At 33.0% G+C, this 250,737-nt stretch overlaps 15 protein-coding genes across 28 annotated transcripts; 5 read left to right on the top strand and 10 right to left on the bottom strand.

The window, feature by feature from the left end:
* Positions 1-12,964: 12,964 nt before the first annotated feature.
* LOC140046693 (uncharacterized) lies at positions 12,965-17,289 on the bottom strand. The gene is made up of 5 exons (XM_072091401.1): positions 16,554-17,289; positions 14,830-16,409; positions 14,293-14,454; positions 13,955-14,172; positions 12,965-13,579 (listed from the first exon to the last, which is right to left on the bottom strand). The coding sequence occupies exons 1-5, from the start codon at positions 17,287-17,289 to the stop codon at positions 13,510-13,512; spliced, it is 2,766 nt and encodes a 921-aa protein (XP_071947502.1). The 3' UTR covers positions 12,965-13,509.
* A 38,100-nt stretch (positions 17,290-55,389) lies between these two features.
* Positions 55,390-61,734, bottom strand: LOC140046405 (uncharacterized). Its single transcript, XM_072091054.1, has 2 exons — positions 61,210-61,734; positions 55,390-56,061 (listed from the first exon to the last, which is right to left on the bottom strand). The coding sequence occupies exons 1-2, from the start codon at positions 61,580-61,582 to the stop codon at positions 55,595-55,597; spliced, it is 840 nt and encodes a 279-aa protein (XP_071947155.1). The 5' UTR covers positions 61,583-61,734; the 3' UTR covers positions 55,390-55,594.
* Positions 61,735-68,637: 6,903 nt separating this feature from the next.
* On the top strand, positions 68,638-85,222 carry LOC140046401 (galactocerebrosidase-like). Of its 4 annotated transcripts, none has more exons than XM_072091049.1 (15): positions 68,638-68,717; positions 69,829-69,910; positions 70,227-70,295; positions 71,115-71,267; positions 71,977-72,141; positions 72,461-72,627; positions 73,124-73,404; positions 73,693-73,826; positions 74,716-74,805; positions 75,139-75,228; positions 75,801-75,942; positions 76,280-76,454; positions 77,008-77,168; positions 84,095-84,171; positions 84,722-85,222. In XM_072091049.1, the coding sequence occupies exons 3-15, from the start codon at positions 70,287-70,289 to the stop codon at positions 84,866-84,868; spliced, it is 1,791 nt and encodes a 596-aa protein (XP_071947150.1). In that variant the 5' UTR covers positions 68,638-68,717; positions 69,829-69,910; positions 70,227-70,286; the 3' UTR covers positions 84,869-85,222. The 4 variants fall into 4 exon arrangements, with proteins under 4 accessions (XP_071947150.1, XP_071947151.1, XP_071947149.1 ...); XM_072091050.1 differs by having other exon boundaries at positions 68,707-68,717; positions 69,832-69,910; XM_072091048.1 differs by lacking the exon at positions 68,638-68,717 and having other exon boundaries at positions 69,637-69,910; positions 73,124-73,278.
* Positions 85,223-95,846: 10,624 nt separating this feature from the next.
* Positions 95,847-124,746, bottom strand: LOC140046398 (protein FAM193A-like). 3 transcript variants are annotated; one of them, XM_072091040.1, is made up of 20 exons: positions 124,443-124,746; positions 122,607-122,669; positions 116,837-116,983; positions 113,617-113,706; positions 112,877-113,132; positions 111,331-111,396; positions 107,393-107,658; positions 106,426-106,610; positions 105,898-105,994; positions 105,538-105,692; positions 104,710-104,952; positions 103,349-103,541; positions 101,677-102,559; positions 101,103-101,235; positions 100,446-100,596; positions 100,163-100,237; positions 99,653-99,841; positions 98,607-99,246; positions 98,188-98,266; positions 95,847-97,645 (listed from the first exon to the last, which is right to left on the bottom strand). In XM_072091040.1, the coding sequence occupies exons 1-20, from the start codon at positions 124,581-124,583 to the stop codon at positions 97,549-97,551; spliced, it is 4,149 nt and encodes a 1,382-aa protein (XP_071947141.1). In that variant the 5' UTR covers positions 124,584-124,746; the 3' UTR covers positions 95,847-97,548. The 3 variants fall into 3 exon arrangements, with proteins under 3 accessions (XP_071947141.1, XP_071947142.1, XP_071947143.1); XM_072091041.1 differs by having other exon boundaries at positions 100,163-100,231; XM_072091042.1 differs by lacking the exon at positions 111,331-111,396 and having other exon boundaries at positions 124,443-124,745.
* Positions 124,747-125,024: 278 nt separating this feature from the next.
* Positions 125,025-127,447, top strand: LOC140046400 (spermatogenesis-associated protein 24-like). 2 transcript variants are annotated; one of them, XM_072091045.1, is made up of 5 exons: positions 125,025-125,142; positions 125,377-125,442; positions 125,559-125,689; positions 125,790-125,860; positions 126,686-127,447. In XM_072091045.1, the coding sequence occupies exons 1-5, from the start codon at positions 125,038-125,040 to the stop codon at positions 126,898-126,900; spliced, it is 588 nt and encodes a 195-aa protein (XP_071947146.1). In that variant the 5' UTR covers positions 125,025-125,037; the 3' UTR covers positions 126,901-127,447. The 2 variants fall into 2 exon arrangements, with proteins under 2 accessions (XP_071947146.1, XP_071947147.1); XM_072091046.1 differs by having other exon boundaries at positions 125,040-125,262.
* Positions 127,448-127,925: 478 nt separating this feature from the next.
* On the bottom strand, positions 127,926-143,058 carry LOC140046399 (bifunctional UDP-N-acetylglucosamine 2-epimerase/N-acetylmannosamine kinase-like). The gene is made up of 12 exons (XM_072091044.1): positions 142,764-143,058; positions 139,470-139,696; positions 138,086-138,690; positions 134,562-134,774; positions 134,089-134,176; positions 133,295-133,505; positions 131,856-131,985; positions 131,237-131,305; positions 130,694-130,846; positions 130,164-130,346; positions 129,898-130,014; positions 127,926-129,380 (listed from the first exon to the last, which is right to left on the bottom strand). Exons 1-12 carry the CDS (start codon positions 142,821-142,823, stop codon positions 129,145-129,147), a joined length of 2,292 nt encoding a protein of 763 aa, XP_071947145.1. The 5' UTR covers positions 142,824-143,058; the 3' UTR covers positions 127,926-129,144.
* Positions 143,059-144,009: 951 nt separating this feature from the next.
* LOC140046394 (V-type proton ATPase subunit B) lies at positions 144,010-153,710 on the bottom strand. The gene is made up of 14 exons (XM_072091036.1): positions 153,596-153,710; positions 152,779-152,834; positions 152,340-152,438; positions 151,073-151,166; positions 150,622-150,699; positions 150,183-150,322; positions 149,586-149,690; positions 148,746-148,843; positions 147,825-147,948; positions 147,062-147,212; positions 146,756-146,838; positions 146,304-146,408; positions 145,599-145,728; positions 144,010-145,182 (listed from the first exon to the last, which is right to left on the bottom strand). Exons 1-14 carry the CDS (start codon positions 153,705-153,707, stop codon positions 145,046-145,048), a joined length of 1,512 nt encoding a protein of 503 aa, XP_071947137.1. The 5' UTR covers positions 153,708-153,710; the 3' UTR covers positions 144,010-145,045.
* A 372-nt stretch (positions 153,711-154,082) lies between these two features.
* Positions 154,083-161,262, top strand: LOC140046395 (PC-esterase domain-containing protein 1A-like). 2 transcript variants are annotated; one of them, XM_072091037.1, is made up of 5 exons: positions 154,083-154,159; positions 156,983-157,070; positions 157,532-157,611; positions 158,556-158,662; positions 159,075-161,262. In XM_072091037.1, the coding sequence occupies exons 2-5, from the start codon at positions 156,995-156,997 to the stop codon at positions 160,192-160,194; spliced, it is 1,383 nt and encodes a 460-aa protein (XP_071947138.1). In that variant the 5' UTR covers positions 154,083-154,159; positions 156,983-156,994; the 3' UTR covers positions 160,195-161,262. The 2 variants fall into 2 exon arrangements, with proteins under 2 accessions (XP_071947138.1, XP_071947139.1); XM_072091038.1 differs by lacking the exons at positions 154,083-154,159; positions 156,983-157,070; positions 157,532-157,611 and adding an exon at positions 157,725-158,309.
* A 292-nt stretch (positions 161,263-161,554) lies between these two features.
* On the bottom strand, positions 161,555-202,635 carry LOC140046390 (dynactin subunit 1-like). 5 transcript variants are annotated; one of them, XM_072091026.1, is made up of 32 exons: positions 202,526-202,635; positions 201,956-202,095; positions 201,539-201,656; positions 200,982-201,092; positions 199,887-199,934; positions 199,112-199,150; positions 195,901-196,107; positions 195,382-195,453; positions 194,937-195,044; positions 194,463-194,559; positions 191,768-192,111; positions 191,444-191,635; positions 190,599-190,718; positions 190,376-190,475; positions 190,033-190,118; positions 189,664-189,791; positions 189,409-189,523; positions 188,404-188,589; positions 188,070-188,153; positions 187,860-187,943; positions 184,258-184,360; positions 183,855-183,908; positions 168,233-168,332; positions 167,653-167,872; positions 167,162-167,304; positions 166,871-167,043; positions 165,513-165,583; positions 165,337-165,408; positions 165,037-165,219; positions 163,357-163,506; positions 162,720-162,815; positions 161,555-162,109 (listed from the first exon to the last, which is right to left on the bottom strand). In XM_072091026.1, exons 2-32 carry the CDS (start codon positions 202,063-202,065, stop codon positions 161,972-161,974), a joined length of 3,852 nt encoding a protein of 1,283 aa, XP_071947127.1. In that variant the 5' UTR covers positions 202,066-202,095; positions 202,526-202,635; the 3' UTR covers positions 161,555-161,971. The 5 variants fall into 5 exon arrangements, with proteins under 5 accessions (XP_071947127.1, XP_071947130.1, XP_071947128.1 ...); XM_072091029.1 differs by lacking the exon at positions 183,855-183,908; XM_072091027.1 differs by lacking the exon at positions 199,112-199,150.
* A 1,360-nt stretch (positions 202,636-203,995) lies between these two features.
* On the bottom strand, positions 203,996-205,902 carry LOC140047922 (actin-3, muscle-specific-like). Its single transcript, XM_072092952.1, has 3 exons — positions 205,669-205,902; positions 204,897-205,143; positions 203,996-204,489 (listed from the first exon to the last, which is right to left on the bottom strand). The coding sequence occupies exons 1-3, from the start codon at positions 205,900-205,902 to the stop codon at positions 203,996-203,998; spliced, it is 975 nt and encodes a 324-aa protein (XP_071949053.1).
* Positions 205,903-208,234: 2,332 nt separating this feature from the next.
* Positions 208,235-209,583, bottom strand: LOC140047920 (actin, cytoplasmic-like). Its single transcript, XM_072092951.1, has 3 exons — positions 209,386-209,583; positions 208,909-209,158; positions 208,235-208,774 (listed from the first exon to the last, which is right to left on the bottom strand). The coding sequence occupies exons 1-3, from the start codon at positions 209,503-209,505 to the stop codon at positions 208,263-208,265; spliced, it is 882 nt and encodes a 293-aa protein (XP_071949052.1). The 5' UTR covers positions 209,506-209,583; the 3' UTR covers positions 208,235-208,262.
* A 1,848-nt stretch (positions 209,584-211,431) lies between these two features.
* LOC140046387 (actin) lies at positions 211,432-214,464 on the bottom strand. The gene is made up of 5 exons (XM_072091024.1): positions 214,349-214,464; positions 213,756-213,933; positions 213,402-213,641; positions 212,684-212,930; positions 211,432-212,550 (listed from the first exon to the last, which is right to left on the bottom strand). The coding sequence occupies exons 2-5, from the start codon at positions 213,891-213,893 to the stop codon at positions 212,033-212,035; spliced, it is 1,143 nt and encodes a 380-aa protein (XP_071947125.1). The 5' UTR covers positions 213,894-213,933; positions 214,349-214,464; the 3' UTR covers positions 211,432-212,032.
* Positions 214,465-215,482: 1,018 nt separating this feature from the next.
* LOC140046388 (N-acetyl-D-glucosamine kinase-like) lies at positions 215,483-222,555 on the top strand. Its single transcript, XM_072091025.1, has 10 exons — positions 215,483-215,614; positions 215,998-216,082; positions 216,601-216,699; positions 216,839-216,980; positions 220,116-220,226; positions 220,437-220,549; positions 221,219-221,306; positions 221,421-221,521; positions 221,838-221,916; positions 222,091-222,555. The coding sequence occupies exons 1-10, from the start codon at positions 215,583-215,585 to the stop codon at positions 222,264-222,266; spliced, it is 1,026 nt and encodes a 341-aa protein (XP_071947126.1). The 5' UTR covers positions 215,483-215,582; the 3' UTR covers positions 222,267-222,555.
* A 422-nt stretch (positions 222,556-222,977) lies between these two features.
* On the bottom strand, positions 222,978-248,849 carry LOC140046386 (xaa-Pro aminopeptidase 1-like). Of its 3 annotated transcripts, XM_072091022.1 has the most exons (23): positions 248,718-248,849; positions 248,183-248,272; positions 246,893-247,003; positions 246,448-246,546; positions 232,769-232,894; positions 232,618-232,681; positions 231,588-231,733; positions 231,052-231,103; positions 230,496-230,642; positions 230,065-230,160; positions 229,479-229,560; positions 227,907-228,063; positions 227,544-227,588; positions 227,144-227,230; positions 226,920-226,970; positions 226,590-226,648; positions 226,154-226,303; positions 225,154-225,214; positions 224,975-225,044; positions 224,706-224,882; positions 224,158-224,234; positions 223,586-223,684; positions 222,978-223,117 (listed from the first exon to the last, which is right to left on the bottom strand). In XM_072091022.1, exons 1-23 carry the CDS (start codon positions 248,835-248,837, stop codon positions 222,998-223,000), a joined length of 2,286 nt encoding a protein of 761 aa, XP_071947123.1. In that variant the 5' UTR covers positions 248,838-248,849; the 3' UTR covers positions 222,978-222,997. The 3 variants fall into 3 exon arrangements, 2 of the variants coding, with proteins under 2 accessions (XP_071947123.1, XP_071947124.1); XM_072091023.1 differs by lacking the exons at positions 246,448-246,546; positions 246,893-247,003; positions 248,183-248,272; positions 248,718-248,849 and adding an exon at positions 234,265-234,377; XR_011844775.1 differs by lacking the exons at positions 222,978-223,117; positions 223,586-223,684; positions 224,975-225,044.
* Positions 234,481-246,396, top strand: LOC140046385 (kinesin-like protein KIF11-B). Its single transcript, XM_072091021.1, has 25 exons — positions 234,481-234,627; positions 234,876-235,005; positions 235,758-235,855; positions 236,706-236,784; positions 237,071-237,253; positions 237,410-237,534; positions 237,906-238,063; positions 238,381-238,459; positions 238,743-238,935; positions 239,244-239,332; positions 239,734-239,821; positions 240,040-240,132; positions 240,591-240,686; positions 240,952-241,159; positions 241,378-241,550; positions 241,740-241,868; positions 241,977-242,144; positions 242,442-242,534; positions 242,842-242,903; positions 243,208-243,307; positions 243,630-243,809; positions 243,972-244,194; positions 244,353-244,498; positions 244,805-244,891; positions 245,369-246,396. Exons 1-25 carry the CDS (start codon positions 234,566-234,568, stop codon positions 245,510-245,512), a joined length of 3,186 nt encoding a protein of 1,061 aa, XP_071947122.1. The 5' UTR covers positions 234,481-234,565; the 3' UTR covers positions 245,513-246,396.
* Positions 248,850-250,737: the final 1,888 nt, after the last annotated feature.

The following is a 250,737-nucleotide window of genomic DNA, read 5'->3' as shown; positions in this document are numbered from 1 at the left end:
TTCATTTGATTCTTCTACAACTTTATACCCTCCAGCATCAGCGATTGCTTTCGCAACTCCTCCAACATGTCTTAGTTGAGAGTTGGCTGCATTAACAATAGCATCAGCTTTCACTTTTGTCAAATCACCAATATAAATGGAAATCTTGTGACAATTTTTCTTTGTTTTGAAAGACAAAACAGGTCCATTAGATCTGTTGGTGATTAGTGATGACTCATTTCTATGTAGATATCCATTGGAACTTAATTCTCTTCTAGACTCTTCAAATTGTTCTGATGAATTCCTGTAACGGGTAGTCTCAGGACTCCCTGAAGAGCTTCTTTTCTCATCTAAGGAGATGATCATTGGAAAATCTTTCACAACTGGAGAACCTCTTGAAGCGTAACCACTTCTTCCACTGATGTCGGTACTGTGCATTGTGCTTCTACTCAGAGGTGATGGTACTCTATTCCTTTTGAATGGAATAGAATGTGAATTAAGGTGCTCTACAAATAGGATCTGCAAATGATCCACTGATTCATTATTGATGTCAACAACATGAATTTCGAGTGGTCTTCTAAATTTGATACGGTCAAAATCCATCAATGCTTCATACAAAGCCTCCGAGCATTCATTAATTGGCCCACCATAAATTCCTAGGTAAACATAAAGTAATATCAGTGTAAAATATGCAGAACTTTACAGAACAGGACATTTGAGTATGCTTTATTGGCATTTCTCCAGTCTCTTGTATTTCACAAACCTTTCCAATGTATAATACTGTACCAATGTCACTCTTCAGTGCCTCCTATGAGGAATGGAACGCTTAAGGGTCTTTCACACCTGTTCACAACGCTCTATGAGGCTATGCACCAATCGATATGCGTGTAGCCGCGTAAAAATGAAACATTGACGTTCGACTTGATTTGCCGGCGCCAGACCGGAACCAAGCCGGAACAGGTGTGAAAGACCCTTTAGGGGTTGAGACTCAAACAGTGTAAATTAATATCATATTTTTATATTTACATGTATAAAAAAATATTATATTGCCTAATTAAAGATTGGCTAATTAAATATGTGCACTCATTCAATATAAACAAATCAGTACATCTGTCTCTTCAACCTACCTGAACTAATTAGTGGTAGAGCTATGTGGTTTATCGACAAATTATATGCATACTCAAAACAATTCATGAATGTTTTCTTTAACAAAAGAAAAAAATCTCTTTTATTCTTGGTTGTGTTCCATACAGGTTCTACAGCATAAATAATACATTTAGAGGGTAGTTTTCTTCCTTTAGTATGATTGACTGAATATGGATACATATATCCACAAACTTTAGCAGCATCACCATCATGTCCTAAAACAGAATTAGTTGGACAAACAACTGCATCTGCTGTGATTTTAGTTAAATCTCCAACATAAATTGAAACATTGTGATGGGTTACTGGTGTCTTAAATGTCAAAGAACATTCAACTTGTCTTGGAGAAGTACATTTGGATGCTTCATAGAAGGAATAACCTGCTGATAACTTAGTGAACTTCTCATATTCTATGTCATTTAAATATTTCGTGCCACCATTAGCATAATCAGTCTCTAACCTAGCACTAACACTCACTGCAACATTTTTGTTCTTTCGAAAATCGCTGTCACTTTCAGAGGTTGGTCTTTGAGAGCTAGTTGCATTTGTAGAATTTCTTACTGTTGAATCTCCACCACTAACATAATGAGTCTCTTGCACTTTGAATCCAGGATTAACATTCTCTGCAACATTTTGTCTATCTTTATACAGCTTTTGCAAAAAAGAGTCTGCCCTCTGTACAGCTTCCAGATTTCCTTGAACGATATAAACGTCAGGCAAGTGTTTGTGATGTTGGATTGTAAATTTTACACCAGTGTATGTCTCAAGGTCTCCGATAGCATCATCATTAAAGACATCAGGTACCGGTATGTATTTTGATTTAACTTCAGCCTCAACAGCACTAAAAACCTGCAGTTAGAAAAAATAATTAATCTATCAAATCTAGTGATATAATAGTATTATTATCACTATAATAGTGTAAAATTTCTCAGATGAAATAACAATTCTAAAGCACAAAAGGACCGTTATCAAGGGCAAGCAGATCCAGGATTTCACACATGGTTGCACTGATAGTAATACTGTAATAGACTTGTGTAAAGGGTTTAAGGGTGCACCCCTTGTTCAAGCTACCAATCTACAAAATCAATCAAATTCCAACAAAAAACTAGAATTGAATTATAGGTGATCATTGTGATAAAAAATAATTTTACTGACATTAATTTTTTTAAATACTTTATTATAAATTATATAAGTGCAAAACGTTGACGTATTCCATCCTATGATCTGATGCATACGCTTATAGTGGTGCTGAGTTGTGCCTATTATGTGTTATTAATATATACATTATGTATTATTAATATATACATTATGTATATTATCTATATACAGTGTAGCATAGGTGAAATTTTGGGACCCACAAATGTTCTCATTTGTTGCTATGATGACACCATCAAAATCAAACATGAAGATGGCAATTTCGGAATGATAATGATTTGAGCAAAAGGATATAAGAATTGGAAGAAAATTGGACGCGTAGAAGCGTGGTGCATGCTCTTTTAAATTTGTAAGTAAATGACGGAAGAGATGAAAAAAATACTTTTTAAATTCAGCTTGCCATATGATGACGTCAAAACATCAGGCATATAAATTTTATATGAATTTATATCTACATTTTTAAAGATTAGTCTTAGTTAACAGTCGCCTTAATGGTGTAGTTGAATTTCTTACTGTTGAATCCTCATGACATCCTGTAACTGACTTGCATTGGTGTTGATTGTCTTCTGCATCTATCACTTCAGAATCACTATTTTTTTGTCCATTTCTATACAGCTTTCGCAAATAATATTCTGCCCTCTCTACAGCTTGCAGAGTTCCTTTAACAATATAAACATCGGGCAAGTGCTCATGATGTTGGATTGTAAATGTTACATCTGTATGCGTCTCGAGTTCTCTGATGGCATCATCATTAAAGGCATCAGGTATGTATTTTGATTTAACTTCTGCCTCAACAACACTAAAATCCTACAAGTAGAACAAGTCATATGATGACGTCATGACATCAGATAAACACAATTTTTATATGAATTCATATCTGCAATTTAACAGCTTCCATAATAATATTTAATCATCCGGGTCACTTTTCATTAAGAGGAGCTATAACAGATTGAAATATACTGAAACAAATTTGCATTAAATTACCTATTCTTTAATTATTATTAGTATTAAAGTTTAACGTACATTTTGCAATTAGAGTTCATCAAAATGAATGAAAACTACTACAGGTGGTATGAAAAACAAAAACCATTTTTCTATGCTTTGTGCTAGCTGTGTGCAAAGCGCAAACAAATTATAACATTTTGAAATGCGCAAAATGACCTGAAATGTACGCTAAATTAATTCTGCGCATTTTTTGAAATCTTAAATGCGCGTAATCACGCATAATTTTTTGCGAAGCATGCCATTTTTATCATGTCAAAAAGTTGCTCAATATTATGAAATACACTTTCGTAAAGTTTCATTGAAAAATAAATTTTTGTTCAGAATTTATGAGCAACCATAAACATTTCATAAAATCGCGCATAACTTACGCTGCGCGACTCTAACGTCATATAACAAAGTTTCCTGCACAATTACAGCTTGAGGTCAATCTTTTGACAAAGCAATACAATTTTATGTTGACAAGGATTAGAGATACAGCTGCAACAAAATGTTGGGAAAGAAAGACTAGAATAAGAAACAAAGATCCTGACAATAACAAGGGGTTATCTGCCAAGTGCCGATAACTAATTATAAAATCATTTTTTTTACAACTGTATTGTCTCTTCAGAAACATTTATAGAAATGCTACTGTACCTCTTTGACTTTCTTTATCCAGATATCTAAACTTGAATAGGCAGGTTGTTCTTTAAAACCAAAGGTGTCGGTTTTCCTTGAATCACGCCTTGACTGTCTTTCACCAGAAATAGGTTCCAAACTTCTTGTTCTGTTTTTTCCATCAAACAAAGAAGTAGTTTCCTTCGAATCTACAGTTCTATTTGGTAGTCTGCTCAAACTACTTGATCTCTTGATTTTTGTAGTATTTCCATCAAACGCATGCTGAATTTTTCTGAATCCAGAAGGTGGACATCCTTTTCTTTTATGTTCTTCTAATACTTCCATGCTACTTCTTCTGACTGACTTGAGATTTTTTTCATTGAACCATTTGTTGGTGATAATTTAGCATTTCCTCTAAACTTAAAATTTGATTTATCCTTTCTGTTAAAATTTGGCTTATTTTTATCACGGAAGTTACGTTTGCTAGAAGACTCCTCAGCCATCTTTGACCGAAGGTTGCCATTAGACACTGCAACAGTTTGTCCTTTATTAGAAAATCGATCACTTTCCATCGTATCAATTTCAATATCCGAAATATTGAAGAAGTCGGTCATTGCTAAATCTTCCACAACCTCATTTACTGTTTTGTTTACAGCATCTTTGTCACCACCAGGTCTGTCATTTGGCATCTATAAACAAAAAATAAATTGGTAGGGTTGTCATATAATTTTTAAAGAGATGCATGTATTTTTATATATTTGTAGATTTTATATAAATTTAAACATCTCATACTGTATATTTTTTACTTAATTTTTAAATGTCTTTTTATGCTGCTATTATTTCCTTAAGGAAGATGAATTGTTTTTTAAATCTTGAATCTTGAAAATTAAAACAGATTAAATTCAAGAACAAAATGAAAATAATAATTCATTTTACATTTACAGCATCATTTTCACTACCAGTGACGCCTCTGGTATGAAACACTGGATTTAAAATGACTTATTTATAAATCCTTTTTACAACTGTATTAATCTTTTCAGCTTGTTGCACAGTAACTTTTTTTAATAGCTGAAGATTTCATACTCAGCATTTTATTCCCTTTTTCCAATACATTATTTTTTAGTCGTGGCTTGAAGCTTTACAAGAAGTGTAGTCTAATTCAGGTCATAAACAGTAGCTTAAAAAAAGCCCTAGAAAAGGTAAACATTAATGAAAAACATTTTTTAGGAACGTTACTGTACCTCTATAAAATCTTTGACTTCAATCCCCATTGTAACAGACAAAGCCTTCATAGTTTTCAGTATGTCTGGAATACTTGGCCTTTTCCTTCTATCTCCCTCCCAGCAACTATGCAGCATATCCTTTAACTTAAGGGGTGTCCCTTCAACTAGCGGGTACATACCATCCACTTTAATCAAAACATCTGGTTTTCTACAAGTCCACATTTCCCAAATCACTACACCGTATGAGTAAATGTCCGAACGCGGTGAGACTTTTATGTTTGACCAAGGAGCCCCATAATTACAATTTTCAGGGGCTACCCATGGAATAGACCCAGCAAATGTTGTTGTAATTGTCTGGTCTGTTATACGGGAAATTCCAAAGTCACAAAGTTTCAAATTGTATTTATCAGTAATTAAAACATTTGGCGATTTGATGTCACGATGAATTATTTTGCATTCATGAAGATACTGTATTGCGAGGGCGCCTTGGCGGGTCCATGTGAAGAATTTGTCATGCTCAAGACGTTGTTGCTGTTGCAGTTTCTGACTTAAATATTTTAGTAATGTCCCATTTGCTACATATTCCATTACGATACAGTACAATGGGAATGGTTGTGTAATGACCCCTAAAATATGTGTGATGAACTTTCTACCGATATGTTTACTTTCTTTATCATCTTTAATCATTCTTAGTGCAACGACTTCAATTTCTTGAACACGGTTAAGATGTTTAATCACAACCGGAAAATCTTTATAAACACCTTTATACACGATGCTTGTTCCACCTCGTCCAATAATATCTTTTTCTCCATATTTAATATCATTTAATGGCATTTCTAGGCTAGGATATGAATATCTTCTTGTATTATTATCTGCCATTATCATTCCTTAGGATGGGGTATCTACAAAGACAAACCAGTAACTAGTATGATGCTTTACAAATAATGTACACAAAGAGCTACTTCTTAATACTTTACTCACCAAAGTGATTGTATATACATTGTATATAGATCAAATTAAATTCCTGTAATTGCTTTACAACTCAAAACAAAAATACATGCAGGCTGCTAAGAGTTAAATAAGAAAAGAAATCTGATTTATTTGTGAATGGGAATCTAATTGAAAAGAGACCTGACAAGACGTATCTAAACAAAACCCATCAAAATACAAATTAAGTGCATACTGTACATTATTATACATAGCTTAACAACTTATACATATATACAGTAGTTGTGAAACAACATCATTTCACCATAGTTTTTCTGGGAGACTTTTTCTAATGTTTTCTTCTTAAATACTATTATTTAAACAGTGTTTAAAATCGTCTCAATGGTTAAAAGACAAGTTAGGTTATCCATGGCCCTGCTTGCGCTGCCAAGTAAATACTGTATTTAATAATGTTTTTAATACCGTATATATACAGTATATTTTTGGCAGCAGAAACGGTGCACATAAAAAATATACCGTATAGTGTATACCGTTTTTCCCCAATTTGTGGATAAAATACGGTATTTTTAAATTTATACCGTATTTTTGGTACCCGTTTCTGCTGCAATAAAAAAATACCGTATTTTGATTTTCTGTACGCTTTTTACACATGGATGGATAAGTCAACAAAAGTAATGAACAACATCACAACATTTGCAAATAATCTGTTGAGGAAACAAATATTTCGGGAAAATTAAAAAGGAACAAACAGGACAGCCAGATTTAGAAAGATAATTTAGCAAAAATGTAGAAAACTATGGGGTGTGCGAACTTGTCGTTCAAAACAAAGATAACAAATTCTAATTCGGGCAAGGAAGGAATAAATTAATTTTGGGGGATCGAAAGGCAGGTTGGGTAAAAGAGATGAATTTTAACACGACCACCCAAAATAGTACGGGGTACTAACAAATACGGTATAAAATATACCGTATTTTATACCATATTTTTATACCGTATTTTAAGGATATGCAGCAAAAACAGGCCCCATGTTAAATACACCGTGTAACATGCACATTAAAAAGTATGGTAAAATAAGAGCTTGGAATGTTAGTATATGCCATGTATGTTCTGAGGTCAAACTACGGTTTGACCTAGACAAAATTCGAACACATTTTGTTTTCAGTAGGTCCTGGGGATTCTTATACATTTCATTGCATGTTACTACGGAAGCCCGTTCGGGCCACAAGTTAACTATATTTTAAAAGCTGTTATCTGGCGGCCGCCACTTAATTATATGGCGGCCGCCACTTAATTATCTGGCAGCCGCCACTTAATTATCTGGCGGCCGCCACTTAATTATCTGGCGGATAATTAAGTAGCAGCCGCCAGATAACAGCTTTTAAAATATAGTTAACTTGTGGCCGGAACGGGCTTCCGTATGTTTCAAAGTAAAAGTATAATTTCTGGTGACTCTATTTCTCAAAAATATTTCTCAACCATGGTTGTGCAGAATACCTGGAGACTATTGTTTCATTAACATCATACATTGATATAAGGGCCCAGACCAGGATACTGACCAGGATAATACTTCGGGTCATGAATTAGTAACCAGGAAGATTATTATCTTTGCACCCCCACCCCCTGACACGGCCCCTGTTAAGCGGCTGAGAATGAGAGAATTAAACAAGGTAAAGGTAAAGTCGAAACCTAAGCTAATGCTAACGGCTAACTCTCCATTTCCTTAGCGTTTGGGCCAGACTCCACTAAGTGTTTGTGGGGGAAAACGCCACTCCTCCCGCACAAACGAGTCTGATTTACCTTCCCAGTACTTTTTACATACCGGTACCCATTTCTATCACCTGGGTGGGGAGGAACAATGTGGATAAAGAATCTTGCTCAAGGACTCAACACTACAGTGATCGAGTCGGGGCTTGAACCGACAACCTCTTGATTGCAAGTTCAATGCTCTACCACTGCTCCACAGTGCTCCAGTGCTTTAACAAAGTATAGAATATGACCCTGAATATCAAGTAATTAAAAATCGAGAAATAATAATAAAATTAGAAATAGAAAGAGAATACTTTAGAGAACAATTAATTACAAGAACAAACTCATATTACCAAAAACAGAATAGGCCGGTGACCAATTTCAATCTTATCGATTTTGTCAAAAAATTATAACAGACTGTGTTTGACCATAGTCAATAGTTGACTATGGTTTGACCAAATTTAAGTTAGCTACTACTGTATAGTTCCTTTTCTAATTCTGGACTGGCCCCATTTTGATCATGACCTTCTGCATGACCTAATTTGCTTGAAATCTCTACAGTGAATAAGCTTATTCAAAGATTCAACTATATTAATACTATTTTAGTTTCAAGTGGTCGTATTAGGAAAAAATCTAGCCCTAAATATCTTGTCTAATTGATATATTGTACTACTACTCACATATTTAGGAAATACTAGATGGCACGCTCGCTTCGCTCGCGTACCATCTAGGGGTGCTCACAGATGGTTCTCGAATACAGTAGAATCCACGGACGGGGACTTTTTTGGGACACTAAACAAAAACGGAAGTGTCCCCCTAATTGGGGTATTCAGAAATAGAGACAACAAAACCAATACTGGATTCCATAAAGGACAATTAATTTATGTGGATTAAAGAAATTAGGGAGAAATGGAAATGTATGTACGGGAATTGGGCGGCACGTGGTGGTGATGATGGAACCGCAGTAATAAAGTTGATTGTATTTATATATTATAAGAACCAAACTAAATAAATAGACCTAGACATTCTGCGAAATGGAAATCGGAAATTCAAGCTCCTATTCAGTGAAAAATTAAACTGTAGTCTACCTAAATATTTAGGGCAAATCATCGGTTGTGGTGTTGAACTTCCTGTAAACATTTGTGTGAACCAAACTGGGTCGAATTTCTGTCATGAGTACTGATTTGTTGGCCTGTGATTTATGACGCCTAAGGGATCTAGACTTATTTTTTAGAATAATGTACGTACCTGTCAGATACAATTGTCTTGTGTCGTATAATAAATAAGTACTGTAATAGTTACTGAAGTTACTATTACAATCTCGTCAATGAAAACACGAAAATGTATATGCACTTACTTATGAAAACGTATACAGTATTATACTCAGTTATTGAAACAGTAGGTTTAAAAAAGTTTCGTTTGTCTGTAAAATGATGTAATCAAGCTGTTTACATGAGTCTTAATTTATAAGCACATCAATAATAAAATAGTTTATCTATCCTGTAATTGGCGAGATTATGGTCGCTGTTGAATGAAATAAAGCCAATCGGTATCATATTTGTACAGAAACGTTTTCGCGGCCGAAGGGTGTAACCTAAATTCGTTGTATTATCGTCAAGAACTAACTGTAACTAAACTTACATAGAAAGTAGGCTATCATAAATTTGGCCTTAGCACTCGGGGGAGTGGCTAAGATGAAGTCCGTGGGACTACTAAATATAAATTGTAATGAACCTCGAGGGACATAAATAGGAATATTTCATGTTTCATTATCAATGTATAATAAATGGAAACTGTTTACCGATTCAAATAATAGAAATTGGTTTTTAACATTTTCCGAACCTATTGCAAGTTTATTCTCAAAGGGCCCATATATTTACCTACCGTATGTGTTAAACCAAGGGCTCATAAATTTACCTACAGTACTTGTGTTAAACCAAACTCTGGCAGACTGAGAGATTGGGATGTTCCATTCATCGCAAATCAATACATTTGTATAATCGTATATTAAATCTATCAAAATAGTATTTTTTAAAGAAAATCGGCCTGTCTTCAACATTATGATGGTTTACTCTAGCAATCTATCAAAATAGTATTTTTTAAAGAAAATCGGCCTGTCTTCAACATTATGATGGTGTACTCTAGCTGTTCAACCGGTTTTCAGCTATTAAAAACAATTATCGTAGGAGGAGATAGGAAAATGCGAAGCCTCCTCGCTATGTAACATTAGGGTTGAGGGATGGGAAAGCGGATAGGTACAAAGAGGAACAATTTTTAAATATATTCTTTATCCACTGAGTAACGAAATATTTTGTTCATGTTTTATAGGCCTATAAATAATATACCTCTAAATACAGTAGGCCTAAAACATTTGCGATTTAATACTTTGTTAAAACTGTCACTGTCATAATCGATTGAAATATTAAAGTACATGTCACGATACACCACTACGACGTTTATATTTTTGGTAATTATTAATTAATACAAACGTTGAGAAGGAACTGTCAGTATAAAGTTTATTTGTATATCTAACAGTAGAGCCTATCCACAGTCTCAGTAATAAAGTTTATTTGTATATATTTTTATATTACATCTAACAGTACGAACATTCACAGTAAGAAATGTTCGATTCAAATGAAAAATAGTTAATAGTATGGAACGCCGTTTACGCAACATTTCGATGATATGAATTTTATGACGCGATATGTGAATGAAATGCATCGATATGAATTAAATGGTGCGATATATGAATGAAATGTTTTGAATTGAATGCTTTGAATTGAATATTTTGAATGAAATGTTTTGAATGAAATGTTTTGAATGAAATGTTTTGAATGAAATGTTTTAAATGAAATGTTTTGAATGAAATGTTTTGAATGAAATGTTTGAATTGAATTGAAAAGTCAAACTATTGGTGGCGTATGTCATTCTCGCTCGCGATTATTTTCTCAACCTCTTAGGCCTAAGCCTGGGTACCCTCATCTCCTTTCTTCCACGCTGCCTTTACAGAGAATCCTAACAGACCTGGGTTCGGAAATATGTATTCCAATGTTTCAGGTCTGTTAGGGAGTCTCTGTAAAGGATTCATATTGATGACAGCGTTGAAAGGAGATGATGGTACCCATGCTTAGGCCTATTAAGAGGTTGAAAAAAAAATCGCGAGCGGGAATGACATACGCCGCCAATAGTTTGACTTTTCAATTCAATTCAAACATTTCATTCAAAACATTTCATTCAAAACATTTCATTCAAAACATTTTATTCAAAACATTCAATTCAAAACATTTCATTCAAAACATTTCATTCAAAACATTCAATTCAAAGCATTCAATTCAAAACATTTCATTCATATATCACGCCATTCAATTCATATCGATGCATTTCATTCACATATCGCGTCATAAAATTCATATCATCAAAATGTTGCGTAAACGGCGTTCCATATTAATAGGTATTTACAGTATTGTCAAAGTATTGCAAGTTTATTCTCAAAGGGCCCATATATTTACCTACCGTATGCGTTAAACCAAGGGCTCATAAATTTACCTACAGTACTTGTGTTAAAACAAACTCTAGCAGACTGAGAGATTGGGATGTTCCATTCATCGCAAATCAATACATTTGTATAATCGTATATTAAATCTATCAAAATAGTATTTTTTAAAGAAAATCGGCCTGTCTTCAACATTATGATGGTGTACTCTAGCTGTTCAACCGGTTTTCAGCTATTAAAAACAATTATCGTAGGAGGAGATAGAAAAATGCGAAGCCTCCTCGCATTTTTGTGGCGGGTATTTTTCAAGATGGACATCCATTAGACAGTGTATACCACCATCGGAAAACACCCCTATTTGGGGCAAATCGTTGAACCTAAATTCGTTTTAATCGTCAATAACTAATTATCTAACTTAATTTAATAAGTAAACAGGGTTACATCAGGTGGTTAAAATCAGTACCGAAAGTACGAACCAACTTTATATACCATCGAGTAAAAATTCTAGAAGTAAGGCGCGATTTACCGAATTTTGCCCTTACGTAAATTTATATATAGATTCAAACAGAACACCAACATTTATAGGTAAAAATACCATTGGTTCCACAGTGTAACAACTAGATTCTGTCATATGATTATTGTGAAATATATGTTGCTTTGTAATCACATGCATGGGCTATTTAACTGAATAAGTTTCAAAATGGTCGTGTTTAGGAAGAAATCTAGCCCTAAATATATTGTCTAATTGATATATTGTACTTCTACTCACATATTTAGGAAATATTCAAACAGAACACCATTATAGGTAAAATTGGTTATTGGTTCTATGTACCAAGCCCGGGTCAGAACTATATAAATAGATTCTGTCATATGATTATTGTGAAATATGTTGCCTTTGTTAATCACATGCATGAGCTAAGTAACTGAATAAGAACTATTTTCAAAATATGCCACTTTGGGGGTTTAAATGTCCCAGGTGGGGAAATTATGATGTACTGTAATTTAAATGTCTTACTTGAAACTACAACGCCACACACACACAAATGCTTTTTGCAGATCTGAATAGGGTACAAAATACTCACCCACACCATTTGTAACAATTATTGATTACTGATTTCTATTCAATATCTACTGATAAATAATTCTTTCCACTAACAATGTTAATAGAAACATTGTGTATTTGTTAATAAAAAGAAACCGTTTTCGTTTTGTATTATTTTTATTGATCCATAGTTTTTCATACAAAATAAATCATTTTATCAAACTTTTAGTAAATCATATGTTAAAGTTACATTATTTAATACTTTTTTAACAATGTTTTATTGTTCATAGACATGAATGGATTGAGTTTCCATGTAAATTAGTGCCAACACTTTTATTGTACTTTGATCTAACAAATGAACCTCCAACGAGAGTCGAAAACATTATTATTATTCTTCACAATCACCAACTTATATACATAATTTGACAATCAACTAAAACACATACAAGTTCTAAATATAACAAAATAATACTGTACTAAATATTAATCAGTAATTTCATTATTTTATAAAGATGTATAAATTAAAGATGTGTCTCCAAAACATGAAAATAAAAGATGAATAATCTTTAAAAAAAGTTCAAATATAATGGTTTAATTATAAAAATACAAAATTAAATGGTTGAACAATATGTGGCTTCTGGTTGACTATTTTTTCTTAAAATTAGGTTTTTTTTTTTTTTCAGGTAAATCATTTTTTCAGGAACAATATACAATTTCTTTAAATCCGTTCTTTTTGATTCTGAATCAAGATTAAGAAAAACACCATTTCTCATTTAAATACTGTATAATATATTAGACTGTATTCCTCAATTATCATATTATTATATATAGATTCAGTAATACAAACATCATGCACAACCTAACTATATAATGTAACATGCAATCACAATATACACAAAAACCTACTCCTTTATAAGTAGCCATATTTCAAGTTGCATTTTCTATTAAATAAAATTACATTTTGTAAATCTGCATGAAATTTGTCTGCAATAAAAATTAATATATGTACACAATACTCTCAGTTTGTAGATAAAATATTCATATTTCAGTTTGTTTATGAACCTCTGATTGAGAACCACAGCTTCCATTATTATATTTCAGACTTAAATTGATACCTTTATCTTTACAGTGTTTGTTACTTTGGTCTCTAGTTCTTCACGTGACAAGAACAGGACTGCAATTCAACGTATGCCTTTGGCAGCTAGTTCATCTCTGACACGCTCCAGGTAAGTGTCATCTGGGTACCCAAATCTAAACAAACAAACAAACATTACAGAATAGTTTATTTAATCGTTATAATATTGCAATCATAATGTACCTACTTAGAACCAATATGATTTCATTATACATTTAAATAAAAAACTACATTAAAAAAATCTTATTGAGGTTTTGCTTACAAAATAAGCACCTGAAACGTGTTGCTGGCACCAGGAACATCCTCAAATCTAGTTATCTGTCCACCAGTGTGTACCCAGCAAATTTTCTGGTCAAACCGGCCTCAGAAGCCATGCTAAATCCAGACGGACAGCCATAAGGAATCATTAAATACCAGGGATTCCCCGGAACAAAATTTGTAAACAGACCCTGAGAGAGGTCCATTCGCACTGTAAATCTGTCGAAACTTACTGTGATGGCCCACCAGTACAACTAGTCTTATGATGAATGTCATTCCAGGTCACCACATTACTTGCTCCAGTAGTAACTGATCTACCAACTGTGAATATAAGCTTAGCATCAAATGCGTTCTTTAAGAGTCTACAGATATCTTGACCTTCTGGAGTGTTTGGTAGGTAAGCACTTCTTGATGTTCCTTTGTATCGTGACCCGGGGTTCGGGTGCGATTCCTGTTTAGATGTTGGAGAACAGATATATATAAATTTCAACAAATGGAAATTTCAGTACAACCAGAGGTAATGGTAAAATATTGCAGTTTCATTTGTGTAAATTTCTTTTATGGTACTTACATTTTGAATTCCTGAGGGAATATAATACTGAATAATGATTGTCCCATAACCTTCATATTCTGGTAGACTGGATTGAACTTTACCAATCTCCATTGTTCCATCTGGTTGATTTCCTACCAGGCATCCATAGATTACACCACATATTGGACAAGCTGGTTTTGTCTAATGAAAAACAAGACTAAACTGAATTTTACCGATGCAAGCTGAGAGGTGGTGATTGGTGTCTAACTAGTGTCTTGTTTTGCAATTGTATGAATGAATGAAATTCATACATTCCAATTAGGTCAGCACCTACCCATGGGGCTGAGGTAGACCAGTACACCCCACTCTAGGTGCATACAAGTCAGATATGTAGTACACTGTATCTCCTGTTTTAACTCCTTATTTGAGAAGACATATTCTGCCACCAGATCTATGGTCGAACCTGTACTGATTTTATTGGCACCTTTGCCTTAACCACTTGACTGTCATAGTAAAAAATTAAATGATATATATAAGACTGGTTTTTGAGGCTATATTTAAATAAATGTTTCTTACCTTAAAAGCACTAATAATACATTGCTTACAGAAAATATGGTTGCAGTTTTTTAATGACACAGGGTCTTGGCAGTCAGACAGACAAATTGGACAACTTTCTTCTACTGATTCTGGTAGTGGTAGCAAGAATTGTTTAATATCCTTCATTGGAGATTGGCTCGCAATGCTTGAAGTGGATTCACTGTAATCTCTTTGTTGTCTTTGAGTTATTTCATCTGGTGGGTTCTGTTCAGAACTTAGTTTTTCTCTTCTTTTTGTTCTTGCAGCAGAAGAATTTCTTGCAGAGAAATTGCTTGACAAGGCAGACAAGTCAAATGTAGGTGAAAGCATACTATACTTTTTAACCTCAGTTGTTGTAGAGACTTCTTTGCTATGTTCAATATTATTGCCAAGATGAGTTTTCTCAACTTGCTTACAATCAAAGCATGTGCTTTTATCAGCATATATGGTACGACACAATTGGCAAATCATATGTGAGCAATCCCTTCGTTTTCGAAGCTTGGTTTTGCCATGACAGAAACTACATCTTGTAATGTATGTAGGTTGCTGAGAGGAAACTGTAAACGCTTTTTCAGCATCTTTCTGTTTTCCACTCCTTTGGTGGTATCTATCTAAACTTTGAGCTCTAGGCCTTAAAACTTCTCTTGTCCTCCTACTATTATCAATGCTTTCTGAATAATCTGATACTTGTTCCTTTTCCTTCTTCCTCTCTTCATCTTTTGTCTTAGTTCTATCGGAACTTTGACTTCTAGTTCTTGAACCTTCTCTTTTAACAATACTTTCTGCATAATTTGATTCTTGTTCCTTTTCCTTCTTCCTCTCTTCATCTTTTGTCTTAGTTCTATCCCAACTTTGACTTCTAGCTCTTGGACCAGTTCTTTTACTACTATTTTCAACACTCCTATCTGAACTTTCATTTCTTGAATAGGTAGGTTGTTCTTTAGAATCAAGGGTGTTATTTTTCCTTGACTTGCGCCTTGACTGTCTTTCACTGGTATTAAGTTCCAGTTCCTCCAAATCTACAGTTCTACTTGGTAGTCTTCCCAAACTTTTTGATCTCTTGGTTTTTGTATTTCCATCAAACAAACTCTGAATTTCTTTGAATTCAGAAAGTGGATATCCTTTTCTTTGATGTTCTTCTAATACTTTGTGCAACCATGCTTCTTCTTGTGACTGATGACTTGAGAGTGCTTTCATTGGACCATTGGTTGGTGATAATTTGGCATTTTCTTTAACCTTAAAATCTGATTTTCCCATTTTGCTAACCTTTGACTTAATTTTATCAACTACATTACGTTTGTTAGAAGACTCACTAGCTCGCTTTGACCGAAGGTTATCATTTGACAATGCATCAGTTTGTCTGTCTTTAGTTTGAGTTAATGATCGATCGCTTTCCATTGTATCAAATTGAATATCATCCAACCTCAAGTACTGAGAAAACAGTGCCTGCAAATGTCTAATCACTTCTACACTTGTATCAACAATGTGTATATCAAGTGGAGAATTACGCTCAACATCGAATTCCATTAATGCCAGGTACAATGATTGAACACATTTCTCAATTGGAACACCAAATATACCTGAAAAAATCAATATAAATTTAATTGTAGTTGTGTTCATTTTATGAAAGATAACCAATAAAAAGAGACAATATATGAAATTTATAATATTAATACAATATTGGAGTATGTTGTGGTTAATTTCAAGATAACATTCAACCTTACCTGAACTAATTAGTGGAAGCGCAATATGTTTAATATCTAGACCTTTTGATGCAAGCTGAAAACAATTCATGAATGTTGCTTTCAAGGTGTCCAAACAATCTTTCTCATGTTTATAGTCTTTCCATACAGGCCCAACAGCATGAATAACATATTTAGCTGGAAGACGTCCTCCGCTGGTCTGAATGACTCGAGATGGGTATAGAGGGCCCCATTTTTTTATGTATTTATTTGATTCTTCCACAACTTTATACCCTCCAGCATCAGCAATAGCTTTTGCAACACCTCCAAAATGGTGTAGGTAAGAATTGGCTGCATTAACAATAGCATCGGCTTTCATCTTGGTTAAATCACCAAAATAAATGGAAATTTTGTGACAATTTGTCTTGGTTTTGAAGGACAATAAAGGTTGATTAAATCTGTTAGGCAAGAAGTCCAGTGATGACTCATGTGAACCATTTCTATTTAAATATCCATTGGAACTTAATTCTGTTCTAGAATCTTCAAATTGTTCTGATGAATTCCTGTAACGGGTACTTTCAGGACTCCCTGAATAACTTCTTTTCTCATCAAAGGAGTTGGTCATTGGAAAATCTTTCAAAACTGGAGAACTTCTTGAAGCGTAACCACTTCTTCCGCTGACATTGGTACTGTGCATGGTGCCTCTACTCACAGGTGATTTTACTCTATTCTTTTTGAACGAAACAGAGTTAGACTTGAGGTGTTCAGCAAACAGCATCTGCAAATGATCCACTGATTCATTATTGATATCAACAACATGGATTTCAAGTGGTTTTCTGACTTTGATACGATCAAAATCCATCAATGCTTCATACAAAGCCTCAGAACATTCTTTAATTGGCCCACCACATATTCCTGTGTAAACATAAAGTAGTATTATATCATTATTTACATAGACAGCACTTTTCAGCACTATTGGAAAAATAGTTTTCTTTAATACAAAAACATTGATCCTAACATACTGTAAGCTTTACTTAAAATGTATTCATGCATATTCATATAAATCTTCAAAGTTCTAAAGAAGGGGTGGGGTGAAATAAGGGAAGTTTATTCAAACAGTGTTAAGCCTGTATTATTGTAGATTAACTTCTGATGACAACTTTTTTTTAAATACCACTAAAAACATGTTCAAAATATACCAGACTTTCCAGCCAAAAGGTGTCTGGTATTGGACGACTTAACTGCTCAGTATTTCACAAGCAATAATTTGCTTTATATCAATAAATATCGCATGTTTGTCCACAGGATTTTAAACCTACCTGAACTAATGAGAGGTAAAGCTATGTGCGTTACTGATATCTTGTTTGCATATTTAAAACAATTCATGAAAGTGTACTTTAATGTGGTGAAACAATCTGCTTTATTTTGGTACTCTTTCCAAATAGGTCCTACAGCATAAATAATAAATTTAGAGGGAAGTTTTCCTCCTCTAATGTGGGTGACCAAAGATGAACCCAGAGGTCCATTTTTTAACAAGTATTTGTTGGCAGCATCAGTCACTTCACGCCCACCAACTTTAGCAATTACTTTTGCAACACCACACTCATGTCCCAAAACACAGTTAGTTGGACAAACTATTGCATCTGCTGTGATTTTAGTTAAATCTCCAACATAAATTGAAACATTGTGACGTCTTACTGGTGTCTTGAATGTCAAAGAACATTGAACTTGTATGGGGAAATTATATTTGGATGCGTCATAGGAGGAATAACCTGCTGATGACTTAGTGAACTTCTCATATTCTATGTCATTCAAATATTTCCTGCCACCACAAGCATATTCAGTCTCTTCCACTGCTACTCCTGGAATAACACTCACTGCAACATTTCTGTTCTGTCGAAAATCTCTGTCATTTTCAGATGTTAGTCTTTGAGAGCTAGTTGCATTTGTAGCATTTCTTACTCTTGAATCTCCACCACTAACATAATCAGTCTCCTTTTCTAATCCACGATTAACATTCTCTGCAGCATTTTGTCTATCTTTATACAGGTTTCGCAAATAAGAGCCTGCCTTCTGTACAGCTTGCAGAGTTCCTTTAACGATATAAACGTCAGGCAAGTGTTCGTGATGTTGGATTGTAAATTTTACATCTGTATCCTTCTCGAGTTCTCTGATGGCATCATCATTAAAGTCATCAGGTATGTATGTTGAATGAACTTCTGCCTCAACAGCACTAAAAACCTGCAGTTACAACAAATAAGTTAATCTATAAAATCTAGAATTATAATAGTATTATTATATGCTTTTATATTAAAGCATGGCTGCTATTATCACTATAATAGTGTAAAATTTCTGAGATAAAAAAAAAATAAAATTTTAAAGCGCAAAGAGACCATTATTAAGGGGAAGCAGATCCAGGATTTCACACATGGGTGCGCTAATAGTAATAATAGACTTGTGTAACTACCAATCAAAATCAATACAATTCTAACAAAAAATTATAAAGTTAAAAAACATTCAAACCTCGTCTTCCATCATTGTTTGGTGCCATTGTAATCAAGAAAGAAATGTCAAGTGTCGGAACACCAATATACCTGAAAAATTATTTACAAAAAAGGCTGATAAGCATGGCTGCTATAGCGAGAGATTAAAAACAGACGAGGCAAAGACATGATGTCCTGTTACCGTAAATCTTTTAAAAGTAACCCACACTCTAAAAGTAACCCACACTCTAATAGTAACCCACACTCTAATAGTAACCCCTCTTCAAATAGTATGATGCAGCCGCATTTTGAAAATAAGGAGATAATACATTCGGGAGTGAGGGAGGATTGAATGTTTTTGAGTTTATAAAACAAAGTTAGAGTTCAACTAAATTTGTTTATTCCTACAGTTTTATTATTTTGATGAGTTGCTAACCGGAAAAGTTGTGGGTGGGTTACTATTTTCAGGTGCCTAATTTAAGATTAGTAATCGTAACCCACTACTCTAATAGGACTTAACAGGGCTCGATATTTCACTAGTCCGGCGTACAATGTCTAGTTAAAACTGCTCTGGGTTAGTCAATCTTCCACCCAACAAGCCCGGGTGTCTAGTGTGTAAATAATTAGGCTAGAGAATATTTAGGCCTAGACTTTTAAAATGCATTAATAACCCACCCTAAAAAAACAATCAAAGAATAATAACCTAGGGTTTCAATTAGAATATTTACGGTAAGTACTGATAATAATTGTATAAATTTGGGCGACTTACTCTTGAATTTTCGTTCAAACTCATTTTAAAAACTAATTTGAAAACTTTTGTTTACAAAATCACATTCACCAATATGTTCATTACAACCTTTATGTTTGTAAATGTTTATATTTATTGAATACCTGAACTAATAAATATATGCATATTTATTTTATAAACCATACATATAGCTTGAAAATTTAAATTTAGAATATTAAAAGCTAATTTTAAAACTTTTGTTTACAAAATCACATTCATTTCACCAATATGTAAATGTTTATATTTAATGAATACCTGTACTAATAAATATATGCACCATACATAGAAAATTTAAATTTAGAATATACTGTACATAACTGTAGTCGTCACAAAAAAAAAACAAATCTTACAGTTTGAATGACAGTTATATTTGAGTTGGTTGAAAATATTGAATTGTTTTAATTGAGTGGGTCAGGTTGGACAAAAATATTTTTAAAATATAATTGCCAGGCCATTGTCTCTTACCTATTACGTCAAGGACAATCAGACAACGAGCAAGTTACCGCACTTTTACGAGGGAACATCATGCACAGAATACGGTAAGGTAATGACTAACCAATTTAGATGTAAATCATACTATTATAAACATGTGCCTAGGCAACGTTATCTGTCTAAAGTCCAAGAGTCAATGCAATTCTTAGCATTTAGACGATTGCTGTCCGTCTTAACTATTATCTACTGTCTGTAGGCTTATTCAATAAGTGCATGGTGGTAGGCGTACAGCGTAGTAGTAGGCCTATGCCTCTGTTATAAGCCTTTTGTGTCTACACCAGCAGGCCTCTACTCTTTACTACAGTAACTAGCTGGCTACGTACCAGACAGACTTGAGAGGGTAATATAGAGTAAGAGATCCTCTAATGACAGTGAGTGTGTAGGCCTAGGCTTTTTGTCTGTCAAAATGTTATCATTCAAAATATGTATGTAGATTTAATCTTCTGAAATATGGAAATTAAGCGATAATATTAGCACACACTTTTTACCTTGAAAAACACGTATCCGTTGTCACGAGAAGGACGCTAAAAAGTAGGGGATTTCCCAATTGTCAGGTCATGTCATAGCCTAGCTCTCAACGATGAGGACGACATACAGCAACAAAACTATAGCATATGCAAATTCAAAATATAAAAATCAATATTGTAGGCGCGCCTCATCTAGAATGTAAAATTTATTCAAATGCATGTAGCCTATATCAAATATATTGCATCCCACTTTTTTAATGTTATAAAATTGATAAGATACGTGAATCATTGTCGATAGAAACTTCATACTCTGACTATTACAAATAGTTCCATATCGCCCTCTATATTTAACGTTAAGTTACGTCAAAGATCTTATATAAGATCTTTGGTTATGTTTTCACATTTCATCTTCAATTCAATTCAATTTCTTTATTGCTGCAAATGCCATCAAGGGCTAATATCCGCTTAAACATACTACATCATACAAACATATACATATTTACATTTAAAATTTAAACACATAAAAAGTTATAGTCATTACTACAGTTGTAGTTATTTTTTTTTTATTATTATAATTATTGTTATTATGATTATTGTTATTGTTAATTAAAACTCAATATAATAAGTGATGTTTGAGTTCGAACACCGTCACCCTTTAGGAAAAGTCTTCTTTTTGTAATATCTTGTCTTGTCCCATTTCGATTAATCTTTCCAAATTGGATAACACTTTCAACCTCCAACCATGCAGCCTAAACGTTCAGGAGTAGGCCTATTGCTCCGATGAGTGCCATTTTCTTTTTTTTTTAAATCACCATGGCTTAACAAAAAACTAAAAGCAGTATAGTTATCGACATTATAGTTATCGACATTATAAATCACATGATGAAATTGTTTTATGTTTATTAAAATTGACATTGAATTGTATTACTGTGGTGTATACCGATGTTTGGTTACCGTCACTTCCTCTCTTATCCTCTTTCAAAAGTCACCTACTGCGGAGTACACATCAAGTACCTAAGTTAGTTCGTCATCACTGTCAATTTATCGGTGTCTTTGATATGTCGCTTAAATGCATATTTTAGGTATTTTCATTTCAGACATGTGTTTCTACGCGTTGATATCACGTCACTAATCCGTTCCGTTACGGAATTAGATTCTATGGGGCGTCCCCATGCATATATCTATACTGTAATATTATTTGCCTGGAATTCCTTAGTGTCTAAAAACTAGCAGTTTTTATTTATTTGTTGTTTATCTAGAGTCACCATTATTACTCGTGGTTTATCTCAGCTATTATAATCCCTTAGTTCTAGCAGCAGCTTATTTCGTCGATCACATTTTATCGTGGGATGTAACTTTCCATATACCGTTATAACTTACCGTAGACTTGCCCCAAGTCTGTATTGTTTTTTATTTATTTGTTTTATTTCGGCCGCGATTTTTGTCTGAAAATACAGACTTGTGAAACACGTATAGAAATCGATTTGCAGACCGCAAACATCCGATAAGAATGACGTAGGTTATCATACCGTATTTGGCTATATGGGGCGGGCGGTATGTAAATATGGATTTTCGAATCAACCAATGATCATTTTGTTTCAAAATGAAAAAGATCGAGTACGTACAGTGCTGAATGTACGATCGAGACTGTTGAAATATGAAATCGTGTTGCCAATTTGTTTTGTTTATTAATTGTTTAGTCCTTAGCCTAGGCCTCCTTCGTAGGTCCTACTTAACTCGCACGTATGACCTGCCAAATAAAACGCCAATAAGGTAGGCCTACATACCACCACCGGCACACAACAGGATTCACACACAACAGACAGGGCTACACTACACAGAACAGGACAGGGTCTGGGTGGGAATTAAATCAAATTATCTCCGCGTAATATTAAATGATCCATTCAATGTTTGATTTGCGGAGAAGCAAGACGAGTTTTCTTGGGAAAAATCCCATCAAATTTTTACCAGACTACTACTAGGCATACGGTATAAAATCATTTCTAGCCTTCAGAAACTTTCATTAATGTACCCAAGTACACATTGTCTAAACGTAACATAGCGCATGCGTACCTTCTTAGTTGTTGAGTCTTTGAAATTCTGAAACATGAATATTAAAACTGTGTACGAGTGAGTAGCCAATCGCATGCAGTTGAAACTAGTCAACCGGATAATCTATGCACCAAGAATTCTTGGTGTCAAACCACGTGACTTTTGCGTGTTTCCCCAGACGGAGTATCCAAAATCAAGTAATACACGTATGAAACGCCATATGTGCAAAAATATTTATATTTTTACTAATATTAAGAAAAAACTCCGTCTGGAGCCCAGACTAAACTTACCGGTACGTTTCTTGTGTGGGGGCATTTCTAAAATAAAAGAAAATGGTTATTATTTCTAGAATTCAATTTTCATCTTAATACTTGAATATTATAGTTCGGGTCAAAATCGAGAATCATTTCAAGAACCACATAAATGTTAGTCTATTATTATTATTATCCGAAATACATGGCACTTAGACTAGACTAGAAATCGGATTCTGACCCCCTCCCTCTCTTTGAGATTTAAAGATTATAATATAGTTGCTCGTCTCTCACTGTAGAGGTAGGTTTAAGCTCTGTCTAGCCTATCAAACTTTATGTGACAAAAAAATGTGATGTGTCCATATATGGACATGATGATGTCATATCACTACCATATTTGTATCACTACCACATCCCCCTTTTTTTTGTCACATAAATTTTGACAGTGTAGACAGAGCTTTAGTTGTTTTTGTTTTTTTTGCCTTTTCCACATTTCATTATTTTCAACTTTTACAGTCTCAATGTTTCAGGATCATCCGCTACGAGCTCGGTTTTTTTTTTGTGTCCAAACACCGTGTGTTTGATATTATGTTGTGCATGTCTTAGTCTAATGGCTTTGTCCCCAAATTCAAAATAAAGAATAAAAATCAAACTTTAAATTTTGTAGTTTTAATAAATTTATTTTCTAAAAAAAAAAGATTTTTTTCCGGGTCAATTTTTTATTGAAGTGAACTATCAGTATAGATAATTTGTATTTATTTTATTTTATTTTATTTTATTTTATTCAATCAAAACCAACAGCGATAATTACCGCCACTAACAGGTTTAAAACATAAAACAATACAACATAAACATAGTTATAGTGTATATAGGATAAAATATTGATCAGCATGCCATAAACAATTTCAAATGAATAATCGAACATAGTTAATATATTATATTATATAATATTTATTGGTCAACATTATGTGACATTAAAAAATGGTGTTTTTTTATGGGGACAATATATCTTTATGTAATTGTCAACTAGTATTGGCTCACTGTATATTGACATTATTATTTTATTTAAATATGCAGATTATATTGAAGCTGTTTCCAAAGCACACGTTCACATAGTTTGTTCTAATATTTTATTCACATTGAATAAGTGATTCCTCAATTACAGAATGGAATTGATGTTTTATAAACTAATCCAATTAGGGAGATTTAGAAATTAAAATGCATGCGATTGAGTAAAAACCAAGTTTAGAGATTTGCTCTTTAAACACGATTAATGCAGAGAGTTTATTATACAGTTTAATCACACGCTATATTGGAATAATAATGAAATCGATTGCCTATCATTCAGTGATTACTACACGTTTAAATACCTTTCGTGAGTGTTTACAATCCTCTACCGTAGTACTGTGATCCTTATCAACATATGATATGATATATACAAATAAGGAAAACACGTAGAACTGGTTTATAAATAAAACAAAAAGCATTCCAACATTTTGTTTTCATTCGATCTCCTTTGATGTAAAATTAATTTTAAAAATTAAAACATTAAGATTAAATCACAATATAACAATATATTTTTAAAAAACGATTTAAACTACTATATTAAAAGAAGAATTTTTCCAATCTAGAAATCGTACACTATGTTTTACAATAATAATATTTATGATAGTAATTATTTTTAAACATTTATAATGAGCCGATACAATCACCAATGAAAATGTTTAAGGCGTGAATCGAACAAATGAATGAATTTGAATGAACAAATTTATGAAATCAAAAAATTAAGGGTACATTTTGGCCCAAAGGTGTCCCTTTAATAGGGGTTCAACTGTATTTTTAAATTCTTACCTTAGTAAGTTCAAGTGGAGGAATCGGATGTCGGACAATATAAGGGGACAGTGTGGCCCAAATATGTCCCATTAATAGAGCACTGTATTTTTATATGTTCACGATGTAACTATATATTTAGTTGTTTGTGTTGACTATTAAATCTATGATTAGACTATATATGTATTTTTTTAATGTATGTAATATGTATATATGATTCAAACAAATAGAACCGTTGATGGATTTATCGAAATTTACTTATAAGGAGAGAAGAAGAAAGAGATAAATCAAAAAAAAATATAATGACAACTTAGTATCATTTTACAATCTAATCGCCGCAAAAAAGGAGAGTGATTTAGTTTGATTATTTAAATATTACTAATGTCAGTTGATAGAGCAAGTTAATGCAAACCCATATTTAAAAAGCACGATTTTAACCTACTTGCGAAAACATCATCTTTCGAACGAATATATTCATTACCATCTACTGCGCGGTTTATTGATGAATTGCAATGGCAATTTTAGTGAATGTAATAGAATCGTAATACTGCTTCTAAAAGGCAATATAATCAAATTGTAGATCCATATTTAAATTGTTTAAGACAACTTAATTGGTTGTCTGAAATGTCCAAATAGAAAATCAAGACTCAATCTACTAAGAAATAAGCCATCATCTCTTTGTTATATTGAGCCGGAAATTCGCTTAAAGATGTAGCACCGCGTAGCATGCTCTTATATATATACCTTTAAGGAACTGTGACTAGCGACCCTTTTAGTGTTTACCAGTATCTAATCTCTTTTCATTAGCCTTTTGAGTGAGTGCTTTATTTTCTTTTAAAGCTAGGCGCTTAAGGCTTTGATATCGTCAAATTATAGAACACTCTACGAATGTTTAATAAGAAAATTAATAACAATCTTGAAAGCCCTTAAACTTCAGTGCGTTTTGATTGTTTCGTTGTATAAGATATCTAACGTCGAATTAGAAAACAAGTTTAGCTTTTGATATCATATATCATTCGTTTACTGCGCGCCTGAAGAGACGTATTTTGCCGTATGGTTTTCAATAAGATTACTAACGATTATTTGAAATTATTAAGGAAATACAATGGCGTTAGATAAATACGAATTAAATCTGTAAGATAGATGGCATCATTAGCGCTTTGTGTTTTTAAATTATATTTTTCTTTACCAATCTTCATTACTTACGAAGCGATTTCAAGCGAGACTTCGTTTCAGCATCACTCATAAGTATTAATGGGTACAAATATCATTTTGTTGGTTTCGTATAAATTCGTGATGTTGTAGGCCTATTATTTAGAGATCAATATTCTCGGTTAACATCATCAGATATATTTAATTATTTATTTATAATAAGGAAAACTAGCAAGTCCTAGTCGGCAAAAGAATGTTATCACAAACCTACGATTTGTGATAAAAGAGGGAAAGGCGGTCCTTTTTCATTGAAATTGTTTATTTTGTATTGCTTTTATTTAGTAATCACATTTTCTTTACTGTTAAAATAAAATTGTTTTCCATTGCGGTTGTTTTAAAAACGATTAAATGAAACGAAAAAAAGTAAAATCATGTTGATCTTGTCATCCCAATTTAAACTTAAAAATGGCGTTCCGTAGTTTACAGAAACACGCAGTTATGAAACGCCGTTTGTGTATTGCTGAAACAAACGTAAACGGCGTTCCATATTTGACCGAAACACACGGTTATGAAACGACGTTTGTGTAAGTTGGAACAAACGTAAACTACGTTCCATAGTCAAATGAGCGTTATGTTTTTCATTGCGGTCATTTTAGAAATGATTAAATGTAACGAAAAAACATAAAATCATGTTTGATCTTCTCATCCGAATTTAAACTTTTTAAAAACGGCGTTCTGTTATTTACAGAAACACACAGTTATGAAAGGCCGTTTGTGTGTTGTTGGAACAAACCTAAACTGCGTTCCATAGTTGACCGAAACACACAGTTATGAAACGCCGTTTGTGTATTGTTGGTACAAACGTAAACGGCGTTCCATAGTTGATCGAAACACACAGTTATGAAACGCCGTTTGTGTATTATTGGAATAAACGTAACGGCGTTCCATAGTTAAATAAGCGTTATGTTTGAGCGTTTAATTTGAAATAAATCATGTATTCAAACGAGCCTTACGAAGCGTACTATACGTATTGAGTATTGATCGTTCCCCGAAGCCAACTCTTCTCTCGATGCAAACGATATTCAACGACTGACAGACTATTAGTTACGAATTAATGCTTTGGCTTTGAGCTATACTACCCGATGTATAATGTTTTTAAGAATCCTAATCATTTTTGACAGTCATTGACTTCATTATCGTTAGAATCAGACAACATTATTAAGAATATGCAACTTTTGTTTGCTGTGGATATGAGGCAATCAAAAGAATAAATTTTACCGTTTATACCGTTTAGATTCGACTGCTACGTATATAAAACCTATATTAGTACTAAGCCTACAGCAATCTGCATATTTAAAGCACTTAAATAACTATAGAAATAATATCATGAATTTTTACAACGCGATCAGTGACTACATCTAAGCGCGAGGATGAAGACTCACGGTAAAATACAAAATCATTTTCCTTCTCCATTTTTCTTTTACCGCGCGAAGATTGATTTTTTTTCTCTCTTAGTAAATGTAAGTAACTAATTGGTATAGCGACACACTCACAACGGCAATATATATCAATGGAGTGAATTTATAACTCTTCGAACACGATTGCAACACAATAGAACACATTAAATACATTTATTTCAGATAAAATACAACAATACAATGGAAAATCGACACAAAGAAACAACCGATTAGTTTAATAATCGCCTAAAGAGATCTCGGTAAAGCCAATTATCAGGTCGTAGATTTCTGAATTCAGTAAGTAGATCTGTAAAGAACCGATGAAGATAGATGAGAACTAACGTATACCCTTGGAGTATATTGTATTTTATACAAGAAAGAACTTTAACGGTACGGTGATGTTAATAACATAGGAGAAGGAACAGATTATTGTGTAGGCTATATAACACACCGTTTAAGCGTGGTTCCCACTAGCGACGCAACGTAACGCAATCTACGCAACGTAAGAAAATGCCCTTCTAATAATTGTGTTTGCCCCCGCCTGCGTGAAATCAAACCTACGATGTTTGCAGCACTATTGCATCGTCGGTTCCCACTTGTGATTACGCAATATAACACTTTGCGTCGATACGTCGCTGCGTTACGTTGCGTTGCGTTCTAGTGGGAACCACGCTTTAGGCTTAGCACTTTACTGGGCAGGGAGAGAATAGAATTGTACTTGTAGAGAAAAAAAATGTTGGTCGGTCCATGTTTTTTATCCGTCCAAACTTTGTGGGGAGGTGAAACTCTTAAGTTCGCACCATGCCTCTAAAGCCTGGTTCCCACTAGAACGCAACGCAGCGACGTATCGACGCAAAGTGCTGTATTGCGTAATCACAAGTGGGAACCGACGACGCAACAGTGCTCAAACATCGTAGGGTTGACTTCACGCAGGCGGGGGAAAACACAATTAGTGGAAGGGCATTTTCTTACGTTGCGTAGATTGCGTTACGGTGCTAGTGAGAACCAAGCTTTGTTACTTAAGCGCCTACGACAATGAATACTGTTAATAACTAATAACGCCATTCATTAAGTTAAAGACCACGGCCCGGACAAGATTTTTTTTTAAAACGTTTTCCATGCAAAAAAAACAAGACCTATACCGTTAACACGATGAATCAAACAATGTTTGTTTTTTTTTTCAGTTAAAAGAACACACCGGTGTTTTAGCAAACAATGCTAAATTGTTATTTTAACGTAGCATCTTTAGAATTCAATTTTTTTTTTTTTTACTTTTTTCGTATTTATATACAATTTTTGTTTTCACATATATATCATTTTAAGCTTTTATTGTCAATAAATCTCAAATCAATCATACGAATTTATATAATAACGGAATTGACTTCCAATAGATAATAATATGTATCCTGTGTAAAATACTCTAAAATAAATATTGTGTTTTTTTGTTAATGATAGATTTAAAAAGTTTGCAAAAGGCCAAACAAACAACTCGAAATATCACTGTCTTTACAATGGAATTTGTTTTGCCATCTTAGACCTATCAATACAGCAGCATGAACTCAAAACAACTAACGAAAATACTGAAATTAGTATTTTTATGATAAATGCTCTTGCAATAGAACGGTTTAAAGTCGTCTTAGATAAACACATTTAGAACCACTTGGAATATAGTACAATGTTAATTATTGTTTTAATAATATTAAAGGTGACGGGTATAGGTAAATAACTGCCTTTGTAGCCTATTTTTTATAGGCTAAAGTTCATGAATATCTTGGCAAAATAAAAAAATATCAGAAAACGTGGGTTATATCAACCTTAACGGATTTTAACGACAACTTAAATTAAAGATATAATTCAAAAATAATCACGTAATATTTAACTTTATCTTACAAGATTCAAATCCGCAAATCTATATATATAGAAGAGATTATGTTACAAAATTAAATACCTCAATTCTAATTGGACCGTATATCACAATTTAACATTAATTGGTGGTGATCTGACAAGGTCTAAAATTGGGTCTTTTATATAAATGCGTTTGAAAGAAGCATTTTCCGAAGGAATGATTCAATTATTCTGTACAAAGTTTCTAATCGAATGATACCTTATATATAAAGCATAACAATAAATTGACCGTACATGGTCGAAACACACAAGAGTCAGGGGTTGGTGTCTTCTGGTCGGCGTTAGTAGGTCAGTTATACAGTAGAAATGTAGGCCTAGCGAAAATCATATATATTTATATATATAATACTCATAATCATCTTTTACATTAGATTTCAGAATTATATTACAATTAATATTTATGCAGAGGGTGTATTTGCTTCCTACGGCTAAGTATGCACTTAAGTCCAATTTACGGGATTTTATTTCCAAGTATTTATGTATTAATATTTTGCTTTTAGAATATCAGTACGTATATGGACAGGTTTCTAATCATTCGTACTGGGCCGGCCTCGTAAATTTCATTAAAAAAAATAAAAGTTTTAAAAAATGATTAACCTATTCAGGGGACACACTTTCTCAGTAAACAAGGCGAAACGTTATCTTTTAACCATAATGTCGCAGCCACAGATACACCCTTTGATCTCCGTTTCATCAACAATGCCAACTCCTATGTAGGGGACACTTTGTTGGGTCCCAAATGTGTCCCTTAATAGAGGTTATAATATTGTATAATTGCAGTACGTTAACGCAATTATGATATCTGAAATTATTATTTTTTTAATCCACAGTTCCTAATGTGATTTAAACTGGCCTACATCCATTGTTAACTTTGTACGTATTGAAACTTCTCTAGTATTAACACAATTAAACATTTTGAGTTGTTTTCTCAATCCACTTAAATATACACTTAAAATACTATCTCTAAGATTATATCTTGAATTCGTTGATTAAGTTCATTTGAAAGTCAATGAGCCAACGGTCATTGAATTTAAATAAATTATATATTTTTCTTATTGACATATCACATACAACTCCATGATTATTGAACTCTTATCGACTTAATTGTGAAAATAATTTAACATTTAGCCAAAATATGGAAGGGTAATAATAATATAGGTCATATCATCTACAAACATGTTGCCAAGATAGATATAAGTTTAATCGTATCCACGTTTTCTTATATTCAAACTTTTTGGATTTAAATTAATTTAATCTTGTTAAATTTATTTTTAAATGTGAACTTTAATTTTATTTTGTCGAGGTTGAATCGCAAATATTGAAATAATCATTAATTTGGTTTGAAAAAACAATAACATTTTTAATTATAATCTTAATTAATATTATTATTAATTAAGCTTAATTATTAATATCAATTTACATGCATAAGAACATTTTAAAACATTAATTGATAGGCCTATACTGAAACAACCAATTTAGTTTTTTTAATTAAACGGTATATATTTAATTAACTGTGTTTTTGATTTAATTAAAATAAAATTAACGCTAATTTTTAATACCATAATATCCTCAAATCGTATAAAAGATAAAAGAAAGTACAAGAAAATGACTGAAAAAAAATCAGAATAACAAAGGAATATTATATTTGGATGAAGTGTAAAATCATTGTATTGATCATTTGAGAATGAAATGAATAAAATAGTGGTTAACGCCACAAAAGAGAAAAAAAATAATATCAGCGTCAAGAATTGATGGTTCAAAAAGCTAGATTTTCAAAGCTAGTGTCATTGGATATTGCAATATATAAAATACATAGAGTATTAATTTAAACAAAGTTTAAAAGATGATGATAAAAAAAATAAAACACTTTAAAAAATGAATACATTGTTGTTTAAAATATGAAATGTATTGCGTTTTGCGTTTTCTCTGCATTAAATATCGTTTACCGATATAAAATGTAATACAATTTGCATAATAATAATACATTCAACATGGGGAGAGGGGTCAATCATTTGCGAAAGCGACAATATAGGCCTAATTAGCAATATTACCAAAGATGGAGATACTGTTCATACAATTATTCATACAGTAATGGAAATTGGGTATCTTGAAACTCCATATCATGATTGTATAATTAATTTTTATTTGCGTTTATTTCGCCGAGAGGCCCGCCGAGAGGTTTCAAAGCGCTTAATGTAACTACATTGTTCACCAGTAAATTCTACCGAGTAAATCCGTCGTAATTGACTTGTTATTAAGGAAATCGAAAGAATAATTAATTTACTCGCAACTGACTTCTGAACCGTTTTTCATTGTTGATAACTTATCTTAACTGTTGATTTCGTTATTTTCGATGGTTTTTGTGAAAGAGATTTTCAAATTGCCTGTTAACTATAGGCTATTTATCATCAAGTTGTTTCATTCACGTTTAGGTGAAACGCTTCTAAGCATTTAAGCTTCACCATCAACAATTGAAATTGAGAATTAAATACATGTAACAAAATCGAAGAACGAAATTGAACATTCAATTAATGATGTGATTATTAGCGATTAATATTATAAACGCCTGATGACGTTGTTTTTTTTTTTGTCTTATAATCGTGGACTCGTCTCTAGGATTTACGGCGGAAATTAAGGTGATCCTGTAAAAAAGAAAGAAATAATATATCAGTTTTACTTCATAACAATTTCAGTGACAAAACAAAGTAATGTATTCAATCAAATGTTATCTGTAAATGTCCACTTCTTTTTCTTTTACCCTGTTAGGATACCTTTTCAAATCAAACGAAATTACCCGGATCACATTTTCCATAAATTCTTATTTACGTTAAATCCTTTTATTTTCAAGGCATAAAATGTTGGCGGTTGTATTGCTGCTAACCAAGTCGTATCTTATTTGCGCGTATTCTAATCTTCGCTTGTTTTATGTTTCAAGGCAAATGTTTAGGTTTTTCTGATAGGTTGAATTGATTAATCATCTTTTATAAATTCTTTATTTTGAGGAAACCGAAAAGGGGCTTTAAATAATGATGACTGAATAATATGCTTTAGGATTCAAAGAATTTTATTAGTTAAATGAGACTTCGTTATTATTAATAATTACAGTTACAGTCTACCATCTAAATCATGATGTATTACTGTAATATGACTATTTCCATACCGCTAGTCAACATACATTTTTCTTTTATTAATATTAACGAATAATCAAAATATACCGTAGTCAATCTGATATTCTTTATTCTATAAATAAACAGGAACATTTTTATTTTATTACAATATAAAATAAAATGATTTTTGTCAAATTAATTAAATGTTTGAAAACACAATCCCGTCGAAATATCAGGTCATGGCTATTTGGCGCCCTCAAGTTCACTCTCTTGAACCAACGATAGAAAGTTCTTTCGAAGCTTGAAACATAGAGAAATAATTATTTAATAACTTCGTAGATCTATTTATTTATCACTGCTTAAACATTCAGTAGGCCTTAATACTTTATTGGTTTAATTGGCCAATATTAGTTTATTTGTTTAAAACTTACTGAATGTTAGATTTGTTTATTTATTTATATTAAGGTTACTAAAGGTTCATATTTTTGTAAACTAACAAATCACTAGGCCTCAGTCGATACAATGCAACCTTAATTAAAAACTGACAAAACCGGTCCTTTTGAACCATGTACCCTAACTCAATTAACCCTGCGAATTTCATTTTCTTTTATCTCTAATTCGTAGATCAAACTAACTTTAATAATGGCAATCAACAAGAGTCAGAATTCATAATTTTGACGAGATTTTTAAAAGAACATTGTATTACACGTCTAGGGTTGACAAATCAAAGGCTGCCGACACTGTTGAGATCTTGTCTTTCAAATTAGATTGTAATCAGTAAGGCTAGCTGTATAAAACTAACGGTTAGACTCTAGTACTCGTGTTCTAGAGTGCAAAGACCGCAACTAATTTAGCACGTACGAATGCATGCACTCTCGCAGGATCTCCACCCCAACTTCCCATCCCTTACTACACCTGGAAAAGCACTTTTTAGTCTATACATATTATTGAAAAATTTAAAAAATGGTCAAAATACAGGTTTTACAAATTATGAAGCATTTTTACAGAAATCCCTTCCTGCCGACAAGCGCCAGGTTTTAATCTGGATGTACACATAGCTCCTCACTGTATTTGAATTCGATATGTATTTTTTTTTTTTTTTGTATGTATTTTTTTTTTTTTTTTATGTATTTTTTTTTTTTTTTTGTATGTATTTTTGTCGTAAAATCCAATAAACAATAAATACGTAGAACCCCAGCTTATAGGTGACATCTGCGGTACTCACTAGATGTGTCCCCTAAATCAGGAAGGACCGTGTGCTAAAACATGAAAAGTTGTGACCCAAAGGAGTATCACTGTTAGAATTGATTCGAGTACTAGAAGTACCCGAATGGGGAAAAGTCATCGAATTGGAAGAAATTGGTAGGGTAAACTTTAAAAATATCGAGAACTACATGTGCATCCATACATGTCATCCAAACAAACAAACACATGATATTCGTTTATACCATTTTACATACGATAGTTAACGATATCAAATTGGCATTATTTCGTCGGAATATTATCAAATAAGCCGACGAAAGAAATTATGCTGAAGCCGCTGTTGCCCCAGCGTGAACGGCGCGTCACGAACACGTTAGCACAGTCGCAGTGCTGGCAAATTTGTCAACTATGATATACTTATTACTTTATGATTTAGCCTAGTTTCAATATCATATCGGATCGGCTTACAATTTTATAATCTATATCACGATATTTTCAAACGGGTTCGATGCTAAGGCATGAATCGAGGAAAGCTGCTTCGCGGGGTGGCACCAAGTGGGCCCCTCCAGCAAATGTAACAGTCGATTGTGTTTTTAAAGTGATAAAAATAATATTTAATTAGTAGTCGTTAGTTGTTTATGAACAACACCCCCTACCTTTGTTTCCCATAATTTAGAAACAATCGTTACATTTTCCCAACAGTTATACAGGTGTGGAATATAGGACAAAAGTCCATAATTGATCCAGATAACGATATATTTTCTTTATAAATAGCCCTATTATAATTTATTTATAGCATTAAAGTTAGTCATAAATAAATATATTTTAAAAATTAATTTTAATAAATGATTTTAATATCAATTTTTATTATGTTTTTCTTGTCATACATTTAGTACGCCAAAAATGTTTTTGAAACATACGAATTTTCCAGCTTCTCCAATGCCCGGATTTTTGTACTCTTAGTAGTTTTTATGTGTGTTTTACGCCCTCTATAATAATAATATTCACAATTTATAATACTTTACTGCGTAACGTATTGCCTACCAACAGTCATACTAAAATAAAAACTGTCTCTTCCTTCTCCCTTTATACCGATTTTAGTCCTGAAATATACCTTTTTCTGATTTCTCATAATTGTTGTACTTGACAAACGTGGGAAGTTCTATTGTTGCCACCTATTCTTATAGAATTTATTAATTTTGTGCTAAATTTATTTCTGGCGACTCTTGTAGGCTAGAATTCGTTCTTATTTTATGCTAAATTTATTTTCAAGCCTAACGTTAAACAAAAAGGTGACGGATACTCTAATGTGTCTAAAGACATTTTTTCTGAAGTGTGTTTAAAATAAACAAATTTACCGCATGTTTTATTAATAATGCAATATTATAACAATTTAACTCGATTATAAATTTCATATTTTTTTCTCTTTATGTAATCTGCAAATATTGATAATTATTTTTTTTCATTTTCGCAACGAATGCGATTGACAAATTGCTTTTGCATAATAATAACTGCAATGACTTTGCAATCTTTTAAAAATAGAGACCTATTATGACATGTTATATATTTATGCTTAATGTATGGCATAAGATATAAATATGATTATGCAAAATTGATGCATTCGTTTCTATCGCATATTATTCGAATTGACATCGAAAATCACAAAATAAAATAATATAAATGAATATAATAATGTCATTATTATTTCGAAATATTATAATAACAGTATGGCTTTGTTTAAAATTACCTGAACCCCAGATAAAAGTGAACTAAATATTCACAATTTATAGATAAGGACTAACTACTTTGCCGCCGACGTATTGTCCTTGGCGCCCCACCGCAACCCCATCAGTAGCCTAAACGAAGCACCGACGTGTAGTCACCGCGGAGCCTGATTGTTGCTAAATCAATTCGTTATGCTTTTTAGCTTTTTATAAATACCAATAAGTCGTACAAGTTATTACCTAATTGTCTTGGTTGAATAGTAATAAATCAGAGTAGAGCATTTCTATACCTGTATTTGTCAAGTCAAGGGCGAGCTTTCATTACATCTTACCTGATTGTTTCCGTCAACGTCTATTGTACTAGAGAATTAGTATGTGATAAGTTTTATTGCCAGATTGCGTGTAGTTCTGCTTCGTATATTCTATTCAATTAATTGGGCTAGGATCTTCATGAGACTCACTAACGTATACACGTATTGTAACACGGTAGACGCTTATCGGATCTACATCAGTGTTTTTCTTTTAACTTTCGCGTTTTCTATACCCGAGATTTTACCAGAATAGACAGCTAGATAGATAACTCAAAATATCCTTTTAATAAAATAATAAACTGATGTATTAATAATCAAACGAAATAATGTGTTCAATTCGTTTGAATCGGTTTAAAATTGAAACTTATTTGGCCGCCGTTTATTTTATTATTAAAATGTAAATTTAAGACATTTTTTTGTGTGTGTTCGGTTTTGAAAAAGACAAAATTGTTTAATATATTGGTGAATTTGATCCTTTTCAGAAAAAAAGAAGACATGGTGTCTACATAACTGTTGTGGATTGCACGCGACTCGCTTTGTCTCTTAAATGCATCGTTTGTCGTGTAAATATACAGCCAAATGATGATCAAGATTTTAATATGTTTGATCCACTTATTAGCCATGTATATATATTGGGGTTTTAATCCATTTCTTTGATAGATTTACTCGATATATGATAGGAACCTATGATAGGAACCTTTTGTGACCATATTTAATGATGGTGATCCATCCAGCAATTGCTGATCATTAGGGAGACCCTCAGAGGGTCACAACACAAACATACACAAGATGAACATAAACAAAGTCTTATTACAAGTCTTTGGGAGTGGAGTTGTAATTTTGTCCTTAGTTAGAAAAAATCCTGACATGTGACGGGACTTAAACCCAGGCATTATAACCAGCAAGCCACAACTCCACTCTTTCTCCACTCTTTATCTTTCTTCCCCCGTTCCTTGTTTTGTTCAGTTTGAATATTGAACCAAGGACGATTGGTTTCACACACAGGGGGCAGTACCGGTAACTAGTAATTAATGCAACCATTTGGTGTTGCTTCCCACATGATTTGAATTTTAAAATTAATTTTGTCCCAGTCCCATCAACTCGGCTCTATTGTTTGTGGTGATCTCATCAATGTGTAAAACCATGGACCTATACCTCAATTCAAGCACCCTCAAGGGCTACAGATTTGAATTCAGTCTTTGCACGGATAAATACGTTGCTTAGTGGTCTTTATATGATGCGACAAAATTACACAAACGATCATTGGTCAACACTTTCATAACATTAACATGGTCAAACCATGGATCTTTACTCCATGGTCAAACAAGAACTCTAAATTAATTATCTCGTTTTGTTGGTGAAGTTATATAAAGTCAATGTTAATTTCTATCGCCAGGGACATTCCAGCTTTTTAATGACCTTCTACTGCAATTATTTATTAATTCACACCATTTGTTCGTTCCGTTAAGTTATCAAAGAAATTTTATTGGTTTTAATCATAGCGACAATAGTTTTCTATGATTTCAACAGTTTCTGCCCCGAGCCGTCATAAGTTATATAAGAGCCTGAAGTTTATCTAAGCGTTCGATACACTTCTCGAATCGTTTATGTAAACACTAGGCTTGTGGTATACATTACGCTTAGTTTTTCTTTAACCTTAAAACGTACTATTAAACTTGATGAAAAGTCATCTTTTATAGAAACAGCTATTCACCAGTGGACTGGTAAAATAAACATGATAAATTACATAAAGGACACCGCGTTTTTTGTTATGCATTTCACTACACCATCTACTCTCACACCCATGTGTTATTCTGGGACACCTAAGGTATGTAATCGAACAACCCTAAACAGGTAAATGTACAATTCAAATGGAAAGCAAGTTCAGTTGAGAGAAAGCGATCGACTTGTTGCTTTTCATCAAGTGAAATGAAGCTTAGTTATTGTGAAGCTAGGCGTAAAATTGCCTGAAACATACCCCCAAACCCTTTAAGACTCTAAATCGTGTCATAGCATAAGATTATTTTTATTGCATTCTAAGATTATTAATACGATTCGTGACTTTTCGTTTGTTTCTCTTTTCCGCTACCGATATAAACTTGCAAGATTCCATTTGTTGGGTGTACTGCTTTCCGACTTTTGAATCAGTTCATTACCTTTTCATTAAATCCCGGTCTTTAGGAAAAGGCACGTTCGAAATACTATGAAACCTATGTTCCCAACCGAATTTAATTCCATGTTCCGTTTTCTTTCTGAATGTTTGGCCTGGTACTAGTAGTAGTTGATTCTCTCCTACCAATCGTCACCTCGTTGCTTCGATCCATCCAAGATTGTACGATAGAGGACCGAATAGCTTTATTTTCAATATTTTATTTAAATACCCATGACTTTAAATGTAGCGGTCTGCGATGGACGTAAATAATAGTATAGGCCTATGTATATTAATTCGTTTTATAGGCGCGCGATGAACATAAATGTTATAATAGACCTATGTATTCGTTTTATAGGGATTTGACATATCCGCTCCAGATGGGATTTGATCGTACAGTACATTATCTTTACAGAAATTGGGAGGGGGCGCGGGTAGGCTAATATCCTGATGATATGATGTCTGAGTATGCGGATTAGTGAGGCATTATGCGCAACAGATTATTCATCTAACTAACGATATTATATATCCTGTATTTCAGTAGGATTATCTTTATTTTTATATAGGTAGATATTAATCTATATCTTATCTGCAAGTATTATTATTCTTTTAAAAAAATCAACAACAAGAGTTCGTTTACACACGATGACCAATTATTTTATCACAGGTAGCTACAGTTTTATTTTTATACAATTTCGCCAAAAACTACATTGACATAATACACAAAGGTATTTGCATTCGCTGAGGTATTCAATCGCGATAATCGTCATAATTGATTTGTCAGGTTTTGTGCGTCGCCCCTCAATCGCCACTTCAATAAATCATAAACGAAATCTACTTTAAATATATTGCGATTACCCGTATTATAACGGCAGATCACTGGCAGACGTGTTGGCTAGTATGATAATTTCTCTATTATTCGTGTTCTTTAAAAGGATTATATACCACTAAAATTACTATAGTAAAGTCAAGAACTGCAGTTTATTAATTGCAATGTTATATTTAACCAAGTGAAACGAGTTTACAATAGACTCGTTAAAACGGGATATTATTGATATGTAATGAGCTGTGAAATTATAAGCTCACTGAGAGATGGCTAGTAAGCGAAAAGAGCCTTTTGCATACCTGTGCCCGCCCTTGTTAATTGTGCGTTTTGATTGATCTGATCTGCTTCGGTTCTTGTCTGCACGCATCGTAAATTTAGAGTATAAAAGCTTAAGAATAACTTTATAAATCCATAGTTCTTTTCTAACTTTATTGAACTGATTTGAGCGCGACAGAACGTCTCCATGTAGGGGTTGGGCCTACACGGGCCACTGCGTATGGGAGGTTTCGTTCTTTTTGTGACACATCACGTTCTCCATTTCATGAACTTGAGACTCAAAGTTAAATACAGGGAAATGAAACAAATAAATGAATGGTTTATAATATCACTATATAAACTATTAACTCCAAGGTCAATCTCATCGATTTAATGGGTTTTTTGTTGGTATTACTATAAATGTTGAGGTTTCTATTGAACGAACCCGTTTGCAATAGTCGCTGATTAATCTACCTAAAATATTAAAGCATGTAGGCCAGCTACCTAGGCTATGGCGTTTAGGAAGGTGAATAGAAACTCCCCACCACCCCCGATACTGTATACTTGGTAATCATTTAGGGCCCATGATGAAATTGTGCACCCGATAGATCCACAGGTGATTTTGAAACGCCGCGGCGCGCCACACTATTAAGTGTGGTTCCTACTAGAACGCAACGCAGCGACGTATTGACGCAAAGTGCTGTATTGGGTAATCACATGGTGGGAACCGACGACGTAATAGTGCTGCAAACATCGTAGGTTTGATTTGACGCAAGCTTAAAGCTCTGTCTACATTATCAAACTATGTGAAGAAAAATGTGATGTCCCCATATATGGATGATGATGTCATATCACTACCATTTTGGCATATCACTACGATAACACAAATTAGTTAGATAGTGTAGCCATAACTTTAGATGCAATGCAACGCAAGTTTAGCTTAACATCACAAGCGACAGCGACACTTTCCAGTGCGATGCGATTACGTTCTTGTGTGCGCCCAAGGGGAAATCAAAGATTTACATACAACTCGGGATACTTTCCATGAAATGCAAAGGGTTTCAATATTTTAGGAGTTCGCGTCTCTGGGAACTTAGCAGCTGGGATTTTTATTTTAAAGACTAATTAATGCTTTATCATACAGTGTGAATGAATGCTTATAGGCCTATACAGTAAAAAGTTGCTCCCTAATCTAACTCCTTAATTATTAATAGGATTTTTAAACTAGGAAGGTTTATAAAAACATAAAGTTGTGAACAAACATCAATAACTTCTTTCATTGTGAAAACAATACTGTTTACGCAGATATCAAATTAACACAACAACGTGTTGCGAGGCGAAGAAGAATTGTATCGATTCGATAAGGTGATTAAATTCTTCATAGCTTGTATCCGAGACTCTTTGCCACAAGTGTGATAATTACACATATCATTTTCATTGTGCTATTTATCACATTCATTAAGATTTCAAAACAATAATAAAAATCACCGTTGGGGTTGTTTGTAAGCAAATAGAGGTTGCTAAGACAAAGCGTATAGTTTCTACACACTGCACTTTTTGAGCACCAAATTACCTTGACCCATATTTATATAGGGCCCTTTATTCTGATGAATGAATTGAAATAATCGAATAATTTAATCATTTTAATTTTATTTAATCATAAATCAAAATCATATTCTTCTGTGGTGGATAAAAATGTACAAGGATGATTCATTATTATTATACGCACTCAAAATCATAAAGATACTTTGCCGGCAACAAATTACTGCTATAGGCCTATTACGTTTTTATGACTTTTAGGCCTGTACCGTAAAAATGTACCGGTATTATGACGTAAATTTTCCCATGGTTTCGTGCGTTCATTTATATCGTTATTGCAGCCTATGTGGCTATAGCCTAAATGATCAAGTGTAAATTATAGCAATTCTTGCATTATAATAGGTATTTTCATTTCCTGGTGATGATCAAATAAAGATCGAAACGTTGAATCATGGCTTGCCTCTCGTTGTTTGTTTCTTTATTTCCATTCACACCGTTATTTGGAGTCAGTTTTATACTACGTTATTTAAAGGTATTTTTTATTGCATGATAATTTTATTTTCTATCGTTCTGAAATTTAAAACATAAAAATAACAATATTTATAAAGAAAAATATAAATAAATATTACCAAATGTGCTGGTAGGGAATACTGTAACATTTTCTTTGATCTTTCCGAATAATGTTTTATTCATTTTGATGTAGCGAAGACGATAATTTGTGTTAGTGTTCATTAATTATTACTTTATATTATGTGATCAAGTTATAATGAAACAAAGGGCACGAAACCGACACTAATTTAACGAAATGCAAATGATTATCGTCGAAGTAAAATAACAACGGGCAGAATTAATAATTAATATTCATGGAGAAATATTATGATAAAGCGCCTACTTTAAATTTGTATTCGTGTTGAGATTGAGCTTGTGGCAGTCGTTATTAAGGGCAGGGTGTCAAAAAGTAAGCCTCTTCGATATAATTGATAAATGAGAAGTCTACAGAAACAATTATCATAGTCATTTTACCTGTTCATCCCTTTCTTTTCGCTGCCTTTTTGTTATGTTCTGTGTAGTGATAAAGTTTAACCTGTTCATCCCTTTCCTTTCGCTGCCTTTTTGTTATGTTATGTGTAGGCTAGTGATAAAGTTTTAAAAAAAAATATAATAAAATAAAAAATGTTTATATTATTGTTTTTATTTTTTTATCGTCATTATTGATATTAACATGAGGCATAAAAATAATATGATGGTAATAATCATCGCTAATTGAATTTTATTGTCTTTTAGGCTATACATCATCTTATTATTTATAGTTTCCCACAAACCAAAGTAGAAAGACAGATAAAACTGTAATAAAACTGAAAGTCTTTCCATTAACAAAAAGAAATAATGTTATTGTACTTTTTTAAATCCTCTTTTATTTTACTATTTATAGCTTTTCACAAACCGCGATACAAAGTCTTTCTTACTTTTAACAAAATACTGAATAAAACAAATAGTTATTAATAGAGGCCTATGTTTAAGTTCCGTATTAATACTTAGTATTTCGATTCAATTATCCTAAAGTTTTTACTGTATGTAACAATTTTTAAAAACTTTCTTTACACTTTTGCCATAATATATTAGGCCCTAAATCAGTTCATTTATGGACATTTGATGTTTGAAAGCAACATGTACATATGTAATATGAGACGATATCGAATGACACAACAATACGGGTCTGAAATAATATTCTGTATTGAGTGACATATTTTATTCCCCAGTATCTACAGAGTATATCCCCAAGTCGATACGGTCTGGGTACGATGGACAGCTCGACAAGATAACACTTGAAGGGGACGATAGCAGGAAGTATCGGACACATCATGTCGTGTGTAATACTACATCAACACACATGCGTGCGCCTTGTCACAACGTTGTAATATCGTGCTTCACTGTAAAAATAGTGTTTAGATCTTAAACAAGTATTTTGTACTCACTTTTTCCACACGTTTAGCGTTTAGATATGAAAATGTTTAGGTTCTAAATACATTAGTCTGTATCCAACTCAACACATCAGTGACGTGTTGATTGTTATATTGTGACACATATAAAGACACGTTTAGGTTTTAAACACTATTTTTACAGTGTAGTTTCGATGGTTATTGGTGTATTTCAATACAAAACAATAATTCAGATAAATATTGTCCAAAAAATCTGAACACTGCTATAAATATCCAGAAGGCTGAAAACGTACCATTTTCAATACAAACGTTAAAATTCATAAGAAAATATAAGCATAATACATTGTACACAATTTATTATTAGTAAAATTGTACACAATGTGTTGTAGGCAATTAAATATAAAAACAGTAAACAACATTGAAATTAAAATGGTCATGTTTACTCAACAGTCATGGGTAAATGGCAAAAGGCTTACTACTTTCTAGGAATTGTATGTGGTTACTGAAGATTATTCTTTCATATTGCTTTGACAATTAACTCACTTTAGCATGACCACATTCCCCTTAAATTCCGTATACTTATACATAATGCAAATGATAATTGGATTGAGTTCTTCACTTCATTTTATCATTTTTATTCAACGTCTCCTTTAACCTCAATTTCCACACGATTTTATTTGTTTTCTTCTATGGAACGCTTATGTCTTGGTTTTACCACTGTAGTTACTCTTTAAAAAATGGCCAAAATGTGAAACCAACTGAAAGGAAAATATGATCTGTGCACTACACAAATACATCTAATAAATTACCATTGGAATATACAAGGCTTTATAAGGCCTACAGAGGTTTAGTTAAAAAGACAAAGAAAATAGGCCAGACTAAATAAATTATATAAATTTATGCGGATGGCGGTTTGGTTGACTACCATTTTTGGAAATATTGTTGGAGTCGCAGGTATGAAATTCATTCTCTACCACTAGAATAAAATTATTCCTCGAAATATGTATTAATATAAATTGGATAATAATTTCGCTGCAAAAAATATCTAGGCCTCTATATTTAAACCTGAAACTTTGTTCTCTATATCCTCCTAAACCGCACGTAGAGTAACCGCGCCGTTCCCCTTTACCCATTCGGCTAAGTAGGCCTATTCTACTAAATATAAATAGAATATTTTATCGACGGATGTTCTGTAATTCTCGTCACAATCAGGTCACAGAGGTCATCATGAATTCACAAATACATAGTAAACTATGAATAATAAAATGAGTGACGTAACAAAAGTTATGCACTCTACATTTTCATTCGAATCCTATTAAAAATGCATCTTCTATCATAGTTTTCAAAACACTCTTGAAAAACCCATTTTTTTCTTTGTAATTTCTTTCTGTTTTTTCTCTCAGCGCTTTGGGACAATCTTTTGATTGTAGAAGCGCTTTATAAATCGAACATCATTAACATTAACGAATACATTTGAAACCGTCAAAACACACAATATGTCTCATTCCGCTTTAAAATGGTTTCGCCATACTTTGTGCTAGACTCAATCGTGCTTAGGAAACACCGGCAAAGATCATTATTTAATAGTAAAAGTAGCGTAATTTAGTGAACTATTTACAAGCTTTGACGTAAGCTAAGTATCGTGGAGGCAGCTGACATAAAACCATCTGTTGTAATGTACATTACAGTGAAATAAGAACCAGAAAGGTGGTAAAGGTTGTACAAACCAATGAATAATAACACTATCGGTATGTTCACTGAGAATAAAATAAATACAAATCAACACTACTTCTGTACCGTAATATCTCTTTATTCTCATTCATCATTTTATAAATCATGTAGTACCGTAGTAGGCCACATAGCACACTATACATTGTTAAGGCCCATTTACACTAGGACGATAACGATCGACGATAAACATATAAGCATGCATTTTTTTAACATAAAACAAAAGAAATTAGAAAGGGTTTCGTTCTAGGACTATAGGATAATCATTTATGCTGTCTTTGATAATAAAAATATTTTTAAAATTCCAATCAAATTACGTCATGATACATAAAAACAATAAAATCGTTGTATTGTCACGATATTATTGCTCTTACTAATCATGACGTCATTTGATTGGACGTCTGAAAATATAATTTTCATCAAAGGAAGCATAGATGGTTATTCTATAGTTCTAGAATGAAAAGGTTTTATATTTCTTTTATTTTATGTATGAAAAATGCAAATTATTGTCTATTATCGTCGATCGTTATCGTCCTAGTGTGAACGGGCCTTTAGGCTTATTTGTTTTATACAAAAGCATTAGGTCTACAGTACAGTACAGTATTTAGCAACATTTCAATGGGTAATTCTTAAATCATTTTTTAAAACTGAACCTAAATCCAACAACGTGTCGTGTTTTTTTTTCAAAATGAATCTCGTCATAATCTTGATAAAAATTCATCGGAACATTTGAAATTGAATTGTCAAACTAGTCTTAACTTAAATCATGTAGGCTTACGTTGGACCAATGTTGACTCTATTTGAGTAGAGTTACGATTGTTTTTACTGTTAGTGTTACTAGGAATAAACTAAGCATGTAATATTTTGTATGACGAGATAAAAAAATGGAAACATTGTTACGGTTCTTTTTAGTTCATTTATTAACTTAAGATGGATATTTAAAATAAATTAGTGATTATTTCGTTTCCTCACGAAGTATGGATTCAAACGGTTATTTTAATTTGCATATGGAGACTTTCTGTCCAACCAAATTGTCCAATATTTCTTGATATAAAACGACAAAACTCAGCTCAAGTTGAGAGCCTTGGGACATCATGAAAGTTTTTACTTAATGCTTAAATTTTAATTAGTCTCCCAGTTACTTCGCTTAAAAAGTTACAGTATCGCATCTATTGCTAAAGGTAACGAGGGCATGTCAGCACAAAGAGTACCGACACTGGCATGTAATTATTGTCCTAACTAGTTAGCGGGTACTCAGTCGGGTGATGCTGGGAGAGGCCTGTGTACAATAGGTCTGCAATATAATCAATCAGACCAATGACATACACGTTAATACCCACTGAACAAATACCAACAACATGCAAAGAAGCTGCATGCCTATAGAGATGATAAAAAGACACCGATCCTAACTTTGCCGAAGTACTAATGCGCCGCATACTTTCAACGCTGAGAGGAACATCGTAGGCCACTTCTGCGAGATGTTCTGGATGGCGCCTGGTATTCAAGAGGGCCTATAGTTTACTCAACCCCTGTATGCGCGCGACACAACAAGTTGCTTACGGCAAGGCTAGCTATCGGCTCCTAATAAGGCAGTAATGCAATTTATTATACAATTACTACTATAGCGGGCCAATAATTCTCTGACGATGATATTGTATCCAATGCATGAACTATGGACCGCTGACTGAGATATGAGGCGCCGACACATCGAAATACTAACTGGCAACATGAGTGACGTATATATGTTCAGTGCAACATATACAAGACATCGACTTGCAATCTATAAGGCGATGAGAAATTAATTTCTGTGTTGGTTTTTCTGGTAATTACTTTACACCCGACCTTTCTTGTTCACTCATTAATTTGTTTGGAATTTTAATCAACACTTGACGGCTTTCGAGTGATGGCAGTCAGGAGAAAGCCAACTTAATAACCTTTTCAGGTTAATAAACTGAAACATCTGACAATTTGTTAAAGAGTTACAGAAATATAAAAGAGTTTGCAACGTTTTAACTTTAAACCTTTTTACCTGATGTTGCGAGTCTTTCAATTTTGTATTATGGAATGTTATTTTGGCAAACCCACTTTACTGATGTGGATGGATTTTTTAAATAGAATAATGGCATTAATATTCGGTTTAAAATCTTTGTGAAAGTTTTTTTTTGTATTATTGTTAAATCTCATTACAGAAGTGATTTTTCATATTAAAACTTCTTTAATTGGTACTGTAGGCCTATTTTTAAAAAAATCGTTTTTCTTATTGTTTTCTAGAAAATTCGTTCTAAATACAGTAATATATAAAATATTGTACTTTTGTGTGTAGTGTTACGTAATACAATAATGATATTACTATTGAAACTCCTGTGCAAGTTTGTTATCTATTGTTGAATTTCATTACAAACATTATAGTGATTTTTTTAAAGTAATATTTTTTCTTTTTTAAAATCTTTTTTATTATCGTTTTCTAGAAAATTCGTTTTAAATACTGTGAACAGTAATATAAATTCTTGTACTTTTTTTTAGTGATTTCCACTCTTACACAACATTTGTTAATAGTAAATTTCGTATCTGTCCTCTTGAAAGCATCTCCAAATGTGTGTTACTCTTGATAACAGTTTGTAATGTTTATTAGTTACACTCTCTGGATTTTTTTATTTACAATATTTTCTTCCACAGCACCAATTCTGTTTTTAAAACACTCATTTTGTAGGCCTACTCTAATGTAGAAACTTTTTTTACCCCACCCCAGGAATAATGTTTCTTAGATTTCTTTACTATAAATTTATTTTTTACCTTTTTTCACTTTTCCTTAGAATAGAAACTTTGAAGTTTTTTTTTTATAGCTGAATTTTATAACATATTTTTAATCATTCTAAATATAATTGGGTAATATATTACCAATTATGTTTGCACTTTTCAGAAACATTAAAAAGGCGTTTTTATTAACTTAGGGAACATTATTAATTTTCTTTCTTTCTGAAAAAAACAATATGAACAATAAGGCGTCGGTTTTCTTAAACCTTGGAAAAACATAATTTTTATTAATTTTGTTACGGGTTCTTTAGGCTGTCATGGCCGAGTAACCAGTTTTCCAATGAGTTGAAATTGTGGGAATTGCCTCGGTAGTAGTATTTTTATTAATTGACTAATTTAAAGGTAATAGAAGAACGACATATTTTACTAGACCATGGGTATAATGCATTGGACCATAAAACTGCCAACAGTTAAATACACTTGCTCTGTATTCAATCAACGGTTAATTGCTTCGTAAACTTTAACAATTATTGAGTTAATCCAATTTATTTCTTTCAATAAGTTGTCTGAAAGATGTTTACCTGACGCCCATACTTCAATGTCTTTTGCAGAAGTGGAAAACTATACTGAAAATGTATTTAATGTTAAATCTATCATTTGGATTGTTACAGATGTACCCCTGTTTTGTATAGTTTTTACTCATGTTTATAGGCTTTTTTTGTGGTCAAATAACATCGTGGTGATTAGGTATTCAATGTGAGGTTTTACTGAGTAGATATGCAGGCCGCTCACGGCAGCCTATTGGCGTCATAGCTAATTCGCCGGCTAACAAGGGACAAACTCTCCTCCACCATCCGTCATGATGAATTTAGTAGGCTGCTCATGAATCGCAATGCTCAAAAAGAAATCCAGGCTACGATGTTATTTTTACTAATTAGAAACCGTTGATGTATTGCACGACTCGCTCCCTTGTATTGTACGGCGGGTAACAATTAGTAACAGTAGGGCTACTCAAATTGAAAACACATATGCACACCAAGCAGGACTTTAAGGTCAAAGGGTTAACCTCTCCCGGTTATATATAAATATGGGAAACACTGCTACAATTGCATTACAATTAGGTATGTCATCAAAATTTGTTTGCTTTAGATTCTTTAAAGAGGACTGACAATTTTTTTTTTTAAAGTTTTTTAAAAGGAAACGCATACGAGTTATATTTACAAGATTGTAATTATGAATTGTAACAGTATCATATTGGAATCTTATTTGTCAGTCGTATTGACATAGCGATTACCTCAATATGCTATACAAACAGATATCGCAGTTGGATATCATTCCGCGAAAAGAAACTTTTGATATCCACTATCATCCAGCAATATGTCTCAAGCAGAGGATAGCCCCAAGATCTTTGCAGTGGTATGTACAAAATTGGTCGAATCTTCAAGTAGAGTCGGCAAAGAACAAAGGGCTGATCAAAGGCGGAGACGCGACAGTTTTGGTATCACGTTGTGTTTTCCCTTCCATTGTAATTGAGATAAATCAGATTTACGCGAACCGATCTTCAAAAAAATCATTACCTAAACTTTGCAACTTTCTTTCAAAATCAAAAAATAAATTGAAAATTACATCACACAGGCGTATGTATTTAAAAAGTAAATAGCAAGTTAATTAAAAAGAAAGAATTGTTGAAATGTTGAAATGCAATTTCCGTTTTGAATGATCGCACTACTGGTTATTATTCGTTGAATTAACCAAACGTTTATCAACAACAACAAAAGTATCAATATCGCGCGAAAATCAATTGTAGGGCTACTGGTGTTTCTTAAAAGGTTTAAAACAACGTACAGTATGTTAAGCATCAATAACGTAAAAATTAAAGAAACCAAACGCATTATACATTTTTTTAAACAACGTATACATTAGATTTTTAAATTCAAAGACAAGCCTACATAGGTATCATGCACGATTCTAAAGAAAACACCCGATTCTGCAGCTGTCATTAGGTAGATCCTAACTGACTATTGACGGTCATCTAGATACGAGTCTAAGGTGCATTTATTAAGTGTTTTCTTTCTCTTATGTGGGGATATCACCCACTTTTATTTCTTGTATAAAATAAAAATACATATTTTAATTTTATACAATAAATGTATATTTTATCGTTATATTTACATTCTAAATATCGTGGTCATAGAGCTGATAGGCCTATATATAACTTGTCTTATAAATACAATATGAATAATTATAAAATAACTACAATACAGTATTGTTTTCATAAGTCATTATACTGTAAGTATTTAAACTAATTTCTAACCAATAACTTAGATATATAATTATATCCATTAATATATTAATTATATGTGTTATATTTATTACCGTAAGTTATATAATATTTTCCCATTCTCTTTAATGACAGTAGTACAAGAGCCTATCTTTGGGTTTTTATTTTAAAGTTCCATGAAATGGCGTTTCCCTCTTTTTGGTTCCATTATTTTTACACACGCGCAAGCTCATATAATTTGATTTCAAAGTTTTCAATCAGTTTAGTTATCGTGCAACTGTATCTATTGTCAATGTTACATGTGTCATGTAAGTTTCTTCTCTCCTTTTAGTTCCAATATGTTTACACACGCGCAAGCTCAAATGATTTGATTTCAACGTTTTCAATCAGTTTAGTTATCGTGCAACTGTATCTATTGTCAATGTTACATGTTTCATGTAAGTTCATAACCTCTGACATTTGACTCCTACTCCACTGAGGAAACTGTCACTTTTTAAAAGAATATTTTCCCAAATGTAGTATTGAGTTTATCTGCGATTGTCAGTTGCCTATTCCTCAACGACATCACTTGATCATTTTTGGCAATAATGTGGACTTCATTTTACATTTATCGCACTTCTGGGAGAAATATAAATGTCATAAATAATGAATAATGAGTAAAACAAAAGTTAGACATTTAAGTTTTACATTAGTTTCTGTAATTTTTTTGGGAGAAATTTCATTTCCTTTTGATTGAGTCATTTATTATTAATATGTTTTCTTTTTAAGCCCATTCCCTTGTCAATTATATGCCATTTTGGTAAAACTGTTGAAATCGCCCAAACGCATTCATTTTTTTAAAAAAAGAATACATTTTCCAAAGTTAGGTTTATTTAATTGTGATTGATAAACCGTAAATCGTACTTAAAAGTGCAAATGAAAATAAAGAAAGCCATGAATAAAAATTATTGTATATGTATATGTATATTAATGTTACGGTATATATAGCCTACATTTTGTATTAGTTTAAGTCCTTGAACAGTCCTATTTTAAATACTGTTGAAAACTACAACAGTACATTTTAATAAATCCATAAAACTTGAGAGAAATAGTGGATACAAACAAATATAATTACAAAGTATGAATTCTTCCTTGTAACATAAAATATAATGAAGCAAAGGATCTTTAAATTATACATTTTTAAGTTAGTTTGTTTTAGATTTATTTTATCGCTTTGTTTATTTTCATATTTCTAAATGTAAGTTAATCTAAGGATGAAGGTGAAGGTCCAATATTCAATGTTTTTGAACTCAGTTAACCTCTTTATATCGGTACATTATGCCTACTTTTTGGTTTGTCGGTCGGTCCTTTTAGATGGTTGGTAACGAATGACTGACACGCTATAGCGTGTTTTAGGCCTACACAGTTTTTTCTTCAAAAGATTCCCAAAATCCATACATTCTTTGTAGTGACGTTGAATTCGAACTTTGACCTCATATTAAAGAGTAATAAATCACACTATTAAAGTTTTACAGAATGTTTCATTATTTATGGATAGGGACAATAAAATAAGTGTATGTAGCGGTATGACAATATTTATATGACTTTGTTGTGAATGCCTATATATCGCGGCATACTGGAAGTGAGGGATCACAATGCTGGCCATTACATATTTAATATAAACATTAAATTAATATAATAATAATAATATAAACGTAAGGTAATCATATAGAATGTTATCTTTATAGGCCTATTATTTCTAATATTATTACTGTATAATGTAACATGGGAATAGTGTAATTGGTTAGGCCTATTTTTACATTGCCTCTTTGTATTATATTATAATTGTCTTCAATATTTATTTGTGGGCTTAGGATTTTTGTGCTGGTTTTTTCATACAATACTGTTTTCTAAATCTTCAGTAATATTTAAATTAAATTTATTAATTGTCAAAAATGTATTTATTTAAGAATTATATCAGAAAATAATTCTTTCCATTTTGTTTTGCACGTTTATTTTGCGATAGTCGTGAGTTATTTTTAAAGTTATACTCTTCACCAAATGTATACTTGTCATTCATATCTTATAATAAACCATGATAAACTGCATTTTAATAGTATGGCGAGGTTCAATTATACAACCTCTGTTTCTTAATCCTATCGAGATTAGTTTGGGATTATCATGATCCACACTTAATCCCTCTTAACACAGGGATTGGGATAACAATCGACCACCAACCTAAAAGCGTCTCTGAAAAATAAGAAAAAAAAACAAATCTCAATATATTTATCATGCAAATTTACAGTATTTATTTAACGTGAACTTGCGAGAGTAAGATAGTAATAAGTGTGCAATTAGGGATATGAAACGATAAACGCGATGAAATAAAAACAACAATATTAATCAAACGTATTTAAATAGTTGACTTACTGTTTTGTTTATGTTGGCAAAATAAATACATATAAACGAATAGATTCGTTTATTTTGTAACTCCATTAGTAATGACTCTCAAATTAATAATCAAAGGCGAAATATTTATTTTTCATATGAAAAATCATTATGGTATTTCTCTATAGAAAAACTAATGAAAAACGATAGGAAAACAATTTTTAAAAACCTTCACCTACCTTTTTGCGTGAGGGTTTTGTCTGTGACGTCACAACTCGAGACGCGCGTTCAAATCTTGATGAAATGGTATTACTATACATGTTTCATACGCGCGCGTCACGTTGGTACGCACGCGCCAACGTTATACGCACACGCCACTGATTATTTCTGCATTTCATTATTGACATCATGTGGACACGTTTAACATCTAATTAATGTTAGCATAGTGATATTAAAGTTGACTATAAAAATATATCTATGCAAGAAGTTAGTGAGAAGCAGGTTTTATTGGCCGATCAAGATTTACGATGTAGTTGATTGCGTTATCGAAATTGTATCAATCCTGTATCAACAGCGTAAAATTGTCATAAAATATAATATTGACATTTAATGTATTTAAAAATAGCGTAGATAACGAATCAATTAGTAAACATATCGTGATCTTGTTTGCAATGCAAATGAAAATGAAATTGTAAGTTGAGTTGTCATAAATATATGATACGCAAATGTTTAAAGTAACTATGCGGAACATAGTTAATTATTGGAATGATGTACACGTAATCAGGTGATATTGAGGGCTGTAGAGAAAATACTTGGTTAAATGAACCTAATTTTACGAGATTTGTGATTGGAATATATCGATGTATGTATACCAATTTGATAGTGTTTTCATTATTGTATTATAAATGTACATATTTTATTTCCTTATGATATAGGGCCCTAACCAGAATGGGGTTTATTTAAACCCTTTAGGAGAAGCCAGCTCTATGGAAATGTGTGACATCATTGCAAAATATAGTAATACTATGCCTACTGTAAGGTATAACATTTTAAACAGATATTTGGCTCCATTCAACTACATATGAAAGATTGTATTAGGAAATGTATAATGATTTATATCTATTTCCTTGCACTAACCTACATAGTATAGTAGTATTGAATATAACCTTCGATTAAGGTATCATATGACAGTAACGTATTTTGACGGATTCGGCGCACCATACCTAGTGACAAGTTGGTTAAACTTTATTTGAAGGCTTACAAATGTTTAAGGCTACAAATATAACATACATTCACAAAACTAGTTTAAGATATTGATGATGAAAAATACCTTGCAAATCTTAGTTTGTAAAATATAGGTATTAACAATAATGTAATAAAATAAGTCAACAATAACATTAGTATCATATTATATCATTTATTTAGCCAAAAATAAACAATAACAAACATACAGAAGTATGTTCTATAGAGCCATCGACCGTTAATCACGATATTAGACCGTTAATAATTTTCCTGTTATGCCTCTAAATGTTCTCTATTGAAAATCGTAGATTTACACGTTTTTTTCATATTCCACATTCCAATATTTCTGCCTAGCTTTTTCTTTCACATTACATCGATTACTGAATTTTGTATTTCTTGTTAGGGCCTATTATGCACCTTCACAAATGTGCATCTCATTCAAAAGTGAAGTACCAATACATAGTCCATACTATAACAATAGAGATATTATTATAGTTCACTATAATTCTCTACGCTATATTAATACTGTTGGTTATTTGGTTGATTTGTCTGTCTGTCGGTCGGTCTGTTTATCCTTTCGATTGATTTATCAATGCATAAACATCAACAAATGTGATGTGCTCATATGGACATGATGATGTAATATCACTACCATATTTTTGGAATATCACTACCATATTTGGGCACATCACACTTTTTTGTCAAACTAGTTTGATAGTGTACACACAGCTTTAGTTGAGGGAGTCCCAAAAGTGGGTTTCTAAACAAGAATGGTCATTTTTAAATGAATGGATAAAACAAAATAAAAATACCATGAAGACTTTCTCAGTTTAGCTCATCATCTTTTAATGAACATTGTCTTAAATAATTTACAAAATGTATTGAACTTTTGCACGACTCACAATACGACAAAACGAGTCTTAACAATTACAGTATTAAGAATAATTTATAATTCCAACTATAAAATTGATAAATAATCAAAGTCATTTTTTAAATAATTTGTTCATAATTACCCCATTTTCTGCAATGTTTAAACTCATTACGTCGGGACCCAAATTCTTTTTTTATCTCAACTTAATTGGACGGGTTTTAGGAAATCAATTAGGCCTAGATCGATATTGCATTTTACCGTTTTCACTGTTCACTGTTTACAATGCCATAACACAATAACTACATACTTACAGTAATCTGTATATTATTTCCCTTCAAAATGAAAAATCGAACTATGAAATTATCAAATCTATAGTAACATCACCAGAAGCCAAGTGTCATGATTATTTTATCGATATTAAGCGGGAAAAGTTTGGAATAAATCTCAAATATCCACTTAATAAGCAATCATAATTAAGCTACAATTACATATTGGTTGATTGATGAACGCAGTCATTAATTCGAATATGTTAAGATCATCATTAACAAAATTGTTTGGTAAATAGCAATCAATCATACGACATACTTATACGTGGTGAGGAAGGTTAGTTTGATGTAGTGATTGAGGACTTTCCTTTTCTTAACTACTTAAGTAGCTGAGTAGCTCTTCGTTGGTAAAGTGTATATATGAGACTAATTTTTAAACAAACGTTGCGTGATATGAATATTTGCGGCTACTGCATTCATTTACTCCGGTTTTTATTTCGTTTTAAACGAAATGCTATTTCTTGATTTAAGTAGATAATTTTTAAAACAATCGTCATTCGGTTATATATTTTATACATAGCTTGGTGGATGTTATATAATAATAAAATAGTTATATTTTACCTTCAAGAGAGAGAACCAACAATTTATGAATTAAATTATCTTAGTTTGTAGGCCTAAGCAAAAATACTTAATTAATCATACGATAATAATATAACTTATGATTATACAAATCCTATGGTATTTATTATCACTTCATTTACTTTGTTTAAAAACCATGAGCGTGCATGGAGTCAATATGCTTTCGGTACCGTATAAATATTAATTACGGTATGTCTAATTTCAGTTTAAATAACTTTATGTTTTCATATTACATTTGGCAGCATATGTATTATTGTTTTCTTCCCAACATCACTGCTTAATTTGTCCGTGAAGCTTGGTTCCCACTAGAACGTAACGCAAGGACGTAAACGTAACGCAAGCGTTTTAACCAATGACAAGCGAAGTTATAGACAGTTAGCAATCACAAGCGAATAAGCCATCGCTTGTGATTGGTACATTCACTAACGTTGTGTTACGTCCTTGCGTTGCGTCGCTAGTGGGAACCAAGCTTTACACAAACACAGCGCTTACGCAACATGCGCGTCGATTTTTGTTGATATTTTATTGATATCAGTAACATATATGGGCATGATGATACCATCATGGCCTTATTTGGACTAATATTTATTGTTAAATATACTGATAATAATCAAGAAGAAAACTTTAAAAATAGTGCGTATTTGTTCGAATCAAATATATTTTAAATACTAGTAAACCCTGTGTTTTCATTTCATTCAACATACATACAAAAAAAACTCTTTTGGCAATCTTACAGAAACATATACACAATTTTCATATTAATATAATACATTGAATATTTACATCTATATATTATTTACATAAATAATCTTAAAATCGATGGTCGTGGTTGTAAAAGAGTGTCTTTCGATGTTGTCCTTTTGTTTGGCTGTGCGATATTGAGTTTTCAAGCCTCTAAAAAATAAAATGTTCGGACGGACAAACGTCGTAATTATCGGTGGGTAAATAAAAGTCAATATAAAATAATAAATCGTAATAAATTAATAGTCTCTTTCATAATGTCTGTTAATAACCCCCTGTACTGTAGGGGAACACTATACTAGCAGATGGGGTTGGCCCGGGTAAGTACGTGTACGCCGGAATATGAAATGGAATCTGCGCTCGATGAAGGTGACTGTGCGTGTAGTACGCGGCGGCTGGAAATGGTAAGCCCATAGCACTGGACAACATTGGTTTAGCCGCCATTTTCAATTTCTCTAGTTCAGCTTCTTGTAGTCTCTTTGCCTTTGCTCGTCGATTTTGGAACCAGATTTTTACTTGTGTTTCCGTTAGACTTAAAGACGCTGAGAATTCTGCTCGTTCGGCAATTGATAAATACTGCTTCTGTCGAAACTTTCGCTCTAATGATAGTAACTGTGACGTAGTGAACGGTGTTCTTGGTTTTCTATTCGTTTTGTGTTTCCTTAACGTGCATTGTACTTTTTGACTGTTGAAATTTGGAGGTGGGGTTGCTGTTGTTGACTCTGTTGCACCTGAAATGATATGAAAAATACCACTAATAAGTAAACAACATTTTAAGCAAAGTTATTAAAATTATGAAAAACGGTCCTCTGATAAGAGTTTGAACACCAAGATCAGTGATTCATTTTTTTTTTTAATTTTCCTTTAAAAAAAATATATATTGCAAAATTGTGTATGTAAAGGCCTAAGCATTTTAAATAAAATTTTTGAAAAGTAATGTAAACGTATTTAAATTTTATGGCCATTGAATTGTATAGTCTACGTCTGTGCAAATCTAGCTTTTAGTCTGAAATATCTAAAAACAAAATAATACTAAAATATCACTTGTTATTTGTTGCGTAATCCGCGCACCATAGCTATGTTTATCGACGTGTGACTAATTTTACTAAAGAGGCATGAAATTTATAGACTAATTACACATAAAAAGCTGTTCGAATTCAAACAGAGCCCAAGACAACACTTCTCCACAAAAATGAATCCAATTATGTGCTAACAACTCTGCGATTGCCGTACCAATAGATCATGAATAGCCTTACAAAAGAAGTTCAATTTTCCGTTGCTAAGGTTAAAATTCGTGAATATTAAGAGCTATTAAGACTAAAGTGCCGATGATGGGAAAACATCAAACGAAACATTACAAAAATCCATTACCCGATAATATTTAGTATTTACATTTCAATTATTTAATTAGAACGTGGACAATATTAAGCACGTTATCTTAATAATAAAAAGTAAGTTAATGAATTGATTCCTATTTATACTACTAATGAATATTAGGATTCTTGGCGCTGCTCTATCTAAAAGTCTGCTTTTACGTTTACGTGCTTTTCGATTAAGAAAATATCGAAAAAGCGACTTATCTTCCTTATATCCGTCATTAACAATTATGTTTCGTTCGCAAAGGAGTGGGTCGTGTTTATGGTGATTTGTAAAAATATGTATAACGATAAAATATAATGGGTTTTTTCAAAGAAAATTGCTCTTTTCACCCCAACTTTTATCGCTAATATGCAGTAAAATAAACTATGTTTGTTAGAAAAATACGTTATAAAATTTCTATTTTCCAGTATACAATTTCATTTATCTTTTTATTTTGGAAGTTTATCAATTATATTACGTTAAGTGCGGTATCAAATTATAAAATCAAAAATTCTAGATAAAAAAGATTAGGCCCTAAATGAATATTTCTGAAATGGAAATATCAGAAATAAACATATAGGCTAAAACTACAGTATAGGCCTATAATAACAGTTTTAATTATTGATTGTCTGGAAGTACAAAAGAAAATGTTTTTATTATTATTAAAGATAGATCCCTTCAATTAATATTTTTTATTTATATTATAAGATATATTTTTCTAGTGTTTTCATTAGTGTTTATCAATTATCACGGGTATAATAATGTGACGTCACAGTAATATTACCGTTATGAATTTTTTAGTCACATTTATTATTATTATTAATAATATATAGGCCTACGTTAATTTAATTATAATTTAATTACATGCGTATATTTAATTAAATTTGAGAATTAGGGAAAGATTTCTTTATTAAGTATCAATTATTATCTGTCAATTCTTTACATAGTCCTTAACCAACGCGCAGATGTTCAGGAAACGGGTTGTGCCATATTTTCGCGCCTTTTACTGCGTTAACAAGGCCCATACTAATTTTACCGTCTGGTTGTTAACACTGGGTCAGAGGATGATCACCACCCACCTGTCAAAGTTGGCTTCTTTCAAAGTACATCCTAACTGCTGCTTAAAAGTTACCGCATTGATTACAATTAAGACGTCACGTGACTAATTATGTATTGTTAATCGATATTGTTAGCAAGTTGACTACCCTTTACTCCTAATAAACAGATAATTCAACTGTTGTTTATTCATATATCTTTAACATATAGTTTTAGCAGGGAATTTCACTCTTCTCTGGTTTTAGAAAGGTCGCAACCAGGAAAGGAGTGAAATCACTTCGCTCTTCCCTGGTACAATCGTGGAGTGACAATCAGGGCGTATTCAGGATTTGTTCAACCCTAACATTCCCCCTCCCTCCCTCTCCTTCCGAACATCATTTTTTTTTGTCGGCAGGCCTACTTCTACACACCAATTGGTCAAATACAATCTGGGATATTTTTAGCAACCCGATAATAGAGCGAAATTAATAAGGTACGATGAAATATTGTAGCAAAACAGGAAGCGTTTATGTACCACCAAAGGGAAACATTTACACCTTTCCAACCCTCAGAAGAGTAATTATATACTTCTGTAAAAACAATATCCAGGCCTATACATATAGTCCGACGGCGTGAAACGACTAGCCGATGATCAGGGTGGTGGATAGTGTTTATCTCGAAGGACGAGAATTTCCCGATTTGTCTCACTTGACATCCCAATGGGAGCTACACGTCGCTCATCATGTTTATACACGAAATTAAATAATGTCTAACAAACAAAAATCAAATTGAAATGCTAACTTGAAAAGTGAAAAGACGACGTAATCTTGGGTGCGCATACAAGGTTATACAGCCCATTACAGTTGTATAAGTTACGTATGATCAACTTATCGAGTAATAAAATGCATGTTTTTAATTAGATTTAGGCTTATTTTAGCAAGTATTCGTTGCTTATAGATGAATGTTTCCTATAATTAATGTAATAGTCCGTTTGGACATTCGAGCCTTAATGTTAAAGCTGATCGTCCCTTCCTGGGTACGTACTAACTCAACTGTGTACATACGCACAATAGGAACTATAAGCAATCAGGGAAACATGTATACATAGATAGATATAATTTGCAATGATCTTCGTATGATTTTATACATTATTACTACAGGCATGTCAATTTTATATACCAGTACATACTACACACACGCATAATAATATACACTGTGTCATTAATACGATAAATATTAAAAAATACTAGAACATTCATTGGGCCTACTCTGTTCATATAAGAATGGAAATGGTGCCAAAATATTATATAAAAGTAGGCCTACAATTATAATTTATTAATTATTACAACAAATTATTATATCTTTAATATTATAATATTATTGTATTTCTTCCGTGTTAACGATGTTTTTGAAAGTAGGCCTTGTATGTTTGGTTAACAGTAGACCTATTTACTGTAATGTTCGGTTTCATTTGTATAAATCAGAGGTAAACAAACTGATGAACAGTAAAAGAAACATACAACTCTACCATGCTCTAAATAACTCCAGTAACTACCAGTTAATTACGCAGCCATATGGTTTAAACAAGTTAGGCCTACAGAAGTAGAATTCTGTCAGTGTTAATAGATAGTAATAATCATATCTTTTAGTACAGTCAATTAGGTTTTGTATTATTGTCGTGTGGTGTGTGAGAAAGGCAAAGTGTAACGGATTTTATTTGAGGTAGGCCTACAATACAATAGTAATTGTAGGCCTCTAGTACTATTTTAGGATAGGCAGCAAAGATGGAATGGTAGAGGAAGAAATCATGTCATTTGGTTTTATATTATTTGATACCCTTTTTCTCTTTCTCTCTCACTCACCTTTATTACTTCAGACCTAACTTAATGCTATTACCAAATACTCTGGATTGAGTTTAATTAAGATTAATTCATCATTACATTTAAAAAAAGTATTTTAGGTAACCTTTTATGGTAAAGAAATTAAATTAAGTGTTCTTTAGTTAGTTTCTGTTTCTATATCGTCATTAACTATTTTAAAAATAATATAAATATTTTATGGTGATGACATATGATGATATTCATGTGAATAAAAATGGTGTAAAAGAAGCCTGTGTTACATGCCTGTAATTAAATATAGTAGAGCGACTATTTTACTATTGTATAGTTGTTTGTTCTATTCTGAAGCGTAAATATTTTATAACAGACCCCAGAATGACTCCAACACCACAGAAATGATGTAATGTCAACGATTACATGTACTCTCCTACTTATAAAACCCTACAACAAATTATTCAAATGATTTATAAAGGGATTAAATGTTTTAAAATTGTTTTGTCTAATTATTTTAAGACACGTTTTCACCTTCGTACAAATGTAAACAAAAGCCATGTGCGGCCAGCCACAACAAATACACCAATTTAAACAATAAACCATGGTTTACCAGCCTGCCCCCTCAAGGTTCCTCTTTTATATTCAAAACATTGTTCACTTTTTACCCTATCCTGTATACCTCGTTACACAGACGTGGTGAGTATTGATAGTGAAGAAAGATCCCGTTACAGTTCCGATAAAAGGGTCAATAGCGGAATTTATACACTTTTAATGAAAAGGTATAATAGAATCATAGTGTAAATAGCCCATTGATATGATAGTAAACAAATTAATTGTAGGTAGTTGAATTTGTTTCATAAGCCTCGGGTAACAAGTTATACAAATACGATTTTAGGGATAAAGTGCCGACAAGAAAACCAATGCACGAGTTATATACCGTACTGTACCAAGAAGAGGCATATACAGTGGTGTATAGATTTCAATGCAATGTCATCATTTGAGCTTAAAATCTTGAGATTGTGAAAATAGCAATCAATGTAGCGGATGGACTATTTAATTATTATATTGTAGGCCTAAATGCCATGTGGTATTTATTACCATATTTAAAGATTATGTTTTATTATTTTTTAACTATAGTATTTAATTTAATTGTCAAGGAATTCAATTGAATTAAATATGAATAATTATTGAGCTTTTTCATTATACATTTGTTATCACGTGTGGTTTTTAACTTTATAGTTATATTGTGCAATTGGAAAATTAAAAGTAAAATTAAATTACAATATTTACACCTATATGCATATCATTTACAATTGTAACTATTTATTGATATATAAAATGCATCTGCAAATTAGCAAGTCAATAAAGCATACATTTAATTCATTTAATTTTAAACATTACAGTACTTTAAAAATCTGCTATATTAATGTACTTCTTACGTATCAGGCATTATTAGAAGTGTAACACAATAGTATACATTTTTATTTTATACATTCGTTTTAATAAACAAACTTACCATAGCATAAACAACTTTAAATATGGAATTTTATCAAAAGTTATTAGGCTTATCTTAAACAAAATCGAAGTTACTTATATAGGCCTATACAAATGTGATGAATTTCTTCAAATGTTATTGTTTATATGTATACTTACTTGGTACATGATGTGAAGGTGAAAACGCTGCTGACTGTAGCCATGAGAATCCTGAATTGTTGTTGTCCCAATGGTAACCACCACCAGTACTATTAGAAGCAGGAGACACAGCTCCATCATCTGATGATGAAGATGAATGTCTATGGTGAGCCGTCGTCATATTACTTGGTTTTGCAAGAATATTTTCCATACTAAAAGAATTCGGGCTAGAAGTGTTCTTTGGAAGTGACGTTTCTGTTTCTGATGATCTCTCCATCGTTCTTCCGTGGTCCTCTTTGGACACCATGGAATCAACACTGAACGAAAAGTCCGAACAAGGTACTGGTTTCGTAAACGCAGAGTTAGAACTTATAGCGAGCGTTGTTTTTGACATGTCGAAATTGTATGACCACGATTGGGTCAACGGTGAAAGAATATACAAGTTTACAAAACAAAAACTATTGAGTAACTAAGTAGTACTGATACTTGTTACTGTAAACAGTTTGTGTGCAGTCGACTGAGTTATGATTTTGACTCTATCAACAACCATGCGACCGCTGTCTTTACATCACAGTATACACGGTAGACACCAACTCGGATAATTATTCGTTACGCCTACTAACCACTTTTTTATTCGAGGACACCAATCAAACACGTCGAAAGGATGACGTTGCACTCAAGGGACGGATTTCGAGCAAGATTGGGCATTAGTAATTTTATGTACCAACAATAAATTTAGGGGCAAGTTATCTAATTTCGTAGGTATTCACTGTAGACGGCATTGAGTGAATGGCTAATCTAATAAAAACGGTATTATTGGTAGAGGCAATCTAAACGTAATTATACTCTGCTACCAAAAGCGTGGAAACTTCAAAATGTAACTCACGGTTTCCGAGACGGATAGATTTCGTTTCCATAACAAGAATTTCGGAGCGCATTACTATCAAATTAACTGTATCGAAATCGAAATATCTCGTATAAAAATGTTCTGAACAAACCCGGAAGAGAAATCTTTCAGTACAAGTTCACTCCCTAAAGACCTATCAATTACCTCTAAACCATGCCTAGGCTAATTGCGAGGACAAACAATCTGTCACTATTTGTCACCGATCTACGGCAGCAGACGACCAACTCTGTATGAAGGCGCCAGCAACGGTAACATCAAAGACAACAGTCGGTGTTGAATATGAAATGATTCCCCCTACTAAGAATAAAAAGGAATTCTACATCACCCTTGCGAATTCAACAGCCGTCCTATCCCTAATATAATATTGAAAACACGCAGTACGACTTCTTTCATTCTCCCAAATAAAGTTTTATTTCGGTTGTTCATCAGGGTTGCAAAGGTAACCGAATCTGTTTTCAAATTAGTTATTTCGTTACGGCAACATTATATTAAGGCTATGTTTCAGATGTATACATTCGGACTTCTTTTAAGGATGATCCGACAATGAAAAAGAAGAAAACTTTAAAAAATTGAAGAATTGTCAGTCTTTGACGAGAACAGTAATTGGCCGGCGCTGTCTGTAGTGGGTAATCGTTTGCAAGTAATTGGATAAAACCTTTCAATGGTTGCCGTGAAAATGAATCCTACATAGACAACAATTTAAATATCCGCAACACCTGACGACGTGTGTAATGTTATCTTGTCTTTTACTTACATATTTGGTTTAACGCATTTTTTATTTGAAGACCATTAATTCCCAACATTATCTTCATCACAGCCTACACAATTTCATCTTCATTCATTCAATGCTATATTTCTTGGCGCTGAGACTTGCAGTTAGCGGGGTGGGCTTCAGTCTCCTTTCTTACTAATTAACGTGGGTTAAATGTCATTAATTTGATTACCTAAATTACCCAAATAAAAGAAATAAAAGCCAGCCTCACCTTGTGTTAATTATCTAGACGAGGTATGAAAACAAGAACACATTAATAAACCCTCGCCAACCCGGCTCGTAGTTATTTTAAGACAAAATAAACCCTTACACAAATTTGATGATTTACGGAGGATTGTCTGCGGCCGAATTAGGCCTGTTACACAAATTACGTAATGTATAATTGACGATTTTATTGTTTAACGCTGCAAGATTAGTTTTCTCTATTCTTGTTGTACAATACAAATTATTCAATTAAATGTTTTTAGGCCTAGGCCTATACCAACAAAACATATTTCTTTAAATTAGAAATCGAAAGAAATGTTTAATTCATTCAGGCACAATGGAAATAAGTTTGCCGTCTCGGTACCTTATTGTGTTTTTATCAGAATTATTATTATTATTATTATTATATCAGAATAAAGAAATATATAAAAAATCATCCATAAGAATGATTCAAATTTTGTATTTAAATTTATAAAAAGTATAAAGTTTATTATACACATAAAGTAATATACACATTTTAATATCCCTGTTGGATACATGGTAGGTTCGCAAATCATGTGCGGTTTTCATTTTTAGACCTACGTCAAATCCATAAATTGTTTTTGTAACATAATTTTAGCAAATTGCTGGCGATTTTACGCTCTCTGCCAGGTTCACTAAAGGTGAACGTGGCGCCAACAATTTTTATACCCTTTTTTTGCACCGATCAAGAACAGAATGGGAGCATAGAATACACATTATTCCCTGTACGCGTCCGAAGAGTTATGATTTCTGGAGAAATATACGTCAGCTGGAGTCAACTTAAATTTTAGGTGATGATATTGGACAGATGCTCCGGTAAAAAGTTTTATTTATATTTTTATGTCTGGACTTTGTGAAAAAACTTGGTTGCGATTTTAGATAAACTGGAGCCGGCCACCATAAGATGTGTGTGAGCCGTCTAGCGCCAATCGGCTTTCAAAAAATTAAGGGATTAAAAAGAAATTAAGTGGGGACTAGTGTTTTGGTATGTTCGTGGTAGTTAACATGAACGAGTACAATGACTTGACCTTCTGTTAAACTCTTCGTTAAATATATCTGTTTCTTTAGCGCTATTCATCTCCTCCTAAAGCAATTAAAACGATACGGTACCACTTATGTAGTACTTTGTAAACGTTTGCGGCGCAATTACCTCTAGTACTTTCGTAACCCTTTGCGGGACAATTTATCGGATGCGCTAACTCGTCCTGTCATGATAATTGTGGGAAAACAAGTGGGTGACGGCTGAGGTAGAAAGCGACGAAACGCGGAGACTTGAATTCCCCTGAGCTAGACATTCAGCTAGGCGCATCCAGGGGTCGTCAAGTCTAGATATATTTGGTAGTATTTCTTTGCAAGATATTACAACATGCCTTCGAATTCCAATGTGTTAATAGCCAGAATTTGTTAGTTTTATGTCCCGGATTTGAATCTTTTTTTTATTAATTTTTTTTTTTATTTGAGGGGATTTACTATTAGCATTAACATCATTTGTCTTTATTTTCTCAACCTTAATATTCTTGTTTATTTATTTTTTTACAAATTTTATTTATTTCCTGTATTTCATTTCATAAAACAATATAAATTACATTACAAATTAATAGAAAATAATAAACTTTAAAAGTTACAAAACATACTATGGCTTTTTTTCTATATATCTATTAACTTCAGTAAACTGCCCAGTTTTTCTCTTAATATAGATAGGCCTATATATTTATACCATAGGCTAATTGTTATGTTATATATAGTTTTATATTTATAAATAATAGCTATCGAAGTAGCTGAGCCTTTTATATACAATATAAATGTCACCATTAAAAAGTCTCTATTTCAACATTAATGTATTCTAAAAGGATCAACATTAGTTGACGTAATCGCGTATAATAATCGAATGCAATACTTCTAAGGCACGATACCGTAAGTAACTCATTATTATCAGATAATTTAGTCAATAATTTAATATGATAATTGTAATTGATAGCGATGACGAAGTCTACCTAATAAAGGAACGATGAAGAATATAAAGCGTAGTTATAACCGGACAATAAGTTAGTACGAATAGCCCGCGGAAACATTTTGTAAATTGCGCGAAGCAAATGAAGCTTTCATTATGCCTAATAATAGACAAAGCTACAATTTCAAATCCAACGTCAAGTATAATCACTGAATATCATTAATATTTTATTTTTGTTTGCAGTTACGCTTTTTTGTGTGTAAACGTTTCCGTTTTTTTGCCACCGATGTTTTAAAACAACTCTCGCAACCGAACTCAATATTATTTTATGGCTTATAATGCCGTAAGGTATATCGTCTCAACGAACTAGTAATCGACTTCACATAAGCCCTTATGGGTAGCTCATTGTCACAACCAAATTAGATGATTTATCGTCATGTACTTTCCAAATTACTTCTTAATCGAGATGTTAGCAAAGTCGTTATTTCAGTCTCATGAATTTTAAAGTCCATTTTCGTTGATTTACTATGATTTACCTCCGCTACTTGCAAAAAAGAAACACATATGATAGACTTATCAACTGTCATTACTTAACCAATTATATGACCATTTTCAGAATCTACGATGTATTGCCGTGTATGGTTTTGAATAATTCATAGTTGGCCGGCGGAGTATAAGCACTCGCTAAACATGCTAATATTGAATTCTTATTATAAACTCTATATAACACTATATGACAGCGACAAACGGACGACGCTTCGTGATGATTCTCATGTATTTGACGACTTTATTCTTGAAAATATGAAATGATTTAATAGACCTAATTTATAAATATATAATAAATAATTGTGAGGTTAACAGTTCTAAATATTACTATTATTAATATCTTTATAATAATTATTTATTTAAATCATTTTTTTTTTGTAATATTAACTTTTAAAAAATGCCTATGCTATTTGTTTAAATGATAATTTAAAATTAATAACATTTACAAGTTCTCATAAAAAAAAGTATAAATCAAATATGGGTCTGCCACGGTGATTAATATTGGCCCTTAATAAAAATTAAAAACTGTACTGTAATGTATAGGCCCTAATCATGAAAACAGGAGACTTGTTGGGTTTAGGTCTAGGCCTATATTAACATGATCAATGCATTTATAATTGAACAATAAATTATTACTTTATTAGACAGCAAAATGACAATGTAATTTGACGAAAGATAAGATTAGAGGTTTAATTTTCTTATTGAAAATTAATCATATTATGGTTATTCATACGCTAACACTTGTATTATCAATTATGGTGTATATACTAAGAGGAGGAAACCACAAGCGATTGGCCTTCTGTTTAAAAATTTCCATCAAAACCCCAGACGATATAGTTATAAATTTCCAATTAATTACTCTACTGCTTAAACCATGCTTAAACTATGTTCGTAAATTCCAATGTGGTCTATTCCCAAGGTTAATATATACGTGACTAAATAATGTTGTTGAATAGGACACTTCTTAAAGAAAACAGAAAAGGATTAGATTGAAATACATGTTTTCATGGAGAAACATTGTTGATGTTATAACAAATTAATGAGGAAGAACACGATTATTTTAAAAATAATTTTATAACGTATACGCCTATGGTGATGACTCGCTGTTGGTGTGGAGATTTGACTTTTAAAAAATAATAATAGGAATGACACACACATTAAACAAGCAAAACATTCCATACCGAAATTTTTTTAATCTCTTCATTTGCATTCACTTTTATCAAGAATAGTATTTTCGCCAATTTTATTCTTTCAATATCATCATTTGAATCATTCAGGCTCCATAAAAAAATGATGAAGATCCTAAGATGATACCATACCGGTGTTTTTGTTTGTTTTTTTGTTTGTTTTTTTTGTCTGCCTTTTTTATTTAAACTTATTTATGCAATTGATTTTGTAACATGGACGTCCGTTTCCGAAATAAAAGTAAATGAAATGAAATACACAAGTCCTAACTCACCAAATTAATAAATTCTACCTCAATTATACTAGAATTTTTCAAACTGATATACCCATATTACTGTATTACGCTATTTTAATATAATAGTTCTTAAACACCTCGAAACATTTGCTTCACCCAATACCAGTGATTACAAATTAGTATTTAAAAAAAATCCATACACAACTTAATTATTTACTAAAGAATACTTCTGTTTGAATCAAAAAATCATGATCTTATATTTTTTTTTGATAATTTTCTTTTATAGAAGACGTTTTCCCTGATGACTTTGCAAGCAGCTGGGTAGAAAACAGATAATATGATTTTGATTTGATTGACTTGTTTTTATCCATGGAAAATTATTTTTGCGTTTAAATAAATCCATGCAATTTGTCTTCTGTCTATTGTGTTTCGATGGAGACGTTCGGCTGGCTAGATCCACAGAGAACAATAAACGAATTTTAAGTGAATAACCATAATTTGGAAGATAATTTTTAGAAGGTCTATGGAATTCAATTTTTGTAAAGAAAATTCCGCAACACAATCTAAGCATTGTTTTGTGAGCGGGCGTTTGAATTGAGGGGATAAATGTTAGGCTAGTTTGGAACAAAGCTAGGAGATATTCCACAAACGAGTTGTTTTGTGAACTGACGCCAGTCAAGACAATAAACGTCTGGTGTTTGAAAAGCACAGTAAAAATAATAAAACTACGGTTTCTTTCTATTGACTACAAAATTGGCCTTGACTTCCAAATCAAACACAAGTAAATGAGCCTGAACTAATTGCTTTAAATCTGGTAAAGACAGTTGAAAATGATAATCGAATAACTGTATAATTTCTATAGGTCTTATTAGCCTAGTTTGTTCTTACTTGTCAAGCAAAACTGCTTAAAATCACCTCTATTCTTCGCACACTCTTTGATCATTAAATCGATAGTAAATCCCATTATTCTCATCATATGATTAAAAGTATCGAGTTAATTATTGGTGTAATTCGCTCGAGGTGTTCCACCTTCACTTACCTTTCCGACAAACCATTTTAATTAGTTTTTTTAATATTTAGCTTTATAGTCTACCGCTGCAGACGTGTATTATTATCACTATACAACCATTATTTCTCTTTGCTACAACTGAACCCCAGTCAGCTGGTCATCACTGACACGAAGAAGAGACAAAATTCGAAAGCTCTCTGCACAGTATCAAACCAGGGAGTTGTATCAAACTTTATGTGATTTAAAATAATGTGATGTGCCCATATATGGAAATGATGATGTCATATCACTATCATATTTAGGCATACCACTACCATGTTTGGGTACATCACACTTTTTTTTGTCAAACTAGTTTGATAGTGTAGACAGATTCCTTATAATGATAACCTAAGTACCGTAGTTATATAATATAGTGTATAGGCCTACAATATTCTTCCTACACATTATCAATATCAAGAATTCATAGGCTGGTGATATAATAGTAATGAATGAAAAAAAGATATCGTTTCTGTTACTATATCGCTTTATTTAATTTCTTTTTTTATATTATTATTCTAGGACTTATAGACAATTTTTTGTAAATATGACTTTTTAAAATATGAACTTTTCTGCAGAGATGAGATTGTTGAACCGTTAGAGGGCACTGTTTAACATTCAACTTTCATTCTTAACATCACTGAGAGGAGGAACACTGACATAGTAAGTCTAGTTATGTGTGAGCCTAATACTAATAGTAAATTATCAATTGACAAGAAAATAACAAATCCAATATTTAAATAATAGGATTCATGCACTGTTTTATTTGATTAAAGAATTTTACTACACTATAAGCCTTTCGTTGCATTTATGTATTACAGTACTTCATTACTATGTAAGTTTTTTTTGTGTCAATAAAAAAAAAATAATACATTTATATACTAATAGCGCCTTTTCAATAAAACTGTGCAAAACGCTTTACAATACATCAGAATATGAAACATATATTTAAATGTTTATACATGGTCTAACATAAGAGTTAAAACAATTTACATTCCAATATTAGTATATCAATAAGCAAGCAAATAATATCTTAGACCTACTTTAAAACTGTGGATCATAAAAGAAGCACGATTACAGAGATACATTGCAACATTAAAACCTTAAAATATCCTTATTCATTAATGTGAAATGTTAGTGTTCTAAAAAATGTCAACGGATAGGCTTTGCGAAACATGTTAAAAACAATGTTCTTCATGGTAGGGCTACAATAAACTACAAAAAAAAAAAATTCCCCTACAATTCGAATACACAACAACTGCACAAAAACAGTTCGTAATTATATAGAGAATTTATTATATAGATATATTTATGTTATGTTCTAAATAGGGAAATGTACTTTCATTGTGCATCGTAATTCCCAAGTCCTCCTCCACTCATGAAAGGCCCGAAGCCGGTTTCTTGCGAGTATTTAAGAACTTTTTTAAAAACGGGCACTTTATATCCAGGTACGGGATATACCATTTGCTACACAGGTATATTTTGTAGATTGTTTAGCAACCAATAATTTTTTGTTGTTGATTGATTGACTAAATTTACAAAACAATTAAATAATAATTATTGTAAATTTTAAAGGTTAATTAATTCAAATGCAGTTGATTGTTTGAATTGTACAATACGTAATTATACTGTATTGTATTTTTATGATCATATAATATTGACGATTCCACCGCTATCACATGATCAAACAATCGGCAACTTTGATATCAACAACAATGTCAATGTTGTTTATTTCATATTTTAGCATAATAATCGTGTTATGTTTTATTCAAAGTAGTGAATGTGTTTATAACATTGATGATTCATCGGGAGTAGGCAGAATATTTGATGGAATTGGAGGGCTTAGTGGCGGAGGGGTAAGTTTTAGTAGGCTTAAGTACGCTACCTGGTGACTAAGAATACGTGGCCAGATTGGTAGTATTTTCCGGTGTGCACCCGGCGACTCGCATGCAGGCTAGTCAGACCTGGCCTACCACCAACGATAGTTTGCTCTTTAATAATCATGAGTTTAAGAGGAGTGCTCATTAAGGACCCTTTTATGCATAAATACCTCCTTTTCTATAAATATTATAGTCATTTATTTAGATAGGAGGCCTAGAAATTGTATGTAATTTAATTATTCAAATATTATAATATGAATCTATTGATTGAGCACTTTTGTTTATTCCACAGGCTACTTCTCGACTTCTAGTTAACTATGCGGAACCAGAAAGAAGCCATATTTTGGACTACATGTTCTTGGTATTTATTTATTTTCATATTTTGTTTTGGTTTTATTTTGTTAATGCTTCTATTCTATAATGTCTCTTCTTTCTTCTGCTTTCTGGAGCCAGTCAATGAAAATAATTGACCAGTAGTAGGAGGTTAAAATTCATCTGTATTTTTTGTCTATAAAATTATCAATTTTTTATACCATGTGTATATTTTTATATGAAGGACCACACTGTCAATAAAATGGCGAAGTAAAATAAAATGCATAAGTGAGACAAGCACTGCAGTAATATAAGCACTGCAGTAAAATAAGCACTGCAGTAATATAAGCACTGCAGTAATATAAGCACTGCAGTAATATAAGCACTGCAGTAATATAAGCACTGCAGTAAAATAAGCACTGCAGTAAAATAAGCACTGCAGTAATATAAGCACTGCAGTAATATAAGCACTGCAGTAATATAAGCACTGCAGTAATATAAGCACTGCAGTAATATAAGCACTGCAGTAATATAAGCACTGCAGTAATATAAGCACTGCAGTAATATAAGCACTGCAGTAATATAAGCACCACTATTAAAAGGAATACTGTAATGTATTTAAAACAACATACTGTATACAAGCATACAGTGCTATGCTGTAATTATCAATTCCTTATTCAGCAATCACATAGAATTGTTTGGTTAAATAAATGTAAAAATAATTCTAAATAATGTTATTTTATCCTCATTTAGACCCAGTTTGGCAGAGTTTTAAATTGGGTACCAAAGATATTGCATTACGTCTTTATCTTTAGTTTCTTTTCTTTAATTAATTTCTAATGTCCACTTTCTATTTGTTGTCGTGCAGCCCCAATTTGGTGCATCATTGCATATTTTGAAGGTGGAGATTGGAGGTGATGCCCAGAGCACTGATGGTACGGAGTCGTCACACATGCACTCTCCTGATGATGAGAACTATCAAAGAGGTTATGAATGGTGGTTGATGAAAGAAGCTAAGAAGGTTTGTCATCTCATCTAGGATTTATTTATTTCACCTACACTAATCCGTTATAGAGTACCTTATGTATGGCAGTTTGATGGTTAGGTCCACTCTACAGTGTCAATGAGCATTGTACTATTGTATTGCATCCCATAATATTCAATTGATAGTTTGATATTGATTGTTTGACTTCCACATCATAACAATATTCATCCCCATTTAATTTAATCAATACAAATTATTTGGTTTATAACACACCACACAGCAACATTTTGCAGTATAGTAAGACACATTCTACAGGTTGATAATCAAACAAAATTCTTGACGACCGTGTAATAGTAACCCCCCCCCCCCCCCCCCACAAGGATACACTTTGGTGTGTTAATAATAAACATAATATATGATAGCTTTATACAACTATACTGAATGTATTTGAATTTGACTTTCATTCTCATAAGTTGTCATCTTGCATTTCTTTATTTGTATCATTATTGTTGGTCAGTTTTAAGCTCTGTCTACATTATCAAACTTAATTATGTGACAAAAAAATGTGATGTGCCCATATATCGACATGATGATGTCATATCACTACCATATATGGGCACATCACACTTTTTTTGTCACATAAAGTTTGATAGTGTAGACAAAGCTTTAGAGTATTTCTCTTTGTCGTATATGAATACAATACAGTGCAATTTATAACATCTTTGAGATTTCTTTCCAATTGCAGAGAAACCCATCAATCAAGCTTTACGGCCTTCCATGGGGATTTCCAGGCTGGATTGGAAATGGTAATGGCTCACCCTATAGTAACATCACAATGACTGTGGACTACATTTTGAGGTGGATGAAAGGAGCTCAGAAATACCATGGCCTTTATATAGATTACATTGGGGTAGGTATAAAAGAAACATTTTCTATTCACCCTACTCTGACACAAATTTGAGAATACTTGCAAAAAATTAAAGTAATTCTTGCGTAGTAAATCAGACCCACAACCTCCAGATTACTAGCCTGGCGTTCATACCTCTAGACCACCAAGCTTGAGATAATGGCCAGGGTTAGATTTGGGGGATTCAAGGGAGCAACAGGTACTGTACCAACAGAATGATAGCATTAAGCAAGAGTTTGGCGACCTTAAAAACTCCAGTTGTACAAAATGTGTTCATTTGATTAATTCATTTTATTTTATAAATTTCCTTTTAAATTTGCAGATTTGGAATGAGAGAATCTATAACAAAGGGTATATTAAACTTCTCAAGAAAACATTGAATGAGAATGGATTTGAGAAAACAATGTTGGTTGCAAGCGATAACAAATGGGAGATCAGTACAGATATCTTACAAGATACGGAACTTGCCAAAGCAGTCGATATAATTGGGTATGTTCCCTAGATTTGTATGTATGTTTGTTTGCTAATAGCGTTCACATTTTACTGTTCTGAATTTATATACCAACAGACCATGATTATTGATTTTTAAAAAGCTTATATAAATTTTAAAATAAGGAATGATATATATATATATAAATATCATTTCACTGGCCCTGATGAAGGGCTAGTGTTGCCCGAAAGCTCTGCTAATTTTTTTCGTTTTTATTTAGCTTTTCGCTTTTTTTTTTGTATCTCCATTGAGATCCAGTCACTGATACCCACAGCATTGTCATTTTTTCAGTAATTTGCCTTTGGATTTATATATGTATTATATATTAATAATTATCTGTATTTTCAATATGGGCCAAAATATTAAATAGCCATTCACTCCGTGGCTCTCGGCATTTTTCCAGGTATGTTGATCAGTTTTATTATTTAACTATTCATTAAGTAATCTTCCAATTATTAATTAGTCATCATTCAAAAGTTGTCTGTTTTTTTTCAGTATTCATTACCCAGGCACCAAGACTACCGACGACACCCTCAAAACTGGTAAAACAATCTGGTCATCAGAAGACTACAGTACATTTAATGATGAGGTCGGCGGTGGATGCTGGGCTCGAATCTTAAACCAGAATTACGTGAATGGTAACATGACAAGTACGATTTCATGGAACTTAATTGCTAGCTATTATAACGCTTTACCGTACACTAGAAATGGATTGATGACTGCAAATGAACCATGGAGCGGACATTATGATGTGGACACTCCTATTTGGGTTTCAGGTTTGTTTGTTATTGTTAAGCTCTGTCTACACTATCAATCAAGTTTGACAAAAAACACGGTGAAATGCACAAATATGGTAGTGATATGCCCAAATATGGTAGTGATATGACATCATCATGTACATATTATATTTGTCACATAAAGTTTGATAGTATAGCCAGAGCTTTATGCTTTTGACACTGACACTTTGTTGGGTCCTGAAGGTATCTCCTTCTCCTACAGTATATGTTACAGTGCACATGAATTGATTTATTTATGAGAACTTCTGCTTTATTTAAATTTTGTAGCTCACACAACTCAGTTCACGCAACCTGGCTGGAACTATCTTAAACATGGTTCAGGAGCAGGACATTTAGACAAAGGAGGTAGCTATGTTACTATCGTCAATGAAACCCAATTAACAATGATTATAGAAACAATGGTATGTATTGTTAATTACAGCCTTCATCAACTAAAGCTTTGTCTACACTATCAAATTTTATGTGACAAAAAAATGTGATGTGCCCAAATATGGACATGATGACGTCATTATTATAACTACCATATTTGAGGATATCACTACTATATTTGGCTACATCAAACTTTTTTCTGTAAAACTAGTTTGATAGTGTAGACAGAGCTTAAAGGCCAGGTGCGGGCAAACAATTTCTATTGATCCTACATTCCAATAATTATCGATGTATAGTTTCCCCCATGTTTCATAATTTTTGGGATTTTATTTGTGTTATACGAGCTTGTTGAAAATAAGCACTTTCTTATCAGTGCGGGGGATAGTTCAAATTACACAGTAAAATTTCTATTCTTTTGTACACAAATTTTGTAAATAGAGAGGCATTTTAAAAAGATATGAAAAATAAACCGTCTGGTAAAAAATTTTATCAGATGACTATATATTGGTAATATAACTTAAATTTTACATTTCTGGTATTGTTATTCAAATTTTTATTTTCATGCTATAGCAAAAATTATCCACCGTATAGCCACCATCTTTTTTCACCTTCTAGGGAGTCACCAGACATGTTACATTAGGTTAAACTACCTAACTACTGAAAAAAAGTCTTCCTGGTATTTATGGCAGAATTGTGCCAAATTTTGTATTTGACCATATTATTAGGGAAATTCATGTTTTTTCGTCTTGATTTCTGTACAAATATTTGATTTACGTACAATTAACGAGATATTATATTTAAAATTCATGCCTGTACCTGAGCTAGACCTAAAAGTTAACGTTCTTTCACCCCATTTGGTGATATGTACACAGAATATATGATATACAAGCAAACTACAAAAGTTGCTGTTGTTTTTTATAGAGTCATGACCACTCCATCTGTATTCGTCCTAAGCTACCAGCCTACAATGTCACCAAGCAAACAGCAACATTTCACTTAAAAGGAACGTTTGTAAGTTAATGAAATATATTTGATCCAAAAAAATTACTGGAGTAATAATGTTCAGCGCTTAAAAGTTCTCACAACATTAGGCGCTATATAAAACCAGCATATTATTATTATTATTATATTCTACTCTGCTATCAAACAAAATGAGAGACTAGAAGGGAATGCTAAAAATAAGATAATTTGAGAAAATGATGAAAATAATTTGAAAGCAACTATTGGCACTATCATTAACCATGGATGTAATTTATTATTTTCAAACATGTTGATAGTCAAATATTATATCAAAATTAAACCTCAATGTTTACCTGTAAGAAACACCTATTTCTTCTTTTGTAGTCCTCGATTCAGAGTTTAAATGTTTGGAAATCTAAGTTTAAGTATGGTGGTGCAAAATCTGAGATGTTTGTCCAGATGCAGCCAGTGAAAGTAAGTCACTGTATTACACCAAATAAGTATGCAATAGTTATATACATTCCACATGCTATATTTGGTTTATATAACTTATAATCGGTAACTTATCAAGCCAGTGCACCCATCTCTCCCACATCCCCCTCACCCACCCGTGTCCAGCCTGTGATATTTATTTTCATACGTCAGTTGGGGATCCCTCATGAAACGTCACAAAATAAATATGAATATTCATTAGTCATATCCATAAGGTGTGTCGTAAGAATTCCTGACAATGCGCTAATGCAAATGCTTTCCATCGAGCCATCTGAGTAGTCAAATGGTTTAGACAATGAACTTTGCATGTCGATGTATGTGGTTCAAATCCCATGAGAAACTTTTTTTTACTTTATACAGTAGTAATAAGAGAGAGATTATTATTTCTCTATATAAAAATGTGACAGAAAGAATGTGACTTAAGAACAGAATCCTATAGTCAGAAAGGATTTGATCCTCAATGCAAATTGATTGATAAGGAACCATAATGTCACTGGTGTTCAGAAATGCACTTCTCTCTCACATATTAAATTTAGTCTCTGTATTGTCACTAGGTGGTAAATGGAGAATTTACTGTCAATCTAGATCTAGATGAAATATACACATTGACAACATCAACGGCTGGAAAGAAAGGCCAATATGATGAGCCACCACCTTCTAGTCCTTTTCCTATTATTTATTCTGATAACTTTGACGGTGAGTTTTCTAAAATAGTTGGTAATCTAGAATGTATTTAATAGTGATGCGTACTCTTACTCTTAGATCTGATAGGTTATTTTGACTTTACTTTGATCGTACTATGTACCTATTCCCTGAGGCACGCTGTGTCTGTTAAGGGCCATGGAACAGATCGTGTCGCAGCCATAGATAAACCCTTTGATCTCTGGAGCTCAGCATCCTGTGTTAGATTGCTTTGCTTATACCTTGTAGTTACCTCCTTTTTAAAGGAAGCTATGTTTTTATTCTTTTTCTCTTGTATCTGAAAATTATTTCAAAAAGCTGGATTTGTTTTTCTTCTCTTTTACAATTTCAGATTATGATGAATTCAGTGAAGGTAGCAATTTTGCTGATCAATCCGGAGTGTTTGAGATTCGTCAGAGTAACGACGCAGATCACGGCTTAGTGATGCGCCAGGTAGCTGCATCTTATCCTGTGATATGGTGTCAGGACTCTAACTCTCCTGTATCCTTTATTGGAAACTCTTCATGGTAGGTTCTGGTAGGTGCTGTATATAGCTTAAGATCTGTCTACACTAACTAGTTTGACAAGAAAGTGCTCAAATATGGTAGTGATATGACTTCATCATATCACATAAAGTTTGATAGTGTAGACAGAGCTTAAGGGATATTTTGAAAGATTACCCAAAATATGAACTTTTCAAATCAAATTATGTGATAATATGGCTGAATGAGCGGTGTATTGAAAAATCAAATAACTATGATATCATAAAGTTAAATATATTTTTATTAAAACATAAGAGGGTACACATTTGCCAAAATTCCTGGCCTATTATTGTTCAGGGATTTTTCAAAAAAAATTAACCAAAAACATAGACTATTTAAAAATCAAATTATAATATAACAAACTCAGCTGTATATTACACCATAATTCTATGATGTCATAAAACCAAAATATCAAAATATAACCAGATCAAAATTTGTAAAAAAAAAACTCCAGTGGAATCTTGCAATTTCAGACATATTTCTTCTCGTTTAATTGTCTGTTAGATGTGTGTTTAAAAAATGTATGATTGTATTTCAGGAAAGATGTGAGTATGAGTGTAGATGCCTTTCTGGAGAAGGATGGCACAGGAGTGATGGTAGGTGCAAGAGCAACTAATGGAGGCTGTAAGATTCACAAGTCACATGGTGTCTTCTTCTGGATCTTAAGCAATGGCACATATCTACTAACTGCAGATATAGGTAAGTTGTTCGTGTTTAATTATCAAGTAATGTAATATTTAATCTATCTAATCTAATTTCCATCATAAAAACATACACAAGTTAAGAAAGAAAAAAAGGCTGAAAAAATGTTGTACTTTGCTACCTTTACAGTAATAACACATACAACAAAAGACACCTAAAGTTCCGTCTCCACTATCAAACTTTTTGTGACAATATGATGATGTCATTATCACTACTATATTTGGGAATATCACTACCATATTTAGGCACATCACACTTTTTTTGTCAAACTAATTTGATAGTGTAGACAGATAGTACCAATGTCTTTAATAAGATCTGTACATACACACACTTGTTACGACCACTTTTGGCCTAGGCCGAAATACCTAAATAAATAGCAACAACGAGGCTTGGAACAGACAATAGTCGACACTCAGAGTATTATGCAAAGAGCACGAGCTCTATTTATTTCCTTTCACGAAGCACAAAATACATAACAACACAATTATAGATACGTATGATACCGAGTGGTTGGTTTGCCTGGCCATCTGTACACATCACAACCTTCTTATTCTTATCGTCCTGCCTTGCTTCCAGTCTCAAGCACAGTTCTAACCGCAAGCGTCCTTAGCTGGCCCTGTCTCCTGAGTCACTCCCTTCTTTGTATCACACACCCAGCACAGCTTTCCAAAATACCGCGCACCACCATGCTCCATTCTGATTCGTCCACTTGACCACCGGCGACTTGATTCATTTGCATGCGACATGTGACACCTGACTCTCGTCACACGTAACACTCTCCCCCTTAAAGTTAGTTTTTCGTCAGGAAAACTTTTGGTGCCTCCTCACCAACCACTGGTATTTACAAAAACATCTCTAATTTATTACACAATTTCAATTTCACATTACATCATATATTTTCATTTTATTCATCTATTTTTTTTTTTTAACACTTCCATTTTTATTACATTTCCTACTTTTCTTTACCTTAGGGCTACATATCACTATTTTAACTTGTATTATTTACTATTTTTTTTTTTTCACACAAGTATACATACATTATTCTTAATTTTACACATCTATATTCATTTGCATTACATTCATAATATTTATATTCATTTGCATTACATTCATAATATTGTTCACACCCCACGAGACAGAGCATCGGCAATCACATTTTCCTTTCCTTTAACATGCTTAATCTCAACATTGTATTCTTGTAAAGTTAGTCCCCACCTCAGCAACCGCTGATTTTTATTTCGCATTTTATAAATAAAGGTAAGTGGGTTGTGGTCAGTGAACACAAGTATTGGGTCTACGGTAGTGCTTAGATATACATCAAAATGCGTTAACGACTCCAATAGTGCCAGACATTCTTTCTCAATAGTCGCATAATTCATTTGGTGTTTACTTAATTTTCTAGAAAAATAACATACGGGACATTCTATCCCATCAACGTTCTTCTGCATGAGAACGCTACCAATCCCCACATCACAGGCGTCTACATACAAACGGAATTGTTTCTTAAAATCCGGTGCTATAAGGATTGGTTCACACATTAGCATAGACTTAATTTTCCTAAAGGCACTTTCACATATATCCGACCACTTAAATTTTACATTCTTCTTAAGCAATTCTGTAAGAGGACCTGCTACGCTAGAAAAATTGGGACAAAACTTCCGATAGTACCCCACCATCCCTAAAAACCTCATCAACGATTTTTTGTTTGTGGGTGCTGGGTACCGATAAATACTCTCAACCTTAGCCCTGATGGGTCTAACCCTTCCCTGCCCCACAACATGACCAAGATACGTAACCGTAGCATGACAGAATTCACTCTTACTTAAGTTTACAGTTAGGTTTGCTTGTGACAAAGCTTTAAACATTTCATTTAACTGTTGCATGTGTTGCTCCCAAGTTTGACTGTATACAATCAGGTCATCAACATACGCCTCGCAGCCTTCTACGTTAGCTACAAGTCGATTTACCATTCGTTGAAATGTCGCGGGCGCATTCTTAAGGCCAAACGGCATCACCCTGTATTGATAAAGCCCGAACGGGGTACAGAAAGCAGAAATTTCCTGGGCGCGCGGCGTTAGTGGCACTTGCCAGTAGCCTTTTAAAAGGTCAAATTTACTAACAAATTTTGCGTTCCCCACCTTATCTATTAAATCTTCAATTCTCGGAATTGGATACGAGTCTGTTTTTGAACAACGATTAACTGCTCGCATATCCGCCACGAGTCTATATGAACCATCAGACTTGGGAACAAGCATGCATGGCGAACTCCAGTCGCTTTTACTAAGCTCAATTATACTATTTTTTAACATATATTCAATTTCCTTATGGAGATACTTCATTTTAATTGGATTCACCCTGTAAGGATGTTGCTTAATAGGTTGTGTATCCCCAACAATGATATCATGGATTGCAGCATTTGTTACACTAGGGGTGTCAGAAAAGATACCGTTCCATTTATTCACAAGTGTACTCAATTGACTCTGTTGTTCTATTGATAAATGAGTTAACTTTTGTTGTAAATTGTTCATTACATCAGAGTTGCTTAGTTTTAAATCATATTCCTTGCCCTTTTCTTTTAAATCATTGTGAGAGCCACCGTCATTGTTACAAGCTACAGCCGCACAATTTGGTTTTACATCGCGAGAAACATGTTCGGCATATTCTTTAAGCATATTAATGTGACATAATTGTCTACTCTTCCGTCTCCCTGGTGTATTTATGACATAATTTAGATCATTTATTTTTGAGTCGATTTCGTATGGACCGTGAAATCGCGCTTGCATTGGGCTCCCCTGAATGGGAAACAACGCCAAAACCTTGTCCCCAGGTTTAAAAACCCTGCTTTTTGCATTTTTATCATACCAAGTTTTCATCTTAGTTTGTGCTTTTACTAAATTTGCTTTAGCAATGACGGTCGCCCTGTTAAGTTTATGCCTAAAGTCACATACATAATCCAATAAATTTACATTATTTAGTTCTCCTTGGAGCCACTTGTCTTTCAGCAATTTTAATGGTCCCCGCACGGAGTGACCGAAGACCAACTGAAATGGGCTGAAACCTAATGTTTCTTGTACAGATTCTCTGGCTGCAAAAAGAACTAAATGTACCCCTTCGTCCCATTCCCTTTGAAACTCTACACAATATGCCCTTAACATGTTTTTTAACGTTTGGTGAAATCTTTCTATAGCACCTTGAGACTCTGGGTGATACGCACTAGATGTTGATTGCTCTATGCCCAATTGTAACATAATTTGTTGGAATAACCCTGATTTAAAATTAGTGCCCTGGTCAGATTGAATTGATGTAGGCAAACCAACTAATGTGAAGAATTTAATTAAAGCTTTGACTACCGTTGCTGCCTTAATATTTCTAAGTGGGACTGCTTCGGGAAAACGCGTAGAGCAGCACATAATAGTAAGGAGATATTGATTTCCGGACTTTGTTTTTGGCAATGGACCAACGCAATCTATCATAACTTTGCTGAATGGTTCCCCAAAAGCGGGTATTGGCTTAAGCGGTGCTACCGGAATTTTCTTATTTGGCTTTCCCACAACCTGGCATATGTGGCACAAACGGCAATAGCGTGATACTTCCTTTTTAAGAGATGGCCACCAGAAATGTTGAATAATTTTATCATGTGTTTTTCTAACACCCAAGTGCCCTGACATAGAGTTGTCATGGGCTATGCCTATTACATCGTCGTGATAGACTTTCGGGACTACAATTTGATGTACCACAGCCCACACATCATGTACCTGTGCATGACGTGGCCTCCATTTTCTCATAACAACGTTATTTTCTTTATAGAAGCAGACCGGTAGTTTTGCCGCCTCCTCCTTAGGTAACACCCTAGACCCCAATTTCTGTATAAATGAATCATCTTCTTGTTCCTTGATCAACATTTCTGTACTTAAAGGCTCTCTTTTTCTACTTTTGGGTTCACCTGACCCTACATTTAAGGAAGTGTCGCACTTTGTCTTTTTGATATCTTCACCTGGGTTATAAAATTCTAGATTTGACATGAATGTCCCCTCTAAATCTAATCCATCGTTATCGGACATTCTATCTTCAATTTTCTGTGTCATTGCACGTGTTACAGCGCAGGCGGGGTATTCCCAATCATTGTCGGGCGTACCAGTTTCACATAGCACATTAGACTCTTGTAGTGTGCGAGTTAAATTATCGTTAATCATTAATTCAGGTAACACCCTACCGCCAGCCAAATCATTACCCAAAAGCATATCAATACCCTTTACTGGAAGCTCCGGTACAACACCTATTATCGCTTCCTCTTTAACTAATTCAGAATCAATTATTACTTTGTGTAACGGGACATTAATAACATTCATCCCCACACCTCGAATTAACGCGGTCATACTCGTAGAACTACTTTTACCGAAAGAAAGAGCTCCTTCCAACATCATAGATTGGGCACAGCATGTATCTCGCATGACCCTAATGCGTTTAAAGCAATCATCACCTTTTAGCGATACCCGTGCCTCTGACATAAATGGTGCAAAATTTTCATTAGTTTTATTACATTCAATTTGCTTATTTACTTTTGAAATGTTGTTGGTGTCCCCTTTTAATGTAGCACATCCTACTGGAAGAGAAGATTTGTTACTTGAATTACGTTTGAGAAAATAACATTGAGACATAACATGTCCTGGTTTTTTGCAATGGTAACATGTTAATACCTTAGGCTTATCCCAACGCTTACTCTTAAACGGACTCTGTCTCTTAGTATCAGATACCCGTTTGTAATCACGTGGTTTATCCTCATGGTTAGGATTATTTATGTTTATCGCACTTAATTTATGAGTCAATGCATAGTCATCGGCATATACTGCTGCGTCTTTCAATGTATCAATTTTACGTTCATCAAGGTGAATTTTAATATCAACATGAATGCACCTTTTAAATTCTTCTATTAACATCATTTGCTTTAAATTATCATAATTCACTTCTACATCTTTAGAACTAACCCATCTATCAAACATTTGCTCTTTAACTCTGGCAAACTCCACATGCGTTTGTTCACACTGTATCCTCGCATCTCTAAATCTTTGTCGATAAGCTTCTGGCACAAGTTCGTAAGCACTGAGCACTGCTTTCTTCACTATTTCATAATCACTACATTCATGAAGGGGTAGAGCCGAATAAATTTCACGTGCTTTCCCTATGAAAACACTCTGTAACAGAAGGGTCCACTTTTCTGTCGGCCACTTCATACTGTACGCAATTTTTTCAAAGTGTTGAAAATATTTATCAACTTCGGTTTCCTGAAATTTTGGAACAAGCCTAATGTGTTTAGACGCATCGAAAGCATCAGGCGCACTAGCAACATTTACTTTTCCTTCTCTCTCTCTCTCAATAATGTCTCTTTCAATTTGGTACTGCAATTTCGCAAGCTCTAACTCTACATCTGCTTTTTGCTTTTCCCTCTCCATTTCCATTTCCATCATCATTCTCTCTTTATCAATTTCCATCTTAGCCATTTGTAACTCTAATTCTTTCAATTTTACAGCTTCACTCTCTACTTCCTCAACCACAATCACTTCCTTTAAACATGATTCTTCTAAGTATTCTTCTCTTACAAGGGTTTCAATTAATTTATTTTTAACAACTTGTTTTCTCGTAGACTGTTTTAAATGCAGATCAAAATACCTTCCCAACGCCAACAAATCTGGCTTTTTTTACGTATTAAATTTTTCCCAGGAAACACACTCTGCAAGGTATTTTTCAGCCTCAAACTCCATTATAAACAAATGGTTAAAAAAAATTACAATAGTGTAGCAGTGATTGTTTGTTCCAAACCCCGAGTGAGTCCGATAACTCCGGTGTTCCCGGACGAGCCCCCAATTTCTGTTACGACCACTTTTGGCCTAGGCCGAAATACCTAAATAAATAGCAACAACGAGGCTTGGAACAGACAATAGTCGACACTCAGAGTATTATGCAAAGAGCACGAGCTCTATTTATTTCCTTTCACGAAGCACAAAATACATAACAACACAATTATAGATACGTATGATACCGAGTGGTTGGTTTGCCTGGCCATCTGTACACATCACAACCTTCTTATTCTTATCGTCCTGCCTTGCTTCCAGTCTCAAGCACAGTTCTAACCGCAAGCGTCCTTAGCTGGCCCTGTCTCCTGAGTCACTCCCTTCTTTGTATCACACACCCAGCACAGCTTTCCAAAATACCGCGCACCACCATGCTCCATTCTGATTCGTCCACTTGACCACCGGCGACTTGATTCATTTGCATGCGACATGTGACACCTGACTCTCGTCACACGTAACACACTGCTTTATGTAATATTTTGTTTTGTTTTGTTTGTTTGTTTTATCTTTATACTGGGTAACCTCTTCAGTCAAAGACTGATCTCCCAGAGGGCCCAGTTGGTGATCAGTGGCTGTGATGTACTAATACACCGGGGTAACCCCCTACTCATCTCGAAAGATGTACTAGGTTCTTTAAAGTGCACACGAGCAAGTTGTGTACACTGGACCTACGGTTTATAGTCCTTATCCGAGAAGACTCGTTCTACCACCAGAACCATGGAGTGAGTGAGCCTCGAACCCCTGCCGATGTTATGGCTACGTGATTACGGTTCCACTGTCTTAACCGCTCGGCCACTCACTCAGTACAGTACAGTACAGTAGTACATTCATAGTAACTAACATAAGCCCCCTTCTGGTAGACACTTCTATTTAGGAGGCGCCCCTGTTAATGGGAAACTCATAAAACAAATGAGGGCAGTATATGTTTTAACACAAAGAAACCCTTATTCAGAGGTACACCTACAGGACACTTCTTTCGATTCAAATGCGTTCCTTTAATATGGTCTATTGTCTGAATCTCTTGAACACCACTATTGTGTTTTACTTTATTAAGAAGATGATTTTTATATCTAGATAAATTAGAAGTTTATACTAAAGGAACTGTAGGTGTGGCAAAGAATAAATGGTTCAATATAGGCTTAATTGTGATGGTAAGAGCAACATTTTTAATATTGTCTGAAATTTGCATCATACAAATCGGAAATCACAGACAAAATGGCATTAAGTCTAACATCCATAAAATAAATAAATGTCTAAAACACTGCTTTCATGGTGGAAACAATATTTTATTGGAACCCACTGTGATGAGATTATATTTGATAACTTAGCCAACTAATTCATCATGAGGTAATTTCCTCGATTGATCGTAATCAAAACGGTACTGGGTTTGGTCTACTAGCGTTCCTGCTCCCAACCAGTACATCCATTCATAGAAGCCTTAATGAAGTAAGCCTACCTGGTGGTGGCCATAGAACGGTCCAGAGATAACGACTATACTTCGGCTTTAGTCGATAGAAGATTGAATAAATTGTTAGAGATAGAGTATACGATGTTATGATTATGTGTAGATATGTGATTTGTTCTTTATATTCCAATGATGTTATGTATTTAATAAATTTGTTACATGGACCATCGTATACTTTGGTTAGTGCATGCTTGCTTCACTAAAACGTCTTCCTCATTTTATGTTTTTTGTTGTAGGAAAGACAAGCTACTGGTTCCATTGATGGTAGAGATATTTTCACTCATTCGCTTTATGAAGATACTGTCAATGGATTTTTGGCAATAGGAACACTTACATTTGCTCCCTCTATGTTTGATAATTTTAACATCACTGCAACAGCGTAAATGTAGACCTACTGTTAAGATGTTCCTAGTAATGAATCACACCAGTGAGAATTTGAAAACAGTTTAAAGATGGTAGGATTTTATGGTTTTGTGGGTTTTAGGCCATACCAATTTATATCGCCAAAAATGATGACATTGTTCTAGCTAAAATAATATACCTAAATTGTAAACATTCCTTATTTTTCTTTCAATAGTGATATAATATTTTTTAATAAGTATTAAAATGTTTTAAAATATATATTTAAAATAATGTTTAATGCTGGGTAATTAAGTAATTACATGTAAATGATATAACATAATCAGAAAAAATATAAACAGTACTGTATTCCATTTTACTGAATAAAAACTTTTCTACGTTTAAAACAAAACTCTTCTTTCCTTTGAAAATTATAGTTTCATGTATTTTTTTCGAGTCGAAATAACTACTAGAGACAGTAGATGGAGAGATGTGTGGGCCCTAATAATAATTCTACGTCAGAAAATCACCCAAATTTCGACATTTTTAAAATCCAATTCATATGCACTAATATTGCAAAATGTGCACGTATAGTACCCTATCAGCATCTTATAGTATTATGGGACCACATTATGTCGAAAAATAAAAAGGTCGAATTTTGGTCATATTTTCGAGAAAATCCCTGTACAGGGATTTTTTGCAAAAAAAAAGTTTAGACTTTTTTGAAATCCAATTAATATGCACTAATATTGCAAAATGTGCACGTATAGTACCCTATCAGCATCTTATAGTATTATGGGACCACTTTATGATGAAAAATAAAAAGGTCAAAATATGGTCATTTTTCGAGAAAATCCCTGTACTACTCGGAACTACTCTTAAAAACTTGGAACTACTCGGAATTACTCGGAACAACTCAGAACTTCTCAGAACTTCTCGGAACTACACGAAACTACTCAGAACTACTACTCGGAACTTTTTGGAACTTTTTGGAACTACTCGGAACTACTCGGAAGTACTCGGGACTACTCGGAAATACTCGGAACTACTCGGAACTACTCGGAGCTACTCGGAACTTCTCGGAACTTCTCGGAACTTTTCGGAACTACTCGGAAATACTCGGGACTACTCGGGACTACTCGGAACTACTTGGAACTACTCGGAACTACTCGGAACTTCTCGAAACTTCTCGAAACTTCTCGAAACTTCTCGGAAATACTCGGAACTTCTCGGAACTTCTCGGAACTACTCGGAAGTACTCGGAACTACTCGGAAATACTCGGAACAACTCGGAACTACTCGGAACTACTCGGAACAAATCGGAACAAATCGGAACTACTCGGAACGACTCGGAATTACTCGAAACTTCTCGGAACTTCTCGCCACTACTCGGAACTACTCGGAACTTCTCGGAACTTCTCGGAACTTTTCGGAACTTCTCGGAACTTCTCGGAACTACTCGATACTATTCGGAACTACTCTGAACTACTCGGAATTTCTCGGAACTACTCGGAACTACTCGGAACTACTCGGAAATACTCGGAAATACTCGGAACAACTCGGAACTACTCGGAACTACTCGGAACTTCTCGGAACTACTCGATACTACTTGGAACTACTCGATACTACTCGGAACTACTCGAAACTACTCGCAACTACTTGGACCTATACGGAACTACTTGGAACTACTCGGAACTTTTTGGAACTACTCGAAACTACTCTAAAATTCTTGGAACTACTTGGATCTACTCGGAACTACTCGGAACTTTTCGAAACTACTCGGAACTACTCAGAACTACTCGGAACTCCCGGAACTACTCGGAACTTCTCAGAATTACTCGGAAATACTTGGAACAACTCGGAACTACTTGGAACTACTCTTAACAACTCGGAACTACTCGGAACTTCTCGGAACTACTCGGAACGACTCAGAACTACTCGGAACTACTCGGTACCCATTTTCGACCTTTTTTTTTTCGATAAAACTGGTTACTATAGCACAATTAATATGCGCAGAACCCATTAGTCGACTATGCGCATGTTTACTATGCTGCAATAGTAACCCTTTATGTCAACAAATGAAAGGGTAAAAAATCGGCCATTTTTCGAAAATTTCCCTGTACTATAGTACAGGGATTTTTTCAAAAAATGGCAATTTTCGATAAAACTGGTTACTATAGCACAATTAACATGCGCAGAACCCATTAGTCGACTCTGCGCATGTTTATTATGCTATAGTAACCATTTATGTCAAAACTTGTTACTATAGCACAATTGACATGCGCAAAACCCATTATTCGTCTCTGCGCATGTTTATTATGCAATAGTAACCATTTATGTCAACAAATAAAAGGGTCGAAAATCAGCCATTTTTCGATAATTTTTTCCAAAAATGGCCAATTTTCGACCTTTTTATTTTTCGATAAAACTGGTTACTATAGCACAATTAACATGCGCAGAACCCATTAGACGACTATGCGCATGTTTACTATGCTATAGTAACCATTTATGCCAAAACTGGTTACTATAGCACAATTGACATGCGCAGAACCCATTATTCGTCTCTGCGCATGTTTATTTTGCAATAGTAACCCTTTATGTCAAAAAATAAAAGGGTCGAAAATCGGCCATTTTTCGAAAATTTCCCTGTACTATAGTATAGGGATTTTTTCGAATAAAATGGTCAATTTTCGACCTTTTTATTTTTCGATAAAACTGGTTACTATAGCACAATTGACATGCGCAAAACCCATTATTCATCTCTGCGCATGTTGATTATGCAATAGTAACCATTTATGTCAAAAAATAAAAGGGTCGAAAATAGGTCATTTTTCGAAAATTTCCCTGTACTATAGTACATGGATTTTTTCAAGAAATGGCAATTTTTCGACCTTTTTATTTTTCGATAAAACTGGTTACTATAGCACAATTAACATGCGCAGAACCCATTAGTCGACTCTGCGCATGTTTACTATGCTATAGTAACCATTTATGTCAAAACTGGTTACTATAGCACAATTGACATGCGCAGAACCCATTATTCGTATCTGCGCATGTTTATTATGCAATAGTAACCATTTATGTCAAAAAATAAAAGGGTCGAAAATCGGCCATTTTTCGAAAATTTCCCTGTACAGTACTATAGTATAGGGATTTTTTTTTTAAATGGCCAATTTTCGACCTTTTTATTTTTCGATAAAACTGGTTACTATAGCACAATTAACATGCGCAGAACCCATTAGTTGACTCTGCGCATGTTATTATCCTATAGTAACCATTTATGTCAAAACTGGTTACTATAGCACAATTGACATGCGCAAAACCCATTATTCGTCTCTGCGCATGTTTATTATGCTATAGTAACCATTTATGTCAAAAGATAAAAGGGTCGAAAATCGGCCATTTTTAGAAAATTTCCCTGTACTATAGTACAGGGATTTTTTCAAAAAATGGCCAATTTTCGACCTTTTTATTTTTCGATAAAACTGGTTACTATAGCACAATTAACATGCGCAGAACCCATTAGACGACTATGCGCATGTTTACTATGCTATAGTAACCATTTATGCCAAAACTGGTTACTATAGCACAATTGACATGCGCAGAACCCATTATTCGTCTCTGCGCATGTTTATTTTGCAATAGTAACCCTTTATGTCAAAAAATAAAAGGGTCGAAAATCGGCCATTTTTCGAAAATTTCCCTGTACTATAGTATAAGGATTTTTTCGAATAAAATGGTCAATTTTCGACCTTTTTATTTTTCGATAAAACTGGTTACTATAGCACAATTGACATGCGCAAAACCCATTATTCATCTCTGCGCATGTTGATTATGCAATAGTAACCATTTATGTCAAAAATAAAAGGGTCGAAAATAGGTCATTTTTCGAAAATTTCCCTGTACTATAGTACATGGATTTCTTCAAAAAATGGCCAATTTTCGACCTTTTTATTTTTCGATAAAACTGGTTAGGCCCTACTATAGCACAATTAACATGCGCATAACCCATTAGTCGACTCTGCGCATGTTTATTATGCTATAGGTAACCATTTATGTTAAAACTGGTTACTATAGCACTATTGACATGCGCAGAACCTATTATTCGTCTCTGCGCATGTTTATTATGCAATAGTAACCATTTATGTCAAAAAATAAAAGAGTCGAAAATCGGCCATTTTTCGAAAATTTCTCTGTACTATAGTACAGGGACTTTTCAAAAAATGGCCCCTTTTCGACCTTTTTTTTCGATAAACCTGGTTACTATAGCACAATTAACATGCGCAGAACCCATTAGTCGGCTCTGCGCATGTTTATTATGCTATAGTAACCATTTATGTCAAAAAATAAAAGGGTCGAAAATCAGCCATTTTTCGAAAATTTCCCTATACTATAGTACAGGGATTTTTTCAGAAAATGGCCAATTTTCGACCTTTTTATTTGTCGATAAAACTGGTTACTATAGCACAATTAACATGCGCAGAACCCATTAGTCGACTCTGCGCATGTTTATTATGCTATAGTAACCATTTATGTCAAAACTGGTTACTATAGCACAATTGACATGCGCAAAACCCATTATTCGTCTCTGCGCATGTTTATTATGCAATAGTAACAATTTATGTCAAAAAATAAAAGGGTCGAAAATCGGCCATTTTTTGAAAATTTCCCTGTACTATAGTACAGGGATTTTTTCCAAAAATGGCCAATTTTCGACCTTTTTATTTTTCGATAAAACTGGTTACTATAGCACAATTAACATGCGCAGAACCCATTAGTTGACTCTGCGCATGTTATTATCCTATAGTAACCATTTATGTCAAAACTGGTTACTATAGCACAATTGACATGCGCAAAACCCATTATTCGTCTCTGCGCATGTTTATTATGCTATAGTAACCATTTATGTCAAAAAATAAAAGGGTCGAAAATCGGCCATTTTTAGAAAATTTCCCTGTACTATAGTACAGGGATTTTTTCCAAAAATGGCCAATTTTCGACCTTTTTATTTTTCGATAAAACTGGTTACTATAGCACAATTAACATGCGCAGAACCCATTAGACGACTATGCGCATGTTTACTATGCTATAGTAACCATTTATGCCAAAACTGGTTACTATAGCACAATTGACATGCGCAGAACCCATTATTCGTCTCTGCGCATGTTTATTTTGCAATAGTAACCCTTTATGTCAAAAAATAAAAGGGTCGAAAATCGGCCATTTTTCGAAAATTTCCCTGTACTATAGTATAAGGATTTTTTCGAATAAAATGGTCAATTTTCGACCTTTTTATTTTTCGATAAAACTGGTTACTATAGCACAATTGACATGCGCAAAACCCATTATTCATCTCTGCGCATGTTGATTATGCAATAGTAACCATTTATGTCAAAAATAAAAGGGTCGAAAATAGGTCATTTTTCGAAAATTTCCCTGTACTATAGTACATGGATTTCTTCAAAAAATGGCCAATTTTCGACCTTTTTATTTTTCGATAAAACTGGTTAGGCCCTACTATAGCACAATTAACATGCGCATAACCCATTAGTCGACTCTGCGCATGTTTATTATGCTATAGGTAACCATTTATGTTAAAACTGGTTACTATAGCACTATTGACATGCGCAGAACCTATTATTCGTCTCTGCGCATGTTTATTATGCCATAGTAACCATTTATGTCAAAAAATAAAAGAGTCGAAAATCGGCCATTTTTCGAAAATTTCTCTGTACTATAGTACAGGGACTTTTCAAAAAATGGCCCCTTTTCGACCTTTTTTTTCGATAAACCTGGTTACTATAGCACAATTAACATGCGCAGAACCCATTAGTCGGCTCTGCGCATGTTTATTATGCTATAGTAACCATTTATGTCAAAAAATAAAAGGGTCGAAAATCAGCCATTTTTCGAAAATTTCCCTATACTATAGTACAGGGATTTTTTCAGAAAATGGCCAATTTTCGACCTTTTTATTTGTCGATAAAACTGGTTACTATAGCACAATTAACATGCGCAGAACCCATTAGTCGACTCTGCGCATGTTTATTATGCTATAGTAACCATTTATGTCAAAACTGGTTACTATAGCACAATTGACATGCGCAAAACCCATTATTCGTCTCTGCGCATGTTTATTATGCAATAGTTACAATTTATGTCAAAAAATAAAAGGGTCGAAAATCGGCCATTTTTTGAAAATTTCCCTGTACTATAGTACAGGGATTTTTTCCAAAAATGGCCAATTTTCGACCTTTTTATTTTTCGATAAAACTGGTTACTATAGCACAATTAACATGCGCAGAACCCATTAGTTGACTCTGCGCATGTTATTATCCTATAGTAACCATTTATGTCAAAACTGGTTACTATAGCACAATTGACATGCGCAAAACCCATTATTCGTCTCTGCGCATGTTTATTATGCTATAGTAACCATTTATGTCAAAAAATAAAAGGGTCGAAAATCGGCCATTTTTAGAAAATTTCCCTGTACTATAGTACAGGGATTTTTTCCAAAAATGGCCAATTTTCGACCTTTTTATTTTTCGATAAAACTGGTTACTATAGCACAATTAACATGCGCAGAACCCATTAGACGACTATGCGCATGTTTACTATGCTATAGTAACCATTTATGCCAAAACTGGTTACTATAGCACAATTGACATGCGCAGAACCCATTATTCGTCTCTGCGCATGTTTATTATGCTATAGTAACCATTTATGTCAAAAAATAAAAGGGTCGAAAATCGGCCATTTTTAGAAAATTTCCCTGTACTATAGTACAGGGATTTTTTCCAAAAATGGCCAATTTTCGACCTTTTTATTTTTCGATAAAACTGGTTACTATAGCACAATTAACATGCGCAGAACCCATTAGACGACTATGCGCATGTTTACTATGCTATAGTAACCATTTATGCCAAAACTGGTTACTATAGCACAATTGACATGCGCAGAACCCATTATTCGTCTCTGCGCATGTTTATTTTGCAATAGTAACCCTTTATGTCAAAAAGTGAAAGGGTCGAAAATCGGCCATTTTTCGAAAATTTCCCTGTACTATAGTATAGGGATTTTTTCGAATAAAATGGTCAATTTTCGACCTTTTTATTTTTCGATAAAACTGGTTACTATAGCACAATTAACATGCGCAGAACCCATTAGTCGACTCTGCGCATGTTTATTATCCTATAGTAACCATTTTTGTCAAAACTGGTTACTATAGCACAATTGACATGCGCAAAACCCATTATTCATCTCTGCGCATGTTGATTATGCAATAGTAACCATTTATGTCAAAAAATAAAAGGGTCGAAAATAGGTCATTTTTCGAAAATTTCCCTGTACTATAGTACATGGATTTTTTCAAGAAATGGCAATTTTTCGACCTTTTTATTTTTCGATAAAACTGGTTACTATAGCACAATTAACATGCGCAGAACCCATTAGTCGACTCTGCGCATGTTTATTATGCTATAGTAACCATTTATGTCAAAACTTGTTACTATAGCACAATTGACATGCGCAGAACCTATTATTCGTCTCTGCGCATGTTTATTATGCAATAGTAACCATTTATGTCAACAAATAAAAGGGTCGAAAATCAGCCATTTTTCGATAATTTCTTCAAAAAATGGCCAATTTTCGACCTTTTTATTTTTCGATAAAACTGGCTACTATAGCACAATTAACATGCGCATAACCCATTAGTCGACTCTGCGCATGTTTATTATGCCATAGGTAACCATTTATGTTAAAACTGGTTACTATAGCACTATTGACATGCGCAGAACCTATTATTCGTCTCTGCGCATGTTTATTATGCAATAGTAACCATTTATGTCAAAAAATAAAAGAGTCGAAAATCGGCCATTTTTCGAAAATTTCCCTGTACTATAGTACAGGGATTTTTCAAAAAATGGCCCCTTTTCGACCTTTTTTTTCGATAAAACTGGTTACTATAGCACAATTAACATGCGCAGAACCCATTAGTCGGCTCTGCGCATGTTTATTATGCAATAGTAACCATTTATGTCAAAAAATAAAAGGGTCGAAAATAGGTCATTTTTCGAAAATTTCCCTTTAATAACCCATTATTCGTCAATGCGCATGTTTATTATGCAATAGTAACCCTTTATGTCTAAAATAAAAGGGTCGAAAATTTCCCAGTACTATAGTACAGGGATTATTTATATACTTGGAACTACTCGAAACTACTCGTAACTACTCGGAAATTCTTGGAACTTCTCGAAACTATTCGACACTACTCATCAATATTCGGAAATACTCGGAACTACCCGGAAATACTCAGAAATACTCGGAAATACTTGGAAACACACGGAACTTATCGGAACTTCTCGGAACTACTCGGAACTACTTGGAACTTCTCAGAACTACTCAGAACTTCTCAGAACTACTCGGAAACATTCGGAACTACTCGGAAATAATCGGAACTTCTCGGAACTATTCGGGACTACTCGGAACTACTCGGAATTACTCGGAACTATTTGGAACTATAATTTGGAACTACTCGTAACTACTCGTAACTTCTCGGAACAACTCGGAACTACTCGGAACTTCTCGGAACTTCCCGGAACTACTCGATACTACTCGGAACTACTCAAAACTACTTGGAACTACTTGGAACTACTTGGAAATACTCGGAAAGACTCGGAAATACACGGAACTTATCGGAACTTCACGGAACTACTCGGAACTACTTGGAACTTCTCGGAACTACTTGGAACTTCTCAGAACTTCTCGGAATTTCTCGGAACTACTCGATACTACTCGGAACTACTCAGAACTACTCGGAACTACTCGGAAATTCTTAGAACTTTTTGGAACTATTCGAAACTTCTTGGAACTACTCGGAACTACTCGTCAATATTCGGAACTACTCGGAACTACTCGGAAATACTCGAAAAAACTTGGAAATACTCGGAACTACTCGGAACTTCTCGCCACTACTCGGAACAACTCGGAACTATTCGGAACTTCTCGGAACTACTCGGAACTACACGGGACTACTCGGAACTACTCGGAATTACTCAGAACTACTCGGAACTACTCGGAACTACTCGGGACTACTTGGGACTACTCGGGACTTCTCGGAACTTCTCGGAAATACTCGGAACTACTCGGAACTACTCGGAACAACTCGGAACTACTCGGAACTACACAGGACAACTCGGAACTACTCGGAATTACTCGGAACTTCTCGGAACTACTCAGAACTACTCGGAACTACTCGGAACTACTCGGGACTACTCGGGACAACTCAGGATTATTTGGGACTTCTCGGAACTTCTCGGAACTACTAGGGACTACTTGGGACTACTCGGGACTTCTCGGAACTTCTCGGAAATACTCGGAACTACTCGGAACTACTCGGAACAACTCGGAACTACTCGGAACTACACAGGACAACTCGGAACTACTCGGAATTACTCGGAACTTCTCGGAACTACTCAGAACTACTCGGAACTACTCGGAACTACTCGGGACTACTCGGGACAACTCAGGATTATTTGGGACTTCTCGGAACTTCTCGGAACTACTCAAAACTGCTCGGAACTACTCGGAATTACGGTACTCGGAACTTCTCGTCACTACTCGGAATTATTCGGAATTATTCGGAACTAATCGGAACTTTTCGGAATTACTCGTCACTACTCTTAATTTCTCAGAACTACTCGCAACTAATCGGAGCTAATCGGAACTAATCGGAACTACTCGGAAATACTTGGAAATACTCGGAACTTTTCGCAACTTCTTGGAACTACTCGGCAATACTCGGAACTCGTCACTACTCGGAACTACTTGGAAATAGTACAGGGATTTTTTGCATAATCACCCAAATTTCAACCTTTTTAAAATCCAATTAATATGCACTAATATTGCTATATGCGCACGTATAGTACCCTATCATCATCTTAAAGTATTATGGGACCACTTTATGCTGAAAAATAAAAAGGTTGAAGTTTGGTCATTTTTCTCGAAAATTCCTGTACTATATACAGGGATTTTTTGCAAAATCACCAAAATTTCGACCTTTTTGAAATCCAATTACTATGCACTAATTGCTATATGTGCACGTACAGTACCCTATCATCATCTTATAGTATTATGGAACCACTTTATGCTGAAAAATAAAAAGGTCGGAATTTGATCATTTTTTCGGGAAAATTCCTGTACTATATAGTACAGTGATTTTTTTCAAAATCACCCAAATTTTGACCTTTTTTGAAATCCAATTAATATGCACTAATTGCTATAATATGTGCATCTTATAGTATTATGGGACCACTTTATGTCGAAAAATAAAAAGGTCAAAATATGGTAATTTTTTTAGAAAATTCTTGTACTATAGTAGGCCTACAGGGATTTCTTGCAAAATCACCAAAATTTCGACCTTTTTAAAATCCAATTTATTTGCACTAATATTGCTAAATGTGCACGTGTAGTATCCTATCATCATCTTAAGTATCATGGGACCACTTTATGTCAAAAAATAAAAAGGCCAAAATTTGGTCATTTTTCAGGAAAATCCCTGTACCAAATTTCGACCTTTTTGAAATCCAATATGCACATTGCTATATGTGCATGTACAGTACCATATCATCATCTTATATTGTCATGGGACCACTTTATGTTGAAAAATAAAAAAGTCGAAATTTGGTCATTTTTCGGGAAAATTTTCCAAAAATATGTTAAGGTAACATTCTTGCGCATGTCACATTATGCATTTAGGAAAGAACACAATATGTGATTCTGTGAAGGTAACAAAGATTTTTCGAAAAAAGGCCAAAATATTTTGTTAACATGCGCAGAACATGTTATGTGATTCATGTCACATGATTAAGTAACCATTGGAATGTCCAGTTAAATGTTAAAAATGACCAAAATATCGACATTTTGAAATTATTAGATTAGATTAATAATGTTACGACATTATGTGGTTATACACATGCATGCATATGACAAAACATAATAAGCAACAATTAATTTGTATTTAAGCAGAGAAGTGTATTTATTTAACACGACATTGAGTCCGATAAGTAAAACGGATGCCGATATACCAGAATACGGATATCAAATAGAATGCCGACATCAATGCGACATTCATGCTCATATCTTAACACTTTTCCCCTAGCAAATTCCACATTTTCAGCTAAGGGTACAATCGTTATAGTTATTAATTGCTTTATCTTGCAGAGAATACCAAACTTTTTCACTAATTCATTTGTATTTTGATTATTCCAACACATTACAATTATTAGCAGTTGTTCAACAAACATTTAAAAAGAGCCATTCAAAATGTAAACCTTATTTCACCTCTGAACCACAACATAATACTCTTATTCAAACTTTTTTCATTATGATTAACCTCTGAACCAATAATACCCATGTTGTTTGACCTTATTCAAACTTTTAGCAGCACAGTTCAAATTCCTTATTTTCAACAAGATTAACCTCTGAACCATGACATAATACTCATGATTGACCTTATTCAAACTTGTAGTAACATCATTTAAACTCTTATTTTCAACAAGATTAACCTCTGAACCATGACATAATACTCATGATTGACCTTATTCAAACTTGTAGTAACATCATTTAAACTCTTATATTCAACAAGATTAACCTCTGAACCATGATATAATGCCCATGTTGTTTGACCTTATTTGAACTTGTAGCAACACAGTCCAAACTCCTTATTTTCAACAAGATTAACCTCTGAACCATGACATAATACTCATGTTTGACCACAAGAAATGAAATATATTTGTTTTCTTTCCTTTCTTTTATGGCACAGAGTTGGCTATAGAGGGAAACCTAAACATGTTTTTCTTGACTATCTCCACCTGGTACTAATTCAAAAGTACTATAACTTACAATACATTACATGGAATAATTATAAGTAAAACAAAAACTTTTTCCACCAACCACTAAAATGTATCACCAACCTTCAAAAGGTAGCAAGTTCCTACCAATATTTCTAAGCTAATTCCTATCATTAAAAAACTCTCACTCTCTCTCTCATTGATACAGAAGAGAATGCAGTACCATCCTCAACAATTTTAAAATAATGTATTAACAATCAAAGTTAAATTGGTCTCTTTACAAGATCTCTTTAATTTATTAAACATTTAATGTTTTTCTTTTAAATAAATCGTACTTAATGTTACCACAAAAGTAGTGTACAATGAAACACATTCAGAATTCTGCAATTAGATAGTATTTTATACTCATAGATGTATTGATATAAAATTACACATTTCTGCAACTTTGGGATGCCTTTTACATTTGAAATAAATCTTTACCTAGCAGGTATTTACACCTCAACCAGGGTGTATGCATTTTAATAACTTTAAAAGTAGCCTAAAGTGCATAATGCATAAATTACATTTGATTTAAAGAGATTAGAGACCAACATTCATTTATCTCGTCTTATTTTTCCATACATTTTTTCATCCATAATATTTACTACATAATAATCTACTCCTCAAACATAAAAAAAATCTATGCTGACATTGTATGCATATGCATGTTCCTTTAATAAGTATAAGATGACAATTGGACAACACAAAAACTTAAAACATGCATCAAGCAATTCAAACTGCTTTAAGGTTTGAAGACATTGTTCTAAGATCCTAATAATTGGAGATAGCCAGAAAGGTTTGGTGACATGAGTTTAAAGGTCAAGGTTTAGAGGTTAGTGGGCCTGCACAGTGCCCTTCTTGATGTTTAAGTCTTTAACGTTGAAGGAAACTTTCTCTTTGTGCTGTACAGGTGTTGAAGCCATGCAGAATCTGTAACAGAAAATATATTTCAAATCTGGTTAATTTAATATATAAATTTAATTTACACTAGCCTACACAAATCTTTTGAAATCACGAGCAACTAGTCTCTTAGTGTAAACCAACAAACGGCAGAAAACTAGCCTTCTGTGCATCATCTCAACAAACTAACTTGCTGAGGTTTGTAATAACAGTCTTTGAGTGATTCTGATCCTCCAGTAACGAGTCTAGATAGGAATCACAAATTTCTCAAAATAGCCGAAAGCTAGCTCAGAGTGTGTAAACAAAATCTTGGTAGTAGCACGGGTTTAGCTCATGAGAAATTCATGGTACTGTGCCAGAGTTGCAAGCAAACAGACAAGTTTACTAAATACTATATCATGGCATTTACCATAACATTTTATCAGTTAAGTATTATCAGATAAATACCACTTTTACCATTTAGTAGAACTTTTATGTTGAATAGAATGTAATAAGGTAAATAAGGTAAATGGTAAGGTATGGGATGAAAGTTGTACTCAGAAAAGTAAACGTTTTCATCAAATTGTTCTAACCTTTTAAAGGCTTCTATTTCTCTCTCAGATTCATCCATTTCAGCAATTTCAATATCTTCCTTTGGCATGAAGATTTCATCTTAAAGTATAAGAAAAATAAGAAATTAAATAATATATATTACAAACAAAATGTTAGCTAAATATTAATGAAAAATCATATACCATATATCCTCTGGTATAATCCCACCCCCCCCCCCCCCCCCGCCTAGAATATGAAATTAGGCCGACTTTGGTGGGTGGGACTGTAATTGGGGAAAGCCTGGTGCATGACAAAAATTATTGGTAAGCATCAGTAAAAACCCATCTGAATGGCTAGAGAGAGACCTACAGTCAATACTGAGACTATACCCGGGGATATATGGTAATTCTTCAAGTATGGAATAGTTTTCTTTTAATGAAGGTCATGTCCCTTTCCTTACCAATAGATGTATTTGGGTCTTGCCTCTTCTTTTTCTTCTTCTTATCTTTGGTTGGTGTTGGTACTTGATCAGATTCTTTAAGCACCTCCCTATTCTTCTTGTTCCTCTCACCATTCAGAAGCTCACCATTCTGTGATGGTGATACAGTTTTCTTCACTCCATTCTTTTCCAGGACCTGTCGATGCTGCGTTACTCCATTAAGTTTGGTGAAATCCATCTCTGCCTTCTTAACTTTGGTCTTACTGTTGTTTACAGGCTGCGAGATTTCAGATTCCCTTGCTTGTGATTTTCTAGTAGATGTCATACCATTTTTGTCGTGGTTTGACCGAGATGGTGATTCGTAGCCTACTGCATGTACTTTGTCCTTCTTCTGGTGTTTCACTAATGATACTTCATCTTTTTTGTGCAGATTTGATAACTCAGAATGAGCCCTCTGTGTCTTTGCGTATGACTCCTGCTGCTGCTGTTGCTCTAACTGTTTCCGACTTCTCTTTTTACTTTGTTGTTCTTCCTTTCTAAGCCGCTCTTTTTCAGCTCTTTCTAGTTGAGCTTTTTTCTCCTGCTCTTGTCTAAGTTTCTCCATCACCTCATGCTGATGTCTTATCCGTTCTTCCTCTTCAATTTTTGCTTTTTCTTCCGCCTGTATAACATTTAAAAAAATCAAATGATATACAAAAAACAAAGATTGCATTTTTTAATGATGTTTAAAAATTCTTAATATGTGAAAGGAAAAGGAGTTTATCTACCCCACTAAAAAAATGTAATTCATTCCACTCAGAGTATTAATTAACATATCTCTCTAATCAAATCAACACACCAGTAAATCTTAAACTAGGCACTGTACATCTTTGTGAGTACAGTACCACTTTTGTACAACATGAAGAGGAGATAAAAGTTAGAGGAGATAAAAGTTATTGTATGTGACATTTAGTTCAAAGCACCAGACAGATGAATACATTGAATAGACAACGGTTGTAAACCTGAAGTACTTCATAATATTACATCGGTACAAACTCTGGCATGATAAAGCAGATAAGTTATCTTACCTTGCGTTGTTTCTGGCGCTGTCGTTTTGCAGCCTTGCTACTTTGTTTTTCTTTCTGTTTTTGATTCTCCTTGTTGCCCTTGTCTCCTTTGATAAACTTCACAAGCTCATCAACATCATATATGTTTGAAAACTTCTCTCCACTGTGCTTTTCTCCTGATTCATCATACGATTTCATGTTCTCTTTGGGCTGGGAGAAAGTATGTAAATAATAATAGTTCAGTGTAAATAAGCAAACCCTTAATATGCTGTACATAGATTAAAACAGACGAAACATGCCAATAATTTAAATGAATGAAAAACTTGTTTCAAAAGGAAAGACTTCAACCAGGTCTTGAAAGAGTAGTAAACTGTTCGATTGAAATTGGTAGGGAATTCCACAGCAAAAGCTCTTTCACCATATAATAACAATAATAATCTAAATACGTATTTCTTTTCATGCATACATAATTAATTTGCCTCACAGATTTACAAATGAACTAAAAGACATTCACAGTCTAACTTAACATACCTTTCTCTCCTTTAATCGAAGCCTCAAACGTTCTCTCATTTCAGGGTAGTTTCTACTCATAGGTGCTGCCTGAGGCTTAAAAACAAATACATGACAACATTAATAATCATATCTACATACAAATACTTTTTAATTCTTGTGTTTGGTGGATTTTTTGTTATTTTACTTTACTTTATAAAAATATTAAGCAATAAACTATATATGAACATTTGTTGTTTGAGCAGATCACTCTATTCATACTGGTAACAAGTTCATTTTGTAGTTTGTAATCATCAATACTTACCGCACCATGTCCAAAGAACTCGCAATAGCAACAATCGCAATGCTTCGACTCTCGTTCCCGATTTGAGTTTACCGTTGAACTACTTTTCTCTGAGCAGCTGTCGTCTGTATCCTCAGGTTCAAAGGATAAGTGTGTTTCACATTCAGGATCACTAAAACAAAAGAATTTCACTTAAGTCAATAATGGTTTCTTCTAGTCTAAGAGTGAATAGTTAATACAGACACTAGTACTGTTGCAGAGTCAGTGACTGTATTCACCAATCACAATTAATTGTATTAAATATTTCACTTAAGGAAATAAATATTTAAACTCTTTTAGATAAGAGAATCTTTTAATTTTAAGGGCAAGTGTCAAGGATAAATACAGCCACAGAATTTGGAAGTTACAATGATACTACTTTCTAACAAGTACTTGTCTAAATATATTGATAAACATGTTAACTTATAATAAGGTATATATCTACTACACATTTAGTACAATAATTAATACTATTAGAAAAATGGCAAAAAGTGCGAACGTGAGCTGGCAAGTGCTACATATATAACTATATCAAACTGCATTAACCACTTGTTATTATTCCATCGGAGCATGGCACCATTTTTTAGATTTATTTGGGGAAAGGGCATTTTTCTACCATTGATTCACTTCATCACTTACCTGCATATACTAGTGGATGTTGGTGTACTGGCTGATGTTTGAAGAGCGTTGGCACAAATACCAGTTGGTGGATCAATTAGAGATGCATTGTTATGATGAAAACAATCTGATACATTAAAACCTTCAAAACAATCTACAAAGATAAGAAACAAATAAAAATGAAAACATAAAAATATACAAATATAGGACCGAGAAAAACAACAGGTTTTGATGATTATATTGTTTGTATACATAGAAAAGAACTTTGAAAGCCTATTCAAATCAAAACATATATGTTACTGTTAGCTGTATATTAGAAATCCAAAGACAATAACTAATAATCAGTAGCTGGTTCTCAATGGAGATACAAATAAATATAAGCAAAAGGCTTAATCAAAACAACGAGAAAGAAGTTCCAAACTTTCCTTTTGGAAAGCGCTATTCCTTCATCAGGGCTAATGAGCATACTGGGAGAGGAATTGAGAATACAAGCTATATACTCCAGCCACTGTCTAGGTTACTTTTAACAGCATATAGGTGTATTGTTTCAATTAGGTACAAAAAACAAAGAAAGATTGTGTGTTGTATTACTTACCCCTTCTATGATCGATCTTGCTTCCTTCCTTTGCCTTTTTAGTCATTGCGAGTCGTAGCATGTCAGCTGTGAGTTTGGACGGTAACTGATTTGCTGAGCTGCATTGGTGTTGCTGAGATGATATTGATGAACTCTGTTGATGCTGATGTTGATGTGCGGATACCTTTCCAGCTGGCATGTGTTTAGCACAAAATTCTGTCGTAGGAACAGGTAAGGAAGAACCGTTGTGTTTAGGGATGTTGTGGTTGTGACCGTCCCCTTGGGTCTCGCGATTTGTTATGTCATGGTGCGTTCTACCGTTACTAAGACATGTATCGGAGAAAGTGTGACCGCTATGATGTTTCTTATCTACTACCGTGGTCGTCGTGGCCGTCGTTGAATGCATATGAAGTGCCGAATGCATATCGTAAGGTGATGCCGTTAGATCGTTCGATGCAACACCCCTGGAATTCAAAGCTGCCTTGACGCTTTGGAGAAGATCTGGATCGCTGTCGCTACTAGCACACCTTGAGCTAAGCGTCTTCTTTGCACTTTCGTACGCGTTATTCCAGTCGCCCCGAAACAGTTGTCGCCGTTGCTCCTGCTGTTCTATGTCGTAGTGGAATGCTTGCGATGTGGATGTTGGCGGCGTTCTCACAGGATGTTTGTGCGAACTTAAGTTGTAGAGATGTGGATGTATGATAGGATGTTTGGCGGTGACACCATGCCGACTTAAATCCATCGGTTGGTTCATCAAATTCTGATAGACGAGGTAGGGCGCAGTTGACTTGAAGCCCTCAACAGCTTTTGCTGTAACTGCTTGTGATAATAGAGCCTTACTTGCTGCTGCCGCTGACGTAGTACATGCATGACACTCACACTGTTTGGTTTGGACATTATCCTCCTGTAAGTAAGTGGTAGAAATTGCATATCAGAATACAAGTGAATTTTAAAAACATTTTTGTAAAATCTAAGTCATGAACAACTCTCTTCACCTCATGTAGGTAGCCTTGAACAAAAGCAACAAGGAATACTTATTTTTGTGTCTGAACCATGCAGCGGATTAGCGTTAGGGAGCTGTTACTCCGCGCCAGTGGCGTTAATAACTCTAGCAGGAGAGGGTAGATTTCATAACGCTAATCCAGTGATGCATCAGTGATTTTAACCTTAACCAATGAAAATACACGACCACGACCACATTGGAATGTTGGTCGTTGTGTCTGAACACTTTGGCTTTTAACGCCACGGATTACCGTACGCCTTGCGTAGATAACTCCACCGTAACTCCATGAGTCTGAACATACCCTTACTAACTAAGAATAAATTATAATTTTTATATAAACAGATTATGGCCATGGAAAATAGATGGTACAGCCACCAGTATGGACAAATTAGAAAAGTATTAACAAATTCATCTTTGTTTTAAAAAACCAAGGTTGACAGATTAAATTAAATCATCAATATTTGAACGCTTCTTTGTTAATGTATTTTTAAAGTGCATACGATTAGATTATGGAGATGAAAGAGAATCGCTAAAGCTCTGTCTACACTATCAAGGTGTATGTGAAAAAAAAGTGTGCACAAATATGGTAGTGATATATCACCATGTCCACATTTGAGCACATCACATTTTTTTGTCACATAAAGTTAGATAGTGTAGAGCTTTAGAAACACAGAAAATCATTTTTCTTACATTGACTGAATCAACAGGTGATCCTGAACTATTATTCATTGACCCTATTCCTTGTAGTTGATTGGCTGCGGCCTGTAATGCATGTTGGGATAGCAGATAGGCTTTGTCTTCTGTGTCTTGAGTCGGTGATGGTGATGATTCAGAATCTAAATCATCTGAATCATCCGAATCATCAGAATTTTGTGAACTGTAACTGCAAAGACCAAAATATGAAGGTTATAGTTTTATTTAACAGAGTAAAATACAGTCGACTCCGCCTAAGTCGAATTTAATGGGACCAGTATAAAAATGTGAGTAATGCGAACTTCGACTTACAGATTTGTAAAAAAATGCTAGGACTAGACCACTTACTAGCCGCGCTAGGCTAGGCCTAGGCTAGTAGACCCTTTTGCGATCGCGGCCCACACGATAAGCCCTTTTGAATTGAGTTTGCTTAGCTAGCTAGGCCTAATAAATGCTAAGCCTCTTTATCGGCAATGACAAACTGTATTTTCTTTATGGTTTAAGCCGTAACAATAAAAAAAACGTATAATAAAGACATTTCGGTTCTTATTCGAAATCGGTATCCATTGTTTATAGCCATCTCTCTAGCACAAAATGGGTACCCACAAAATGCCGCCAAAAACAACTCACAGATATATATATTAGCGCGAGTTATAGGACGCCGCCTATGATTTACGACCTGCTTGAGAGAACCGATATGGTCCCACATTATCCCCTTTGTTGTTTGTTTATCAAATTACGTACTTTCATCGGCTTTTTAGCACGTTATTGCCGCGTGATTTTTTTTACTTTGACTTATACGATATAAATCACTAAAGAATGTGTGTATTCGGACAGCAAAAAGACATCGAATTCGACAAATAAAAATTACACAGTAATGTATAGGAAAGAAATTTTACTTTCGCGATTTTTCGACTTACGAAAATTCGACTTAGTCGGAGTCGACTGTACTAGAATAATTTGTAAATGTTGTTATTTAATTAGTAGGTTGCTATTATCTACATATCTCTTTTAGATAAATAATAAATTATATTATTAAAATTATAAATTGATATAAGGGTCAAATAAAAAAGCTCTCACTTGTCTGAAATTGAATCAAATTAATATATATATGTAGATAATAAATAAAATAAAATATTAAAAAATAACCAATCCCCAACAGTAGTATTGAGGAGACGTCTTACAGTAAGAAAGTCCCCTAAATAGGAGTGTCCACTGAAAACGAGTGTCCTCTGAGTAGGAGTGTCCACTGAGTAGGAGTGTCCCCTGAGTGTCTATTTAAGGGAGGTGTCCCAAATGATGGGTTTTACAAAAACACCACAAGTTTTGCCCTCATTGAAGTTTGCTAACGTACATACCTTGATGGAACCAGGTCATTTCTGGAGAATATAGGTATGTCCTCACTATCCACCTGAGATGAGCATTCTGATGAACTTGTTGATGACAGGTCAGGAGGATTGATACCTTGAAGATAGTTGTCTAAGACTGACAGCTGCATGGGGCTACCCTCTGCCAGCTGCTTCAGGCCTATTTCCTCGTACAGCTCAGGTGTTAGTAGGCTCGTTGTAAGCCTTGATATACTGCACTCATCACACAGACACCTGTAGGTAAGAATATAACATTCAATATGTCAAATGAATAAGCCTGCAAGCAAATGTATTAAATATAGGTTTAACTGTGCATGAACATGTTACTGTAAGGCAATCTGCCCAGCATGAGTTATCACCTAGCAGGCACTCAAGTATATTTGAAACTTCCAAGAATAGTGTAGCTTCATTCTTGAACAAAGATATTCTGAAATTGTTACTGGATTTCAGCGAAATGAAATAAATAAATAATTCAAACCATACCTACACACAAGTGCAAAATATAAAAAGCTGAAAGCTGAATTAGAGTGATATGTCAAGTAGATAACAAACCTTACACTATATAACTTCAGAACCTGAATAGGCTACTTAGTTAGGTCATTAACACATGCTTTTGTTTGTGTGCATTAGCATGAAGTAAAGCCAATCCTTTCAAACCTTTCATTCTTGGTCTGTCCATTTTTGGAAAGAAATAGGACAACATTATGGGGTGTCTAGAAAACCTCAGATATCTTAAGACCAAAAAAAAAAAATAGTTTTCTAGACATCTCAAAATTTTTCTTTTGGGCACCCAAAACACAACAACCACCAGTCTTTTACCTTTTTTTCTTGCCACTATGTTTTTTGTCGTGCATGGTCGACTCGGACCCATTAAGTAACCTCAACACATCCACTTGCTGACTGTGACTCAATTCTTCGCAAGGCTTCCTTTTATACCCATCCAAATCTTCATGTATTGCTTGCCGACAATGAACCTTATAAAAATGAGTATAAAATATATAAACACCTGATTTTTTAGAATATCTTATAAAGATTTGCCATAAACTCTTTCTTTATTTAGATTCACATGATATTTAATCAATTTAACAACATCAAATTCACAAACAACAACCCATGGGATTGAAAATGTCTAAATTCCATGTATTATTACAAAATATTAATTAGTTATTAATATTTTACCTGATGAGCTTGTTTCTCAGTAAACATTTGTATCAGTTGTTCACAGTCCCTCCACACGGCTCCCACCACTGACATTTCATCATCAAACTTCAAGAATCTGAATTTAAATTCAAAATTTACTTAATAAATTGGTAAAGAGGTTAGATTCAAATTCAAAAAGTTTAAGCAAAGATGATACTACATATTGAATATTTTAAAGATATATTTATTGACCCCCCCACCCTAAAAAAACATTGTTTAAACATTTTTTGTTGAATATGCCATTTTAATTTCACATAATAGTTATTCACTTTGACCAAAAACTGGATCGAAAAAAAATATTTACTTGAAAAAATGTAATTTAAAGCAAAAATACCTAACTGTGTCAAGAAAAAATAACAATTGTAGTTGTTTTTTTTTTCTACAGAAGTGAATAACTTTATTAAAACTGAAAAATGGCCTATTCTAAGTCTGATTTTATTAATTTTCATATTTTTGGGGGACACTACATCTTTAACTAATAATTTACATGTCCATTGTCCCACTCACTTGTGTAAGACGGTTGAATATGATTCCCCAGGATATGTTTCTTTGTGTGTGGCACCATTTCGTAGTTGTTTGGTCAGCATGTCTAAGTTTGAATGTAGTGTCTGATCTGTGTAGATTGTACTATGGAATAAATGCTTGTTATGAAGCATCCATGTTAGGTTGAAAAGCTGTAGATGCTCCTTTTCCTATAAAAACAAAATTATAATTTAATGTTAGAATTTATGAAAGTTACATTTACTTTATTAAATTTAATTAATGTTAATTGGTTGAAATTAACCAAATAACAACAATCTTGTCAACATAATGTACACAATAATGGCAAAATGTGTATATTATTAAACATTATCTTCATAGCTCCTCCGCCCACTTTGGATGAAATATTAGTCAAATTCAAGCGAGATCACTGATATCACAAGCTGCAAAAATCCACAGCTAGATGATAAGAAATTATGCATACAGATAGCTATAGACAATTTGAAGTTTTCCTAAAGGTTATTTAGAGGCCCAAGTTGGGGTTTTAAAATAAATGTTTGGGTGAATAACTTTAAGTTGAGAGAACCCAACCACCTTCAGGCAACCATGAAATGAAAATAAATAAATTAATGACAAGATAAAGCATCAGTTAGTGAATAGTCAGCCCTGCAAGATAATTTTAAAAGCAGATGTTTGACTAGTGAGTGAGTGGCCGAGCGTTTAAGACGGTGGAACTGTAATTACCAGAAAAGGTTTGAGGCTCACTTGGTCCATGGTTCTGGTGGTAGAACGAGTCTTAGATAAGTCACGGATAAGGACTATAAACCGTAGGTCTAAAGTACACATCTAGCCCATGTGAACATTAAAGAACCTAGTACATCTTTCGAGATGAGTAGGGGGTGGTGAATTTGCGAACGAACAAAAACTGCGAAGGAACCTAAATTAAATTCTTTGCCTAGCAAGAAGAGCTGCACATCTTCCTGAAAATACTCACTAGTTCCTCAAGGAATGATGATAGTGTTTTGGCAGCCGAGCACAATGCTCCATACTCCTCCAACAGCATACTGACAAACTGTTTAGCTAAAGCTGGTGTTTTATAACCTCCGCTTAGTTGCTTCAGCAGCCTTTGATGCATCTCCCTTACAAAGTCTTCCACCTCTCTCTCCAGCCTTAGATAAAGATTGTGAGGATCGATGGCACAGAACCTATGGACCGCTTCCTTCATCCGTGGCATGCTCAACTTGGAGGAATTATCATCTTCTGAAAAACAGAAGAAAAAAAAATACAAGTTATATAAGCGATTTTAACATGAATTAAATTGACAGCTTTTAAATATCTATCGAGTGATCCCAATCAACATCAATACAATATTTGGACATATAACTACCATATTTGGACATATAACTACCATATTTGGACATATCACTACCATATTTGGACATATCACTACCATATTTGGACATATCACTACCATATTTGGACATATCACTACCATATTTGGACATATCACTACCATATTTGGACATATCACTACCATATTTGGGCATATCACTACCATATTTGGGCACATCACTTTTTTTGGCAAACTAAATTTATAGTGTAGACAGAGCTTTAGACTACTAATTGTTGCACAGTAATTGTTTATCTCTACTGCAGACGGTCAAAGCACTTAAAATGTCAAAGCTGTTTCTCAGTTTTTCGTAGAACCAATTAAGTAGTATTAATTCTTTCTTTCAAACAATACAATTATAACAATTTACATAATCTCTGATAATTATCTTCTTACAACTTGTTGTTAACCACCATAAAAACAATTATATTAATTTCATTTACCAATTAAGAATATTGTATACAATGGTGAATAGTTGTAAAATTTGAAGACTCTGAATATCAAACTAAAAGGCAATAACAGCATGAAAACTTATAATATAACACCTACCGTACTCTAAATATAACGCTACATTTAAAACATATCATGTACATATTAGATTGCCAGTGCAACCTTGGACTTTCCTGATTAAATAAATCATGTTTTTTTTAATACATTATTCATGTGTATCTAATAATGTAATAATAAAACACACTTTATTTAAAGTAATTATCCAATATCATGTTATTCTTAAACGATTGAAATTAAATTACTCAAGTGTATGTGAATTTTAATCTTGTTAAATAAGACATTTAAATGCAGTGAATGTGTAATCCCTTAGGATCTGAGGCTGCCATACCAGGATATGCTGTACTTCCCGTGTACCACTGGGTTAATCATTCTTGTTATTTTCGAATTTTACAAAAGGAAAGGTATTTAAAATGTATGCATGAAGTGTAGTAGCTAGATAGAACCATGTATTCTTCATTAAAGTAATAATACTCATATAGTACAGTATGGTATAGATTTTTAAAATCCAAAAATATTATTATTCTATTCTATCAAATACTTCTCAAATTATAACTATAGGAAAGCTACATAAACATAAATTGATGCAATGTTTAAAGATGTATTGTCCCTTTGACGAATTCCAAAAAAATAAAAAATAAAAGATTTTGAAAAAAGGTGGGTTATTTTGAAGTATCATAATAGTAATTAACTTTCACCAAAAATTAGTCGAAAAAAAAAATCATTTAACTGAAATACAGACGTTTTTTTGTTCCAGTCAAAGCTTTCAATCAAAACATATCCCATAATGCAACGCGCTTGTTTGGCTACTCTGTATGCACAATCATAAAACTTCCTCGCGATCTGTGTTAGAACACCTTCTCAACCAGGACGAGTTGTAAACAATCCTAATTAGCATCATGCATAATGCATACTCGTGGTTTGAAATCTTTGTTTACCTTCGCTTGTGACGATTTTCCAGACGAAATTTAATCAAACTAATTTACCTGTTAATTATGTAAACGTGTTGTTTTTGGCTCGAATTTTTGACTTAAAGTGAATAACTTTAATATTACTTTGATGGCCAATTTAAATTTAGAATATTTTGATCTTCATTGTTTGTGTTTCAAGGGACAATACATCTTTTAATACAGTGTGCAGTAAATAATGTTTGCTTTATGAATTTTATACTACACATTACAGTAAAGAGATGGACTAAAAATGAGGGGGGGAGGGGAGGACGGGGTGAACAATGAGGGAGGGGGAAACATGAACTATTTAAGATACAAACTATGCTGCAACTTACGTATTGGGTAATTTATACCTGAACCACAATCATACAAGCAAACATTGGGGTGGGGCAAGAAATTTGAATTACGAGAACATTGAAAACAACGTTTAAGCAATATTAAGGTTTATTGTCCTTTTAAATATGTTGTTTACTCAACAATGTAAGACTTAAACCATAAAGATGTAATTTCAGAAGACTATTAAAAGCCATAAACAATTATAGCGCTCTTTAAGGTAAAACCATGTTAAATGCCAACACAAGTGAAAACAGTTGATTTGATGCAATCTTAGTAGCAGCATCTCATGTGCAGTGAACATGTGTTTTTAGTTGCATGCAGATGTGTATACAAATACTGTAGCCTAACTCAAAACTTTAGGGTGGCCCGCTGAATACTTATACATGCTTCTCAACGATTATGTCAGTGAAAGCTGAGTCAATTGGTAGCCACCAAACTTGGGTGGAACAAATTTAGGATAGACAATTATTTCCTTCTACTAAGTTCTTGTGAACAGAGACAAGCATGTCCTGACCTTGGAATACAAAGCTCCAAAATAAAACTTCACATAAATTAAGAGAAATAAAAAAATGTATAAAGAAAAGGACGACCATACAGAATATTTAGAATAAATGTTATTACCAATATATTTAATAATACCCTACTACCCTAAAATACTCTCCTAAGTATGTTCTTACACAGCTGGGAAAGCCAGAATATTTAAAAAAATATCTTGCAGAGATTGGGAAAGCTAGAATATTTCAAATTCAAATAGTTAAAATAAATCAGTAACTGCATTTAAATTAATAATTTATCCATTTTTTTCCAGTCATACATTAACACTTTCAACATCTACACATTATACTTCAGTAATCACTGACATTAATTAACCAATAAATCAAACAATTAGTAAAAAATGTAACCTACATCAATCAATGGATTTGACTCTTAGATTTTATAATAATATTAAGTCAATAAAACTACAAATGTATCATGCATAACACAGTATCAAAGGGGATATTCAACCAACTGTCAAATTATTGTAATAACTGTTAATTATTTAAATAAATCTACTATGAATTGATTGCCAAACCATGCATTACTTCAGTGCAATTATTATCAGTTTTATTAATATTATATAATAAATTAATCATTTTCATCAAATTATAAATCAGATACTGTACATTTCAAGAAGCACAATTGCTGTGATAGGCATTGTGTATTATAGAATTTTGGACCAAAAAATGTATTATTGACAAATAAATTTGAGGGTAGACGCATTATTTTTCATTTTGATAATTGATTTTTCATTTAATTTTCATGAATAAATATCATTTTTGTCTATAGGCATGTCTTCCACAAGCATTCTACGTCACAAGAGATGACTCATTTATAAGCTGAAAGCAAGCAGCAGTTGTAGTACTAGAGGCTGACGTTTTTGCTAATTTGTAAACTCAACTATAATCGGTTTTTTTTAACCTTCATCTTGTTTACTGTCTTTTTATATAAGTAAATAAATGTCACATTGAATGATATTAAATTAATAAATAACAATATTTAAAAATTATTTTTTCAGACTTTAAGAAAGATGTCAAAAATCACCTAATTAAATTATCAAAATAATTTAAAAAAAAATATTAATAAGATCAATCTCTCATGCATCATTTTTGTGCCTTATTATTTAATTTAGTTTATACTATTTAGTATTATTATTATTTAAATAAATCAACATGGAATTATAAATTAATTTTGCATGCATCACTCTTATACCTTCATTAATACTGGTCAGTGATGTCAAGTAGGAAAAACTGAAGAAAGGTACCTTCATTAAGCCACCTATTGGAAGTAAAAAGAATAGCTGCTAGCTTTACTGTATTGTATTGTTAGGTAGAGTAATTAAAACTGATTATATTTTTGTTTTAATGAGGGCTGAATGAAGAATGGCCAAGGGTAGAGAGAGATCACAGCCTACTGTATATCATGCAATACTGTATGATGGTATTGTTTTTTCCTGTGCTGTAGATAGTGAAACTACATAAATAATAACAATTGTTTTTAATAGAGTAGCTTTTTACCAATATTCTATAAACAGCAGCACACACCTAACATAACAATTAGTCCCAAACATGTGTTGAGACAGGCACACACCTACTCAACACACTGCTCTGAGCAGTGAAATAGCATAAAAGTATTAGTAGCAACAATTTGTTTTAAAAATAAATAAATAAAAATGTATCCTTCATTTAAACCAAAAAAACCCCATTATTGATTTACTTATTTAAATATCAGGCATGTGCAACTTTTACACAGAAACAAGATGGACTTTGTACAGTACTTATCTAAAACATAGTAATCTATTGCTAATTGTTTAAAAAAACAAATAAAACATGTTTTTTTGTAAAGGTAAAGCTCAAAAGGTAAAACTTATTATTGATCAGACTGTATACGTTTGATCAACATACCAGATATACTGTACACTACTGTAGTCAAATGTTATCCGCGCTTTAAAATTTGTTGACTAAGAGTTTAGAAAATATAAGCATTTAAGCATATAGCATAATAAAATGACAGGGTTTTTGTTAAAGATCAAAGTGATGTAGATAAGTAGAAAACTATTGGAGAAACCATCTAGTATGCAAATTATCTCAAAGCCTACAGAAAAAGAGCCAAGACCAAAACCAAAATAAATATGCATAAAAAAAAACCTGCAAGAGTAGTGTTTAGAAAGCTGAGCACATACAAAATCCAGTACTTTAGTGTAGTCAATGCAAAGAGGTCACATCATGTATGCATGTCATGATCCTGCTATAGTAGAACATCTAAATAATTAGAGTTAAGCTATTGCAATTCAACAGCATAAAATAGATTTTTTTACTTTTTGTTTAAAAACATGTTTATTAAGCAGAACTACGAAAGAAAATTATTGAACTAGCCATCAAACTAAAGATACCACAAATTATTGGGAAATAAATAAAAAAAACATTTTCCCCCTTAGGCATCACTTTCTTCCTTTTTAATGGATAATTATTCATTCCTTCTTTTGTTAAATAATAGTTAAATAAGTGAATAAAATGCATGGTTGAAATTTCAGCTACCAGAGACTACTAGTAAAAACCGCTAAAAAAAGCTAGTTTAGTAATAACAACATCACAACAAGCCCTACCATGCGTCTTAAAGCAATGAAGTCCAAGGTATTGTGTGAAAATTCCAGACAGCAAAATGATGAAATTTAATAGTATATTTCTTGCATCAAACTAATCTCTATTGAACATGAAAAGCCTAGAAATTGTGATCATGTTTAGATTGGAACCCTTACCTGCCAATGCTGTTCCAGCTTCCCAGTAGATACATCGGACCACATGGCACAACTCTATCCAATTCTCTTGAAGTTGCTGCACCTCGCGCTCCTGATCAGCTGCTATTTCGCGACGTTCCTGACACTGTTCACATGTACACATTGACACGTTTGAACGATCTCCATCATTGCCAGGCATAGACGATACAAGTGATGTATCAAAGTCTTGCAGAGAACTGATGAGTGGTATGTGGGACTGCAAAAGGAAGTCTTGGGCCTAGAGAACAAAGAATTAATACTGGATATTATTTTTAATAATAGCAAGTATTACCCGATTTACAGAATATTAATAATCCCCTGAATATTAACTAAAAGTGTTTTGTCACTACTCGGCAGTATCACAATATTTATGTTAAAGTGTAATTTCAATCCATTGCATGGTTTAAAAGCCTTTCAAAGAGAACAGTACATTATACTGTGGATTCATTTAATCTATTTCTGTCATTAGGAAGTTTTTTTTTCCGACCACTTAGGACATAAACTAGTTAAACGCCATATTAATTCATTGTGCGCATACAGGAACATTGGGATTCTGTTTCTTCAGTTGATTCCTCAATAAAGTCAAAAGGTCCTCGAAAATCAAAAGCCCCTACTAAAAGTAGAACACAATAATTTATTATCTAATCTTGATTATATTTATCATGATTATGATTATCATGATTATCATTATCATGACATCATGATTGTTTATCATTACTTACAAGAAAAGATGATTCTACAGTTGATAATTTGGTATTTTTTTCTTCCTCTTCCACTGTTCTTCTACAGTCAGGACATACCCACAATGGTAACTAACAAAAACATGAACAAGTGATTTTATAAACTAATACAGTAGTTCAATAATAAAAAATTATTATTAAAATGTAAAAATGTCGAGAATACTCTATAACTCGCAGTTCACTAGACTGAATTGTGCACAGGTGTGGACAACAAAGCAATTTTCATCTACCATAAGGGTTAGTTTGTGTCATACAGCTGCCACGAAATGGGGCTCTTTCCCTGTCCAGGTAACCTTATCCTTGGGTATAATGAGAAGCCAAAACTGACAATAACATAACAGACCCAGGAGGAGATGAGCTGAGCCACATCTATGATGATATGATAAAAAGGGACACCGAGCGTCCAGAGGGGGTCACCAGCAGAAATATGAGTGATGACCCAAATCACTGAGCCATGACAAATGACATCAGAGAGTGATTTGCTTGACCAAGGCTACTGAAAATAGCCGAAACGTAAGCAAGCAAGTATTTGATAATTGTTTTATCAAAAGTTGTTTTTTTTTTATACAAAATTACTGTATAAAACACTACATACAATTTCTTCAAATCACAATCACTATCAAACTAGTTTGACAAAAAAAGTGTGATGTGCCCAAATATGGCAGTGATATGCCCACATATGGTAGTGATATGACATCATTGTGTCCATATATGGGCACATCACATTCTTTTTTGTCACATAAAGTTTGATAGTGTAGACATAGCTTTATATTTCAACATATATTCTTTAAGTACAACACTGAGCAGTTCTCAACATTCCTGCAGTCAATATAAAACATTCAATATTCATTCAACCATTACCTTCAGCACATGCTGTACATAATATCAAGGTTAAAAGTTCTATATCTGAATTTATCAATAAATTAATATTAGTAGCTTATTTCAAACATCTCATGTACACTATGAGTAATGTTTCAATACATTCTACATTAATGCAACCTTTTTGTATCAATGCTTGCATTAGTATAAAATCTGTTTCTATTTTTTCAACAGAGGTCAATTTAGTTTATATAGTCAAGCAGACTGTATTCTGTTATCATTCATTTAAATTCAAATACATAAAGAACACTGCATATCAATCATCAATTTGACAATTTAATTTGGATTTTCATATTTGTTCATTTGTCTTATTCTTATTCTAAAGAGATTTGTGTTTATTTACATATGATAAATAATTGAAATGAAGAAATATCTGCATAATAGTAAAACTAGATTATTTACGAATCAATATGATGACAACTGTAGTGTTAAATGTGTCAATATTTTCACCGTTCCCACTGAGGCAGATTCTTATTCCCCTAAAGCTCTGTCTACACTATCAAACTTGATGTGACAAAACATGTGATGTGCCCATATATGGACATGATGATGTCACTACCTTTTTTAAGCATACAGTACAGAAAGAAAATACTGCAACTTTACCTACGAAGTAGCTTCGTAGATAGAACGTAGGCTACGTTGTTGGCTTCGTAGGTTCCATTGTTTGGCTTCGTAACCTCAATAAACAACTTTCAATGAGCTACGTTCTGAACTTCGTAGGGAGTTCGTAATCAAAATAAACAACCCTACGATGTTCTTAGTGAAGTAAGGTGTGAAATTAATGTGTTAAATTTAATTGGCGGAGGACAAAGTTGTAAATTAATAAAAAATAAATAATATTTTTTAATCGTAATATTTTCCTTCGTGCGTGTTTACCTACTCAACGGCAAATATAAATTTCCCACGATGTATAACGTAGAGAGAGACACGATCCAACACAGGTGAACCGCAACGAACAGGCCAACTAATAAACATAATATAGCGAACGTCCCATCCAGAAACGATGCCGAGAAAAAAAGATCGTAAACAATTCATTCTAAATATAGCATCAGGACGTTCAATCGGTCGTTCAAAAAGACTGCCGACAGAATGACCGTAATTAATACAGACCTAGTTTTTTTTTTGGGTCACTTGGCATGAAACGCGATACTCTCTGCTTACCGCAATCTCTCACATGTTTTTTTTTTTAGGGTGGCTATTAAGATCGATCGTGTACCTGGATTTTGTGTCACATGACATGAAACATAATACTCTCTTTACTGTGCTCAGCTCACATGTTTTTTCCCCTTCAAATTCTGGTCGGGCCTTTTTCTTTATACATGTCGTAATCATTTTAAAAGGCCTATTTATTTATGTTAAATCTTAATATGGAATATATATTTATTTTGCATATATTTTGTTGGTGTCCTAGCCTAGTTGTCGTTGTTTTTATAATTCGCTAACCCAACAAGGTAGGAATAAATAATTTATAGTGTAGGCCGCCGAAACAGGCTAGCTAGGCCTAGCCTAGCCTCGACTCTCTCTACGTGAGCTGATGTCCACCGGCCCGATGTCGTTTCGTCGGCGGATTTCCGTCCAAATTAGGATAACAAACAATACATCGTAGGCTGCAAACAATACATCGTAGGAGAGAACAATTACCTACGATGTAGGGCGGCTACAAAAATTGACCTACTATCTTTAGGTAGGATTTTAATTAGCAAACAATACATTGTTTGTTTGCATTGTCCATGCTTCTACGAACCACCCTACGATCGAGGCGTAGCCTAGATTTCATAACAATACATCGTAGGCTACGAACAATACATCGTAGGTAGGAGAGAACAATACATCGTAGGCTACGAACAATACATCGTAGGAGAGAACAATACATCGTAGGCTACAAACAATACATCGTAGGCTACAAACAATACATCGTAGGAGAGAACAATGACCTACGTTCTACCTACGATCTACCTACGAAAGCCTACGCGTAGATACGAAGCAATAATTTCTTTCTGTACTGTATCACTACCATATTTGGGCACATCATTCCTTTTTTGTCAAACTAATTTAGTTGCTACTGGAGACTAGTTTGCTTTCAGATGTGCAAAATAAAAATGGATCATTCCATTATCTTGGAAGGTGGTCAATGTTTTTTCTCCCTTTGAATGAAAACCAGCTATTTTAGGTTTATCCAGATAAGCTAGGCACAAAATAACTAACCTTTCTACTAAACCAAATATAAGTTTGACCTTAAGATACAGAATACAGATTCCTTTGTCCAATATAATGGAAATTACAGTGCTCAAATCGTGGCTTGCCTTAAAAACATATAACTTACCTGTGTAACATTTTGCAGTGCACACCCCTCTGATTTGCCATCTTCTTTAGGGGGAATCTTGTGTGCAGGGGGATCAGGTCTTTCACGGTGACACAGAAGGCAATGTTCTTGATCTACGTATGGATTGGGTGGTCTTGGAGCAAGAGGCTAAACAATAACAATTTGTACATTCAGGATTAATTATTATGAATTAAAACTATTATTCATTTTTTCTATATAAAAAAATATGTATTGTTTTTTTAACGTTTTGATTTATTTTAAGATACAGTACTACTACTTACTGTCATGTACTTTATTATATTAATTAAAAAGAAAAATATATTTATTAAGTATTATATCAAATCAATAATGATTTTTAAATGTTTAAAAAAAAATATGATTAAACTGTAGACATATGATTATGAAAGTAAACATTGTTAATCTAAAACATGTATTAAGATGTAATATTTTATATAATATTATCATGTTTATGAGTATAGCTAAACCCTGAAAAACCCCGCATTATTAATTAATCAGAATGCATCTAGTAGTGGTGTGATTCAGAACACAATAAAACATATAATCTATATATAAAAAATATACTATACTATAACAATGTATCGTAAACAAAAGTGTTATTTTTCTGATATAATTCATTAATCGAATGAAATCAACTGTAAGAACAAAACAATACACCTAGCCTGCTGCATTGCATTATACTAGAGTGTTGCACCCACCCAGCAGGTGAAAATTATGCAAGTTCACCAACAGGGAAGGTCACCATTTATGTAAATGAACCCAGTATGCAACACAGTACTGTAGTTCAGTTCTTCCAAATTCATTTACAGGGACTACTTTGCTTTCATTGGAGGGTATCCTTTTAATTATTTAGAGAATGCATATTATTAATGTACCAGCCAACTTATATGATTACAGGCCTCGAATTTGGGGATTTTAGGGGCAAGGCCATTTGGCCTCCGGTTTTCATTGATTTTAGGGGCACCAAGGCCATTTGTTTTAAATCAAAGGGGCACCAAGGCCAAAATCAAAAAATATTTTAATAACTAGGCCAAAATTTAAAAATAGCTTGTTTCCGGTTGAGGGTGGAATTTTTTTCCCAAAAAAAAATAAATTCTACCCGCAAAATGTTTTGGGGATTTCCCCCTATTCATCAGATCGCGGAGTAGTAGTAGGACTGTCTACAATACATCTTTTTGTATTTCATATAAATATTATGTGTATTTACGATCCATATAAATAATAAATAGGTACGATGTTCAGCGTTTATAGTTTACCGTCCTGTGTTGAATGTTTCGTTTAGTTTCAAATAATGCGATAAAAAGGCATGTGAAACCAACCAAGTAAGGCCCGGAAGCGATTTTTTTTTTCGTACATAAGTTGGGGACCCCATGTGAAAGATAGCCAAACTAACAGCAAGCTACTAAGCCTTACTTAGCTAGCAGCCGACGGAGAAAACATGATACAAAAACAATTTGTTTGTAGGCCTTACCTACAACTATTCATACACAGAGTGTTAACCACGGTAAAAATCAAGCCAATGGCATTATGTAGTAGAATATAAATTATAGTTATTTTCCGAGTTTCGATTTCTGAAGCTTTTTTGTTAGTATAACCCATATTTATAAGAATTCAAAACACGGACGGACACCGACCCCTTTCTCTCTCTGTTTAGCCTTCGGCACGTGTATTCTCGACTATACCATTTCCTTGAATTCGGTAAAAACGCGTTTGGTAATTTAGTGTACGACGTTGTTAAACAAGATTTTTCGATGATCTGTCTGCTGGATTGAGGTGGGTGCGATAAAATATAAATATGATATACTTCCAACGATCTTCGGGTTGAGGTGCAGGTTTAACTTTGGTGCTAAAGGTAAACACCCCTAATTTTACACGTATAATGGACTACACCATGCAGGAACGCACATGGTATTTTCTTCTCAGAGGGTGCGTGTACGTCAAAAGGAATTGTTTTTCCAACGATCCGCCGCCGATCCTTCGCGCGTACTCTCACACACGACGTTGTGTGTATATATGTAGTATGTGAAATTTCTTATCAGAGGGTGCGTGTGCGTCAAATAGAATTGTTTTCCCAATGCATTGAATTATTGCGTGTGTTCGACCGGATCGGTGGCGGGAGGATAGGCTAGGCTAGCTAGGAGTGCATGTAATTTTTTTTATCGAAGGCGGCTAGCTCGATTATTGTGCGACTTTAATACTTTCAGTAACCTCCGATCGAGGAACGTTTTTAGCTTGATTATTAAAAGTTTACACCCCTGTATTTTAATGTACTATCTATACCATGATTTACCACGCACGGCGGCCGGGATGATACTGTTTTGGTTACCCTATTGCAATGTTCGATGTTTTGTTTACTGTTTGTGTATTAATAAATGCGTTTAGGGAAATCCCCTTGCAACGAAGACAGGCGATAGTTTTGCGTCTCGTCCGAGTCGTGTAAACAAATCTTCTTGACATTATTTTCTATCTAATTCAGTGGTTTTTATTGTGGTAAAACTCGGGAAGGGCACTCGCGGCCAACGCAAAAAAAAGGGCAGGCCAGTAGTGGCCGTGGGTGCTATTCATTTTCGAGGGCATTGAGGCCAACTGGGAGGGCACCGACGGCACTGGCCGCAATAAAATTCGAGGCCTGTGATTATGAATTTATAAAAAATACCCCCAAACAAATCTTGATTTGCTAGGATACAAATTAAACATTGTGTGTGTCTAACTATAGCAACCACTCTTAAATTCAGATGCCTATTAGTTACATGATTTTGTATGGTATGGTATACATTTTAAATTAATCTTTCTATTAAAAGCTTTACAAACTTAAACCTCCATAGAATTTATATTACTATTACAGTATATTTTATTATTGTAATAAATATAAAGGAATAGAATGCATTGTTACAAATATTAACCATTATATTTACATGGAAACTAATCAGTCATTTTGAAATTACAAAAATTCCCATAAATTAAAAATAAGTATGGAACAAACAGTACTATAGACTGGTGGACCATTATTTGGTGTAGTCGTTTGGGGAAGTGTTCAGCAAACCTTTTTATTTGAAAAATTAACACAAGTTTTAGCGTTCAAGATATTACTGATTAACAAAATACTCAATTCAATACATATACTCAGTTAATTGGTAAATTCCTCAATCCAATATGCCAAATGGTAAATAATATATTTATTAAACAATTGTTAAAATACAGTAAAAAAAACTTTGTATTTGATTTCCTGTTAGTGTTATCTACATTGGTGGTCAAGGCTTATTATAATAAATTTATAAAGATTAGTCATAATCTAATATTAGACTACTTCAATTGTTATTATATCTAACAATATAGTCAAAGTATAATGTTAAATTACTGTAAAAAAAATTGTAAAATGGAGTTTAAAAAATAAAAATACTTCTAATCAATTTCCTCTTATTTCCAATTTCGTAATTAGGCCTAGTATATTTATTAAATAATAAATACACCCCGTGTCTGGGACCAGCTTCCTATGGTATTGATTTACCTGTAATTTTAGCTAATTGTGTTGTTTAATTAATTATCTACTGTATATAAATTATATTTATTGATTCAATCCCGTTATGGGCGACTTTGGTCGCTGTTGGAAGAAGATGAAATAAAAAAAATAATAAATTAAAAAAAGAAGAACGTTGACAGTCCTAGAGAGCCCATCAGCCTTCATTAGAAAAGTTCACATTCATTTTGATTTGCTGTAACTGTATTTTGTCTTTTATGTGTAAACTGACTTTGGGGTTGGGTCAACCGGCTCAGCTACAGTTATTAAGTTCACTTAGGTTGACCCTGGTCTCCGAAATTTCCGTTTTTTTCGTTATGTATATACTCAAATAGACCAAATAAATAATGAAATAAAATATATATTTTAGGAAAAAAATAAATTCTATGCTTTAGCCCAAGTAAAAATAATTCTTTTTAACATCATTATTTTTTTTTATTATGATTTTATAATTTTTTTAAAACATTTCATAATCAACCTACTTATATAATTATCATTTATTATAACAATATTTAATTAATATCAGAATAGAATTCATGAAATGTTAAAGGCACATACTGTACAGTACACTTTCATGAGTGACACTTCATCCCTGCAATAAACGATATATTAAATCCATTCGTATCTGTATGCATTTAGGGAATTAGTACCACATTCCATAGGGATTAACCTAGAGTTGATTCTGAATAGATAATCTACAAGTTCAGGATCAGAAGGTCTATTCGACGGATTCCCCAATATGAGAGAAATGTAACCAAATTTATTGTCATTACTAAAATTTAGTTATATAGTACTTTGACAAGTAAATTTAAGATATGGTAAAGTAAACTACAAATTTAAAATCCTTAATAAACTCATAAATTGCCGTGTCTGGGACCAGCTTCCCAGATGCTGCAGTCCTAGAAAAGTTCACATTCATTTTGATTCGCTTTAAGTTAACGAGTTGAAAGACTATTTAACTTATCTCCGCATCATTAAATAGTTCAATCTATCTTTCAACTCATGGAAATATTCTATCCATTCAACTCATAAACATTCATTATTTGTAGTACTGTACCATTAGTGTCAAGTACTATATGATCCAAAGAAAACAAAACAAAGGGAAATGAGCAGGAAATTGGTAAACAGCTGCCTGGGCATACATCACACGTTGCTCAATGTCTCTATGATAATGATGCAAAGAGGTTGAACAATCTTCTCCCACTAAGTAGGCTATGTACCAAAGCACTCAGCAGATATGAAAATAAACTGAGTTACAAAGCATGGATATGCTGAAATATGCTATCAGTACAATAAATAACACACACTATATGTTTAATTTTCCAAAACTCTACACCTTGTGTAGACAATGTTCACCTCATGTAGTATAAAAACCAACATACCAAAAATGGTATAGTCCGTTACAGGGATATTATTTCTTCTGAAAGAAAATGGTCTACACTAGACCTTTTTTGTTCACGTTCGTATGGATGTTTTAACGCGCCTATTTTCATGTAACAACTGTAGCCAGTATTTATTTAAAGTTAAAATTTAACGCAACAGTCATTATTCAATTTTAATGTCAACCTAAACCATTTTGATAAAAAAAATTAAATGGGTTTTACTTTTTTGGAAAGAATAAAAAAGCTAAGCAAATTTGAATTTAATATATCACAGACCAGAATATTAAAAACAGGTTATTGAACGTTTCCCACTTTGGTTTTAAATGATGTCTTGTTTTACATGTGCATAAGTTTTACACTGATTTAATTATGTGAAAATATTAAGAGCAGTCAGTGGGAGTTTAGTTAACATTATAGTTCGCAGAACAACCCTCCCTGTGGCTTCTTCCTTCCGTGGGACATGGCCAAACCCTCCAGGCATTTTCATTCAAATTCTGATTACACATAATCCAATAAATAAGGATAAAGTATTATCACACAGTATATTTTCCCAAAGTTTTCCCGAAAATGTCTGGTGCTATGGAAAGACAAGTAGTTTTGCGAGAGTTGACTGTGCTACCATACAGGCTCATGTATAAGCCCACCTGTATCTACACTATTTTGTTTAAGTGTCATGACATAAAGTAAATATCCACGGACCAATATACTCGTGTTAGGCTACATTTTACTGATGTATGACCGGATTGAAGAATGCATTGAAGTGTGACAATAGTGTAATATCAAAATGTAACAATATTTAGGCTTTTTGGGATTAGTCACTAGCAGCGTTGGTTTTATTAACGTATGGTCTTACTTGTGGAATACTGTTGATGTCAAGCTGTGATGATACAGGAACATGATTCTGTCTGTCCATTATCTGAAAGATAGTTCCCAGTATAATAATTTAATTAAACATCATTTTAATAATTATCAAATAGAAGGACTATATTTATTCCTTAAATGTACTGTATATAACAATTTACTATTATACAATGTTTCGATCTTTATTTGATCATCATCAGAAATTACTTCTATACACCCTTCCACGCTATACATTGTATTTATCAGTCTGAAACCAGTGGATTCATTTTTTCATATATTACGAGATAAAATGTTTAAAATAATGAAAAATAATAGTGTATGTTTAATGTAACTTCTTTACATTTTTTATCAAAGCAATCTATCCCTTTTAAGGCTTTACATAATAAATATTATTAATAATTTTATACATTTTTAATCATTGGCATGTGTCAATGTAACATCAGAGAAAAATGTCATGCAAAATGTACAGTTGTTTAGCAAAACTGCTAATCAAACCATCTATGTAGTTAACATAGTTTTGAATTTCATTTTTTGATGATAGTACATGTAGATGTGTAACTATTTGCTATACTAAAATTAAGAAAGAAATTATTCCTTGAACATTCTTAACATTTCTTCACAACAAAAAGAAACTCTAAATTAACAATAGGAAATTGGGCACTTAACTGTCAGAAACGTATTTTTATTGTGCAAGCGTACAGTAGCATATTCCCACAGCAAATGTATAGTACTTAATAGTAGTAAAGTATGAAAATTAAAAAACATATTCCACCCACACACAATCAGGTAGAGAAACTAAATGAATGTCAAACATTAATAACAACATGTTGTTTACATTACTGTAGACTTAAAACATTAATGATTGCCATGAATTAATAAAAGACAGCGGGTAAAAAACAGGTAAAAGGGGAAATAAATGTCAAACAAGCATAACAAGTTGTTTTCAATCCATTATGGGCTTTATCTAAAACTTTTAATCATGCAAGTTTATAAGTAATAAATTGCTAGACATTTACAATTTAAAAAAAATGGAAACTAAATGATGATAGAAACAATGATGATTAAAATATTTTTTTTTTAATAGATCAACCAAAAACCAAAATCAGTTTTATAGCAAAATGATAGCAATAACAATAGAGGTTGAAGTGTAGTAAGTTAATTATTTATTACAATATATTTTTTTAAAGATACTATATTAAATTGTTTATTTTAAATGATTTTTTTCAAATGCCAAAATGCCAATGTTAAGCTGATGCCTTTTACACAGTACAATTTTAAACAAAATTATAATTGAAAAAATTGGGGTTTTTTTTGCATTTTTATTTGTTCTCAATGTAGAATTGCACAATTATTTTTTTCTTTTTTTTTATTGTTATTCCTAACATCATTGGTATAGGTAATTCTGATTGAATGCTCAGTGCACTTTCGGACCTGAAGACAGTCCTACGACGTAGTGCCCATGACACAATCTGTACGGAATGGTGACAGAATAAAGAAAGTCTCGTATCTGCTCTCATTCAATAAGCTCAGCCTCATTAAATATCAAGCAAACATAACATTTAAAATAGTGAGCATAGACTAGCACCATAGGTCGTATTCACTGTAATAATATACAAGGCCTTTCTTCTTCATGTGTTGTTGAAAGAGAAGTCTCACATGCATGTCATGCACACAAACAAAAAAATAACAATTACAAAAAATCAACAGAAAAAAATGGACAGCAGAGTCCTTTATAAAATGTTACTACTATCCTTAACATTAACAGAACAATGAAGTTAGATTATTTAATTATAAATCGACCAGATATTGTCTGAACACTATATCGTACCTCAGAATGCAAGGGAGTTGTTGATGTCACTTCACTCCCCGCCGAAAGAGCAGGTTGGGTGGTGCGAGGAGCAGCAGTCGGTTTGCCTCCACCCCTTCGATTTCTCCTTCGTTTAGGCCGCTTGATTTCTGCTGAACTCATTTAAAATCTTTATTATAATAACCTTTAATAATTCAGAGTGTAATGATTGTCAATTTCTTGATAAATCTAATGTGATCCAAACTGTTAAAACCTTATTTTTATAGGTTTTTGCTTGCAGAAACACTCATCTTACATAAAGTAAGAATCCAATATGGCAGGGCAATATCCCATCATACATCAGCTTGTAAATCCAGACGTCGCAAAATTTATACCATAAGAGGTTTATATTTAAAATAAGGTTGAGAGCAATATTTGTTGAAATTTATATAAAAACATTATAAATTCGTAAATAAAGAAAGTTACTAAATTATATTTTATTATCTACACAAAGCACTTACGTACAATAAAAATGCAAGGATTTTTAATACCGATAGTAAAAAGGCTAATTCAATAAACATAAATAGAGGGCGACATATACTTTGTTTTGAAAAATTAATTTCCCACACAGAACAGAATGTCAACAATAAATAAACTTGATTCAACTGGTAAACTTGTTAGCGAACAACTTCAGGACTTATTTTTTGCTCAGAGGACAGTATATGAAAACATAAAATCTTACGTAAATTGTTTTTAACTTTGTTATAGTATATACCTACTTGACTAAGTGAAATCTGCAGGCATGATGGCTAGCTAGGCCCCTTCTGCTCAATCAAAGGACAGAGCATGACATTAGCCGAGAGTAAGCTAAGACGCTGATAATTATTAATAGCCTAGGCCTACATCATGAAAGGACTTGGCTGTTGTTCCTTAGATTAGAAGCACTGTTTTGTATAGCGTTTTCTTTATTTTGTAGAATGACTCACTGCAAGAAGAGATGGTTGAAAAACAGCTGTATGAACAGATTCTAAAAGATTTAAAGGTTAGATTAGTATTATTTTAGTGCCTAGTCACTAGGCCTAGCCTAGTGGAAATTTATTAATGTAATAAATTTCTGGTTTTTTTTCATTAAGAAAGTGTTATACTTTATATCTTTAGAATGAAAGACTGGAACATGCAAATACAAAAGCTAAGCTAGCAAACGAAACAGAGAAGTTACAGTTTGCACTTGGGGAGGTGGAGATTCTTAAACGACAATTACAAAGAGAAAAGTCACAATTTGAAAACACGTAAGAGTAACAAATTCAGTTGATATTAAAATTAATTTTGCAAGAACTTGCTTTAACATTGAAACATATTAATTAATATTGAATTATACTTTTTTTTCAGGTTTGGATTACTGAAGAATAAAGCACTGAGAGAGACCACTAAACATGATGAGTTGTCGTCAAAATTCTCTGGTATAATGGTTTATTGACACAATATGTTAATAGTTACCCAAAATAGATAAGACTCATTGGTCAACCATGCATGTAATTTAAACTAATCCTAGGAAAATAAACCCCAGTTTTCCAAAAGTTCTAATAATTCACTCAGCCAAATCTTATTACAGTATAACATCCAGGGGTGGATTGCTATAAGCGGTCTATAACCGGTCTTAGCGCTTAGCCGGCTATAATTCGTGACGTAGCAAGTAGTCTTATATTATAGACCATTGCTATACCGCGGTCTAACCTGTAAACGGTCTTTAAAATTAAAGCCTACTCGAAGGAGTCTTAAAACAGTCTTAAACCTCTCTTTTTGTTGCTTTTACGTATTATTTATCGTCAAAGATAACCAATTGAACGAGTTTTAAGTGTTAAATCAAATAATAACGGTGATTTTATTCTTATATAGGCCTAGAATAGATTTTCTCGTGTATAAATGTACGTACTGTTATGATTTGTGAATTGAACAAGCGTGACGAACATTACCTTATTTGGTATTCTACGCGCAAAGTACGCCCTCAATTTGTTACTTTGCGTGGTCTTATTCAAGACTGTTTTATAGCAATGGTCTATCAGGAGTGGCTTTAATAAGACCGTCCTATCTGATAAAGCCGGCTTTAATCGGGGAGTTGAGACCATCAGTTAAGACTGTTTTATAGCAATCCACCCCAGGAGTTTGTAAATTGTAAATTTTTTCAAGAGCTATCTACTTTTTGATACAGATATGTAAAATTTACTTTATATATATTTAATGTATAAAGTATCTTAATCTAATTAAAATGATTAATTCCTTTCCAGTATTGCAGGCTGAAAAACTAAAAGCAGAGAGTGAATCTATATCACAAATGGAAGAAATACAATCACTAAAAAAGAGATTAAAACATGAAAAGGACAACCATAAACAACATTTAACTGAGTTGGCGTTGCAGAGGCAACAGGAGGCTTATATTGCAAAAACAGCAGGAACCAAAAAGCGAACATCAAATTCAATCAAATTCAACTCATATAAATAAGTTCTTAAACATACAGTCCTATTCAGAGGACACTTTCCTAGGAAATATATGTAAATTGACATAACAGCTCAACCAAATTAAGAGGATGCTTTATTGGATCCCAGAGGTGTCCCATTAAAAGAGGTTCTTATCTAGACTACTGTACTCCAAAAGAGTGACTACCTCACCCTATTTAAAGCTCTGTCTACACTATAAAACTTTTTGTGACAAAAAAAAAATGTAATGTGCCCATATATGGACATGATGATGTCATATCAGTACCATATTTGGGCACATCTAACTTGTTTTGTCAAACTAGTTTCATAGACAAAGCGCAGTGGACCAGACATTGCACATACAACAACTTTCATCTAGTAGCAAAAACTAGTTTGATAGTAAGAGTTAGAGCCATACAATTAAAAACATTTGAGAAATGTACTAAAATTGTATCAAATATTCAATATTAAATTTATGTATGGTAATCATAAATAACAAGAAAATTATTAAATAACATTTTGAATTTTTTTATTTATCGAAAAAGAAAATCAAAATATATATTAACCACTAGAAGCTGATCTAATAATACGTATAACTTAAAAATAATAAAGATATTTGTTTTTGAAATTTGAAATATGGAATGTCATCGGAGTTATAAAGGCAATTTGCTACTCAAAGAAGGATAGCTAGGATCCATCTCAATACAAATGCAGCATCATTAAATTTAAGCAGTTATCTAGTAGTATTTTTGTTAATACTGCCACTGTAAAATAATACGTATACAGTACAGTACCAAAATATACTTTGGTAGAATAAAATATATCATTAACCGCATTTTTTGTACACAGAAAGCAACAAAATAAAACAAACAAAATATATATTTATAAATTCATAATTTTCATACAGGAAAATACCCATCACCTCTACTTTATGATTTAAAGAGGATCATACAAATACATAATTTATTTACAAATTTGAAGATTATCAAATTAAACCTGGTCTCAGTTATTATTCATCTCAAATCCACAAAAATATCAGCTTAATTTGATTAATTTAGTAAAAAATAAAATCTTATAATATCCACTGTATATTGTATAAATAATATTTTTCAATTCTGTATACAGTTAATTATAGTTGCAAAAAATAATCAGGACAAACTAAACACAATTTTATCCACAAAATTATCTATTATCTATGAATTATTGAGAATAAAACCTTTACTATTGAAATTCTTGTCCTGATATTTTGTTACTGGATATTGATTCTATAAACCTATAATACTGAGTTTGAAAAACATCACAATGTTATTTCGCGTTTAATTGAGTGCAATTTTCGGCAGTATATGAGAGCAATCAACGGGCAGTATCATTACATTTTCTTTAATAACTTAGATAATTTGTACATTAATTCATGCATCTTTTATTTTAAATCAACTTTAATAAGTGTCATATTTGATCAGCTGCTAACTACTATATGCAAATTAAAATCTACTTTCAGGTATACTTTAATAATTCAAAAATATAATTTTAGGTAAATTATTATAAAGCATAATATATATTAAGTAATTCTATAAAGAAGTTTTGATAAAGGCTGACAAATAAAAGTTCTTATTTGGTCATAAAGGTAAAGCAAGGCGAATCCTTATACCTGATCATAATTGTAATTAATACTATTTCTAATAATACTAATCCCATATTTAGCAAGAATTGAAAAATTCAGATTCTACACACACTAAATATATATATATATAATTTTTTGAGAAATAATAATATATTTTCTTTATTCTTCTTCTATGTGTCCGTTATTTGATTTAAATTAAATAAACAAATTGAAAAATTTAAAAGGATGTGTTATGTATAACACTTATTTTTTAATATAAATATTCATTTTCATATAGGTCTATCTTTTTTCCATATACCTTAACTCAAATTTACTGTTTTTTTGGTCCCATGTTACACTGTGTGTAACTGTGAAGTTCACTGTATAAAAACAATTTAACTTGAATTGTACAATGAACTGACTCAAGCATAAGCCCATTTAACTTGCGGTGGGCTTATATGGAAAGCCAAAATTTATTGGGTTATAAAGATTACTTGATATTTGAGGGTGGTAGACTAAACTCTGTCTACACTATCAAACTTGATGTGACAAATATGGTAGTGATATGACACCATCGTGTCCATATATGGGCACATCAATTCTTGTTGTCACAAAGTTTGATTGTGTAGACAGAGCTTTATAACGGTCAGTATGGTAATACATTTCTATCTAATATGTTCGTCTTGTTGCATATTCTAATACAATACTAGCAGCTCCAAGCAAGGCAGGTTCAACAAGTTCTGACGCCCTAATTTGAACATTTCTAGCTGACCGCAGGGCATCTTCATCCACCATCCTACGCACTTCATTGACGTATAATGGCGCAAATATTCCACAAAGAATGACAAGAGACGGATTGAGGACGTGCAACATACTGGTGACAGCATAGCCCATTGCCTTGGCAGCTAAAGAACATAACATAATGATTATTACAATAACTAATTGATGGATAATTGATTGCGCTTAAGCTCTGTCTCCACTATCAAACCTTATGTGACAACAAAATGTGATGTGCCCATATATGGACACGATGATGTCTTATCACTATCATATTTGGGCACATCACACTTTTTTTGTCAAACTTGTTTGACAGTGTAGACAGCACATTATTTCTGCAGTTTCCAAAGTTTGCAGAGATTGTAACCTTAACGTTTGCTGATGGATCCCAGAGAAATGGACAGGTGTTGGAAGTCAGTGGTTCAAAGGCTGTAGCTCACAAATTGTTAGTGTATGCAGGGCTTTATGGTAACCAAAGCACAGTGGACCAGATATTGCACATACAAGTTTCATCTACTAGCAAAATACTAGTTTACAATGGGTGAATATCGAGCTCAGGTGTAATACAGTGGCATCTATATAAATATGTCGTCATTGTGTTACTCTCTTTGCTATGGTGTATAAGATGAACAGCTAATACTTTACCTAGATCTATGACAGCCTGTGCCTTCTGATTACCATGTTCTGCAGCCTCCATAAGATGTTTCGCACTGATTTGTTGGTTGCCTTCATTCTTGTAACCATTAATAAATAGCTCACCAGCTGCAAAAGATAAGATTACTTTAGCTTAAAAAAAACTGGACACCAAAAAGGAAGAGAATATTTTCATTGACAGTCTGTTCTATTTCAACTTCAAAAAATGTGTATACTATATGCTAATGAAATTTTGAAGTACAATTATAACTACGCACCTTCATTAAGCTTGACAGCCTCCCTCTGGAGGGCAGCACCAGACGAATACGCCTCTGCACAACCAGTACTACCACACAGACATTTAGGACCATCCAGAGATACCTTGATATGTCCAAGTTCAGCCGCACAGAAATTGTTGCCATGTATGAGTTTATTATCAAGTATAATACCGCCACCAATTCCTGCAAAAGATGACAAATATAAATGAGTTCTTCCTCAACACCTGTTAATTATGCATAAATACTTACGCAAAATTAATATTAGTGTCGACTCTTTTGGTCTCTACACTGATAAGATCTACAACTAGGGTAATTTCCTGCTAAGAACCGCTTATGTACCAAAGTACTCGATAGATGGTAGGTACTTTAAAATAAATAAGTCTGTCTACACTATCAAACTTTATGTTCCCAAATGTGATGTGCCCATATATGGACATGATGATGTCGTATCACTACCATATTTGGACACATCACATTTGTCAAATATTATTACAAAATGTGACAAATGATTTTAAAGAATGCCAGCATACCTGTTCCAGTGGCAATAGTAATGAAGTCTTCAATGTTTACTCCACATCCAAACTTTCTCTCTCCCAGAGCAGCACAGTTTCCGTCATTGTCAACCCAAACTGGAAGATGCATCTTGGCTGAAATTGGTGACCTCAGGTCAATCTCATTCCAACCTGCAAATGGATTGGATATTAACAGAAATTTAAAAACCACATGCAAGGAATTAAGACAAATTTCCAGCCATGTTAAAATATTTAAAGAATAAAATTAAACATATTGCCCATAAGAAAATATGATTAACATGAAGGATTTGCAAGTAATAGACATGTTTAACATGATTCAAAATTGCCCTCCTCTCTTTTACATTGAAAAAAGATTACCTCAACCTTTTTCTAGGCCTGTTTAAGTAATTAACCCAATTCAGGGAACTGGTATTGGTACTGTATTACTTATTCAAATCTAAGAGCTATAACAAAACAAACATCCACATATAAACCACACAATTCAAATGGAAATCTTACTAACCACAAAACTAAAAATGGCAGAATGATGCATATAATTACCATCAAGTGCTTTGGTTGAGTGCATAACAATCCCGGCTCTTGGGTTCACTCTTCCTCCTGTACTAATTCCTACAAAAATCAAGTAAAAATGAATTTAGAGAGCGAATCACAGTGCACTTAGCTGTATAATGAGTACCTGGTTGAAAAATACTAAGGGGAATAGCGTGAAAAGGAAATGATAATACCACCAGTGAAGAAAAACCAAACTGTTTTTATCAATTGTTGTAATATATTGATAATGTACATTATTGTTTCAATGGAGGAACTGTAAAATTTACTTGATTCTACAGTACCTTCTCTTTTTTCCCCTTTTTCTAGAGACTAACATGACAAGATGTTCTATCATGTATACACCATGTAGGTCCTATTTTGTTTGTTTATTATTTAATTTATCTTCATTGTGCATTTAAGGTGCTGCATATTACAACACAAGCGATACTCTCTCATGTCTCGAAAAGAAATGACAATGGTGGTTTGTGGGGAGGCTCCAACTTAAGAGCATAGTTCATGCATTATACCATTTGTGGAGAGGGGTGTCTAATGAAAATTTCTACTTTTTAAGTTGTATCTCGCTCCTCGAGGAGTGAATTAGGCACAAAAATGATGATAAATCACTTACCAACTCCTAAAATTCTACAATTTAAGTCGACCGCTTCACAACATGCTTCTTGCAACATATTCAATAATTCTCTTAGTTTTTCATCGTTACCATCTGGTGTAGGCTTTGATGTTTTATAAACAATCTTTCCCTGTAAATGAAAACAAGCAATAGGTAAAACTCTACATCATACTAGTTTGAAAAAAAAGTGTGATGTGCCCAAATATGGTAGTGATACAATCAAATATGGTAATGATATGACATCATCATGTCTATATATGGGCACATGACATTTGTTTGGCACATAAAGTTTGATAGTGTAGACAGAGTTTAATACGTTAATTGTAATTGAGTTAAACATTCAAGTTTATACCACCATATGGATAAAAGGATTATTTAAGAGAAATTCACATACATTGAATTAGCACAAAGAAAATGGTTATTGTTGTTAATATTAAATTATATTTATTATTGTTTTGATTTATAACACCTACGTAGAATATTAAGTTTATAATAAACAATACAGTCTAAAGCTTAAATAATTAAGCACCATATTGAGTTATAGGACTACTTTAAATCCTTGAAAAACAATTTCAGGTGTAATAAATAAAATTCTATTACATTTATGGCTTCAAATAAAGACCTAGTTCTAGCTACAGTAGCAATAAGATATAAAGTTGTTTTAATAATATATGACTGTCTCTGTAATGTATAAAACAGCCTACGGCATTATTATATTATAAACGAAACAAGATTATATATTCTCCCTCTATATTTTTGTATGTTGCATATTAAATAATATGTTTTCAACAAAAATATAAGCCAATAAAGGTAGGTAATTCTAAATAAGATTTTGTTCAAACTAGTGACAAAAAAAAGTGTCTAAATATAGTAGTGATATGCTTAAATATGGTAGTGATATGACATCGTCATGTTCATATATGGGCACATCACATTTGTTTGTCACATAAAGTTTGATAGTGTAGACAGAGCTTAATAAAGTATAATCATTGGTCATATTCCTATAGTATTTACGTCATATCAGATGTTCAACCGGTTGTTGCGTTTGAATGAATAACAACTTTAACCGCAACATTGACTGTATTTAAGTTTGATAGAGAAAAGAAGTTGTGCAAACACAGCAAAATTGTATTATTCCTCTATGGTGTAAGCAGATAAAAACATTGAAAATAAAGCAAATAATTATGGTTGTGTACAAACACTCAGAGGACAGATAGAGATAAAGAAATACAAAAACTACAATAGGATACAAAGGTAGAGATATGAGAGAAGGTAAACATATTTAACCTATTTGTCCTGTTTAAACACTACAGAACAGAAAAATGCCACATGTATAAATTATTCAGGTGGCTTATGATATTACCCACGTTCATTATTTCATTCAATTTAATTAACACTTACACCATGGAAGACTATATATCTCCTCTGTTTACACTTACTGAATTTGTAACTATGGCAACCCTAAGATGCGTGCCACCCAGGTCAACAGCGAGGGCGCTTTGGATCTCCAGGATGTGATCGATATCCATGCTCTTGCTATCTGGCATCGGTGGAAAGACAAAAGATTTCTGGATCACGCTCTTTAAACTGAGAGACTTTAAAAACTTTATGATACGAGGAACAGCATGGCCATCTCCATAAATATAAGACCTGGAAAATTTCAAATGAAATATTTTTTTCTCTTAGCCTAATACTATTTCGGAGAGACATTTATTTCAAGGGACTAAGATTTGGAACGCTGGCAAAAGATGTGTCGTGGGTTCTGGTGTTTGTTTCTATATTTTTTTTCCCTAGGGACTAACATGAAAAGATTATATTATTCTACATGTTCCTTTCAATATGTATTTTTCATCTATATTTTTTGCATGTCATAGAGTAAAGAAATATTTTCCTATGTTTTATGTGTATCGATTTTTCAAAGGTTACAGTACTGGGACATTTCAGGGAACAGTCTTATACTGATGTGGTCACCCAGGATAAATAAGAAATAACTAAACTATATGGTGTATTCGACGATTGCTGATGACAGGTCTATCTTTTTACAGTCCCAATAGTAGGTTATCACAGTACTCAAAGTGGGTGTGGGGTCAAATCTAATCTAATGACCTGATAACTACTGTCAAGAGTATGCATCTCATTTTGATATCTGTAACAGTATTTAGATCGAAGATTGAGATTCATGGGTCGTTGACAAATAAATCATTTCAAAGCTAACATTGTAATAATCACTTACGGTGGGAATCGTTTTTGATACTGGATGTCTAATGCATGCTTTATCTTGTTTGTGGTGTCGGCATCTCGGCAATGAAGAACATTCTCGCCTGCATTAGGATAAAAATGTCAAAGGTTAATTTCTTTCAGGAAGCGTTTATACAGGCTGAATGTGAAATGTTAATACAATCTGTTTGTTTCTTTATACAATCTATAAAGATATACAATCTATTCCTCTTAATTTGTATTTGTTATTATTTTAGGCAAATAGGATGCAAACATTTAAGAAGGCAAACAAAAATCCTAGTTACTAATCAGGGAAGGGCAAAAGCAGCATAAGCCACAGTCAGAAATTGAATAGGTGTATACCTCCAACTACTGACTACCACATGTAGATCCAAGTAAGCTGTGTTATTTAGGCCTTAGCGCAGCCGCACTCCAACCCCACCCCACCAAAAAATTTAATTATAAAGGCATGAACTTTGGCCTACGTACCTGTCTCACGTCCTGTCTGTCTTGAACCAAGGTTGACAACAGGTGTTCCAAACGCTCCTGCTTCTCGCACACCTGCGCTACTGTTGCCAATCATACATCCTGCATGCGCGATGAGAATTAGGAACTCCTCAAATGGAATGTGCTTCACTGGCTTAAATTTTGGGTGATGCTCTATACCCTTTAACCTCATAACTCGAATAATTTCCTTACTACCTGAAATATTAATAAATAAAAATATTATAGAAAATTCATAATGATTTTATTCAATTCAATTATTTCCATAGTGTACAATTATCCATGGACAAATATTTCACCGGAAAACTACTGTACCCTCTTAAAGCCATTTTAGACAGCATTGTACGACAAGGCCCGACTAGTCATCTCGCCGGGAGAAAATTAAACATGTTTAAAGTTTTTGCGATGACCTAAAAAAACTACGCCTTATGCGAGATTTAACTCGGTCAACACTGACTAGTAAAGATGACTCATCGTCGACTCTCTGTCTTCCTTTTTCTATATATACTTTAGGCTATTGCATAATACTTTTAATTTTTTTTTTAATTGTTGAAAAAAACTGAAACCAAAACTATTCCAGTTTAGAAAGCAGCAAAATAAATACAATAGTTTCACCAAAAAGTACAAAAGTCTGTTGTAAAATCAATCAGTAATCGCAACTGGTTTTGTTATTCGCATTTAAAAAAATTAACTATATAGTAGCATAGTATTGGTATAAAATGTAAAATTTTGATTGATTGAAACTGCTAAACAGATTATCATAAAGCAGTTATAATATTTATTAGTTCATGTGAACCTGAAGAATATAAATGGGTCACCTTGGATGTTGTACTAAAACGTATGTTTGCATAAAAGAATATTAATTACCTGTTGATAATGTTCAACTACCTATATAATATTGTTTCATGTCTATAACAACAGATGTTCTTAGAAGTACTATTGATTATGAAGCAACAATCCTCTTCAACGGAGGTTGTTTTATTGATTCTGCCTACGCTATTCAATAAGCAATTTAAACGTTCTGTATTTTTAAAAATTGACCTGATCATATAGTGCAATTTTATCCAGTCCTATCTTAACATTTTATGGTTTTAAATTTTTATACTTTTGACATATTTTAAAATTGTATTATGTTTCTTTGTATGTTTTTGAGTGCAACTATTTTAGTTGTGTTTTTTACCCTTTTAATACCAATTTCAATTTAATTCTGTATTCGACAATGAATTTTAATAGAAATAAAATAACACAATATTCATACTGTATTTTCAGACTTGTCGAAGAACGGGCAATTCTCATGAAATTATTTATTTGGTTGGCTCTGTTCTCCCCAATTTTTTTCTCATTGAATTAAATATAGTATTATGTATTTTTTAGGCGAACTAGCAAGAAATAAATGATTGATACTTGATAAAAGTGATGTTAGAAAATAATTTTAAGGTTTGAATATGGTTTTGCACGAAGGATTTCAATGATTAAACGTATTTTTAAAGAAATAAAGTGTTGTTTTACAATTTACAGGTTGTTTCACAAGTAATATATTGTTTAACAATACAATAAATGAAGTGTAACGGTTAAGATACAGTAACAATAGGGTGTGTTTATTGAATGAAAGCCACACATTGTTTGTACTAAGGAATTGGTATTCACTACACTGTATGGGTGTGCTCATAAAAATGTGTTATTTCAACCATCGAGGAAAATATCCATCATGAAAATACTTAACTTTCATAAAAATGTTTCATATACAGTAGATCCCTATGATTAAATATTTAAAATGAATTTGTATGTACAGCAAGAGTATGTCCATGTAGGAAATAAAACACAATTATTATATAGAAATTGTATAATATAATTTAAAAACTATGTAGTAATAGTTAAATGACTACCAACCAACTCCTCTCACTGCCTTTACTATAGTATATTGAGTAGCCTTGATCAAATAATGGAATCAATATAATTGAATAATGTAGAGTCAAATAAAACACTAACAACAATAGGATGGTATACTACAAGAACACTGATAATAAAGAAGCACTAATGTGAATAATGGATTTTAATGACAATGAATGTCATTTCTTTCGAATGCTGTACTTAATATGAATAATATAACAAGGACTAACTCTCATTATTAACAAATAGTCTTCAATTCACTGCAATGCTTTTTAAACATGTACAATGTTTTTTTAATCCGCCCCTTTTGTAAAGAGACTAAACTGAGGTTGTATTGGCTACATAATGCAATTGGTTTACTTTTAGAAATCAACTCTATGGTTTAGACCTTGAGTTTAAAGTTAAATCCATCAAACCTCAATGTACGGATTAGTGGTTTAGCGTTAAATCTGTCTAATACAGTACAACATAATAACATTTTATCTATATTTTGAATACTGTAGACAGGTGGCAAGGTTTTTTTTATTACACTATACTGTATTTTTGTTTTATTCTTATTTACATCTGTTGATTTGAAATGTTTGTAATATTACTTTGTACATAATATACAACAAAATTTAATAATTTGTTCGAAAATATTATATTTCTTAACAGTGAGTGGGATAATTTTAGAAAAAAACAATATTTGAGACAAATAAAACCACTGGTGTATTACGTACGAAATACATCATCATTTGAGATAGGATAACCCAGTACATTACTGATGACAGTACTGTATGCTTGGATGATGTTAGGGACAACAGAGTAAGATCAAAGGTCAGTGTGGGTGTTGATTGAAGGGCAATAAAGAGGCTTTGTGTTTGGGGGATTAAACTGGGTGGTACACACTATGGTCTGGTGATCCCATAAGAACTACATGACGTGGCAAGGACTAAGAAAAAACAGAGCATTACAACTGGGAGTTTCAAAATTTAGTATAATGCTGTTGGTCATGTTTTTTATAAGAATATGCTGGTTAGATAGTAACTGTGTACAATCTACCATATCTCTTTAAAATATCTCTAATAGTTATTGTACAGTACAACAATTCAATAACAGGGTAGGGCAAAACATCTGACCAATTACTCAACTTCCTGACGCAAAGCTACTCCACAGTAGTTTAATACAATTACAATTCAATAACAATTTTCTAGAAATAGTATTATAAATTATTTTTAAAAGTATGCCAACTAACTGTTGTAAATATATACATATTGGTTGACAGTTTGGAGAGAATATTGTCAAATTAGTTTACACATTTGACATATTTGTTAACATCTTCATAATGAAGCCATTTACAGTAGATTAAGTTGTCTACGAACACACGGCAGCCACAGTGAAATGTCTACTACGAAAGACAGGGGTTGATGGCCTAGTACATCGGGATAACCCCCTACTCTTTCTGCACTGGGTTGTAACACTGGACCTCCTTTTCCAAGACTTGTTCTACAACAATGGTTGAAGGGAGTTCAGAACCGATTATATGGTGGCGCCCCTGTTTTAACCATTTTATTTAAATGTGAGGTAAGCATGTTAGTACTGTAGTTATTTGAAAAAAAAAAAATATTATACATTCTTACCTGCATCAATATTTGGAAATAGTATAAGTGTCATGGCACCTAATTGGTCTAATGCTTCAAGCATAAAGCCAAACATCTTGAGAGATTCTTGGATGTTCGTCGTTACTGGATGTTGCAATGCTATCACATATTCCTTTGATTTAGTTCCCGGAGCAATCCACTTAGCTATTATATCATCTGGAGTGTTCAAATCAGCGCTTAAAAGTTTATCGTAAGACGGACAGCCTGTTAATAAGATACGTTCATTGTCTTCGCACATTGTGAGGAGTCGACTCTGAGCACGCTCCGTGCAGCAGGCATGATAGTGAGCAAGTTTAGAAACGGCATGACGAATACTGTCATCGATTGTTCCACTCACTTCGCCGCCCTCTACGTGCATGATGCGTATATTCATTAGCGCTGCAGCGGTTGATAGGGATAGGGCATCGAATCGGTCACCGTGAACGATCAGTACATCCGGCTTGACACGTAGTAGAACGTCTGGAAGTTTGACGAGTGCTAAGCCTACAGATTCTACCATAGCTGCCTCATCTTCTCCTCTCACGATTGTATGCAACTTTGCATCTACTGGGAAGCCATCTTGTTCTATAAGCCTATAGGTGGAACTGTTAAAAGAAATAAATACTGATGGTAACGAAGATGAAAATGATGATGATAATGATTATGCTAATGGCGTATTATGTTAATGGTGCAATAATCACTTTGTTGGATATAAAATATAACCATTTAAAACAATTTTAATGGTGTTTCTCAAGGTGTGAATGGTAAATTATACAACACAAAGACTACTTTAAATACTGTATGTCTTGTCGTCTAACTACCACATAATGCATGCTTCAGTGTGTCTTTAGCCACTTTTAATGCAGTAACTATAGTAATAACAAATAGCATATAGCTCATCATAATATCAAAATATGTGAATATAAATTAATGCGTGCCTTGAAGATGAAATGTGCGAAATAGATAATGGATTTTCTGTGTAAAAAAAGGTAGAACAAAGCATCATAATATATTTAGAGTGCTTGTCATTTATGGATTAATTTACAGTAATTAAAGGTTGTCAACAGTATATAAACACCCTATCTAAAACTGTATTGCCACATATACAGTAATGCCAGTATCACAGGCAAATTCTGTATAACAGTGTCACATGTTTCATGTATTATGTAATGGCTTATGGCAAATGATACAGGCATCATATGTTATACATGTAACACTGTATCAAGGGCCTGCCTGTGATATTGCACAAATTATAGATACAGAACAGTAGCAAGATTCGGCTAACATACTTGAATACATGAAGAACAGCAAATCATAAGGTATAGTATCTAAAGTACCTTAAACAGTAATAACACTTTAAAAAAAGTAATAAAATAAATTATACCCATAATCATCAATAAGATGGCATCCTAGGACGATGACGCTTAGTACAAGCTCGGGATCTTTCTGTACAGCGCTCATTATTGGAGCGAGCTTAGAGTAATCAGCGCGGTTGCATGTTGCTATACACACCCTTCTCTTGCGATTTGAATTATCTTCCGCCATGTTTACGTGGTTATTCACAGCAAGGTTGTTGTTGTTTATAAGATTGTTAAAAGTTAGAAAGGCAGCCTGAAATAAAACATTTAAACAACTGTTATTAAAAACTAGATATATCATGACTTATGTGCGAGAGTACTGTACCATATTTCCAATCATATAGGGGTGTCATTTAATTAAACTGGCCTCTCCAAAGGTCTCACCATGAGGAGTTGGGGGGAAGGGCCTGCCCAGTGTGTCATCTTTATGCCCTGGGCCCCTACATCATTTTAGTTCATTATGAACCCTTTGACACAGGTTTGACGGTTTCCAGGTGACAACCGATTGATTGACCTGATCTAGGTTGGTCAATAATGTCAATGGTCATTGCAATTTGTCAGTATTAGTACCACCAGTACTTAATTATATGACATTAATTAAATAGATAGTTACTTGATACTTATTTTTCCACTATGACCACAAACTGACAGTAAATAAATTGTTACTTGATAGTTACTTCATAGATGAATGACACGACGACAAATATTCCTTCTTGATTTATTAACAGTACAGCGTTTTAATTATTATTATTTCTTACATTACAATAAGACAATTTTATTATTTCACAAACGAATTTGCAACTGGTTCATTCATGTCATTTATTTTCCATAATATACAAAATAAAGTACTGTACTGTAGTTCAAAATGAAATACTGTAGTCTAACATGGAATGATGTCTTTATAGAAAAAAATAGCAGAAAAATATTTTTTTCAAAATTTTTGGTTGAATATGCCATTTTAATGTCACATAATAATATAGTTATCCAGTTTGACCAAATATTGGATCGAAAAGAAATTTATTTATCTGAAAAAACTGTAATTTAAAGGAAAAATAGTCAAATTGGCTGCGAGCCAGTGGGTTTTTGGTTGAATTACAGTAACCATATTTTCTCATTTTATAAGTGAAAACATTGTTTTTTCCCCTGTTTTTTTCTACTGAAGTGATTAACGTTATTAAAACTACAAAATAACCTATTCAAAGTCTGATTTAATTAATCTTCGTTTTTCATGTTTTTGGGGGACAATACATCTTTAAGCTAAGACCACTAGTGAAACACACGGCATTTGATTGGCTATTTATTAATAAAAAATGTCAATGAAAAGTAAAAATAAATGGCAGGATCAATGATTGTGTAAACAATCGAGGTTTATTACATTGCAAGTAACACACAAAAACAGACAGAATGTAAGCAATCAATAAAGCATCAAGAGATCTGTTGCCATAAAAACCGATACAAGCGTACTATAGCTTTGAGATTATCTTTAAAACTAGAGTAGAAATGGTTAAAAGCGAATGGTTCAAAAACTGTATGATTCATTTATTTTATTGAATTATACTCATCATATACTATTAATATTATCAATTTTACACATCAATTTTTCTCACCATCCAATTCATTAGTGTATATTATTACACATTTAATTAACAGTTATGGTAACCGGACACTGCCATATTATATTCACGAATGAATGACATTATGACAAGGGATATTCATTTCATTATCTGTATTGGTACAGTTTTATCATAATTTTAAATAAATTAAAAGGCATGGAATAATTATTTCACATAATTTAAGGAGAATTGGAAATATAACCATTATACATTATTATTGAACACATTTAAAGATACGTATTTTTGTTCGAAATTCCATTTTAATGTCGCATAATACAATAGAAATAATTCAATTTTAGCAAAATCAGATTGCCAGCCAATGGGCTGTTGGTTGAGATTACTTTGCCTTTTAATTATTTTTTCCTAATTTATGAAATCTACAAAATGTTTTGGAAAGACTAAAGTATAAATCTTTAATTTAACGAAAATCAATTTAAAGATGTCAGACATTCTTTTTAGCCTTCATTGATTTCTGAATTTATTAGTGGTTTTGAAAATATAGAAGGTGGAAGATTAAACAAATTTTACAGTAAATTAAGTAACATTTTCAAACAGGACACAAAATATATTCCGATTGAACAGGTTCAATGTTTGTATGTTTATCTTCCTATCAACGTGCACAATTGTCAGACCTACATGGTGATTCACAAAGTCCAAGTAACCATGCAGTGTGTGCATGCTTCTTGATAATATTAGTTCAAAGGTCATAATGTACAATGCAGATTGACAGACAATAACACACTTTTTTATATATTGGAATACTGTACAGTAAAAAAAAAAAATTTTCAATCGCATTCACGAGAATTGTACTAAAAGAATGAGTATAATGGGGAATGGGCCTGCTATGTTACAATACTAGATACTTGCATTTAAAATAACTGTAATAAATACTGTTGTACATGTGAAGCTTCCTGATTTTCTTTTCAGCAAAAGTAGATCCAGAAAACATATCATGGGATTCTTCAATAGTACTAATATACTGTTGAATGTTTATTATGTTGTCATGAAGGAATGTCAAATGGCAACAGAAATAAACAATACAAATGGTTAAGATTTAACACCAGTTGTCCTTCAAACCCCTGTTTAGTTATACAACTTCTTCTAAATGGTGCTTTGATCACAAGTATCTTTTTTTGGCAATACTTAATTAATGTTAATACCTAGTTTTAGCTGCAATAAAAAAGAAACACACCACAGTAACATTCATTTAAAAAAAGGTTTCCTCTTTAGTTTGCAAAAGTGATCTCGAAAAGTTTTTTTTTATAGAATTTGGTTTCACGTATCAATCACAGATTCTTTTTATTCAGACTACTGCAAGATTTCAACTGGCATGACACTTCCTGCGACCAACTCGGCAAGATTGGATATGCGCATTTGCAGGAACCTTGACAGTGCTTTTTTAAATTGGCTTCATAAATAAATAAACATAAATACCTGTGACTGTGGCCATCAAACTTAAACAACATGTAACACAACAGGCCAACCTATTCAAGAGTCAAACTACATAGGCCTAGAAAGGAAGGGCCAACACGTCCTTGACCTTATCAGCCCACACCCAAACAGGGGTGTCGCCTCTAGGCCCTAGTTAGAGTAGCCATGCATGGGATGAAAGCTAATTCTAGGCCGGCCGGCCGGCTATATAAGCTCAGCCGGCCTCACACGTATACGTACACAGAGAGATGATCAAATAAATTGAAAATTGCTTACATCGTGAGGATCTGGTTGAACAGAGTTGCGTTTACTGTCCTTTATAGTAAATGATGGCATAGTTTATCTAAACTTGAATCCAATGTTGGTCCTACCTATCCCCTTCTTTAATATTTTGTGAAATGGGATCACTTACCTCAAGAAATATTTTATGTACCGCCCCACACACAACGCTATCTCTCCAGCCTTGGAAATGAAAGGATAGTTATCAAATGCGCATGCGTCTAATGTTTCGTCCACCATCTATCCAATAGAAACGCGTGTTACATTTAATTATTAGAAGTAACTATTAATACTTGATCTCTCATTGGTGGTTCTTCTTCAGATAAAGTAATTGCATAGAAAGCTGCCACACACATCGTGATCGATACTCATAACTAACAATAACATACAATACAAATAATGCTTTTATGCACATATTTAATACGTGGCATAAATAGAACAGAATAATAGAATAGAAATCATCTATTTAAATAAACCGACAATTGAGAAGATACAATAAAAAAATAAAAAATCAAACACAAAAAAAAGGTTTTAATCTCTCCTCTCATATCTCTCCTTCTATTTTATCATTGAGAATTTTTTTACTTCCATGGCTATTATATGATAAAAAACAATTATTACTTATTGATCTGATAGTTAGGTGACAAAACCTCAATATACGTTAACACCACCGGTAACAAGTTCAAAACAAGTTTCTTCGGTCCCACAATCGGTCCTTGGTTTAGAGCACTGGTCTTGTAAAACAGGGGTTGCCAGTTCCCAATAGAGGCTAACTTTTATGTGTCAATTCAATGGAGTTTTATCTTTGGCTGCGCACTCGGCCATTCGTTGGTGACAAGCCTATTTCCATGAGTTTAGAGCACTAGTCTTGTAAACCACGAGTTGCAAGTTCAAATCTAGCTAGATACCAACTTTTAGGTGTTAACTTGGTCATTGGTGAAGCTTGGTTCCCACCAGAACGTAACGCAAGGACGTAAACGCAACGCAAGCGTTTTAACCAATGACAAGCGAAGTTATAGACAGTTAGCAATCACAAGCAAATAAGCCATCGCTTGTGATTGGTCAATTCACTTGCGTTGCGTTACGTCCTTGCTTTGCGTCGCTAGTGGGAACCACGCTTAACAATTGATGACCTTTGTTGTGAGTTTATATCGACAAAATGATACAATAGACAACTTCCATAAGAATTAATATTTAATAATATATTCTACAATCTAATCCCATATAATATATTGCTTCTATTTTTATTTTTAACACTGAAAAACATTTTCTAATGTTCTAACAGAATGTATTTTTCTTCTCTGAAAACTGATTTTGAGTTATGTACCATACCATTATATATTTCAAAAATATATTTCCAAGTCAGTATTTGTTATTTGTACATGTGCACAATTCGATCTCAAACCAAACATGCTATATTCAGTGTCAACTACAGTAAGTCACGGAACTTCATGCACATTTAATGATTTTTGTCTAATCAGCCATTTACCGTACATAACACTGTATTTACCATTAAAATATTTCATTAGCACAATTGTATAGCTGTCTTGGGTTTTAAAATATTTTGTCTGCAAAATCTTACATTTGAGATGACATAAACATAGTACATTAAAAAATTATAACATTCAAAGTACACACACCACTGCTGTTAGTGTTCAGTGTTGATCAAATTACGTCATTATATTTGACCACACAGCAGATATGTATTGTGAACTTGGTATAGAACTTGGTATATAACTAGATAGGTTCATATTCACATTTAGAGTTGATCATGATATACTTAAAGCAGTCTTCTCAAGTACATTACTTTTTAGTGAGAAGCGCTGCCATCACTCTGAGTTGAGAATCAAACAAACTAGGTGTTCAGTTTATCAGGTATTTCCACAAAGCACACTTTTTTTTAATTGATTTTTCGTCGCATATCATTAAAAAAAGTGAGTTATAATTTTATTTGTAATCATTGATCATGAATGTTAATGTGCCTGTAGCACTGTGTGTTGAGTTAATGAATATCAAAATTTATAAACATTAATATTTCTCAACTTTTAATACACCATCAGTGGAATGCAACCCCATAATATCCATAAATTTATATTTTTCACCTTTTTTCTATACTAATCTATGTTGTAACAGTATAAAAACACAAGTTAAATGTTTACTTTACCAAACAATATACCACTCATATATTAATTACATCTTTGAAGGAACATAGGATTACATTATTAGTACCATTCCCTTTGTTTACGATACACAATTTATTAATTATTAATATTATAATTTCAATGCTTTGCATCTCTTGGATAAAACTCTGCGAGAGTTGTTTGTGGAATTCTTTTAAGCATTTCTTTCGGGAAAATACGTAGTAGTTGCCAGCCAACATCCAATGATTCAAACACCGTCCTGTTTTCGTACGAACCTGTAACAAGAGATTTATTGTTTATAATAATAATGTCATGATTAGTTTGAAAATCAAGTTGGTACAATGTTTGATCAAGGTAATCTAATAGGATGCTGCGCTCCAGAGATCAAAGGGTTTATCTGAATTTATAGTTTATACATTTATTTAAATTTTAATTGAATCTAATTTAATATCTAGATCTATTGTAGAGATACGAACACCAGGCTAGTGATCGGGAGGTCATGGTTTCAAGCCCGAAAATTACTTGACAGATTTTTTCGCAAGTATTCTCTATGTGCTTAGTATAAAGTAGGGCAAAAATCTGACCAATTAAGTAAAAATGTTTACATCAACCAGTGTTAAATAAGTAATAGGATAAATTTAATTCAGTTACTAGCTACTATACTTTCAATGATATAATTTTGTTAACATACCCTGTGCAATGAAGTTTTTCTCAAATTTGCCAAGAAATTCAAGGTACAGAAGATCCTCAGGGGTCAACGCTTCTTCACCTACCACAGCCTTCATAGCTTGCACATCCTTACCAATAGCATAATTTGCATACTGAACAAAACAGGTGGAAAATATTTAGATATTTAAGAAAAAAAAACAATTACACAGAAAAGTTCTTGTATAAAACTACCGTAATAAAGATTATACATTATGGTACATACATAACTTGCATTCGTACCCAAAATGACACAGATATTTCACTATACTCTATAAAATTAACTTCATAAGTATAACCATATATGTAGATGCAGATAAACTAGTATAGAGTACTAGCCTACCTTGCATTTTGTAAAACTAGTATGGTGCCAAAAACTGCATTTTGTATTGTTGATATAAAGTTTGATTCTCAATCCTGATCAAAGCATATTGATCAAAACTTCGAGAAACTCTTTTCAGAACTAATATACGTGGTGTACCACAAACTTATATCAACGTTTGATTTCGCAACGCAAACCTTCAAACAGGATATGGTATATCAATATTTGATTTCGCCATTTAAACAGTCAAACAATATAAATTATGCATTTTTTATTGTTATTTATTATCCTTATTGATGACAAAACCAGCTTTTTATAATATTAATTACTATTAGTGATTCATGATAGCAAGATCTATTTATAGCTCACCAACTGATTAGAGACATCAGAGTGGTCCCTTCTCGTCATTCCTTCACCAATAGCAGACTTCATAAGACGTGAAAGTGAAGGTAATACATTAATTGGTGGATAAATCTAAAAAAATAACATTTTAGAAGTTTAAATGTTGTACTGTACTGTTTAACTCTAATAGCAGTTGAAACTTTGCGGTTGTATGATTCTAAGCAGAGTTCCTGATTCGGAATGTCAATATAATCCAAAGTTTACTAAATTTAATTGAAATTGAAATAAACGTCAATTTATAATGCAGCCACAGATAAACCCTTTGATCTCTGAAGCGCAGCATCCTGTATATCCTAGCATGATTTTCACTGTATGTATTCAGCAGCTTCATTTGCATAGGGAGTAATATGCGATTTAACTCTATGTAATTTGAAATTGGATAACTTTTCTAAATTACAAACAATTACAATTGTACATACCTGCCTATTATGTAACTGTCGATCTACATAAATTTGACCTTCTGTAATGTATCCAGTTAAATCAGGAATTGGATGGGTAATATCTGTATAAAAAAATATACAGTACACCAATTGTTAATTTACCATACGAAAGTATCGCATTTGATCGATCATAATCCTACACTCAAGTACAATGTATGTTTTCTTTCAGACAAAAAGTGTTTTCAAGGCAATATCCAAGTATAATCACACCCCTTATTTTAGTCAAATTTTCTACCCACGCTCACTGGGACTCCAAAACAAAAAAACAATGTTGACTTTACTTACCATCGTTTGGCATAGTAAGAATAGGTATTTGTGTAATAGACCCATTTCTCCCTTCAACTCTTCCCGCTCTTTCATAAATTGTTGCTAAATCTGTGTACATGTAACCAGGGAAACCACGTCTTCCTGGGACTTCTTCTCTAGCAGCAGACACCTATCAATCAAAAACAATTATCAATTATTTGTACAATGATTTCTTTTTATTTGCTATGGATATATTATGCGATCATGGCAAAATACAAACTACACTCGCACTTTCTAAATTAAATGAAAAAAACTCCTGCAACTATGATGAATCCTGGACTTGAACCAAGCACTCCGAGATTGGCAAACTAACATGTTAACTACATTAAGTTACATCATCATTAAATATAAGTACTAACTTATTATTTTTTAATTTATTTATACTAGGTGACTACGTGAGTCAAAGACTGTTCTTTCAAGCCAGTCCAGTGGCTGTGAGTGACAGTGGCTGTGTGTGTAGTAGTACACTGGGATAACCCCCTATTTGTCTCAAAAGATGTACTAGGTTCTTTAGAGTGCACATGAGCCAGATTTGTACACTTAACCTACGGTTTATAGTCCTATCCTACTACTAGAACCATGCAGCGAGTTGGCCTCAAACCCTTGCCGATGTAATTACGGTTCTACTGTCTTAACTGCTCGGCCACTCACTAATTAATATTCAATTAAATATGAATGTCAAACAATCAAACAAGGATTTTTACAGGATTTGAACCCAACACTTTAGAGTTGATAGACTTACTTCTCGAAGAGCTTCAGCATAAGAACTCATATCGGTCAAGATGACCAGCACATGCTTTTCACATTGGTAAGCTAAGAATTCTGCTGTTGTTAACGCTAGACGAGGTGTGATGATCCTTTCAATTCTGCAATTGCAACATTTTTTTAATTTTTATAAGGTAATACAATGCACTAATGCACGATGATTTGAAAATATTGGCGGTATACCAAAATAAATATTATCATTTTTCTTTTGGAAACAAATGGTTACCACAAACTCAACTTTACTAATGACTATAATGATGACTATCTAATGATTTATTATATGTCACCCGAAAATTTGTACAGCAATTAAAGATGAAACACAAAAAATGAAGGTCAAAATATTCTAAATTTAAATTGGCCATATCAATGTAATGTTAAAGTTATTCACTTTAAGTCGAAAATTCAAGCCAAAAACAACAAGTTTACATAATTAACAGGTAAATTAATTTGATTACATTTCGTCTGGAAAATCGTCGCGAGCGAAAGTAAACAAAGATTTCAAACCACGAGTATGCATTATGCTAATTAGGATTGTTTACAACTCATCACAGTTGTGTTTTCACACAGATCGTTAGGAAGTTTTATAATTATGCATACAAAGTAGCAAGCGCGTTGCATTATGAGATATGTTTTGATCGAAAACTTTGACTGGAAGTCACAGTTATTTTTGAACAAAAAAATGTTTGTATTTCAGTTAAATGATTTTTTTTCCGACTAATTTTTGGTGAAAGTTAATAACTATTATGATACTTCCAAATTTTTTTATTTTTTTGGAATTAGTCAAAGGGACAATACGTCTTTAAGTTTGCTTTTGTTTAATCCTGTCATCGTCATGGATTTTGTTTTGTTTATTTGCATTGTATTCTTATGTTTTTAATTGAGGAAATAAATGTCTTACGTTGGATCATTAGCAAGGTTCAAGAACAGGCATACATTGTCCATAGAACCATTCTCTTCAAAATCTTGCTTGAAAAACCTAGCAGTCTCCATGTTGACCTACAAAATCAAGCATAAATCAATACATTTATTTACACTATCAAACTTTATGTGACAAACAAATTTGATGTGCCCCTATATGGACACGATGATGGCATATCACTATCATATTTAAGCATATCACTACCATATTTAAGCCTATCACTATCATATTTAGGCATATCACATAGTTTAAGGAAAGTTTCTAAGCTTATCCCTGCAGTTTCCATGTGTAAAATAATGGGGTGCTATTTTATCACTAGCAGGGATTAAGCTAACGAAATCTAGGGATAGGTGTCAAAACGCAAAGGTTATAAGGGAATGAGTACTGGGTTTTTGGGTGGGTGGAAAGCTCTAAAATAAACTGGGTGGAAAACGTAAAAGGCGAAACCTTCTATTAGTTTATTTCTTTAAACACAATGGAAGTTCCGAGGAGGGCCAAGAGCAGCGATACCACTATTAACAGAAATAGTGTGACTTTTGCCAAGTACCATTTTATCCAATGTTTCAAAATATGTTTCATATTTTATGTCAAAATTGGTTTGTTTTTTTATCTTTTATGGTCTCCTGTCTTTATCCATTCATTAATGTATGCATATATTTTGATTTACAATAATTCATTATAATATAATATAATAATATTATAGATCAAGTTATCAATTTAAGGCAGCACATTTTTTTTTCATAGTACTGTATACAAATATTGCACATACATTAAAATAATATTTATAATATTACACCTATGTCAAAATTGTTAACTTACTCCCATAGCAGCGAAGACGATAGCAAAGTTGTCCTCATGCGAATCCATTACATCCTTTGTTGGTTGTTTTACGAGACCAGCTTGCCTACAGATTTGGGCAGCAATCTGTTAATAAAAGAAATATGAGAATTAGCCAACAAAATTATAATAGTTAAATGGCGGAGCGGTTAAGGCAGGGCCGCCATTTACCAAACCTAAAGATCCAACAATATCGACATGGGTTCAAGGCTGACTCGCTCCGAGTCTTCTCAGATAAGCACTATAAACCGTAGGTCCAGTGTACACAGTTTACCTGTGTGCACTTTAAAGAACCCAGTTCATCATTTGAGACGAATAGGAGGTTACTCTGGTGAACTGGTTCACAAAATAGCTCCTGTATCAGGGGGATTACCACCTATCTGATAAGACAGTGATTCATTTACTATTGGCCATGTGTGCCTAAAGACATAAAATGACCAATGTTTAAAAAATATATATAATAATTAGTGAAATGGAATTTGTAGATTACAGATAGATATCTCTTGTTTCTACGATGCACCACTTTACTATGTAGCTATAGACATCTGTGAAAATGCACAGAATGACTTATATACTTACATCATTATGTGGGAGACCAGCGGCTGAAAATATAGGAATTTTCTGACCTCTAGCAATACTGTTCATTACATCAATGGCTGATATACCTGTCTGAATCATCTCTTCTGGGTAAATCCTAGACTGTGGATTAATTGGTTGACCTGCACAAATAATATAAACAAAAACTCTTACAGTAAAGCTCTGTCTACACTATCAAATTAGATTGACAAAAAAAATGTGATGTGCTCAAATATGGTAGTGATATGACATCATCATCATCTATGGATACATTACATTTTTTGTCAAACTAGTTTCATAGTGTAGACAGAGCTTTACAAAAAAACTCTCTATCTTCCATCATTGAGTATAGACTTACTTATTAGTATTTGCAGTGTATGTGAAATATTCTAGTAAGTATGTCACACTTAAAAATGTTGGTTGAATATTGTTCTAATCTTACCCATAATATCCAAATAATCTTCAGCTAGAACTGGTGGACCTCTGTCGATGGCTTTACCAGACCCATTAAAAACTCTACCTACAAATTAAAAGAAATGTAAATATACTTAAGTCAGTCTTATACTTAAGTCAGTCTTATACTTAAGTCAGTCTTAGATACAAAAAAAATAGCTTTTTCAGATGTTGTTATTTGTCTATTTGGATACACACTTGTAAATCACTTGCACACTTATAGTACAATTTGCATCCTTTAAAACATACAAAATATATGGTGATAGTGTGTGTGACACAAAGCATAAATAGACATTTACTTAGACATAGACATAATAAATAGATTATAAACATAAACAGACATTATTTAGTTAAATATACAAATGAACAATGTATCTAAAAAAGAAACACTTTTTGTTTTATTAATGGCAGCGCAGAAACAGCACATCGGAACCACTTACCTAACATGTCCTCAGACACTGGTGTACGCAGAATATCGCCTGTAAATTCACATGTTGTATATTTTGCATCAATACCTGATGTACCTTCAAAAACCTAAAACAAAGAAAAATCTTTCACTGACTTTTAAGACAGAACAAATCAACATAAAATCTATAAATTGTGCCAATATACATTACCAACCCTAGGATTCTTGTTTAAATTGGATTATACTAGGAATTCATTAACAATGGAAATTCCAAAGTTTAGTGTTCATATATAGCTTAAACTAGGGAGTGGAATTATACCAGAGCATAGGACTATAGTTATTATTATACACAGTATATTTACGAAGTAAATGTACAGTATTGATATGGCCGAGTTTATTATATATACATAATTGGATTATAATTTTCACGCTGCTGCTCTAGCCCGCTACGTCCCATTAGGACTACTCAATCAGAAGCTAAAGCAAGCAGCAGTTATAGTTCTAAGGACAGACAGTTTTGTGAAAATGGAAACTCCACTATGATTTATTGATTCCAGCTGCTACAGTAGACCCAAAAAACGGCTGGGAAAGAGTCTATTAGGACATGTCATGCTAAAATTACAAATCCCTAAGCATTTCTGGTATATTCACTGTCAGATATTCATTGAATTATTATCGAAACAGTCCATTAAAGTTTGTGTTTGTAATAGGATACTTCACAATTGAAATATCTAGGGTGATGAAGTGACCCCCAGATTTGACCTTAGCAATAAAATTAACTAAAGTGACAGAAATTGAGTATTCACTTCTGTAACAAAAAAATAATATTTATTCACATATAAAAAAAGAAAAGAAACCCAAAAACCATTGTCTGACAGACAATTTAAGTATTTGTTGCTTTAAATTACATTTTTTTCAGGTAAAATAACTATTATGTGACAATAAAATGACACATTCAAAAACATTTGAAATAAAAAATATTTTTCAATAAGCGAGCAGCGTTTTTTGTAAGAAATATTTCTTGTTTACTCATTACATCATAATCAAAATCAATCTCTTTATTCATCTCATCAAAATAATACACATAACAAATTTAAAGAAGATGAAAGGGACTTCCACGAAACACCAAGGGGCTTGTGATAGGAGGCCCAACTAAAATCTAGTTACATTAAGATAAAAAAAAAAATCCCATAGAGCCCTGTCTACACTATCAACCTTTACATGACAAAAAATGTGATGTGCCCATATATGGACACGATGTCATATCACTACCATATTTGATAGTAAATCACAATGTGTACCTGAACTACAGCCTTTGAACCACTGACTTCCAACACCTGTCCACTTCTCTGGGATCCATCAGCAAGCGTTAAGGTTACAATCTCTGCAAACTTTGGAAACTGAAGAAAATAAAGTACAATGCAAGTTAGCTACTGTATTATAGCTGTTCCATCATAATATATAGTCAGATTGGGAAAATAGGAAGCTTTTAATTTTGCGATCTCCGACGATCAAACTACGTTTTTCCTCAGTCTTCACCTCAACATTTTGATTATTTATAAGTCCAGAAGACAGAAAAAGAAACATCAATTGACTTGACCTAGGATGTTGGCAAATCGAAAGCTCATTCTTCAATACTATAATATAAATCAATCTACATACTAGATGTTGTAAATATTTTGTATTGTTTTATAGAAATTTATAGACATTTTAATGTTTTTCTGAATAATTAATAATTACCTTCACTTGGTCAAGGATGACAAGTGGACCATTAACACCAGATACAGTCTTGTAGGCTTAAATTAAATAAAGTTATTATTATTACAAATAATGTTGGGAATGTATGTAATTGTCAAATAGTATACTGTACGTGTATATAATACTAGGTATTTAGAAATATTATATAGCCTACTTACTATTCTATACCAAGAAAAATAAATATAATCATTTTTTGATGGTTTCTTACTTTAAAATTCCATAAAAAATGAACAACTGAAGAAATGAAAAACAAAAATAACAAAAAAAATGAAAACATAAACACATTGCTAAAATTCTAGGCCCTCGGCCTATTTGATAACAATTAACATGATCAAACATTATTTAATATTATAATAATAGTACCTACAACACCTACCATTTTGATACACTTTTATTATACCATATTTAACTTAAAATATTAATAATTTATAAAGTAAATTCATTTTATTTATTTGTGTAGCCTCCTAGCTAGTAGGACCTACTAGCTAGCACCAGCAAAAAAACGCAATTGAATTACTAATTTAATTATTTATTATAGTAAAGATGGTTTGCCTAGGCTATATACACGATAAACTAACCTACCCGGTAACCTAGTCCAGTTAAGTGGCAGTGGCCCTGGCTAGGCCTAGGCCTACTGCTGTATCATGGAGAATAGTAAATCCTACCCGCATCGTCGTCCAGGCAGTCAGGCAGAGCTGAGTGAGGGCATCATGGCCAAGCCAGTTCGACGAGCCGGGCTTGTCAGGTTGGTTAGAAAATTAACACACTTGACTTTTATTAATGAACAATTTATACTTACTCAACCTTGGTTGAGAATTGTAGTTCCTACTAGCTGCCAAGAAATGTTCTCGTGTTGCTTCTATCGTAGTTTTTGGAGCATCTAATCCGATCAAATTCCCGTTCGTCGCCATCTTTTTCTATTAATTTTCTATTAATACAGTCACATGATTCGCGTGACGGATTTTTAAGGACGAATCCAGTCGCCACGAGGCGATTGTATTGGACAACACATTTTGCTCTAAATGTATGTGGTTTTAACCGAATTTATTTTAACAAGTTAAAGAAAACAACAAACATTATATAACTTTTAATACATTGTAATCAACAATCAATAATGAATAAACATGTCTATTTATTATTTTTTTTGTGAAATATGCTGCATTTGAGCGATGACGATAAGGAAAAGTCTAGTAGAACTTTTATGTATATTTGAGGGCGACAGACTAGGAGACACTGTCTTTTTTGGAGACAGATTTTTTTTCCAACAAGCTGCTGCTGCATGCTGCACACACAACCATCCATGCCATCTTCACAATAAAACAGGTGCTCGACTTTCGACCTGTTGCATGTGGTCAACAATAAGGTAATTTTTAAATAATATTATAAGCATATCAAGTGTCTGTCATCGTTATCGTCATCTTCATGTGTTTCACTGTTATATATTTATAATAATGTACTGTAGTTTCTAAAAGTTACATTTTCTGGCACTCAGTTTGAAATGGTTTTGGTGTTGCCCATTGCATCGGCATTTCCAAGCCGAGGACAGGTTATGGAATTTGCATACTGCCATGATTGATAGGAATTTGGTTGGGTTGTGGTAGTGGGTATTCGTAGTGTGATTTATTTCCCACTCGTATATTCGCCGATTGTGGGTGCCCTGACATAGAATCTCCGGTTCAATAAGTACTTTGAAATAAGTCAAATTTATAATCAGATAATTTATTTGGTGTTTTAAATTCCTAGTATGCCAATTTTTAAACTTTTTTATCATTTTATCAATCTCACTCACTCAGGGCAGTGAACTCATCACTTTGTTGGCAGCCTGGTCTATTACTTCTCACCTACTTACTAATACTGTAACTATGTCTATCTATTCAAGTCACAAATGTTTTCTTTTATTTTGAATAACTGTACAACTGGTATATATGAAAGAGTATGCAAGTTAGTTCTCTACAATCAATTGAAGATGAATATCACTTCACTTCAGTTTGTCCCTTTTATTCAGATATTAATTAGAACTAAATATATGTTTTCCTTGTATACAAAACTCATCTAAATTAAAATATATTTATCTTATGTGTACTGAGATGAGTAGTAGTAATTAGTCTTGTTTATTTTATTTCATTTATATGTAATTTTTACTTTCTATGGAGCAGGGATTCTGAAAATACAAATACTGATCTCATTACTAATGCACTTGTCAATTGTATGACCCACTATACGACCCCCGGGAGAGGTGCGTCATGGGTGCGTCATTTACAAATAATTACTGACACAGGGGTGCGTCAAAAAACCTAGATGGTACGTCACATCAATGAACAAGGTGTGTCAATGTCCGTCACTTTACCACCCACCATATCATAAACAACATGGTCACAGTGCGTCAAAATGGGTACGTCATGGTCACCTAAAGGTAAGTCACCTTTTTGACGCACGGGTGCGTCATGGTATTCAAAAGTATGACGCACATCGGACAAATGACGCACCTCTACCGGGGGTCGTATAGTGGGTCATACAATTGACAAGTGCATAAGCTTGGAAAATATTAATTTTTTAAATTTAAATATATAAACGCACTCTTAATGTTATTTATTTAATATAATATATATTTTATATTGTAAATTATTTGGGCCAAAGGGCATATATAATTAAGTGTTTTTTAGATCATTCTAAGGAAAGAAAGATATATTATTTACAATATCATCCATTTTACAGATTGGCACTGGCCTATATGTTTTTATCTTGATAATTTTGATTGACTTTTAAAAAATACTTGAATACAAAGTTAAAAAGAAAGAATGTCAAAGGCCTACTTATTAATATTATTAATTAAACGTTTTCTTTCTTGGAATGATCCAAGAAAACGTATACAGTATATGGTCAGTAAACAGTGTGAGTGTTGTATTACTAATTTAAATAAATCTTATTATATTACGAATGAGGGTACGTTTATTGTAAATACATAATATAAAAATAACGCTTAAAAAAGAACGACGTTTCGACTCCATCATGGGGTCATTATCAAGTCCAATGAATAAAATTTAAAACAACAACTAATTAAATAGCACAAGCCAAGGGTCAAAGTTTAAATAACAAAAGACCTATTGTCTAACATCTTGTCAAATGAAAAGCTTAGCTTTTACAGAGTCACTTTGTTTATTCAGACTAGGTTTTAATTGTCTGATATAATACAACATTTCATAGATAAGACAGTCAAATTTGTTTTTGCATTTCCTAAGTATACTAAAACATGAATTAATTTTACTTGGTTTAACAATCACGTTATGATCCTTTAAATGCTGTCCTATTAAGCATCTACTATGTTCAACAATGCGTTGGTAGAGGTGTCGGCATGTATATCCAACATAACTTGCATCGCACAAGTCACATTTAAATTTATACACAACACATTGTTGACTTATAATAGTTGGTTTCTTTTCGACTTTCCTAATGTTATCTTTAACTTTTTTACTTATGAATACAGGGACAATGTTTTTGTTTATCTTGTGACTTAGTTGGCATAGTTGTCGCTTGACGGAGTTTGCAGATTTCTGGTCTTTGAATGGCAGGATGATTCGCACTGGTATTTCGGATAAATCTGTTTCACCTTCTGCAGTGTTGTTATTGCTCTCTGCTGGTTTAAAGTTCTGTGTGGTGGTTGTTATTAGTTCATCTGGATATTTCAGACGCTTAAAAAATCTTCCTTAGAATTTCACATTCATCATTAAAAAGTTGGTGGGTCGACGATAGTTTGTAAGCCCGATTTAACATAGTTATAATAAGTGACCTTTTATACTTGTTGTCAACGTGACTATTGTAGTGTAGCAATAAGCATGTGTCTGTTGGCTTTCTATAAACCTGTGTGTGCAATTTTTCCAAATCTTTGGTTATCAGCATTCCTAGGAAAGGGATTGAATTGTTCACGGCAGTTGCCATGTGTTAAGTAAAGCTAATATTATATTATTATGTTATCAATTTATTTGGAAATTGCACCTTTACATTGGTGGCACACACAGGAAGTGGTGCATCCATATCAAAGCCAAATTGTCAGTGCACATTTAATTGTTATATTGGTCATTGTTTTATATTTCCTGTCACCCACCCATTTGTATGTTGCTTTGTTTTATTGTTCCATGCTGCAGCAGCCCAGACATTTATCTTACATCTTATGGGTATTTTTTTTTAGTGAATTTAAAATATGGCAGCCCTATTTTTAACAGAAGATGTGCAAAAGCTTTTGATGAATTCATTCGTTGTCCTTGTTGGTGATTCTAGTAAGTATATACAGTTGTGACCTCGTGAGTAAGTTATCCTGTCCAAACTTTCCTTGCATACAAATAAATTATATTAGTGAAAGAGGCACCAGGGATTAATACCAGAATGGAGCTAAAAATATTTTACCTCCATGATACCAGTAAGGTAGCCCCTGTAGTAAAAATTATCTTGTATTTAAAAAGTATCATTTTGTTTGATTATTATTGTTATATAATGATATTTTTTTTTGTGATGATTATTAATATATGTTTATTACACTTAAAGATATATTGTCCCCCTAAAAAAATGTTGTTTATTGAATATGTCATTTTAACTTATTTCTCCATGTTGTCAGAAAATGGTTCACTTTGACCAAAAACTGGATTTATTCAAAGTCTGATTTTATTAATCCTTATTTTTCAGGTATTTGGGAGACAATACATCTTTAATTAATTTGTGTTTCTTCTATTCTATTTTATAGATCAACGTGGTATTTATAAGGATCTTATTCTTTTATTGCAATCTGATCGTAACCTCACAGCTGCAGAACTCAAAAGCAAGGTGACATGTTTATAAACAAGCTAACTTAGTTTATGCTCTATAATGTCATAATATAAAGTTATCCAATCATTTTGAAATTTCTATTGTTTGTACATTTATTATAAATTACTGTATTCTAGGCTGGCCTGTTTCTGCTGCAACTGCTCAAAATACGGTATAAAAATACGGTATTTTTTATACCATATTTTTTAGTACCCCGTTTATGCTAACAATACTTCATGGGTGATCGTGTTAAATTTTATCCTTTTTACCGAAATTGCCATTCATTTATTTGGTCGATAATTAAAAGTCGCAATAAAGGAAGTTTTACGCCTCGCTTTCAACAGCCTAGCCCTAGTGATAGAGATGTTGTGAGAGCACAGAAAACATCGTAATGGGCGGAAAAGTAATTCATTCCCTCCCCGAGTTATTGACTTTTGCAATGTTGTACTGCTTTCGCAGGCTCTTCAGCTTGGAGTTTACTCCTGCTTTATTTTTGTAGAAATGTCTTTATAATATAAATGTGGTTGTCCTTTTGATTACCTTTTAGTTGGCCGGACATTTTAGCTTCCCCCTCCTTCTCCACCCAGATTCATATAGTAAATACTGTGACGTCTTCGCTCCACATTTTCGCCGAATATTATCTATACACGTGTGTAAAACAGCTGACAAGTGACAGTGACAGAAAATAAAAACATGATGTTGACCTCATGTCGCAGGTATTGGCAGCAGAAAAGGGTACAAAAAATACAGTATAAATTTGTAAATGCCGTATTTTATCCACAAATTTTGTGGGGAAAATACGGTATACAAAATACGGTATTTTTTTTATGAGTGCAGTTTCTGCTGCCAAAAAAATACGGTATATATACGGTATTAAAAAAAATACCATATAAAATACGGTATTTTCTTGGCAGCAGAAACAGGGTCCTATTCTAAGCCTTTATTTTTATAATTTACTATAGGGTTCAGAGAGTTGCCTTAATGATGTCCAGATTGAACAAAGTCCAAAGTCAAATGGTATTGACTATAGGGAGGTACGAGAATATAAGACGGACTTCCATTGGGTCAGGTAGGTAAAGTAATATATAGCAGAACCCCTATTAAGGGGACACATTTAGGACCAAATGAAGTGCCCTGTGAATTAGGGTTGCCCGTACTGTTATATATTATACATTTTTGCATCTTGGTCGTTTAAACTCGTTCATTTCGAGAAAATGTCCCTTTTAAAGTGGTGTACTAATGGTTCTATTAAAATCAGTACCACTGACTACAATTACACTACCTACAGGTTGTCCTAAAAAGAAATAAAAAGGGGGTTGAAATAATTACAGTTGTATAGATTAGAATACAAAGAACCAATAAAGTGTGTTTTCAAAGGGGTTTTTTAATGAAGGCGACTCTTGTATACTGTAGCATTGGGAAGCCACAGTTTAAGTTTTGCAAATGTTACTGAATAATGGATATTGTTTTTGCTTTTACAGGTACTATTTTGTGACACGAGTTAACAGTAAATACATGAAGTCCATCTTTAACAATCTATTAAATCTTATGCCTGATATCCTGATAATAAATTCATGTGTCTGGGATATCTCTCGTTATGGGCCTCACTCAATGACTGCTTACAAGAAGAACCTAGAGAAAACCTTCTTGGCTCTAAAGAATCAGTTTTGGGAAAGGTGTAGGATTATTTGGAACACTGCACTGCCTGTAGCTAGTAAAGTAAAAGGTGGGTTTTTACTACCAGAGTTGAGCTATTTATCAAACTCTTTGAATCGGGATGTAATTGAAGGCAATTACTATGCGTGCCAACTTGCCGAGCTTCACGATTTTGATGTCGTTGATCTGCACTATTTGTTCAAAGAGCTGCTGCATTGGCGCGCCAGTGACGGTATTCATTGGAAAGCGATGGCTCATCGACGAATCTCAAACATTTTGCTGACTCATATCTGTGACTCTTGGCAAATTGAACTGCCTCGTCACAAGATGAAAATGTTTGATGATGTATCGTCGGATGTTGACCCAATGAAAAAGAACGTTAACAGCGCCCCACGTCTGATGGTCGACAAACGGTCCAATTTCACCGAGTTGGATAATTTGCCGCAGTATCTGGACTTTGACAATATTGGGGCAATTCCAAATCCAGCAAAAAGAATGCGACCAAATCCAATTGAGGAAAACAAGGCAAAACGGAAAAAAATAAACGGTGAGCGCATCCCACCACTGTTAATGCCTGTTAATCGGCAACATTTGCCAGGGCCATATTTACCACCACAACCATATCTGCCACCTCTACAACAACAAAGAATAATTCCTCCTCCCCTTCCACCTCAACAAAAAGTATTCCACCCAGGCGTCCTGCATTCCATGCAGCAGTTTTGGCACTTGTATGTTAACGAAAGTTACGACTACAATCGCCGTTATGCCAAACCGTATGAACCTCGCATGTATCGTGTTTATCCGGAACACCCGTCGACGCGCCATGTGCCATATAATTATCGCGATATCATGACCAATTCTAGGATGGAGTACATGCGCCGCCAGCAGCAGCGAATTGAATATGAACGCATATCAAGCTTTCGATATGTTAGAGTTTTGCCTTAGTACTTTGATATTACATAGAGCAGAGGAACTGAAATATGTTTCAGGAACAGAAACCCTAAAACATATTTGTCTAATACTGTTTATTATAAAAAAAAAAATTTAAAAGGACTTTAGTTCACTTTTGTCTTTACAACTAAAAAAAAACCATTGTATATATAAAGCAGATGCCAAATTAATCCCAGATATTGCTAAATATTATATTTACTATAGTTTCACATTATTCAATCAATCGTTTTGTTATTAAATTCAAAAACATTGCCAGGAAGTTATAAAAAAAAAGATTACTTAAGATTGCACAGAAGTACCTGGTATTGATTTCTATGGATTTTGTAAAAAGTATTAGTGTAAATGTTCAGGCTAAACAGATGGCATATTAAATCCCTTTTTTTTTTATAAATTCTTTGATGTATTTGTCACAAAGTGGGTTTGGTTTTTAATGTAACTTAACAAAACATCATTTCTCAGGGTAATTGCAATGATATTGAATTTGATAATTTTTTGTTATGATTTTCATAAAATTTTACCTTAAATATGTAACACCTTGACCAGTCTTACTACCTCTTTCTCTGTAGTCTATAGAGAACACAACTCTAATATAAAATTAACCAAAAACAGGGTAATTGCAATAATTTTATACACAGGCTTTCACAACTCAACATAGTTAGATTTTACGTAAGATCATGAACATTATAGCAGTTTTTATTAATCAGATGATTTAGATTTTAAGTTTTTATGTTTTTATTTCTTGTTCTAGTCGTTAGTATAGTTGTTTGAAAACACTGTAAATAGAATACCAAAGAAAAAGTGAAAAGGTATTTCATGATTTATAGTTGTCTAATGGAAGAATGCTATAAAGATTCTTTTTATACTGTAGGAGTGAACATTGTTTTGTAAAATATCATTAAATTATATTTTTGTTGTTTAAAATTGTCTGCATATGGATATATTTTATTGTTTATTGTGTTCATAGTTACCGACCGATTCGCGTTGTGTACAGTACAGTTATTTTGAATTAATTTCTTGACTTTTAAATAGTTTGACACGCCCCATATGGTATCTATACTTGTACTTGTATAAAAAACTAGTACAGGACCGGTATCAAATCAACTGCTTAATTTGAGATTCCAGGTACATCACAAACATGGTTGGTTTGTAATAATGTAGACATCGAAACTATTTGGCTGGCAGAACAGTATACACCAATAATCAGGTTCATGCAATGACACTGCGGAGAATATGTACATAGTAAAGTACTGTTGGTATTTGACATAAGACTGTTATGAGTTTGTATCTTGGTAAGGTTAGCTCAGTGTCCTGTTATTAGATTGCCTTGCAACAACTAACAAAATGAACACAAAATAGTATATAGGCATGCTTTATTTTTGCAACAATGAACTTAAGAAAAGTGGGGCTACTAGAGTCACACAGGACCTCTACATATGAGTGGTGCACAATATGTAATATAATAAAAAATAATGACTGCTATATGGGTCAGATCACCAGCTAATATTGATATAATGAAACCCTTCAAATTAAGAAGGTTAAAAACATACACCAAAGTGATAAATATGATATCCTAAAAACCAAGTAATTTAAAAAAAAATTAATTAAATAAAAATTGAACATAAATAAACATGCGATAATCTTGAATTTTTAAATATGAGCCTACTACATTTATTTGGACAATATATTAGCACGATCACATTTTTATTTAATATTACATCACATATACATGTTTGGATATTTAAGGAAGTCACATGATTAGTTAAAGGGAGAGTCACATGATCAGTCTAGAATGCAATTGTTGAAGCTGATGCGGTTGGAGGTTAATCGCCACCGATTCCGCCTGTTGACCTTTACTAACAGGAATAGAAATCTTTCCAATGCATGGAATATTGCTTTTCTCCATCTGAGCCTATGGATGCAATTTACAATAATTACAAATTTTGTTTTTGTTTGCATGGGGAATCACTAGTAAAGTAAGGTTTGTGGTACACCACCTATCTTGGTGTACACAACTTTACCGAGAACCATATTTTAACAACGTATTTAGGATGTCAATGATGGATGATGAAGTAGATTTTGCTATGTACACTTGACGTCCCAGCAATTTGCGGCAGAAATTGTAACTCTCGCAATTGTTCTGAAAACTTATTATCATAAATATGTTGTCAAAATATGGTTCTCGATAAAGTTGTCCTTTAAATACAATAGTATACTATTATGTGTACCAGCAGTTATTCATCTTTCTGCCACCAGAGGGTTAGACAAACTATTACTACTATAAGTATTTAGCCATCTCTATTGTATACTAAATAAGTGTACAGCAATACAGTACCCGATTCACACACACAACACAAATGTAAGAAATTGTTACATGGATATCTCCCTGGATAATTTACAATAACCTTTCAATATTTTCAAACACTAGTTTATAGTGGTGTAATGCAATTTAGTAGTGTAAACAACTCATTAGAAATTGTTGTGTGAATTGGTTATAAGACAAAGAAAAATAGATTTCTTACCTTGGTGTATTGGGGTATTGTAAAGGCGCAAAAATCGGTTTGAACTTTAGCACCTGGCTTCAAGTTTGTTATAGTCTTTTGCATTTCTCCTTGAAGCTAAACATAATGCATAATATTCATATTTATTTTATCAATTTCCACTAAGGCCCTATGTTAAGCTCTGTCTACACTATCAAACTAGTTTGACAAAAAAAGTGTGATGTGGCCAAATATGGTAGTGATATGCTTAAATATCATCGTGTCCATATATGGGCACATCACATTTTTTGTCACATAAAGTTTGATAGTGTAGACAGAGCTTTACAACGCAGACCAAAGCAGTGAATTCAAAATACTGACCAATCTTGTGCCCCTTTCTCTTAATTTCACAATAGGCACATCAGGGTGGTTCATATTCTCTTTATTTATAAGTGGAGTCTTTAAATGGTATGAACGTACAATAATAATACAGTCAACTCTCCCAATACCAGACACCTTTGGACTGGCCGAATATGTCTGGTTTTCTGGAAAGTCTGGTATTCGGAATGTGTTTTTATTGGTAAAAACTAATTTGAGACCTTTTGACCATGGATGTGCAAGAAACCAAGAAATGTAGCATTTGAACACAAAAATTGTAAAATATATTTTATATACAAACCTTAATCAAATTATCATTCAGCTCATTGAGCCTGATGGCGTTAGCAGCCAACTGGTTAACAGGTCTTGCCTTGGCAACAACAGGTACAACTCCTGGCTTTCTATGGGTGATGTCGATCACTTTTGGGCAAACACTCAATACTTGTACTTCCTATGTGAATGGTAAAATATGCGAAAGATGATTAATATATTGTAATAACTTGGTAGTTATTATATAATATAATATATTTTATTAATGATAAAAAGCATGAAGTAAACTTCAACACGTCTCTTATTAGATTGTGTGATCTATAGGTGTACGCCATGTATACTACATCCAGGGTATGGTTATCATGGTAACCGTAGGCTACCATGTGTACTACTTCCAGGGTATGGTTATCATGGTAACCGTATGCTACCATGTGTACTACATCCAGGGTATGGTTATCATGGTAGCCAGTTCATGTAGCAGTAAACAATGATATGAATATTTTTATATATATTTCAAGAGCAATAGGTCTAGGCCTGAGTAGGTAGGCCTTGGCTTAGCTTTTTTTTTACAAATCTGCAAATTGAAATTTGCATAATTTAAACTATTTATGCCAGTCCCATTAGATTTGACTTAAAGCCTTGTCTACACTATCAAACTTTATGTCACAAAAGTGTGTGATGTGCCTATATATGGGCATGTTGATGTCATATCGCTACCATACTTGGTCAGATCACTACCATAATTGGGCACATCACACTTTTTTGTCAAACTAGTTTGATAGTGTAGACAAAGCTTTAGGCGTAGTGAACTGTATACACACGATTATTATCTGTACAGGTAAAGCACTGTTTATGTAAAAAAGCAACCTAATTAATAATACTATTTGCATCAGTGGGACATGTTACATAATACTTAGCAGTGCTTCACCTTTGGAACAGTAGCACTTACAAAAATTGAGGTGCAGTCAAATATAAACATTAAAAACAAAACAACAAAAAGTACATAATATAGTGATCATGAGTGATAATACCACCATGTGGTTCGTTCTTCTACTCCTGTGGCACAGCAGGATGTGTTTCTTTCTTTGAAGTATACAGGTGCAATCACTTGTTTTTATTACCACTTTATTTGCCTCGTTTTAATCCTTTAGTAATCCACTTAAATATTTTAGTTATCTTGTCATTATATTCGGAGGTCTTTTTTTATTCTGCCTGGTAACAGGATTGACCAATAAGTGCTAGCCTAAAGTTGGCCAGCAACAAACTGTTTGTGTATTTGCATGCCAAGCTTTGAGTTTAATTTAATTTGTTTATGTCTCTATTATCTGAACTCCACAAGTTTATCACTGTAGTACAATTCTTGTTTTTTTATTTTTTTGTATTTTTATGTATTTGCATGTATTTAGTATGCAATTACTGTATTTAGTTAAGAAAGAATGTTCCCTTATTAAATGAATGTGCCAACTGTTAGTTATAAAGTTCAAATAAATAATTTTAAGGATATTTTCTCTTTGTTTTAGAATTCAAAATGGAATTCTGCCAAGTTGGAAACCTTGAAAGAACATTTAAGCATTTAAAAAATGTGATGTGCCCATATATGGACATGATGATGTCATGTTACTACAATATTTAAGCATACCACTACCATATTTGGGACATCACACTAGTTTGATAGTGTAGACATGTTGCGAAAAGTCCAACCCATTCTTACCGATAGTAGAGTTCTGGTCTTCCTATTGAGCTGCATCAAATCGGCATCAGGTTTAGCTGTAATATCTTGCTCTTTTGCAGTTGGTGAACCTGTTTGCGGGTCAAAGGTTACAAATCCTGTCGGGCTAGAAAGACCTATTGGCTTCTTGGGAACGTTCAGTGATTCAAGTCCGTCCATTATTACCTAATAATAACAAAAAATAACGATACTTTTTTATAATTTTTATTTGGTGTTATTTATTAGTGTAATAAAATAGCTGATGCAGACTATTTCTTTATAACCTAAATGTATTATACTTACTCGTAACTTTTCTCCTTTCATTCTTCGGTTTTCTGCTCGTACATATCTGAGGGCTTCGCGTAAACTGTCAATCTGTTATATATATGATAATAGAAGCAAAATTATGCTTTATAGTTACTGTGAATTGAGAAACAACTATCTTAGGCAATATCATTTTTTTAATGATTTGAACCTACCTTCTGTAGAAGTAGAGGCGAGTCCTTAACCGCAGCACCACCAACGAAGCCAGCAGATCCGCCAGTAGTTCCTAGTTAAAATAAGATAATTACAAAAAAGTGAGCAAATTTAATCATATTGTTGAGACATGAATTTAAAGAATTGACAACATGGATTTGTTAATTGAAAACTTCTTGCTTCACAACTACACAGGTTTTACATACCGTATAGAATATACTGTACACCTAACAATGTAACTTCCTTTGAAAAATTATGAAATGAAATATTAAAATTAGTTTAATCTAGGTTAAAACACACTTCAATGCTGTTATACTAATGCTTAAGCTCTGTCCACACTATCAAACTTTAAAATGTGATGTGCCCATATATGGATACGATGATGTCATGTCATTACCACTATTTTGGGAACATCACACTTCTTTTGTCAAACTAATTTGATGATAGTGTAGACAGAGTTTTACTCTCAGATTCAATGATGAAACTTGTTGATTAAATCAAATGATGATGATGATGATAGCAGTGACAATGAGTGACAAAAACCTGTTGATTAAATTAGACGATAATGGTGATGATGATGATAATGATGATGATAGTGACAATGATTGACGAAATCTGTTTAGTTGATTTTAAATCAGTATTCTGTAATTATTCAAAGAAACTAAAATCACTCCATGCCACACTTCGCTAATTAATTGATTTGTTGATTAAGACAACTATAGTCTTTAATAAGCGTCTGAAACAGTTAACTAAAAACAACACAACAATCTAATCTACTGATCTTTCAAAATACTGTAAAGCCAATATTTTCTACTTTTGCTGACGGAGGCTTTACTTACATAGTAGCATTTTATTATGTTAAGTAAAAATCCTATGATTAAAATCTGTACACCTAAGTTGAGAAAGCAAGCAATTTAGCTACAAAGCTAAGCTATTGTATCTATATTTTGTTAACGTCATGCAAGTTTATCACACTTATACCTTCCAGATATAATTTTGCCTCAGCTAGCAATTTTTCCATTGTATCTATAGAAATTGTTCATCAAAATAAAATACATAATTATGCAATCGTACTGTGTTGTATGTTGCCTGCTGCGTAACACAAAAGCATTTAACACATGCTACCATTAATATCTACATATCAAACATCTACACCTCCTACATCAACAAATATAAATTATAGCTCTGTCTCCACTATCAAACTTTATATGACTAACAATAAAATGTGATGTGCCCATATATGGACATGGTGATGTCATATGACTACGATATTTGAGCATATCACTACCGTATTCGGGTACATCATCATTTTTTTGTCAAACTGTTTGATAGCGTAGACCGAGCTTCCCAATTGACTCACCTGAACCAATGCCTCCTGACATCATGGCAGCAACTGATGAGGACGATGTTCTGGTTATGCCTTCAAACAACGTTTTCTTTGAGAGTGTTGTAAGTCGTTGCTTCAACTCTCCTTTCTCTTTCTCTAGGGCATCAATATCAACCTGCATGTGGTCCAGAGTTTCTTCAAACTCTCTGAGAGAGCATAAAAGATTGATGGGCAATGCTTTTATATTAGTAGGTGAAGGTGATGATAACCACTACTTTTAGTTCAACGTAAATAAAACTAATTGAATAAAGAAATAATACATACTTTTCCTTTTTCTTTATAAGGTCATCCTTCGTGTTTAGTTTAGATTCAATCTTTCTCACTCTTTCATCACTTTCTTTATTGGCATTCTCCAGTTTCTTCTCAATTAGTCCAAGACGTACAGCCGCGGCACTAACCTCTTCTTGCTAAAAAAAAAGAAATTTAAAATGGAAATGGACACTGCAGTTACATTCTTATAATTTTTAATGAAAATCTTACAATTTTTAGATTGTTTTGTACCTTAGTAGAATCATTAAATAATACAAATTAATAAATATTTATATAAATGATAATAAAAGTTACTAAGTTTTGTACAGTGTTGAAAATCTGAAATGGTTTGTGGAAATTGTTTTCTGTGTCGGTCTAGCCCTTCCAGATCTGCTAACAATAATGTCTGAGTGTAATGGGTGGGATGAATCTTGTATACAGTAATTGAATTAATTTTCTTAATCAAACCTTGATTTCTCTCCTTTTTTTTCATAGATAAAACTCACCTTCAGTTTCAACAGTCGTTTCAGATCTTTCATTTCCGATTCTCGTGTTTCGAGTTTGTGTCCAAGGCCATCAGAGTCGCATATCTCATTCTTGACCTTGATAGCACGGCGGGAAATCGGCGGTTGGATGTTGTCACGTGGTATATTGGAATCGTACAAGCCCTCCTGCATCGCTTTGCTTACTTGACTCATCACCACCATTGCTTTCATCGCAGAATCTCTAAAAGTTGAAATTGGAAATGTTCATTTCTGTACTAATACTATTGAAGAAAATTGAACAAAATTCTTGGTACCTAAACCAAAGAACATTTAACACAAGAATCTCCGATTCGGCGGAAACGTGTAACATTTATGAAAGGCAATGACTAAATTTTACTATATTTTTCATTATTATAATGTATATTCCTGTACAGAGACCTGAGCCCTCTATAGCAATTAATAGTTTTGCCTTTCTTGTTTGGAGAGGGCACTGTGAAAATAGCTCTGTGAAATGAGAAATGGCTGTTGGTTCACAGATTTTTAATTTCCTCAAAAAAAAAAAATTATCAACTTAATTAAAAGTATATCTTTAAAATCTCACCTGAAACTCTGGTAGGGTCCTTTGTCTATTTTACCATAAGCTACATCTGAAGCTTTTTCAGCTAGTTTCTCAAGTTTCTTAACTGGTATTCCCTCCGCATCTAAAACAATAAAACAAATACTTTTAATATTCAAAGAATACATCACTTTATTATCAACTTTTGGAATTCTTCAGGAGATATGTTACTGCTTATAAACTACAAATCAAACATCACACAATTACTTACAAAAGATTAAAATATTTTTCAAATAATGTCTTCTTTTTAACACAATATTAAGGATTTTCTGTTAAATGTCACAGAATAATTATTTTCCCTATTACCCTTTTATCCATAACAATTATTGTACCTTGAACAATATTTAATTACAGTACTGTATTTTCTAAGTTAGTTGCAAATTATTATATTGTTAAGTGCTTTGGTATACTGTATAATATATTTTGTTAATTAACTGAGCTAAATATGTACATAACTAATACGAAAGTGCAACCTTTATTATTTTCCAGCTATAATGTTTAAGAAGATGAGGGTGTGAGAGTCCCTTACACATTGGTGCCATTTATCATTCAAGTGTACAGAACAGTCAGTGATTACGATGTCTACAAAATTATATAAATCTTTGCCTGCTGCCCTCTACAGTTTTATACAATTTTAACCTATGCACAAATTTATAAATTTCTTATTTCACATATGAATATCAAGATATCAAACTGGTATTAAGCTCTGTCTACACTATCAACCTAGTTTGACAAAAAAGTGATGTGTCCAAATATGGTAGTGATATACCCAATATGGTAGTGATATGACATCATAATGTCCAAATATAGGCACATCACATTTTTTTGTCACAAAAGGTTTGATAGTGTGGACAGAGCTTAAGATGAAAATCATGGGGAAAGGGTACTTGTTTACAAGCTCTAGGGCTTGATTCTTACTATCGACGCAACGCAAGGACATAATGCAACGTAAGTGATTTGACCAATCACAGATTATTATTAATCATGGATTATTCGAACCGTAGCTTGTCATTGCTCAACTCGCTTGCTTGCGCGTACGTCCTTGAGTTACGTCTCTAATGGGAACCATGCTAAAGCATCTAGTAAAGTATTGATACAAATATCAATTCAAATTTGTGAATCTCTACTACCATATTCAGGTTTCAGAAACAAAACAACGAACATTCGAAGTTGAACAATTCAAGGGGTGTTGATAAACATAATAACATAATGCGTTTTTTATTTCTAGCATTAATTAAATAAACATTATGTATGCGATAGTATTCTACCTTTGAGTCAAAGGCTTTAGAAAGGTCGTAGAAAGCAGGCTAGGTGATTCTACAGTAAATCCCCAAATGATGAACTAGCTAAAGTCCATAAGTCAGAAACATAACAACATGGATTGAACCTGCTTATTAAGGACAATCAATAGGCAGTAAAATTGTGTTCAAGTCATTAAAGACGAACTAGATTTCCTCAAGTGCTTTACGACTGAGAAATCCAGATCGGAGGTTAAAGACACTGGAGGATTTCTCTTATATAAAAGTCAACTACATCTAGGTTAGAAGTTAATGTATAATTCAAGGCACTAATGAACTTTGTAAATCCGGGACAGATTCACAAGCAATGACCAATTTAAGAGGTAAATTGCTTAAAGTAGTTGAGCAATTAACAGTGTGCTAATGGGACTTGTTTGAGTGCAAAGGAATGTAGCAACATTGTACAAAGTATAATCGGAAGTTGGGGCACTCTCCAATTAGGTACAACATCAAATACAATTCCACACTTCTGAGGCGTATTTGATATTAATATATCTATACATTTTGTAATATTCGCAACCATTAGTTAAATAATGGACCTACATAGGTCCATGGTTAAATTATCCACACAAAAAAAAGTGCTCATTCACATTGATGGTCAATATTCCATTTTGTATAATTAAGTAAATAATAAGTCAATTAAAAAAATATGTAAAAGTAACAAATATAATAATAATCTGTATAAATCATTATAATTGTACAGAATCTACAATAAAAATAAGTTTGAATATAGAAACATTGTTTTTAAGGGGAAATAGTAATTGTTTTGCTTTAGTTGCCCCTGACCATTGTACTTTGTTTCTGTTCTGTATCTGTTTATTGGTTGAATAAATAAATGAAATGAAATGTATGTTTCTGTCTGCCTGACTACAATACCTGTATTATTTACCAATTTGTCATTGTCCTCTGCAGACAAGCTTATTAAATTTTCATCTAGTCTATGTGTGCTAAGTTTATTTATATTTTGATTATTCTAGTCGGCGCCTGTACATATTAATTTGTAATAACAAAACTAAACATTAACAAGAATCGAATACATAATATAGTCGTTTTATCGAAAAGCGGGTTTTCAAATAAGCACTGTTAAAATAACTGTTCTAATTTCAATACAAAATTTACTGACAAAAAAAGATTGTATAAAAAACTAAAACATATATTTCCAGATGACATGTAAATGTACTTTAAATGACAACTTTGTAAAGAGTGCCCTAGCTCTAAATTTTGTGTAAACAAGTGTTTTGTTCCGGTCAAATCTGAAACCTTTGCTCCACAGTTATTTTTAATTAAGGCCTGCAACACTATTCTTGGTTTATTGACCTGGTTATTAGTTCATAGGTGAAACCTTAGGATACCAGTGATGTTAACTCAGTTTACATCCTTAGCAATTGATACATTAGAGCACGCTCAGACACGGCAGACGTAAACAATCATCTGTGTGCACTTTGAAGCTCACTTTAACCCGCGTTTGCACTTTGTTTCAACTTTTGACCTGACCGAACGAAGCCAAAGGCACTAAGGATGGCTGGTGTTTCTTTACACGGTTAATGAGTAGCCAGCTTATTATAGTTGGAGTGAACCCGGGGGTCAGAGTACTTTCCGGTTCTCATACCCCCAACTGACAGTAATACAGGTCTCTCAAGCAGAATTTAATTGCAATTTTTCTCACCACATTAATTTTGACTAATTAAACTCAATCTGATGGAGGATGAAATATGAGCCAATTTTACGCATGAGTAAACATCTTTACAAATGGCATAGGCTTATTATTAAGCAAGAGCTCTTGTCAAAATCTAAGCTGTTTGTCAATACCTCAAAACAGAATAGATTACAATTGCACTGTTTTCGCTTGTCACGCAATCCTTATAACAAAGCAGTTATTGTTATTAAATATGAGATGCAAAAAAACAGAAAAAAAGGCATATATTAATATATTTAGTGATACAATATTTTAAATTATGGAAATATTAATTCATTATGACGTATAATTGTTTATAATGCCTATTCATATAAAGTTCATGAAATGTATGCCATACCTTTCCACATATCACATTATTTTATAATTCAGTTATTCACTACCTAATTCAATTATCAAATTCCATAAATTATAGGCTCACGCAAACTAAAGTCATTAATATGATCATAAATTTTCAACAACAAAAAACAAAATTGGGCTGCTACACTGAACTTTTAAATTTTCTAATAAGTCGATATTAAACAAATTAAACTCAGTTATTGAACTGTGATACAACAGAACCCTATAAATGCGGTTTGTCAACAACATAAAATGTCTTGGTTTAAAATTAAACAATGTACTCTGTGGTTTATGGTTTGATAATCAAATTAGAAACTATTCTGAGAAAAACCACAACTGATACTTAATTTCTAGATCATACCATTTTCCACATGGGTTAAACCTCACAAAGCATTTCCTTATATTCAACTAATTTGAAGTGGAAATCCCTTTTAGAAAAATGGATTTGACTCAAAATTGTTCTTCTACACTACACTACATTGTTTTAAAGCATTATTTTTAGAATATGATTTCAGACTATACCATTGTTGTTAAGGTATTTCTTTGTGAATAATTACGTAACAATCTTATTAATATTCAAAGTTACCCTATCAAAAAATGAGCATGACTCAATTTAATTTATCATTATTGTATTTTGGCCGACGGCTGGCGCCAACGACAATGCCTATTAATTGTTTTATTTATTTTTTTAATAATGGATGAAACTAAGCCAGGACGCATGTTTTTTTTTTCCAGGACGAACGTGGGCAGAAGTCATGAATAATTCATTACCTTAATTATTTTCTATTATAAAGAATTGAAAGATAGCTGATCTACTTCCTAAATATACTAAACCTAACCCTCTAAATAATCTCTCTCAACTATTAAAAAAAACATGTTCATGAAAGACCTCGAACCGAGGGCTTCAGCGTAATAGGTTAAAGCCTTTACCACTAGACCAAACATTTCGGTTGGCAAACGTTGTTTACACTAATTATTTAATCTCTCTGCATTCTTATACAGCGCCCTCTATAATGTTCCCTATTATGTCATAATTAATCATGAATTATTCTTGATTTCTGCCTGCCCACGTTCGTCCTGGAAAAAAAAATTACGCAGCCAGGACTGTTTATAAAGCACCTTGATTGGTCCTATCATTGATTAAGGGCTTCTTCTCTCATCCAGTGCCCACCTTATAAGCAGAAGAGAGGCATAAGCAGAGGAGGAGAGGCACAAGTTAATACATATGAGGCAGATACTAGATGCAGGGCCTGCCGTAAGAGTCAGCTGATTTTCAACAACATTACAATTTAACTATATAGTTAGTTGGAAATAAAGAAGTATCTTATAATAATCTTCAGCAGCATTTGTATTCAAAGTTTCAAGATTTTTTAATTCTAAATAAAATGATACTTGACTGGTTACTGAACTTTATATTACTATATATTTATTATTTGTAGTTGAAAAGCAGGTCGTTAGATAACCTTATGATGTTAAAAATTGCAGCTCTAAAAAACATTTAAAAGTGCATTTCACAGGTCATACCATTTATGGGTAGGGTCGTTTCATTTTAAAATATTTTACTGAAATGAAATAGAAAAATAAATGGAATAGGCTAAAAAATATCTACTGTGATTAAATATCTTTTTTAACTTGTTACGATTAGGGGCAGGGAGGGGTAGATGATACCTATAGAGAAAAATAGGGTGAACCTATGTCCACATCAGATAGGGCTTATCTTAATGGATCCATGAGTTTTTTTAATTTTCTGCTCTTTTTTTGTAATAAAAATAAAATAAAATAAATTATAAACATTTGCAGAATTACAGAAATAAGAAAATCATAACACAGTTGTTTAAAAAATATATATAAAGAAAAAAAAAATTACAAATTCTAAAAATAAAATTAGCAAGAGCCTATAGTACAATTTTAGGGCCTATATTACAAAAGACGCACAAAGTTCAACATTTTGAATCAAAATGGCTCGTTTCCATGTGTTTTTATATTATCCGATAAAAAAACAAAGAATAATACGTTTATTTGCGGTCATTGTACATTGCAGTCATTCTACATTGAATGTACACCTAAACTACCAACTTATAAAATATTAATTACTGTTTTAATTAACGAGAATTATGATTGCCAAACTGTAAACATATTCAATGTATTTAATGAATACAAAATTATAATAATGTAAAACTGAGAAAAGTGTATACGGTTCATTCTACTTATTCGGTGCAACAAGTCTACGTCAGGTTAAACATGGCATAGGCCTTTACATGACCTTGGTGTGTACTCTAAAAGGCCACGAGCCGCTGTTAAATAATATTGACATTAGAACAGTACATTTACTGGACTAGGCTTGTCTTTCCCTGACAGATATGGTTATACCTTTGTCAATGAACTGAATGCCCTCCGGTTATAAATTAACAACTAAAGCAAAGAAAAAAGAAGAAGAAAATGGAACGATCTAAGTACGAAAATTTAAAATATAATTAATAAAAAATAAATAAAAGTAGAAATATTTATCACATAATATTATATAACCATGTTAAAATCATTATCAAGATAAAATGCTTGATATAAACTACACCTTCTTATTAATGGAACCTTCCAAACTTCCTTATTTTATTTTGCAGCAACAAAGAGATAATAGACTATACCATTTAAAAACTGGAATAAATACACATTATTCTTTCTATGTAAATAAAAACCACAGAGTTAAATAATCTAAACTTGATACAAAGTACATATTGATAGATTTATATATAAAAGATGAATTCTAATTGATAAGATTGAATATTGTTAAAAATGGAACATTCCAAATATAGGTAGTGTAGTATAGTACAAATTTAGTTTAATCCAAAACCAACAGAACACTGGGGTTATTGTTGCGATTATATTGAACTAGGAAGTGTCTTGTTAACTTCATAAGCTTCATTAGGTAAACCGTGAGAATAGTCTGGCCTTGCCAATGGCAACAAAAATATATCTTACTTGACATTTTCGATAATGTATGGATAAACACAAATTTAAAACCCCTACGAAGCAAATGGTATTTTCCAATAGGAACATGAGAACTGGGTTAGGGTTATTGAAACCATAACAGTCAACAGAAAAAATATTGAAACTGAAAGCATGTTTTCAGTTTGCTTGAAGCAAGTTATTAGTAAAGGGTGAAGGGCAGTATAGAATTTGCATTTAAAATAAGATACATGGCAAACCGAGCCGAGTGACCTGTCACCCTACTGAGAACCAATTAACGGTACGCGACCGTTAAAACAGTAGTTGTTTGATATAGCGTTTCTTATAACAGATCAATGTATTGAACGCTGTCGTTGCATTTCAATATGGTCTAATAGGCAATGAAATCTAAACCTTTAGCTAAATTTAGATTTATAACTTCTCTGGCATTTAAAGGGGAAAAATGTCTTTAAATTGTAGGGATATCCATATAATATTAGTATTTTAATCCAAAAAAAATGTAGGAGTTTTAGCTTAATGTAAATGTAATTTATCAGAGAAATTTTAAAACGAAAAATGTTGTGAATTAAAGGGACATTTACTATATAACTTAACAAATAAGAAAAATTGTATATTCAAAACAAAATTTGATCATACCAGTTCTCAAAGTTTTTTTAAACAATGTTATAATGAATTAAGATGCTATAGAATGTAGAGACGATGATGATATGCACCACACTGATACAGTGTAAATGATCTCAACTAAAACTAAATTGGAATCTTCCACTATAATTTTATCAAATATAATGATTGCCTTTTTCAGAAGGCAAAAGGAAAATTGGAATCTTCCATTTTCAAATTGTTAGAAAAATTTAAAATCTAATTATTTCTATTTAACACCAAAACATTTTTAGAACTAATCGACATTGTTACTAAAGAGCATTTAAATCTGTCTATAAACAAAATATAATAGAAAGAACATTAACTGGAATATTCCATTAATGTATATCAAGTTTGATTGACAGCAGGCCGAGTTTTAATACCAACCAGACAGAATTAAATTGGAATCTTCCATTATAATCAAATTTCATCTTGAAAAATAATTCATTAAGACTTTAAGACAGAATGGAATAGTCCAAAAGTGTATTACACTTTTAATTGACTTTCACAATGTTAACAAGTTGTACTAAATTCACACATCCTAAATTAAACATTTATGATGCCTCGTGGATTGGCAATAATATACTGCACTATTTTTTAATAGATATAACTCTAAAAAAAAGTACTAATGAAGCAATTACAAAGAGATTGTACTGTATTGTATTGTATATATGTCAATGGTACTCCATGGTATTTCAAAATATTGCAGTCAATATAAAGCTCTGTCTACACTACACTATCAAACTAGTGCCCAAAATGTGCCCAAATATGGTAGTGATATGCTCAAATATGGTATGATATGACATCATCATGTCCATATATGGGCACATCATATTTTTAGACAGACAGGGCTTAATCCTAAAAATATTTATTGAGAGAGGCATATTCAGTATCTGTGTACTGTAATACGGAAGATGTTTGAGCATTTGGAAAAGGATAATTCTAGTCTTAACTTTAATTAAGCTCTGTCTACACTATCAAACAATGAGACAAAAATGTGATGTGGACATGATGATGTCATATCACTACTAGTGATACCATATTTAAGCATATAACTACCATATTTGGGCACATAAAACTTTTTCTGTCAAATTAGTGTGATAGTGTAGACAGAGCTTTACAATAAGGAAGTATCTTGTATTTGGCGGTATTAATATTATTTCTTTTTTTTAATGATGCCAATACAGGAACAATAAATATTAAGATTATTAACCTTTTCATCCTTCTTATGTACTTTTTGATATACCATAGGAAGAACTATTCTTAATATGAGAGTTCACAATTGGAATTATGATAGCCTTCTAATAATGATGTTGTTGTATAATATATACAAGGGAAACGCACTTTATAAAAAGGTAAATTGAACTAAAAAATACAACAAAAAGAAGCCAAGGTTCTTTAGTATTAATATACAAAAGTACCAATTATTGATTTTTCTCTATACAGTATTAATCAATTCAAAAAATGTAATTTTAAAACTATGGTAAGTGCATATATACATTTAATTGTATGGAATATTTATTATTAGTGCAAAAGCTTTATGTCATTAACCTTCTGTAATAAAAATGAGTATTTGTATTTTACAGGTGAAGATGAAAGTGCTGTGGCTGAACTAAATGACCTATAAATGAACTGAATTGATCTAAACGAACTCAGATGAAGAAAGGTTAGGAGAGAGTAGTCACTGAAACAGAAGGTTAAAGATGCAGTGACTGAGAGCAGTCTGACCTCACTCCACCACGGTTGAGGAGGAGAGGAGCAACGCAGCCAGCGACTAAGACCCTAAAGCTGAACTGCATGACCTAAAAGCCGCATCAACGACCTTAAACCTACTTCGTTGACCTAAAGTCTACTTTAAAACCTCTCAAGCTTTGTAACAATAATAAGACTTTAATTAATCTGATCAATTCTAATGCCACTGGCTGCACTTTTAAACTCAATTTGCATTAATCATTAGGCCTGAATGCGGCAACTAATATTAATTATTATTTTACTCCTTGCTAATAGCTTTTTGAACTTGGATTACCCTGCCTCAAACTCAACCGTGATGTATAAATGAATAAATTTCATACAAGGATAAAATTTCCATAATAGTTATTATATCCATTATTATTATTTTCCATTATAATACTAATGAAAAAACAACACAAACATGTGTCTAAATAAGAATGCTCTCCAATAAAATTCTATGTTTCTTTTTTTCAATGACAAGAAAAATGCCATAAATAGGAAAATATCTATACCGTAAAATCGTAACCCCGAGTTATTTATTCTTTGACTGTTTTTTAGGGTGGGTTACTATTAGAAGGGGGGTTACTATTACAAGATTTACAGTAAATGGAATATACATTTTACAATTAATAATAATATATTAATTCATATAATAACTGTTGGTTCTATGTAAATAGTGCTTGATATAAGAAAAATAAATGAATTAAATTTGATTGATGAGGGTCCACAAAGAGGGTCAACAAACGACTAAAAATATACTAAAAATGTTTTATGCCATGCACAAAATTATGTCTGTAATACCATTGAATGAACAATGACATTATTTTACATTAATTCCTATAACTAATATACATAAATAAATGTCTATTATATTACATAACCAGATGTTCTGTATTTATTGTGTTGTTTGTAGTCAATGCCGTGTGTAACTATATATATCCTGAAATTATAAACATGACCACAACAAAGTTTATTTGCTTTATAAATATTGTTTTAAACTTTTTGATTGTCAGAAATGTCCTGATTGCAACCTACTTGTTCGCACTTCAAACGATAATCAAATAAACACAACCACAACTGTCTACTGCATGGACTATTCTCTAAAAGGTAAGTTTTTCACATTCAGCTTATAAATATATCTACCATAATCATATCATACACCACTTTAATAAAAATGGAACAGTCCAATTTGTATCAGCTTGATATCATATCGGCTTGTTCTATTATGCAAAACAGGGAATGTGTAATTATATACTAACTTGTGTTGATTGAGAAGAATGAGTTAGCTCCCCTAGGATAAAGTGAGTGAGTCTGGCATCAAAGTGCCATGTCTGGGTTACCCATTGCCTAGAGATAGTCTACTGTAGGGAGTGTATTTCAAGTGGTGATCACGGACAACCTGATGGGCGGCCGCTTCCCTACTGCCAATGTCTTTATCCTATATGCTTGCATAGTTCATGTAGTTTCAATGACCGCCAAAGAGTGAACAACCATTAGAATTCATTGTAATAGGTTGTTAACCTCTACAATAATAAACGAAAGAGTTGAATACTCTCATCAATGTATTCACGTAGTCCTATAATTATCACTGTCATTGTAAAACCTCGATAATTGAGCTAATTCGATTCTATAGAGTAAAATACGAATAAATTACATATTTATGATGATTGTGTAGTGACCTTTTAAAAGACTAAATTGCTTGAGGAATATGTTCACGATGGTAATAAAAAAAAAAAAAAGAGTTTATGGTTCTGTTGAAATATCGTGTTTTAAATTTAAATCCCCCAAAAAATCTAATAAATGTTTTTAACTTATACAGTCATACAAACTGTGCATTTGTATTGAGCACTTTTGTCTAATATATTTGGCTTATACATAACATGCAGTGAATATTATATATAACAACATTGTGTAATAAATGGTCACAATCCCCCCCACGATTATTGTGTAACAATGGATTTAATGGAATTAATTTTTGGTCCTTTTTTATACTTGAATAGTATCACCCTAATGTAATTTTGGTTGTTCTTAGCAAAAAATAAGGTGGTTGTTGAGGTGGTTGAACCGTGTCTAGATTTAGATAGTACATTTCAGCATGCATTGTAACCTGTTGCTACAATGCATTGCCGTTCATTTCAAAGCATTTAAAACACATATGGTATCGAGTCTTTAAATCAATCAACATTATAATGTGATAATTGTTACCGTTGGCCTTTTCATCAACAGACCTAAAAGTACAAAAGCCCAGTTTTATATGAAAATATAATGGTAATCTCATTATATTTAAGAAAAAAAATTTATGAATAATCTACAGAAGGCTTGATTTAAATAATAGAAACTAAAATATAACTATTGTCAATTAAGACCAACATGGAAGACAACATACATTGTCACAGCATAGAGGAGTGATAGTATTTGATTTCAGATATATTATGTAGAAGATAACAATATTCAAACAATATTTTCATTGTTTATAGACTCCAGAAGACCCTTAACATTTAACAACCGAAAATCTTGAGATTTTCTGAACTTCACTTTATATTTATTGCATTGTGGGATTAAAGGTTCGAGACCAACGCTTGTCGCATTGCTTGTGTCCTTAAGCAAGACACTTTATATATATTTCCCTCTCTCCACCCAGGTGTACAAATGGGTAGTGCTGGTATAGGTCAAAACACCACTGCTCTGATTACTAGCTGCAACATTACAGGAGCTGTTCTATACATGTTAGATCCAATGACCGGGGTAATAATATGAAGCGCTTAGAGTAGAGACCTTGGACTGATTGACATTATTACATTATAACCACACAAAGCTTACTCTACAAGTACATCATTGTATGAGCAGTGATGTAAGAAAACATAACATATGTTACAGAAAGCCAATATTTGATAGCAGTGAAGGTCACAGAAAGCAGGGATCAAACCAGGAGGAGGAATGAACACTATAATTGCTGAACAGTAGGAGAAATCATATTTTCATATGACTGAATGAACTTGAAGTGTTAATGAGGTCAAACCTGGTAATCAAATGACAAAATCAAAGGTCACTAACCAACAACATCTCTCTTCATTCTTATGCTCTGTCTGCATTTCCAGTTAATAGTTATTTAATTATTTTGCAAGCCTATTTTATCAAGGTCACGTTCTATTTCTAAACAACAGTAGGTTATTGATATTCAATATAATACCATAACAGGACCCTGGGAAATCGTCAATGTATATGCGGGTGCTGCTCTATCATTACAACTACCACTATTTTTCTAAATACATAGTTTTATATTGCCTATAATAATACATTGTATGGTATAATAAATCAGTATTTTATATTTATTATGGTTTCAATATCATTTTGTGATGCTATAAAAATACTATTAAATCTGAGATTGGGGTGATTGTACTGACATGAAGTTAAGAACATTAATATTGATGTATGTAATTATTGGGTGCAGTAGGGAGGTAGACCCACCTTCTAAAGCTTCCACCCATCCTATAGCTTATGACAAGGCCTTCCTCCCAGCCCAATTTCAATCAACCGCAACCACCTAAAAAAACCTCTTGGTACCTAAATAAACACTGTTTTATCTTACCTTTAATTTTTTTATATAAATTAGATTTTAACACTCATCTCCTAAAAAAAGTAATCATACTGACATAAGTATAAACATATAATCACGCCAGAGACATTTTTTCATACAACTAAACATACGGAACTTTGCCAATGAGCTATTCTCGATGCAATTATGACATCATGTTCCGAAAATAAGCACTGTTTCAATAATTTGACAGTATAATTTATATATAAAGATAAAACCTATTTATGGTATAATTAATAAGCCCACCCTGGGATATGAGTGGTATTTCTTTACTGACAAATAGACACTGAAATAGATTTGTTCACAAATTATGTTCAGGAACAAGCCCATCCTCAACTCGAACCAGTGGAATAATCATAATATCATATTTACCTAATATTTAGATACATATTAGAAATTAATTTTTTCAATGAATGAAAACAATTATAACAGCAACTACAGTTCAAACAGTCAATTCAATATACTAAAACTAAATTAATAATTGTAGCTATTATGTCATTCAATGTTGTCTGAAATGGTTGCTCTACTTCAGGGTTATACCACTAATCCAACAGGGAACTTGAACTTGAATATAAATTAAAAACCTACAAACATTAACAATACTTGGAATGTACCATTATGTATTATACCTATGATATGACTCGATGAATAAGTGGCTTGGTACAAGTCACTGCCAATCAAAGGCCACAGGCGATATCCTGGGGTCACCGAGAGGTGAATAAGCCAGAGAAAGTGCATATTTGATAGACTTAAGGGAAATCCACTTTACTATAACACTATTACCATGACTACATCACTGCATGCACCTAATCAAGGCTTTACGGAGCATAAACAATCAGGTAAAGGTGTTTTGAAATCATACCCTAAGGGCCGTTTTGATCTAGAGCAAAAATTATTAGTTATATCACGTTTCACTGCCCATTATATAATGCATTATTAACCTTAAAATTAATTATTGTTTGTTTAATAATAAAATATAATTTGAATGCACTTAATGCATTATTTTAATTTTTTATGAAATAATTGTTGACTTTTTAATATATTATTATCGCAGTTTTCCAAAATCATAAGTTCCTAATAAATTTCCTTATTCTCATCTAAAATAAAGAACACATTTCCCTTGCTATTCTTAAACATAGAGTTACAGTAGTATCAACAATGTTATGAACACTACCAAATCTCTACAATGATATATAATGGTATAATCCAATCAACATAATAAACCATTCTAATGTATCAGATGAATTTTTCACCAAAAATCAATAAATTTTTCCACAATTAACAGCTTTTTAGGACAGAAAATAATAACTATTGCTGTAAATTTCCAATTCGCATCCTCTTCTGTTGGTTATTATACAATGAATCCATTATTCATAAACAAAACCCTTATATTCTAATAGAATAACCTATCAGACTAAATGTTTTACCCTACTCGGAGTATTTACATTAGAAGCTTCCATTATTTTTAGGGGTGTCATTAATAATATTCATTTTTTTCAATAGTACAATGTAGATACAAGTTTCATAGCATTGTGACAGAGTTCAATACTCTTTTAAACTGTTTTGCATTTCAAAATTGTCATATTAAAATTCTTTCATATCAAAATGAAACATGCATCATTCAAAATATCACCATGCAAGTCAACGCACTTTACATCGCACTTTTTACGATCACGCACACTCGTTGACAAGGACACTCATGCAAGAACATACTGTACTAAGTAGTAGTACCATGATGTGTATAATATTACACCATCCATGGTATTACGCATTCAATTCAATATTATTTATATTGTATATTACTAATTGCATAAATTACTAATTGCATATTATTATAGGTTAGTGAAAATCTTTTTACAACCTTATTGCAAAAAAAAAACTTTCATTATTTTGATTAAATATTTTAAACAAGTAGAAGGGTAATTAATATTATTTAAAGACACCTTCCCTACAATTTGTGACGTTTTGTAAAAATAATACATTATATTACTTTGAAAACATTAAACCAGGTCATTCCTTGTCTTAAATGTACGTTTTATGGTAAATTATGATAAAAAGTGAGAAACAATGCACTTTACCTAGGTAGCTCGCGGCGACTGACCTCTCGTGGACGGTCTTTAGGCCTAGTCTAGCTAGGCTTAGTTTTGTAGGCCTAGCTGGTAAACATCGGTAACGTACGAACATCGTACGCGAGCTATATACCTAGCCTGACGTTGTATAGTTACTGCATTAATTTTCTTTCTATTTTTGCCAGTCTCCGTTGATACAAATTGGGGAAAACCCGGTATTTTCGCTGAAAAGTTAGGAGTCTTCCATTTGTTTTGGTCGCACGATCGATCGAAAAGTTGGTGAATTACAGAAGAAAAACAGAAATATCAATCCGCGCGCAATGCATTTTGGGATTTATAGCGGGCCGCTATAATTATTAGAATCGACTTATTTTTCACATTTTTAACCATTTAAAGACGAAAAAAGTTATCGCAATAGGACCATATAGTATTATTTTTAGATTAAATATAGTTTGTGATCTTAAAATAGATCTAAAAAACATAGGGAAGGTGTCTTTAACCAAATTAGTTTTTTTTTTCTACATAGTGCATCTCATTATGATATTCGAACTTCTGTTAATTTATTTTTAATGCAAAATAATTGTATAGCACAAAAAATAGTACTACCGGTAATGTGTTTTGATTTTAAAAACAAAAATTTGCACAAAAAAAATATTTGATACAACTAAATTAGTTTTTACATTTACTTTTAAAATGTTTTATATTTTGCATTCTTTAAATAATGCTTTTTTAAAATTATTAATATCATGAATTCATATTAAATTGATATTTTTGGCAGCATGAAAGTAAGAATAGTATATTTTATAATAGTAGATTTAGTATTAGTAACAAACCATGCATCATGCATGTATAACTTATATATGTGAATCACAAACAACTGAAAATAAATAAAATAATAATAATAGGGCATTCTTATTCTCACTTCAAACAATACCACACACAGATCCAGTCAGCCATTCCCCTCACTTAAAAATTAAAATGGGATAAGAAATTAGGTTTAGTTTCACACTTCATTTTATAATTTTTAGGCCCTGTCTTCCCCCTCCTTATATTTAAAATCTTGGATTCACAGCTGACAACATAAACCGCAAACACTGATTTCTCTCAACAGCCCTGTCATTGCAATATTATAAAATATATATGATCTTGGTTGCATATGAGTCTTAAGCACTGCAAATAAAGTATATATAACAAAACTAAAGAATGTTATTGTTAGAAATAGCTTCCACAGATTAATAATGTGATCATCACAGCAAGACTATGTGGTATTTCAACAAACCTTCATCCTCCTCTACTGGTTTTGTGTCCTTTTTCTTCTTCTCTGGAGTTCTTCCTGTACAAATATTGTCAGGGTTTTTGCATAAAAAAACTTAATATAATCCTAACACCCGTTAAAGAATTACAATATTAGCAGAGTCCCGGAGCTTATGGGGGTCGAAAAAGGCTATAAACGCCCAACCTCGAGCATTGGATGTGGAGTGCCACTTAGGGTTTCTAAACCAGGTCTGTACGTTACGCCACTGAATATTAGGGTGAACATTGTTATTACATTGTAATGTTTTAAAAAACCTGTAATACATAATCCAAATAAAAATAGAATTGAAAAGTGTATTTTAAAAAGTATTACAATATCTACAATACCTAAAATCCTAAGAAATACATTACAGAAAGAAAGATCGTACCTGTAAGAGATCCAGCAATGGTCATAGCTTCTTTACCAAGACTTCTCAACGCATTCACTAGAGTACAAAGACCATCTGAACTTTCAGATAAGTTATTCTGAACCTGAAGATAAATAAACAAAACCCTAATATTTAATTTAAAGATTAGAATAAATGTATAATATGGCCTCATAAGTTGAAATACAATGGAACTCCTCGTTTAGGATACCTTACTAAGGGGACACTTCTACAGAATAAGGGGAAATATTAAAAAAACTACTGCTAACGCCTGTTCACACTGTACACACCTACAAATGGACCACCTCTCAATGATTTGTTGGGTCATGAAGGTGTGATCTTAAAACGGTACAGTCGCTACATTTTTAACCTGCACTATGAGGTAATTTCCCGATTGATCGTAATCAAAACGGTACTGGGTATGGTCTACTAGCTTTTCTGCTCCCAACTCGTCATCCATTCATAGAAGCCTTGATGAAGTAAGCCTACCTGGTGGTAACCATAGAAACGAGATTTGTAGCTTTGAAACTTTTTCACTAAAGGCTTTCTCAAAGCTCATAATTCAGATAATTCAGGTAATTCAATACAATAATATGTACTACTTTTTCTACTTGTAAAATGTTATATCACAATGGTAATATTCTGTTCCTTCATATTCTTTGGCATGAGTATAATGACAATAATGATGATTGCAGAAGGATAATATAGAAACTTTATTATCATCTTTATCTTGAAAGAATTTCATTTAGCTTCGATTTTGTATAGATGACAAATTTCGTTTTTGTAAAAGCACAAGTTAACGGAGTACTTACTCGAACGTTTCGATCTCTATCAGAGATCCTTCTCAACTGACTGCGGAGTGTTAATGCAGCTTGGTCATTCTTGACGTCATCTGTTGATGACGTTGTACGCCTCCGGTTGTAGGTTGGAGGTTGTGCGGGGCTCGGCCAGGTGATGTGTCTATCAAATCATTGTACAAATGCGAGAGTTCGTGGGCTCCAGTGTCCCGGTTCATGGTCTTCTCTTTATTTCTCCTTATATGTAATGATTCTCTAATCTGTCTGTCTTTGCGTTTAGGCTCTTTGGTTAAGATGGTAGCCTCCCAGTTCGGTACATGATTGTGTTTTATGACATGTTCTGTAATGGCAGATTTGTGTATGATCGAAGATGTGGATGTTCTGGAGGCCCTAGTCATTACTCCCCCCGTGTTTGTTGTAACATCTTTTTTGTGATCATTAATTCGTGTTTGTAATGCCCTCCCTGTTTCCCCAATGTAAACTTGTGGACAGTTGCGGCAGGTGACTTCGTAGATTACTCCACATGTATCCATCTTCTCGATTTTATCTTTTGGGTGGACGAGGCTATTCTTGATTTTATTTTGGGGTAGGAAATAGGTTCCGACATTGTGATAGGAGAGAGTGCGTCGTATTCTTTCTGCCATTCCTTTTACATAGGGGATTCCTATGCTACCTCGCATCTTGATCTTTTCCTTCTGTGGTTCGTGTCCTTTGTTCTTTTTTCTTTTTCGGTTTTCCATAACTCTCTGGAAGGACCACTCTGGATACTGGCAGTTGTGTAACGCTTTCTTGATGTTATCCATCTCAACTTTCCTCAAATCCATATCTCCCACTACCTTCTCAGCTCTGTCCACAAGCGTGTTTATAAGCCCCAGTTTGTGTTCGAGTGGATGATGTGAGTTGAAATGTAAATATTGGTCTGTGTGAGTGGGCTTCCGATAGACTGAGGTGGTAACTGTTCCATTGTCATTGAGTGTGATGAGCATGTCCAGGAAAGGTATTGTGTTGTTTGTCATCGATTCTGTGGTGAACTTGATATTGTCAGTTATATCGATGTTATTAAGATGTGTGTTAAATGTATGTACTGTACCTATGGGGATGATAGCTAATACATCATCAACGTATCGTTTCCAATACACAGGCTTGATGTTAGTGGGTGCCGTGTTTATGGCTTGATGTTCGAGCCACTCTAGATACAAGTTCGCCAATATAGGACTTATTGGGCTTCCCATAGCAATGCCTTGTATTTGCCTATAAATGTTACCATTGAACGAGAAATAGGTTTTGTTCACAATTAAACCGAGGAGCTCCATTATGTCTGTCACATGTAGTTTAGTTCTATCCAGAAGTGTCGGATCTGTTGTTAGGCGATTTTCGACAACTTTGAGGGCCTCTTCTACTGGTGTTTTTGTAAACAGAGATACTACGTCAAACGAGACAAATGTTTCACTTGGTTTGACTATTATTTCTTTTAGTTCACTCGCCAACTCTCCTGAGTAAGTTACATGATGTTCTGTGTTTCCGACAAGCGGACCCAGGATTTTGGTGAGGAATTGTGCAACGGTGTAAAAAACGGTGTTGATGTTATCTACTATAGGTCTTAATGGCCAATTTGGTTTATGTATCTTCGGAAGACAATACAACCTAGGTACAATTTCAGCCGTGGGAAACAGCCATTCTTTCTCTCTGTAGTTGATTTTCTTTTCTTTGAACAACCTGCCTATGATGTTGACCACTTTTCGTTTATAGTTTTGTGTTGGATTACGTTTTAGCAGTTCGTAAACATTAGTGTCGCTCACCATGGTTCCCACTTTATCTTTGTAATCATTAGTATTTAGGATGACAGTAGATCTACCTTTATCCGCTGGGAGAATAAGAATAGATTTATCTTTCTTCAAGTTGTTTATGGCCTTTCGTTCTTTGGGGGTTAAATTTGAAGGTGGTAGAGTGGTAGATTTTACAATAGCTACAATTTTACAGCGAACGGTGTCTTGTTCTTCCAGGGGGACGAGATCAGCCGCTTTTTCAGCCGCTACTATGAGATCGTCAATGGGCATGGATCGTGGGCTCGCCGCATAGTTCAATCCCCTTTGTAATGCTGATATTTCGTCCTCACTAACCAACTTACTAGACAGATTTACCACCCATTTTTCCTACCCCAAAATAAAATCAAGAATAGCCTCGTCCACCCAAAAGATAAAATCGAGAAGATGGATACATGTGGAGTAATCTACGAAGTCACCTGCCGCAACTGTCCACAAGTTTACATTGGGGAAACAGGGAGGGCATTACAAACACGAATTAATGATCACAAAAAAGATGTTACAACAAACACGGGGGGAGTAATGACTAGGGCCTCCAGAACATCCACATCTTCGATCATACACAAATCTGCCATTACAGAACATGTCATAAAACACAATCATGTACCGAACTGGGAGGCTACCATCTTAACCAAAGAGCCTAAACGCAAAGACAGACAGATTAGAGAATCATTACATATAAGGAGAAATAAAGAGAAGACCATGAACCGGGACACTGGAGCCCACGAACTCTCGCATTTGTACAATGATTTGATAGACACATCACCTGGCCGAGCCCCGCACAACCTCCAACCTACAACCGGAGGCGTACAACGTCATCAACAGATGACGTCAAGAATGACCAAGCTGCATTAACACTCCGCAGTCAGTTGAGAAGGATCTCTGATAGAGATCGAAACGTTCGAGTAAGTACTCCGTTAACTTGTGCTTTTACAAAAACGAAATTTGTCATCTATCATCTTTATATTATACATAACCCTCTCACCTCTGGTCCATACATGAGGGCTGCAGGCCCAGGTCCATCTTCACCTGATCCAATCTCTCCTTGCTTAGGTAATCTGCGCCGTATCTAAAATTAAAATAATCATTTTTTTAGAGTAAAAAAAGGACATCACTGACATCATGAGTTTTATGATTTGAATTTTGAGATTAAAACATTTTTTTTCTAAGCAGTATAACAGCAAATGCAACCCACCTGTCTAGAAAATGTTTTTATGTCATCTGCTGTGGAATCGAGATCTTTCATTAAAATGGCAAGATCAGTTGTCTCTTGCTTGGCCTGAAAAAAAAAAGATAAATTGAATAAAGTATCTTAGGTTAGAATTATTAAAATTGAAAAAAAGAGTGGACCAATCAACTTTAAGCTCTGTCTACACTATCAAACTAGTTTGACAAAAAAGTGTGATGTGCCCAAAAATGGTAGTGGTATGCTTTTTAGGCATATCACTACCATATTTATGCATATCACTACCATATTTGGACACATCACACTTGTCACTTAAAGTTTGATAGTGTAGACAGAACTTCACCTGCATAAGCACTTTAACTTTCTTAGTTTCCAAAGTAATACATTCACTAGCAGATGTGATCATCTTGACACTGTCTTCCATCGCTATGGTAAGGTCAGTCTCCTCCTGAACCAGGTGTACATTATACAGGTGTCTGAAATAGGTGATGGCTTTCTTTAATGCCTCAAGAGAAGTTGTCTCATCCAGCTACGAAAAAAATCAGATTAGATGCTTAAGTTACATTACTACCAATAATTGAAATAATTCTGGTAAAGCTTGAGTTTTAGTTAAAAAATCATTTTAATTTATTAATATTTATTAATCATATCATATCATATATATCGACCGCAGTCGACCATCTTCATCAATCAGACATCAGCATAGCTAGATTTCCAAGTTTTGCGGTCCTCCATGACACAAGTAAGTTCAGATGTATTTCCTAAGCTGGTATCCTCAAGAAGGACCTTGACGTATGTTTTGTTTCGTGCACCTGATGATCCAAGTTTGGGTTCCCAGAGCAGAAATCTGCTTGCTGCTTTTTCTGTGTGACGATAAAAATGGCCGGCAGGCACTCAATCTGCGGTGTCTTATTTTAAAGGTTACTTTTGGAATGTCGCCATACAGCTGTGTTTGGTATTTTGTCCATCCAACTGATATTTAGTGCTGCTCTGAGTAATCTGGTGTAGCATCCGTCCAAACTTTTTTCCAATTGTTTTTGTTATTAATAATAAAACCCCTTTTTTAGAACACCACTATTCAGGGGACACCACGTTGGAGAGCCACCAGACATTGTTTTACGCTTTTGGTAACTCCGCCTGCCTTTGTGGGGAGGCAGAGAGTAAAATATTTTTATCTTTTTATTTTTATTGATCTTTTTTCTTGTAATTGTATTTTTATATATTTTATATTGCAAAATTAAATTTATAGGACACCAGAATAAGGGCACACTTTTATGTGAAACGAATGAAGGGAAATAAATATTTGGCCATCAAATGTTCGTGTCCCAAAGTTGTCCGTGGATTTTACCTGGTCTTTTCTAAGTTGTTCAATGTAGAAATCCAGTGAACTTTCATATGGTGCCATCTCAGGGAACAGTGTGCCAATCTTGCAGAACAAGTCAACGCTACAGTTGGACAAAGCACTGCAAACAAATAAAAGCTTAATAAATTAAGATCCTGAACTACAATATAATATGCTTGCACAGTTAGCATCCTTCAGTGTTTATTGCATGCATTAACATCAGAGTTTAACACTTATGAAAAATACCCTTCATTTACTTACTATTGATATTTGTGTAGAATAGCTTGAAACTGATGTAGGGTAAAGATGAGGGTGTTGGTAAATGATAGCTGTTCTCCCTTGTTATTTTGAAGCATTCCCTCTCTATCAAAGCTTTGTGGCAACTCAGCCTAAAGAATTGGAAAAGCAGTCGACGAGTGAGATATTGTATAGGAATATGAAAATAATATCATGTATGGGGTTGTCCATATTACGAGAATAATGGCAATACATAAAATATATCACAAAACACATACAGTATCTAGATACAAATGGTTTATGTAGTACAGTATACTATTTTGACATTTCAAGCCAATGCATACCAGCAAATTAATGTATTAATTCAATTATCAAGTTGTATATTTTCCTTACTTTTTCTTTGATTTGATTAATAATCATCTCAGCCTTGGAATTGAGTCGAGACAAGAGCAGAAGAACTTGAACACAGTCATGATCACCTTAATAAATTAAAATATAAAAATAATCAATCTATTTTGATACCTTGGGTTCTGTATCTGAAATCAACACAATCATGAATGACTTAAGCTTCACTATCAAACTAGTTTGACAAAAGAGTGTGATGTGCCCAAATATGGTAGTTATGTGACATCATGCCCATATATATTTTGTTGTCACATAAAATTTGAGTAGACTGAGCTTCGAAATTATATTCTTTAACTTCAAATCAGATTAGAAAAAAAAAACATATGAGTACCTCCTCTTCGAAGGAAGCTATCTGCCATGAAAGAACAAAGCAACTCAATGTGGCGCTTTGACTGCTCTACCTCAAGCTTGCGTATGTCCAGTTCGATCATCTACAAAATCAATAAATATTCATCACATAAAAAATACTTTCAAGTTCATGTTTATACAAACATTGAAGCAAAATGTCAATTACAGTTTAGGAAAAGGAAAATAAATGCGTTGAAAGTACTCACCTTAGCCTGTGCTTTGGCTTCGGCAAATTTTTGCTTGAAGTCAAAGGCTGGTTGATCTGGCGTCGAATCCTGGCTGTTGTTGGCTCTTTCTGCCTTCAAGAGAAGTTGACGATTCTCCTCCTAATAAAGAAATAGAATAAAGGCTGTGGTTAAAAATGTTCATCTGGTAATAAATAGGCTGGGTTTGTGTTTTTATATATTTTATTCGGACCCCAATGGAAACCAATTCTTTTTTACTCTTTAATTGGGTTGTCCATCATCTTCATATGGTTATCCTTTGTTTTTCACGCTGCTGCTCTAGCCCGCTACGTCCCATTAGGACTACTCAATCAGAAGCTAAAGCAAGCAGCAGTTATAGTTCTAAGGACAGACAGTTTTGTGAAAATGGAAACTCCACTATGATTTATTGATTCCAGCTGCTACAGTAGACCGAAAAAACGTCTGGGAAAGAGTCTATTAGGACATGTCATGCTAAAATTACAAATCCCTAAGCATTTCTGGTATATTCACTGTCAGCAGATATTCATTGAATTATTATCGAAACAGTCCATTAAAGTTTGTGTTTGTAATAGGATACTTCACAATTGAAATATCTAGGGTGATGAAGTGACCCCCAGATTTGACCTTAGCAATAAAATTAACTAAAGTGACAGAAATTGAGTATTCACTTCTGTAACAAAAAAATAATATTTATTCAGATATAAAAAAAGGATTATCCCGAAATAAATAAATATCTGAGGTGTTTGTTTATATTTTTTTGCTGTAAAATCACTAAAAAAAAATAAAAAATAAAAAAATAGCTAACTGAAATTCTAAATACTATTGAACCTTAAAGAATCATTTACCTGAAGAGAAGAAGTAAGTTCTCTAAACTTGGCGATCGTTTGTTGGTAATCAGCAACGCTATCATTCATAGATTCCATTTTACGCTGAGCATCGAGTACTCGAGAGTTAGCCATGTCACGTTCTTCTCGCAATTCCAACTCGGTTTCTCTTGCATTTTCCTGGATCTCTTCGTTCATGTCGGCGAGTGCTTCCTAAATAAAGTCATACAAAATCTTAAGCTTTAAGTATTTAAGGCAGACATTCTTCAGACAATTCTTTTTCAATATCTTATTTTACCTACTTCTAACAAGGTTCTAAAGACATTAACAAGACATGTATCTCACCAAATCATTAATGTTGTCCTGCAGCTCTTGGACCTTTTCTTCAAGTTCAAGGTTAGCCTCTGACAAAGACTCTACCATCTCCTCTGCCCCAAGAGCAGCATCCACTTGTTCCTTAAGCTCAATCACCTGGTTTTCTGCTTCCTTCAAAGCTTTGGAAACACTTTCTTTCTGTATTCTTGCTTCTTTACATTCGTTCACAACCTTTTCTTTCTCTTTTACCAATCCTTGATACTCTTGCTTCTCATGGTTGGAGAGGTCACGCAACCTCACAAGAGCTTCCTTCAATCTGGTGTTCTGTTGTTCCATCTGTTTGATTTGGTAGTTGGTAGCAGCTCCTTCAGTACCTAAACGCACCAACAATTATAAATTAGTATTGTCCAGTACATACATAAAATAAATTTAGTCACATACAAAAAGTATACATATATGTACTGAGCACTGAATGTGTAAAAACCTGAATGATTTTTTCTAAGACTTCAAACAATTTTATTTTTTAAAATGGCAATAAGGCAATTCCAAGTATGATTTCTAAATACAGTATCACATGTGCCATTTTTGTTTACTTAACCTAACTTTTAAAATAATTCCTATATGACACCGTGTTACATTGTGACATGTATTGTGGAACATTCATAAGATACTGACAAAATGAAGATACAGTACAGAGAATTCGTGTGAAGAACATGTGGTGTAACACCCACACATACTGTATCCCCATAAACGTTTGTTTTACCAGCTTAGTGTCATGACACAATCTTAAAATAATAACTAAAATCCTTTTATGTTTAAAGCCACACAATATTGTCAGCAAATGAGTAATGAAGGAAAAACTATTCATGATTTTTAAGTGACTAATTACATCATTATTATGTTTTTTAACTTTGTGCTGTACTTTCTTAATATCCATAGAATACAGTAACCTAATTAGAACTAGATTCTAAGCTAGTCGCTAATTAAAACATGCCGAGTTTGGGAATAAAAAATTGAATATGTAATAATCAATAAATAGTTGTATTGTGCATAATAGAATTAAATAGTGCATAAATATTTTATAACACCTTCCACCTTAAAAAAAAAGTTGACTCATACGGTATAAATTAAATCAAATACCTCCACCGTGTAAGTATGGGGAAAAGGAAGTTTGATGGGTTTGTAAATAATACTGATGTGAACAAAATCTTAAATCTTGAAAATGTCACCTAAAGCTCTGTCTACACTATAAAAACTAGTGTGACGTGCCGTAATATGGTAGTGATATGATGTCATTATGTCCAAATATGATGTCATTGTGTCCATATATGATGTCATTGTGTCCATATATGGGCACATGTTTTTTTCCACAAAAGTTTGATAATGTAGACAGAGCTTAAGAAACAATTCCAACTAAAATTATTTTCATGCAAAAAGAACCATTCTAGTTTTAGAATCGTAGTACATACAAATTGTAACCTTTTGTGCAGAAAACACACACATAATGTGATTGTAAAAGGGCAAGAAAAAAAGTTCTGGGCTCATAATATGTCCAGGGTCAACACACTCTTCATGAAGTGGGATTGAAATGACTATTAACTTAAAATATTTGAAGGTTCAGAACACTAAATAAATTCAGAATACTAATTCAATTTAGATTACCGTATTTATTCGAATAACCGCCCTTTCCCCTCCCTGGGCGTTTATTGTTCAAGAGGGTTATTTGGGACTGAAGGAGAGTTTATTTGAGGGAGGCAGGCCTTTATTTTTTTGTGTGTAATATGGTAACATGTATAATAAAAAAATACCCCCTAAATATAAACAATTAATATCAAAAAGTGATCAAATACAGTAAAAACGGTAACAACATTCTTGGTTGATCATGGCAGTCAATGAATTCTACTACCAATATGTGTTGTAATACAAAATTAATGCATGTGGCAGGGTGTTTATTATTATTATTTAATATTATTTATTTTATTATTATTAAGGAAATAAATAAACACATGGGAAATTTATTATTCCAAATGGTGTACTATGAGGGGCGTTTATTCGAGGGGGCGTTTATTCGAGGGGGCGTTTATTCAAAATGGGCGTTTATTCGAATATATACAGTATTACTAAAACATTCCTTAAGAAATAAAGTAGCCCTACTATTCGAATTTTAACTTATGTGATAAGCAAGTGAAGTGACCAAAGCAAATTGAATATTTTGTTTTAGTGGAAAACATATTTAGTTATCCAAGAAAACGGTCAAAAATATGAGCATTATGTGATTGATGTTACCAGTACCTTTGAAACCATCGCCTGATTTTGCTGAGGAGTAAATTCAAATAGTTAACAACAAATGTGAATATTTTGTGTTTTAAATATCATAAAAAAACAAACAAATAAAAGGCAAGAAATATCTGATCTGATACCCATGTATTTTTTTTCTATTTTTTTGTTAATTATATATTTATTATATTCTGGACATGAATCCAAAATAAAAGAAAAACTGAATTGAATTAAACCTGCTGCTGATATAAAATTGTTTTTAAGATTTAAAAATATAGTATTATCATTTTAAACAAAACAATAATGGTAAAGAGTTTAAAAAAATTAAAATTAAATTTTGGGTGAGGAATAAATATATTTGTATCTCCCAGGAATATTTTATAACGTTATAACTATAACAGCCTCTTGCATTAAGTAAGATTTAAAGAAACATTGTTGTAGTCTTTACCTCCTTGCTCAATTTCACTTCGAAGCAACTCAAGGTCAAGGGTCAACTCTTCGTTTTTCTCTTTCAATGTTTCAACTTCTTGTTGTAAAGTATCAGCCTGAAAGATAATGTACATGCATAATTGAATCTAAAGCTCAAACTAGTTTGACAAAAAAGTTTATTTAATAAACTTTATTTATTCCCGAGACTGATGCACAGTACAACTCGTTCAGTCAATATTGATTATTTTTACACAAGTTTTTGATATTACAAAATAATCAAACACAATATAAATATGAAAAAAGAAAGACAAAAATTTGAAAAAAAAACGGTAGTGATATGACATCATCATGTCCATATATGGACATATCACATTTACAGCAAGCTAATTGTCATGAAAATAGTGGCACTGTTATCTTTATTGTTACATATAAATGCAAGGTTCAAAGCCTAGAATGGTTGGAGTGATGAAATAATAAACAATTTTAGACTTACTCGTTCTTCTGCCATTTCTTTGTCAAGAGTAGCCATCTCAATGCTTTCTGCTACTTCTGCAACATCATCCTCATGTCTCTGCTTAGCTTCAACTGCCTCCCTAGCTTCCTAAAAATCATAAAACAACCACAATTATGAAAAAATAAACAAATCATCACAACAAGCTGCTTTAATTGTATACCCATACTCATCACAATCATTCCACACAACCATAACATCACCACAACCACCACTACCAATAACATCACACATGCCACATCTCATTCAAATCTTTCCAATGATCTTGATAAAATTCTGTCTAGTTTGACAAAATAAGTGTGATGTGCCCAAATATGGTAGTGATATGCACAAATATGGTAGTGATATGATATCATGTCCACGCATGGGCACAACACATTTTTTTGTCACATAAGGTTTGATAGTGTACACAGAGCTTTAAACTTACTTTCTTAGCTTCTTGCAGTTGTCGTTCTAGATCAGATTTTGCTTCAGTCATTCTGGACTTAAACTCTTGATGCTTTAATACAAAAACAAAAGTTTTGTTATTTGTTTACAGTCTATTACGGGGACACCTTCAGGACACAACAACAACAAATTATCCCCCAGGCATAAGGGTTTAGTCATAGTATTACCTCTTGTTTAGCTTACAAGAAATTATCCTCTAATAATAGGGTTGTTTCATGTATAGGGGTTAGTCATAGTATTACCTCTTACAAGCTTACAAGAAATTGTCCTCTTATAATATACATATACAATAAATCTGGGAAATTTTTGTGACTATTTAAATTTATTGTTTTGATTTAGCTTTTTGTTTATTTTATTTAATTATTTCTCCATTGAAATCCAGCCACTGATAGTGATACCCACAGCATTGTCATTTTTTCAGTAATTTGCCTTTAGACTTATAATTATATATATAATTTAAATACAGGATTCTGTTGTTGTTGCTGTTTATCTACTGTACCTGTTGTAGTTGTATCTTCATTTTCTCCATATCTTTTAATTTAACTTTGTCTTCAGCACGCCGGATCTTCAACGTATCCAACTTCTCTGAGAGATCCTTCACCTGGTGTCGCAAGTTCAAAATTTCCTCCGAGTGGAAATCTTCTTCGGATTCTGGCTGCGAAGCCTCCGATGGTGGCGGGCTTGGCCTCACCTCTGGGGGCTTAATCTATCAAACCAAAAAAATAGATTATTAGTTTAAGAAAATATGTTAAATAGTATTAATAAAATGTTCCATATTAAATATGTAGAATATAATATGTTCTACATCTTTCTTTATTGAATGATTCTGTGCTCACAAGCTATTTTAATCACTGTAATAGGCAATTGCTGCATTTGTGGTGATGATAAATTTACAAACAAGATTCAAGAATATTTACAGTCTTTATTTAAAGTTCTTGTTATAAAAATAAATAATAAAATAATTATTTTTGAAAAATAAAACACAAACATCCATTTATAAACAAAGTATTCATTCTTGGAAAAAAAGTGATAAATCAATGCTGAAATAAAAGATAAAATTGTAAAAAAAATCTGAAATAGCAAACATAATTACCGCGTACTCTAAAAAAAATACAAAATAAAATCAATAAATACACTCTACACTGCATATATTATTACCGGATTAAGTTATTATGAGTTTAAGGCATAAACCAAATAGTGTAGCTACTGTAGCTAAATAAATGTTTTTTTAATTAAATAAGTTATTTTTAGATATATAGATCTCTTGCCATTATATAATGAATAACAATAAATTTGGTTATATAAGCCATTTATATATATATATATGTATTTTTATACAAATAATACAATTATATTAGTTTAATACTGAATAATATACTTGATGTTGCTCATTTTTAAGCTGTGTGAATGTGATAAATAATTGTCTCTTTATTTATTTATTTGTTTGCAGTGTGAATGCATATCAGTGCAGGATTATAGAAACAAACCCTTGTAAAATTCGAGCAGGGGTCGTCAAACACACGGCCAGCCTGTGGTTCTTTTATGGCCAGCCTGTGGTCCGAGGGCGCTAGACATTTGGCCAGCCTGTTGTCCCGAGGGCGCTAGACATTTCGGTCAGCCAGCAGAGAGCCATAGACAGAGAGAGATGTAATAAGAACACTAGAGGGCGTACTCCAGACTGAAAAGTGATTCCAACAGGAGGGAGAACCAACAACATGGCGGCCGTAAATGTGTCCAAAAACATTATTTAATATAACAAATAATAATCTAATATAATACATTAAGACCACACATATTCTTGTCAAAGCACAGTGAAAATGAAAACAGCTGTAGAGGGCTCACTTTAGAAAAGCATGGAAAAGTTATGTCTAGCGCCCTTGGGACCGCAGGCTGGCCGATATGTCTATCGCCCCCGAACCACAGGCTGGCCAAAAAAGAATCACAGAGACGGGCTGTGTGTTTTCATGCTAGCGCCCTAGGGACCACAGGCTGGCCAAATGTCTAGCGCCCTCGGACCACAGGCTGGCCAAAAAAGAACCACATGCTGGCCGTGTGTTTGACGACCCCTTTAGTAAAATTCAGCAAAAAGCCAGTGCAGAATAATCATATATAAATACTTTATGCAACTAATATAATACATAAATGTCTATGGACAATCTTTAAACTACAGTTTAAATCTGCAACTGGTGAGCCCTTTAAAACTAATTGCAAACTCAGACAAGTATAAAAGCATCTTATTTGCATACTTAAAAGTGCAACCATTGCTTACTTATGTGAGTAGTGTAAACACAATTAATGGGTCACAGTGTGGTACACATCTACTCCTAACATTAATTATATATTACTATATTAAAATTTAATTCAGTCTATTTGTTTTTCTTTACAAAAAAAGTATAAAGCAAACTAGAATTTAAAAAAAAATTAACTTTAATTTAAAAATATAAAAAATAAAAGAAATTGCATTTACATTACACTTGTAATATTAACAAATAATGCTTGAACCAAAAAAAAAACAGAGTAAAAATAAATTTTACAAATCAACATAGCAGGATTTTAAAATAGAAAGTTTTGAAAAATTCATGCTGCCATGAAATTTATCCATGAGAAAACAACATTTAGAAGGATAAGGAATTATATCATCAACTGTATGGGTGGAAAATGAATAAAATAAATATTAATAATATATTATAAATAATATGAATAATAAAGCACTAGTAAGTTATGGGCCTGGAAGGATTGATCTTTATCATTATCATGCTAATATAAACACTAATTAAACATTACACAGGTAGGGGTTTTGACAAAGGGATGTCAGGGTATAGAAACTATATACAAATATAATTGCAAAAATAAATGCTATTTCAAAAATTTATTAAAAAATTAATTGTCAACTAACTTATTAAGTTAATTATTTGTTGCCTATAAATGAGGTATACCATAAAATAGTAGAGCATTGAGAAAATCAATCTTGACTATTTGATTTTTTTCTTTTTTATACTGGGTGACTTTTAATTACAAGACCGTTCTGCTAGAGAGGAGCCCAGTATTATAGGACCATGAGTAATATCCTCCTCCTATACAAAATTCTTATTGTTCACAACATCTTTATGTCCCATCCGAAGAACATAGCAAAGAGAGTAAAGTATCTTGCCTAAGAAATACGATACACATAATATGGCATAGACAGGTCTCGAACCTTTCATGTGCTCGTCCGGTATCTCTTACCATATCTTAGAAGTAGCGTGTGTTTTCGTTTTATATACATGGGTGCAGTGACTGTTGCTTTTTAATATCTAGAATATTTGAGTTACAATAGGATTGTTTCTGTGTGCTATATTTTTTGTAGATTTTACTAGCCCATGCCAAAGCTGTTATCTAGAATGGTGGTGTTCTTGCTTAAATCAGTGGTAATTATACTATAAGTCCTGGCACAAAAGAAGAGACTGAGTCTATTCCACATTTTATGCTGGGCTATATTATTTTTTGTTTTAAGACAATAATAATAATAATAGCCTTAAAACCAAGTCAAGTTATAATTTTACATCAATGCTCTACAAATAACCAAAATAATCAACAAAAAAGTAACCAAAATATTAATAATCCCATATTCTGTAAATTAAATTTCTTGGGTATTAGTAGTATTAAAACCAAAAGACGTGTTAAAACTTTTCAAATACATTCAATTATTTTTATTTTTTATAGCAACTCACACCCTGAGCTGGTTTTGCTCCACCTTTCTTCTTCGGTGTCTGTTGAATAAAAGTTAAAATTTGGCATCATAAAAAAATAAATATTATATTAATTATTATTCATCAGCAAACACAACATGATGGTTGAACAGGAAACAGGCTAGGAAACAAACAAAAGTTAGTAGGGTATGTACATACAACGTTACAACAAAACTATTAAACAAGACGTTTTCAACATCTAAATTTTAACCTATGCTGAAAAGTATTATTATATATATACCAATCATTACATGACATTTTTGTTATCAGTGGCATAATGGCTATGAGCGCTCACTGGCTAAACCCAAGGGCGCGTGAGCTGAAGGGGCCCCAGAGCATGAGCAGTCCAATGCAACTACTGTACACAGTGTTGAAAGGTGGCTTAGGAGTGCTAAACCAGGGGTCTATGCCTGCCGCCACTGTTTGTTATACACATAACCTTTCTATTCAAGTTATTAAGAACTTTCCTTTTAATTTATTCTTACAAATTCCTTTAGAATCAAGTTTGAAATTATATCATACAGTATTTAAACTATGACAGTGAAATATAAAAAATCACAGACCTGGTGGTCTTTTGAAACAAAAAACACTAATTGCAATTTACATATCCATTTTGATCCAGATCTATGTTCTAAACATGCGACATACTGAACTTGCATGCTAAGTCATGCTACCAAATGCATAGGGTATAACCACTGATGAAGGTAGATTATTGAGAACTCAAGATGCATCATTGAATGGTGTACAGTGAACTCACTTTCAAAGAGGCTAACTTGGCTGGTTCTGATGCTCTTCTATCAAGGCCCTGTAAAGTTATCCAGTAAAATAATATGTATGTAGGACTATGGCCAAAACAGCCAAAACAAAAATTAATTAATTAATTTTTTTAACCAATCCCGTAAAAATAAAGGTTGCATAATCTGTCATTACCAATTAACCAAGTGCCAAATCACAACGCAAACATTTTTCCTTCAGGTCAAAGGTAAAAATATCGCATTCATCTGATAATTATACAATTTGAATGAGATAATTATCAGTTAATTTTTCACGAGCAGAATCCATTTCCACAGGCAGTTTATCGGTTAATTATCAGTTAATTTTTATCGGTTCATTTTTAGCTGCGGAAACATGGCCTAAATAACTAATGGAATTCAATCTCTGTCTGAAGGATGCTTAACTACCATTATAGACATTTTTTCCATTTAAAATATCTGTTAATGTTTTTATCATTGATTACTATATGGAATTAGTACACTACTTTTCTATCATGTTTATGTTATGTTGCGTAAATTTGTAAAAATGTAGCTTTTTATGTATGGTTGATACATATTTATTTTCCTTCCTCACTCCTGAATTTGCCATAAAAAAAACACACAAAATAAAACTGTAAACAATATAATAAATATGTAAATATGAAAAAGTATGAATTTGAATGAACTAGGCTCTACAATAGCTAAAATCATGCTACAATAATAAAATATTAATTAATCACAAGAAACTAACACATATCACCTTTAAAGATAGTATTACCTACCAAAAAATGTAAAATCTAAATCTAATATTTACCTAAAATATATAATTTAAAATATTCTTATGTTAAAACAATTTTATAAATATGTATTTCCAATAATACAACGTACTGTACAAAAACGCATATTTAAAGTTAAAAGATTAAAACCATGTAACCAAAACCCAATATTAAAAAATGTCTCACATCAGTTTTTTTTTGTTTTGAAACATTCTGCTGTTCTTGTTTCTGAGAAAAAGATAGTTTTATTTTTTTTTTAAATTGTAAAAATGCAAATCAAAGTTCTACAATTGATGTACAACAAACTAATTTGGTTTTACATACCCCAGATTGCTTTAATAATCTTCTTTCCGCATTGTTGCTAGAGGGCGTTGTAGATGGAGAAGACGTAGGGGTTGAACCCTTACTGTCACCTGCCTCTTCTAGTATGATCAACTGTAAAGAAAACCAGTTCTAATAACTATATGCTGTACTGTAGGTTAATATTTTACACATATTGATATTTTTGAATTAATGAATGTTGTCTTTTTGTATGGTTTCTTGATTTTTATTAGTTTTTATTTTTTTTATTTTTTAGTATTAGTAAGCGCCATAATAGTATTGCTGTTGTTAATTTTATTTAATTATATTTTAGTTAGTTTAATTATTAAAAAATAATTCATTTTCGCTTTTGGCTGCCATTGAATGAACCTTGCAAATCTCTTTCTACACTATCAAACTTTATGTGATGAAAAAATGTGATGTGTCAATATATAATGGACATGATGATGTCATATCACTACCCTATTTCAGTATACCATATATGGGCACATCACATTTTTTTCACATGTCACATAAAGTTTGATAGTGAGTGTAGACAGAGTTTAATATCAATAAAATACCTGTGATTGTCGAACAAACAATCCATGATTGGCGGAACAACTAAAATATTTCTTTCCACTGACAACTCCATTATTCTTTCCCTTCGGCTCACTTAGAACCACACCAATCCACTTTCCACTAAAATTCAAAAGAAAAAAATATTATTTAATTTAAATAGATTTCATACATTTTAAGCACATTGTGTAGGATATATGTCAATGCCAATACCTTTGTGTCATATATAATTCTTGTCATATAAGACATTATTATTATTATATCAAAATCTGTTTGGATTGGAGTTGGAGTTCACAATCACTTAACAAAATGAAAATGTTTGTTGTAATTATAGATAAGTTTTGTTATAATAAGTAGGTCCTCTTTCGGATATTAAAATGTATGCAAATCAACCAAAAGTATTGATTATGATTTGTACTTACGATGCAAAGCTGGTTACACCAATGAAGGCTATCTTTCCAACTAGTCCTTTTTCTTTAACCTCCACTTTCATACCAATTTTAACTGGCTTACTTTCACCAGCACTTGCCATTTTAATCTCTTTAATAGGCCTAGCCTAGACCTTTGGACAGAAAAATAATAAAATATTTCAAAAACATTTTTAAACATCAAATAACCCTAGCTAGGCCTAGGCCTACCTCTTGTGTTTTTTTCTTCTACATTAAAGATCAGATAATATATTTGCGCACAAAAAAGTAATCCTTTTTTAGACTCATTATGAATGTGAAGCGTAACATACCATTTTGGTAATATTCCTAAGTAACTTTTACGTCTAAGCCTAAGGGCCTACTACTACTACTACGACTACTAGTTAGGCCTCCACAAGACCCCCTTGGGCCCTAGCCTACATCTGTCTGATAGATAGCCTAGTAGTAGGCCTAGAGAGTGACATCGCACCACCCGTTCTAACTTATCATATTAATTAAAACATTACAAATGTTAAATCTATATAGGCCTAATAGCAAATAAAGTATTAAATTAGTCAGAATTACCTTTCTGGCAGAAACTTAATTTAATTATCGCCAAAACCAGCAAAATAAATGGCTAGGCTAGGGGTGGGCCTCCTAGAAATTGTTATCGTCTGGATTTTTGTCTTCTTTTTACACATTTAGCGGACCTCTTCTAACTTCACTACGTAATGATCGTGTAAGACCGCACAATACATTTGTTTAATTATATTGCAGTTTTTAAACGCTAGGTGGCGCGACGATTTCTCAGCCTCGCTATCAAAGTTTGGTCTTTTTTTAATAAGGCTATATCAATATTAATAGACGTAAACAAATGCCTTATTATTTTTTAATTATTTATTTATTAACTGTTTATAAACACTATAGAACGTTAAATATTCATCATAAATATAATTTGACAATAATCTCAGTTAGGTGTTCGTATGTTTCATAGGGTATATAATAAAATCATATCGATTTGTTTTTGTTATATATTAGGCCTATATACAATCTTGATTTTAGAAAGCCAATACAGCAGAATTACTAATAGTAATTCCTGATATTATAAGAATGAGGGTATTCAACATATGAATGGAAAGGTCGTTGACAAACACAGACATTGTAATAAGAGGCCTATAACAAATTGTTAAAGTTCTGCTTAAAAACACTTCTGCCTAGTATCTTAGACTAAAAGTATGGCAAATTCTGTGATAAACAGTTAATTGTGAAAACTTATTGTTTATTATGAATTAGAGCCTGATACACGCATCAGAATGTGAAATATATGTTTGAGATTGATAAATCAAATTAAGTTTCTAAAATTCTGATAAATAGTATAATCAATATTTATTAGCCATCATGTATAATATGAATATATTTTTATAATACAATATACAACCTAAAATAAAAATCCAAGCCCGAGGTGATTCGAGGGTTCAAACCAAAGTACCGGCCAACCTTTTCAAATTAGAGATCAGCAGTGAAAGTATGAAACTTTTAGCCTAGCTTGTGACGATTTTTGCAGAAAAAACAAACGCCTGTAAAAATCCTCACTACGGGTTTGAAATCGTCAGCACAAAAGAAATAAAATAAAGGTATTGTATAACAAACATGCTTGACAAGGCATAGTTCACCCCGTCATTTGAGTTTTTTAAATATGAAAAATGTTGTTGTACCATGATATCTAATCACATAGATAAAAAAAATCAATAATCATAATTATGACTAATATTATTATAAGTGATTCATGATTATAAATACAATCAGATTTTATAATATGCTGTGCTGACTAATTTTGAGATATTACGCATATTTACAAATTTCAAAAGATTTTAACATTTCTTAATATTTAGCTTAGTAGTTATATACAACGTGAAATAAAGATTTAAATTTGATATAAATAATTGTAGACTATTTATAGCAACAATCGAATATAGATTTGTTTGTATGTAAGGTATAGGCACTGTCAATACAATCGTTTTTCCTGGCAATTAAAGATTATGCAATGATTTCTACTTAAAAACACTTTCTGTGAACTATGCCAGCGCCGGATTCATCATATTCTTGTTTACTAATCCACATCTGTTGGAAAGTTGGCAGAGACCCAAGAACAGACCCCCCTATCCATACTGAATACTTGCGCTCAGGGGGTGCTATTATTTTCACCTTTATAGTAGGGGGTGCGAGTGACGTAATATCTTTTTTCAGACGATCCACAAATCCAGGATACATAGTAGAACCACCAGACATTACACAATTTTGATAAAGTTCTTTACGAATGTCAATGTCACATTTCTGTATGCTGTTATATATAGTTTGGTGGATTTCATGGTCAGGATGGAAGAGGGCTTCTGGACATCGGAATCGTTGGTTTCCGATTGTGATTATCTGACCATCGGGTAGTTCGTAACCCATAGATGGACAAGTTGCGGTCGTGGTCATCTCTTCTTCAAAATCAAGAGCGACATAACATAGCTTTTCCTTTATATCTCGAACTATTTCTTTTTCAGCTAAATAAAAAAGGAGTTATTTAGTAGGCCTATAGATAAAATAAGTATTATTTTATACGTGGTATGCCTATCATACCGGAAGAATAACATTTTTGTCAATTCGGAAAAAATATTTTCCTGTAGGCCTATGTATGTATCAGAAATTCCTTTTATATACACTGCAGAGATAATAACAAACATACATACAAAATACAAATCAATATAAAATCACATATAAAATATCAAAAAGTCTACGATCCAGGTGTTCTCTCCATGAGTTAGCGTTGGACAAATTTGTTATAGGTGACAATAGATTGTGGGACAAATGATTTATTGTAGCGTTTAGTACGGCTTCGAGGCAGACGGATACGAATATTAGATGGAAGAAAAATGTATTCCTTATGGAGGGTATGTATGTATATGCCTACCTGTGGTGGTAAATGAGTGACCTCTTTCTAAAAAAAGCCTTGCTAAATATTCAGTAAGGTCTCTTCCAGCCAGGTGCATTCGTTTAATGGCATGTGGAAGTGCGTATCCTTCATAGATTGGAACAGCATGGGAAACGCCGTCCCCTGAATCGAACACTATGCCGGTGGTTCTGCTATCAGCGAACAATGACAGGACAGCTTGTATGCTTACGTACATTGCAGGTACGTTGAATGTTTCAAACATTATCTAGAAATTACGAAAAATGCAAACAAATAAATGATAAGTTGGGCCTTACTTACGTGTGACCAGGGAGATTGACGTGCACACATAATGGAATCGTTCACATCCTTAATTGTACGTATCAACATGGATTAATGAGTATTCATTAATCCATGGTATCAATGGAACCGTTAGGAATGTACAACAGGGAAGAGTAAGATGATTAAAACAATTAAATATATAACCAACACAAGCATATAAACTTATGCTTACTCTATGTTGTCATTTAACGTCAGTGGCTATTTTCTAAGGAAGGAAACAACATTTTCACGTCGGGTTCTCCCTGCTAGCTAGCTGGATGTCGGCTACTGCTTTGCTTGGTACGCCTACTGAATGTTATATTAGTATACCAATTATAAGAATGGAATAATCTCACGCGCAAAATAATAGAGGAAATAACTTCCCTCAAAACAATTAGGCCTAAATTGAAACTTTGATTTGAAATCAATGTTTTGGTAGAAAAACTGTCCTATCAATAGTATACAATAATACCTGCGTCATTTTCTCTCGATTCGCTTTTGGGTTAAGTGGTGCTTCTGTCAGTAATATTGGGTGTTCTTCTGGCGCAACTAGAAGCTCATTGTAGAAACAATGGTGCCAAATCCTTTCCATGTCGTCCCAATTCGTTACAATGCCATTTTCTATTGGGTATTTTAGGGTAAGCATTCCTCGTTTAGATTGTGCTTCTTCGCCAATGAAAACGCTGCCTCCTCCGGTTATTGCCATCTTTAAAAAGATCACGTCATAATTTCGAACAAATAAAGCTTTCTTTAACAAAACCATCCAAAAGAGTGGGATCATGTTTCCTTAATGCCTTCCATATATCATCCATATGGTTCTGAACTTGGCAGTATATATAATATATATAATATAGTATTATTATATTTAACGATAACTGATAGAGCATAAGTTATAAACAAAGATATTGTCGATTATATTTAATTTAATTATGACGATCTTTAGCCTACCATACACACAAGACGTCTTTTCTCAACTATTCGCTATACTATTACCTGATGTCTAGTTCTTCCAACAAAAGCTGGGAAGACGACCCGTGGTTCTAAATCGACACCTGCAAACCCCGCCTTGCAAATACCTGAACCGTTGTCGATAACAATTGTTGCCTTTACGTCGTCGTTAATATTGGTGGAAATTGCTATCAAACATAAGAATATATACTCAATAACGTTATAATAGTATTTAGTTTTGTTTAATTGCTTGTGCGAATACTAACAAATAGGATACTGAAAAGGTACATGGGGTTGGGTTAAGGTGTGATTGTTGCCCGAAAAGATATAATATTATATTTAATTTTAGTTTAATTCAAGTACTTTAAGCCACTATGCACCTAAAGCCACTATAAATAATAAATAAAATAGCGTCAAAGAATATATTTCGACGTACCTTCTGGGTTGGTAACAGTGGGATGATCCATAGCTAGCTTATAATCTGCAAATATACAGTCTAAATGTATTTTAGCACAATGAACATTATTAAATTCACACCGAACTTTATACTTTGTTGTTTAAATGTATGTCTTTTGTTTTGTGATTCTCGGTACTGTATCTTTAACAAATACGTCATTAAGCAATTTTGTGATAATCATCACAATGTAAAATCTGTTTCATGGAAGTTATAAGTTTAAGATTGATAAGTCAAGTTCGGACAAATAGTTTTATAAATATTTATTATTTCTTTATCTAGCGATCAATAGCCTACGGGGTGGTTCGAGGGTTCAAACTAACCATTTTTTCATGTTTAAGTGACCTTTTCAAATTAGAGATCAGCAGTCAAAGTATTTTTTAAATAGCTGTTGTATCATAATGATATCATCCGCTCTATAATGTGTAACTTTGAAAACATGAATTACCAAATAATTACTATGATCGTTGTGTTTTGTAATTATGTGTCAGTATCCGTAATGTACTGTATACTGTAAATTAACGCTTATCATATATCAATGTGAAATAAACACTTTGATTTTATATAAATAAATGTAGGCATATCTATAACAACAATAATTTATTATAAGATATAGATTAAGATAAAAAGATTTCAAGAATATATTTTCGACGTACCTACCTTTTATGTTGAATTTCTTACTTAAAATCGTCAGTTATTAGTAGCTTAGGCCTAGCCTATGAATGTTATTTTATTGACCGAACATTTTTATATGTTTGAAAAGGACCAATTTTAGTTTTAAAGTGTACCCTTATCACCATTTCTTGGTATGGGTACTTTATAACAAAATATGACATTGTCCAGAAATGCTAATTTCGTCATAAAAATTAATTTAAGTATAAGAATATTGGGATACGTTTTGGTCACGTCAATTAGGGCATATGTGATACAAAATGATGCCAACTAAGTGATTGCCTATGATAGCGGGACAATTTTTAGGTTCACCACCAACAATCATGAGCTGGCCTAAATAGTACGTTACACAATAACAACACTCTAAGTAGTTCGATTATGAATTTCTCAGCGAACTTTTATAGTTTTTTAGGACTTATTCGTCCTCCACGACACTTTAGTACCAGTCAGATGTTTTTCATGAACAAAGTTCCCTCTTTCTATGAATTGTATAGAAATACATGTTATAAATTTATTTGTAGACTGGAAGATAGTACAAACAAACCAATTAAAACTGTCTATTTTGTATAGTTAGACATTTTCGAAGCTACATTTTAACTGTATGGACCTTCTCAGGGCTGATTTTTATTGATTTGTTTGTCTTTTTAATGACGATTGATGTGCTTTTGTTTTATTCTTTGTATTTGATATGGCTTGTACATTGCTGATATAAAGTTCAATTATTATTATATGCGAGTCATCACCCAATTCTGAGCTGTACTCTGTATAATCTTCAACAAATACGGCATGTTATGATAGGCAAATTCTGCAGTGATAAATAATGATAGTCAAATTCCAAAATTCAAACAAAAAATAGTTTCATCAATGTTTATTTATGCCATCATTGTATACGGATAGGCCTATCAGATATAATACTAGATTCGTTTGTATATACAGTATAGGCAATCTATCGGCCCAGTCTATATTGGCAATAACAATCTTTCTATTTCTATTTAAAAACACTTTCTGTGAACTATACCAGGGCCAGATTCATCATATTCCTGTTTACTAATCCACATCTGTTGGAAAGCTGACAGAGACGCTAAAATAGAACCCCCTATCCATGCAGAATACTTGCGTTCAGGGGCTGCTATTATTTCCACCTTCATACCGGCAGGTATCAATGACGTCATTTCCTTTTGCAGACGATCCGCGATTCCTGGAAACATAGTTGAACCACCAGACATTACACAGTTTTGATAGAGTTCTTCATGAATGTCACATTTCATTATGCTGTTATATATCGTTTGATGGATTCCACTATGTTCCATTCCGATGAGCGATGGTTGGAAGAGGACTTCGGGACATCGGAATCGTTCGTTTCCGATTGTGATTACCTGTCCATCGGGTAGTTCGTAACTTTTTTCAAGCGATGAACTTGTTGCGGCCTTGTTCATCTCTTCTTCAAAATCAAGAGCGACGTAACAGAGCTTTTCCTTTATATCTCGAACTACTTCTTTTTCAGCTAAATAAAGAAACAAGTATTTATTTAGTAGGCCCATGGATAAAAGTAGGCCTAACATACCGAAATAATAACATTGTGTTGTCAGTTCGGACAGAATTTTGCCTGTCAAAACTAAAAGTAAAGTATATGCCTACATGTGGTTTTAAATGAGTATCCTCTTTCAAAAAGAAGCATTGTTGCTAAATTTTCAGTAAGATCTCGTCCAGCCAAGTCCAATCGTTCAATAGCATGTGGAAGTGCGTTTCCCTCATAGATTGGAACAGCATGGGAAACATCGTCCCCTGAATCGAACACTATGCCGGTGACTCTGCCTGTAGCGTACAATGACAGGACAGCCTGTATGCTTACGTACATTGCAGGCACTTTGAATGTCTCAAACATTATCTAGAAATCAGGAATACGAAAACGAAAATTGACAGTTATATGCCGTGGTTCGCTTTTTGTGTCTGCTGATCATAAGTCATAATAATTAAATCGTAAACACTATAGGCCTACTAATAAAATAAAAACTTAGTTTCGGGGAGAAAAGAGGCGGGAATGGGAGTCAAATGTGACAAACATAAAAATAAATAATTTTTAAAAAGTCATCCCAACTAAACTAAAAAACCTACCTGCGTCATTTTCTCTCGATTCGCTTTTGGGTTAAGTGGTGCTTCTGTCAGTAGTATCTGATGTTCTTCTGGCGCAACTCGAAGCTCATTGTAGAAACAATGGTGCCAAATCTTTTCCATGTCGTCCCAATTTGTTACAATGCCACGATCTATTGGGTATTCCAGTGTACAAATTCCTATCTTATTCTTATGTTGTGCTTCATGTCCAAAAACTGTCGACTTAAATAAACACAAATTAATCAATCTTAGACACAGAAATTGTCCAGCAACGTTTAATTTCGAAACGTAGTTCATAACTAACACAGTTTATATTATTATATTGAATGATAGCCTAACTGATATAATTGGAAAAGATATATAGATGTACACAATTAATCAATGCCTACACGCTGTCGATTCAATTTAATCACGATTAGATCAGATCATTAGTAGGGGTTAAATCTTAGTGAATTATTCTGTGATACGATCTAAATATTAAATTACATATAACAAAATTGTTTTGCTATTATACCTGCTGTCCATACCAAGGCCTTCCAACTACAGCTGGGAACACGGCCCTAGGTGCATCAGCATCCGCAAAGCCTGCTTTACACACGCCTGAACCATTGTCGATAACAAGTGCCGGGACCCCTTCATCGTGATTAGTGGTAGACATTGTAATAATATGTTACCGTTTGTTATTCAGTCAATTACTTAACACACCGTTCTGTTCCTAATAAAAAGAGCTTATGCGAAATCAATCAAGATCTTTGCCGTTCTAAGTAAAATAAGATATCAAAAGTGAAATGTTGTTGTATAAAAAAAGTTAACATAATTTAATTTCAGTAGAAATAATATAAGGTCGCTGTTTTGTCTAAATCTTTGAGGCACTGTAAATTGATGCAAAGACATGAGAAAGGCAGATTAAGATGTCAAGAATATATTTTCGACGTACCTACCGTTTATGTTGAATTTCTTTACAACAAAATCTTCAGTTATTGTTGTGCACTCTGGATTATGAATGTTATTTTATTTACAGAAAATTTATTTTTATATGTTTGATAATTTTTTTTTATCACAATTTCAAAATATGATATGATTATTTGTCAATTGATCAAAATGATGCCAACTAAGGAATTGCCTGATAGCGGGACAATTTTTAGATACAGCACCAACAACCCTAGGATGGCCTTTTAGAAACCTTAGAGGTTCACTGATCCAGGTATTTAAAATCCTGAAAGGAATTGATAAGTCGGAACCTTTTTATATGTCAACAGTTTTTTATACTAGGGATCATTCTTTAAATTAACAAAGCCGCGAGTTAAAACTAAGTGGGAAACCAATACTTTTAGAACACGGGTAATTAAGGATTAGAATGCTTTAACGAATGTTGTAGAGTCGAAGTCAGTAAACCAATTTAAGTCAAACCTGCAAGAACGTTGGAAAAATCACCATCAGAAGTTTCAGCCATAAATGTTAGAGACTAACTTTCAGAGGGGCGAATAAGCAATGTTTGCTTTAGCCTCAACATCATGGTAAATCAAGGTAAATTAATACGTTACGGTACACATTATATTAGAAACATTCAGACACTGTAGCTACTTCGATTACGAATTTCTCACAGCGAACTTTTATAGTTTTCAGGAAACTTCTTGGTCTTCCAGTTGTTGTTAATTGTTTGTCTTTTAAATAATGTGCTTTTATTTTATTCTTTGTATTTTATATGGCTTGTACATTGCTGAAATACAGTTCAATTATTATTATATGCGAGTCCTTATCATCCAATTCTGAGCTGTACTCTGTATAAACTTCAAAAAATACTATCTATATAGATACAGTGATAATCATCACATGATAACATAGTCAAATTCCAAAATTTAAACAAATAGTTTCAACAATGCTTCTTGTTTCTTTATTTATCCATCATTGTATACGGATATATTTTATGATAACAGAATGATATACAACCTAAATGAACAATATAAGTCCGAGGTGATTGATGGGTTAAAACAAACCCAATTTTTTTCATTTACTACCGGCCAACTTTTCAAATTAGAGAGCGGCAGTGGAAAGTATGAAATAGGTCTAACTTTTAGCCTTGCTTGTGACGATTTTTGCGGAAAAAATCTCCCGGTAAACATCCTCGCCACGGGCTTGAATTCGTCAGCAAAAAATTATTAAAATAAAAGTATTAATAAAAGTAAAATAAACATGCTTGAAAGGCAACGAATCCAATGCATAGTTCACCCCGTCATTTGAGTTTAACCGTTTACGTTTTAATAGAAAAAGTGTTGTTGTATCATGATATTTAATCACATAGATACAAAATTAATAATCATAATTATGACTAATATTATTAAGTGATTTATGATTATAAATACAATCAGATTTTATAATATAAATCATGCTATTATAGTGCTAACCAATTTTTAGGTATTACGCATATTTACACATTTAAAAAGATTTTAATGTTTTTTGTCAATTTCTGAATATTTAGTTTAGTTATATACAATGTCAATTAAAGATTTAAATTTGATATAAATAAATGTAGGCCTATCTAAAGCAACAATAATTTCTGATCAGATATAGATTCGTTTGTATTTACAGTAGGCCTATAGGCAGTCTATAAAATCATTTTTCCTAGCAATTAAATATGCCTGAATTCAACCTAAAAACACTTTCTGTGAACTATACCAGGGCCAGATTCATCGTATTCCTGTTTGCTAATCCACATCTGTTGGAATGTTGACAGAGAGGCTAGAATAGACCCCCCTATCCATACCGAATACTTGCGTTCAGGGGCTGCTATTATTTTCACCTTCATACCGGCAGGTATCAATGACGTCATTTCTTTCTGCAGACGATCCGCGATTCCTGGAAACATAGTAGAACCACCAGACATTACACAGTTTTGATAGAGTTCTCTACGAATGTCAACGTCACATTTCATTATGCTGTTGAATATCGTTTCATGGATTCCACTATGTTCCATTCCGATGAGCGATGGTTGGAAGAGGACTTCGGGACATCGGAATCGTTCGTTTCCGATTGTGATTACCTGTCCGTCGGGCAGTTCGTAACTTTTTTCTAGCGATGAACTTGTTGCGGCCTTGTTCATCTCTTCTTCAAAATCAGGAGCGGTGTAACAGAGCTTTTCTTTTATATCTCGAACAATTTCTCTTTCAGCTAAAAGAAAATACAAATGTAGAAATTTAATAGTATAGGCTATTAGCATACACGGCAACCAAAATAAAATCTTCATTTTTTTTCAAAACCGGACGTATTAATAACCATTTGCCTATTGTTACAAATTATTTACCTGTGGTGGTAAGTGAGTATCCTCTTTCGGAAAGAATTCTTGTTAAATGTTCAGTAAGGTCTCGTCCAGCCAGGTCCAATCGTTCAATAGCGTGTGGAAGTGAATATCCCTCGTAGATTGGCACAACATGGGAGACACCGTCCCCTGAATCGAACACTATGCCGGTGGTTCTGCCTGCAGCGTACAATGACAGGACAGCCTGTATGTTTACGTACATTGCAGGCATATTGAATGTTTCAAACATTATCTAAAAATTCGAAAAATTAATACAAAATATAGTTAGATTCGTGTTCAACGCGTTGCATAAATAAAGGAACCATTTAGTACCGTATGTATTATAGAAAAACACCAATGAAACAATTAAAATAATATAATTATAACTTATTTTTTACTTTAATGGTTAACGTTATTTTGGATTTGATAAGTAATAAAACCATACAGATATTTATATCGCTATAATAAAATACAATAAATATACCTATTATTAGAATGGAATAATCTCATGCGCAAAATCATAGAGGGCGGAAGAAAGTTATATTTAGCAGAGCCATATAATATATGGCTCTGATTTTTAGTATTGAGTTGAGTACAAACATTTTTGTTTCCAAAATGTTTGTTTTAGAGTAGAAAAGCAGAACAAGTAACACATAAGTGGTTACATTTTAGGTTAATAATATTATAGATTATTACAGCCCTGTTAAATTGCATAAAATCTTACCTGCGTCATTTTCTCTCGGTTAGATTTTGGGTTAAGTGGTGCTTCTGTCAATAATATTGGGTGTTCTTCTGGCGCAACTCGAAGCTCATTGTAGAAACAATGGTGCCATATCTTTTCCATGTCGTCCCAATTCGTTACAATGCCATGTTCTATTGGGTATTTTAGGGTAAGCATTCCACGTTTAGATTGCGCTTCGTCGCCGATATAACTGTCTTTTTGGCCCATCCCTATCATCATTGACTTTTTTTTAACAAAAACAAAAAAATCGTTAGTAGACAACTCAATCGTTCAATGTTTCTAAACATATCAATTCAAAGACTATGGTTTTCATAAAACGTATTTTCTATGTATTACCTGATGTCTAGGCCTTCCAACTACAGCTGGGAACACGGCCCTAGGTGCATCATCACCCGCAAAACCTGCTTTACACATGCCTGAACCATTGTCGATCACAAGTGCTGTCAAATCTTCGTCGTAATTATTAGTCGACATTGTTGCTATAAGAAGTTTCTAATATTATTACGTAATAATGCTGAAAAGGAAAACAATTGCTTGTTAATTTTGTTCTACGTAAAATAATTAAAAACAGAAAGATCAACATGTTATCTATGTATTTGCCTTGCTAATTTAATATAATTTTAGTATCATGTCATGAATTAACGAATTAAAGTTTTTTTTGTATTAAAACATTATTACATAAAATATTTATATGCACAAATGTTTTTTTTTATCAAACTGAAGTTTATTTTAATTTTGTTATGTTGTCAGAAGTTGGGCAACATTATTCACGACATCACACTTCGGTGTCAATCAAGGACTTATGCATGTTGGATATAAACTACTTCAAATATTATAAAACATTTAATTGTGACCTAAGATTGTATTAGGCCGTCATACAAAAATATTCGAAGATTAAAGACAAATTAAGCTGTATATTGACGTCTTACCTTTTGTGTTGAATTAACTTGGAATGAATATACAAAACTATATTCGATGTAAATATCTTTAAAATCTTCGGTACTGTTAAAGCTTAACGTCTAACTTCTCTGTATAGGTAGCTCAGTCTCTTATGAAAATTATTGGATTCTCATCGATATTTATACCATTTAGTTTGAAATGTTTGCCCTTATTTGGAAATGAATATAATGGTATAATACATACATTATCATTTTAGCAGCAACAAATATTGGCGAATGGGGTTGGTCACACATTGACAGTACCACGCCATATAAGGTATCCTGGTATCTTACAGCAGACCTTTGGTTTGCCCATTCTAATCAATAATACCTGGCTGATTCAATAGCTACCATAAATGGAAGCGTCATTGCCATATTTGGAATACCGCATAATGTTTATTCATTATATATCATGTTTATCTAAAATGAGTCACCTGTTTGAACAATTGGTGATTATCATATTTAATATTAAATCATGAACAATCGTTACCAACTTATGTTTTATTTTAATCATAAGAAAACAATGATGATACGATTAGTAAAAAGACAATAGGCCAGGCCTATGGAGTGAAGGGGAATATAGGCATATTATGAAATTAAATATATGATAAAGATAATAAAGACTCATAACAAACAACTAACTCATTCAATTCTGAATTAGTTATGAACAGCCTGTCGTAGGCCTATACGGTACTGTAATTTTACTTATAGATGTAGACGTCTATTTATTCCAAAATTTACCAATAGGCCTAATACAGATAGGCCTACAAAGTAAAACATTATCTGGGTCACAGGCATAAAACATATGTTTTATTATCTGAGTGTGTATTATATATTTCAAATAATAACAATGGATATTATGTATATTATAATTCACTAAACTTGAATCATATCTATATTGATTTGCTATTCATCATATTCATACGGTGATTACATCATTTCTATTTTTAAATTCTTTGCAATAATTAATACAACCCTTGATTGAATGACCAAATAAAGTAATATTTTTGTGATGAAATTGAAAGTTATTGGAAAGCATTTCATAATTTCGAATGAGAAAGGGCTTATTTTTATTAATTTTATAATAAATAAATATTAGCTATATTGTTTAAGACGGTGGTCAGGTGGTGTTACGTCACGTGACATCATGCCTGTGTTGTTTTGATATTTGTTTTGTTGGGAACCCTGGATTTTTGATGCATATACTTTCCCTTTTGTAGCAACGATGAGTGAAAGTTATTACGGTGGAATTGAAGGGTACTGTTTATTTATATTCATATAAATATACTATTATTAAATATTTACAGAACGGATTTGAAGGTTCCCTGTCCTCTATCTTGGCCTAGCTAGCTAGGCTAGGCCTACTAGTACTAGAACTTGAACTACTAGCCTAGCCTAGTACTACTACTACTAAGCCGCCGAGGCCTGGCCTGGGTAGGTAGTAGAAAGTACCACGGAACCGCACCACTCTGGATGGGAACTCATTATTTTGTTAATACATGGGGAATTTTACTGGGCCTAGCCCTCCGTCCTCTTTTCTGTTTTTTTTTTCAACTTGTGCTGAAATTTTTATGAAAATAGTACAAATTGACTAAATTATTATCATATAATAATTAACAATTGAATACATTTTCTTTCAGAGGGGCTACTCATTCGACGATAGTGATTCTGAAGCAGGATGGATCTGTTGCTGCATTAGTAGAAGGACCTGGAACCAATCCATGGGTAAAAAAATTCTGTCTACATGTGTTAAATGTTATACATCAAATTGCAAGCTTTGATTTAATTTAATTTTCACTTGATTTTTGGAAGATGTGACCCATTGAATTATATGCAGAAATTAGATGAAATGTTTGAAATTGGAACCCCAACCAATGGTTGCCTAAGCTAAACTTTAAATTTGATACAATTATGATTTCTGTGATTTTCGCATACGCAGTACTATATTAGTATTACATGGACCAGGGAAGGATGAAATACATGCATGGACCTATTTTTTAAGGTGCATGATACAGAAAACCATATCAGATTATTTTTGAGTTTCTTTATTAAGTAATCAAGGTCAATTAAAATACTGTACATAAATATCAAAATTATTATAAGCAATTATTAAACAATACAACTTATCTTTGTCATGATACGTTTTGTATTATGCTAGAATGCAATAAAGTATGTTTAACTTTGCAAAACAAAATGTTAATATTGTTATTATAATACACCATAATAATTTCTTTCATTCATAGCTACTTGGAATAGATCAGTGTTTGATAAATATTGCAGTTCTTGTGAAGGACGCCAAGAAACAAGCCAATATTGACGATGATACAAAACTGAAATCATTGGTAAGTTTCAGAAGTTTTCATTTGATGTGTAAATATTTAGAAGAAGTTTGTACATGAAATACAATAGAGCAACGAAATATATGGCAGGTTTGCTCCATCGATGATTATTGAAAATGATTTCAATGTTGGTATTTTTCAGGGTATGTCTTTAAGTGGTGGTGAGCAGAAAGAGATACAGATAAAGATAATATCTGGAATGCAGAGCAAATACCCAAACACCAGCGATAACTACCATGTATGCACTGATACATATGGTGCCATAGAGACTGCATCATCATCAGGTATGTGGAGAGGGGTCATGTCTGAAAGTGTTCTTGTTATTGATTTGGGGACTGAATTGAATATGCCTGTAATTTAAAGCTCCATTCCCTACGTTTTTTAGATCTAATTTAAGATCACAAACTATATTTAATGTAAAAAGAATACTATATGGTCCTATTGCGATAACTTTTTTCGTCTTTAAACGGTTAAAAATGTGAAAAATAAATCGATTCTAATAATTATAGCGGCCCGCTATAAATCCCAAAATGCATTGCGCGCGGATTGATATTTTTGTTTTTCACCTGTAATTCGCCCACTTTTCGATTGATCGTGAAGCCAAAACAAATGGAAGACTCCTAACTTTTCAGCGAAAATACCGGGTTTTCCCCAATTTGTATCAACGGAGTCTGGCAAAAATAGAAAGACAATTAATGCAGCAACTATACAACGTCAGGCTAGGTATATAGCTAGCGTACGATGTTCGTACGTTATCGATGTTTACCAGCTAGGCCTACAAAACTAAGCCTAGCTAGGCTAGGCCTAAGACCGTCCACGAGAGGTCGATCGCCGCGAGCTACTTAGGTAGTGCATTGTTTCTCACTTTTTATCATAATTTACCATAAAACGTACATTTAAGACAAGGAATGACATGGTTTAATGTTTTTAAAGTGATATATATGTATTATTTTCCAAAAAACGTCCAAAATTGCAGGGAAGGGGTCTGTTGAACCCACAAATGTAAAAACGCCCACAAATGTGAAAACAACCACAAATGTGAAAACGCATCACCCACAAATGTGAAAACAACCACAAATGTGAAAACGCATCACCCACAAATGTGAAAACAACCACAAATGTGAAAACGCATCAACCACAAATGTAATAAACAGCGCCCACAAATGTGAAAACGATCATCGCCCACAAATGTGATAACGCCCACAAATGTAAAAAAAAATGAGAATTTTTCGGCCACAAATGTAAAAAAAAAAAATCAGATGAAATTTAATGCTAGACTCAAACAATTTTGATCGAGGTACAGTACTACATTATATCATGATTGTATTGAGTTGTTTCAATAATTGTTTGTTCACGATATGTCTGTTAGGGTCGTGGTTAACACGTTGGATTATTATAATTTGCTGCTCATGCGCGCGATATTTGCACGTTAACTCGTTTGTTTAATGAACGTAATAGTTCAAGACGATATTTGTTATTTGCTGCGCGCGTGCACGATACTTCAAGGTCAAGGCCATGTTATATCATTGTTGCTTCTACTGTGTGGTTGTTGGCTTACTATTATGTACGTATAGTTATAAGTCGATGTTCGATATTTTTTTTTTGCGCGCACACGATACAACAAGGTCAAGGTTAAATTGCTACTTGTATGTAGTGTGTGGTTATTAACTCGTTGGCTTACTGTTATGACTTCTAATGCTCATACAATTAGTGTTATAGGCATCTCAAATCAAGTGTAAGCCTACTATTAGTAGATAACATTATTTAATCGCATTGCAACTCCTCCTTAAATATTTTGTTAGGTAATTCATGAAGCCAGTTTGTTCCTCATTAACAATACCGTTATACCTTGTACGTTGACTTATTTACTTATAATTATATTATACATAAAAATTGTCGAATATACGTTTGATAGTAAATCAGTTAAATTGTAATGCATTCAATAGGTAATATTATTCTCCGTATATCTTTATAATTATCCGCTAAAAATAGATATACAAATTAAACAATAAGCATCAGATTAAACCACGAATGTAAATAGTAGTAGGCCTATAGTAGGAAGTTTTGTCCATTAGTATAATTGTTATAGATTTCATAGTATGTTTTATAGAATACATGTTCGTGACAAGTTTGATACTATCGTATCGTGTATTATGTTTGGTTGGATATTGGTGTTACGGTATTATTCTATGTTACAATTTGTTTATCGCTCTAAAATAAAGAAATATTCTTTTATTAGTTGTTCTTGCTCTAGCTCTTGTATTATTATCTTGTGGTTATAGTTTTGTAAAAAAATTGAACATTAGGAACTACTGCAATAACTGAACGACGAGTATAGCATTGATCTTGTAGTATCGTGTACACCGAGCATCGACTTGGAGCTATAATACGTACATAATACTAATATAGTAAGCCCAACTGCACTTCAAGCAGCAATGATATATGACCTTGTAGTATCGTGTACGCGCCCAAAAACATCGAATCGAGCATCGACTTGGAACTATACGTACATAACAGTAAGCCAACGAGTTAATAACCACACACTACATACAAGTAGCAATTTAACCTTGACCTTGTTGTATCGTGTGCGCGGAAAAAAAAAATATCGAACATCGACTTATAACTATACGTACATAATAATAAGCCAACAACCACACAGTAGAAGCAACAATGATATAACATGGCCTTGACCTTGAAGTATCGTGCACGCGCGCAGCAAATAACAAATATCGTCTTGAACTATTACGTTCATTAAACAAACGAGTTAACGTGCAAATATCGCGCGCACGAGCAGCAAATGATAATAATCCAACGTGTTAACGACGACCCTAACAGACGTATCGTGAACAAACAACTCAATACAATCATGATATAATGTTTGTCTGAATCTAGCATTAAATTTGATCTGATTTTTTTACATTTGTGGGCGAAAAAGTCTCTCTTGTTTTTACATTTGTGGGCGTTATCACATTTGTGGGCGATGATCGTTTTCACATTTGTGGGCGCTGTTTTCACATTTGTGGTTGATGCGTTTTCACATTTGTGGTTGTTTTCACATTTGTGGGCGTTTTCACATTTGTGGGTTCAACAGGGTCTTTAAAGCAAAAAATAGTCAAATTGACTGCCAACCAATGGGTTCATGGTTGGCTTGACCATTTATTTTGTCATTTTATATGAGAAAACATTTTTTTATAGTTTTTTTTTACTGAAGGGATTAACTTGTTTTAATTAATCTTCATTTTTCATGTTTTTGGGGGACAATAACTCTTTAATGCTAGTTTTAAGTGTACACAATATTTTTGTTTTGTTTTTTCATACTGACATACCACAGATATTGCAATAAATTAGAAAGAATTTTTTAATTCACGAAAAGTATGGTTTTGCGAGTTGAGTATTGGTTGAATTATTGCTTTATTTAGGTGGGCTTGTATTGATAGCTGGTACTGGATCCAACTGTCAACTCATCAACCCAGATGGGAAGGTGTCTGGGTGTGGTGGTTGGGGTCATATGCTTGGTGACGAAGGATCAGGTTAGTGTTGCTTTAAACTTTATGTGACAAAAAAGTGTGATGTACTCAAATATGGTAGTGATATCCTTAAATATTGTAGTGATATGACATCATCAAGTCCATATATCGACACATCTCAACACATCTCTTGTCAACGGATTTCAGCTTGATTTGTTCATATATGTATTATATTTGTAACAATACATTTCATATGAACTTTTTTTGTTGCAGCATTTCAAGTAAGCATGCTGGGTGTCAAGACCGTAATCGACGCAGAAGACAATTTAAGAGATCCTCCTTATGACATTTCATATGTAAAGAAGCTAATGCAAGAATTTTATAATGTAAGTATATTGTTTGAAGGTTTGATGATTACTGCCTCTCCGCTGTCTGCCGACATTTCCGCTTGGGCTGCTCCGTATATCTCTTTTACCAGTTTCTTCCAATCTGATCTTTCATTGGCTAGTTGTTTAAGTTGTTTGGTGTCTTTCTTGGTTTTCAATTGTCCGGAATACTTGATGTTTTTGTTCTGCTTATAATGACATCTTTATTTGTTTATATTTAATAAATGTGATATATGATATGATATAAGGGTGAGTAGGTCATTGCTGGGAGTTATTGGTAGGGTAGTTCTCGGTCTTCCTCGAAATTTTATATTGGTAGTGTTGCTGAAATAATAGCTTATTGCTGTGTTAGCTGGTGTACATGGGTCTTGTCTGAGTATGTGACCTAATAGTCTCCATCTTGCATCGACTATTTCTGACGAAATTGGTTTTGTTCATTGGTTGAAGGTTTGCATTGCGAAATCAAATGTTGATACACAGTACACCACGTATATATAAGTTTCAAAGTATATTGATCGAAACGTTGAGAACTCAACAGTTCTTTTAAGAATAATAATACGTGGTGTACTGCAAACGTTATATTAACATAATGCAAGTACTTATAAGTATATTCCTATCATTTTCCAATTTTTTGTATTCATACTTTTAATTTAATCTTTTTATTTTCAGATAAGCAACCGATTTGCAATTCTTTCTCATGTATATAGTGATTTTGAAAAACCTAAATTTTCTGAATTTTGTAAAGTTTTAGCAGAAGGTAAGTTAGACAGGTGTATTTATTTTTAACATTTATAATTTCCATGAATAGTACTATGTCTATACACTACTGTACTTCTATATTAATCTTTGTAACCATATGTTTTTTTGGCAGGAGCAAGAAAAGAAAAAGATCCACTATGTTGTTGGATATTTAATGAAACTGGAAAGAACCTTGGAAACCATATAAGAGCTGTGTCTTCAAAAATGGACAAGGTAAATATTATAGCAATACTAACTTTAACCTGTAGTTAAGTGTGGACGTTGGATTACAGATCGCGAGATCATGGTTCAAATCCAACTCTCTCCGCATTGCTTCCATCGTTTACTGACATTTGCCTCTCTCCACCCAGGTATATAAAATGGATACCGGTTAGATCAAGACACATTATTATTATGGGAGTATGTTTCCATACGTGTTTGATCCAAAAAAATACCGCACATTGAGAGTTTGCTTATATGCACCATATAAGAATGAACTATTATTATTATTTTTAATACATTTTGCAATAAATTCTTTTTCATATTCAAGACCTTATTAAATCAACCCAGTGGATTACAAGTAACATGTGTTGGATCAGTTTGGAAAAGTTGGGATCTGTTAAAAGATGGTAAGTTCAATTTTATTCCTTTCAATGAAACATTAAAATGGAGCACTAATAAAAGACATCAACTATTGGCAAGTGTCCAACAAGAGTTATTCAATTCCTTTTAAAGCTTAGACCTCATGAATAGTATTTAAAATGAAGTTGAACTCAACATGAATATAATTATGCTTTTTGCAGGGTTTCTGGAAGGCATAAAGCCTAGACCTGAAGGCGATGTGGAAATAAAAAAGCTCAAGTTGATACAATTAAACAAGTCACCAGCCTTTGGGGCAGCTAGTCTTGGAGCCAGGAAAGCTGGTCTTACTTTAACCCTGGACTATGAGGCTAATTATGAGGTGTTTTTTTCTACATGATGAATGATGACTTTCAACACTGTATTTTAATACAGTGTTTAAAAGATTAAGAGGCTATAGGAAGTAAAAAGCTGTCAGTACTTAATAATGACTTTGTTTTTATGATTTATGATACCAGTGTCGGGTCCAAACCATACATTTTTTTTGGATGGCTGCATATATTTAAATATGAAAGTTTGTAGATTGAGAATATAACATAATATAAAAAAACTTTATAACAATTTATTTCATAAAGTGTAGAGTAGGTGTATTCTGATTATATAATTAATGGTAAATTAAAAGATGTGTTGACCACTACTTGTAACATTTACTGTATATTGATATAGCATTTTGCCTAAGTATAAAACTCTGTCTACACTATCAAACTGGTTCGACAAAAAAAAAGAAGTGTGATGTGCTCAAATATGGTAGCGGTATGACATCAGCATGTAAAGTTTGATAAGTGTAGACAGAGCTATAGGTCATCTCAAGGTGCTAGGTGGACTGGATGATGCATGTTTAAATACATGCTCCTTTAAGCTCTTGTCATATCCATGCAATCAGTGTCGGCGCTCTCTCATAAACAGGAGTAACAGGTGTTTCATAATTATTTAAGTGCAATTATTCAGGTACAACTTGTAGTGCCTTGTCTGTGTATTCATAAACAATTGTGCTTCATTTAAATTCATAAAAATATTGTGAGTAAGAATCTGTGTAAAATTGGTCATTCTGTGCATTGAAGTTTATAAATGTTACCCCAGTGGGTTAGTTTCCCTGTGTAACCATTTCAACGCGTTGGTTCTGCCTTGCCTCTCAAGCTCTTCACCAACAATATTGCGACACCTCATATGGTAATCATTCAACCAAGTAACCTAGGAAATAACAAATATTCGAAAAACTTGGTTGCCCACATTATTACAAGATTGTTGTAAGCTAGCTTTGTGAGCATGTGCAATTGTGAATGGTTTTATTGGATGACGCTATTGGCACGTTCAACTGCTCTCTGGAATTAAAATAATTTTAGTTTCGCAACGCTTAACTAGGCAGGCTTATCACATAAAGGAGGCCTAGCTAGGCTACCTAAACCAGTAGATATTCTACTTGTTGGCTATGTAATATAACAGATATTGCCTATATCGGTAAAATATAAGATTTTCGAGAATTATATATTCCCTCAAGCAAAATATCATTTCCTCGGGGATGTAAAATCTTATATTTTACCTCTAAGCAGGAAATAACTGTATAATATTACATGCTTTCTCATAAAGTTCATGTTTAAAGTCATTTATGCTTGGGTCATGATTTAGAGCTCAAATTCAATGTATTTAAACTAAAATTACCTCTTCTGCTGTCAGCAGAGATGCATCAATCAGTTTTGTTTGTATCGGAACTAATGTTACTTCTTCAAATGTTAGAAAACCTCTATTACGAAAGTTATGCTGAAAACAATAGTGTGTTATTTTTAACACATTAAAAAAAAAGTTGAAATTGAATAATTAAGATATGACAATTAAATTATGTTTTGAATGTTTTAACAACCAGTGAAAATTATATTGGAAATTACATTCCAAATCCATAAAGCTTTCTAAAAATATATGATAAACTATTATTTATTTAAGATGAACACTTTACAGAATTCAAAGGTGGCATTTGTAAAGATATAAAAAAGTAAATATGTAAGATTATCAAAATCATGCATTTATATATACTTTATATTTTTGTTGCTGTTTTAATAAAGTGTAGTAATATTTTGATATACATATTTGATTACATATAAATATTTTAATATTATTTGATTACAGTTCAAAAGGTAAATATGTAAGATTATCAAAATCATGCATTTATATATACTTTTGTTGAATGTTTTAATAAAGTGTTGAAGTATTTTATTATTGTATTTAAAAAAACAAACCTCTCTTTGTATGGACTTAGTAAATACAATGTTTTCAATTCGCATTCCGAATTCACCATCCTTGTAATAACCAGGTTCTGAAAACCAAACAAAGTTTATTCACAATAATAATTAACACAACATTGGTTTGCTAACATTTTAGCTTTAAAATAGTGGGACCAATACTTTAACAATTTAGACTCAGGATTCAGGTATGTAGGCTTAAATAAACAGATTTTTACTCCTTGGGGCATTTCCCTCCTGAAAATGGCACTGTGTAAAGCTCTGTCTACACTATCAAATTGTATGTAAAAAAAGAAGTGTGATGTGCCCAAATATGGTAGCAATATGCCCAAATATGGTAGTGATATGATATCATCTTGTCCATACATGGACACATCACATTTTTTGTCACATCAAGTTTGAAAGTGTAGACAGAGCTTTAGCTTAAATAAACAATTTGTATGGCGATTTATACTCTTAAGACATTGCTAAATATGGCACTGTGTAACACAAATAGATATTTTTGTTTATAATGATGTTGCAAAACTGTAATTTACAATATATACCATCAGATAAAAACATGCCAGCCTCTATAGGAACATCAGTAGCAGAGGTTTTGTAACTGATTCCTTGAGGCCCTTCATGAACATTTAGGAATGATCCAACGCCGTGTCCTGTGCCGTGTAGGTAATCCAGACCGCAGTTCCATAGAGAACGACGAGCAAGGCAATCCAATTGATGGCCTAGAAAAAAAATATATAATTGTTTAGTAAATGCTATAGATGTTTATGTTGACTATGTTAATTTCTATAAGGAAAACAATTGTGTGTTTTACCATTTGTTCCATTTGGAAAAATTGCAGATGATATTCCTATGACACCTTTTACCACACGTGTAAAGCATTCCTAAAAATATAAATTAACCACTAGTCATTATAAATTAATTCATATATTCTTAACTTATCGACTAAAACTAAAAAAAATGTTATAGAATATGCAACTAATTATAGCTTACCTTCTGGTGCTGTGTTGGTGTGCCAAAGTGCATAGTTCGAGTCACATCTGTGGTTCCATCTCTATGAGGAAAGTACGATTTAGTACAATGTAGAAATAGTGGGGAGAGGGGTAGTTCATGTGTTGGACCAAATTCATCAGAATACAGTTGATATTTGATAACTTTATTTCGTCCACATAGGAAAATATTTTGAGTGCTTTTCACAAAATTGTACAAAAATATATAAAAACGTTTCATATAAAAAAAATTAATTACAATATTTAAAAACACTATATATAATTTAACAATGTACAAGTATGAACATAAGACTACAATTAACTAGATAAAAAATAAAAAGCTGCAATACATCAAAAATTTCAAAAATTATGCAAAATCATTTAACAGTCTAATAGAATACGGAACAAAAGAATTAAAATATCGCATAACCCTACTATTGCACGATCTCAGCACATTTAGTCTTTTTGATCTCATTTTAACACAATGTTTATTTAAAGGGTGGTTTGAGTCGTCGCATATTTTCATAGCCTTATTTCTTATGATTTTGTTGCAAAGGTCATCCAAATTATGTCTAGATCCTGTGATCCTACCTACTTTATTTAATATTCGTTGTAATCTGGTTGAATTATAGATATGGACTTATGATGCCAACGTCAAGTAAATAAAATTTAATTTATTTTATGTCATTAGGCAAGGATTACCAATAGTAAATTGGTCACTGTCCTATCAGATAGGTGGTAATCCTATTGATAATAAGAGCTATTTTGTGTATCAGTTTACCATGTTGTCTTGAATGATGAACCGGGGTATTTAAAGTGCACTTTATCCGAGAAGACTTGTTCTACCACCAGAGCTAGGAGCGAGTGAGCCTTGAATCGATGTGTTGCTTAAGGGTACTTAGTAAGCACTTAAACTATTTACCAGCACTCTGATCTTTAGAAAATAGCTCTACAAATACATATTTTCAACAAAATAATGGAATACTAAGAACTCCCTGGCTTACCTGAATTGAGCACCTGAGTCACAGAGGTATAACTCTTGCACACTGAGTGCTCTATCAGTCGCAGGTGTTGCCTTGTAGTGAATGATTGCACCATGTGGTCCCGATGATGATATAGTATCAAAACTTAAGCTAACAAACAAATCTTGTTCTCTACAAAAATAAATATTTATGAAGAACATTTTTTGGAGTGAAATAAACAAAAATAATGTTCATGTTGGAAGCATTAAATTGAGACAACAAGTTTTAAACTGTAAATAATTTAATCTGGGAACTTAGTACACCAATTATTGTACATTAAGAGAAACCTTTACCTATACAATTCAAATACCACTATGAGGAAAATCATTAGATATTTATTTAAGTGAAGAACTTATTTTAACGAAAATATCTCACAAACTAAGTTCACTTAATGTAAAATGTGCTATAAAATTCTTACCTTCTAAATTTCTCTAACTGATTTGACGCAGAGATTTCTGTTTGTTCTCCTTTTACAATCTAGGAAAATTGTCAGTATTTTAACAATCTTAATAAACGTTCTACTTAAAAGATTCATTATTCATCATTATACCTAATTTACAGTTCTTACAAAACACAAAATTGTCATAAACATAAAAATTAATTAATTACTTTAGCTTATAAACCTCTTTTTCTAGTAATCTTAAATATTCTACTTTTTTGATAATCGTTATACTTAATTTACAGTTTTTACAAAAATTAAATGTCATAAAAAAAGAAATGTTTCTTGTAAAAATCACAATTTGTTTACCTCTTTTTCTAGCCATGAAAAATATTCACATAAAGCTACAGCATCTCGTATCTGTACGTAGAAAAAATATGTTAAAAATATTGGAAAATATAGAGAGAGAGAGTAGAATATTTTTATTTTATTATAGTGTAAATTATCATAGTGCAATGCAAAGAAAAGAAAATCATTTTTGAGCGGCTTTAAGAATAAAATAATGGCATTGAATCAATCTATTATTTACTTACATGTGAATTCTTCATTCCTTCAATTTCTACGTCATTTTTAACAGCTTTTAAAGTACAGATTGGAGTAATTTGTGTGAATTGCTTGCTCTAAGAAATAAAAATTTACAAAATGGATAATGGTCACTTTTAGAGGTGATCATTGAAATCATCTAAAAGGTGAGTGATCATTTAAATATGGTGGTCACTTAAAGAAGGTAATAAATAACTTATAGGGAAATGGTCACTTAAAGAGCAATGGTCAGTTACTTAAAGTGGTGGTCACTTAAAGAAGGTAAAAAAAAAAGCTTTTAGGAAGATGATCACTTTAAGAGCGATGGTTCCTTTAAACAAGACGGTCACTAAAATGGAAAATATGATACAAGTACATTTTATAAAACTTGAATATGCTATATAAACTTACAAGTGGAATGCATTTGTTAATAGCATGACTTGACTTCTTGCTTATCTGAAAAAAAAACATTTCGATATACAATTGAGATTTTTTAAAATCAATTTCGAAGCTTAAGAAAATCATCTTGGAAGAGTTTCTAGGCAACTAAAGCTCTGTCTACACTATCAAACTAGTTTGACAAAAAAATTTTTATGTGTAATAATATGCCCAAATATAGTAGTAATATGACATCATCATGTCCATATATGGGCACATCACATTTTTTTGTCACATAAAGTTTGATAGTGTAGACAGAGCTTTATGAGAGTTGACAATACTTTGTATATCAATCATCTTCACCGATATACAGTATATTAATTATATGATACGCACCCATGTTTTTCTGTTCTTTTTATCACCTGAGTAAAGACTTTGTAAGTAGTTAAGAATGTTATTGTATGGGTATATATCAATGACATATCCTGCTCCTGATTGGTCCTTAAGATGGCTCTCAACAGATAAACTCAATTTCTTTCTATCAATGAACAAACTGGAAAACAAATCGAAAACAGCTTTGGACAATATTTCATTATATTATATTTAATAATTTACCTCCGCCAAGGAGGTATATGTAATCGGTAGCGTGTGTTTGTTTGTTTGTTAGCAGGATTACTCAAAAAGTAATTACAAGATCTTTACCAAAATGAATACAGATAGATATGTGGTCAAGGACCATTCCATTAAATTTTGGGACCATTGTCCCAATTCTGGACCAATTTTTAGTATACTTTTCAGACCTGCTAGTGTTAAAAGATAGGACATAATTTTTCAAAAGCCGGCGAGCAGTCTTAAAGTAACTGAAATTGCATTTTCTCGAGAACTACTTGTCCAAAAAACTTCATTTTTGTACAAGAGGCAAGAGTTATAATTTGTGATTTGTAATTTTAAAACATAATTTGATTTAATGTTCACGTTTTTTGATGCCAGTAGTTTAAAAAACCTATTTTCTTTTCAAATTCACTCGTTTGATTTTCGCGTTGCTGTTCTATTGTAAGTCAACTGAAGCCATTGTTAATTGAAAGGCTTGTTACATAACCATTACACCAAACTCGCATACACATGCTTGTAGTGAAATTAGCCTAAATCACAAACAGCATTAAGACACACACAAATATATATATATTTTTTTTAACCGGAGAAATCTTATGTAGGAGAATTTTACAGTAGGCGGAGGTATGCACTCTCAGAGTGGCTTTCTAGTTTTTTTAAGAGTTTGCATTTATAAAATAATATAGTATATATGCTGTATATATTTACACGGGTATGTACTATATCTGGTTTCTATGTATACATGTGGGTACATGAACATACAGCAACCCTACTGTAAAATATTAAAAATTAGTAAATGTAATCTTCTACAGTACATTTGTTAGGTAAGTGTTTACAATTTTTAGAGAATTATAGAACAAAAAATATTAGAAAATTATGAAAAAAGGTGAATATAACAGAATATTAACGTACCGATTCTAAGAACATAACATTCATTTATTAAATTGGAGAAAATATAAGCAAAAAAACAAACAAAAGAGAATAAAAATAGATTGGAATAGTTGTTGTTATTATTACAGAATTATTAAATTATTGTATTGTTCTGTAGAAGATGAAATGAATAAATAGTGGTTAATGCCACAAAAGAGAAAAAAAAATGATTATAGGCAATAAATGGATTTCTTTGTGTTTAGTAATTTATGCAACACAAAATCCAATGCATTGATAAATTTTCTTTATGCAAAATTTATTTATGCAAAATAAAATTTAATGCAATTACTATCTCTTTGATTGAGGTGTTTTATATTATTAATATTTTATAAATATGGTAACTAACTGTATAATATGCACAGATTTGAAACTAATATTAATATTATCTACATCAGGGAAGTACCTAGCATCAGTGCAATTTCTTACCTAATGCTTTCCAGTCCAACAACGGCATATGCAATGAATACAGGATTGTAGACTATGTCAGATCCACGCAGGTTAAACAACCCTAAGGCAAAGAAAACAACACCCTATGTCAATGCAAAGTTAAAACCAACCATTTTAGAGATTTTTTTCCATATGCTTGTCATCTATATAAATGTACATTTTTCAAGATAATTAGTTAAGGTGTTATGTTTTTATATTGTATTGTATCTATGTTTCTAAGCTCAGGAAAACAAATTTCATGTATGTAATATTATGTGACAATAAATTGAATCTTGAATACTACTACTAAATAATGTTTAGTAGAATTACGCATTTTTTGTAAAATCCTTAAACTTTGGCCATGTTTCTGCAGGCAAAAATTAACCGATAATTATCTAACTTGAATAAGAATAATTATCAGTTAAACCCGTTTCCGCAGGGAGTTTTAGTGGTTAATTTTTGGCTGCGGAAACACGGCCTTTGTTCCAAGCAGCTAGTACGACAAAGCCCATACATACACAGGAATTCTAATACAATTTTACATATTGAAACCTTCTTTTAAAATAAAATAAATCAGTATACTAACAGGCAATCTCATCCAAAGCCGTTATCACCAGGTAATCAGCATTCTTGGTCTCCATTTTTTTCCGGACTTGTAAAATCTTATCTTGCCAAGATTGTCCTGAAAATGTAAATACATTAAACAAAATATAGAACTAGTGACATTTGCATGAAATAACATGCCTGTCAAATCATCCAAGACCAATTTTGAAATTGCAATGATAAATACAGGACATTAAGTTCAGCACTTGATTGATTTACATTTCTTAAGCTCTGTCTACATTATCAAACTAGATTGACAATAAAATGTGATGTGCTCAAATATAGTAGTGGTATGCACAAATATGGTAGTGATATGACATCATCATGCTCATATATGGGCACATAACATTTTTTTGTTACATAAAGTTTGATAGTGTAGACAAGGCTTTAGACAGAACACAACCTATAACATACCAGCATATTGAAGTTCATGTATAAATACTTCATCTTGCGGCATCGCTGGTTGTTCATCATCCCAAACCAAATCAATTAAATTTCTTTCCACCGCAATTAAGGAGTGACCTTCCGATTCCAGTGAGTTGCTAAACTGTTTAAACAAATCTAAATAAAAACATAGATAATAATAATTGTTATATTTCATGTATAATTGAATCAATATTGCATGGCACAACGGTGATTTAAAACATTGCATTGAAATTGCAAAGGCAAAACATGCCAAAATATGGATTTTTCAAAAATTAAGCTCTGTCTAGACTATGACACTTTATGTGACAAAAAAATGTGATATGCCTATATATGGACATAATGATGTCATATCACTACCATATTTGGGTAAATCACTATCTATTTTGATAGTGTAGACAGACCTTTAGATTATTATGCAATAATATGGCCATATATAGTGTTATTATCATATTATAGACTCATAGTCACCAGTTAATTAAAAATAATAAAAACAAATCTTAATTAGGCTAATTTTTTTTAACAAAAAAAAAAAGATTTTAATCACCTGCAGGAAACAGGAATGGGTCAACACCAACTCTGGATCCTTCAGGAAGAACCTAAATTAGTCAATAAGAATAGTATAGACAGTAAACTGCAAGCAGGGTCCTAGCCCTTAAAATTGTAATAGTTATCTTTGGACTTGGTCACCTTGGAATTTTCCCAACATCTACTGAATAACATTCTTTTCACATCTGCAAAATGTAACAACTTGTAACAAGTTGAAAGCAGGTTTGCATAGTGTGAATACAATTTTGTGAGAGATTTCTAATGGTTCGCATTTGTGTGTGTGAAAACATTTAATAATTCAGGGATCAAACCATGTTACTATGTACAAGTTGTAACAAGTTATGCAATATGAAAAGAGTATAATACATTAAATGTATTTGAGGAATAGAAGAGAAGAAATATAGATACTATCAAACTAAATTGACAAAAAAAGTGTGGTGTGCCCAAATATGATAGTGATAGGACATCATCATGTCCATATTTCGCCACATGTTTTTGTTACATGTTTGATAGTGTAGACAGAGCTTTATAAACCTTTAGTAACCATTCTTCTTGAGAAGGTGTTTCGGCTATTCCTTGTTTCATCAATGTCCAGTTTGAATCCATTTGATCCCGAGCTTGTAAGAAGTATCGTCCATCTGTCCACAGAGCCGCTTCAGAGCTTGTGATCACAGCTGTGCCTATTTGACGAGTAAATTTAGTTTAGTTACTGATTCAAACAACACTATTTTGGATATCATAAAAGTACACAGGGATACAAAATATTCATGAATAACCACATTTACGTTCTAAGCTCTGTCTACACTATCAAACTTTATGTGACAACAAAATGTGATGTGCCCATATATGAACAGATGATATCATATCACTACCATATTTGGGAATATCAGTACCACATATCACATCATACTTTTTGGTCACATAAAGTTTGATAGTGTAGACAGAGCTTAAAGATGTATTGTCCCTTAAAACACAAAAAATTAAGGTCAAAATACTATAAATTTAAATTGGCCATATCAAAGTATCATTAAAGTTATTCACTTTAAGTCGAAAATTCGAGCCAAAAACAACAAGTTTACGTAATTAACCGGTAAATTAATTTGATTACATTTCGTCTGTAAAATCGTCGCGAGCGAAAGTAAACAAAGATTTCAAACCACGAGTATGCATTATGTATGATGCTAATTAGGATTGTTTACAACTCGTCACGGTTGAAAAGGTGTTCTCACACAGATCGCGAGGAAGTTTTATGATTATGCATACAGAGTAGCCAAACAAGCGCGTTGCATTATGAGATATGTTTTGATCGAAAACTTTGACTGGAAGTCAAAGTTATTTTTTGAACAAAAAAACGTCTGTATTTCAGTTAAATTATTTTTGTTTCGACTAATTTTTGGTGAAAGTTACAATTATGATGCATCAAAATGACCCACTTTTTTTCAAAATCTTTTTTTAAATATTTTTTTGGAATTAGTCAAAGGGACAATAAGGTTCTAACACTTCCCCACTACCCTCTTCCCCCCTCCCCCCCCCCCCACCCCCACCCCACCTTGAGCCAACTTACCTGCTGATCCTGTGAACCCAGATATAAATTCCCTTCTGTTATCACATGCTGCAATGTATTCACTCTACAAAACAATTATGTATATCATAAAAATAAAAAACAACCTGGACATACTTTTATGGGAACTTCTAAAAGTATTTTTAAGACTAACCTGGTGTGCATCACAAGAAGGAACAATATATGCTTGAATTGCTTCGCCAACTATTTTACTATTCTTCATGAAAGCACGAAGTTTTTGAAGTAAGTGCGTTGTGCATTTTGCTTGGCAAGCCATTGTCTGCAAAGAAATCGAAAGAATTGACATAAATAACAGTAGTTAAGGCCTATTTTATGGCTAAAATGTCAAATAATCATGTATAAATACATGAAAATAGTAATTGTGTAACACTAACAGTAACACCAATTAGACTGCTGAATTGAATGAAGAAAGTTATATAATAAATAACAAAATTTATTAATTTAAATTATTAATAGGCCTATATTAAAGATGTATTGTCCCTTTGACTAATTCCAAAAAAATAAAAAATTTCGAAAAAATGTGGCTCATTTTGAAGTATCATAATAATTATTAACTATCACAAAAAATTGTTCGAAAAAAAAAATCGTTTATCTGAAATACAGACGTTTTTTTGTTAAAAAAATAACTTTGACTTCCAGTCAAAGTTTTCGATCAAAACATATCCCATAATGAAACGCGCTTGTTTGGCTACTCTGTATGCATAATCATAAAACTTCCTTATGATCTGTGTGAAAATACCTTCTCAACCGTGACTAGGTGTAAACAATTATAATTAGCATATGCATAATGCGTACTCATGGTTTGAAATCTTTGTTTACTTTCGCTCGCGACGATTTTCCAGATGAAATGTAATCAAATTAATTTAGCTGTTAATTACGTAAAATTGTTGTTTTTAGCTCGAATTTTCGACTTAAAGTGAATTACTTTAATATTACTTTGATATGGCTACTTTAAATTTAGAATATTTTGACCTTCATTTTTTTGTGTTTCAAGGGACAATACATCTTTAATTAATAGTTAATACATCTTTTGTTAATCTTATTATAATATTCCAATCTTATTATTAGTCTTACTTATTTAATTTTTTCACAATCATTATCATATAATACAATTTAGAGTTGATTAATATATCCTATATATATACAGTATATTCCTATATCCAGGGTACAAGACAGATGGGTCACTTCAACATTATTGTCTCAACAATAACCCGATATTTGGGCCTAGCCTACCCGAAAACCGAATAAATATATCCACACCACAGCATTCTAAATAATACTTATATCACAGAAAGTAATATGATAATACGCCGTACATTTTATGTCGGTCAATTTCGATCGATCACGTTAGAATGCACCCACATTTTTAGAATGGAATAACCCAATGAAAAGACCAGCAGAACAAACGGAAGTTGATGCATAGTTGGCGCTCCATACATAGCGCCTTATATGGGCATTCAAAACATTGCGGCCGAAACCGTTTGCGGCCGAACACGATGTACACCGCCTACCCTAGCTAGTAGTAGGCCTAGCTAGGCTAGGCCTAGCCTTGATTTATATTCACATACAATATACTTACAGTATTGAATAACACTAAATTTATACCATGGCTTGAAAAAAGAAACCTACCGTAAATTAACACTATAAATTTGTAGTCTAAAATTAAGTGGAAATATTATAATTTTAATGATTTATTTTAGGCTAAAATCTATCGACGATGTCAATCCGCCTTCAGTAAGCTGCCATCTTGCTATCCCACCATGCATCTAAGATAACCTATACCAATTGTGATTGGTCAATTTGATTTAAAGTGGGAGATTCAACTGCTGGTCTCAATAAATTTGAATCATCGGTTTGTACTTTTGTTGAGCTGGTTTTGTTTGGAAGAATTCTCTTTTTATAAGATTTTTTACTTAATTCATCATACAAAATGTCGAAACAGAATGGTAAGGGGCCGCAGGAGAAGCACATTCAAGTCGTCGTACGATGCAGGTAAAAAACAATTTTGATAAGAAATTTACACACTTTTTACCAGTTTGGTTTGCACCACATCCACCACCAACATGCATTTCAGTGTCAGTGAGTGAACTGTGTGGTGGTGTGTCATAAACGAGATAGCCTAGCCTCTAGGCCTAGCTAAATAGGGCTAATGCATTAAACGCCTTTACAATACTTGGCCTTGGCCTACTTGTTACTTTATATGATATTATTTCTCCTTTTTTCTTGTTTATGAATTATAGACCAATAAATAGCACAGAAAAGAAACAAGGAACTTATAAAGTTGTTGATACAAATTCTGCAAAAAGGGAAGTTTTGGTAAACATGGAAGTAGCAGACAAGACTATCAACAAAACATACAACTTTGATAAGGTATATTAGTACCTCTGTTAAGAAATTAACTGCAATGACGTCAGTTTCATTAGAATAAATATCACATAAATAATTATATTTCTCAGTAATAACTAACGACAACGTAGTCGTAAATATTTTGTAATTTATAAATGAAACTCTATTATTAATAAAAACATACGTAGATAACCAGTACATCCAAAACTCAACTATGCTCAAGCTAACCATTCGCGTTTTCACAAATTGTGATTAGAGTTGTCAATTTGCAAAAAAAAATTTGATATCATTCGCAAAACTTGAGAAAATAATTTCCCCTTAAAAACTCAAACTTCGTCGGGCGCCATCGCCAGCCTATAATAAGTGACAGCGATGTAGCGTTACTTGTCATCAACTACTTTTTTTTCGCGTCACTCGAATAAATTAAAACAAGTTTTCCGCTAGGAGAGGCCTATTAATTGTACAGAAGAGTAGTTGTAAATCGCGTTATCTGTAAATGTACACATGCCCGACTTTTGCGGAAAAAAATCAGCGACCTTTCGCAAATTTTGAGAAAGAAAATTTTACCTTAGCATGAGCGTAGCTCAATATGAATGAATTGAATACAGTGATTCTTTAGCAGAGAACAGATTTGTTTAACATCTATAAATTAAAAACACTAATTGAGAACTCCTCTCTCTCTCTCTCTCCTGGCACCCCTGGCTATTGAATAAAATATGTAGTCTGAAGACAATTTTATTAAATAATAATAGTCATCATCTTGTTTTTCTATCTAGGTTTATGGTCCTAAGGCCCAACAGGTTGAGGTATACAAGGGAGTAGTTGCTCCTATCTTAGATGAAGTGTTGGCAGGATATAACTGTACTGTGTTTGCGTAAGTCATCACTAGCAATGCAATTTCATAAATAATCACATCCTGAACACTAATACTAATTTCTTTATTTTATAATAATGAAGCAAATAAATAGAATTTTGCATGTTGTCTTGTCAAATTCCAAAAAAATAAAAATTAAAAGATTTAAAAAAAAAGTGGGTAATTTTGAACTATCATAATAGTTATTAACTTTCACCAAAAATTAGTCAAAAAAAATCATTTAACTGAAATACAGACGTTTATTGGTTCAAAAAATAACTTTGACTTCCAGTCAAAGTTTTTGATCAAAACATATCTCATAATGCAATGCGCTTGTTTGGCTACTCTGTATGCATAATCATAAAACTTCCTCGCGATCTGTGTGAAAACGCCTTCTTAACTGTTACAAGTTGTAAACAATCCTAATTAACATCATGCATAATGTATACTCATGGTTTGAAATCATTGTTTACTTTCGCTCGCGACTATTTTCCAGACGAAATTTAATAAAATTAATTTAGCTGTTAATTACGTAAAATTGTTGTTTTTGGCTTGAATTTTCGACTTAAAGTGAATAACTTTAATATTACTTTGATGTGGCCAATTAAAATTTAGTATATTTTGACCTTCATTTTTTTGTGTTTCAAGGGTCAATACATCTTTAATATATTAAACATGTATTATTATTATTATCATCCATGTATTTTATTTTGTTTTTATATAGTTAATGATAATACAATGAGAATGACTATAGGTGACCAATAATGGAATATGTAACCGTGTGTGATTAAATACTAATATATATGTATTACAATGTAATTAATGATGTTAAACTACATGTTTTTTACACTACTTTATTTTAATGTGTTAGGTATGGTCAAACAGGTACTGGTAAAACATTTACCATGGAAGGAGAACGAACGAAGAACTTAGAATTATCTTGGGAAGAAGTAAGTAATGCACAGTTATGAAAGAGAGGGGAAAAGAAAAAAAAGACAATCCAAAAATTTAAATAAAAGTTTCTAAAGGTCTGTCTACACTGTCAAACTAGTTTGACAAAAAGTTGGATACTGATAGTGTAGACAGAGCTTAACTACATTAATCTTGGATCTGAAAAATCCTTTGCTAGCTTGTTAGCTATCTCCTGGGTCATTTGAAAGAACAGTATCATTTTTAGTGAATAACATGTCACCAAAGAGAAAACAAAATTCTAGATCTTTTATTCTACTTTTACAGGATCCTTTAGCTGGTGTTATACCTCGTGCCATGCATCAGATATTTGATAAGCTTAAAGACCAGGAAGTAGAGTTCTCCACCCGTGTCTCGTATCTTGAACTGTACAACGAGGAGCTGTTTGACCTTCTAGCACCAATAGACGATACACAACGATTACGTATATTTGAAGATTCAACAAGAAAGGTTAGACGATTTTAGTTTATCAATCATATTCATGCTACAATCAAAGCTTCCTTTCACACTGAAATAAACTTTGTACCAAGTTTGTACTGTTTTCACAATATAAAACCTTGCAAAATTTGTGATATCTCTAATCTTTAAATTGCAATTGATTTCTAGGGATCTGTGGTCATACAAGGCCTTGAGGAGGTAGTTGTTCACAATAAAGATGAAGTGTTTGGAATTCTACGGAAAGGTGCTGCTAAACGACAGACTGCGGCTACACTTATGAATGCTCATTCAAGGTAAATATCGGAGCTCAATTTAGTGCTTTTCTGTAGTTTAACCAAATTCATATCGCATGCATGTCACAGGGTGTAGATTTGTAACAATAGTGCAAACAGCATGTAGAACAGTGAGTGTGAAATCTAGTGGAATGTGCCAAGTTACCTCTTCTGTTAAGCTCTGTCTTCACTATCAAACTAGTTTTGACAAAAAAGTGTGATGTGCCCAAATATGGTAGTGATATTACATCATCATGTCCATACATGAGCACATCACATTTTTGTCACAAAGTTTGATAGTGTAGACAAAGCTTTAGGCATGACGTCATTATAAATGATATCTATGTTAAAATGACTTTAAATTAAGTGAGTCACAATTCAATTTCTTTCAGTCGTTCCCATTCTGTGTTCTCGGTGACGATACACATAAAAGAAAACAGCATTGATGGCGAGGAGCTGTTGAAGACTGGTAAACTAAACCTCGTGGATCTTGCTGGCAGTGAAAACATTGGTAGATCAGGAGCAGTAGACAAACGAGCAAGAGAAGCAGGTATATAGATGAAAAACCTACACAATACTCCTTAAGATCTGTCTACACCATCAAACTTTATGTGATGTGCCCATATATGGACATGATGATGTCATATCACTACCATATTTAAGCCTATCATCACCATATTTGGGCACATCACACTTTTTTTGTCAAACTAGTTTGATAGTGTAGACAGAGCTTTACAATACTTAGTTAATAGTTAAAGACTACTATATCATTATCAAGAGGGTTCTAATTATTGATCAGAGGACACTGATTGTTACATAACTATACAGTAAAGGAGGAAAAAAACTAAGAGTGCATTTTAATTTCAGGAAACATCAACCAAAGTTTGTTGACCCTTGGTAGAGTGATTACATCCCTGGTAGAACATGCACCTCATGTGCCATACAGGTAAGATTACATCTATCAATCATATAAAATATAAGACTACCTCCAATTAGGGAGCAACTACTGATTTTTCCAATTGTAATTATTTCAAATCTAAAGCTGTGTTTACACTATTACACTTTATGTGACAACAAAATATATGGACATGATGATGTCATATCACTACCATATTTGGGCATATCACACTTTTTTTGTCAAATTAGTTTGATAGTGTAGAATATTCTAATTTGATGCCACAGACCACATGATAATTTGTTTTAAATACCAATTTGTTAACATTTTACAGAGAAAGTAAATTAACGCGATTGTTGCAAGACTCCCTAGGAGGAAGAACAAAAACATCAATCATTGCCACCATCTCACCTGGTGCTATCAACTTAGAAGAGACTCTAAGCACACTGGATTATGCACATAGGGCCAAGAATATCACCAACAGACCAGAAGTGAACCAGAAACTAACCAAACGTGCCCTCATTAAAGTAAGAGCGTTTTAAGACATTGTTATAAACGAGGCCATAATTTTTTATTAAATGAAAATCAATCTCAAATATTATTAGTTTTGGTGGAAAGATATTTCTGAAAAAAAATAGTCTTAAGCCCAAAAAAGCGTTCTATGTTATAGATTGGTAGTGTCTGTAAGACAGGTCTTTTTAAAACATCTTACAATACATATCATCTTAAACATCAGAGACAACTCTTTTTCAATTCAATTATTTTAGAACTATCAAACAAAAATGTGTATATACGTATGTTTTATGTTAACTGGAAAGTAATATTCAATCTACAGGAATACACAGAAGAAATAGAGAGATTAAGGAAAGACTTGATTGCTGCACGAGAAAAGAATGGAATATTTTTATCGGAGGATAATTACAAGTAAGAAAGATGAACTTCAACTTGAAGCTCTGTCTACACTATTAAACTAGTGCCCAAATATGGTAGTGATATGCCCAAATGTGGTAGTGATATGCCCAAATATGGTAGTGATATGCCCAAATATGGTAGTGATATGCCCAAATGTGGTAGTGATATGCCCAAATATGGTAGTGATATGCCCAAATATGGTAGTGATATGCCCAAATATGGTAGTGATATGCCCAAATATGGTAGTGATATGCCCAAATATTCATTTTGTTTGTTAGATAAAGTTTGATAGTGTAGACAGAGCTTAAGATAAATGGCCTACGTCTGCTACTATATAATCACAATGCCTAGATGAACAATAAAATACAATGTTTAGAAGTCTTTCATTTATTTTTATGTTCATGTTGTTTTAGGGCAATGGAAAACAAGATTTCTTCTCAAGGAGACAACATAAAAGAACAGATAGAACAAATAACTGGTCTTACTGAAGAGTTAAAGAAGGTAAAAATACCAGAATGTAATTAAATTACAGTGTGTGACAATAAGGATGTGATTGTATATCTTAGAATAGCTCCAAATTACCCTTTAAGTGTTGCGTTAACTAGAACTGACAAATCAATAGTGAGTCATGTAGTATCTGCCAAATAATCTTATTAAATTATAATAATTTAGTATAAAATATCGGTGGCAGATAGTTTAGAATTAATTTGTTTTTTTAGATCCAAGAAATGTATTTTATTCAAACTGAAGAGTTAGAGGAAACAACGAAAACCTTGGAAGATACACAAGAGACACTAAGCACAACAAAAAAAGTATTATTATTATTTAGATATATTTTCTCCTTGAAAAAATCATTACAATTTGTTTACCATGTAATGATTATTCACTTTGACCAAAAACTTGATGAAGAAATTATTTTCCTGATAAAACCGATCAACTGAAAACTTATTAACAAAAATAGTATGTATATTTGTTTATAAAAAATACAAAATAAATTGTGTTTTTTTTTTTTTTTGGGTAAATAATTTCTTTTTTTTAAATCCAATTTTTGGTCAATGTGAATAACTATTATATGATATTAAAATTATTTTTCATGTAAATTAATAAAATTGAATTTCCTATCCTTTACATAAGTATATTTTATTAATTATTGATACAGTTCTTACTGTCGTCCGTGACAATAATCATAGCCATTTTATTATTTATATGTTTATTATTATTATTTACCTGTTTTATGTTTTGAAAAGCAGTTTTGTTTTTATTTTCTAAGGTACTGAGTGTAACAACTCAAGATCGAAATGAACAGAAACATTTGGTGTCAAAACATGTTACTACAGAGAAATCCCTCTATTCACAAGCATCATCTGTAAGTAACAACAAGAATCTTATATCAGGTGACCTTTGATCTATGAAAGAAGTTGCTATACTAGAACCCCTATTAAGCTCTGTCTAAACTATCAAACTAGTTTGACAAAAATGTGATGTGCCTATATATGGACATGTTGATGGCATATCACTACCATTTTTTTTTTCAAACTATAGTGATAGTGTGGACAGAGCTTTAGTACTTACTACTTACCATTTTAATTTTGGCAAAATAATATATGTATTGTTTTTAAAACATTTTTTAGCTCCTTGGTGTTGCAAAGGAGAGTACAGGTGATGTAAAAGGGCTACATGCTAAATTAGATCGTAAGAAGGCTGTTGAACATCACAATACGCAAGCTGAACATAGCTTCCAACAAAACTTCCAGGCTCAGATGGAAAGCCTCCAAGGGAGCTTGACAAACTTTAGTGAAAAACAAACAAAGTACATTATGGAACACCACGAGAATGTTGGTATGTATGAGTTGTCCAGTTCTGTAAAATCAAGTTCTTGACAACTGTAAACACAAAAAAAAGGTTTCAAATGTGTATGTCTGTAATAACAGAATTCAAGGTCGTTGCCTGTGACCTAGAATCAACTAAATTTGGTCACAATGACTTGACAAAAATTGACAAACCAAACTCTACATATGTGAATAGTAGCTCTATAAAAAAAAATTTTTTCTTTTCAGAAAATAACTTAAATAAAGAGTCAGATAACATGAACAAACTTTGTAAATCACTGTCAACAATCGTAGACAACATGACAGATAGACTAGGTAACCTAGAAACATGTAACCAAGAACATTGTTCAACATTGGAAAAGGGGAATAACGATATGATGGAGAGGAACGAGAAATACAATGTAAGAACTAGCTTATTCTAGTCATTTAATTCCTATCACATACACATGTATGGTTGGTTGTTGCCTGATCCAAACTAGTTTAAAAGTGTAGACAGAGCTTCACATATAAATACTGCTTGATCCTTACTACAGGACCCCTCTATATTCTATAAATGTGATAATAATATTTCTTTATCTTTACTACTTTAGGAAACAAATGTAAAATCATTGGAAACATTCCTGGCTGATACAATCCTACCAGCAATGTCCACCATCAGGGAACAGCTTTCAAAACAAGCTCTGGCTTTAAACCAATATAAGAAAACAATTAGACAGCAAGTAAGAAATTGAAACTTCTTTCTGTTTATCTACATAGAATAATTTTTCAAAAATGTATACAAATAAGCATGAACGTATCATCACATTGTTAACCAATTGTGTTCACAGTGCGAGACACAGAAAACAGAGGTCGAACGCCTTGTTGTGGAAGAAAAACAGAAATTGGATCGTTTAGCTAGCCTAGCAAGCACTGAACTGCAAGCACTCGCAACAGAGCTGGAAGAACAACGACAGGCAGCTGAGAAACTTGTGAAAGATACCGAGGAACAAGGACAGGTATAGTTAATATTCCTATTACAAATTTTCACAAACATTATGTAGAATATATATACTATCAAACTAGTTTAGCCCAAATATGGTAGTGATATGCTTAAAGATGGTAGTGCTATGACATCATCATGTCCATATATGTGCACATCACATTTTTTTTTCACATAAAGTTTGACAGGGCTTAACATTTGTAAATTCAATGCTGGTCAGGGCATGGATTTATGCTTCTGTTTTAAAGATTGTCACATTATAATTTATTTATAAAGTTATTAATTTATTAAATTATTTTGATTGTGTTTTTAGGATTTACAAGAAGAATTTGTTGCCATGGTTAGCGAACAGCTGCAACAATTGATGTCTAAGCAATATAGTGGTATTAGATCCGGAGTTAGTAGCGTAAGTGTTTTTTCTGTTACTCTATGGCAGAATTGTGGCAAAAGGTCAGATTTAAAGAGTGTTGTCATATTGCCCTAATCTTTGTCTACACTTACTATCAAACTAGTTTGACAAACAAAGTGTGATGTGCCCATTTATGGTAGTGATATGACATCATTATGTCCATATATGGGCACATCACATTTTATTGATAGTGTAGACATATTTAGGCATTTATTTTCTGATCAAAGGTGTCGATACAAATTAGATCAATTTAGCAGTAGATGATGGTGATATCTATTTAAACATTTTAGTTTGTTATTTTCAGTTACAAGGTCAGCAAGTAAAAACTATAGATCAAGTACAAAAACTAGAAACTGAAGTGAAGTCGTAAGTAAAATACAAATATTTTATCCAGCTTTCCTTCTAATAATTTAGTTAGAAACATCTTTATCTGCGTACTGTTTGACCGAGTTCTACTGTTACGACTATCTAAAGCGTGGTTCCCACCAACACAAGGACATACGCGCAACATAGTGAGTTGACCACCAATAACAAGTCACTGTTCGATTAATCCATCGATTTTTACTGGTCAATCACTTACGTTGCATTGCATCTCTAGTGAGAACCAAGCTTGATATAAACAATAACACATTAACAACAATACTTACTGTGATTACTATTTTATTATCAGGTCTGTGGAAGACATAAGTTCATCAACTGAAATATTCTCCGTCCAGTTCAATTCACAAACACAAGAATATACAGATAAGATAATTGAGGATATTGATCAGGTATGTGTACATATTTCTTTATTTTAAAACAATGTTGAACTCCAATTGGACTGACTGCTTTGGAATATTGATACAGTAGAACATGAGCTTGGCCTAAATTATAGTAGTCTAGGCCTAGCTAGTGACAGCTGCATGCTGTAAGTAAAATAGGCAAACACGGCAGCCCTTTTAGCTACAATCTACGTATTTGAGGTCAATTTACAGTAAGGTCAACCTGGATTTTACGAATCCCATGTTTTACGTACGTCTCTCGATCCTGTGTCATACGTAAAATGTAGGTTCTACTGTATGTGTTTTTGATACATTTTTTTTTCCATTTCAGGCATATGACTGCAATGATGGTACAGAGAAAAATCATTGTTATCTGGAAAGCACCGTGAAAGAGGTTGTTCAAGAAAATGTGAATGTTTACAAGCAGCAAAAGGCAGAGTTTGACAGACAATTAAATTCACATATGACAACCATTAAAGAACAGACAGAAAAACACACAACTGACATAGCCGTAAGTATGAAGAAATAACAACTTTTAGTGGCAACACATAAAAGTGGAGTATCCATAAAATAGAAAAATCTCAAGAATGTTAAACATATTGCAGAAAAATAGCACAAAGCAAAGATGTTATGAATTTATTACAATACGATATGTTATACTGTACATTTACAGTGTCTTGAGAAAGAGTTTAAAGAACAGATGACAACAACATCTCAGACTGTGCAAGAACAACACCAGAGTATGCAGACATCTGTTGAAGGCTTGTTGAGGTCACTGAAAAACCAGGATGGTGACCTCGAGATATGGACAGAAGGAATGGCTGAAGAGTTTAACACAACATCACAGATGACAGAGACCTTTGTCTTTTCAGAAATTAAAAAAGACATTCCAACAGGTTTGTAAACAATAGCATTCTGATAGTCAAATAGTGTTAGCTTGAGGTTTAGGTTCAAATCAAATGTCATTCACTTTGGCTTGTTTGGCTCTTTCGTATGTATAAAACATATCATCAAATCTATTGTGAAGCTGTAACCAACAATCTTCTTTCACTAGGAACCACACCACAGAGAAGGGAATTCCACTACCCCAGGAAGCTGTCTAAGACATCACCACATGATATGATTCTAAAGACTTTCCGTACGAACTATGAAGTCAACCAGGCTGCTGCTTTACCGCTTCCAGACTCTTCAGATGGCGAGGTAGAATTCAATAATTAATTACAAAGCATTCATGTTTACTTTTAATATAAAAAGTTGTTTATTTTCTTGGATGCAGTATATGTTTGTGTGTATGGTACAATGTAAGCCAAAAATGAACTGATTTATTTAATTACAAAGCAAAAATATTGACAACAAAATTGCAGGCAAAAATGAAGCCGATTGCACTGGCATGAAAACATTACAACCAGAGAGTAAAAGAAAAAAAATCTCTCATTGCATGGAGAGAAAAAAAGTTGTCTTCTATTTAAATATGTATTTTTTATGTGTTTTTTTTTAAATCTATAGATGACATCGAGCTGTAGTCCAGAAAGATCAGAATCTGTTTGTTCACAAGTAGAAATCTCAGATATATCAGATTTCTCACAAACTCAGGTAATAAAAATCTTGTATCATATTTTAATAAAAAAGAAATGACAATAAAAACACAAAAACCACTGCAACAAATATACAAACTTTAACCATGTCAACCTTAAGTATCAAATTAAGTCGGCCTATTGCATTTTGGTGGCCAGCAAGTCTGATATGCACTAACAAAATGTACATGATGTGTCTTTTCTGCCCCATCTGTTTAACTGTAGTGCATTTTTTAAGGGCTGTGGGTGGCTTAAGAAATTGTGGAAAAAACAATAATTTAGCATCTAAAATGCCTTTATTCTAACATAGTTTGGTGGGCCTGAGGTGTGACAGGCTCTCATTACCTCCGTTCAGGCCTTCATTACGTTGGTGTAGTTGGGCCACGGGTTGGTCCCGGGAAGAGGTTTTAGGCCGCCAAATAAAAAGTTTGCGCAACGCTGGTCAAAATTATAACATATTTTATTCTAAATATGTTTACTTTTCTTCTTTTTCTAGGATGAGAATGATTTTAAAGAGAACTTTACTATTCCAAAAGACATGTCAGCTGTTAGTAAACGCAAAGGAAAGGGGAAGTTGAAGACGCCACAAAACAAATCACGTCTGCCACTCCGCTCTGCAAATACCACACCAATAAATTAGAGCAACTCCTAATATGAGGTTATTGCACTTCATTCTATAAATACCTAGTCTGTAATTCATGGTGCAAGTCTACTTGTTTTTGGTATCTTAATTTTGGCAAACTATTCTACATTTGTGGGCAATGTACTAATTAATAATTTATTTTTATTTTTTCCTTTATTGTAACTTTATATATAAAATGTATTATTGTAAAATAGTTTGTAAAGGTACATTTACACATGTTGTTTCACGACAGCAGCGTTTTGTTAAATAATGGAATATCGTATTGTGTGTGAAAGTACCTTAAGTCTTATAGAAGATAAAATTGTAATTCCATAGCCATTTAGTGTAGTGATATTTTTGTTACAGGTCATCCATTATCATTTGTCATCTATATGTTCATAAGTTTTAATTAAACCATACTGATTACATCGCGTTTGCACTGATCATGCTATATTAATATGTAATTAAGTACAATTGTATTGATCATAAACTTACTTTAAAATTCTTCAATAGTTTGGTAAAATGAAATTAATAGATAAGCAGAGTGTTTGGGATAAATAGTACAAAACTAATACTTAAACTAATAGTATTATTAGTAATATAGAAAATTCCATATCACAGCTTGCTTTAGAATATTATAATATAATAATATAATAATCATAACTCATAGTTATGCACTTTAGGTAAAATATGATAATGAAATATTGCAATTTTATATACTGCAATGAATATAAAATTATTGAGTATTAGTCCTATCAATATAATTAGAAAAAGTCAAGCACTTTATTTTGAATGTTTGTTTACCATTGATTTATCTCAGTGTTTTTTGTAAATATCAGTATTTCAGCGCACGTTTTAATACTCTTTACAAGCTGTTAATACAATACTGTTTCTTTATTTTACGAAACAATAAATAATACAGGAGTTAATATCAGTTTGTCATAATTTCTTACCTCTCTTTCTGATTCCGTCTCTTTATTTCCCTTTTTTAACATCTTAACCTCTTCATTGATTTCAAGTATGTCTTGTATCATCTTCTTCTTGACTGATTTCTATATGAATATTTTTTTTTTCATTTTACATATAAGAAACTGTTGAAGACGTATATGTATAAAATACCTCACATTTACAAAGAGATTTCCCAAGATATGGGGATGTAACTCTGTCATTCCAACCTGCAGAACAGTTTTTACAATGTAATCTCTTGTTAGGAATATATTTTCCTTCTCTCATCCTTATTAACCAGAAATGTTCATGGACTTGAGGCAGGACAGCAAATTATTGATAACACAGTTGTCATTTATTACTTTATCGTAAACAACAATAAGATTTCATAGATTCTTCAATCATATAACCATTACATAATTGTTCATTGATTAAAATGAAGAGTTAATGTACCTTAAATTCAAGCTTAGGTTTGTTGATAACATGCTTCAGTTTTTTATTTGTATGCTTTGGTGGTGATGCAACAAATTCATAGACGTCAAGTGATTTTGATGGAGTTTCTTTCTAAAGTTTGGAAAAACATCAAATAATATTTGATAACATTCAATGATTAAGGAGAGTAAATCAATCGGACTAACTATGCACAAAGACAAAACAAAATACATGACTAACTTTGACACACAGGAAGACATTGAAATAGAGGGCCGGAAACTAGAAAAAGTGGAAGAATATAAATATCTAGGACAAACACTGAAAATGGAAGACACCACGAAGGAAGAAGTTATGTTAAGAATAAAAGCAGGATGGATGAATTTTGGCAGACACAAACACATGTTGACTGACAAGAGTATACCAATGTCACTGAGAAAGAAATTATTTAACCAATGTGTGCTATCAAGTATGACATATGGTTCAGAGACATGGGCAATAACAAAGGAACTTGAACAGAAACTTACAACTACTCAAAGAGCAATGGAAAGGAAGATGATGAACTTATCGCTTCGAGACAGGGTAAATCATACAATCATAAGAAAAAAGACAGGTGTTACAGATATAATGGAGAAAGTAAGACACTCAAAATGGAGATGGGCTGGGCATGTGGCGAGATTTCAAGATAATAGATGGACATACAGATTAACAGAATGGCAACCAAGGGTAGGAAAGAGGAAAAGAGGAAGACAAAAAAGAAGGTGGAGAGATGATCTAACAACATACATTGGAACGGCTGCATGGACTAGGACAGCAAGAATTAGACAGAAATAGAAATGTTATGAGGAGGGCTTCATTCAACAATGGATGAACTAATTGCCTAGATAGATAGAATGATTAAAATTATATAGCTTTAAAAAGCTACTAACACAAACACATTTATGAGTGTTGTTGAAAACTGTTATGATGATGATAATATTAAACTATTAAAATAGTTTTCAACACTCAAAAATTAAAAGAGAGCCCTCTGTGTTTGAATTAAACTTGGTACTTTTGCTTTTATTGTACAGGTCAGTGGTTTAAGTATGTATCACCACTACTGTAGAATAGTAATAAACTTAGTGGCGTATTATAATATGGTTTATTCAGAATAAGGCCTAGGCTAGTACTAGATCTCCAGCTAGCCTAAAATAGTAGGACTAGCCTAGGCCTAGGTATAGTTTCATCATATCATCATACACAATGTATTGTAGATCTAGACAGTAGGCTTACTACTGTTATTACTATCTAGGCTAGTGCACCTATTCTACTCACTTGATCTGTCCCAACATCACTGTGTAAGCTTGAATTTGAACTTGAATCACTTGTTTGAGATGATGACCACCTTCTGGGTGATTTTAATTTCTAACAAAAAAATGGGGAGATTAGGAACAGCACATACACCACTGGTCTTAGGATGGAATAGGTAGGCTAGCTAGCTAGAGGTTTTATTAGTTAGGTAGGCTTGCCTACTCGACTCCACCACCAGGCTGGTAAAAGGGAAAGAATGGCCCTAGGCTACTAGCCTTTTGCTAGGCCTAGTACTACTGCTACTAACTAGGTAGCCTATCTATGGCTATGCTAGTCTAGGCCTACATAGGTAGCCTAGATAGGTAGGTAAACCAGCTAACTACGCTAGGAGGCCTATTAGGGCGCGTACTAGGCCTACTCTAGCTAGGCCTAGCCTAGTAGTAGCTACGGCCTACTAGGCCTAGGCCTAGGCCTAGCTAGTAGTAGTCTAGGCTACCAACTAGCTAGGCCTAGCGTAGAGGCCTCCTACATATAAATTGAAAAGTAAAAGTAAAAATACCGATGCAACAATTCCTTCATAATAACCTGACATTTTTCGGTGACAATTAACAAAATTATTAAGCTTAGGCCTAGGCCTAATCGTAGTTTGTTTGTATTTTGACATCCTCTTTTTTATCATGCAGACAACATCTCTCCGCGCCGTCAGATCTCTCTCACACACTGCTGCTGCCGCGAAAAATGACGTCAGAATTCTCACGACAGTCATTGGTCAAAAGTTCGTTAATAAATTATATATAGAGGACGACAAACACATTAATTCGGAAACTGTAGAACGTGTGCGATAATAAGCCGTAGTAATAATAGGTCTAAACTTTTAAATTCATATTCTAATTATTAACTGTGTAGATTTATTTTATAATGGAACTAATTGTGTATAAATCGTGCTTCCGTGGAAGGTACTAACTAAATTAAGACCGCTAACAGCAGCTTTTATATCTCATTTGCTATATTATAATTAACTGATTGAGTGGTTTATATGGATCATTGAGTAGGGCTAAATTGTTACACGACATTTAAACAGGCCATCCAATTTAATTTGCAAATCCTTTGTAAGGCCAATGTATTACCACTTATTATAAGTGATTAGATAAGAACTATTTTTATAGTATTTCAACAATTATTTCTGATATTGGAGTGGAGACCAAATTTTACGAAGTTGCCTAATTATACAAACATGAAGTGCTGATAATCGGACAGTGTGGGGTTGGGTTTTAAGTAGATTCCGGGCCTGTGGAACATTTTGCAATGTGGAGTTGACCAACTATTGATATTTCTTTCCGCTCTCATACACACCTCTGCATATTTCCGCCAATATTGTCTCCCTAAATATATTTATTTAATTATTTATCAAATTCAAAATTCCCATCTTTCTTTGTAATTTCTAGTGAATTCAACGTGACATCAAACCACTCCATGCTGACAATGCTCCTTCCACCTGATCAGCTAACCTAAAACCTCTGAAACCGTTTAAAAGCATGTCGTTTGAACTGAATTTGGTGTTGATATCAACCCAAGCCATCAATCATTTTCTCTCCGCTTTACCCATTTACTTTGCACGCCATTCTGAGCCCCTCACCCAGGCGATACACTCGGTTGCCCGAGCATCAAAGTCATCCACACATCCTTTATTTTAAGTCGAGAGGAAATTAAAGTAAAAACGCAATTTTGACAGAAACAACACTTTTATTAAATCAGTTCCGCACACTAAAATATTGAGTATGATTTATTGTATATATAACCGGTTGTGCCGAAAGATAGATCTCGGTAAACTCTTGTTAAAGGTAATTTAAATATCTCCGTAATTGTAATCACGGTCATTAGACAGACACAAGCCGCGTCGTTTTAATGAATGAATGATGCGGGTAAATAGACACATCACTAGTGCTTACTTACTTTACTGCTTCACAAATAATCGTTAATGAGTTAAATATTCAACGGGTAGGCCTAAGGCTTGGTTCCCACTAGCGACGCAACGCAGGGGCGTAACAAAACGTAAGTGATTTGACCAATAACAAGCGATGGATTATTCAAACAGTGGCTTCGGCTTGTCATTGGTCAACTCGTTTGCGTTGCGCGTACGTCCTTTGCGTTGCGTCTCTAGTGGGAACCACGCTTAATTAACATTCGCGATACAGATTCAATTGACCAGAAGAATGGTTTATTGCCTTCTAATTGTTTGTAAGTAAATAAATAGATATTCTTGAGCAATGAAAAAAATACAATTGTCTTTTCATCTTCTTTAAAGTTTATACAAACAAATATTCTCTCTACACTCTTGCTTTTGTATATATTTACTTAACCAAGTATTGTTGCAGTCAATAAATAATGGTTGACGGCGAAGAAAAACGATATAGGTTAACGTCGAAGAAAAACGATATAGCGAGAGACTGTTAACAAAAATAGCAGTAACAGTCACGTATAGGAAAAAGTGAATTATAATTTCAAGATGTTCCATGTTTATTGAACGCAGACTTCCTTTTAATCTTCTCCTTATTTGGTTGATATCATGTCTATAAAAA

This window comes from Antedon mediterranea, chromosome 4 (genome assembly GCF_964355755.1).
Source record: "Antedon mediterranea chromosome 4, ecAntMedi1.1, whole genome shotgun sequence".
Classification (NCBI taxonomy): Eukaryota; Metazoa; Echinodermata; class Crinoidea; order Comatulida; family Antedonidae; genus Antedon; species Antedon mediterranea.
Note: the sequence above shows the minus strand (reverse complement) of the source record. Positions and strands in the feature narration are given on the sequence as shown.

What these genes read in the sequence shown, in the direction of transcription:
- LOC140046395 (XM_072091037.1), top strand. Translation starts at nt 156,995, where the DNA reads ATGGCAGCCCTATTTTTAACAGAAGATGTGCAAAAGCTTTTGATGAAT. An exon ending in CTGCAGAACTCAAAAGCAAG is followed by an intron (nt 157,612 to 158,555) that starts GTGACATGTTTA and finishes AATTTACTATAG; the next exon opens with GGTTCAGAGAGTTGCCTTAA. An exon ending in ACGGACTTCCATTGGGTCAG is followed by an intron (nt 158,663 to 159,074) that starts GTAGGTAAAGTA and finishes TTGCTTTTACAG; the next exon opens with GTACTATTTTGTGACACGAG.
- LOC140046386 (XM_072091022.1), bottom strand. Translation starts at nt 248,837, where the DNA reads ATGATAAAAAAGAGGATGTCAAAATACAAACAAACTACGATTAGGCCT. An exon ending in CTTCTTGTGATGCACACCAG is followed by an intron (nt 232,682 to 232,768) that starts GTTAGTCTTAAA and finishes ATTGTTTTGTAG; the next exon opens with AGTGAATACATTGCAGCATG. An exon ending in GGCTTTGGATGAGATTGCCT is followed by an intron (nt 229,561 to 230,064) that starts GTTAGTATACTG and finishes TCTTTGCCTTAG; the next exon opens with GGTTGTTTAACCTGCGTGGA.
- LOC140046401 (XM_072091047.1), top strand. Translation starts at nt 69,734, where the DNA reads ATGATCAAACAATCGGCAACTTTGATATCAACAACAATGTCAATGTTG. An exon ending in TGATGAAAGAAGCTAAGAAG is followed by an intron (nt 71,268 to 71,976) that starts GTTTGTCATCTC and finishes TTCCAATTGCAG; the next exon opens with AGAAACCCATCAATCAAGCT. An exon ending in TTTATTGGAAACTCTTCATG is followed by an intron (nt 76,455 to 77,007) that starts GTAGGTTCTGGT and finishes ATTGTATTTCAG; the next exon opens with GAAAGATGTGAGTATGAGTG.
- LOC140046398 (XM_072091040.1), bottom strand. Translation starts at nt 124,583, where the DNA reads ATGAGTTCAGCAGAAATCAAGCGGCCTAAACGAAGGAGAAATCGAAGG. An exon ending in CAACTCCCTTGCATTCTGAG is followed by an intron (nt 122,670 to 124,442) that starts GTACGATATAGT and finishes ACTATCTTTCAG; the next exon opens with ATAATGGACAGACAGAATCA. An exon ending in ACTGACCAGTATTAATGAAG is followed by an intron (nt 107,659 to 111,330) that starts GTATAAGAGTGA and finishes TCTGTTTTTCAG; the next exon opens with AAGATGATAATTCCTCCAAG.
- LOC140046394 (XM_072091036.1), bottom strand. Translation starts at nt 153,707, where the DNA reads ATGGCGACGAACGGGAATTTGATCGGATTAGATGCTCCAAAAACTACG. An exon ending in GTTCAAAGGCTGTAGTTCAG is followed by an intron (nt 151,167 to 152,339) that starts GTACACATTGTG and finishes TCTTTGTTTTAG; the next exon opens with GTTTTTGAAGGTACATCAGG. An exon ending in AGATTATTTGGATATTATGG is followed by an intron (nt 150,323 to 150,621) that starts GTAAGATTAGAA and finishes TTATTTGTGCAG; the next exon opens with GTCAACCAATTAATCCACAG.
- LOC140046400 (XM_072091045.1), top strand. Translation starts at nt 125,038, where the DNA reads ATGTCAACAATAAATAAACTTGATTCAACTGGTAAACTTGTTAGCGAA. An exon ending in ATGAAAACATAAAATCTTAC is followed by an intron (nt 125,143 to 125,376) that starts GTAAATTGTTTT and finishes TTTATTTTGTAG; the next exon opens with AATGACTCACTGCAAGAAGA. An exon ending in AGATTCTAAAAGATTTAAAG is followed by an intron (nt 125,443 to 125,558) that starts GTTAGATTAGTA and finishes TTATATCTTTAG; the next exon opens with AATGAAAGACTGGAACATGC.
- LOC140046390 (XM_072091026.1), bottom strand. Translation starts at nt 202,065, where the DNA reads ATGGCAAGTGCTGGTGAAAGTAAGCCAGTTAAAATTGGTATGAAAGTG. An exon ending in TAGCTTCCTTCGAAGAGGAG is followed by an intron (nt 190,119 to 190,375) that starts GTACTCATATGT and finishes TAATTTATTAAG; the next exon opens with GTGATCATGACTGTGTTCAA. An exon ending in CCCTCATGTATGGACCAGAG is followed by an intron (nt 184,361 to 187,859) that starts GTGAGAGGGTTA and finishes ATTTATCTTCAG; the next exon opens with GTTCAGAATAACTTATCTGA.
- LOC140046405 (XM_072091054.1), bottom strand. Translation starts at nt 61,582, where the DNA reads ATGTCAAAAACAACGCTCGCTATAAGTTCTAACTCTGCGTTTACGAAA. An exon ending in ACCTTCACATCATGTACCAA is followed by an intron (nt 56,062 to 61,209) that starts GTAAGTATACAT and finishes ATATCATTTCAG; the next exon opens with GTGCAACAGAGTCAACAACA.
- LOC140046385 (XM_072091021.1), top strand. Translation starts at nt 234,566, where the DNA reads ATGTCGAAACAGAATGGTAAGGGGCCGCAGGAGAAGCACATTCAAGTC. An exon ending in ATACCGAGGAACAAGGACAG is followed by an intron (nt 242,145 to 242,441) that starts GTATAGTTAATA and finishes TTGTGTTTTTAG; the next exon opens with GATTTACAAGAAGAATTTGT. An exon ending in CTAGAAACTGAAGTGAAGTC is followed by an intron (nt 242,904 to 243,207) that starts GTAAGTAAAATA and finishes TTTTATTATCAG; the next exon opens with GTCTGTGGAAGACATAAGTT.
- LOC140046388 (XM_072091025.1), top strand. Translation starts at nt 215,583, where the DNA reads ATGAGTGAAAGTTATTACGGTGGAATTGAAGG. An exon ending in AGAGACTGCATCATCATCAG is followed by an intron (nt 216,981 to 220,115) that starts GTATGTGGAGAG and finishes TGCTTTATTTAG; the next exon opens with GTGGGCTTGTATTGATAGCT. An exon ending in TAATGCAAGAATTTTATAAT is followed by an intron (nt 220,550 to 221,218) that starts GTAAGTATATTG and finishes TTTTATTTTCAG; the next exon opens with ATAAGCAACCGATTTGCAAT.
- LOC140047922 (XM_072092952.1), bottom strand. Translation starts at nt 205,902, where the DNA reads ATGGCAATAACCGGAGGAGGCAGCGTTTTCATTGGCGAAGAAGCACAA. An exon ending in ATCGAGAGAAAATGACGCAG is followed by an intron (nt 205,144 to 205,668) that starts GTATTATTGTAT and finishes CGTAATTTCTAG; the next exon opens with ATAATGTTTGAAACATTCAA. An exon ending in TCACTCATTTACCACCACAG is followed by an intron (nt 204,490 to 204,896) that starts GTAGGCATATAC and finishes TTTTTTATTTAG; the next exon opens with CTGAAAAAGAAATAGTTCGA.
- LOC140047920 (XM_072092951.1), bottom strand. Translation starts at nt 209,505, where the DNA reads ATGGAAAAGATTTGGCACCATTGTTTCTACAATGAGCTTCGAGTTGCG. An exon ending in ATCGAGAGAAAATGACGCAG is followed by an intron (nt 209,159 to 209,385) that starts GTAGGTTTTTTA and finishes CCTGATTTCTAG; the next exon opens with ATAATGTTTGAGACATTCAA. An exon ending in ATACTCATTTAAAACCACAT is followed by an intron (nt 208,775 to 208,908) that starts GTAGGCATATAC and finishes TTCTTTATTTAG; the next exon opens with CTGAAAAAGAAGTAGTTCGA.
- LOC140046693 (XM_072091401.1), bottom strand. Translation starts at nt 17,289, where the DNA reads ATGCTGTTTGCTGAACACCTCAAGTCTAACTCTGTTTCGTTCAAAAAG. An exon ending in GCTTCCACTAATTAGTTCAG is followed by an intron (nt 16,410 to 16,553) that starts GTAAGGTTGAAT and finishes TGATTTTTTCAG; the next exon opens with GTATATTTGGTGTTCCAATT. An exon ending in GTATTATTAGTGCTTTTAAG is followed by an intron (nt 14,455 to 14,829) that starts GTAAGAAACATT and finishes GTTTTTCATTAG; the next exon opens with ACAAAACCAGCTTGTCCAAT.
- LOC140046387 (XM_072091024.1), bottom strand. Translation starts at nt 213,893, where the DNA reads ATGTCGACTAATAATTACGACGAAGATTTGACAGCACTTGTGATCGAC. An exon ending in TTGGAAGGCCTAGACATCAG is followed by an intron (nt 213,642 to 213,755) that starts GTAATACATAGA and finishes GTTAAAAAAAAG; the next exon opens with TCAATGATGATAGGGATGGG. An exon ending in ATACTCACTTACCACCACAG is followed by an intron (nt 212,551 to 212,683) that starts GTAAATAATTTG and finishes ATTTTCTTTTAG; the next exon opens with CTGAAAGAGAAATTGTTCGA.
- LOC140046399 (XM_072091044.1), bottom strand. Translation starts at nt 142,823, where the DNA reads ATGCCATCATTTACTATAAAGGACAGTAAACGCAACTCTGTTCAACCA. An exon ending in CTCAACCAAAGCACTTGATG is followed by an intron (nt 130,847 to 131,236) that starts GTAATTATATGC and finishes ATCCATTTGCAG; the next exon opens with GTTGGAATGAGATTGACCTG. An exon ending in ACAGGCTGTCATAGATCTAG is followed by an intron (nt 129,381 to 129,897) that starts GTAAAGTATTAG and finishes TATGTTCTTTAG; the next exon opens with CTGCCAAGGCAATGGGCTAT.